The following is a 288,358-nucleotide window of genomic DNA, read 5'->3' on the forward strand; positions in this document are numbered from 1 at the left end:
TACCTTACCATGCCCTTAATGTGCGTGGACTTTCTCCTCCCTGTGAGTCCAGATGTCAGGATGCAAATACAGGTTTAACAAATGGGAGTATATGTGAGTTACAATTTGTTAATATCATATGACTATGTTTAATATGAGCTAAACATTTTGCAATATTGCCAAACATTCCCCTCTAGCTTTTACTTTGAGTTCTGCTTGTCCAGATGATTAATCCCTAATTTCCTGGATATTACTGTGCTTATATCCCAGTTGTTATTGTGAACAGTGAAAACAGGAACTTAAGAAGATGGTCTGTGTCCAGCTGATTGTGAGCTTTCAAGTTGTCTTTACCCACCATTTTTTCCATTCAGTTCTCATACATGCATCTATGCAAAACTTTATTCTCATTGAAATGAGAAGACTCACATAGAGGAATCTGAAGACAAACATTTCAAGTGTGTTAGCAGAGATACACTGTGTGCAGATTTCACCATTCCCTCCTCTGCCTCCTCTCAGAGTGCAGAAATACACACTAAGTTTCTGGCATTTAGCAGAGATCTCCAAGTGAATTATAATTCTTAATGCTGCATACTTTTTATATACCTTGATACACAGCAGCTCCTGTAGATACCGTATTTCAGCAACAGGCAATTCCATTGTCAGCAAATACAAAACAGTAATGGGGTTTCTTTACACTGCTGAGAAGTGAATGACCACTGGTGTTCGCTGTGCATCTCAGATAGCTCAGAAGTTGCCCAGCATGCAGGTGCTCTCATCTAGAGCCAATAAAACATGGATATATCACCACTGATTCAGTATGAAATCAAATCATTTGTCCAGTTGTGGAATATTGGTCTCCTAATATAAAGGTCACTGATGTGTTAGCAGGTGTTCCTTGGCATTAATGGAGAAAGGCACATTTTTAGGAGAAAAGCACATTTTTAAATGAGACAGTTCAGTTACTGCCCAAGAGTGTTGCTTATGATTTTAAAGCATAACCTCTCTGAATTTCCCTTGAATACACCAAAATAAATGCTATTATTCAGGCTGAAGAGATAAAGCATGTCTAAGAACGTGGCAACACAGGACCTGTTACCCAGTGATGGCTGCTCCAGACATAAAGATAACCCTTGTGATCTGAAATGGGCTGAGACTAATGGGAAACATCAGAAACAAAACCTCTGAGGCCCTTGCTGTTCAGCTGCCAGCTCTGCAGCAAACACAGATGAGGGCAATTTCTTCTAATGAGCATAGCTGACTTAAACAGAAATGGTTTAGCAATGTAGAAGCACTTTTGTACACTTGGTTCTTGCAGAAGCTTTGATTTCATATTTACGGATAACCCTGTGGGAGATAAAAATCTGGCACCAGATACTCTTTCAGCCGAGTGCATTAGGTTACAGCCCATCAGATCCTGGTATATATCGTGCCAGTTTAAAACAGTCTCTTCAGAGGTATAGAAAAGAATAATTATTAATAGAACTCTGAAAAATATCCTTGGACCCAATCTTGTGGGATGTCATGGAAAAAGAGCCTGGCAAGGTCAGACCCTCACTGGTACCAGGAACTCCTTAATGACTTGGAAGGTTTCATTAAGTGGATGTTTGACACAAGGTGGCTACAACAACATGTGTAAGTCATAGCTGGTGGAGACTGAAATGCTCAAAACCATCTATTTGGTGCCTAGAATCAAGCAGTTTAGTTTAGGAAAATAATGCAAGAAGAAGGAGGAAATGTATACATACATCAGTGATGCCTCGGAGCACAGAACAGCCAGACCACTGTTGCCTTGGTGGTCCATCTCTAATGGAGGAACAAAGGAATTAAAAACAAATGCAGAACGATGCCAGATTCTTGCAGAAGCAAAAGCCAAGTTGTGCCCGTGTTTTGCATAACTGAATGGCAGTTTTTTAGATGTTGAAATATCAATATGCCAATAACTTCTATGTTTCCAGAAAATTCAGAGGGATTCACTTTTCCTTATATCAATCTCTAAAAGTTATCCCCTATTAGACATTGCCAACACCATGCAAACAACTGACTTAAACCTAAGCACTTCTATGACAGGCTTAATCCCATCACAGCAATCATTTCTTCACATCTTGTGCTGATGGGAATACATATTTATTACATGTGTTTAAAGGCCTGTAACTCACAACCTCTTGGGAAAGAAATAATGTTTTCCTCTCTGAAATAATATATTCCAAGGGAGGATTTTCCAAAAGTACCATGTAACTGAAAACATGCTCTGCTTGAAAGTAAATTATGAGTGGTGTGGCTTTTCCTATTCCAGTGACATGTGCTTTAGGGGTTTGTAGTTAAGACAACTCTGTACTGAATACTGAAGTGGCATCATGGGTTTTGTCCCTTAAAGGCTCACAGATGTAATGCTCTAACATCAACCACAACACTCAAATGAGTGGGCTAAAAGTTCCATCTTGTCCATCCAAAGAAGGACCAAGCTGCTTTCCCTCTTTTCTGACCATGGGGGCAAGAGAAGACTGCACACAGGCAAGGGGGTGAAGAATGGAACGGAGGCAGGAGATCTTTTTCCTTCTCTCCCTCCTGCCAGGTAATATACTAGCACTTCCAGACTTTGAGTGTTTATTCTGAACTCCAGAAAAGCATTCCTCATGAAAATTCCCAGGCACAGCTATAGGCTGGGAAGAGAAAAGATTCAGAGCAGCCCTGTGGAGAAGGACTTGGGGGTGTTAGTCAATGAGAAAATAAACATGAGCCAGCTTCAGTGTGTGCTCACAGCCCAGAAAGCAGCCGCAGCCTGGGCTGCATCCAAGGAGGTGATCCTGCCCCTCTACTCTGCTCTTGTGAGACCTCACCTGGAGCATTGTGTGCAGTTCTGGTGTCCTCAACATAAAAAGGACATGGAACTGTTGGAACAAGTCCAGAGGAGGCCACGAGGATGATCAAGGACTGGAGCACCTCCTGTATGGAGACAGGCTGAGAAAGTTGGGGCTGTTCAGCCTGGAGAAGAGAAGGCTGCGTGGAGACCTCAGAGCAGCCTTCCAGTATCTGAAGGGGCCTACAGAGATGCTGGGGAGGGACTCTTCATTAGGGACTGTAGTGACAGGACAAGGGGTAACGGGTTGAAACTTAAGCAGGGGAAGTTTAGATTGGATATAAGGAAGAAATTCTTTACTGTGAGGGTGGTGAGGCACTGGAATGGGTTGCCCAGGGAGGTTGTGAATGCTCCATCCCTGGCAGTGTTCAAGGCCCTGAACACTGGACAGAGCCTTGGGTGACATGGTTTAGTGTGAGGTGTCCCTGGGCATGGCAGGGGGATTGGAACTGGATGATCTTAAGGTCCTTTCCAACCCTAACTTTTCTGTGATTCTATGATTCTATAAATAATGTTTAGCAGTGCTGACTTGCAATGTTTTTCTGTCACTTTTAACAGTGCTATGGATATATATATTTGTCATGTGCTAAACTGATTCATTCTCTGAAACTTTGCTGACTAAGTTATTCAGGTGAGAGGGACAGCCCAATACTTAGGAGTTAGAGTGCTGGAGTGAAAACCCAGAGGGTAAAATCCTGGTTACATTGGTGTATCATGGAACTTGCCTCACTGCCTTAAGCAAACAGTATTCTAACAACAACAACAACAACAGTCTGCACTCAGTGTACGGGACCTATCTCATGTTGTTCTCATCCAGCAACTGAGAATTCCTGTGAAGAACTGATGTGTCATAGCCCTACAGCTCCCTGGCTCGGATTCCTTACACTTCATAGCTGTCCAGCATAGTGTTCTCAAACATAAGCCAATTCACATTAATAGAACACTTTCATGTGATCCAGGGAGAAAGGGGATCCATACACCAGCTAGGAGTGAAGGAGTGCAGAAGGTTATAAAATCAGGGACAAAGTGGTACATTTTCAGTTTTAGTCTAGAGGAAAACTGGGTAAGTAATTTTTTACTAGTTCTTTACATTTAAAAATGCCTAGACTCAAACCAGCTTACTAATGATGTTTAGTCATTACAGAAAGGCAAAGGGAATGTCTTATGAGTAAAAGGGAACTTTTCTCCTTACCAGAAAAAAACAATGGTTCCTTTGAGGTTCTATAGTTTCCTGATCTCTTATCTAGCTTGTTTTGCAATCCACAGAACCTATACAGTAGTCTACAGGTTGATGTCTACTTAGTCCAGATCTTTCTGAGACCAAGAGAATGATCCTTAAGTGTGCTTGTCCTAAAATAACTGTTTTGAAAACATGTTACAACATTACAGACTGTAATAGCTATTTGGAAATGCTGGAGGTTTTTAAGACGTCTCTTTTCCACTGCTGTTCTTTTTGCAGAGATAGTTCTGAGGCTTTGTTTCAGAAAGGATTGCTTGTTGATTTCAAGTTGCCATGTAACAAGAAGAATGTGTGTTTCTCATGCAGAATTTCAGAGATAAAATTAGCTGGCTAGACACTAGAAAGCTTATGCAGATGTTTGAGAACTGACTATAATGTTTTTGTCCTTTCATGCATAGTAAAGTTTGCTTCAGGCTGTAAAGCACAACACTGAACAGAACTTGGAGCAGCTTCTAGGACAAGAATTCTAGAGATGGATGTTTTACAAGGGCCTGGGAGGGACAGGCCAAGGGGAATGGCTTGAACCTACCAGAAGAGGGGAGACTGAGCTGAGCTCTTAGGCAGAAGCTGTTCCCTGTGAGGGTGCTGAGGCGCTGGCACAGGGTGCCCAGAGAAGCTGTGGCTGCCCCATCCCTGGCAGTGTTCAAGGCCAGGTTGGACACAGGGGCTTGGAGCAGCTGCTCCAGTGGAAGGTGTCCCTGCCTGTGGCAGGGGTTGGAACTGGGTGAGCTTTAAGGTCCCTTCCAACACAAACCAGGCTGGGATTCTATAAATATTGGTTCTGTTGACCCAAACCTTTTATAGATCTTCAGGTGGTTGAAGTCACTTCTTGCCTTTCCCACTGGATGAACTAACTAGATTAAAATAATGCTTAAGTAGTTTGAGATTAACAAGAATTTGATTATGATGTTTTGAGCATGGATGACATGATATTGAAATGTGCTGTCAACATGCAAGCCCATGGCCACTTCAATTAATATTTTTAATGAACAGGGCTTATGTTACCACAATGGTTTGGAATGTTATGGGAACTACTTTTCAAATAGTTGCCTTTAAAAAGATAGGTTTACCTAACAATCATATTGACAGACATTGGATGACAATGGCAGACATGCTCCTCTTTTGTAGAGTTGGCATTTCCTACAAAATCTGATCGTATCCTAGGATAGAATGCTTATAGCTTGAATTTGTTTCTCATGATTCAGCTATTCAAGATCAAGCTGCTAATTACCTGGGAATGAACCTTTTTTCCATTACACAGCCCAAAAGATATGTTAGGAACCTGTACATGTAGGAGGTAAGAAAACGTTTCCATCCCTTCGTGTCAAAACCTTTTAATTATAGATTCAAAGATGAATCAATTAGATCCTAATGCATATATCCATAAGTCTCATTTTAAAGGGATTTTGGAAAGGAGAAAAGTAGAAGGGCTGGTAGTTGGCCAGAAAAGTCTATTGAGCCTATGAATGGAAGATCTAATCCTCACTGGCTTGGTTTTCAGTAAGCTGCCATCTACATCTATATCTGCCTTTGCCTCAGCATTTACATTCATGCTTCTTTCCATCTTTAAAGCAGAGATCTGACAATGTCAGGCTTGGATAACCTGGCTTAAGTTCAGTAACCAGTTGGTACATGGTCCAGAAATATCTAGTTAGTATTCTTCATCAAGCATTTTGACAATTCCAGGGCAAGCTTGGAAAGCAACCTAGCCTAGGAAAAAGCTGATCTAAGCTGATTTAAGTCATACTATAGCTTGGTTATTCTATCAGTAAAGCAAGTTGTCAGTGAGTGGATGTGCTTGGATTGTCCCATGGGCGCTGCTCTGTGGGGCTCATCAGAAAGGACACCTGCTCAAAGCCAGTCAAAGAGCCTCTGGTTCCGATGTTATAAATCATGCTCATGGGTATGTCTGCAGACTGTTTCCCCCTTATACAAAATATAATTTACACTGCAGATGGCTTAGTAGTTCTTTTGTGGAGCTTGATACAAACCAAGCAGGATAGAAATAGAAATGGAAGCAATAGTTTGGAGAGCTTGCAGGGTAGGTAGTGGAAGGGGGATGAGGGGGAACATCTCTGTGAAGGTTCAGGTTGTCAATCTCCTGCAGGCTGTGGTAGGGTCCCTGTCTCTATTGGCAACTTCCACTCAGCTGGATGGGAGGAAGATGTTTTTGAAGGATATTGAGGGTATTCCTGTCACCTGAATGTTCTTTAAGGTTCTCTTATATCAATCATCTTTTATGGCAGTATTAGAGAATGGCAGTATCAGAGAATGATTGACCCGTAACACTGGGCAGCTTTTAATGAGTGCTGTGCTGCTTCTTTCAGTGAGGGAAGTCAAACCAAGCTTTCTTACCAAACACTGCCCTTTTCTCAGTGTGGTCAGTATGACAGCTTGGTTTGATGGACTTGCATTCTGGGGGAGGTGGGAGCCACTACACAGGCCGCAGAAAACATTCAAATCAGCTTTTGTGCTTTCTATTGACAGTGGAACAACACTTATAGAAGCCCCTTAAGTCCATAACAAGTCTCAAAAGAGTACAATTTTACCCTACATGTATGATCTAGGCTTAAAGCTCAATAAAGAGCTTACATTCAGTTAGTTGACTCTACATTCAGTTGCAGAAATTAATGGTTTATATACTGCTGACAGCCAGTATAAAAGTAGAGCTGTCATAGGTTATAGCTTTGGTTTTTCTTAACATAATCGTTTTTAAATAGTGCCTTCTAAAAATCACATGGTGAAACAAAGTTTGCTTTAATTTTTATATGCTTTCATTAGAAGCTCTTGAATGCAGCATACTATGAAAATGCATCAGTTGGTCAAGATGCATGCACACAATATACAAGCCTGAGCAAGCCTGACAACATACTGAACAATATAATCTTGCCGAACTGAATTTGTCATAAAATGCTAGTTAGGACTTGACAGACTCATTTCCATCTCTGGTTTCACAGCAAGCATATGATCCAGCTAGATGGTTCTTGGTCAGACCCAAGAGTCTGCTAGCTCTGAGTCCTCACAAATGGATTAGGGTATGTTCACTTGCTTCATGGGTAAACTGTTGTGTGCTGAGGAGGATTTTAAGGGACTGTGATAGGACTATGCATACATCAAAGGTAAGAATTATTTCTTTTGTTAGATGAAATCTGCTTTTCTGAATCTAAGTAACCAGAAAAGATTTGCCAGTTCATGGCAACCTGATTGGGTGTATAGTGTAAACACTTCTTGCTGTCTAACAGAATGTGATAGACGGCATGCTAATATTGGTTTTGTATACCAACAGTTGCCATATTTGTAACAGAAATATCTTAGAAGGGAACAGGACCAGTGCAGTTGTAAGTAAAGAAGCAAGGCCACGAGATAATCTCCTTAGAGACAATGAAAGAAAACGGGAAACTTTATCAGTAAGCCAAACTCTAGCTGTTTCTGCAGATAGATCTGACTGAGGAATTGATCAAGTCAGCCAAAATGGCATCTATTCTCAAAGGAATTCTTTGGGAAATACGTTTCCAGAACATTTTCTACCATTCCCAAAACATGCTTCTTCCAGCAGACCTATAAAAATAGAGTTAATCTGGGGAGGTACACAGTGAAATAGAGGAGGGTTATTCCCTCAGCCCTATTTTCTGTCATTCTATGAAGTGTCAGCCAAACAGCCCCATTTCCATGTGCTCAAGGTTCAGGATTGGGTTTTCAGTCACCTTCCAAATGACACAGAGAGGATGTGTCTAGATCTTCTGGAGCACAAACAACTTTTGATCTTAACAAACTGATGTTATGAGCAGCTCCTGGTTGAAGCCAGAAGCACAGAGATAGCTGCAGTAAGGGAAGGGGGGGAATACAAAAAAGCAGTTCATGAGTATCTAAATCCCAGCTTTTACAGCACAGCTTAATAAAATCTGCAGGTTTGGACTGGACATGCCTAGGTTTTAATGTGCTCCATTTTGGTTAGACTGAATTATTCAGCCCTTTGGGGGGATACATGTGTGATGTATTACACATAGCTGTCTTTCACTTCTGGTACTATTAGCCTGCTATAATGTGAGCTGTTGCCCTATTTTTCATCCTCACAAGAAAGCTTTTGATTAGACTATAAAGATTTTGGTTTCTATTTCTCTATATGGGTGTGTATTATGTCCACAGCATATTGATACAATTGAAACAACAGTAATTATTACTAACTATTGGAATAAGTTGCATGCCTACTTGTTGCATTGTCTATTACTCACAGTTTCCATGCCACTTCCAACTGTAAACTGAAAATTATACTTAACCACTTTCTTTATGAGAAAGAGCTGATTTTACCCACAAATCTGGAGCATTGCACAGTTTTATTGGATCCATATGAAAATATCTGCATGATGCAATGGGGCAGGAGGTTTAAATTCATTTTCTACATAAAGTGTTGGGGGTTTTTATTCAGTTTCTCTCATGCAGTCTTAAATCATCGCAATGTTCATATCACAAGGTGATGTGTGTCTGGAGCATGGAGCAGGGTGATATTCTTGCATTCTAATAAACAAGCCTTAACATTTCTTCGTTGTCATACATGCAATATTTAGTTCCTGCTTTAAGATTTACCAGCCCCAAATCATGCGCTATTAAACATTTCTAGTGGTAAAAAGATGTCAAGAGTTTTGGAAATTGCAGTTAATGAGCTTTTTGCATTAACATACCCTAAAGTCTCATCGTATATTTCTATGGCAAGTTGTGTTCTTACATCTGAAGCTTAAAGAGGTTTGATTCAACCTATAGGCTACCACAATTCAGATAAGAATTTTACTCCCTTCTAGCTGTGCAGGACTTCCCCATGTAAGAGTTTGCTTATACAAGAATAAAGGATCACATCTAGATACAAGAAGATGCCAAACTTGATTCACTTCAGCCCTTTTATAACAGAAGGTAGGACTGTATGTACTCCAGTCATACATTACATTCAAACTGGACAGTTTGTGCTCATTCCACTGACTTGAAATGTGATTGGCATCCACTTGGGAACTGATATTTAGATCCCTACGTTCTGTCATGGTTTCGTGTGAAGAGTAGAAGTTTTCTACTTTTCCCTTTACTAATATCTCAAAGTGTTTTGTGATGAGTTGAAAACAATTGTGAGACAAAAGTTCCACCTGTAAACCTGCATATATCATCAGCCTAGGCACTATTTTGAGCACTAGCTCTTGCTCTGACAAGAAAAGGCATTTTTGCCAGCAAGTCAGGGACGTGCAGTGCAAAGAAGGCACGTGGCTCTTTGATATCCAAAAGAAACAGTCTTAAGGCTTGCATAAACATGTAACAGTCATAAGCCTTGCATAAACACTTCATATTTCCATCTCAGAGATAAAATCTCAACAAAAATCTGTCAAGCTAAAATACTCAAGTGCTGATTTCACATTGCTCTGGTCTCGTGCCATCATTTAAGATACTGATGCTGATTCATGGGATTTTGTGCCCCAGTGAATTACCATTTTCACTTTGAGTCCACATCCAAATACGAATCCAGTCACTGGATTACAGTGGTAGCGCTGTGTGCTAAGGTTATAGGCACAGGTGCAGCTGGAGAAGAATTAGGGCAATGGTGCTTATTTCCATTCACTTTATTGCCTTTTGTTAGGGGTGAAAAATACAGCTCAATGGCAGTAGATAAACAGTAGATCAATAGAAATGAACTGCAAAATCAGATTTCAACTGTTCATCTGTCAAGTTCTATCTATTGTAATGACCAAACCAAAATAGCTAGAGTTTATACTCTGAGTTAAAATGTTAAGATGGTAAAATGTTACTGAGATGAAAGGGGAAATTCCCATCTTTAAGAACCAGGCTGTTTGCAAACCCAGGAAACCAACATTATAGCCATTTGTAGATGATTTCTGAAGATTTCTGTCCTAAGTTTTAATTCAGTGTCACAATCCTTGCTTTAAAATATCAATATAGTGTCTAGTTATGTGTAGCAACATTCATTTTGTAAGATATATTTGTGAGAACCTGAGAACCTTCCCCAGACGAAAACTGAGATTGAGTTAAAGTACTGCAAAGCCTGTGACTAAAGTATTCAGTAATGGTGCAGAAATGCCAATGGAAAACATCACCTGTAAACAAAGAGTGAGCTTCTGAAACTGGATATTGTTTATATTACTGGAAATGATAACACACATATAAATAGTGTGGACCCAGCCAGACAAGGCACCATGTTACAGGAGTTTAAATCTGTCATTAAGTGAAGATGATTGAGTTTATGGCTGTCAAAAGGATGAAGACTTGTGCCATCTGTAACAACAGTGAGCAGCTTATTTAACTGCATCTCCACTGACCATGGATCACTTCCCACCAACACGGCATTAGATCATCTTTAAAAAAGCCACTGCCACAAAGGCAAAAATGAAGAGCTCCAATTTAAAGTAGGATAATGCAGTTTAGGCACCATTCATTGTCACCAGATCATCATAAAAACCTTAAGGACTGTCTTTAAGTGACTTCTCAAACTTGTTTTTCATTCCTGCTTAGTTGAATGAAAGGAATCAAGGCAAAAATGGGTTTATAACTTCCATTCATCTTAAACATTCATTTATTACAATTAATTTAAACATTGGAATAATGGTAATCTCAGTAAGGAAGCATTTTTGTTACTATGCAACTGTTATCCTTTGAAAACAAACACAAAAATGATTTTAGCATTACTGGTTTTCTTTCCTCCTTTATGATATCTTTAATAATACAGCTGTGATTTTACTAAGCCCACAATTGTTAGTGGATGGCCCCTCCAAATCAGCCTAAGGAAGTAGTATTACAGTTCTGATTAGCCTTAAAATGTCATCAGCTCTTTTTTGTGCAGGGCTGAATCAGAGTAGCTTCCTCAAGAAAAGTCCTTCATCCAGTACATATTCCATGTAACTTATAACCTGTTCTTGTAGAACAGCAATGCCACATTAAAGCAGTAACCATTTTCATTCTGTACTGATGTGCTGAAGGCTGAACACTAGCTCTAGTTTCCTGCTTGGTCCAAGACTGCACAATATATTAATGACCTAATCACTCAACCCCCCTGAGCCTCAATTCCTACTTCTATAGGATGTCCACAGTGTTATCCTGCTTTGTGAATCAGTGAGGAACTTGGAGAAGCAATCCTATCTAACTGCTTACCACACATAAGTGTTGTGCTTACTTAATGTGATTTTCAAGGTGAAGAAATTGAAGAAACTGGTCAAGTTTCATTTCAAAGTAAGTGTTTTCCTCAGCCAACTTCACTGCAAACAAGGATTCATGGCTTTATGAACACTATCTTCACTACAATGTTATTTCAGAGGCCAGTGTCTCAGTTCTCAGAGTCAGTCCTGCAAAGGTCTAGTCTATTTGCTTGGACTAGAGTTTAAACCCAGCCCTGGTTTGACTACTAAGTTGTCTTGAGGTGCAAGTCTCCTGAGAGGCTTATTTTCACAGCCTGCCCTCCCTACTGATAAAACACAGTGAATATTGCTCACTGCTAAATATTCCGTAGCTGAGTTTAGAATCTAATTTATTTTCACATGGTGATCATAAAATATTATGAAATTATGAAAAACAGCTTCAGGCCAAGTGATCTCAAGCTAAGGATGAGGGATATATGTATAGGATATATGCATTTCTATATACGGTATATATATACATATGTATACGTGTGTGTGTATACGTGATTATGTACATGTGTTGGGCCAGCACAAAAGATCAATAAGCATCCTCCCCTCAGCCCAGGGAACATCCCTGAGTGTTGGAGCCTGTCCAGAAGCTCGGGAATGAGTCCTCCTCTCCTGTGACATTTGTGTGGGCATGAGCAGTGTGTTAGCACGGCACACAAAGCAGCTGCAACCTGCCGACTCTGACATGTCAACACACACCTCGGGCCAAGCAGCTGGGAGATTAAATACTGCTGCCAAGGCAATTAGGGAGAGACAGTTGCTGACAGCTGGTTCAGGCTCCGCAGCTCCAGGAGGACAAGAAGGAAGGAGTCTGTTACCTTCTGAGCAGCTTTATGCCCTGTCTCTGCTCTGCCAGTCTCAGAAAAACAGACCTTATGGTGACTCTGCTTTCCCTTGTATTTCAATTGGGTCCCTTGTCCAAAGGGAGGAGAACACCTTATGCCAGTCATGTGCTGAGCTGCACCCCCAGAGCGTGAGGGAGGGGATCCTGCCCCTCTGCTGTGCTCTGGGAGACCCCCCCTGCAGCCCTGATCCAGCTCTGGGGCAGCAGCACAAGAGGGACCTGGAGCTGTTGGAGCAAGGCCAGAGGAGGCCATGGAGCTGCTGCGAGGGCTGGAGCAGCTCTGCTCTGGAGACAGGCTGAGAGAGCTGGGCTGGGGCAGCCTGGACAAGAGAAGGCTCCTGAAGGGGAGACCTGAGAGCAGCTCCAGTGCCTGAAGGGGCTGCAGGAAAGCTGGAGAGGGGCTTGGGACAAGGGCCTGTAGGGACAGGCCAAGGGGAATGGCTTGAACCTGCCAGAACAGGGGAGACTGAGCTGAGCTCTTAGGCAGAAGCTGTTCCCTGTGAGGGTGCTGAGGCGCTGGCACAGGGTGCCCAGAGAAGCTGTGGCTGCCCCATCCCTGTCAGTGTTCAAGGCCAGGTTGGACACAGGGGCTTGGAGCAGCTGCTCCAGTGGAAGGTGTCCCTGCCTGTGGCAGGGGTTGGAAGTGGATGAGCTTTAAGGTGTCTTCCAACACAAACCAGTCTGGAAATGTGTGGACAGAAGAAAGAAGTGAAGTCTACAGAGGGAAAAGCAACAAAAACAGTTTGAAGGAAGAAGGACCTGAAAGAAGGCAAGAAATAATTCACTCCATGATGTATTCTTCCTGTGCTTTATACGCCTCTAGAGACATGTTAAATCAACTGGTCTCCACCTTGCTTCTGTTTCCTTTTCTGCCTCGACACAATGGATTTTTGTCTCTCTGAGTCATGTCCCACCATCCCCAGTGCTGTGACTGAGCACCACAGCAGGAACAGAGAGCTGGCAGGTGCTGAAAATCCACCCTTCACATCAGCCCTCTCACCACTGCTTCCAACACTGTGCCCCAAGTCAGGAATGTTCTTGCTGCCTCTGCTTTGACTTATAGGTACAGGGATCCTTCACTTTGAGTGAATCACCATGTGCATTTAGTGTGAAAACACACATGCTCTCTGCCAAATTGGCTCTGAACCTGAATTACACAGTCATATACGTGTTGTGATACAAGTAAGGGGGAGATATTGTTCATAAATCATAATTGGCTGTTTATAAAAGGCAGGCAGTAATATCAAGGAAACCATGTGCAGTCCTGCCCAATGCTAGGCACAGATTGATAGACATAGGTCAGCCTTTCCTACAGTTCCCGAGCCCTGTTAGCTGGTTGTGGTGTTAGGAACTGAATTTCCAAGCCTTTATCCATATACTGCATGTGGACAGAGTCGGTGCCACTGCACTGAGGTTTGTGTTCCACCTGGAGCAACAGCCTTCCCACTGACTTCAGTGCTGCATATGGAATCTGGTGAGAAACTGCTGGTATCAGTGTGGTTTGGAAAGAGAAGTGCTCCCAATACGTGCATTTTACTACTTGGATCATATATGTTATATGAAAGACTTTGGCATCACTTGTAAAGACTAGATCCTCTGCACTACTTTGACATCTGCAATCAGTGCAAACGAAAGGGAATATATATGTGCTCAAAGCATTTAATGCTCAATGCATGAGAAAAAGATCACTCAGACCCACAGGGGCACTGAGCACCATTTTAGACAACCTGAGGTTGCCACGGCATCCTTATGGGTCTGACAGATGAAACACAAGACTGATCTGAGTTCCATGTCTTCCCTTCCTCAGGGATTAAGCAGGATAACCCAGTGTGCCACTAGACATTTCCTTCAGGTAACACAATCACACCTAAACCATCCAGAATCACTCTTATTCCCTATATAGTATTATGGAAGCTCTGTTAAAAGCTGAAATCACAGTTTTTTTCAGCTGGGAACATGTTCCTAGATAGAATATGAAATAAAATTAACTTGCACCCCCATGTTGCTTTAGGAAAAGCACTGCTGATGGAGGTTTGAATGTCATAACTCAAATTCCAGCATAGGCTGGCAACTGGAGCATGCTGAGGAAGCCAGTGCTGACATCCTAGTGCTGCCCCTGGGTGGTTTGGGGTTTTTAATCTTGGGCATATCAATTAATCTCCAAAGAAATATGAATCTTCTTCTACACACTTTGTGCCATGAAAGACTAAAAGAGCTGAAGGATGGAAGACAAGCTATGTACACAGACCAAAACAAGAGGTAAAGTCTTGCAGGCACTTGATGTCTGTCACTGCTTTCTAAAATCACTTTGAAGGGTGCTATGTGTAAGAGGTTGAGCACATCTTTCTATTAGTTACCATTACCTTATCCAAGTACTTCATTACCATGAACATGAGCAAAACTTTTCCGTATTCCTTAGCTATATGAGGAGGTTAAACCCCATCAAAAGACAAAATACTTTTGGATCACCATATTTAGGTGAGAGCAGAAGGGACTTGGAGCTGCTGGAGCCAGGCCAGAGGAGGCCATGGAGCTGCTGTGAGGGCTGGAGCAGCTCTGCTCTGGAGCCAGGCTGAGAGAGCTGGGCTGGGGCAGCCTGGACAAGAGAAGGCTCCTGAAGGGGAGACCTGAGAGCAGCTCCAGTGCCTAAAGGGGCTGCAGGAAACATGGAGTGGGGCTTGGGACAAGGGCCTGTAGGGACAGGCCAAGGGGAATGGCTTGAACCTGCCAGAACAGGGGAGACTGAGCTGAGCTCTTAGGAAGCTGCCTCCTCTGCTGTCTTTTAAACCCTCAGTCCTACTCTGTATTCAGTGGTGCAGCCCCATTAGGCAATTTCGGGTTATCCCGGGGGCAGGGCAGTGAAATACCATTACACGGCTCTCACAAAAGGCCAGCTCAGCTTTTTGTTGCCAGGCAACATCACGATTTCACAGCAGATCCAGCTGCAGATGTTGCCAAGTGACATCTTTCCCATTGAGCTGTGCACTTTTAATTCATCACATCTTTACTAATTCTCATTATCGGTTTATGTTTTCCATTCCAGATCATGATATTTGCTCTTTTTCATCTGTAAGAAGACAAGGGCAGTCATTCTTGTAGATCTTTATGATACTGGTAAAGGCTTTAAAGTGAAACAGGGGAGATAGAATCACAGATGATTGAGCTGAGCTCTTAGGCAGAAGCTGTTCCCTGTGAGGGTGCTGAGGCGCTGGCACAGGGTGCCCAGAGAAGCTGTGGCTGCCCCATCCCTGGCAGTGCTCAAGGCCAGGTTGGACACAGGGGCTTGGAGCAGCTGCTCCAGTGGAAGGTGTCCCTGCCTGTGGCAGGGGTTGGAGCTGGATGAGCTTTAAGGTCCCTTCCAACTCAGACCAGTCTGTGAGAATATGATACTGTTCTAATATGCAGAAACTAAGAATGATTTTGCATTAGTTCCATCAAGATCACAGAAGAGTGAAAATCTTAATGCCCCCCACAAGAATAGCTGGTATGTAATGGTGTGCTCAGTGCTCCAGCAGAGCTTTGCACTGCTTTATGTGCACTATCAATCATGTGAAAGGAAGGAATGTAAAAACATTTTGCCTTTTTTTTGGCAGTCTTTATAGCATAAAATAAAAGAGTTCAAACTAAACTGCCTCATATAAATACCTAAGGTAGCAGGGTGTGAGAAGCTAACGTGGCTGAGTAGTGTGTGATTGCTAAGTATAACAAGTACTGTATATACTAAGCTTAAACTCATAACAGGTTATTTGGATCTTACTGGAACACCTAACTCCTTAGCCTGCTACATAGCTTACCTTTAAGTCTGAGCTGTTTTTTCCCCTAATTAGAGTCTCCCAGTCCTCCTGGGTTAGATCCTCTTCTGATCAAGAGAAGACTGTCTCTCCTGGATGAGCGTGAAGAGTGGATAAGGAACCACAGGGAATCCCAGCAAATAACAGTAAAGCAATCCATGTGAGTAGTCCTTCTCCCACCAGTTCTATCATAAAATCAAAGAGAATTAATCAAGACAAAGAGAATGAGGAATGCTCTTGCAGTGGCTTACACAAACTGATTTGATGTAACAGAAGAACATCATCTACATGGGTTGGAACAATTTGCAGTGCATAGATGCTACTTGGGATACTTGGGACAGGACCTGAGTGTATCCTAAAGATACACAAGAGTGGGTCAGAAAACTGATACAGTGCCAGTGTTGTTCCGATGGAGTTGTCACAGGTCCAGTGTGGTTCCTGTCTGTTAGCACATCTGTCTCTCCCCTCATTTCACATGACTCATGGTTCTGGCAGCAATGAAGTTGTCTGTGTGTCTTTGCAAACCTTACATAGTTTTAGACAACCAGAGGGGTTCTCCTTTGCCCCTGCTGATAGAAATACACAGTCACAAATCCTGTACCAAAAGGTCATTTTCCCCAGTATTTGTTCCAGACAGGTGTTTTGAGAGGCAGCTTCTTCGCTTTCACTTCGAGGTGGGCTTTGCTCTTAGCTTTAGAAATGGAATAGCACCAAGTATAAGTTCAGCTTCTGTTTAGGAGGAAATAATGCAACTAGAAGTGTGCATATATTACCAGGTTTGTGTTTTCCTGAGCTCCCACAGGACCTGTGATCTTAAATTCATGGCAGAGAGCCTACACAAAAACATTGCATAATATGTTGTCTATAGGCAACGACTTTTACAATGGCCCTATTCTGTTTTGTAAGGCAGAGGCACACTAAAACTTCGGTTTGATGAACTTCAGCTTTTCTGGATTCTGAAGGAGGCTGTGGAGAGCAAAGAAAAGGGGATATGACAACACTTCTACATCTGTCAGATTTTGAGCTTCACTGTAAATCCTGACTTTTCCACTTTTAACAGTTAGAGGTATAGCACAGATGTATTTCACATGTTGTATTACCCACACGCCAGCAAACCCACTCATATGCACTTCATAACCTGAAAAAGCTCAGGGAATACAGGTAATTTATTTCTGATTTATGGAATTCTTTGATCAGTAACAGCTTAAGGTGGTATAATAATGCTGGAGGCTTGGCTTGCTGGATCACCAGCTTCATGCTGGAAGGGGTCTCTTCATCAGGGACTCTAGTGATAGGACAAGGGGTGATGGGTTCAGACTGAAATGGGGGAAGTTTAGATTGAATATAAGGAAGAAATTCTTTAATGTGAGAGTGGTGAGACACTGGAATGGTTTGCCCAAAAAAGTGGTAAATGTTCCATCCCTGGCAGTGTTGGACAGAGCCTTGGGTGACATGATTTAGAGTGAGGTGTCCCTGCCCATGGCAGGGGATTGGAATTGGATGATCTTAAAGTCCTTTCCATTCCAAACCATTCTATGATTCTATGATCACCTCACCTTGGAACTGTTCATTCTAGCTCTTCACATGCTGCATGTTTTCAAGCCAGATGTTTGTAGACCAAGACTTGGTGAAACAGAGAACAACCACACAAAAAAGAGCAGACAACATAGAGCTACCCAATTAAATCCTGCCTCTTATTCATGTTAGAGGGGAATTTTCCATGCTGGAGTCAGTAATGCTGCCTAACAGCTCTTCAAGGTGCTGTGTGGCACCAATAAGGTGTTTACAGGAACTTGTTTATCACTTGGAGTTGCCACTAATGATAAACACAGTCTCTTGCTATCAACAGTTTTGAGCACCCCTTGGTGGAAGCATTGCTGGAGCGGACAGTGAGGGTTAATAATAACAATCAGCTCACCCATAAACCAGTCCTTCTTGCAACATCACATTTCAAAGGGTTTTTGTCATGGCTCCACCCTTTAGGATGATTAAGTGGGAAATGATTTCAGCATAACCTGAACAGGAACATCAACATCTGTTAGCTTGTCTTTCTGAGACCTTTTGAGGGTAATAGGAGAAAATGAAAGAAGAACTTACACACATAAACTGGAACACTGAATGGAGATTCCCCTCGCTGCTAATTTTCCCTTGAAAACATGTGCATAAACCTCAATGTATTGTTGGTCCTGCTTCACTGAACAACCTTTGCCGTGCAGGAAGTGCTGCTTACACCAGAAGCCAAGAAACAGGAGAAGTGAAATATGTTTTAACCAAAATCCACGTTCTCTGGGGTTGGTCTTGTGAAAAACATCATCTCTCACTTTCTGACATGCGGAGCCATAGGAGTCTCCCAGGAGCAGGGGGAGGCCCGGGTGGAGGAAGCATAACTTGTTTTCTTCTTTCGCCTGGGGTGGAGGCACGTTGGTTGTTCAGCAGGTTATGAAGGTGGGTCCCTGACAGAAAGCCTACATTTCATGTCAGGCTGAGGAGAAGTAGGAGGAAAACCAGGTGAAAACCTGGGAGGTGAAGATGGAAGGAACGGTTTGAAGATGTGCTCTAAAAGCACCCGTGAATCCAAAGCTGCCAGAGTAATCCTGGAATGTAAGTGTAAAGTTAAAGGTTCTCTTGCTTGCCTTCAGGAAAGCAGTTGTTTTACTGTTTCATGGGCTTATCAGACCCTTTGGTGCTAGTGAGCAAGTTCTGAGATATATAGCATTGTAATTTTAATAATGACATGTAAATTGTAACAGATAGTATAGAAGATGATAAAGACGATCTTTTGCTTAACCTATGTTTATTTAATGAATGGATTTTTAACATGGTTTTCATTGTTATTTGAAATTCTATGAGCATGGTAAAGTGCTTATAGTTTGCAACCTAAGTGATGCCTGTGCATTGAGCAAATGTCTTAGAAACAATGTATGTAAAAAGGATTACAATAACATTGCAATCTGAAGAGTTATCTTAGTTACTCTGCAGTGTAATTCATGTGTTCTTATTATCACTTGTCTCATTACTGGAGAGTCTATAATGACTTTCTTCCTTATTTATGCCGTTTATCTTCATTACTGAGCAGATGGTAATGTGCAAATTGGGTGACAATTGTGAAATTTCATATTTTAGGGGAAAAAAAGATTAAGTAGACAGCATGAGATAATCTGTTAGTGGGTATTTGTGATGGTTTTGTCATTTTTGCCTTTGATTCCTGTACATTTGAATAAAAAAACCCTAAAGAAAGTATTTTCTCTTTCAATTGAATATTACAAATTTGCCCTATATTAGCAGTTGCTGTTCTTAACAGGCTGTATATTGCTGAGTCGATGCAGAAGCATTGAGAATGTCTGATGCACTAGGGTGAATGTGCACTAAAACAAAGAGGACAACATTATGTCATACACTGGCTAATCTATGTAAGAACTCCATAAGCAAAGTTTGCATTTGGCACAACTGATACACTAGGCATGCCTCGATTAACCAACACCATGGGGGACTTAGAGAGTTTCATTCGTTCCCCAGTTCATGTTATTCCTACAGGTGCTTGTGAGGGGACAGTTTAGAGAGCTTCAAATTCCTGGTGTTTTCACATGAGGTCTGTGGAAACAGGAAAAGAGCTGGGAAGAGAAAAGCTCCTTAGGTCAGGGGCATAGGAATATATTCACTCCTAGGGGGATGTGCTGGCTGTTGAGAGAAGCATATTGCTATAGCAAAGTTATCTCTCCTGTGCATTCAAACCATGGTTAGCTGCTCTAACAGTGTGAGAATACTCTTTTATATCAATAATACCTAAAATATTATAATCTTAAGCTATTGTCTTGGAATGTTTCCCTGAGCTGGGCCTGCAAAGGTTTGTGTGTGCGCACTGCTTCATGATGGAGTACTTCATACCTGGGGAACAGTGATTTTGAAAGCACTGAATACAGGCTTCCACCTAGCTCAGTGCTGGTTTAAAACAGGAGAGGTTTGGCAGTAACCTCAGCAGATAAACCCTGGTGTCACTAATTAATCACTCAAAGTGCAGTGATTTCAACAGGAGCAAGTTCAAGCACCAGTATATCCCCTGAAGACACTCAAGTTTAAACAGAGCATAGCTTGAAAGCACACCATCAAACTTCTCCCTCTCTCCAGGCCTCCTGTGAAGAGAAATAACCTTTCAAGTTTAGAAAAGTGTGCTGTAATAATAAGTAATAACATTCCTGAAAAGCTTCTATGGTTTCCTTGGCTAACAAAGTGCAATCTTTCTTTCACAGCCTGACTTTCATGGAGTTTTTCTTGACATAAGCTGCAGACCAATCTCACATTCTTTGGGGAAATAAAATAGAGTGTGTATTTTTCACCTATCCAGTAATAGAGTAAATGCAGTGAATTTAAATGCCTGAGCCCAAACCCAAAATATCTAGAAGAAGTAAAAGTATAATGGAGTGAATAATGTACTATTATGCACTCTATTATAGAGTATATCCTTTCCAAAAGACACTGAAATTAATGATTCCTGGGGAGACACTAATACTAGAGCTGCTTGTTACAGTTCTAATGCTCAGAGTAGACCAATAGTAAACCCAACAGTAATTAAGGTGGGATCCTCTCATGTGTAAAGAAAATGTGTTTAGGTCATAACACTAAACTGAATAATGCCTAAGAAAGGCAGGGAAAGAACCCAGTGATGAGGATAATGAAATCCATTTACCCTTTGCTAAAGCATTTACTCTTTCTACATACATCATAGAAATTGTTTCTGTTACATGTTTAACACTGTGGCTCTGATAAAGCGAGCACACAGCTCAGCCCAGCATCTCCAAGAAATACAAGTGGTTTGAATGCAGTTAAAACAATAAGGTTTTCATATGGGCTGTCCATCCAAAGTAAGTTTGGAGAGGAAAACACCATTCTGTTCAGATGACATGAGCTAATCCAGAAACAGGGCAACAAAGCTGAGTTTCAAGGAGTCTTTCAGTGTAAGTGTAGGGAAGGACATTACAAAGTTAAAGCAGTAGGAGTTCTCTTTCACTGAATTGCAACTTAAAATCATTGTAAGACTGAACATGAGGAGGAGCAGCTGATGGGGCTGGGGTGAAATTCCTCCAAAATTCCTATGCTTTGGGTTTTTTATGGAAGACTTAGAGCTTTTTCCTTTCTTCCAGTGATCTTCCTTTAACTGCAGTGTGAAACTGGACGTCAGCATCAAAATGGGCAATGAGAACAGTAGTGCAGAAAACCAGGTGAGTGTAACAGTGTGACTGCATTTCCTTTCCTTACTAGCCTAGAGCAAACCTTGCAAACATTGGTTTCACAGACAGCTCACCCCACATTTATCTTCTGCTCCCGGTTACACTTATACTGAAGTGTCATTTACATTAACTCAGACAATAATGGTAACTGAAGGCAATTCCATGTTTGTTTATTGTTTCTTTGGCAATGACACTGCTACATAGCATCAGGACACTGTGCAGGTGGTTGCTCCTTAGGGAACAGGAGAGCCATGGAGGATTCCCATGGGATGAGCTCATCCCTCCTCCCCAGATGGGGAGCAGCCAGGGGAACCCTCAGCCCTGGGCATCAGGAACATCCTTGAGGAGAGGAACAGGCCAAGATAGAATCAGGTTGTCAGGAAGCAGAGATCCAGGCAGAGTAGGGCTGCGGTGGAGCAGGACCAACATCCTAGAGCATCACTGGGGATGACATCCCTGGCAGAGCTAAAATAGGGTAATTGGTAGGGTGGGGATCGGCCCTGAGAGCCAGGCAATGCCTGTGGTGCCTTCAGAATCCTGACACAGAATAGCTCCTCCTTGTTTAGAAATGACCTAGCAAGATGTATGTGCTGATCCAGGAATTCAGGCCTGTTTTAGAAGGGTATGTTGTTACTGAGGTTGGTGTTTGGTGGTTTGTTTCTTAATTCTTGAAATGAAAGAGCTCATGCTGTGGCTGTGGGTGTCCAGACACATTGGAAGTTACTACATTGATAAAAGTTTGAAGAAAAGTTGTAATTCTTTAATTTCAACAGTCAAGATATGAGGGCATGTTTCATCCTCTCATTTTCCATATCTTATGGTAGGTGATAAAATGCCTTAGGGTTCATTTTGCTGCCACTTCAGATCTCAGCAGATCTGCTGTACATTGTGCATTGCAAAGTGGACTCTCTAAAGGGAACCAGCAGAGAGAATGGCTTGAACCTGCCAGAACAGGGGAGACTGAGATGAACTCTTAGGCAGAGGCTCTTCCCTGTGAGGGTGCTGAGGCGCTGGCACAGGGTGCCCAGAGAAGCTGTGGCTGCCCCATCCCTGGCAGTGCTCAAGGCCAGGTTGGACACAGGGGCTTGGAGCAGCTGCTCCAGTGGAAGGGGTCCCTGCCTGTGGCAGGGGTTGGAGATGGATGCCACCCAAGGCTCTGTTCAACCTGGCCTTGAACACCTCCAAGGATGGAGCATTCACAACCTCCCTGGGCAACCCATTGCAGTGCCTCACCACCCTCACAGTAAAGAATTCCTTCCTTATATCCAATCTAATCTTCCCCTGTTTAAGTTTGGACCCATTACCTCTTGTCTTATCCCTAACAAAGAGTGACTCTCCAGCATCCTTATAGGCTCCCTTCAGATACTGAAAGGCTGTAGTAATAAAATCCTAAAAGCCTCTTAAACTGCTGAACAGCCATTGAAAAAGTAGCACTTTAATGAACAGTGTACACTCATACAGCCACTGATGTGTATAAATGAGTTCATTTTTAGTTTGAAGTTCCCAATGCCATTAAGGCATCCCTCTACCACCAAGCCAAAGAGCACAGCAGGTAGTGGATGATGAGACTGGTTCACATGGTTTGCGTTTCGAAACATCAGCACCAGGCTTGGCTCTTCTTTTCCTTGTGCATCTGCTTTGGCTTTTGGTTCTTTGACACTGGCTGCAGATTTTCAAGGCAGCATCATTTGAGTTTTCAGCAAGCTGTAAAAAGGAATCTGTTTTCTTTTAACTCTTTTCTATGGGAGCAATCTCTGCTTTAGAGGAACAGCCTCAGCTTGACCCCCTCTGCCTACTGCCTTGCCTGCCAGCTCTAACACAATTGAAATAGCTCAGTGGGTGTTAAACTCAGAACCTATTGACATGAGTTGTTGTTTTTGTTGATGGATTTATCAAGGAACACCACTGCCCAGCCCCAGCTCTCTGCTGAGTCATTTGGAAGCTGTACACGTGGTTTGTGTTGAAGATGGGAGAGCCTGAGCTAAGTTTAGAACACATTAGTAAGAAGGAAGATCTGTGGAATAGGTGTGCTACTATGAGGAATGTAGGAGGCACTTATAGAAAAAGTAAATACATAATTGTATTGTAAAGGCTGGCCTCTGAGGAAAACATAATACAAATGCAGTAGAAATGAGCAAAGAGAATCCTTGGATAAAACAAAGCTGGGGCCAGAGGAATATCTGGGCCAGCCTGAGCAAGGCCAGGGGAGGCCATGGAGATGCTGCAAGGGCTGGAGCAGCTCTGCTCTGGAGCCAGGCTGAGAGAGCTGGGCTGGGGCAGCCTGGACAAGAGAAGGCTCCTGAAGGGGAGACCTGAGAGCAGCTCCAGTGCCTAAAGGGGCTGCAGGAAAGCTGGAGAGGGGCTTGGGACAAGGGCCTGTAGGGACAGGCCAAAGGGAATGGCTTGAACCTGCCAGAACAGGGGAGACTGAGCTGAGCTCTTAGGCAGAAGCTGTTCCCTGTGAGGGTGCTGAGGCGCTGGCACAGGGTGCCCAGAGAAGCTGTGGCTGCCCCATCCCTGGCAGTGTTCAAGGCCAGGTTGGACACAGGGGCTTAGAGCAGCTGCTCTAGTGGAAGGGGTCCCTGCTTGTGGCAGGGGTTGGAGCTGGAGGAGCTTTAAGTTCTCTTCCAACACAAACCAGTCTGGGATTCTGTGATTTAACAAAGTGATTTTATATGTGTACTAATCACATTGGTTTGTAACAGTACACAAAGTCCAAACTGCCAAGAAATTTTAAGTTTGTGCCTGCCTTATTGGAACGGCAAAATCCAGATGCACTGGGTAGGAGAGAGGGATGCAGGCTCCATCCTCAGGCTTTTCCCTGGCTTTTCTGGACAGCCAAATGCTCAAGAGTCATCTACATGTCTGTAATAAAAAGAAATTACTTATAGTTCCATGGAGATTGATGTATCTGTGCACATCTACAGCCCTAGATCTCTTGGTAGTCTGGGCTCAGATTCCATCTAGTAAATCCACACTTGTAAACAAACCCAAGCTGAGTAGAACCAACTCATCTGCTATGTAAAAAGTGTGAAGGAGGAGAGGGACATGGTCTGTGTGAAGAAGCATGAGGTCGGTGTATGAGCTCTGCAACCCAGCCTTGTCCATGCTGCTCCATGGGCTTGTGCAGTTAACTCAGGGACCAGCTCCCAAAGTGAAGGGTTAGCACTGACTTCCATGTCTGGTTTTCGTCATGGCCACTCATCTACTACAAGTATGCTATTGCCAGGACTTTTTTGCTTTCATTTAAAAGGGGTGGGTGGAGGATGTGAAAACCAGAGTTCTCTATCACTGGAAACACAAACACAGCATTTTCCAAAGTCTGAATAAGCTGCATTTTCTACCATGTAAGAATTCTCGCTCAGGTGTTTAATTCTTGCCACTCTGAGCTGTCACATTTCACTGCCTTTCTCATGATTGCAAATAAGTCAAAGCTACCAAGTAATTGTAAAGCTCTTTAAAGGTGAACGATGCTGCTGACCTGAATTTCTAGCAGCTTGTGTTTTGCACCATAGCTGAAGAGGGAATTTCAGTCAGTTCCACAGAAGTTATTTCTCTGTATTTCACTTTAGCCTTTCTTCTTTGTGTTCCGCATAAGTAAAGAGCCAAACAAATCTGGTTATTCCACATTTATGTTGTTGTCCGCTTCTCTTTAAACGTGTATCTTAATGTGTGGTTATCGTCTTGTTTGTTCTTGTTCTATGCTGTGGAATGGGTAAGACAGGCAACACATGCCAGAGGGGCCAGAACTTCTGAAGAGTCTATTTGTTTGTCTGAAGAGTCCTGCTGTGTTCCTGCTAGGATTTTCCTTTCTGCATTATTACTTTTCCCAGACTTCAGCTTCCTTATGCCTGTGTGGAATGATGGATCTATTTAGTTGGCATGGATCTTCTTTCAGATCCCAGTGTTATGGGGATCAACTGAGAATGCACTGGGCACATTACCAGCTTCCCAGCCTTCAGTCTCCATTCCCACAGATAACTGGGCAAATTCCTCTGAGCTCTGGTGCTCATACTGTGTGTTTACATACTTCTGGAATAGCGCAATAACATCTGCATGCATTCCATTGTTTATATTCCACTGGGAACAAAAATACACTCCCAATTTTCTGCATAATAATCCTGCCCATAGCATTTCAATGAGGAAATGCTGTCACCCTACACGGGCTTTGCTTTGAGTTTGCTGTATCCTCCATGATTCACCATTTTTACTCTTGAAGTTATTATTTGCTTTCATTTTTCCTTCCATTTTATCCATTGCACATCAGAAGCGCACAGGGAACTCCTTCTTATCCTCCAACACAAAACTGTTCTTCATCCTTACAGTCCGCACTTGCCCACAATGGGGTGTTGATGGCTATGGGCCACCATGCCCATTACTGATGCTTACATCACTCTAGCACACCTCCAGTCACCATATTTATTAATGCTTACGTCCAAGGATAATTCCTACTGGTCCAATATTCTGTGGTGGATAATTCCAAGTGTTTGTTTGAGCTCACACAAAAAGAACATTTGAGTTTACACAAAAAAGAACATTCCATTTATGCAAATGCAGCAAATTCTGGGACACTTCTCACTGCAGTGAATAATTATTTTACTTGTTCTCATCTTCCCTGTGAATGAAGGAGGAGGGATGAAAGAGGGATAAATATTCAAAGTTGTGACAGGGTTCTGCATTTGAAAGCATAGTGAAAAGGAAGTTGGAAGACTCTTCCTTCTCTTCTGAATGAATGCTTAAAGCTTCCTTTACATCTGTAAAGCCACCACCATTTCTAATGGGAAATGTACATTTATGGGTACAGATGAAAAGGAAAAATATATTATAAAGAACCTCTATAATTATTTACTGCATTTCTCCATTTAGAAACAGTGTGAAAATGTTAGACCTACATTTTCCACAGCTATGGGTAGTTAGAAATAAGCAGGCAAGCAAATACTGTTTGCTGGGACTGCAGCAGAGTTTAGAACTCAACTTGGAGATGATTTTCCTAACAATACTTCATATGAATCTAACAGCATCTTCTGTTTTAGAATAGAATCATAGAATCAGCTAGTTTGGACAAGACCATAAAGATCATCAAGTCCAGCCATGTTATTGCTAGGCTCCTAGAACCGCTCATCCGAAAGCTGCTTTAGCTGCAATGTTATTGACTGAAAATGGCAAGTCCTGTGATGAACATCCCCAAGATCACCAACTTTATTCTCTCCTTCTATATCTCATATACCTGCCACCCATAAGAAAATAATGTAGATAATCATCAGGCCTTCATCCAACTGTCAGGAAAGGGACAAAGGAAAATAAGAAGCTGCAGCAAGACTAATGGAGTTACAAGGATAACAATGAATATTCCTTTGCCTGCTGAAAATCTATCACATAAACAGATGGGAACAAGAACCCTGAAACCCCTTACATAGCTGCACTTCATTCATCCCACTGAAGACCCATGCTGTGTACATTCAGACTGAGCTTCACCATAGCAGCCAGTTGTTGAGAAGACACTTAGGTTGACATTACAAGGATCTGAAGATAAACAGTTTGGTGCCCTCAGTGTGTTGGAAGGGTCATAAACACCATTGATGAATGAAGCCTGAAGGTTTGAATGGCTGTTGCTGTACCTGAGAGGAAGTTGTGTATTCCATAAGGAATGCTAAACCAAGGGTGAGATGGTGTCTGTATACAAAGGTACACACACCAGTGTTTATTTTCACGTTCATAGCCAGAGCCCTTTCAGGAGGGGAAACAACCCTTTTTCAGCTAAGAAAAGGATGTAGGTATATACTTACAATAGAATGCTGTAACCAGAATGTTTCAAATGCCGTTGTTACCATACCACACTTTGCTTTGCTTCTTGTTATTTCTAAGCAGTAGATTAAATGAGACTTCACCAAATGCCAAGTTTTACATTCCTGTCCCTCTGAGGATTTTAGTTAGGAAAGGCATGAACTTAAAATTCTAATCCTGCAAGAGACAAATAAACGAAGGCAGCAGCAATCACAACCTGCACCATTCCTGATTAAAGAAAACAATCCACTGTAACTGCAAAATTCTATAGGGAATCTCCCTTAAGGAAAGAATCTGCTGCTCACATCTGATCATAACTAATTGCAACTAATGGCTTTAACCTGCCAGAGGGGAAACAGATGAGCTCTTAGGCAGAAGCTGTTCCCTGTGAGGGTGCTGAGGCGCTGGCACAGGGTGCCCAGAGAAGCTGTGGCTGCCCCGTCCCTGGCAGTGCTCAAGGCCAGGTTGGACACAGGGGCTTGGAGCAGCTGCTCCAGTGGAAGGTGTCCCTGCCTGTGGCAGGGGTTGGAGCTGGATGAGCTTTAAGGTCCTTTCCATCACAAGCCATTCTTTATCCTATGACAGAGCACCAAGCTGCTCTGCTTGATGCTGCCCTGCACAACCACACACATGAGAGGTGTTTGGCTGAAGACATGTGTGACCTGCTGTCCCTGATGGGGACCAGAGATGATGTGTCTGTCCTCCCTGCTGTCCTGTCCCTGTGCAGAAGGTGATGGCTGGAAGCAAACAACCAGCCCTTGTAGCAGGCTGGCTTTAAAACAACCTATTGAAAACCCCACCTTGCAAACACAGATTAAAAGGTAAATTCTGCTTTACTGATTGAGACTTGTAAAGGCTCGTTCCAGCTTCCCCCTCAATAACCAGAGGGAGTTAGTGGGAATGGAAACTTAATGTAACTCTTCAAAGATTACTTTCAGCTAGTCAGAGCTATGGCATGTTCCAGCAACTGCTATAAAAGGATGTGTGTTAAATGGAGGAATGTCGCAGAGGGCAGATGGAAAAGGAAGCAGCTTGTATTGAGGGAAAGGAGAAAGGGCAATCAAACCAAGTTCACTTGTGTGGAGAGTGTTGAGTGGGAATGCTGGGCTTAAAACCAGACCCAGCTTTGTGCTTTGTGATCAGGAGTGTGTTGAGAAGCACGAGGTTCCTGAAACAGCTATGGGATGAGGCCATGGCAGTGCCTAATGCTGCTGCTATGGCTTTAAACCAGGCAGGGAGTGTCAGTGTTTTGGGAGCTGAGCTGAGAACAGGCTCCCATGTAGCACTGAAGGAATTTCTCTCTGGTATGGTAACCCCAGCCAGAGTACAGCAGCACACATAATCCTTTGGCTGCTGCCTTAATAGAGTCCTTTTGCTTTTTACTGTTTAACTTTTAAGCTCCTGTTCAAAGTCATCAGGGCAATAAAGCGATCCTGCAGATTTACTTTGTGTTCTTGCAGACTCCAGCGCTTGTGGAAGGGTTTAATGCAAATAACATTGCATATTGCAGGAGAATCAGTTTTATTCATTTAAATAGCATGCTGGCTTCTGTACTCTGTGTGTCAGACTTGGGGTTTTTATGTTGTTGGGTATTTTTAATTATCTTGGGCTTAAAACTGCTGGGAACCTCTGTATTCTGATTATTAATATCATTCTTTCAGCCTTTCAATTAAGGAACTTGTATGATCCTAGAATCCTTTCAAAAAGGAGTATGCTGCATTGGAAACGAATACAGAGCAAATGTAGTTACAAGCTCCTGCAGTAAATCACTTCGCGTACGCGTTGAAAGCTCAAAAGCAATTTATTTAACAGCTTTCTGATGATGCTTGTGAACAAAACAGTCGTTAATTGTTTCCACAGATGTTAATTAGAAATAAAACGCATGCTCTGCAGAGCTGGCTCAGCACCTGGTTTGTAAAACCAGCTTAAAGTGGGAAGCTTGATAGAAAAATGAACGATGGTTTTCTGCTGGCCGGCATCGATTCACAGAACATCACCAAAGATGTTCTTTTGTGATGATTGAATGAATACATCGAATGCAGAAGACCAATAGATAAAGCTTGCCTATACCTTGTAATATTCATAGCTCCTTTTATGTTTAAAACCTGTGGTCTATGAATGTATGTTAAATCTGGTCATGCTCAGATATGGAAGAAGAGTCATATTCTTCTGTGGCCAAAGACAATTGCTTAGGGGTAGCTGGCAAATGAACTGTGACTTCTTAACTGTTAGATCTCTGAAAACACAAAACTATTTAAAACCAAAACAGTAAAAAACAGCTATTCAACCAAAACCCCTCAATCAGTCAGCCTATGGAAAATGTTAAAGGTATTCTTCCAAACAGTGCAGATACAGATCCTGTTTGGCTGTGATCATTCTGTGTTCTCCTTACCTTGTCAATCTGCCTCTCCCAGTGTGTTTTTGTTTGGGCATGAAGACTGGGTGTAACAGCTGATAAAATCATTGGGACATGGGCCCTTCTCTGTGTCTAATATGGAAACCTCCTAGTTTTGATGAGGTGTTCAGGTATAGCAGGCACATAAATGTCTGTGTTATGTAGTTGTGAATTAGGCATATGAATAGTAAAAGTAAAATCCAGCAGCTGTAACCCCTGAGTTAGGTCTCCTTGTCTTTGTTGGTGCCACTTGAGCTTTGATAGCAATGGGCTATGGATTTATGATATGACAGGCTGATGAGCAGCATTTCTTTCTAATGCCGTAACGGAGCCCATATTGCTATTAGTTATCATGTGTCTTGTGGGATTTGTGGCTCTGGATGCAATCCAAAAGATACTGGTTCTCTGCACAGAAGGGAGTCTCACTTTAGAGATTTGTGTGCAGGAAACATCCCTGTTATGCTGTGGCTTCAAATGTGGGATGACTGTAGGTCAGTAGAACAGAGGATTTAACCTAAAGGAGCCCTTTGAGTTAAGTGGCTGATGTTGTGAATGAGAGATTAATTATAAGCAGTGTGTGGGTACTAAGAGTGCAGTATGCAAATGCACTAAATTAATGACTTAATTCCTTGCTGTGCTCCCTTCTGCCATGGAAGATGACAGAGGCTTTAGAAGAAGGTGACAAAACATGCAGCTCTTCAACTTCTGAAGACACCTGTGGGGTATTCCTGCTGCCTAGCACCCAAATCAGCTGATGAAGATCTGAGATGGCAGCAGTAGAGAGGAGGAGTAATAATGAATTAATTCTCACTTCCTTCTTGCCAACTGCTGGAGGCATCAGGGCAAATTGGCCTAATTTCTTCAGGTTCTTCATGTGGTTGCCCTCCCTTCCCTGCCCTGCTGGGAAAGGAAAGGTCATTTTTGTCTACAATTGGCCTGAAATCTGCTCCTCATTTGGCTGGTACTATGAGGCATTCATTTGTGGCCCATCTCCCAGGGTGACCCAACCGTAGCTCTCATAATAAGATGAGATGCATTGACTCAGAAAGAGTGTAGCATGGTGGCTGCCTTATTGTGAGTTTACCAACTTGTTGCCATGCTCTTGTCCTCCTTCCCTGGTGGGTCAAGGCCAGTACATGCTCCAAAGACTGACTGTCAATGGGGATGAGCTGATGTAGTTGAAGGAGCTCCTCTTCTGCCAAGATATAAATATGACCACTTCAGAGAACCCCAGCCTGGTTTGTGTTGGAAGGGACCTTAAAGCTCATCCAGTTCCAACCCCTGCCATGGGCAGGGACCCCTTCCACTGGAGCAGCTGCTCCAAGCCCCTGTGTCCAACCTGGCCTTGAACACTGCCAGGGATGGGGCAGGCCCTTGTCCAAAGCCCCTCTCCAGGTTTCCTGCAGCCCCTTTAGGCACTGTAGCTGCTCTAGGGTCTCCCTGGATCTTTCACCAGGTTCAACAACCCAACCTTGTCCTTCTGTTTTCTGCATCTAAGTGGCAAGCAGCGTAGGCTCTGGGGTGTAGTGGTGATCTGTGCATGTCAGTTGGCCATGGGTGTGCTCCAGCATCATCACACCAGCACCCCAGAATTCCCTGTTTTGGTTGGCTGGTTTATTTTCCTAAATAATTAATTTAATAATGCATTTTTTCATGGTTCTGTCTCTCTGCACACATGTGCATATGCTGAAATCTACTCCATGTAAACTTTCTCATGCAAGCAAGACCAAGGCTGCCCAAATCGTAACACCAAAAGCAGAGCAGAGCTCTGTAAGCTAAGCTCTATTTTTATATCTCTTTTTCTGGCTGGAAGAAACAAATTTCCCTATATAAATCTGGATGTTCTAGGCGTTTTCTGCCATATATTGTGGATTTGGGGCCAACGTATATACTTAGATAAATATTCCAAATGCCAGATGTCAGCACATGCTGGGTAAGTGCTTAACAGTCATGAAACCCGGAGCCCTCGGTCAATCCCAGAGGAAAGCAGTGTGATAAAGGAGACTTCTGCAAACAAAGCTGTAGTGAGGGGGTTCCTCCGGGGAAAGGCAGAGGATATGAGAGTTAATCAGAGCTGCCCTAAGTCTAAAGGAAGACTTATTGTGCTTTAAGTGTGCCCTGACCTTTTCAGTTGCTCATTACACGGGCTTGCCTTGTCCACTGGGTGTCTCTCACTCCTGGCTCTGATCACAAGAAGCCTTTGGTTGTGTGAGCACACACCGTGTTCACACAGAGGAGTGTGAATCACTGCTATTTATTAGCTACTTATGGAAGAAAATAAACCTAAACCTGAGAGTAAACGCACCCCAAGAGGTTAGTTGGAACTGTGTGCTGTGCTTTCCATCTATACCATTATTCTCAAGTGATTCGGTCATACACTTAGGTATCTTTATGCTGAGCGTGCTTTAGGCTTCCTACATTTACAGCAATGACTTAAAACAACAGTGGCTGTATGATGAAGGTGACCTGATGAAGCAGTTTTCCTTCTATTTCATTATTTCTTGAGGATTTGAAATGGAGCTTCTTCATTCAAACATGATTTTTGCTCCACACTTAGTTGCTTCTCTCCACTTCTTTTGTTGTACTTGAACAGCATCCTCAGCTACTATTCGAAGTAGCTCTTGCCAGATCTTCTTTGCCTTCTAAAGGTACTTGTGCCAAAAGAAGGTGTCACATTAGTGTAATAGCATTTTTATAGCTTTTGCTGAAGAAACTGCAGCATTTCCTGTAGCTATCATTATCAAAAGGCAGCATGATGAGGAATCAGGCCCTCCATTTCAGTTCAGAGGTATTCCAAGCTTTGTTGAAGTGGGAGGGAAAGAATGTGGACTTGGATTCAAGTGCTGGGTCTTGACTGACATTGACTTTAACTTGACTCCGAACATACTGCTGATATTATGAGTGACAAAGTTCATGACCTGTTTCCAGTCTTTCTCATTTTAAGCTTGCTTAGCAAGGAAGCATTTGCCAGGCTTGGAAAAAGAGAAGACGATACCCTCCTTGGGTCAGTAAAGGCCCTGCCTGCTTCAGAACAATTGTTGCATTCTTCTCTCCTTCTTCTTTTCCTAGTGCTTATTTTTGGCTCAACCACTTCCTTCTGTTTTTCTGTCATTCAGTAAAAAAATGGCTTGGCTTTGGAACCCACAAGTTCCATCAGAGCACTGAAAACTTCCCCAGAATTTGTCCGTCAATGGGCAGAACAAACACTGTTGTACTCTCCAAAACAGCAGTAGCTGTTTAAATTGCTCTTTTTTTCATCCTAGAGTGCTCCACAAGACTCAGAATTAGGCCGACCTCCTGGAAATGGACATGGGTTAAAAAGGAGCCCCCAGGAAATCATCCCTGAAAGGTCTGGAGGTCAGGACATCTCAGATCTTCCTGCTGCTGTGCAACTGGCTGAGAGTGCATCTCCATCCATTCCAAGGCCCACAAGGTAAGACAAGGGGGTTCATCCTGTGAATAGAATTGAAGCACTGCTGCTGTTGATGGCTGGGGGCTGTTTGTTAGGGTTCTGTTCTTGTGTAGCTGATTTCCAAGCTCTGTCATCCTGATGGATGATGGTGACACAGCCTTCAAAGTAACCTGACAAAACAAGACTGCTTACTGTTTACTAAACCCACTTTCTTGCCTTACTTTGTATCTATAAACAAGACTCCAGCTGTTGTAGTAACCCTTTACCTAAGCTTTCTATGCCTTTGCTCACACTAATAAACTCTCCTCTGAGACAAACACAGGAGAGTCTTATGTAGTCATATATAATTGTGAAGGTGTAATTGTAACCGTTGTGAAATGCTGTGCTCAGCTCTGTATAACAAACCTACTCAAAGGTACCAACCCAGCTAATGTTTGTTAGCATTGCACTCCTTAAAGTGCCTTAAAATTCACCCAATTAAATACATAGGACTACTTTCAGAGTTAAGTTATTCTTCAGTGCTATTAATGACGGCAGAAGGCAACATGATCTGAATTGTGTTAAATATCCCAAAGGGAGTATTTTCTCTGAAGCATTAATACTTGAATGCTTGAATTTTTCCATGCTACCTGGGTTTCCATCTGCTGCAGTGAAGGCATTGTCTAATACTAGCATGATTTTAACATGGGGTGAATACGTTCCAGATAATGAGTGTTACCTGGGATAGAACAATACATACAACTTAGAAGGAATAGCAGGAACTTGCTGATAAATATATAGGATTTTTAGGCTGTTTTGACAAATTTCTGTCAGATTGGAGAATTCACTGCAGAAGGATTTGCTGAATCCTTTTCAAGTGGAGTATGTGGGATATGGGCCTTTTCCTGTTTCCTGGGTACCATTTCTGATTGCCACTGTCCTGAAAGATGTAAACTGGAGAACTGAACAAGAAGAAAAAATGGTAGCCAAGAAAACTGCTTCAAATGCTTGTAAGTTAATGCTATCCCAGGCAATAAACTCTTCTTACACCTTTTTACCAAGAAATTGTGGAGATTACGCATTTCTTTACTAAGAAGGTGATTGAACGCTGGAATAGGCTTCCTAGAGAGGTGGTCCATGCTCCAAACCTGCCAGTATTTAAAGAGACATTTGGGCAATGTCCTTAAAAGCATAGTTAGATTTTTGGTAGCCCTGAGATGGTCAGGCTGTTGGATCATGGTGGGTCTCTTCCAGCATTCCCTTCCCTCCCTTAATTTAGTTAACAAATGCTACATGTGCCCTCCAGTTTCTAGTTTCTTTCAATGGTATTGTGCATAAACTATTGTATGGGTTTGTAATGGTGCGTAACCATGCTGTCCTAGCTGAGGAAAATACACATTTCTTGTAAGCTACTTCAAATGTGATGCATTCTGATTTGTGACAGTAAAATAGTAATTTTCTGCTATTCTTCTCAGTATACTGGTAATATTATGGGAAGGGGTAAAATAATGAGCATTATTAATGGCTGAATTGTATAGTAGGCCTATCATGAGTAACATTCCTGCAGATTAGAGTTGTTTGTGAAGCTACAGAATGACAGGTATTAGACTGTGCTCTTAGAACTGCAACTCCCATACACCCTCCCACTGACAGCATTAGTACCAGCATCCACCTAACGCAGTGTTTGTGCCATCTGCTGGGGCCTGCCTCCTATCCTGCCTCTATCCTGTGAATGAAGCTGCAGAACTCACCTCTGGGGGCTGAAATTGTGTGTTTTCTTCCCATTTCTCAGGAAACATCTCTGTACAGTTACTCACTTGTCCATATTTCAAGGAAGATCTATACACAACTTTCTCCAGTAGATGCCTATACAGACCCTTCTAACTGCTATCAGAAGACTGGTAGGGACAGGATGGGCACTGTGTAGTAAGAGATGATAAGATGTTGCCAGAAAGCAGCAAGAAGCATGCAGAGACTTAAACCTTCTGACATTCCTGCTCCACTCATCTGTGGAAACATAAGGAACTCATACAGGAAAACAGCAGGGACCAGCCTCAGAGCCCTGAGGGAATAATTCTGCATCACTCCTGTGATACTTGGTTCATTTCTAAAGTTCAAAACATATAAAATAAAGGAGGGAAGTTTGGGGAAGGGCAGTTTGATTTGCCCTGGTCAGCAATTGGTCACCCATCCTCTGCTTCTGCCTCCAAGAGAGAAATAGGTGGCAAAATAATATCAAGCAGCCAGGAATGAAGCTGTGTTCATCCACGCAGCAGGATTCTGTTGCTCTCACCCAGCCATCTGGTGAAAACAGTCCTTGATGAGATGTGTGTGCAGGCACAGCTAGGAAAGAAGAGGAATGGAAACTGTTGGGGTTTTCTGGTGGTGTGAAGGAGCAAGTGTCAGCTTCGAGTTTCTCTAGTTACACAGAGATGGGAAACCATTTAATGCAGCCCACAGACAGACCTGTATCACTGTCAGTACTAGAAGGAGATGGCAAAGATCTCAGAGCCTCATCACCTGAATATTTGACTTGAGACTTGTAGAATTTCTCATCTGCCTTGTGTCTTCGTATGGGTGAACCTTTGTATCTTCATTCAGTGAAAATGGGCACTGTGAGGAACAGAACAACATGACCACACCATGGCTTTTAACACAACAAGGAATAGCCTGTCCTACTGGCGGAGTCCCCTTTGAGAACACAGAAACCTACTAAATGTGTGCTAAACTTATAGTGTGTACTAAACTTACAAGCAAGATCCCTTCTTTTGTTTGTTTGGTGACTTTGGTGCAGCAGAATTTAACCCTCAAATTATTGATTCCATGCTATTCTTTTCCAAAACCATCTATTCCTCATAAAGAATATTGTGGAATTTAGCATAATGCAGGACTCAGAACAGCAGCTTTCCAAAATAGTTACTCTCTAATCTCCAAGTAGCAAGCATCTCTCTTCTTCCCACTGTAGTGATGGTAGAGATAACCGGTTAATAGAGTCTGATCTGAAGCCAGATGCTGTCTGACAAGGAACTGGGCCAGATAACTTTCTCTGTGTGGGTCTGGAGTTTAGCAGAGGCACAAGTCCAAGATCCAGCTATAAGCAGGTGTAGGAGCAGTAAGCACGAACTGAAAGACAACAGACACTGGAGCTGAGGTGTGGGGTGTGATGGTTTACATCAGCATCAGCAATACTTGCATGGAAGTATGCAAGTATCCCACTTGCCTTTTGGAAGACTGTATTGACTGAAGAAGTAGTTACACGCTGATGTGGTTTGAAACAATGGGACTGTGTGCATCTGTCACCCACCCAGCACATTACACTGCCCAGGCTGATGTTAGAATGGGCCAGTGTAGTAACAGAGACTGTGGGGTGGGGTCTCTTATCTTGAGGTTTGAGTATCTGTGGTTTGGCTGCAGCAAGTGCAGTCTTGCTTTAGCATTTATGCATTTTTGTATTAGCACAGTCAGTTTTAGATGTGGAGCTGTTGGAGCGAGGCCAGAGGAGGCCATGGAGCTGCTGTGAGGGCTGGAGCAGCTCTGCTCTGGAGCCAGGCTGAGAGAGCTGGGCTGGGGCAGCCTGGACAAGAGAAGGCTCCTGAAGGGGAGACCTGAGAGCAGCTCCAGTGCCTAAAGGGGCTGCAGGAAAGCTGGAGAGGGGCTTAGGACAAGGGCCTGTAGGGACAGGCCAAGGGGAATGGCTTGAACCTGCCGGAACAGGGGAGACTGAGCTGAGCTCTTAGGCAGAAGCTGTTCCCTGTGAGGGTGCTGAGGCGCTGGCACAGGGTGCCCAGAGAAGCTGTGGCTGCCCCATCCCTGGCAGTGTTCAAGGCCAGGTTGGACACAGGGGCTTGGAGCAGCTGCTCCAGTGGAAGGGGTCCCTGCCTGTGGCAGGGGTTGGAACTGGGTGAGCTTTAAGTTCCCTTCCAACACAAACCAGGCTGGGATTCTGGGATTCTATAATGTCCTATGACTAATTTGTCTTCTTTTTTTTTTAATGCATTGCTCAAAAATGGCTTTTCTTAATTGTTTTTCAAAACATGAGTACTGAGAACACTTCAACCCGGGTTGTAGCTGACTAAAACAGCTTTACACTTCCCCATGCAAAATCATGACTTGCGTGAGAGGAATGTTACATGGGTGAGTCAGCTCAAAGAGATTCATCAGATTCCTGTTCCAGGAAACCTATTAGATGGACAGGAGCTCAGGCAATTACCCTTTATTTAGCCTTACTCCTGAAGCTGCTGGCACACGTCTGCTTTGGGTGGCTTCTATCTCATATCCTGCCAAAATAGAAACAAAGACAATAAACGGAAAATCTTTGAAGTTCCCTATTTCAGGCTGTTTATTTTTAACTCCCTCCCTTATGCTTCTTTGAATGTGCCTTTTCCACCCTGATGTGAACTCTTACAGTCTTAAGGGCATATGACCCATCATTAGGATGGAGCATCTCTGTGTGGAAAACTACCATGATTGCTTTCTTCCGGTCTTCTGGGTGGCTGCTTCCACCCTCCACAGATTCCCAGCAATGGTTTCGGTCACTTTTATGTTCTTATATTTTAGAATTTAAAATATCTGTGATTTTTATTGTAAAACACTCTGTTTCAGTCCATTTTTTACCTGTTTTTACCTCATTGCTCCTTCAGGCTGACAAGTAACACCATCAACAGTTACTCTATCTGCCAACTTCCCATATGAAACAAAGTGCTGAAGAAGTGATACAGTCAGCAAGGCTTTGCATGGTGTCTGCATGGGATGTAACCATCCCTTATACTGGGGCACATAGAGGAAAAATGGGGAATTCATAGCTGGACAACTCTACCCCAGAGGGGCTTTTCCAGCAGGTTTGGGAAGAAGCAGTATAAAAGTAGTCCAGGGAATAAGCACTGTTCTTGGATGGATTTGGCTGTTCTCCCATCCGGAATGCTGCGTTTAGATCCTGTGGGACCCACAGAACCACTGCAGAATGACAAGCAGAAGCTGCCCCACATCCTGTGGGACCGTCCATTCAGTGCTGTGCTTCCTGCTGACTGTCCGGATATCTTAGATGGAGACCAGGAGGCGGCTGTGGAGCTGGAACTGAAGATTAGTGGCTGTGGGGTTGGAACTAGATGATGTTAAGGTCCTTTCCAACCCAAACCGTTCTATGACCCTATGATGGGCCCACGTTTGCTTGCTGCAGCAGTAGTTCAGCTTTGCTTTCTTAGCATCACAATCATTCAGTTGGGTCATGCTTAAAATACTGCAGGCCCTGCATTTTGTATGGAACAAGGAGGTGAAAAGTGGCTGGGGGTGGGGGGAGAAGGGAAAGGCACTTCCCAGGAGGATCATATGGATCATTATTCCTGCTTCACTTTTTCCTGAAAGCTTAGATGTACAGGAGGGTGGGGGAAGCTGGCTGCTGTTAGCAGCCCTTTAGCCATGATGGATTTCTCATGTGGTTGTTTACACTGAAGAGTTCAAATAGCGACTTGCTCTGCCTCTGAAACTCTGACTTCTTCCTTATTGTTGTTAAAGGGAATGTGGAAGTGATTTCCATGCTCCTCATTAACTTGCAGTACGTCTTAGGGACAGATTAAAACACAGGGTTCTTTAACTGAAGCCCTCTAATACAGTGTGTCCAAACGTGTAAACTCCAACTGTAAGCACTGATCTCTCATGTGTCAGGGGAAGCAGAGCAGGAACATTTGAGAAGCAGCTGTACATGTGCCATAGCCACAGAGCTGCCTGTGCATTGGTGCCCTTTGGTGCTTTCTAAATGCATCCTCAGATTTCAGGCTCTTACACTCCTGGGAATACAGTCACTCAGGCTCTGAGTTACATCAGTGTGGATGGCAACCGTATGTGACCGCTGGGTTTCACAGGCTTCAGCACTGGTGCTTTCCCCTCCCAAGTGTGACTGGGTTGAAAGGCTGCCTGTCCTTTCAACAACTGCTGTGTGGTTTAGAGGGAAGCAGAGGCATAAGAAAGGGAAAAACCTAAATTATCTATGGTTTTCTGTTGTTAGATCAACATTTCTTGCTGTTTATCAAATAGATGTAATGTATTTGAGCATCCCTACCCCTCCACAGCCCCTCTCAGATAGTAAATGCCAGAAAGCTTTGCTACCTTCTGCTGCTTTTGTCTCCTGTCCCCTTATTTTCTGTCGTGGATTGCAAAACAGAGCAATGTGATTTCAAGTGTTACTGGCTGCTAGACTGGGTATTGCTCTTAATCGGTTAGGATTTATTTATGGGAGATGCCCTATAAGTCATCGGTTTCTTAACACCCTTCACACCCTAAACGCAAACCAGGCTGTCCTGATAAACACCTTAGTGACTGGGAAGTACTCTCAGACTGTTTGAGGTTAATTCAGACTTGCCACAGTGTGTTGTGAAGGTGGAAGAGGTTAACTGTGGGTATTAAAAATTCATTATAACATTTGCAATGTGCTTCTACAGAAGCAATTTCTCAGTAATTATTCATTCAAAACAAATGGTTTTGGCATATTAGGCTTTAAGTCATTGTTATTTGGTGTTGTAAGTGGAAGGCTAGCATTCATATGGCTAGGGCCTTGAACCTCCAAATGCTTAATTGTGTGCTTAAGCTCTAAGACAAGGGAAAAGTTCCCTTTGAGAACACTTGAGAGCAGTGGAACACCTGCATGTTTCAGTTACACTCGCACCTAGGTCTTTGTGTGTCTGCTTTTCCTTTTGTTTTAAACATATCATCACTATAAGCAGTAATTATTCCTGGCAAAATGACTCTTTCTGCCCTAAGCTGCACGTAAGTTATGAGAAACTCTGATGTTCTTTCATGCTTTGCTGTTTGCATGGTTTGTTTTAAATATGGAGGAATTTTACCCTCAATAATCTCAGACTCATTCAGATTACAAGCAAAAGGGATCAAGTAACCACAAAATAGAGCATGTTTTATTGTTCTGTGTTTAGAAAAGCAGAACTTTTAGGGTCACACCTTTATATTGCTCATATTGAATGGGTTGTCTGAAAACACATGCTCCCTGCAGGTAACTATTGATTGCTGCTATATTTTCATGTAGATTGGGATTTACTCAGGGGAATTATCTCCAGCATGTGGTGTCCTTTCCCTGTAGTTTTATTCCCTTTAAAATACAGTGGAGGATAATGGAACTCAGTGTGACCTTGGGAGGTCATCTACTCCATCCTTCTGCCCTAAAGCAGGATCAATGTGCTTAAGCCATTCCCAACAGATGCTGGTCTAACCTCAGCAGTGTCTTGAGACAGAAAAGCAAGATTACAAACAAATGGAAAGGAAAATGCAGGATATGTCCCTTATGTAGTTTTCTGTGTTACCTACAGCAGAAGGAGATACCCAAACAGGTCAGTCTGGACGTATCTTATTATGAATGAAAACTCAAATCTTTCAATTCTATATTCTGTCCTGAATAAAACATTGAAGCAAGCTCCAGTAGCATGGATAATGAATATGTACTACTTCATGCTGAAAGCAATATGTTAAGTTGCTGTCCCAGCACTGTCACTTTAATTCTATTCAACATACATTCATTACAAAGTTGTCCCAATTCCTTCATCGACTCCTGAGTAAAATGAATCAGTTTTCAGCATTATCCACCCCCAGAAAAAGTTATTCAGTTAATCCATAATGCTGAATAGTTCCTAGGATTGTCACCAGCCATTGAACCTCCTAAGTCACAGGTTTACTACTCTGACTCTTCACAATGTTGCTACCAGAATGGCAATAGATAGAGGACCTTAAAGCTCATCCAGCTCCAACCCTCACACCACAGGCAGGGACACCTTCCACTGGAGCAGCTGCTCCAAGCCCCTGTGTCCAACCTGGCCTTGAACACTGCCAGGGATGGGGCAGCCACAGCTTCTCTGGGCACCCTGTGCCAGCGCCTCAGCACCCTCACAGGGAACAGCTTCTGCCTAAGAGCTCAGCTCAGTCTCCCCTGTTCTGTCAGGTTCAAGCCATTCCCCTTGGCCTGTCCCTACAGGCCCTTGTCCAGCTTTCCTGCAGCCCCTTTAGGCACTGGAAGCTGCTCTAAATTCTCCCCTGAGATACGCATACATACAATATGGAAAAGTTACATTATTAATTGCATGTTATGGGTATTTCACCTTAGATTTGATGCTTATCCTTAACATAGGCAAATTTCAATAGCTCTTTAAAGATTAGTTTATTTTCCACTGCAGTGACTCTGCTGAAGTGTTTTAGGATCTAGGATAGGTTCAAGGTGCATTTTACATTCATAAAGAAATTCTTTATTGCTTTGGGCAGTCCTCAATATAAAGAGGGGTTCTGACCCTCCTGGAAGTGTATTCTGTGTGCTGTAGCACAGCGCCAGAGCATGGGGCTCTGGTCCTGCCTCAACAGTCACTGAAGGGTTAAACACCGAACTGACATGAGAGCCAGTCACTAACTCACTTCGCCTCTAGCAAGTATTTTGTGTATAAAACTTGAGCAGAGAAAGGGAGAAAAGCTTCACAGATTTCTGGAGATGACTTAAAACCCAATCTATGCTTCCTGAAGGTGTTTTAAGCATCTTTGATAGCTCCAGTTTGTAGGGTACTTTGTGTATCTGAAACACAGGTTGTTCCTGCTAAGCTGTGGCAAAGCTCCAGTGATAATGATGATGAACCACCTCTCCCTGTGCAGCTGTGGAGTAGAGTGTGCTGCCATCCCAATGACCTGCAGGCATTTGGCAGTGTCTTGTCTATGTGTCTTGCTTTGGTTGGTTGGGGGGTGTATGTGGGGGAGATTTATTACCTCAAGTAAATGATGCTCCGTGCTCCTAGGTGCAATTCTACACCAGTTTTGAGTTGATATTTCACTCCATGTTCACTAAGGTGGTGAAAACATGCCCAGGCTTCCCAGGGGAGGTGAGGGAGAGAAAAAGGGTAACCTATTTCATCACCTCCAAACCTTGGTGTCCATACAGTGCACTTGGAAAACATTAAATAACTTCTCCTTCCTGCAGTTAGTGAACCCCCATCATCTTTGCTGCTGGTTTTTCCCCTCTCTTATCTTTAATGGGGTGGGGAGGGAGATCACACAAACAGCTATAGCTTATATGCACTGCAATCAAAGCCTGCAATAAAATGACCTCATAGGGTGTGTATCATTGTATGGCAATGTCTTCAGTTGGCAGGGTGAGAATTTCGACCTCTCAACTGTGCTCATTAGTTGGAGAAGACAGTCAACAGATGGGCCCTAATCTGCTACACAATAAAAGTGGAGCCCAATAGCAGCAGTTACTGTGGGTTGTACGGCCTTCACCTTTGCATAAAGCAGTTTCATGAAGGCAAACTATATAAACCTTTCTTTGAGGTACTGGTGTTTTTTCCAGCCTTTTCTCCACATAGCCCCCTTACTCTGTTAGATGCGTGTCCCCTCTCCCTTCACTTAACTAAGAGTTTGGGATGGTTGAAATGCATGCCATGAGCATCGTCGATTTGGGACATATTTTCCAGTGTATGAGCATTTAAATCACTGTAATGTGTGTCTGATGGTTTAGCTCCTGCAAGCAGATTATCAGCTTCTCAGTGCATGTACTGCATGGCTTTGAAACATCAATGGCACAGACTGTTCTTATTCTTTGCTTCATAGTCCTTGCTCCTTTATTGACATGAAACAAACATTTCCATTGTTGGCAGCATCAGTAACGAAGGCATCATTAGCTACGGTGCTGAAGACCTAAGCAACCCAAATCCAAGTGTGGTGTCTTCAGAGGTGACGGGAGAGAACACTGCCTCGCAAGAGCATAGAGGACAAACAGACTCTCAGTGCTTAAAGCAGGCTGCAGGAGCAAGGGAGAGAAGTCTGCCTGTCTCAGTGCCTTTCACAGGTGCAGAAGAAAGTGCCACAACACATCTTACAAGCAGCAATGATAAGTTACCAACCTCAACCTGCAATGAAGCAGTGCCATCACCAGGCCCAGTCAGTGACAAAGAAGAGGGGATAGCACCTTCCAAATCCATGGGCCCTAAATGTGACACTATTGCTGCTTGCATGGAAAACAGTGAGAATGACCCCAGCAAGCCAAGCCTGGAGTCCAGCCCTCCTGCAGCAACCATAGCAATGCAAGGAGCCTCACAAATGAGTCTGAGTGAATTAAGAGGGCTCTGTCAGAGCGAGCAGCTGGGTGGCAGGAGGGACCCGCATGTCAGCACGTGTCCCCAGGGTACAGAAGCAGGGGATTATATCCCTGCTCAGGAGGCCAAGCAGGAGAGAGGAGGTTTGGAAGCAGGTCAGCCGCAGGCTGTAATGCAGCAAGGTAGACAGAACCCAGATGGTGGGGAGGGTCTGCTAATGAAAGAAGAAACCTTAATCCTAAATGATCCAGCAACAGGAGGCTCAGACAGTGAAAAATGTGGAGCAATTGTGAATGCTCAAGGCTTCAGCGGCATCAGTGAAGTCTGTAATCTACAGATAGGGGCTGAAAGCACAGCTAAAGAGAACGAGGCAAATCCAGTTCTGTCTGCAAGCAAAGGGGAGCAATCAGAAGCCTGTACTTTCATGTCAGAGTTGTCTCCTAACCCTCTCCTCCTGGTACCAAACCCTGAAGGGCCTTCGAGGGAATATGTGCCTGGAAATGACTCTCAAGATGCAGCGAGGAGCGAAGTGGTGAAAACATCCTCTGACAAAAACAAACCCACTTGTCAGAGAGAGCTTCAAAAGGAGGACGAGCTTGTTAGTGCCAAGCATTCCATTCTGCCTTTATCATTTCAGCGAGAGGGAGAACAAAACTCAGCCATCACAACAGAAAGCCCAAAAGATGAAGCCAGGAGCAATGAAATTATGAAAGCTGAGGCTGTGTCTGGAGAAAGCACCACTCTTTCTGAACTAGAACTTGTTATCAATCCCACTGCGGATAATTCCCTGGTAGATAAAAGGTTATTGCTGGAAGAATATGCATTAAGCTCTTCTTTGAGCAGATCCACAGAGCTGAATCAAAAGGAAACCAAGGCGAGTGTAAGAGGAGAGAGAGATGAAATCACAACAGATGTGACAGAGGGCGATGTATTACCTGAGGGGTTGAGTGGGACACAAAGACAACTGTTGAACCCTGTTCATAGCCACCACCAGGACATGGAAAATACCCTGTTGGGACACAATCCTCAAGTATTGGGTCTTTGTGGAAAGACTTCAGCAGGTGACCCAGGGGAGGAAGCTGAGGCAAAGCCTCTGAATTTAGGCTTTAAATCACCCAATGACAATTCACAGTCCCTTGGTTGTGAACCTGAACAACAAGTGAGTAAAGGGAAAACAGATGCCACAAACCCGGAGAATAAGCCTGTGGCTTCCCCACAGTTTCCAAGGCAGGAATGCCCACTGGGGTTTGATTGCTTTAACACTGAGGCAGAAGGCAAAACTTCAGGCCAGCCAGGCAGTAATGGGACTGACAAAGTTTGTTTAGCCAGTGTACACAGCTCACTGCCCCTCCACTCTGAGAACAATCATGTCGAGCAGAGTAAGCAGGATGAGCCCTGGGAAAAGGCTCTTGCTGGAGAAACTGTGTTGGAATCTGACTCCAAATCAAAACCCAAGCTCCAGGGCTTAAATGAGTTGGCAGGGCCTGGGGATCTCATGGCTCTACAAGCCAAGGAGAGCTCATGGGTTTCAGACAGCAGAGAACACAACAGTCACATCACGGCAGTGCCTTGCAGTGATTCAGAGCAGGGACCTGCAGCTGCACAGTGCGCTGCTGTGGGTGGTAATGAAAATGAGGGCATTCAACAAGAGAAGCACCAAGCTGGGGGGGAAGGCTTTGTGGAGGACAAAGATTTGGCACTGAAAGGGAAATGCAAATCGGATGTGCTGATGCCAGCTCAGCTGGAGCAAGTGGCTTGTTCAAGAGCCACCCAAGCTGATGTTGGCACTTCAGAACTAGCTCCTCACATGGAGGAAGAGGGTGACAGCCGTGTCAGTGATAACTGCTGTCCCTCAGAGGGTGGCACATGTGGCTCTTTGGAGGCCTTGGAGTGCAGTGCTGCAGAATTGCAGGACAATGCAGATGTTCCAAGCGCTCTTCCCCATGCAGAACAAATGGAGAGGTCAGTGCCTGCTGCTGGGGACAGGGGCTGGATTTCAACCACAGGGCTCGAACAACAGCAGCCCCAAAGCAGTCTGACAACTGTCACAAGAGCAGATGATCAGGAGCACAAAGAAAGGGCAGTAAAACCTGAACGGCCATTAGACATTCATAATCCCAGTAGCATACCAGAAACACCTCTAGACGATTCAAACCACCTTAATAAAGAACCACCTGTGTTAGATCCAGCAACTCCGGACACAGCAACAGAAAAGGACAAGGATAACAGCAGTGCTGTGGTGTCGGAGATGTGTGAACACGGGCAAAGTATTTGTGGTGTGACCATGCTTAATTTGCAAGATTGCAATGAGCAAAACAAAACTGATCTCAAGGCAGGAGAAAACTGCTGCAGTCAGCACAGCTCCAACGAGCCCGAGCAGGGTAATCGTTCTTTGATCTCAGCTTGTCAGCATGAAGCAGCATGTCAGGGCGATACATCTGCTAAAGGATCTGACAAGAGTGAACAGCCAGGCTGCATAGAGGATAATAGTGGTGAAAGCCATGCTGCTGCTGCTGCTATAAAGGCTCTTCCAGGGACAGGGAATGCAGCAAGTGCCACTAACACGTCACAGGCTTTGCCAAGTGATATGGAACTAACGCATACTTCTGATAATCCCGGGAAAAATGATCCTCAAATATCTCATACAGAAACTCAAGGGAAAATGCCATTAATGGCAAAGAACTCCGAAAAGACTCTTACTGGTGATGGGGGAGTCATCCAGTGTGATGGAAACATGGAGGAAAGTGCTGCTGCCACAGAAACAAGCAATGTGAAGGGTGATACAAGAGAAGGGGCACAGGGATGTCCTTCACCATTGCAGGCACACAGGGAAGCAATTCCCACTGATATGTTGTATAAACCCAGCTGCCTTCAAAAGACAGCAGAGGAGCCTGGTTCTTGTCAAGCAGATTTTACAGCCCTCTCTGCACTTGGCCATCCTGAACAGCAACCTGGAAACCATACAGCCAGTGGTACCGGGGGGGAAGCACTGAATAATGAGCTGGAAGTTGTAGCATGCCAAAATGCCTTCGAAGGGAACTCTGATCTGGAGACTGATGCAGGTTCTCAGGTGTCTGTGCATGTAGGTCCCTCACCTAGTGTAGGCACAGCAAATCCAGACAGCTCTGAAGGGGGTAGATGTGCGCATGAAATAGATGCTCCAGACCGAGGTTTGCAGGGTGATGGAGACAGCAGCTCAGCCCTGCCAGAGACTGTAAATGTGGGGCAGAGGACGGCAAACTTATCACAGTTCAATTCTGAGAAGCTGAAGAAAGAAATCTCTGCAATTACATCCCCCCAAACAAGAAGTGAGGTAAACTTCAAAGCACAGCAAAGTGACAGTTCAGCAGAGCCTCTGCGCGCGCTCCCCGCTCTAGAAGGGAAGCTGCTGAGCCTTTCATCATCACAAGGAAGCCGTAATGAGGAAATTGCATCCAGTATGGGCGTAGATGACAAGCACGGTGAGATCTTAGAGAAACCTGGGAATGCAGAAGAAATGGAAGAGCTTTCAAAAGAGAATAATAACATAACTGGGGCAGAGCTCAGCGCTTCCGAGCAGGCTGCGGGGAGCTCTGGAAGGGAGCATGAGGCTCTGACTTGCAGCTCTCTGGACATCGGCTCCAGCTTCCCAGACTTCAGGCAGCACATCAGCCAGATATTTAAAAGCACCGTGCACAGCACGCTGAGTGCTGAGTTACCCCAACGGCTGCCTGAAAACCATGCAGGCTTCAAGCAGAGGCCAGTGGCCACGGATACAGGAGTGTGCGGTGCTGAGAACTGTGCAGGATCAAACAAGGTGGGCGAAGGAGCTCCCGAGGGCACCTCAGAAGCAGAGGGGCAAGAGCTGCCTTTAGCTCCTGAGGCTTCCTGCAGAGCTGGCAAAGAGAAACCTCTGCAACAGGGAAATGCAGTGACAGAGCTGCCAAGTCTCCAGGATGCTGAGGAAAACAAGCAGCCCGGTAGGTGTTTAGAAGTGGTCCCTGCATTGGATGGCACCACACCTGCTGAATGCCTTCTGGAATGTCAGCGAAAGCCAGAGCAAACCACTGAGCATCCAGAGAGCAGTGAGATGGAAGAAGAGGAAGGCGCGTGTGTGAGTGGTGCTGATCCCGAATCTCTAATAAGCTTAGGGATAAAGAAGCATGAACCAGCTTCATCTGGTGAGGCAGCAGCTGAGAACTTCCTTGTGTGTTCTGACAGTGAGCAACAACCCACTGGAGCTGTAACCTCGACAGGCGATGCACAGAAGAGGGACTCAGAAGATGCTGCTACCGCAGAGGGAAATAACTTTATTACAGAACCAGTTTCATCTGAAGAGGATGTAAATCTTCCTACTGAGCAGTGCCACAATCCTAAGGCAAATGAGCAGGAGCAAAGCGAGTACAGTGATGTGGATGTTGCCAAGAGCATCTCTAATATGGCAGCTTCAACACTTGTCCCGGGAGGATCTTATAATCATGACAAATTGCCAGGCAATTTTAATGCATCACCTGGGGGAAATCAGGAGACCCACGTTCACAGCAGTTTCGTGCATGATAGTAAGTCTCAGAATGATGTGCAGGTGATACAGGATGATCCAGAAAATAGGAAATGCTTGGAAACGTTGGAAAATCCACAAGATGCACAGCAAGGAGAGGAAGGGACCATGCATGGGTTAATAGATTACTTAAAAACCGAAGTAAGCCAGGATGATTGCTTGCAAACTGACTCTACTGTAGAGTCTAGCGATATAACTGAGGGAGATGTGAAAGAGAACAGTGACACGGTGCTAAGCACAACAAAGGCAGGTAACATAAAAACTGGAGACATCCCTGAAACAGGTACTGCAAGGATGTTAGTCACTGGTGAAGGTGACTTGGCTATAAACACGAGCATTGAAGAGCAGGACACAGACCTGTACAAAAATCACTCCCCAGCCACTCCTGGGATGGAGCAGAGTGAGGGTTCTGCACGCACAGATCTCACTGGTGCTGAAAATCAGCTGAGCAGGATGAATCCAGAAGATGAAAGCTCACTTCAGGATGCCACAAGAAAGCTATCCCCGCTTGCCTTAACTGAGCCTAAGAACCTTGACTTCACTGAACTGCAAGAAACCGCTGTGGCAGGATTACCTACTGAAAGGTATTTACTTTAAGTTACTATGTGGAATAGTTGGGGCTTGAGCAGGATGCAGTTTTCAAGGCAGATACCCATCATTGGGGTGGCAGAGGGGTCCTAAGGAGCACAATCCTTACCTGTTCCATCTGCTGGTCCAGATTCCTGCCCTTACCTGTGTGGCTTTGCTTACACTTCCCAGTGTTCCCATCTCATAGCCTTAAGTTAGGCAAACAAATAGCCCTTCCTAGCCTTAAGTCAGTAGGCTTTTGCCAAAGTTTTTGGTGACCCAGTTGAATGAGACCTGCAGCATTCACATGGTGCCTGGCAGTATTTAAACTCAAGCCTGCAGTACAACCTAATTACTCACACTGTTAGTTGTCTAGGCCTCCCTCTTATCCTCCCGTATAATATAATTGTATTGACAGCGCCTTTGATCCCTGTGTTATTCAGTGTTTCTAATGACATGGAGTTGTTTCAGATGTGAATTCTTCTGAGCAGGGATTTGTGGAGCCTATGAGTAATGGAGTGTTTATTTTCCAAACCTAGAAGTAACTGCTTTAATAAAGTTAAGGCCCTTTTGGGTGAGTTTTCACTTGGCTGTCTGCATTCCCAGCTGGATATGGAGTTAATTCAAAGCATTCTGATCTCAGAGCAGGTGATTCCCCTTTATCTAATCACAGCACTGCTGCCTCTGTAACCTCAGCAGCCTGCTTGCAGGCTGTCCCTCTCCTTGAAGCAGCCACAACTACTAAGGGACAACAGCAGAGAGAAAGGTGCAGTGAAACCTAAACTGTTCCAGACAGCCTCAGTGAATGGTATGTGCAGATGGAATCTATGTACCATCAAAAAACTGGATGATATTAGCTGAATAAGGAGGGAAATATCTCAGTGTTGCATTCCTTCAAGGTTCAAATGATAACACTGTTGTAAGTGAAAATACCTGAAGTGTTTCTGTTGTGAAAATGGGGGGGTTCTTCCTGTTCTGTGTCAGGGATGGAGACTGGATATGACCTACTTGTGTGAGCACAGTGTATATTAGAAGACTATTAGAAGTGTTGGGAGTCTGAACAGCTCTCTGACTTTCTCTTTAAGGATCTATCTATGGAACAACAAGGAAATTGAACCCTATTACTTCTCTCTAGCTCCTTTCTTTTTGTTTCCCTTTCTATGATGGGAAGCTTCACAGTGGGCAGATTTGAAATTGCCAAACAAATCCCTGGCCAGGCCTGGTTCAGAAGCCTTCAAGGACTACAGGGCAGTACGTGCCTATGTCTGCACTTGTGTTTTCTATCAGGGTGGGTATCATCCTTTATATAAATACCTGAGGCAAGCAGGGCAGGGCTCTTGAAACAGCTGCTGGCAATCCATGGAGTGGTTGCTTAATGCTTGCATATGCCTTAGGAATTCATTATCACCTGTTTTTGCAGTGTGAGGGTTTGTATCAACAGGCAGCTGCTCCTCTTGGTGTCACACACATACCCAGTGTGCATATACACGCAGGAGGTGCTGCAGGCAGAGCCAAGTGTGATTGCAACGCTGTAGATTTACACAGTGGGGACCCTCTGAGGTGCAGGGTAGTCTTTTGATCAGGCTTGTTTCTTAAAGGAATAGGTATTTGTAATACAAAAGAGCATTATATGTGATATTATATTAATTATATTATATTATATTTAAAACATAAAAGCATTAGTTGATCTGACTGCTTCATCTTCTTCAGTGGGTCCAACACACTGACCGGTCTGAGCTTAAAACTGGCTTTGTATAGTTGAATTTCAAGCTGTATTCCATACCCTGTGTATTCCAGTCACAACACTTGTTGCTGCAGAGTGGTTTTCAGTTGTTTATTGCCCTGTAATCCTTACAGACAATAAATTCTTATAGGCATGCAAAAAAGGTGCATGTTTCTGACAGGCAGTGGGGATTTGTGCCTGATGGAAAGAATTCCAGGGAGAATGAATCCTCCCCAGCTCTCAAAATAAATAGCAGTAAGAAGTAGATTCTGCTTAGAAGATGGAAATTGCATGTTCTGCATTATTTCAGCATTGTTTTCTACCCCCTCCAGTGCTTCTGTATAGCTTCATCTCTTGTGAGATCTTTCACATTGAATGGTGGGTGAGGGAGCAAAGCTGTGTGAGCTGACTCTAAATCCTTGTTAGGATTTCTTCCTGTAGAGGGAATAGGGGAATTTCTTTCCTTTGTGGCTATGCCATTGGGAGGATGGTGATCTTGTGATGAAGAGTAGATCCAAGAACTGTCTCTGGTCACTCCTGCCCCTGCATCCTTCAGGAGTGGGACAGTGGTCACTAATAAAAAGAGCCTTCTTGTCTGCAGGCAATGGAACAGCACCAATAATTTCCCTTTAATCTTCAGTGCAAATGACAATTACTTTTGGCAAGGAGGCTGTGCATTGAAAAGGAGTAAAAACTAACCCTTTCTTTGATGGTTCTGACATTTCTCTTTACTGGGTCCATGATTGAAAACCTGTGTTTGTGATGGCCACATATGGGCATCAAAATGTCATCCTTCCCACTTACTGTTGGGCATCCAGTTGCTCCCTTTTGCTTAGAAAGGAAGATAAGGACTTGATTCCTTTTCTCCTTTTGTAATGTCTACACAGATACATCTTCATTCTCTTATGGAGCGATGTACAGGGAGTCCTTATACTTTATGCCACTGAAATGTTCCTGTTTGCATCACGGCTATGGCAGGTATTGAATAGATCATGGTGCACAACTGGAAATGATGGCAGACTTTCAGGGATGGTTAGAGGTGGCATTGAGTTTCCTGATAACTCCCTGCAATTCATCCAACTGGTACCTGTGGAATGCCATTGTCTCTCAGGAAAAGTGCTGAGAGAGCTTTTTGAAGTGGAAACTGTGAAGTCATTCCCAGATGTGTATCTGTAAGGTTCATAGAACAGATTGCGTCATGCGCTGATTTGTTGGCTTGGCAAAAGGTTCAGGTAGTCAACAGGGCTTTGGGTGTTGCAGGGCTGCAGAGATGCTCATAGAGGTGACTTGGGCTGGGTGTGCTAGCGAGGGAAGGGCACAGGAGCCGTAAGCAAGCTGCAAGCAGTGACACTCACTCTGCAGTAAGGTGAGGTGCTCTGGAACCCTCAGCAGAAGGTGCTGTGCTCACTGTGCTAAGCAATATGCCCTTCACATGCCTCAAACGCAGGAGAGCACTGCACAGATTTGGCATTAGCAGAGCTCCTGGTGCTCCTGCGGAGCGAGCTGACCTGCTGGAGCTTATGCTGCAGAAGCAATTCTTGTTCCTGCCTGTCTGTAAATCAATACACAATGATGCAGTGCTGTCATAGCTGTACTAATGCAGGTGCTCATTCTTGTCCTGTGGTGCTTGAACCTTATTCCCTGCCTGTACCTTGACCTTCTCCTCACTATTTGAGTGGCACATAAACCTACCTGTACAGGGAGAGGAGGATGGCACTCAGCTGCTTGGGGGACACGTGTTTCCTAACAGTTTTGGCACCACAGGAAACATCAGGAGAGTCCTATCCCAGCTATAGCAGTGTATTGTAGGCACTCTCATTGAATCCTGGAATTGTTTGGGTTGAAGGGACCATACAGCTCATCCAGTTCCAACCCCTGCCACAGGCAGGGACACCTTCCACTGGAGCAGCTGCTCCAAGCCCCTTTGTCCAACCTGGCCTTGAGCACTACCAGGGATGGGGCAGCCACAGCTTCTCTGGGCACCCTGTGCCAGCGCCTCAGTACCCTCACTGGGAAGAGCTTCTGCCTAATGCACTAATGTGCTGTGCATAGGTCAGACAAGATCTCTTAACGTGAGTCCAGAAGTACTTTAGGATTTGCTTCATGCTTTGTTCTTGCCATCAGAAATTAGCCAGTTCAGTAAGTCAGAGAAGAATGTTCACTCCTTAGCAAATACTGACTCAGTCTTTTTGGTCTGTTAACAAACCCTGTATTAACTATTTTAACAGCCTTGCTGGATGAGGTATGGAATGTAGAACTGCTTTTCAGATCAATCAAGTGGGTTTTGGGCACTAAGGCTTTGTGTTGTTAACGTCTGAAAACGAGTGTGGAGGTAAAAGGAAACTTAACTAAACAGCGATTGTACAGCTTTATTTCCCTTTGTTTTAACTTCCAAATTAAATGAGGTGTGCAGCATCTCAGGATCACAAAACAAAGGGGAAAACAGCTGAAGGTGATTCATACATTAACAAAATGCATAAAATGCATCAGGCTATTTGTCCATCCTGCCATTCTCCCTTTGCAATTGAATTCTGTCTCCTTATTTCCCTCCCATCTTACTTGTCACTGCTGTCCTCAGTAGGTGCAAGTTAGTACAGTTGTGCTTTCGGAGACACAAGCAGTTCAGCCTGCAGCCCCTGACTACATTAACAGGATGGGGAGTTCAGTGGGAATTTTGTCTGTGTGAAGTCCGATGTTTTGTTACTTTTCTGCTCATGGAAGAGTAAATTGAGGAGTTTCACTCTTACCCAGCAGACATCTCACATTGCTTTCTAAGCAGTTAAAGGGAGTTTTATCACCTACTCTAAGGGCTACCATTGATCAAACTGATGCTGTTTTAAGCAGTGTCCAAGTGTAAGCTATTGATTAGTGTAAAGCAGCTATGGCTGCCCCATCCCTGGCAGTGCTCAAGGCCAGGTTGGGCACAGGGGCTTGGAGCAAGCTGCTCTATTGGAAGGTGTCCTTGCCCATGGCAGGGTTTGGGACTGGATGGGCTTTAAGGTCCCTTCCAACACAAACCAGTCTGGGATTCTATGATTCCATGATTTATAAAGTGCTGATTTGATAGTACACCCTGTTGTACTCAAAGCACGTGCCAACGAAAAAATAGGTCTGTGAAGGTCTGTGATACCATGCTGGTTACCTTCTAATTCTATTTACATATGCCTCTGCCATACAAAAGTACAGAATTTGGTCTGCCAAATTGCTGACACTTTTTGCTGTATTGAAAGCGTTCTGTAACACTCATGAGAACCGTAGCGAGAGGGAGGCATTGACATGGGTGGATGACACACGAGCTGCTGTTTCAACACATCCTTCTGTGTTTCTCAAGAAATTAAAGTTATTCAATCAAATACAGGCATTTGCTAAAGCAGTCCAGCATGGGGACTGTAACACTTTGTCCAGTATCTGGCCGGGCAGTTTAGCATCAATTTTTGCCTTCTTTTCTCATCAGGTTAAGAATTACTTTCAGATTACCTCTTTTTCTCTGCTCAGCTTTCCCCAGATGTATTTTTCAACCTCTCTTCTTCCAAATAAGCTGCCTATTCTCTTAAAATGGTTTTTGCATACCCTACAGATCCCTGTGTTTTCTCTGTCCCAGCTCTAACTTCTGGCCTCTGTCAAACTCAGATACCATGGACCTAGTTCCACTGTCCCTGTTTCTAATAGAATATGCAAAGCAGGATCAGCCCCAGCTTTGAACCCAGTGAGGGCAGCTCCGAGAACAGCAATTACAGACACAGGCGTGTTCTCCATGACTTGGATGTGGCTTCCTTCCAGTTCCTCTGTGTCCTGGCATGCTTGCATCGCACCAGTGCTGCTCCACAACAGACTCCTCTGGAAACACATCTGAGGAGCCAGAACTCTGTAGTATTTGTCCTCTGCGTTCTGTTTTCCTTCCTGCTGTCTTTTATGTTGGTGTCCTTAGAGCCTGACTTATCAGTATTGGTCCAGATCCATGGGAGACCACATGTGCATTGCCAATAACAAGTGGGGCTTATTTAGATATCTCCATTCCAATTGTTTTATGGATCTGTTCAGGCCTGTTTATCTCCACTCACCTTGACAGCTTAATTCTTATAGTAGATTCCCTTTGGCCTGTCAAAGCTCTGCCTCTCAGTTTGCATTAAGAGTAGAAATGTTAATTGCTCCAATGAATGGCTCAATTGTTCTGAATTCCAAGGTCCCTGTGACATGCTGAGTGTCACCATTCTGTTGTCAAGAACCATGATATGTTAATCTTGTTCTCCTTGCTGAAATGTCCTTAGGATCTCCTCCCAGACTAAGCATTTCCTGACCAACTCTTTGTTCACCCTTCCTCTTTGCTGTTTGGTACCAGCTCCATTTATCCATGGTCCTCAGTAAAATAACCAACTGTCCCAAAAGTGCCCTAGGACAAAGTTGTTCCCCATTTGATTTCACTCATTTACTTTCTTCACCTCTTGGTACATTCCTTTCTAACAGCTGTGTGAGAGAAGGCTACAGCCACAGCCTACCCTTAAAAGTCAGTAAATGCTGGGCTCAAATCTCAGCTCCAGAGCAGTGATATCAGCAAAGAATTTGGACCCGAGCCTCTAACACATCAGCTAGGGAGAATGCTGTGATCTTATTGCACCCAGACCTTGCTACAAGCACTGTGCTCCCAGTTATCCAGCTTTGCTTAAACAAGAGGGGTGTCTTGTTGTTTCACCCGATAAATCCAATTAGGAAAACAGGCTGCAGGTAGACAAGTAGGATTTAAATGATTCATTGGCCTGAACTACCTGGTGTTTTCTGAACCTGCACAGTTTGGCTTCTCTTTGTACCGGATGCTCTGAAAAACACTTGCTTCGTGAGACTGAACCTCATCAAGCTGCTCTTGATACTTTTCCAGCCTGTTTTTCCTAGCTCTTTTGGCTAACGAAACACAAACAGTGTAATCAATAAAGCCTTCTTTTCTTATTTGAGGCACTTGAGAGCTTATGTAAAATCTCTGGAATTTGTTAGCATGATAACATTGTTATGCTCTCCTTGCTGATAGAAATATCAAAGCCAGCTAAGAATAACTCTGCAGCAGACAGAGATTTGTTTCCTGGAATGAATGCAGAAAAAAGCATGTATGCATTGCATATAGGTTCTGACAACTAAGGGGAAAAAATGAGCTGTCATAGAAACAAATGGACACTTCAAACGCCATTCTCCCCTTCTCAACAATGGCATTTAATGAGTCAAAATGCAGTGAGTTTTGCTGAACATTTAAATAGCTCCAAGATTTTAAACATAATCTCTTTTGTTCTTATTCTGAATGCTGTGATGGTGCATGAAACTTGTGTTGCACGCAGCATTTTCCAATTGCTATTCTTCTGCTAGGTGCTCCACATAAACTTGGTTTGCTTGGGAAGTTACCACTGGATTCATGAGGCTTTAAGGCTAGCCTGGGGTTTCCTAAAAATCAATCCTCCTCATTTGGAGATGCACAAAATGGCACTTTCTCATCACTTCGGTCCTCCATAACATAATGGGTTAACATTAAACTTTCCCATTTTCCAAAGCTGAAGGTAAAGTTCTGCTTGGGAAGTTACAGAGACAGCCATCCCAAAACTTGGCAAGCCATCCCTTGCCAATAAAGCTCACTGGGAAGCACACAACCTAATATTCAACCACCACAAATGATGGCTGTGGGCAATTTGTCTGTGGAAAGCAGTGGAAATCTGACGTTCAGGTGTTTGTTACAGCAGCAGCTTGGATACCCCAGCCAGGCTGCTCTGCAGCTAACCGGGTCTGTGGTTTTGCAGTGTCTGACTGGGAACCTCTGATTAGGAAATGCAAAAGAGAAACTCCTCTTTAATTGTAACCAGACTGAAGTCTATGGATATGGTTCTCTTTGTTTGCAATGGCCTGAAAGTGGGCACTAAGTTTTCACAAAGAACAATTTAAACACACACACACATATCTTAAAGATTAGGCACATGATGCAGCTTTACGGCTCAGAACAAGTATAGGCATTGCTGGTTCGCCCCCTTTCTTGCAAGTGTAGTGCAAATACTGTAGCATTTGTATTTGCTTATAGACTAGTCATAATCTCTGTTTAAGAGCTGGAGAAGAGTGAGCCTTGTTTTCATGCTTACAAGGACAAGCTTGGCAATCTGGTCTGAGTTCATCCTGTATTCTCAGAAAGCAATGCAAATATGAATGAAAAACTGTGTGAGTTTTTGCTTTTCACATGTATTTAATGTAACATTCTTTCCAAGCCAATTTCATGGGGTTTTCATAGGTTTGTTTGAGGGCAGAGTCATTTCCTCCCTTCCAGATGCTTTGGTTTGGCAAAAGTGACATGATTGATAGGGAAAACCCCCAGACTGAACTCCCAGGCATTGGGCAGAGTTGGTCACCTCTGGCACTCCAGTGTCCATCAGAAGCTTTCACCCACAGTGTTAAAGCACCCAGACTGTGGAGCACAGCCTGAATGATGGTGTCTGCCTTAGCATCTGATGACTGTGAGGGTGCTGAGGCACTGGCACAGGGTGCCCAGAGAAGCTGTGGCTGCCCCATCCCTGGCAGTGCTCAAGGCCAGGTTGGACACAGGGGCTTGGAGCAGCTGCTCCAGTGGAAGGGGTCCCTGCCCATGGCAGGGGTTGGAGCTGGGTGAGCTTTAAGGTCCCTTCCAACCCAAAGCATTATAGGATTCTATGGACATTTCTCAAGCCATTGTCCATATTTCTGAAAACTGAGCCTCAAAGGATGTCTTGGAATCCAGCACTTCTGGATGTACTCTACCCAAGTGCCTTTTGTCTCTCTGCAATTCAAATTCCCATTTTCCTGAGTACAGGGTAGAAGTATTGCATGCCCGAGGAGAATGTCCATGTGTTGGTCTGCAGTTAGGAGCTGCCTCCCAGCAGCATGTGCCTATGTAATGTCAGGCAACTGCAGTGTCACTGCGGGAGCTTGTTGTACCTGTATCATGAACTACTTGGCATTGCCAAGGTAAAAAGATGATTATTTCTTGTAAGGTTTCCTCCACTTCTAAAATAACAACCAAACTTCTCACATATAGCTTGGTAAATGGACACGTGCATATGTAGAAAAGGAAGAGTGGGGATCTAGCAAAGAGAAAATCATAGAATCATAGAATAGTTAGGATTGGAAAGGACCTCAAGATCATCTAGTTCCAACCCCCCTGCCATGGGCAGAGACACCTCACACTAAACCATGGCACCCAAGGCTTCATCCAACCTGGTCTTGAACACTGCCAGGGATGAAATCCTTCACTCCAATGCAAAATCCTGGTGTTCTTGACAGACATTTGGGATCCACATTGAAATAACCCAACATTCCCCCCCTAGTATAAGCCATCCTGCTGCCTTCTGGCCTTTCCTTGAGGCTAACTGTTCCCTGGGAGCTAGGGAAGGGTTGTACTCCAGCAGAGCCATCATCCAGGATGTCTCCTGCCTCCCAGTCCTCATCATCATTCTCACTGCTCAGATCCAGCTCTGGAGAGCTCTTTTGCAATGCTTTCCTTTGGAGCTCTTTGATCTGGGGCTCCCAGACCTGGCACTGCAGGCTGCAGCCTCAGCGTCAGCCCCTGCCCTGTAATTGTCTCCCCAGCCTTGCTGGGAGGCTGCTTATCTCTGCTTTTCCTGTTGCTTTCCAGCTTGTTTTCCCTCGCCACCCCCAAGCCTTCTCCTAATGTAGATCAAGCACACCTCAGCACCGTGCTCTGGAGTTGCTGCCTATCAGTTTCCCTGTATTTAAACAGCAGAGGGCATTGGGAGGGAAGTGGGAATGCTTTTGTGGCAAAGGTGGGTTGAGATTGCTTAGCAGTAGGTGAAAGGGTCTTGGAACAGCAAGAGGTGAGTGGATAAACAGGGAGAAGCATATTATTTGAGCAAAATGACCATTTTACCCCAAACCTGCACTATTTGCTGTTGTTAGCAGGAACATAGCTCATCTTATGTCCACAGCCTTGTGCCAGACTCAAGTGCTGCTTGCAAAGCAAGTCAACATGTATTTTAATGAACATGACTCTCTGTGGGTCTGCCTCCCCCCCCAGGGCTGCTGTACCTGCAGAAGCGATTTGTGAAATGGTTTCCAGATGACCAAAGTGTTTTGAGTCCCCCCAGAATGAGAGGGTGGCTGAATGCTTGTACCTGTATCAGGAATCACAGTCACTTTTTCCATGCCTGGTTTCCTGCTGCTTGGGAGGCAGGATACGAGAGGGCTGCTCTCCTCAGAAACTTTAACTTAGCTTGATCTTAATTCTTGCTGTCAGTGTGGATGGATGGATGGATGTCAGCGCTGGTTCCTGGTGATGGGATAAGATGAAGCCTCCCTGTACCATGCATGGTGTGCTCCCCCATAGGCTGTACCCCACAGCCCAGGTGATGCTGGTACTCTACGTGGTTTTCAGCATTTTCACACATTACAGTATATGATTTGGTCTCCAAGGGCCATTTGGTGTATCCTTCTGTTGCCTGCACAGGTATCTGAGTTGTTAAAAGCAGCACATCAGTTGTCAATGAGCACATCTAGGGGAAATCCCTGCCCTTGGCTTTCAGACCAGGTTGCTCCAAGCCCCTGTGTCCAGCCTGGCCTTGAACACTGCCAGGGAAGGGGCAGCCTCAGCTTCTCTGGGCACCCTGTGCCAGCGCCTCAGCACCCTCACAGGGAACAGCTTCTTCCTTATATCCAACCTAAATCACCCTTCTTTTAGGTCTATCACCCAGGCAGGTGTAGCTGCCACCACAGCTAAGTGTCCAGAGCTTGAGCAGTGTGTACATGGGTTCAGCTGGGAGACTTACTTGGCTAAATTCAGTCCCTGTATCCCCTGCATTTTATCTGAAGTATCTCATATTTAGGTATTTGGTAGCAATGAATCTACCAAGTGTCTTGCTGTGGGATAGATAACATAGCCAGTTAGTGTATGACATGTTATACACATGATAGTGATCTCCCTGCGTAAAGCCTCAATTAATTCCTTGGGTGCTGGCAGCTTGTACATGCAGTTGGGTGTATATCTCAATGCAAAGACTTAATTACCTGTGGAGCCACTCTTTTGTGTTGTGATAAACCCATAGGAAACCAAAGAAATTAATAAGGGCAGGCAGCTGATTAGAATCACTCTATTTTCTTATAGGTAAGGAAAACCTATGTGACTTTAGGAGATGGGGTTTAACTGAAGAATTAGAATGGTTTGTGTTGGAAGGGACCTTAAAGCTCATCCAGTTCCAACCCCTGCCATGGGCAGCGACACTTTCCACTAGAGCAGGTTTCTCCAAGCCATTAGAAATTAGACTTAGACTAGGAAGGAAAAGGTTTGGGGTAGATTTATAGCTGTAAAGCAATAAAGTTTCAGTGGAAGCTGTTAAGGAGTTTTAAAAGTTTCCTTTTAAAAGGTTATCTTTCAACTGCGGCCAAACCCCTCCCTGAAACTTCACAAAGCAGCCAAACACCCCCCATTAAACCGTGATTTCCAAAACCTGAGGAGCTCTTTGTGTACTCCCTCAAGCATTTACTACTTAATCCCGTCGCATCCCCCCCCAGATGAGAGCGCTGCAGTGATTGAAAAACTCCGGCCAGGAATTCCAATAGGGAAAAAAGGGACAAACCCCACGTGGGAGCTGCAGATTCAACTCCTTGTGGATGGGGTTTGTGTTTCCCTTCAGTCTTGCGTTGCATGCCAAGGCATCGGAGGCGCCCCGACGCTACCCACGATGGGGTCGGATGCCTCCGGGGCGGCGAATCGCAGCCCCGGAGGCATCCGACCCTATCGTGGGTAGGTCGGGGCGCGGCAGAGCTCAGTGGTGGCTCCGGCCTTTCCTCGGGGAGCCTCATGGGGAGGAGCCTCCTCTCAGCAGCTCCAGCTCTTTTCACTCCTCGGCCTCTCTGTAAGCTCCACTCCCCGTCCTAAAGGAGCCGGGATCGGCGCTTCCTTAACCCCTCTTGACACACACACACACACTCCAGGGATGGTGGAAGCGGAGGGAATGGGTGTCGCATTGCAAGCCTGTTGCGGGTTGTTGCGTTGCAATCGAGGATGACTGAGAAGAGGGAAGGTGGTGCTTGTTTCCTGGCTTTGGTAAGTAAGACACTTGGGGAAGGAGGGGGGGATAAAGTTAGGCAAGGAAATAACAAAAGCAACGTGCTGTTAAAAGCCTGTATCGCAAATTAAAAGCCAGCTCTTGTTTAGCAGCACTTTTCTCCCTCTCAAAACTTTATTGCGCTTCTTCCCCCTTCCTCCTTTATTTTCCCTTTGGAGCAACTTTGGAAAACTAACACAAAACGCTCACAGATCTCTCTGCGAGTGGATTAACCCCCCTGATCTCCCCCACATTGCTGGGGTGATGTGTTTGTGGCTCGTGTCATGGCTTGTGGTTGGGTTTGTGCTCTGACAGAGTGTCCGAGAGTGAGGAGACTATTTTAGGGGGGGGGGGGAGTTTGATCGCACTGAGAAACTTCTGGTTCAGGTTTCCTAAGCTGGGTTTTGGAAACTAAATGCGGCAGCAATGACATCAGGACGTGACTGAGAACCCTTCAGAGGCTCTGGAAGTGGGGACGGGATGGGCTTTTTATAATGGCCCTATACAGCAAATAGGCTTATTCATCCCGTGCAGGCGTGATTTATACTCCTCACACTTTCATGTGGCTTTCTGTTGTCCCTCTTTCAGCTTGCGAAGGAAGTAACGCTGGAATGCGTGTTTTCAGTCCCCTGAAGTCTTTTAATCTGTAATAATTGTATTTGTTTCATGTAATAACTCACCTTAGGTTTAGGTTTGAATGTGACCACAGTGACGTGGGGGACTTGGAAAAAGGGTCTAATTTTTGTTCTATTTTATGGCTATGACTGATCCCATAGCTCATCAATCTGAATACACGTGTTCTGAGAATGAAGGGGTTTCTAAGCAAGAAGGGTTGGGTGAGAGAGGAAGTGCAGGCCCTCAGGTAATGAGTGACTAAAGCCCATCCCTTGCCAAGATAACTGCTCTATCTTGTCAGGGTTTCCACAAGCACTGCCAGAAAACTGTTGTTCCTGGGAATTCCTCCCTGCCATCACTTGCATGGATTGCCTGACAGCATCCGTGCTCTCATCCTGCTCTGGCCAGGTAGCTTGGGGTTACCTGTAGGGATTGCCTGCACTGTGCAGCTGGGTTGCTCTTCCCAGGTAGGGTGTTGCCTTCAGGAAGTCTTTTAAAGGTGCTTTAATTTCTCCTGAATGCACTGTATGTGTTTGCTTTCTGTCTTTGCTTTATCACTATGGAAGTTTGCAGTCAGAAGGGACTCCCTTGTTGCTGGAAGCACAGCCTTGTGTCCGGTTCCTGTTGCTCAGCCAGGGTGGTGGCATTCCCTCCCTTGGGATACACAGGTGTGACTCAGGGGCTGCCTGAGCCTCCATGGGCTGGGCTGGCTCTCCCTGGTGCTCTGAGCACCATCACCCAGTGTCCAGACCTGTTCTGCTCATCGCTCAGAGGAAGATCATGTAAACCCCAGGCAGTGCAGTACATCTCCCAAGAGCCAGTTCTGGTACTTGGTGCAGTGAGTGTTCAAGGCCAGGTTGGATACAGGGGCTTGGAGCATAGTGGAAGGTGTCCCTGCCCATGGCAGGGGTTGGAGCTGGGTGAGCTTTAAGGTCCCTTCCAACACAAAGCAGTCTGGGATTCTGTTGATGCTCTGTCTTTTCTGCCTGAATGTAGCAATGCCACCATGTGCAGTGCTGTACATCTAACTCATGTTGCCTGTACAAGGGTGGCTTTATTTGTTTGATTAACACATGCCAGTTCATCTCTTGGATACCTTCATTACTGTGTTTGCACAGCACCCAGCTCCCTCCTTGTAAATACAAAGTGCTGATGTCAGGCACTTAAGGCATAGTTACTCCTTTAGAGTCCAGAAGGAATTTGGAAGATTTTTCCCAGATCACCTATTTAAATGCATAAGGAAGTCTTTGTTGGGTTTACAAAAGGCTAAACTCAAAGCTTTTGACTGCGTGTGTGTGTTTAGCTGGGAAAAGTAAAGGTTTGGTTATATCTGTGCACAGTGACCAGCAAAAGTAACCAGTGATCCCCAGTCATCCCTGTGTCTGAGCTTGTAAGTCTCTTGCTGGCGTATGGACTTGCCTGGTGGGGACATCATTTGTTTGTATGGGTGTTCCTTTAGTTCACTAGGAAATAAAGCCAGATTGCCCATTTCAATCTCAGCATCTCATATTTTCCCTAAAATTCTGTTAGAACTTAAATGGATTTTAAATCACCTCACAAGAAGTAGCAGGGGGTGGGGAGGAAAGAGGGTTTTGTCTGTTATTAATCCTGTGCTGGTACCTTATGCAGCACTTCTGAGTTGTTTCCTGAGCAAGATAGTTTCAGTTTACTGGTAATGTTGATGTCTAATCTGAGTAATAGTTCCTTATCCCCTGCTCCTCCTAAATCCTACTGAGAGGAGCCCAAATAATCATGAAAATCATAGAATAGTTAGGGTTGGAAAGGACCTTAAGATCATCCAGTTCCAACCCCCCTGCCATGAACACTGCCAGGGATGGAGCATTCACAGCTTCCCTGGACAATCCATTCCAGTGCCTCACCACCCTCACAGTAAAGAATTTCTTCCTTATATCCAATCTAAACCTCCCCTGTTTAAGTTTGAACCTTGTCCTATCACTGCAGTCCTGTAATATCAAAGTTGGGTAGAGTTACTCCACCAGGTGATTGCTGGATTTTCAACACATGAAGTTTATTTCAATGAATGCCTGAGATAAGCTGCAAAGTAAAGGATGAGAATGTAAAAAAGAATATTCTGAAGGAATTACTTCATAGACTTGATGAAATTTTGTGAGGTACAGTGTGTTTGAATGAATGAGGTTGAACTGCTGTAGATGCTGCTCGACCTCTTATCCTTACAAAGAGCTGCAGTGTAAGAACATACCAGAAGTAGCAAATCCTTGCACTATTTTTTCTTACACATGTATAAACTGAAGCTCTGAAAATTTACTCTTTGGTCCAAGTTATTAGAAAGCCACAATGAAATCTAGAGGGTTTTGTCTTTATAGAATCCCAGACTGGTTTGTGTTGGAAGGGACCTTAAAGCTCATCCATCTCCAACTCCCTGCCACGGACAGGGACACCTTCCACTGGAGCAGCTTGCTCCAAGCCCCTGTGTCCAACCTGGCCTTGCTGTACCCAGTGAGCAACATCTTGTTTCTTGAAGACACAGTGTTAGGTGATGAGAGTTCTGAGAGTTCTCAGTGTTCACTTGACGTTGTTGGTGCCAGAGATCTCTGGAGTAAGAGCAGGATCTATAAATCTTACTGTTATCTCGTTATAAGCAACCATATGTTTGGGACTAGGAGATAGCAGGGCTTGAAATGCTTATTGGAGTAAACTTGGAGCTGTTGTTGACTGTTCAAAGGGAGCCACATCCAGCTCTCCTGATTGGAAAAACATGAGAGAGAGAAAATGCCAATCCCATAGCTGCCTTCTGTCTCTAGCACCAGTGTCAAAGTGCTATAAAACTTCAGTATGAAATTAGGGGTTTAAGGTTTGCATCTCCCTGATGTAATGGAGAACAGCAGATGAACCCAGCAGAGCACATACCCCTCATGGGATTGGCACTGAGCAGCGGGACTCTACTTAGTGCTGTGTCCACGTGTGTAAACTGTGCTTTTAAACATACTTTACACATAGAGCATAGAATAGCCTGGGTTGGAAGGGACCTGCAAAGCTCATCCAGTCTGACCCCCCTGCAATGAGCAGGGACATCTTCAACTCAATCAGGTTGCCCAGGACCACATCCAGCCTGGCCTTGAAAGGTCTCCAGGGATGGGGTGTCCACCACCTCTCTGGGCAACCTGTGCCAGTGCATCACCACCTTCATTGTAAGCAATTCCTTCCTCACATCCAGCCTGAACCTCCCCTCTTTCAGTTTAAAACCATCACCCCTCATCCTATCACAGCAGGCCCTGGTAAAAAGTCTCTCCCCATCTTTCTTACAGGCTCTTTTTAATTACTGAAAGGCTACCACAAGGTCTCCTGACTTGGTTTGGAAGCTTCCTGCACAGGTTTTCTATGTTTAAACATAAGAAATTATGTGGGTCCATGCAGTTATTTCTCATTCGTTCATTGGTATTTAATGAGTACTGTGGGTCAGGCTTTATCTGGAACTTGCTGTTTGTGTACCTGTCTAACAGTGACTTGGAAACTCTCTTTTCAAGGATAAGTAGAGGCCTCAGAAGTGAAATTATGGCACTCAGGAGCCTAAGGACACTTGATGGGCAGCCTCTTTGCCTTGCAACACGCTAATAACAGACTGAAGCCCTCGGTCTTTGGGCTGGATTTAGTGCTGCTCACTGCAGCTGTTAGTAAGCAACTGTGTGTTAAACTGTGAGGTATTTTCCTTTGAGAGGCATTTCAGTCGTGCCTGCCATAAGTAGAATTTGGTAGTGATTTTGAGTCGATCCACCTCCACACTTGACCCAGGCAATGGAATGGAAAAACCTCATGGCCTTCTTACGGAGCTTGATTCTAGAGACAAATTGGCTTCAAAGGCCTGGCTGCTGCAGATGACTTACAGCAAGGACCTGGTGGCTGATGCCTGGGAGGCAAAGGCAGTTGTGATGCCTAGGAATGTCACTTGTGGAACTCGTTTGAGCAGCTTTTGGATGGCTTCATTGTTTGTGCTGCACAGAACAGGGTGGCTTGGCAATGAGCAGCTTCCATCACCTCCCCAAGCCCATGGTTCAAGTTACCTTGTCTATAGACTGTGTGAAAATAGATGTCTGGGGATTCACAATGCAGCAGGCACTGAGTGGTGGTGGGCAAACACTTCCCTCCTCACCAGGTTGCACACCAGTGCAACAGCTTCATTTGAAGGTTTGGCTTGTGCTTTGCTTTCTATATGTTCACAGGAAAGACCCTTCATGCTTTGTCAGTACCCAGAATGAGACCAGCCCATATGGAATCATAGAATAGTTAGGGTTGGAAAGGACCTTAAGATCATACATCCTCCTTATGTATATAGGAAAGAAGCTTCAATGTCCTCTTGTCAAGATCTACTTTCTAAACACTCATTTCAAGGTGGAGTAGAGGGGATAGCCCAGTTTGTGCTGTAAGTGTATACAACTCCTAGTGATGAGTCCTTGCATGCTGCTAGGTTAGAGGACTTGAGAACTTGTAAACAGCTCAAAGCTTCCCACAACAGGCTGAGCCCTCAGGTGTGGTTAAACCAGAGGATGGTTAATTGTGTAGTATTGCAATTAGGTAAAATAATACAGGTTTAAAAAGTAGTTGAACATTCTAGGTTGTCATCTGAGAGCCTCACTTGGTGCAATGGCTCAGCCCTGCTCTCCGGAGTGTTGGGGAGAATGGCTCTTGGCCTGTTAGAGACACCACAGACAAACTGACTGCACCGAGTGCGGAGTGATGCTGTGGGAGCTCTGGAAATGAAGAGCAGAAACCCTGGCTTGCAGAGGATCACAATGTGTAATTAATTACAAGTGAAATTAAAAAATCAGAAAACAAGCTTGACACATCATTTCCCCATACGAACAGAATGCCTTAGATAAATATGTGACGTGTGAGTATAGTCAGATGGTGGCCTGCAGTTGTTACCAGAATAACATCAATGTTATCTGGGGAGACCCTAGAGCAGCTCCAGTGCCTAAAGGGGATACAGCAAACCTGGAGAGGGGCTTGGGACAAGGGCCTGTAGGGGCAGGCCAAGGGGAATGGCTTGAACCTGCCAGAACAGGGGAGACTGAGCTGAGCTCTTAGGCAGAAGCTGTTCCCTGTGAGGGTGCTGAGGCGCTGGCACAGGGTGCCCAGAGAAGCTGTGGCTGCCCCATCCCTGGCAGTGTTCAAGGCCAGGTTGGACACAGGGGCTTGGAGCAGCTGCTCCAGTGGAAGGTGGAAGGTTGGAGCTGGATGAGCTTTAAGGTCTCTCCCAACCCAAACCAGTGTGGGATGCAATGAGTCAGTTTGAAGGAGGTAACAAAACCATTGTTTTCAGGGGATTCCCATGTCTTGGTGTCTGTTAAAAACAAACAAATCCCACTTCTTCAGCCAAGCTCCTTTCCTAATTGATTCAAGGGTGTGTTTCCAAGTTGTCTTCCTTTAGCCATGTAGTGCTTGCACTGACTGCACCCTGCTTTCCCCGGGGATGGGACAAGCCTGGGTGCTTGCCTGTGTCACCCAGGACACCTTTGACTCTGTGGTCCCACTGATGAGTCCCACACAGCTCCATGGTAGGGGAAAGCCCAATTCTGCTCCCTACGTGTTATGTGGTTCTGAACAACAAGTCTTGCATTGTCTCTTGCTCAAGCAGGAGCTTGTTTACTCATTTGCTTTTTAAAATCAGAATCAAAGTGGGGTTAATTGCTGTTGGTTTGTACTATCTTGTCACTGCTGCAGCTGTAACACAGTGACTTTGGTCCAGTGGGAAGAGCAGAGCTGTTCACAAAAGCAGCTTACATAAAGATCCCCAACTTTCACTGCATTTCCTAACACAGAAGTAATCATATGTGTGCTAAAGGCCTTCAGACAGGCAAGTGGCAGTAGTTCTGCAATAGCTCTGAGCTCTAAGGTTGTTTTTCCATGTCTTTTCTCTCCACAGCCCTCCTGGGCCAGGTGATGCTATACAGTTGGCCTCTCCCCCTGATCCTTCTGAGCAACCCTTACCTGTTACTACAGCGTCTGGAGATGTTGAGCCCCTGGATGCTGCTGAGCTGACTGCAGCAAGGTATGGTTATAGAGCCATGGGGGGGGCAGCTGCACACTGCTCCCTGGTGTGGGTGGGTTGAGGACCACGGAGGTCAGCATGAGCAGAGACGTTGCTATCCCTCTTCTTGGCTGGATGTATGTCTGGTATGGCCAGTTGCTGGTGGGCTGGCCCAGTCTGTCTGTGGACAGTGGAGCATCTGTCAGCGGAGATTGTGGCTATCATTTAAATCTCCCTCTATTAGACCCTTCAAAGGAAAATGCTGTTTGCCTCCTGCTGAGATTGAATCGCTGCCATGTAGTCATGCCACGTGAAGGTGCAGTATAGAGCTTGTGTTTTTTAGGTGCTTATACTTTGTTTTTTTAGTTATTATTTCAAGGTAGTTGATCCTTTGGGCATCTTCTTTAAGTTTGAGAAGTTCTCCTGATTATAAAACTGATTCAGGTATCTCACTGTTGGACATTGAGTTTATTGCCTGCTTTTACTGGTGCTGAGAAGAGACACTGTTGCTTTAGCTGTACTGGTGGCAGTTGGGTCATCAGGTTCTTTGAACACATGGATTTGTCTTAACTGCCAACAGCAGAGGAAGCCTTGTAGGGTGTGTTTGGCTTTCAGTCATTGTGAATTCACTGGAGTGTAAACATGCACAATATATTTAAGCTAGCATTAAATCGGTTAGTTGAAGTAGCAGCAGTAGGCTATCAAAGGTGGAAAGGAGCTGGTGTGGTTTGCTCAATCCACCTTAAAAGCTGGGTGACTTTGCTGGTTGGCTAGTACTGGTCTTCCACCAGTCCCCAGGCTGGTTATTCCCTAATGCTGGTGGAATGAATGTGTGAGAAACACACTTTTTCCTATAGTCAGGGTAAGATGATCTAGAGATGCTTCCAGTGGGAAGCCAACAATCTGGTTTTCTTCCAGTTCTTGTAAGTTCTTACTCAGAGTTGTGTTCCATTGGTTTTACCAAATGTAACTGGGTTACAGATGGGGGTTTGTGCATTCTGTGTTTTCTTGCTAATGGATTGTTGCCCGTAATAGTGAGGCTGTTAGAAAGGAGTGAGCAGGAACTGAGGTGGATCTCTGAGCTGCTTTATGAATGCAGGGGAATGAAAAGAGACCAACACCAGAAGTGCCATGGAGATTTATATATGGTCTCTGGACTACAGCCTGAAATAGAAGATTCGGTTGCCCTTGGGGTGAGAGTTTGCTGTTTGCAGGGAAAAAGGCACTCAAGCTGTCTAGGATTAAATGCCACCTTAGGAAACACTTAGGAAGAGCAGTTTTAGAGTGTTCTAATTTACTGCTTCTTGTAAACCTCATGAATTCACACTGTTCACATTCTGGAACTGGATTTTCAAGTTAATTATGTCTTTTCTTTTGATCTACTTCATAGCTTCTGTCTTTTAAAATGCTTTTATAGTGTCCAAAAGTTCATCTGGGGGTTCCTTGCTCCATCCCGGTTGCATAGGCTGGGGTTGCATAGGCAGTTACCCACACAGGATGGCTGAGCCCAGTAGGGATGAGGGCACATGGACTGTGCTGCAGCCACAGGATCTGGCTCTCATTTCAGTATCCTGACCTTAAGGAAGGTGCAGGGATTTTCCCAAGGGTTCAGTGCTAAAAAGTTGCAAACTAGGGATATTCAGCTTGGAAGGAGGTAGCTTTTCAGCTCCTGAAACAAAGTGAGAGGGAAATACACTGGAGTGAATCTGTCTGGAAGCAGTTCTCTGTGTGTTGGGTTGAGTTTTTGTGTTTATTATACAAAGCTGCACAAGTCAACTCTAGTCAGGATTGTTTGTTTTTCTTACCCCTTTGTTTTGCACCCTCGCTCAGCTTTAGGCATAGGAGCCAAGCTGCTCTCCTTGCACTTGCCTTTCCTGTCCAGGCTGGTGTTGCTTGCCAGCTGCTTTTCTCTCTGGTGGTGTTCCCTGGTGTCCCAGCAGCAGAAATGCAGTAGTTCCCATCTATGCCCACCTACAGATGCAGTTGGTTGGCACAAAAGGGGTTGATATCAATGCAGCTGGATCCTGATTTAGCTCCTGTCTGAAACAGGCATGGTGCAATTCTCCTCCAGTAGTAACACTGCTGACTGCCCTGTGGTTTGGGTCATAGAATCATGGAATGGGTTGGAAAGGACCATAAAGTTCATCCAGCTCCAACCCCTGCCACAGGCAGGGACCCCTTCCACTGGAGCAGCTGCTCCAAACCCCTGTGTCCAACCTGGCCTTGAGCACTGCCAGGGATGGGGCAGCCACAGCTTCTCTGGGCACCCTGTGCCAGCACCTCAGCACCCTCACAGGGAACAGCTTCTGCCTAAGAGCTCATCTCAGTCTCCCCTGTTCTGGCAGGTTCAAGCCATTCCCCTTGGCCTGTCCCTACAGGCCCTTGTCCCAAGCCCCTCTCCAGCTTTCCTGCTGCCCCTTTAGGCACTGGAGCTGCTCTCAGCTCTCCCCTTCAGGAGCTTTCTCTTGTCCAGGCTGCCCCAGCCCAGCTCTCTCAGCCTGGCTCCAGAGCAGAGCTGCTCCAGCCCTCGCAGCATCTCCATGGCCTCCTCTGCACTCACTCAAACAGCTCCACGTCCCTGCTGTGCTGCTGCCCCAGAGCAGGTGTGTACAGCCTCTGCTTTTTTGGGGTTTTGTGTAGAAATGTTGAGCCACTTTTCAATATGACTCCAGAAAACTGTCTTATGCGATGCCTCTATGTCAGTGCCTACTGGTTATACTCTGCACTATACTCGTTACTAGGGCTACTAGATGACATGATGCTATACCAAATCTGCCTGCAGTAAACTCCAGTTATTGTTTTCCTCCTCATATATTTAGTTATTTACAAATAAGTTCCTTTTGTTTCCATGTATTTCTCTATCAAGAGTGTCACATAGTGCAGATGGTGTGTGCTTTGATGGGGAAAAATAATGGTGCATATAAGGTAGGGGTCAGCTTGTGCTAAATGTCTTCCAGATGGCAGTGCATAATAAGAGATCAGGTTGTCCCTCCATCTGTCCAGTCAAGAAACTGTATCTTTGTTTTGCTCCTTGAGGATGACTGCCTGCCTGCCTTTCTCTTCCCCTGCTGATAACAGATTGATCAGTGACAACACGGTATCATCTGCTCAGTAAGGAGATTTTACTTAGTGTATCTATAGGGGAGTGCCCTGAAAAGAATGAGGTAAGAAGTGCACTGGCTGCTCTGCCAAGCCTTTTTGTTTAGCAATGAAACTGAAAGGCCAAGTTCACTCTGATTTGTCAGTACATGTTGCGCTAGCAGAGATTTTGGCTAGGCACATCCCTCTTTCCATGCTGCAGGTGCAGAGCCATGCAATAGGACTTCTGTAGGAGAAATGTTTGGATTGGGAAAGCAGAGCAAGCAGAGAAGGGGCTGTATGAGACCACAGCTTAGCTGGGCTCTATGGTAGAGGTGCTAAATGTTTCTGAGCAGTGTCTGTCTGTTCCCTGTGACTTGCAGCCTGTCTTGTGGGCAGAAAAGCCCTCCAAATGCCCAGGAAAAGGTGGCAGCTTAGAAAGCACTTACTGTATGAGCTGTTTTGAGGTAACAGACAGGGAAACCCAACCTGGTCCTTTCCACAGCTAAGGAAAGCTTCTCCTCTTGCGTTTAATCTGCAGCTGAGGTTGTGGAGCTGCAGCACCGTGTTTAGTCCAGGCTAGGCAGAGCTGTCCCATCTCTGTTGTGAATGAAAAGGGGGATGAAAGCACGTTCTAGACCTCAGCTGGCACCAGCCTCTCTCCCAGCTCCTGTTTTGCAGAGGGGACATTAAGCTGTCCTAAGGGAATTTATGATGGATGATGTCAGATGCACTAAAAGCTGTGTTGCTTTCTCTGCAAATGGATCTTTCCCAGTCCTGTAGGTGACAGCCGGGGGCTGTGATGCTCTCAGTGTGCCCCTTGGTGTCAGCGGCACAAGCAGGCAGGAATAACCTGGTTATCCATGTACAAGATGATCAGAAAGAGGTGAAGCTTGAAGAATGAAGCTCATCCAGTTCCAACCCCTTCCATGGGCAGGGACATCTTCCACTAGAGCAGGTTGCTCCAAGCCCCATCCAACCTTTAACAAAGTCTACTTGCACAAGTAAGGCAGCCAGCGCTTGGCAGGAGCTGTTTGTATGGGAATCAAGTATGTGACTGTTTTGATGAAGCTTGGAAAGAGGAAGGGAAATAATTTGTGGATCCTACCACATACCTCTTAAAAATAAGCCCTGTACTTTGTGCAGGCCAGGGAGCAGAGCTCTTCCAGAAACGCCTGTATTTTGATAGCTAGTTTTGCTCTGCAGAATGTTAGGAATGACATTAATGAAAGCATAACCCTGAAAATCATCTCATTTTAAGTGGAAGGACTTAAAGGGGGATGCTGAAGGGCTGTAGATAGGCAGTGGGGCCTGTGGGTGAGAGGGAAGCAGGTGCTACTGAAAGCAGTTAACAGGGAAGGATTTATGTGTGTATAATATGAGGTCCATCATTCTATGTACCTTCAGTATCCTTGCTTGGCTGGGCCCTCTTGTGAGTTGTTTGGGTTTTGCAGTTCTCTGTGTACTCTCCAACCAGATGTTCAGCATTTGCTTATTGTTAGCAGTTTATTTTTTGCTTTAGGATCGTACTTTCTCCAACCTCCCTGTGCCCCTATAGAGGCACATGGCCTTTGTATGTGTTTGATGCCATTACTGTATTAGGATGAAGACTTGTAGCAAAGGGAAATGCCCTATGAAAACAGAAACAGCTTTATATTTGTTCATGTATTTATTTATTTGACTCCATGTGACTAAGACTTTAGGAAGTTTATGTCACTGTCAGACCAGTTTGGCCAAACTGGGAAGGAAAGAAATAAGGAAGGGATGCATAAAGGAGAAAGAACTTCTTACAAGAAATAAGTGAGTGGTTATCCCATATGGCACAAAGCAACTTCATGGGTATGAGCTAATCAAGGTAAACCACTCTCAGAATGAGCTTTCATGATCTTATTAAGTTAATGGAGCCGCTCTTTGGAGAATAACTGTCCTTGTGCTGCTATGTATTGTACCTAAAGTCAGGGATGTGATTCATGTTTGTCCTCTGTTTCTAAAGAAAGGCACAATCTGTCCCTGAACCTTGCTAACTCTTAGTCCCACAATTGAATCTACCTTCTGCAATTACAGTATAATTACTGGGAGGAAGGGGAGAGGAAATTTTGCCAGGAATGACAAAGATAACTGCTTATATTTAGTTCAGGAAATGTAAAAGAAACTTCTCAGCCAAGGTCTGATTCCATGAATGCTTCCTTAAACCTTTGTGTCTGGATCTCTGGAAGCAGGAGCTGGCATTGCTGTGGGTGCTATTACAACATCAGTGTCCCTCTGGTATGTCAGAGGTGCTCAGGGAAGAACAATGTGGCATGACAAGACCCTACACCACTCCTGCGTTTGAGACATGAAGTCATGGGTTATTTAGTTCCTTTTCTGTCGCTGGTTTAATGAGTGTGGCCAAGAGCAGGATGAGCAGTGTGGTTACCAGTGTGTTTAATAGGATGTGAGTTTAAGGATGTGCTTAAAAAGCAACTGAGCTTCTCACTGGGTGATGTTTTGGATACGGGGGTGATGGACCCATGAATGGTACCTGAGTGAAGAGCAGGCTCTTTAAGCTTACTCCTAAAGAGCATGAGTAGGCTGAGAAGTGTTTTCTTTGTGCTGCTTTTTTTCTACCTTGGGTTTTGCTTAAGGAAACCAAGTTAATGGAACTCTAATGTTATGTTCTGGTCTGCCTTGAGGAGAGGGAATGGCAAGACAACCCTCTCCTACGTGCTCTGGGTTTGGGCTGGTGCCTGTTTCTTCCTGTATCCTGCCTGGTGTCTATGTGCCAGAACCCTTCTGCAGAGAACAAGAGCAGGAATGGCTCCTCACAGTGCCCCACGGGGCCTGTGAAGAAACTTGGTCTTTCCAGTCTGTATTTGCATGCTCTGGAAATCATGACGGACAGTTCTGCTTCTGAGGCTGGGGCCTGTGGGGCTGTGCTGAGCAGAGGGACTTGTAGGAATGAACAGACACAGCAATATCCCAGTATTGTAATGTTAACATTCATGTAATGAGTTCAGGGATTATTGTGCTTTTAGCACAGGGAGAGCTTTTAAAGTAAGAGATTTTTTTAGTCCTAGATTTTTGAGGTTTTTTCCTAAAAGACAAGTCACTTAATCGAATGCTTGTGTTGTACACCAAGTGAGAATGGCAGGGGGTTGGAACCAGATGATCTTGAGGTCCTTTTAAAGCCAAGCTATTCTATGTTGCTATGAACTGCAAAGTAGTTATTAGTGAGTTATTTATTTTACTGATTTAATCTGCTGTTCAACTCCTCTGGCAGTTAATGTTGTGCTCCATAAGAGCTATCAGAACTTTACAGTATTACTGGCTATGTGCTCACAGAGATGGAACTGGGGAGGGGATGTATCACAGAACCCCAGACTAGTTTGTGTTGGGACACCAAAGCTCATCCAGTTCCAATCCCTGCCACGGGCAGGGACCCCTTCCACTGGAGCAGCTGCTCCAAGCCCCTGTGTCCAACCTGGCCTTGAACACTGCCAGGGATGGGGCAGCCACAGCTTCTCTGGGCAAGCGGCAATGATGCATTCCTTAGAGCTCAGTTTAGATCCAGCCAAAGTTCATCTTTTAAGGAGACTCCATTAAAGCTTCACAGGCACTTTTGATACTCATCAGCTTATTAATAACTGTTTTTCAGCTCTTCCAAGCCTGATAACTGCAGAGAAGCTGATAACCTTGTGTCTGGGGATGTACCTTTGCCTGTGGCCTCTGGTGATGGTGTAGAGCTGCCTGCTGAAGAAACCAAAGGTTTCACAAGGGAAAAAAAGAGGTATTGTGCTGTGTTATTTCATACATTACAATACACTTCCATGTCTGTATATCCTTGGCTAAAGAAGAGGCTGAATAAGAGTTATTTATTCTATGTTATATGAACACTTTATTGCGATGTTTCGAAACCAAATGGTAGACTATCAATACCTGCCTGTTCCAGTATATTTACCCCAAAAGGCCAGAAGAGGGAGCTTGGACTACACTGGTTATTACTATGCGAATCTTTCCTATATTTAAATTAATATTTCTTTAGGTGTTTTTCCAAATATTTTCCTTTCTTAAAGTTCAAGTTTTGTTTGGGAGTTTTTTGGTTGCTTGGCTTGGTTTGGCCTTGTTTTGTGTGTGTGTGTCATGGGTTTTGTTGTTGTTTTGGTGACATTTTGCCAGTTGAGGTCATATTCAAGAGGACTGTTCTACTCATTCCCCTTCAGATGCTGCCAGCAACTTTCCCACCCCATGCTACCTACTTGCATTGTAGTTGTCATTCAACTTAGTTTTGCTCTTGCTGAAGAAATGTTGAGTTATCTTGATTTCAAAGTTAAGTGTTTCCTTCAGATATGCATTGATCAGTACTATAGTGTTTGATAGATGGCCTAGGGCACTTTGACTTGGAAGACCACAAAACTGAGTCCTCCCATCTCAAATATAGTCAAGACAAGACATGTGCTTGGATATTCATGTCAGAGCTTCAGATGATGCCTGTCTCGTGTGTGATTAACCAATCTGCTGTTGTGGCTTGGCAATAAAGGCATGCCCTTACTGTGACTCCTATTAATGGAAAAGGTCACAGCACAGCTGAGAATATCAAATGGGCACTCCCTGGAGAACAGTGTTCTCCACCCCACAGATACAGAATGGCAGCTGGTGACAAATACATTCAAGGCAGGAGACACAAGGGGAAATACAGTTGCTGCACTGAAGCTCTGTTCAGAAATGTCAAAAAGATGCCACTGTGAGCAGGAGGATGCTCTGAATCATGAATGAAAACGTATACAATAGATGTGTTCTGCTGTGGAACAGTGAATTAATAGTTGTGGCTGCCCCATCCCTGGCAGTGTTCAAGGCCAGGTTGGACACAGGGGCTTGGAGCAGCTGCTCCAGGGGAAGGGGTCACTGCACATGGCAGGGGTTGGAGCTGGATGAGCTTTAAGGTCCCATCCAACACAAACCAACCTGGGGTTCTATGAAAAAATCATCTATAGTATAATGTCTACATTTGTTAATTATAACCAGTTTAATAAATTTGGTTAATTATAGCACATTGGTTAATTATTTATTCTAAAGTTCTGATTATTCTGATCAGAAAATGGTGTCATCCCTATTAGTAGTGTATGTGCTTGTTGTAACACAAGTTGTGCCAAGTCTTCTGTGTAATGTTCCTCCATGAAACTGTACTGGACCCATCCGTTTTATCCTGTGTGTAGCTGATGAGTAGCAGAAGTGCTTGAAGGTCTGTTTTGTACCACTATGTAAATTCTGTAATCCAGAGAGAGTTTTCTAAATGAAGGTTAAATGCCACGGCCATGCTCTGAAAATGGAAAGAAACAGTCAGAGGAAGCTGTAAATCAGAAAATACCCCAATATGTTGGCTCTTTCCAGAGGATCATCCAAAATTGTTTGCAGTTTATGGATACACTGCTCTGAATTTCACATTCTGTGTGTGCATTAGCGTAGTCCCTGTTTACAAATCCAAATAGAAACCACCAGAACACATGGTGATTTCTTTCCCCCTTTCACTACAATTCAGCCTCAAAGAGAAGAGAAATAAGTTTAGAACTGAGCTGCTGGGCTCAGGCTTTTAGATTGGCTTGTGTCTCTGTTTGGTTTTGATAATGATGTAGTGTGTTTAATAATGTGTCTGTGTGTGCATAAGAATCTCCCGGATGGGGTAAAGAATTATGTAGTTAAATGATGTTAGTAGAATTACTTAATGCAGAATCGAAATCCAGCCTCAGTAACCAAAAGGTACACTGTCAAGTATCCTTGTGCCTTGAGACCAGCAGCCTTGTCACCCACAGCCTTCTTTAAAGCTGAACTTGGGTGCTTGATCTTTTTGTAACATGAAAACAAGACCTTAATGGAAAGTAAGATGCATCCAGAAGTGAGAATTGAAGAGATCTGTGGGATAAAGCGTAGTTCTTGCATCCTCTTGAAAGGCAAATATATTACTGTCCAAACAACTCTTTGCTGTTATAACCAGTCCCTTATGTAAATACTGCTTGGACTATCTCATGTTTTTATGGGGTTTATCTGTATTAAGGCAAATCAGCTTTGGGAAATAATAGCATGCAAATTGGGCGATGTTTCACTTTGTCACATTTACAGCAAGTGCCTGGATGTCAGGGTGCTGAACATCTGCAAATGCTGTGCCACTGCTCAGTGTTCTGCTGGATGGACCCTTGAGGCATTTCCTCAGTCTCCTTTGTGATTGTGATGGGCACATTATGGACTGTGTCACAGACACTTCATAATCTGGGAGAAGGGCTAAAATATTGCTAGTGAGTGTCACTTATCCTTTGTGGAAACCCTGTGGACAGAGCTGGAAAGCCTTTGTTCCATTCCTTTTAATTGTGCTATGAGGAAGAGAGATGGGCGTCATCTGTTCTGCAGAGCAAAAAGCAAATGCTGTCTTTGTGCATGTCATAGAATCACAGAATGGTTTGGGTTGGAAGGGACCTTAAAGCTCATCCAGCTCCGACCCCTGCCATGGGCAGGGACCCCTTCCACTGGAGCAGATGCTCCAAGCCCCTGTGTCCAACCTGGCCTTGAACACTGCCAGGGATGGGGCAGCCACAGCTTCTCTGGGCACCCTGTGCCAGCGCCTCAGCACCCTCACCAGGGTTCTCACCTGTAGCCTTGCACATACCTATGGTGCTAAATGTGGCTGATGGGATTAGAGGGGTCGGTCCTCCTTGTTGTCAGGTATGGGGGCAGTTTTCTTTCAAAGGCTAAACCACATTGGAGTCAGATCATTTTGAGAGGGTCTGGCTGGATGGAGGACTTCTGCTGATCTCTGAATCCCTGAAATGAAATCGGAGAACCATAAACTGGCTTGAGTTGGAAGAAGCCATCTCTGTCTTATTTAATTTTCCTGAAATAAGCCTGGAACCAATTGGTGCCCAGCAAAAAATCTTTGTATCCAAAAGCAGAAAGTCCCAACAGTCTTCAGGGAGAGCTCTGCTTTCTGCACTGTTGGCTTCCACAAGGTGGTTTTGTAATACTTCCCAGGGAGGAAGCTGAATGTTTGGTGCTGCACACAAAAACAGGATGAGCTTTATGACTTCTGGGTTTTATTTGTGTGATCTCATGTTGAAAAGGAGTGTTCTCCTTTTGCCCACCTTTGGAGAGGCTTGGTGTAAAACAAAGTGAACAACAACCTATGGATTGCCTTCATTTGTGACCAGTACTGATAATCCTGGACTGAGTTTCTTTGAGTGATGTAATCAAACCCAAGAAAGGATTAAACAGGATTCAATAACATAAGGCTTTTTTTCTTTGAGTTAATTTAACCCTTTTGAAAGGGATGTGTTGTTATGGTAAGTTTACAAGCGCATTGAGCAAGGAATAGATGGGAAGTACAAGTGAGGGTTACAAAGTCCCTTTTTGAGGGGTTGGGTTGAGGTCTTGGGGTTTTTTACATGCATATGATGAACCTGATAGTGGTATACCTCTAATGTGTGTCTGGGCACTAGTGCACAAGTGAAGTGATGTTATTTTGTCATAGCAACAGAACGAAAGCATTGAACTGAAGTTACTTAGGTCTTGGAAACTGAATCCCAAGAGTTTCTCATGAGCCTTTGTGGCTGATAGCCCAGAAAGCATCCAACTGTCTTATGAAACACAACATACAAATAGATACCTTCCGTGTAATCAGCCAATCTGTAACAAAAGGACAGGAACAAGCCATGGTCCTGCTCTTCATTCATTCCCTCCATTCCAGGATTTCAAGAGATTATTCCCTGTGAGGGTGCTGAGGCGCTGGCACAGGGTGCCCAGAGAAGCTGTGGCTGCCCCATCCCTGGCAGTGCTCAAGGCCAGGTTGGACACAGGGGCTTGGAGCAGCTGCTCCAGTGGAAGGTGTCCCTGCCTGTGGCAGGGGTTGGAGCTGTATGAGCTTTAAGGTCCCTTCTAACCCAAAACCATTCTGGGATTGTGTCTCCTGAGGGATGTGTTCAGAACTGCTCAGCCCCAAGCAGGAGGATGCTTTGTGTTGCTCAGTGTAGGTTTTTCCAGCCTATTACTGAGTACTAGCACCAAATCCTGGGATGTGTGCTATGTTTCAAGCCAAAATGCTGTGAACTAAGTGCATTTGCTTGTAGCTGATTGTGGGACTGGTACAGTGAGGTTCCCAGATGGGGACCAGATCCTTCAGGCTTCTCCATTTGAACCCAAGGCTAGGGGGAGCCAGTCCTGAGTATGGTGGGCAGGGTGCCTGGAGACCCCCATGTTGTGTGCTGGCAGAGGAGAGCTTCCATAAACCAGCAGCAATTCAACAAATTATAGCTTCCAGTAACTGCATTTTTAAAAGGCAGAGCATAAATGGATGCTTGATGGAAGTGGGAAATGTCTCTGGGTTTCTAACCATGGCTTTGTTCAGGATTGGGGCTCTCTGGGGTACATTCTGCCTGCATGCTGCTCAAAGAGAGCAATTATTTGTGTGTGTTGTAAAGCTTCTCTCTGTATGTGGCTGTGGACAAAAGGGCGATGGTAGCCCTGTGTTTGCTTATTATGACTGTGTATTTTACAGGTTCCCTCAGGCGATGTATGGTAATTTCCTTGCTGTTAGAACAGGTTCAGCAGCATGAAAATGAATATGTTGTTCCACTAATTAATCCATCCACAAGGAATTTGAGAATGGCATTAATCATCTTGCATCGATCCTACAAAACTGGAGCAGTAGAGATACAGGATGGAGATTCAGGATGCAGCCTGGACAAGAGAAGGCTCCTTAAGGGGAGACCTGAGAGCAGCTCCAGTGCCTAAAGGGGCTGCAGGAAAGCTGGAGAGGGGCTTGGGACAAGGGCCTGTAGGGACAGGCCAAGGGGAATGGCTTGAACCTGCCAGAACAGGGGAGACTGAGCTGAGCTCTTAGGCAGAAGCTGTTCCCTGTGAGGGTGCTGAGGCGCTGGCACAGGGTGCCCAGAGAAGCTGTGGCTGCTCCATCCCTGGCAGTGCTCAAGGCCAGGTTGGACACAGGGGCTTGGAGCAGCTGCTCCAGTGGAAGGTGTCCCTGCCCATGGCAGTGGTTGGGGCTGGATGAGCTTTAAGATCCCTTCCAACCCAAACCTCTCTGGGATCCTATGAAATCCCAGCACAGCCTCCATGGAGGCTCCCACACTCGAGGGTGCACTCAGCCCTTGGAAACCTCATCTCCCTGTTTGTGTGGCTCCTTAATTTCATACAACACTTCTGTATGTGGAATCCTGTGGTGTGTTTAGTTCTCACGTTACTGATGGTAATTCACTGCCGACCTCTGAAAGCCTCTAACCCCCCCCCCCCAGCATCCTGAATAGCGCTGTGCAGGGGCCCCTTTTGTTATCTTTGCAGTGGGTTTCCCATGCAGGAAATTTCAATAACTTAAGCAGGCATCTTGGTTATTCATAACTCAATGCCATTAATCTCGCTTGCAATTTAGATTAAGCAGTGACCTTAGCAACCAACCAGTGATCATTGAGGCTGGAGGGCAGTTATTTACTTTATTTAAATGGTTTATATTATAATTTTTATTATCATTTTAATTTGTTTAGAAACCCATTCTAGCATTTGTTTCCTGTGGTCTTCTGTTTATCCTGGTTGTGTCATCACTTGTCACTCCATTTTTCTTTGACTTGGCTGGTGGAAATACTCTGTGTGCTCTGGCTTAATATCCTGAGACTTTGTGTTTGTTCATGAGCAGGATTTCAATGCAGATAACTCATACTGCATTAACCTAGATAAGTGGTGGAACAGACAATGTGTTTATCAAAGCATTTGATCTATAAGAACAAGTTAAATCTGTGAAGCTTTACACCTAGGATCTCCTTGCGTTGTTTTGTGGTGTGTTATATGTGGACAGGGCTCGGAGCAAGCTGCTCTAGTGGAAGGTGTCCCTGCCAGTGGCAAGGGGCTGGAACTGGATGAGCTTTAAAGTCCTTTCCAACCCAAATCCTTTTGTGATTCTATGAAAATCATCTTTCCAGGCTGCATTCAAGGCTTTGAGATCCAGAGGCAATAGCATCTAAATATATATGGGGGGAGATTATGTTTAAACAATAATTATCCTTTTTTACATTTTTCCATCTTTTTTGTTTGTTGTGGTCAACTCTGTTCCTCAGAGCTTTGGCAGCAGCCTTCAGGATACCAAAGAAACCACTTTCTGTTATTGGGATGTTTGGTTTTGCTCTGTCTGTGCAGTTGGCTTTATATGGTGCTCATTTCTGCTCAGTATGTCAATAATGCATTGCAGCTAGGAGGCACAGCTTAATATTCACCCTCTCCTTCCCAAGGGGGATGGATGTGTGAAGGAGGCTTTCTTTCAATAGGTTCTTTGATGTTTCTTTTTGTGTGTGTTTATATCTAGTGTAAATGTCTCGCGCCATGGACAGGGAAGCCAAGAGCAAAGGAAGCAGAACATAAATCTCAGTGTATCATAAACCTTATCCCAGTCGTGTTCAGCTCTGTTTTCTGATGGAAGCCAAAAAATTCAAATTGGGTGTAAGTGACCCAAGTCTGAATTTACATATAAACATGAAACGTAGTAAGACCAAATATTTAGGAGCCTATACAGCGTTTTAAATGGCTAACCAATAGACATTAGGTTTCAATAAAACATTAACGTAGGATAGGCCAAAATACGGCTCTTGCTCAAATGGATGAAACAGGCAAAAAGAGAAAATGATAAATTTCAGGGGATGGGACTGAATACTTAAATAGTGCTTTTCAATTGTGGGATCACAGTAAGTTGTTATGTAGCTGCTCATCCCTAGGCTGAAATGCCTGGGGCATCCTTAAGTCCTTTGAAGCCACAGTGGGATTTCTTTTTTAATGGTTCTTTCTCTTTTTTCAACTACATCTGTGTCTTTTTCAGGTTCCAGAGAAGTTCTTACTAAATGTACTTTAGTGTCAATGCAATTCTTATGTTTTTAAAAGCCAGCACTAAATTTAGTACTAAACTGATGCTCCTTGGCAGGCCCAGAGGATGGACTGGGGCCAGGCAGGAGTGGGAGAGCTCCTTTCTCATCCGAGGTATTTCATTGCAGGGAAAGCCTTCCAGTGCTGCTGATCACACCATGTTTGTGTTCAACTCAAGGTCTTCTGGACTGCTTCTGCCCCATAATCAAAGGTCAGAGCAGCTTTGCATGATGTTGTAGCTGCGTGATGCTTCATTACATGTCCCCTCTCTCTGAAGAGTAAAGAGTGAAATCAGTGATGTAATCCTCTGAGCATCTTAAGTAGTTTAAAGAATAGGTGGGTTTAGGTGGGTTTAACAACAAGCAAAATGAGAGATCCTCTCCATATCCCAACCTAGGGCTGGTCTGCAGACAGCTTTATGGCCAAAACAGAATGGCCTCTTACTGAGTGTTGGCCAGCCTGGTGTTTGTGACACTTGCATCACTTGGTCAACAAGCACTTGCAGAGTCCAAGTCTGAGCTACAACACATCTGTTTTTGAAAGACCATCACAGCCTGGAGTTTTAAAGCTGTTAACTGTGTTCCATCCCTGTGAGGTAACTGTACTCACTGTTACAAATTTCCATGTAACAGTTGATTTGATTTCTGGATTCCTAATCTTCATTTTCCTCATTGGATCCTGTTCATGTGGAACTGTTAAAGTGAGTCTAGAGAATGGCCACAAAGGTACTTGAAGGGCTGGAGCAGCTCTGCTCTGGAGACAGGCTGAGAGAACTGGGCTGCTTCAGCCCAGTTATGACTGGATATGTTTTGACAAGGTGGCATCAGAACCTGGGGGTGAACCGTGGCTCAAGCACCCAATGGGCACCAGAAGTGCTGAAGCTCAGTCCCTGAGTGAGGTAGAACCACCGCTTCTCTGGGGGTCTTGAGATGAGCATTGAGGCACCAAAAACAAGGGTTTGGCTTTCACCAGCAATGAAACAACCCCGTTATGGTAACTTCCTTGGAAGTCTGTGGCTACACAAAGTGCTGGTTCACAAGCTCTTCCCCTTAGTTTAGAAAAAAATAGAGAAAAAAAGACACATTTATTTTGGTGGTGTTCATAAACCAGACTTCATTTTAGGCAGTCTCTGCTTAGTGCTTCATGTTCACTAAGCATCTTTGTTTCTTCTTATCCCAAGAACGACTTATTGTGGGTGCACCCAGAGATACAGAACCTTGCACATGTACGCAGAAGTCCTTGTTTCTGTAGGGCAAGCAAATACTACTGGATTCCCCTTTTTGGAAATAGAGGAAAACCCCAAAAGCTGTTTAAGGTGTGAGCCTAGTGAGGCCTCCACTAAAACATTAAAGCTGTGCCGTGATGAGTGCTTGGAAGTTAGTATGTTCTAATTTTTCCATTAGGTTTCTCTGATCATTTTGACCTCTCTGCCCTGTCACATACCCAGAATTGGTACATAACTTCAGGCCATTTGTGTCCCTGGAGTTTAATTCATAGCATAGATGATAGTGCAACTGATGGGGGTTGGTTTTTTTTGCTCCTTTAATGATGTGAATCATAACTTGTACGTGAAGCATCTGTTATTTCCTGAAGGCAGTGATGTGAAGAGGGATGGTGCCCGGCCCTTTCAGCTTGTTATGCATATGAATTCCCAGTCCCTTGATACCCCCGCAGTGACAGAAGGAGAAGCTTAATTCATAGGCTTTGGAATGCTGTTTGCTTGACTCTGTGGGGTTACAGATCTGTATTAGGTGATGAGCCTCCCCAGTTCTCCACCTCATCATCCAGCAAGGAGGTCCGTGGAGGCAGAAGGAAGCAAAGCAGTTAAGTGTAGGGATCTGTGGGATGGAGCAGTGCCGGACAAGGTCCGCTTCCACATTGCCTTGTTTACCTTGGCTGCTCATAAGATTCTCCCTACATTCCTCATGGAAGATTCCATTTTTTTGCAGAGGGATGAGCTCATTTGCTTGAAGGATCCAAATAAAAGCAGCCGTTCCGCTTGTTAACGCTCTCTGCAGCCACCCCCATGTGCACAACGTGCCTGTTATTAGAGGGAAATATATGCGCGGCATCCAGTGCACACGTGCATTTGCATTTCAAATCAGCTGAGTCAACACAATATAATGGTCCTGCCTGTAGGTCCTTGGAGAGCCACGGTAGCTGACAATGTGTGCTTAAAGGGAGGGTCTGCTTTTCTTCTTTATTTATTTATTTTATGGTTTTGTTTTTGAAGCCAGCCTCAGTCGCCGCTAGTCCCGTGTCAGAGGCACTCGCACGCTGTAGCGGCTTGGACCACTGATGTTTAGCAGATGATCAGCCTGTCACGGTGGCTGGGATCCTATTTTCTATTATAAATAGTGTTCATCTGGACAGAAAGGAGGGGAAGGAAAAAAAGCAGCAAAAGGCAAAACTGGCAACAGTTCAGAGAAGAGAAGCTGCTGCTGAAGTGTTTCTGCTTATACTGCCACTGATGCAAGCAGCTGTTTCCATCTGCACTGCAGTATTGCAGCCTCTACACAGCCAGAGCTCCCGGGGCTCCTTGCTGGTGGAATTACGGAGGAAGCTGGCCTTGCTCGCCTCTAGCTCCAACCCAAGGGCACGCTGAGGATGGGAGGCTCGCAGTCTCTGCAGCAGGCACAGACAGGTAGCCTGCACCGGGAACCGTCAGAGGCCATGTAAGTGTGCATTCCCTTTGCTCTTCTCTTTTCTTCCGCTGTACCGCTGGGCCTGCAGCCCTTTCTGCACTTAACCTGTGTGTTAAGGAGCTGACTTTTGTGTATGAGGCCTTTGTTTAATGCTGACTGCATTCAGCTGGAGACATAGTGAAGGGTTTGTTGCGTATTACAGGTTGTATTTAATGATGCTTTCCCACTATGAAGGCACCTCACTTGGGCTGACCACCTCTGTTCATCGCTGTTGGGCTATAGCTATGTACCATATGTTTTGTCTTTTCATGTTTTGGGTGCATAATCAATCAAACACAATGACCATTTCCAGCAAACAAAACCCCAACCCCTTCCCCCCTCCCAAACCCACCACCTCGGTGTTTTCTATTCACAATGCACAGCATGGAGCTGCATTTCACTGGGGTTTTCAGATCTTCTTTCTGCTTTTCTGTATATAGATACTGTTTTTTCAGGTCACATCATTCTTGTCAGCATCCGTCCCTGTCATGGTATTATATCCTCTGAGGAATCATAAGCAAGGTGTCTTAGACCTCTTCTCACTAAAGGCCAACTCCAAAAGATTCATTAGGGGGAAAGGGAGGAAAAGCAATCAGTGCTTGTTCAGAACAGGTTACCACTTTTTCAGATGGCTAAATCATGTATGGAAGGGCACGAACATGTATGTGCATGCAGAAATAGCAGAGTCATTTCCCACTTGTAAATAGGACTTTGTCATTTATTGGTTGAGGACTGGTCAGTTTACTTAGCAACAGTCTTTTATTCCTAACCCTCCACCCCAGACTCCTAAGCTGACATGCTAGAGCATGGACCTTGCCTGTGAATGGATTTGAGAAGAATTGCCTTGTCTCCTATTGTTATTTCAGTTACACAAATCACATTTGTCTAACATGTCTGAACACTGGGTTCATTTCTGATCATGGATTTTGGTCAGTTTTAGGTATTTATTCACTAGGAATTGTCTATAAACCAGCTTCATAAATATTTTTTAATGGAATGCCTGCTTGTTAAGGTAGATGTGATTATAGTTGAGCCATCCTTTGTATGTTTGAGATAAGTGCTTTAGAGGAATTTAGGGAATGATAGAGCAGTAACTGCTAGGTTTGCCTCTCTAATAGGCCTTACAAGGAGGTATATACTCCCCTTTGTCGTATTCCGGTATATCAGCAGATAGCTTTGCTTGATACAGTTGTCTTAGATTAGTAAGAGACAGGCCTAACAGCATTTCTGCATCCTTTGTTCCTTTGATGTATAGCTTCCCCAATTAAGACTTTTTCTATATAGTCCCACCTTACACAGTACTGACATCCCTCTGCACTGATATACCTCTGTTTTAAGGGTATGATGGAAGCAAAAGATGCCTCGTTATCTTTCAAGTACTGTAAATTACATTTTCATCTGCACAAATTGGTGTTGGTTTTTAACAGTGAGCCAAGGACTGGGCAAGAAGAGCTGTAGCTATAGCAGGGTTCAGTGGCTTTTAGTCACAATTTTCACAGCCTTTTAGGAATGCATTCTGTTGAAAAGCATATTGATCAAGTTTATTGTATATATATATATATATATATATATATATACATATATATATATATACATGTGTATCTATTTGGGGGCACATGAGTAAATGATATAGTCAGCTCTTTCAGTGACTCCTTTTATACATAAGTATACTCATCTTTTGCAGTTAGTCATTCCTGTGGGGTTTCAGTATCATCTTTTAAGGCCCAACATAATCAACAGATTTAGCACAAGCCTCGTTCAGTAACTGTTGATGTCCTTGGGAAGAGTTTGTGAAAGATATCATTAATCTTGTATTAAATAAAGCACTAAAGAATGTGCTGGTTTCTTCACTCTAACTTAATACTCTAAAATGAGATAAGAATGGAGATGTTTCTTTATTCTTGAGCAAGTATGGGCCTGTTTTCCAAAAACAAGAAAATCCTCATGGATGTTGTAGTAATCGGTTCTGGTCTGAGGCTTTGAATTTATACCCTCATCACTGCAACTTCTGCCAGCACTTCTTTAATGAGGTTACATTTAAATCACTTTGCACGGACAAGCAAATTCCTTAATGGCAGTTGAGAGGCAAAAACATCTGGTTGTGACCCAGGCAAGTTGGGTGACTGCCTGTGCAGTTACAGCATCCCTGAAGTGATTGTTTTGGTTGTCAGCAGAGACTGACAGCCCAATGTCCAGAGGAGGCCATGGAGATGCTGCGAGGGCTGGAGCAGCTCTGCTCTGAGCCAGGCTGAGAGAGCTGGGCTGGGGCAGCCTGGACAAGAGAAGGCTCCTGAAGGGGAGACCTGAGAGCAGCTCCAGTGCCTAAAGGGGCTGCAGGAAACCTGGAGAGGGGCTTGGGACAAGGGCCTGTAGGGACAGGCCAAGGGGAATGGCTTGAACCTGCCAGAACAGGGGAGACTGAGCTGAGCTCTTAGGCAGAAGCTGTTCCCTGTGAGGGTGCTGAGGCGCTGGCACAGGGTGCCCAGAGAAGCTGTGGCTGCCCCATCCCTGGCAGTGTTCAAGGCCAGGTTGGACGCAGGGGCTTGGAGCAGCTGCTCCAGTGGAAGGTGTCCCTGCCTGTGGCAGGGGTTGGAGCTGGATGAGCTTTAAGGTCCCTTCCAACACAAACCCTTCTGTGATGGTGTGATGCTATGATCATGGAGGAAGCTTCTTAACAGATTTGGATTTGTTTGCCTTGAGTCCATCCGTTTAGAGGAATGTAAATCAGAAATCATTACCAGAATAGATTTATGTTAGCATCAAAAAAAAGGTGGAGACACAAACAGGTTCCCTAAGTAGCTGCTGGTTTAGGACACCACAGTGTCCTATGATGAACTTCTTTACTAAACACTAGGGAAGGACATAGGAAGAAATTGATGCTGACAAAAGGGTCTAGGTTAAGATTTTAAAGTTTATTGGTGATGAAGTATGTTATTTTGCAAGTGTATGCCAAATTCCCAATTTTAATGTAATTTGTTTCAGCCAGGATAGAAGTATGTGTAATAAACCCAGTATTGATACTGACAGCCTGGGGTGTTCTGTTCATTGTGGAATGTCAGTGGCTCAGTCACCGGCAGCAGACAATTGTCCTTTTATTAAAAGGGTGAAAAAAAGGAGTCAATTTTGAATGATGAAAAAGGGGAAAGCCCAAGGGAAGCCCGTGACAATGAAAGTTAACTGCAGATAAAAGTGGTGTTGGTTCAGATCTCACCATTGACATTCTGAGCACTGTCATGTGCTTTGCAATTTGCAGCGGGCACCCTGTGGTCATAGATTGAGCTAAATCAAGGGCACATTTCAATCAGATCATAGGAATGGTTGAAATAAAAGCAGATGTCAGTGTGATGAAGTTTAGCTTGTGTGAACTGCTTCTGTGAATCTATACTTGCATTGAGTGCCCCTGTGACCGTACCCTCATGTGCACTCTTTGTGCTATACCAACATACCAGTTCTGAGGATGTGGACACAATTCAGCTTGGCAAGTGCTGTCACCTATACACCAACGGTTTTCTTTTTAGCAATAATGTATTTCTATCTCTTGGGAATGCTTTTTAAGTATTATAAACCAGGAAATGTTACTAAATTTGGAGCTCTTGCCCAGTTGTCATCTCCATGTCATTTTCTTTCCCTGATGGAAAGGGTTCCTTTCTATGAGCATGAACCACACCTTCCTTTTGTGGACCATTATGGTTGCTGTCCTTGCGGCAGCTGGGCAGGGTTTACATTCAGTGCCCATTACTTGATCAGCCAAAGGGCTGATGATGTGTCATTTCCTCCCATCAGGAGCTCTCCATGCTGTATCTCTAACATTTTCATCCCCTGCCAATCCAAGAGGAAAATGACTGAAGCCTGAGCCAGCTCCCACTGAAGCTGATGGTGAAATGCCCGCTGGTTTCAGTGGGGGCTGGACCAGGCTCCAAGAAAGAAATTGAATGTTACTGATCTTTGGTAGCAGGCCAAGATGTTGGTGCCCTTCTGGGTTGCTTTCCAGTGTTTCTTCTGCTCTGTGGCTTTTCCGTGTGCGTGTTGGTTCCTGGAAAGACTCAGGAAAATGTAAACTGAATTGACTCAGCCTTGTGCATCAGGGATGTGAGCAGCTGTATGAAGGTGTGTATATATGCATGTATATATTAAGTTATATGTGCATACGTACAGAAACACAGCCCTTGCTTGCTACCACATTGTTCATTTTTCTATCTCCTAAACTTAAAAGAATCTACCACATGGTTCTTAAAAGTCTGGTAAAATATTTGCACAGTTCTGAATGCTCACACATGGGAAAATCATCTTAATGAATATCATAGAATCATCGAATGGTTCCAGTAGGAAGGAAACTTAAAGCTCATCCAGTTCCAACCCCCTGCCATGGGCAGGGACACCTTCCACTGGACCAGGTTGCTCCAAGCCCCATCCAGTGATGGGATATATACACGTTGAAAGCACTGAAAAGAATTTGGGTCTCGTGAGGAGGGGAGGCTTCTGTTTACTGAATTGGTATTTAGTCGGCGTTAATCCCTTGACAGATGTTTCTGTCTGTTGTCAGCATTCTACATAAATTTGTTTTCTTCTTCCTGTTATTGACAGCCATCAGTAAGCATCCCCAAAATAAGGAGAGCATCCTCTATCTACTAGATTTGTCTACCAAAGTGGTTGAATTGCTGGAAGATGTAGGCTCTCCCCTCTTTCAGCTTGAAGCCATTCCCCCTTGTCCTGTCCCTACAGGCCCTTGTCCCAAGCCCCTCTCCAGCTTTCCTGCAGCCCCTTTAGGCACTGGAGCTGCTCTCAGGTCTCCCCTTCAGGAGCCTTCTCTTGTCCAGGCTGCCCCAGCCCAGCTCTCTCAGCCTGGCTCCAGAGCAGAGCTGCTCCAGCCCTCGCAGCATCTCTGTGGCACTTGTCTTTTGCTTAAGAGAAAACAGACCAGAAGTAACAAGCAGATTCTTCTGTCAAGCTCCCCTGCCTTTTATTCCAGCCTCCCTTATTTGATTCCAAAGGATTCATCTCTGAAGTCAATGGCAGCACTTCCTTTGATATGAGAGGTTATTACATCAGCTGCACTATCTGCCACTATAAGTAGGCAGGTCACGTTTAGACTTGAAAATGAAATAAGACCCCAGAATCACTTGCCTTTCTATCAGCAAGGCAAGCCACACATCTGGCAAATCCATGTTGCTATAAAGCTCTTTCTACTCAACAGTGTGCCTTACATAACAGAGCTGCTGCCATCTATTACATGTTATGGCATATGGGCAAATTGAAAAATACAAACTGATGTGGGGTAGTAAAACCATGAATGAAGAGGCATTCCTGCACATGTATTGTGGCTGTCACTTCCAGTCAGAGCTGTTTCACTGCCTGCTTCTGCTTTTGTCATGCTTGACCCAGCAGTCCAAGTAAGTGCTTGTTAAATTGAAATCAAAGGTGCTCTTCAGTTCCGTGTGTTCCAAGAGGTAATAGTCTGGGTGCTTTTAATGTTTCTCTAACATGATTATAGGATGTAGGAAGTGGTTCTGTCTGTTACAAACTCATTTCCTTTATGTTAAGACCTTACACCTGTAGAGTTTTTGTGTTTGCTGGTGTCTTAGATACTATTTCCTTACCCATCTCTGCTGCTCTGTGAATATTTAGCAATGTAACAAACTTCATATTAAGCCCAGGTAAACCAGCTTTTCAGTTGCAAAAGGCAGAGCTGTAATTATAGCTACAATTTCGATGCAGTTTGCATTTTCTTTGAGAAGATGGGTGTGCTTGCTGCAAGAAACAAAGAAATGTAATTTTTACTATGGAAAAACTAAGGAAAAAAGGTGTAATTTCCCTTCAGTTCGTTAAATGTGCTGAAATGGCCACCTGGATTTAGTAGCAGACACTGGGTCTCATGTTTTGTACTTCCATTAGCACCAGAGAGACAGCTTTAATGGGCAAAAATTGAATTAGTTTCCTTTTCCCACCAGAGTCCCAGTTTCTTTTAGGGCATGTTTTGGCCAGAGAGCCTTCATTGATGGGGATACCAGACAAGATAGTAAGATCCCTCCATAGCTGTAGAAATCAAAGTGGAGTTTGCAGCGTAGACTGTCTAAACACATAGCATGCGAACTGAATGTTGGCTTAAACAACCATAGATACCTCTGAGACAGAGCTCAGGGTGATTGTAGACATCTCTTGGTTTTGTTTCTTGCTGCCCTGCAGTGCTGTTTGCTACTGCTCCTCTTCCTCTGCTATGAGGACTGATCAAAGAGATGAATGGGTGCTTGGGAGGAGCTGGGGCTGTTGGCTCTGTTGGGATGAAGAGTAAACTTTGGGCAAATCCGGGGCTTTGCATTTCAAGCTTGATTTTGATTAAGCAGAATTGTTAGAATTATGTTCAAATTTACAAGATAGGGTGTTCCTAAACAAAAGAAGCTTGTTTCTAGGGCTAAAAATGGACCAGATTGCATCTGAAGCCTAGCAGAAGTTAGAATCACAGAAGCTCCTGCTTTTGAGTTTTGATTCCCCTCAGTATAGAAACCTGCACTTATTGGCCTTGTTAATGACAGTTCACTGCTCTCATTAGAAACGAGTCCTGGGTTGTGCTGGGAAAAGGGTTCGGTTGCTAAAGGAGGGGGAGGATGAGCAAGGAATTTGAATCCCTTTGTTTGACTTCCCAAGTGTGCGCCTGTCCCCTTCCAACGCAGGGAAGGGAAGGTTAACTCGTGGTTGCTCACCTATCTGAGCTGTGGCAGTACATCTGGGTGCCAGCTGGTGAGGTGCCACTGCACAGCAGGGATTGCTTTGTCCAACACGCTCTTGTGCTGTGTCAGCACTTCCTGGGTCTGGGCGTTCACAAAGCACCTACCCAAGGGGTTGCTTTGATTGTGTTAGGAGCTGGAGCAGCACCAAGTGTGCCCTTGGGAGAGGGGAAGCTGCAGCTCTGCTCAAGTCAAGGAGAAAGCTCCCAGAGCTACAGCAGAAGGCTCATCCCCACCCCTCAGCAGATGAAATTATCATAGCCCCGTAGGAGGTTTATGTTGTTATTGTTGTTAAGAGACTGAGATTTGTTTTGTCCCTTGCTCCTATTGCTTCCTGGCTGGGTTTCTATCCATGCAGCTGCTTCACATGTTGAAGGAGAGGACTAAAGCTTAGTGAGGGTCTCTGAGAGGTTTTGCACAGCTTCATGTGCAGGGTGGAACATGCAGAATATGGAGCAGGTTGGGGGCAGAGGGACTCTTTTCTCCATTCTTTCCCTTTTAGCAAAGGGACTCCCTGCCTCCCTTCTCCACCCTCCATATAATCCTTATCCCTTTCCTGAAAGGAAGGACCACAAGCATTGCAAGAACACATTCTGATTGCCACATCTCACTATATTCACAAATCTCCGTGCCCCTCAAGGTAAGCCTGTCTCTCCAGCATTACAGGTGTCATATACTCATCTTTGCACTTCATAGCTGCTGTTTTGTTCCCTGGTCCTGCTTTTGAGCAGTGTGACAGGGCAGAGATGTGGATCTGGAAAGCCTTGTTGCATTTAAAGGTTGTTCTAATAAACAAAGCAATTTCAAACCTATGGCTCTGGCTTCCAATGAATTATTGATTGCTTCCCCTTGAAGCCATTGCAGGATGCTATAGAGCAGTGAGCACAGGCCCCTGGATGCTTTCTGAGGAGACAGTTAACAGGATTTTGTTTCCTGGATTAAAACTTCAGAGCTTGGTACTAATGGCAGAGGAAAGATATTTGCCATGGGTATTAAATACTGCACATCGACTACTGATTCAAATCCAGTCCCTAATCTGCTTGGGTGAACAGTGTGGTACTGGCCGGATTATGTGTTAGTTGGTTATAACTCTATTTATCATAGAACCCCAGCCTGGTTTGGGTTGGAAGACATCTTAAAGCTCATCCAGTTCCAACCCAGCCACAGGCAGGGACACCTTCCACTGGAGCAGCTGCTCCAAGCCCTTGTGTCCAACCTGCCAGGGATGGGGCAGCCACAGCTTCTCTGGGCAACCTGCTCCAATTTGTGGTCTTTTCTACCTTAGATGTTGGGGTATCCTACATCTTTGCTGTTCCTTCTAATTTCCTCAGAGATTTTGCATTCAACTATTCAGCAGCCTCTGGTGGTTTAGGGACACGTTAATATATTTGCTATTGTGGTATCTGAAGATGAGTGCCTTTAATTAAGTGGTGTTTTCCTGTTTGTCCTCTGAGAACAAAGCATCTGCCTCGAAAGAGCATAAGGGATTAAAAAGACCTTCAGTGCTGAGCCCTGTTTCTGTAACATCGATGTTGTCATTATGGAGGCTGAAGCCAGTAAAGGGCAAGAGCAGGCAGGCCAGAAAGGATGGGGGTTCATTTCATTATTCATTTTTATCAGTAGTGTTGAAAAACATACCCAGGAAAAGCACTAAAGAAGAAAAACTGACCATGATTTAAAGCAATGTGTGGGACTTCTTGCTAATCAGTTAAAAAAATGATTTAAGTAGTTTGAAGTGCTGCTGTAAGTATGGCATGTTATATCCCGCAGTCTCTTTTCCCTTCAGATGTGGTTTCCCACAGCTCAAGACATTTCTTTCTGGTTTCTGTGTGAAAGCAGGAAATGGCTTTTGTTGGGGGAGTGTGAATTTGGCTTCTGCACAAAATGCTTTCAAAATCGCTGAATAAACAAGCAGAAAGAGCAGGAAAAAATAATTCCTCCTTCCCATATCAGTTATAGTACGAAGATTACTTGGAATACAATGGGCTGCAACCCAAAAATCAACGTTAGGTTTAAGATGATCAGGCTGCTTTAATTCTGCTCCACTTGCAGTTCTAATCCTGTTCTCTAAATATAACCATCCTGTGAGGAAAAACTGGCCTTTTTAGAGGAAGTGATTAATGTTTCAGGGATTCACAAGTTGCTTTTTGCCATCCATTCTGGAAGACACATTTCTAAACAGATCCGTGTGGTTTGGATAACACGTGAGGTGGTATTTTCCATTGCTCAGGTCCCACATTATGATGTGAGAAGGGGAGCCAGAGTGTTTTATTTCTGTTATCTCACCTATGTAAAGAAGGATTCTTGTATCTCGGCTCAGACACTAACTTGTCCATGGGCTTGACGTTGGAGGTTGGTTGCTTTTGAAGAGCAGCGAACAGCAGCACTGTGTAACTGAGCCATATTCCCCCAGTCACACCACATTTACACTGGTGTAAATCATCAACCCTTCAGCTGGACCGTATGAGATGTGCTGGGGCAGTGTTGCACCCTTGGGCTCATAGCATGGAGGAGAAGCAGAAAGCTGCACAAAGCAGAATGGCTCTGTTGCCTCTGCACATGATGCAGAATGATCTTCCTCCCTTGTGTCCCTATATTAAACATTGCTCCTGTCATGACACATCACTTGTGGACCAGGAAATGTCACCTTCAGTGTGGTAGTGATTACTTTCCCAGGGAGCCATGTTTTCCATGAGTCTTGTAGGACTATTTATGCTGAAATAATATTAACATCCTTCTCTGGAGAGGAGTGCCTGCCCTGCTTTCTGCACACATCAATGTCAATGCGAGTTCTTCTGTAATTGCATTGCACTAAAGTAGCTCTTTGTTGTTTCGGTGGAATGGGATTTATTTGATAAAAGCTTTATTCTTGAGAACTGCAAAAGATGCTTCTCTGCTGCCTTGTAGCTCAGGCCATCAAATGAACGTGTGACATTTATCCTGCTCTTGTCTTGGGAATGCCTCTGCTGAGGAGCAAACTGTGGGTGAATTTGTGGAATATTGCTTTTGCTGCAGAAACCCATGAATAGAAAACACAATTCCTATTTAAACCTCCCAGCTTGATTTGGATGTGTTCTTAAATTGCTATCTGTTTTACTCTCCTACAATACCGTATTTATTAGGGGTTTAATGCATCAGAAAGATGGCAGGGTAAAGAATGAAGGTACCTGGGAAATTAACTTCATCCCAGTTCGGGGATTTTTAGTCCATAAAATGGTTTTAAATCTCTGGGATTAAAGAAGCTGGAGTTGTATCTACTTTTTCATTGAGCCATCTCCAGTTTTCAAGTAAAAAATGCAGAAATCTATAGGCCAACAATGGTGAATGTTCTAAAGTAAGGCTAAAATTATTCTCCATCATTTCAGTTTAAACCCGAAACAATCCTGTGATAAGATTGTGGGTTCGTTTTGATTATCAGACTTTCCAAGTCAGAAACCTAAGATATATGGCACTGGTGTTGCAATGCAGGTGAGTAGCACAAGGTGTAATTGCCTTTTCTGGTACATATCTGTACATATGCTGTACCGATCACATAACAGGCAAAAGTATTCCCCCATAAGGTGATGGACTTGCTTAGTACAGACTCAGCACTACAACGCTGCGAATTCCTATTGACTTTTGATATAGTCTGGAGCATTTTGCATTTAACTGGACCAGACCTCAGAGACGGGTGCACTCTGGTTACACCCTGGTAGTCACTCTGTGGCCACCTTGGAGCTACCAAACATGATTTTATTCTATTTCCAAGGCTTGATTCTCATCTTGTGTGTGCAAATCAGTAGTAATGTTCCAGTGGGACAACTGGATTAGGATGTGAGCTGAAGACAGCGTTGGTGATCTGGCTGTTTCCATCTCTGCATCCTCTTCCTGTGACCTCTTCAGTGGTTTGTCTCCTTACAGTGCAGCAGTTTTGTGAGTTTAGGTAATTACAGGGTAGATGATCTTGTCACTCCACACACATACAACAGTGAGAGAGAAGTCCATTAATAGTTAATGGTCAGAAATACGTCCCTAAAGGAACTGTCTTGTTAATGGAGTCTGGTGACATGTAAGTGACATGTTTGTACCTCCCCTGGCTCCTGACTCAATGTAAGCATCAGATCCAGCACTGGCAATACTCCCCATGGGAGAACAGGCACAAGGCAGATGGCTTTCAGTGGTCCTTGAAAAGTCATAGCCTGGGCTGAGGTTACTGCCTTTGCTCTTTGCTGGGCAAAATGTTTTCTGTACTGTTGGATTCTATGGAGAAGTTCTGTCATTTCAGTGGTGTATTTTATTAGAGAGGGGCAATACTGATTGTGGGGTTAAATGCTTCTCACTGTATTTTTGTTGGTTTTTAATACCATACGTTTAGCAGATGCTTGGATGCTGGGTGTGATAGGTAGGCTAATTCAGACACCAAATATTAATATTTAATACCCCAAATAACCCGATGAATCTACCATCGCATCCCTGCTTTCTGTATGTCACTGTACAGGTTTAATAGTAAGACTTTAAGTCTGTAAAATTGAATATAAGACATCTGTAGGGATGTTTTATATTCAAACCATGTAGGTGAACAATGACATAAGTAACAATCATGTTAAAAGAAGCTAATTACTGTGGGATGTCATGTTAGGTGGAAGTCACTGAGTAGGCAAATACTGTACAAAAACGACAGCACACAAAGCAGACACATCTTTGAAATGATCCTAACCTAGTGTTGGGTTGAAAATACAACCTTTGCTTGTAGCTGCAGACTATCTGTGTTACTTGTGAGTAGGCCCTTGGGTCAGCTAATGGCTGCTGGCCTGAATGGTAATGGGTTCTCCAGGAAAGGAATTACCATTCAGGCTGTCTTGATGATTCTGAGTTATGATCCAGAGCTGTATTTGTAAGAGTCAGAAGAAATAAGGGGGAAAAGAAAGAGGGGAAAGATTGGTTTTATCTCTGTATTACAGTATTGTGCATCTGCAATGCGAGTGATGCCAGAAGATGAATTATGAGGTTGTCAGTTATTAAATTTTGTATAGACGAAGGAGAAAACCCTCTAATATAATATGTACTGAGCAGTATTATTCCCCTACTCCGGAGTGTGCACACATCCATAGCAAGAAGCCATTCGTGCCATTAAGAGACCCCAGGCTGAGGGGGTAAGACAGACTTGAGGTGGATGCAGAACTGAACAGACCAAGAACATGTATGTGTAGCAGTTCAGTGGCAGAGTTGAGAGTAGGATTGGTGCCTCTCTGTTCTCTTTGTTGTTGTTTATTTGGTTTGGGGTATTTTAAGAGCTATGTGGAAAAATCAGTTTAAGCATTGAAAATAGCACTAGGATACCTGAAAAGCTTATATCAGACTGTGTACAGTGAAAGAGCTTAGACTGAAATGAATGTGCATTTCTGAGTGCCTTGCTTCTCTGTCTTTAGAAATGGTAATAGTACTGAGTGTCTATTAAAATCTATCAGCCAGTGTGGCTCTTCCTGGGGCAGTTTATGTGCCTGCTTAAGTAACACACAAACCATATTGACCTCAGAAGTAATGGAAGGATGTCCTGCATCCTTGGTTGTGATCTCATCAGTAAACCAGGCCTGAATTATTCATGCAGGTTTTATGAGGATCGGCTCTGAAAAGGATAGATGGAGGTGAGATTATGGAACTTTTTCTGCCTTTTTGTACCCAGGTCATCTCCCCATGGGATTTATAGAAATGAAAACCAAAATTCATCTTCAGTACTAAATTCAACATTTTAAGAGGCTGGGGTTTTTTCCTTCCTTATTTAGACTCATCTCATGTGTGCGATAACTTGTTCAGTACATACTCATGTGAAATTTATACCTTACCTTTATGATATACCAGCTACAGATGCTTTGGAGGGCCAGATGTGATGGAATCTGTGTGTTACCTTTAGGTGTTGCCATAGGTGGTGCTTATGTACCAGCACAGCAGTATTTGCTCATTTGGGTCCTTCCAAAGCATGGCTCTGGACTCCATGTGTGCCTTGGAGCCCTGCCTGTACCTCTGGTGCACTGAAATTCCTCATTATGGGAATTAAGCACTGTGTGATGTCCTCCTTGGAGCAGATGCCTCATGTGCCCTTATTTGTCATTTGATTCTTAAGGCCCAGGGAAACACATCTGCAGATAACTTGAGTGTGGTTGCATGTGGCCATGATGATGGTGAGAGGTGATGGATGTGCTTGGGCAGCCCTTTTCCTGTGAACTGAAGATGAAGTGGAAAGGAAGGCAAAATATCCATTCAGTTGATATTTTGTGGCCATAGGGCCATAGAGATGCTGCAAGGGCTGGAGCAGCCATGCTCTGGAGCCAGGCTGAGAGAGCTGGGCTGGGGCAGCCTGGACAAGAGAAGGCTCCTGAAGGGGAGACCTGAGAGCAGCTCCAGTGCCTAAAGGGGCTGCAGGAAACCTGGAGAGGGGCTTGGGACAAGGGCCTGTAGGGACAGGCCAAGGGGAATGGCTTGAACCTGCCCGAGGGGAGACTGAGCTGAGCTCTTAGGCAGAAGCTGTTCCCTGTGAGGGTGCTGAGGCGCTGGCACAGGGTGCCCAGAGAAGCTGTGGCTGCCCCATCCCTGGCAGTGCTCAAGGCCAGGTTGGACACAGGGGCTTGGAGCAGCTGCTCCAGTGGAAGGTGTCCCTGCCTGTGGCAGGGGTTGGAGCTGGATGAGCTTAGGCTGCCTTCCAACTCCAGCCGTTCTGGGGTTCTGTGACTCTAATTAGTGGATAGAGTTTCTTAGTACCAGTGAGAAGGATGAGTTTATGCAGTGCTACCTGGGAATCAGTGGCAGGTATGAGAAATCTCAATTACTCTGAGAGGAGACATATTCCACTAATAAGACAGATGTAACATACTTCTTTCAAAGTGCAAAGCTTGGAAGAATATATACAAATTTAAATACAGGTGAACAGCAATGTTCTCTTTAGCTCTGATGAAGCAAATTCCCCTGAAGCTGCTCTTTATGTCATTACTCATGATTCCACAACCCCAGCTGGTGGAGAGCTGCTCTTTTGGCTCCATTGCCCATTCCCCACTCCCAGCACAGGAAGCTCTTCTCCATAATGCAGTTCCAGCTCTTGGCTGCAAAAATTCATACTACCACATACCCATTCCTCTCCAGACTATCCATATTGCACACCAATAGGTCAGTGCTCCATGAGGTAGCTAGGCATGGGATGGCCTTGCCCATGGCAGGGGGGCAGGAACTTGGTGATCTTAAGGTCCTTTCCAACCCTAACTAGTCTATGATTCTATGTTCTGGGTGTTTTTCTGAAGCTATATCTAAATAAAAACTCTATGGATTTGACATTTACATTCATTTTATATATCAGACCTCCCTTTCATTCCTGTGAAGTAAAACCAGTGTGCACACTTGCACTGGTTGTACTGCTGTTGTGTGAATGCCAGAAGAACCTGAGACAGATGGCAGGGTTCCTGATGTTGCTGAAGGCCACAGCTCTGTTGCGAACTACTTAATGAATCAGGTTTCCAAGTGACAACTGGAATGGCCTCACTTCAGTGGCTAAAGAGGGCAAGCAGTGAGGATGTGGAATGCAGAAATCCCATTCTTGCTCCCTGTGTGCTTCCAGCTACCGTGACCAAAGGGCAATTTTTCACTCTGAAATCAGGGAGGACATAAAATTATAAGCATCTGGGGCTTACAGAAAAGGGTTGTGTAACTTATGAGGCTGTGTTTCTGCAAGGCCAGAGGTGAAGAGAAGTCAACCCCAGTGACTCCCTTCTGTATTCCCTCCAGAGATTTATTGAACAGGCTGGGCAAGACCTCAAAGTGTCCAGCTGAGAGTGGGAGTGCTCCTGCTCCACAAGCTGATGTAGTGGTGCCAGATATGTATTAGTCTGATATCAATCTTGGCTGCTCAGTTCTCCCCTGCTTCTCGACCCCATCTCTAGGTGTTACATTTGCTGTTTACTGGCTATCTTTTAAGAAGGGAGGTGAAAGAGATGGACTGAAAGAAGGTTTTGTATTCTGTTGCTACCAGCTAATCATTTGGTAGTCTACAATCTTCAACTTTTGTGCCTGTTTACGAAAAACCAAAGAATACTGATCATAGAATCCTAGAATCCCAGGTTGGAAGGGACCTCAGGGATCATCTGGTCTAACCTTTTTAGGCAAAGCATGACCTAGACTGGATGTCCCAGCACTCTGACCACCCGAATCTTCAAAATGTCCAGTGATGGGGAGGCCACCACTTCCCTGGGGAGATTATTCCAATGGCTGATTGTTCTCATGGTGAGAAGTTTTCCTTCTGTGTCCAGTAGGAATCTCACCAGGAGTAACCTGTGCCCATCACCCCTTATGGTTTTCATGTGAGTCCTTGGGAAAAGGAGTCTCCATCTTCTGTGTAGCCACCCTTTAAATACTGGAACACAGTGATAATGTCTCCTCTGAGCTGCCTTTTCTCTAGGCTGAACAAACCGAGCTCTCTCAGCCTTCCCACATATGGCTTCTCAGTCCTTTGATCCTCTCTGTGGCCCTTCTTTGACTCTTTCCAGCCTTTCTGCATCTTTTTTGTATAGCAGGGACTAAAACTGAGCACAGTATTCCAGCTGTGGCCTGAGAAGCAGTGAGTACATAGGATAATGACATCTTCATCTCTGCTGGTGATGCCCTTGTTGGTGTTCCCCAGCATCCTGCTGGCTTTCTTTGCTGCAGCTGCACACTTTTCACTCCTATGGAGCTTGTGTTGACCAGGACTTCCAGGTCCCTTCCCACAGAGCTGCTCTCCCCAAGTAAATCCCATCTTGTGCTGCACTCCTGGATTGTGTTAACCCAGGTGTAAGACTTTGCACTTGTTGAACTTCATAAGGTTCTTGTTAGCCTCTCCTCCATCCTATCCAGGTTATCCTGCAGGGTGGCTTTTCCTTCCAAAGTATCTACTTCCCCACTCAGCTTGGTATCATCCACAAACTTAATCAGGCTGCACTTGATAGAATCACAGGATGGTTTAGGTTAGAAAAGACCTTAAGATCACCTGCTTCCAATGCCCCTGCCATGGGCAGGGACACCTCACACTAGACCAGGTTGCTCAAAGCCCTTTCCAACATGGCCTTGAACACTGACAGCGATGAAGGGGTCTGGATGATTCCATCATCTGAATGATTACATCCAGATTGGTTATTAAGACATTGAACAGCTTTGGGCCCAATATCTATGCCAGGGGTGGGAAGAACAGAAAGATATGCCACCTTATGAAGGCAAGCTCCTGCTAATTTCCCAAGCTGGCTGAAGAGATGCATAAACGTATGTTCCTTCCTGTAGCTTTTACTCCATTGCTAGCCCACAGGCTGGTCTTACAGACTCAGACTCTGCACTTGCATCCCCATCTCCACAATGACATGAGCTGGGGCCATCAGATAAACTCTCCATCTCTAAAACCCACCTTTCCCATCTCGCTGCATCCTTGGCTGGAACTTCAGAATAATCTAGATGATGCAAGGGCTGTTCCTTTTGTGAGAGCCCTTGTTATCATCTGCCCACAGCTGGATCTGTATTATCTGCCCACTGCTGGATCAACAGCTGGATCCGTGATGGCTGCTTGAATTGGTGCTGATTCTCACGGCGTATCACAAGTTGGCAATCTGTTTTACCCCATGAACATTACAGCAACATTACTTCTTGTTCTGTGTATTCCCTGTGTTGCTCTGAGAAAAGACATTATGAATAGAACTGGCTCAAATATGTAATTTCCTTTTTACAGGAAATCCTGTTGTTCTGGGAAAAAATTTCTCTTGCAGTTTAAAGTAGTCTTAGAAGTAGTCTTTGAAAAATACCCTATGCAAGAGAGACCATTGGTCTTTTCACTAAGGAAATCTGAACACAGGATCTGATTTTTCCAGGATATATGTAATGTAAACCTTGGAGCGTAGTCTTGGTATGTGCTTCCAGGCTTTATGCCCTTTCCCAGATTCCAGGCTATGACAGTGTTGGTCTGTTATTGAGCTTCCCTTTGTATGTCTTTGTTAAATACCGTATTTTGCCAGCACAGTTGCTACACCTAACAAATTCAGCAGCATTTGGATCATGGTTAAGGCAAGTCTTACTTGATTACGGTGCTGCTTATAGAGGGGTGCTGCTGAGAATTAGGAGTGTTTAATCAGGGTCTTTTGGGAATTATTAAATAGTGGCAAAGCAAAGTGTTGTGCTGGAGCTCAGGCACCACAGCTGTCCGGGCATGGACTCAGGTTCTCCAGAGGGGAAGCTCATACAGTGAGCAGAAAAGAGCAGACATTTCTCTTTACTTCAAATGCTTATGCCCAACTCAACCAAAAAAGTGACCAAGTAAAGGTAGCTTGTTTAAATGGGAGATAAACGTGTGCAGAGTCTTTCCATCCTTTGAATAAAGGAGGACTGCTCTATCAAGGCAGTTTAACAAAGTAGTTACAAATAGGAATAGGACATGGAAATAGAGTTTTTTCCCATTTCCCTTATATTTCACATTTAGATATTTACTGTAAGTTACCTGTGCTATGCAGGCAGGTTGGAACAAAGGAGTCTAAACATTATTGTTTTAGTATTACAGAGCAACACTTTGAGTTCAAACTGAAGAGAGTAGAACATTAACTAAAGATAGCACAATGAAGCCTTATGTGAAAGCCTGAGCAATATGAATTACCTTTTGTTTAGTTGGTTTAGATGATAACTTTCTAGGTTTATTTTTATGATACAAGAAACGTTTCTCTACGGGGAAAATATCACTCAGCCCCGGATCTTTTTGATTCTCCAACTTAAAGGTTTCCTGAACCAGCTCTGGAAGGAGGAGAAAGCATTATATTGTTGAATACCTGTTGTGCAGCTTTATTTACAGAAGCTTTTTGTTTGCAGCTATTCTTAACTTAAAATACATCGAGCTTCAAACATGGTGCATCTTTGAAAGGATATAATTTAAAATGCTGCAGGCTGCTCCTTCCAGTTTGACTGTTCTGGGGCCTGCTGAATGTTACAGTTGAAGCACTGACGCAAAGATGGTATTTCGAGGAGCTGCAGCAACAGATGTAATTGAAAGCCAGACATGCTATTTTTGAACAGGTCCCACAGGTCCCCCAGTGACATAGAATCATAGAATCCCAGCCTGGTTTGTGTTGGAAGGGACCTTAAAGCTCATCCAGCTCCAACCCCTGCCACAGGCAGGGACACCTTCCACTGGAGCAGCTGCTCCAAGCCCCTGTGTCCAACCTGGCCTTGAGCACTGCCAGGGATGGGGCAGCCACAGCTTCTCTGGGCACCCTGTGCCAGCGCCTCAGCACCCTCACAGGGAAGAGCTTTTGCCTCATGTCCAACCTAAATCCCCCCTATTTCAGTTTGAACCTATCACCCCTTGTCCTATCACTACAATCCCTGATGATGAGTCTCTCTCCAGCATCCTTGTAGCTCCCTTCAGGCACTGAAGCTGCTCTGAGGTCTCCATGCAGCTTCTGTTCTCCAGGCTGAACAGCCCCAACTTTTTTAACTCCCCTTCATATGAGAGGTGCTTTGACATAAGTTTGCTGAGAAAAAAAAGCCCCCAAATCCCCAAGTAAAGCAAACACCCAAAGCTGTTAGCTGGTAGTCCCTTTGCTTTGCACAGGAGCAGAGGTGATGAGATAGGGCTCAGTGCTGGGCTGTGATGTGTGCCCTGATGGTTCATGAAGAGGTGGGAGCTCTCACTGGGGTTTTGCAGAGGCAGCAGCGAGAATCACGTCCACTGTGCTCATCAAGCTGTCAGGGGTGACACCAGGGTCTTTTCTTCCCCAGCTCGCCACGTGCTTCATGCTAAGGTCAATTTAGGCAAATGTAATTGAATGCAAATCCTGTACTTGTGCTTCTGCGGCTTAAAATAACCATGAGCTTCAGGAAACCAAACGGAGTCTGTCAGCTCAGGGTTATCTTTTGACTTGAACAGAAGGAGAGGAGTCCTTGATTCAGGATGCCTCAGAGAGTGCTGCTGGGGGATGAAATGGGTTTTCATTTCATGGCAGATTTTGTCCCCATTGTGCTGGGGCAGTGGAGACTTACAACCATGCACAGAATTGCTGGAAATAAGCAAATCAGTCCTGTCCTTTGGGAAGCTGCCATGTTCAATTCACTCCATTACACACCTGTAGTAAAAGTCTGCATCCAATTGACAAGCTGCTTGAATGTATACTCAATATATGTTAGTTCATATTGAATATGACACCATTGTTACTGCATTGCTTGCTCCCAAAAATAGGCTTCACGAAGAAATGTTTAAAAGATAAAATTTGGTCTCAGTTTCATTTAAGAACAAATAAGAGCAATAGTCTTCTTCCCTGTGAGGGTGCTGAGGCGCTGGCACAGGGTGCCCAGAGAAGCTGTGGCTGCCCCATCCCTGGCAGTGCTCAAGGCCAGGTTGGACACAGGGGCTTGGAGCAGCTGCTTCAGTGGAAGGTGTCCCTGCCCGTGGCAGGGGTTGGAATTGGATGAGCTTTAAAATCCCTTCCAACACAAACTGTTCTGTGATTCTATGATTTTCAGATGTAGAAGGGCATTTTCTAATGCTGCTCTTCAGTAAGAGTAAATGCTTTGTCCTTGTATGGTTTAAATGTTCACTTAATGTTTAGGTTACCCATCATTTTGTACAGTTGTTTCAACCTTGCATTTCATTTGAATGGCTTCCTTTTGTGTGCTGCTGTTTCCTTGCTGGGTTGGCACCAACCCATTGTGGTCCCTATGGGTTTTGTGCCTCTGTGAGCACAGGGTGCTACAAAAGGATTGTTGATGATACCAGAACTCTGTGCGTGTTACAGGTTGTCTCACCTTGTGTAACAAAGCCATACACTTACTGTTTGAAAAGGGCTTTTGTAGACTTCTGCTAGAAATAGGATGCAGTATTTCCATGGGGAAGAATGCACAAGGATTTGCTGTACCTCAGGTGTCTCCATGTTTGTTTTCTCACCTGTAGGAGCACACACAGAAATTTGATGCTGTTTTGGATGGGGTTTTTGATGAACCCGTGAAATTATCTTCATTTTGTGCCAAGGGAAGTTGCAGACACTAGCACAGCACAGTCAGTGGTGTTGTCTGTGTGGCTGAGCCAGCTTCACACTGGAAATCAGGCTTGCAGAACAGATTTATTTCCAAGTGTGTGTTGCATTTTGTAACACCAAGTGATGTAAATACTGGTATATGATGAAGATGATAGCCATGATGCTCTACTCTGGAAGCCATACTGCAATGTGAAATCTCCTTTGGGAAGTGCAGAGCTAGCCTGACAGCTAGGTCTGTGCCATCCACTCAAAAGCCCTGCATTTCTAAGCGTGATGAACATTCATCTTCACCCTGCTCATGAGTCTCTCGTTTGGTTTTCCCCAGGAGCTCTGACTCTGAAGAAGCATTTGAGACCCCGGAATCCACAACACCAGTAAAGGCACCACCATCACCTCCACAACCACCCCCTGAAGCAGCAGCAGTTGTAGCTGACATAGCAGAACAAGAACTCAAGCCCCAGCTGCCCTTGGAAGACACAGGTAAAGATCATGTAGTGTATGGGACAGGTTGTTGATGTGGGTGAAGATGCAGAGAGGCATTTGTGTGAGCACAGACAAAGGACTGATGCTGATAAAATATTTTCTAGGGAATTAGTTAGTGTATGCTGAGCATTATCCATGCTGTGAGGAATGACCCTGTCACCTCCTGGGATAAAGAGTCTCTCTGACAAGTATTAAAGAAAAGGGGCACTTTGTAGAAAAATGTTTGTTCCTTTTGAATCACACTTCAGTCCATAGGGTCTTTGCAGAGTCAGAGGAATAGGAAAAGGAGATACAAGCTACAGATGGAGGTATCTGGGTGAGCACTGTTAACTAGGACAGTTAATAATGTTATTTTCCAATGCATTGTCACCTGAAGCAGAAGATGAACAAAAAGCCCATTAGAATGATAGAAATATTGATATTAGCTTTATAGGAGCAACATGGGAATATGTGTGAATATATGTATAAGTACATAAAATTAGTCCACACTGGGAAAATGACCTTTCAAATGTGAATAACATGTTTAAAAAAACCAAAGAAATCCTTTCCCCATAAAAGCATTCTTTGTTCTCCAAACTGAGTAATGGAATATGAGGGAGTAGAAATCACTCCATTAACCTAAAACAGTGTTGTTTGGGCTGTCAGGTGACAGCTCAGCAGTTTAACATTGAGTTCCCCATTATGCTGCCTTCTTTCCTATCCAAAAGTCAAGTCATCTTGATCACCTGGCTAAATCATAGAAGAGTAATTTTTCTCCCAGTAGGCTGAAGCTTGCTTGTATTTCATTTGGGAAGACATACAGCACTGCCAGGTCACGTTTTAATGCTTTCATTTCCACTCCAGAAGCAGCTGTGCTTAGCAGAAGGCAGAGCAATGTCCAGGGCTGGTGTGTGTGTATTATAAAGGCTGTCCAGCTTTGATTGAAACCTTCAGAACAAACAAGTGTCACGAGTGTTCCAAGCCACCTAAAGCATCTCTGGGAGTTAAGCATTAAGGAATTCTCTTTAGGAGCATGATTTATGAGACAAGCTTATAAGAAGCTGGAAAGATCTTCAACAAGCTGACTCTACAAAATAGGCATTAAATACTGAGCCATCCTGACACTTCCTTCTTGCTGCTACAGTTCCCTCTTCCTTGCATCAGCATTTCTCATTCTCCATCTTCTTCCCGTTTTGTAATCTTTTGCAATCTAATGATCACAAAGTAAGCTCTGAGAGAACAAAAGAGTGCATATGCTAAACAGGACTGGAGTGTGGTTTTAATTACTGCAATAGATTATCCTTAAACCCTTGATTACACATGTGCTTCCCTGGCACACGCACTTCTTGTCTCCCTACATCCCACATCTCCCCCTCCTTTCTTTGACATATTTCTGGACAAAGGTAGGGAACTGAATATATCTGTTCTTAGCTGATGCGAGCTATACTGAGAGCCACTGCATGGCGGAGATGGAAACATTTCCCTTGCGAATAAGATATGTCCATGGGAGGCCAATTGCCACAAACTGAGCTATGTTCAGCATTGCAAAATGCAGTTATACAACAGGGTGATTTGAAGGAAAGAAGTAATACAAAAGCAATACAGCTGTAGGAAGGCAATGCAAAGCATTCATTTATTTGGGAAATATTGAGAAGGAATGACTAATACTAAGACTATAGCTTAGGTGTTTGAATGCTTCTTCAAGAAAAGAGTTAAGCATTTTGTGCCTTACAAGTTGCTTGAGTGACAGTTATCTTGTAGTTTATTTACCTCATAGGTTATGCATGTGGCTGCACACAGAGAGAGAATAAGTCCCCTCCTTGGGGGCTATGGACAATGGAAGTAGAGTTCCTCATTGGTACTATACAGCTAAACAAACAGGGTTCAATAAAAGAGAAGTAAGGAATATGGGCAACTGGAGAGCCTGGCACACACAGGGAGAGGCAGGGATGTCCAGCTGGGTTTCTGGTTCACCAGCTACATGGCTCTGTCTTCTGCGTGCGGCTGGTGACAGAGCGTGTGTTTGGGTGGAAGGAGGGACCATAGGAAGTGTTTAAAGGGTTGTTTCATCTATATCTGATAATAATTACTCATGCAGACGGCTGCAGTTGTGCTGCGTGATATCATTCATGCAGCAGCTGGACCCCACTGCTGGAAAGCCAAGAGAAGAGTTTTTAATTAGGTTGTCTTCAACACAGGCTTAGTAAAATGATGAAAGGGAAATACAGCTAGGCTCATCCTGGGCTTGTGCCAGCTCCTGGTGGGGTAAAACCTGCTGCATGGCTCCAGTCCAGCAGCAGCAGAGCAGGAGAGGGGACTTGGTCTGTAGGCGAGTCCGGAGGGGAAGACGGGTAACAGAGAATGTATGGAAACTGCCTCTGAACCCCAAAGAGTGTCACTAGTGCCTTCCATTCCTTCATAACTTGCTTGTTTATTGTGGGAACATGGGTTATATTCTTGAGACAAATGACTTTGAGGGTTTTTTAAATTATTATTGATATTTTGGTGGTTTTTTAAACTATCATTGTCTTACCAGCTTCTCATAGCAGTCTCTTTTGTTCCTCATTCCAGCTATCTGAGCATCAGAAAGTGCCCCATGCCCTTTCTCCCAAATATTCCCTGTTTCTAGTCAGGAATTCCTCCCTAGGCAGGGGCATCTCTTCTGCCCCTTTCCCCCCAACACCTTATCCAATTGATTAATGAATCCAGGTTGTATACACAGGGGGGATGTGAGAGTTGGAGTCCCCTCTATGCATTACACGCTGCTAGTCAGGATGTGGGGGACTATATTCAGTCCTTTTTGTGCCAGGGAAAATGAGGTCAGGCTTTCCAATAGAGAGAGATGATGATCCAGACATAAACAAACTGATTTCTTGGTATGGAAAACTTTCTTCAGTGTTTATGCTCTTGAATCCTGACAGAGAAGAATTGAAAATAACCTTTACATGGCAGTTTTCTTTCAGAATAAATGACAAAAGTATTTTTAAAGGAGTTATTTTACAAAGCACTGCTAAATGATGTTGTACATTCAGAAGCTCTGGAGCCAGGCTGAGAGAGCTGGGCTGGGTCAGCCTGGAGAAGAAAAGGCTCCCTAAGGGGAGACCTCAGAGCAGCTCCCATTTTCAAGCCTCTTGGGTTTCCCCTTGTTTTAGAGATACCTGAACAATATCTCAGCACTCCACCATTATGGGATTTTATTATAATTTAAAGACAAAAATACTTTTAAATAGCTCGAAAACAGTGATGTAAAAGGACAAATGGCAGTGCTATTAATGTCAGGGAAGAATGGACTACATATCTCTTCAGTAATAAAGCTGTGTTGTTTTGCAGTTGTGAGTACCATTCATATCTTCCTCACCAGTCTTTCTGCTCGTACCGGTACTGAGCCAGTTCTGCTTTAATGCCAGAAGAGTAACTGCAGCATTTCCCTCCTACCAAAAGCCATGTTTTCTGAGCCAGTTTCACATATTGTTTTATAAAGAAACAATAAAAATATCACTGTGGGGAGTGAAGCGATGCTCTTCAGCAATGTGTGCTCTTAAGTAAAGGATTTGATTAGGAGGAAGTTGTGTAATAAGCAATTAAAGAAGATTAAAGCTCTGCACTATGTGGAGCACACCAAATTTGAGTCCTGTTTTGCCTTGAGTAACTAGAAAGCCTTGTACAGTCTCTTTGCTGCTGTGATGCATTCCCAACCTCAGCTCTGCCATGCCTGTTAGTTACAGTCCAAGTCCTGCAGGGCACTGCTTTGGTTTATTTGATTCTACTTTGTTTAAATGCGTGTTTGTACTGACTTTGAACGAGGGGCCTCAATCCTGTTGAGGCCTTTGGTGCACACTGGAATGAAAACAATGAGTAATTGCAGACAACTTCTTGTTCAGATCCCCTTTCATTTCATGCTGACCTACTTTGGTACTCCACCAATATATTAGAGCTACGCCAGTGTTTATGGTTATGTACTCCCATAAAACATCTTTCATTCCCATTTCATTGTACAATGTAAGATTATCCTAATGCTGGAGTTTTATGACACTCTTTGAGCAGTCCCCTTAGCAGAAGACCTATCAGTGTCAGAAAGTGATGTGTGTGGGAAGTGAGCACCAGCTCAGCTGGCAAATCAAGTCTAATTAATGGCCTCCCAGTCTGGCTAAACCCAAGCCTGACCCAGTGGTAATTAAGGAGCAAAAGAAACTCTCATGAAGTCCTGCCACATGTTTGGCATTCATTTAGCAGAAAAAAACACATTAAAAGATCATTTTAATTGATGTGATTTAGTAAACTTCCACAGTCTTAAAAGAGAAATTGTGTAGCTGTCATCCTTTGACAGCCTCTGGAAATACGTTCAGCTGCTTGAAGGTGTTGCTTTGGGAATTGTGTCTGATTTCCTTAAATCCTCCCTGTCCTCTATATCCATAAATAATCCTTGCAATCTCTATGGAGTCATCATTTCATCTGAAACAAAGGAAAAACGTGGTTTCTTTCCTGTTCTAAACCCATTCATAGCTTCTGACTAAAATCATTGATTGATTGTAAGGCTTTTATAAGCAATGTTGATGAAGATAGCTGGGCAAAATGGGAATTATTCTGCAAAACATGTCGGAACTGGAAAGAAAAAGATGCATAGAAATTTCCCTGAAATCATTTAAGGGTGAGCAAAACATTCAGTTTTGTTTGACTGATTTTCTTTATAATTGTATAATTTATAAAAATGACAACATGAAGAATGCTGTGTTGCTTCAATAGGAAACAGGGGGGCATTTTGCTCCAGGGTGTATGAGTAAGAGCTCAGAGGAGCTGGCTTGAACTCTCCGGCTTGATCTCTCCAGCTGGAATTGTGAACTAGAGAGAGATTTCCTACATCTCTTATACCCTGAGTGGATCACACACACACAGGCAGAAGGTGACTGTGACAATCAGGTAGTAGCAATGACAGCAGGAGGAAACCACATTCAGGGTTTATAAAACACTTGAGCAATCAACTTTAATGAGCTGGAAGGCAGCAAAGACCATCATCTCAATCCTTTCCTACCTGTATATTTTGTTCCTTTTTTTATATGCATTGTATCTTTTTCTACTTTTTCCAATATATTTGTTATATCCCAAGTCAGGAGTCTCCTGTAAATAATTTCATGATTCCATTCAACAAGCAAACCTTTAGTTACAATGAAAAGCTGCTTGGATTAACAGTTTCAACATGTAATTCCGTCTATAAAATTTCCTTTCATCAGTGAGTTAGAACTACACTCAGAGAAATCTGTTATAAATCATCTGGAGGGAGCTTCCTGTGGTCTTCTTAAAGAAAGATTTTAAGTTGAGACTATTTCTACAGTACTAATTGACTAAAAAAAAGTCTAATTGACTTTTTTACCTTTACCATCATTTATTTCATGTGACTCTCTCAATGAGTCATGTCTCATTATGAGTTTGGAATGATGAGGGCTAAGTAGAATGTATTGACTGCTTGGGAGCAGCATTGATGGGTTGTGGAGAGGAAGCCATGTTCCTCTGGGAAAACTGGTAAAAATAGCACATGGGAAACAAACCTGAAGATCAACGGGTAATTGCTAAAGCACCAGTCGATTTACAGGGCATGTACTGCATTAGAGCTCTGACACAGTTGGGAGAACTCTTTGTAATAGCAGAAAATGCAAGTAATAAAGTGCTTGATATTAATTTTTTCTGGTATTTGGCATATTTAGCATGTTATGGTAATCCCCATCTCTTTAACTAAGTGATAATTAGTTTAGCAGAGATGCTCTAGAGGCTGTTGCAAATGCATATTTTGTGTTTCCATGAAACTTGCCTTGAATCCTTTCCTGGGGAGAACAGAACTATTTTTCCCTTCATCTAGTTCATGTGTTGGAGATGTCACTTTAGTTTCTGTGTCCTTTAATCATTGCTTAGTCCATTTGTATGATTTTAACCCTTTTTTCCCCCTTTTACTTGTAGCAATATTAGATTTTAGTAAAACTTACTAAGTTCCAGTTTCAAAAACCGAGTTTTCTGTTTGTTCCCACAGGATCATGTTCAGAAGCTGTACCTGTAACTGATGTGTCACACAGCGAATCAGTTGAAGAAAGCCCCTTCCGTCCCCCTTCCCACTCTTTTTCCACCGTCTTCGATGAGGACAAGCCAATAGCCAGCAGTGGAACTTACAACTTGGACTTCGATAACATTGAGCTGGTTGATTCTCTCCATGCCTTAGGACCGAGCTCTCCAGAATCAAAGAATCGTGACCCCAAAGCAAATGTGCGAAGAAAATCTACTGATTCACTCCCAGTTTCCAAATCTACGTTGTCTCGATCTCTTAGCTTGCAAGCTAGTGATTTTGATGGAGCATCTTATCTTGGCAACAGTGAGACATTAGCACCGGCAGCGGATGTGTATGGTACTGGTTCAAGCAGTGCTTCTAGTACCCTTAAGAGAACAAAGAAATCCAGACCAGCTTCCTTAAAGAAGAAACAGCCAGCCAAAAAACCTCTGGATGCTCCGCTGGTGAAGGAAACACCTCAAGAACCACCTGACCTTGGCCAAGCTGATTGTGACCCAGGTGAGGATAAAACAGCATCTGAAGCTAAGGCTGATTCAGTAAGGCCTGAATGTACTGAACCTTCTAAAATCTCTGCTGAGAAACAGGAGGCCCCACCTGTGCCTGAAGGATCCCACCCTTTGGATCCAGACAGTTTGGAAGGGATTAGTGCATTTAGCACTGGAGGCAGCAAGGTACAAAACTCTCCACCTGCCAACAAGAAACCACTACCTCTTACAACTGCACCGGAGGCTGAGGAGGTGACTCCACCAGACACTGGAGGACAAGAAGACCCTCCAGTCAAAGGTGTTGCAGTGAGGCTGGAGTTTGATTACTCTGAAGAGAAAGGGGTGAGTGAAGACCAGCAGGAGAGCACTCCTCCTCCCAAAAAAGCAGGTAAAAAGCCTGGTGCTAAAATGCCACTAAGGAGGCCAAAGACTAAAAAGTCAGTGGAAAAGCTTGACAATGCTCCTACCACACCAACTAAGTCACCCGCTGATCCAAATGAAATCCCTATCACAAAAGGCTCTTACACTTTTGATATTGACAAGTGGGATGATCCCAATTTTAACCCTTTCTCATCTAGTACAAAAATGCAAGAATCACCCAAACTGCCTCAGCAAACATACAGTTTTGAGCCAGACATGTGTGAGGACTCAATTGACCCTTTCAAGTCTTCTTCTAAGATAGCCAGCTCGCCCTCTAAATCTCCAGCCTCCTTTGAGATACCAGCCAGTGCCAATGAAACAAATGGAACAGAAGGAGACAACCTGAATAAACCTGCAAAAAAGAAGAAGACACCATTAAAAACGTAAGTTAAAGGGCACTCTTATTTCTAGATTAGAAGAAACACATTCCTCCCCCTTAGCACAGGTACGCTCTGGTTGTATTTGAATAGAGAAAGGAAGATGATGTTGAGTGTTGATGGCCACACAAGTGGACTTATGCTGGAGGTCTGTATGTTCTCTTCCTCAATAGCTTGATGTTTCCAGACCGAAGGAGAGAACCAGGGCTACATCAGGCCAGATAAAGTCATTAGTCTGGAGGCTGTGGCTCAGTGTATCTTTCAGACAATCATAGAATGGTTTGGATTGGAGGGGACCTTAAGCTCTGAATCTGATCAAGTTCTAATTCTATCAATTTTGTGCCAAATTTTCTGTGACCTCATCTTGGGGATTTGATACTGTTTAAGATGATCAGAGTCTTCAGTAAAGACCATTTTATGAATCATAGTTTTTGAGAGTGGGATGTGAAGTAGTAAGGCAATGAAGTAGTAAGGCAATGACAAATCCATTATACGCAGCAGGAAGATGGCTTTATGCAGTCACATATGGCATTTAAAAGAAAACAACCTGAAACAGGAAAATGCAGGATTGAATTCTATTTTTTTACATACAAGACTAATCATGTGAAAATTTTCCTTTCTGTGAAGGAGCTCACAGGTTGCAGAAGGGTTTAAATCTTGAGTGCTACATGTTAGGGAAACATCCGGCTTTTAGACACAAACTGCAGGGTAAATTCCCTAGCTTGCTGTATTTAGATATCTGGTTAAAAACCTCAATGGCTGGTTGCATTGGTTCCATGGTTAACTTGTTGCTGTGCCTGTTAGTTTCTCTGTTCAGACATGGTTACTTCTAGCTGGTAGTCAGTAAGTTTATATCTCATTTACCTGAAACTGGAATCCTGTGTGTATGTGTAAGAAAGTATCTCAGTGCGTGCCCCCTCATAGTGTGTTTCAGCTACCCAACAAAAATGTGAGTTAAAAAAGTAAGAAGTCTGGCAATTTGAAGATAACATGGTCGAGGACAAGGGGTAACAGGTTAAAACTTAAACAGGGGAAGTTTAGATTGGATATAAGGACGAAGTTTAGTGTAAGGTGTCCCTGCCCATGGAAGGAGGGGTTGGAACTAGATGATCTTAATGTCTTTTCCAACCCTAACTATTCTATGATTTTATGATTCTAAGTTCTTTACTGTGAGGGTGCTGAGGCACTGGAATGGGTTGCCCAGGGAAGTTGTGAATGCTCCATCCCTGGCAGTGTTCAAGGCCAGGTTGGACAGAGCCTTGGGTGCCATGGCTTAGTGTGAGGTGTCCCTGCCCATGGCAGGAGGGTTGGAACTGGATGATCTTAAGGTCCTTTCCAACCCAAACTGTTCTATCATTCTATGTAAAACATGACCTCCCTTACAGAGTGAGGTGAAGATTATTCAGTTGTGTCTGAGCAGCTTGCTGCCCTCTAGGCTTCTAATTCACATCCCTTGCCAGATTTGAGGAAGTGCCAGATTTGAGGAAGCTTGTGCCAGTTTTAACTTTCTAGGGGCATTTCTGACTTAGGGGAAGTATAGACCGCAGTATGGTTGAGTTGGTTTTTGTGGAAGGAGCCTGGGTTTTGTGATTTTTGCTTTATTTTCAGGTATGCCTGTAATTTAGTGGAAGTTAAGGCAGGAATTAAGACGCATGCTAGGCTGACATGTTTTTCAAGCCTCCACTCCAAGCTGGCTTGCTCCAAACCAAGACTTCAAAGTCTGCCTGCAAGAAAGGAACAATTTGAATCTAACTGGGCAAGTGCAGAGAGAAAGAGGGGAATTTTAGTATCACCAGGTCCTTCAGTCTGATACTTGCAGGCAGCCAAAGTCTCCTTGTGCCTTCCAGTAGCTGCAATGGAGTTGACAGACCCTAAGTGTAAACTTCTTGTGTCCCCCTGTTATCTGTGAACATTAGAATGGATTCCAAAGTTGTTAATTTAGGGGAAACATGAGTTTTTACAAAAGGCTTGCTAAAACACATTTATCCTTGGGAGAACCCTGTTGTTCTACAGTCACAGAGTTCACTGCTGGGCTTTATTGTGGTGGAAGAAGTAAAACTACCCTAGAGCAGGGCTGGCAGGGTGTTAGGTCAGGGGGTTTGCAGGGATTCCCAGCCCTTACCTGGACTGCTTTCACTGCATCATGGTGTGTGTCTGCTCGTTGCAGCCCCTTAACCTACTTCTACAAGTGGTTTCTCAAAGGGACAGAATCTGCATATTAATACACAGGGCAGCCTGCAGCCATAATATACTCTAGAAGAAAACTACCCTAAAGCATGTTGGGGGATGCCAGGAAAGCAGTGGCTTTTATTTATCTTTGCCTCTCTCTGGTATCTCTTCTCCTTCAAAAGGGGCCTCAGTATTTCTTCTCTGGGGGGATCCAGTGCAGGAGAACACCATGCCAGGCAATGAGATGGGGTGTAAGACCCTTGGCAATGCTCCCATGGTGGGACAGAAGAGAGAAGCCACTGCAAAACACTTCAGATCCAGGGGCAGAAAGGAAGGTGTTTGAATTAGGAAATGGTCCTGTAATACACCAGGACTCCTAAACCCTGATTAAGGGAATTTAAAACCTGATTTTGCAAAGCCAGGAGTTTTTATTAGTACTGTTGAGAGGCGCAGAAATAAAACTCTATGGACCAGTTCGAAAAGCTGTTTCTCATATGGAAATACAGCAGTTTCTAGATTAGAGCTATAGGAGGCAAAGAAGCCAGGCATAAATAATGAGAATTGCAATGCTGAGTTTGTACTATTTGGAATCTGTGACATATGCTGGGTCTTACCTGTGTTAAATCAAGAAATATAACTGGGTTTTATTCTTGAATGCAACCTGCAGCCATCTAGCATGTGAAAAGATGAGGTTTTTAGAAGAGAACAGCTCGACACAAATTGCTCTCTAGCTGTATACCTGAGTGCTGAGCTGCTCTGAGATACATCATGTTGCTCAGATGATTCTGAACAAAGAGCAGCTGATGCCTCCTGAGTGCCTGTTTATAGTGAAGGGTAAAAATAGTGACTTGTATAGACATTGCTCTTGAAGCTGCTGGATGACTGGAGGCTGTGTTTAGAAACACAAGGTGCCAGCTTTCAAGAGCTTTGCATGTGAGAAGAGCCGGACAGAAGCTGCCAAGCTTATAAGTAGAAGAAAACTTTTCTTAGCCTTAATTGTTTGACAAGGTTTGCTTCTGGTTTCGAGGCAATCCATTTGTTCTGTCACGACACAAAGTTAGGATTCAGTGAGAGCTGAAATAGATGAGATTAAAAGAAAATTAAAGGAATTTTTATAAGAGCAAGCAGGGACAGGCCAAGGGGAATGGCTTCAACCTGCCAGAACAGGGGAGACTGAGCTGAGCTCTTAGGCAGAAGCTGTTCACTGTGAGGGTGCTGAGGCGCTGGCACAGGGTGCCCAGAGAAGCTGTGGCTGCCCCATCCCTGGCAGTGTTCAAGGCCAGGTTGGACACAGGGGCTTGGAGCAGCTGCTCCAGTGGAAGGGGTCCCTGCCTGTGGCAGGGGTTGGAGCTGGATGAGCTTTAAGTTCCCTTCCAGCACAAACCAGTCTGGGGTTCTATGATTCTATGAAATGTCTTTTTCTTTCTTGAATCAGGTACAAGATTTGAAGTGGTCAAGTAGCTTTCTCTGTACTGTCATAACAAATCAGCAAGCATGAAGAAACCCTTGCCTGTGTTCTTTCCTTAAGCTTAACTACCATTGAAGAGCAGTTCTACACCCCTTATGATAACAAATACTGTGGTTTGAAATGAAAGCAGGTGGCTTCCATCAGGGAAGGCAGGGATGGTTAGTATGCTGAAAGGAACTTGGAGGCTCCAGCTTTGAATAATGTGTTTTGTAAGATGAAAGCGGGTCAAAAGTGTAACATTGAATTTGGGAACAATGAAGGACTTGAATGTTTTTTTTTTCTCCCCATGTATTTCACAATAAAAGTAGAGGTTAAGTTTGTACAGGTAGAAAATATGCATGATCAGATTGCCTTAACACATTAACATTAACCAAGTATTTGTAGGTTTATCTTTTTTGTCAGTTCCTTCTGTCTGTCTCTCTTTTCTTTGTCTTATTTGTCTTAGGATGGTAGAAGATGTGATGTCTGTATGTTCTCTGTTGTAAGTAATTCTAAGCTAACAATTCAAGTTTCCTCTTTGATTTATGGGCTTTTTAATTTTACTTATTTAATTTGCAGCATGATCAGTTGCTATTGAGCATGAAGCTTTTATGTTAACTATTCCTTTTCACTGACACATGTGAAAGCTGTTTTCAGTAAAGTGCCTGGCTGTGAATGATTTTGAGGAAGCTATTGCCTCTTTATCTGTTTGCCTATCAAAGAAGATCCTCTTTTAAGAACTGTATAGATTTTGTATCCTTAGCTCAAATATGATAGTTGCATTTCTACCATTGTACAGCACAACTGTACAATTGGTCTTTTGTAAATACTGTATAAAGTGTTTCTCCTGCTTAAAGGAGTAATAAGAAATAATTCTAGCATCAAAACTGGATAATGAGTAGCATTGAACACACCAATATTCAGCTGTCCAATTTATTTTCCCTTTTAGATGTGGTATTGATTTACTCTCTGCTGATTGAAACCCATCATGATCATTTCTAGTGTTGATCTTGCTCTCATTGATCAGGCATGAGCTGGTGGGCAGAAATTCTTTGCCCCTGCATCTCAGTTCAAACGTAAAGTGTTTATCAGTGAGTTTGCTGGGATATTTTTCTCCCTTTTCCTAGTTAGTAACATAAATGTATCTAAATAACTCTGGCAAAATGCATCAAAAGAAGAAGTAGATAACTGGTTTATTTCCTGGTTAGAAAATACTTCAAGCCAATTGTGAATGAGCATAAAGGCAACATTCATAATTATACACCAGGACATAACGTATGTTCATTCCTTTTGCCTGATTGAAACCTGTGGGGTTTTGAAGGGCTCCAGTGTCTGTGCTCCCGGTCTGCACAATGAGCTGTCAAGGGAACTGGAAGCAAAATTGCCATATTTGTTGTTGTATTTGTTTTAAAAAGGGTCTATTGAGCACATTTATAATGATAGAGCTTTGTTCCAATCGGAACAGCATCTCCCTCAGCTGGTTTCATGTAGTTCATCCAGAACATACCAATTTTTCTCAATGGTTTATGGGCTCATTGGTGCTTATGGCTCAACTTCATCACAATTGTATTTCTTAGGTTAAGATGAGTTTTAGACCTAATTTTCAGATGGGAAACTGAAGCAGACAGAAACTAAATCATTTGCTTAAGGGCACTGAGGATGTCTGTGCTGGAGCAGGGATTTGAATTGCGATCGAGCAGCAACTCTGTTCTGTAAATGTGTCGGTGCTTAGCATGAAAAATATGGCAATCCTGCTTTTCTCAGCTTTTGGGGAATGAAGGCCTGTTCCAAATGCATGACAAGAGTATGTACCTATGGCATGTTTCTCTGTGCTGCTGCTAATGGATGGGATTTTAAAGCAGTTGGGCTTATAGAGGTTGCATTGTCTGTGGCTGTCGTGCTGAGTGTGAAATGACCTGATTCTCGCTGGTGTTACCATATTAACGGTTTTAACTTTATTTTCAGTGATACATTTAGGGTGAAAAAATCACCAAAAAGATCCCCACTATCTGATCCTCCTTCTCAGGTAAAGCACTGACTTATTCTGATGCGTGTGATGTGTGTTCTAGCAGGGGAAATAAAGGGAAACTGGATTTATTTAATTGTAGAATTTTACATTTAATAATAGAAGAGGCTTTTGTAAAGAATACAAGCATTTTAGTGTCCAAGTATAGCACATTGGGCTATAATCATGAGGTATTAACATTTTAGTCTCTAGAAGTGCATGTATAATGTATATTAGACCTAATATTTGCTCTGGGAATTCCAGTTAGAGTATTAGTTAACACACTTCAGAAGGTCCTATGTTACAATAGAGTGATGATATGAATAAATATCTTCAGTTGTCTGAAAAACAAACATAGCTATCTACCCTGGAATTCTTAGATCAGAAAGTAAGAAACTAAATGCATCAAATCAGTGGGCTGGATGGGAAATAGAAATAAACCAAGTGGGCTGATCCATCAGGAACATGTGCTTGGATGGTTTTATTCCTTGTTGTAAACTACCTGCAGGTGGTTTTCTTGGAAGAGAAGTTAACAAAAGCTGTTCTGCCTTACAAAGGCCTCACTGCTTTGATGTGCCACAGCTCCTTCCATGCTGCTGTTCATCTTGCTGCTATCCATCCTACCCTTTTCTTTGTGCTGTTTGACAGCACAGAAGTGAAGAAAGGGTTCGTGACCTCACAGACCTGTGAAGGTTTGCCCCTGTGAAGGAAGCCAAAAAGTCAGTTTTGGTAGTCAAAAGACTTCGGTCATGGGTGATGTGTGCCACTTATCGCAAGTGCCTAACAGCTTTAAACAGCTCTGTTTTCTCTTTCTTCCCTGTTCTCAGGGAACCTTTGCAATGCAAGTGTTTGTCATCAAAGAGTTTAGTTACACTTGGAAAACTTGCTGCTAGTAGAGTTCCAAATGAAGTACTCTAATATTTTCTGTTAAGTACTGGATACACAGAGCTGCAGCAAAGAGTATGGAATGGAAAAGATGATTATTGTCAGGCAAAGGGATTCAAAGAGTTCAACATGTTAATGAAAGATAATGGAATTAACTGGCACTTGTTTTCTGCAGGATCCCACTCCACTGCCAACTCCAGAAACACCTCCTGTCATATCCACAGTGGTTCATGCGACAGATGAGGAGAAGCTGGCATCTTCGGTGACCAGCCAGAAATGGACCTGCATGACCGTGGACCTGAACACAGATAAGCAGGATTATCCAGAACCCTCTGATCTGTCAACATTTGTGAATGAGACCAAGTTCAGCTCTCCTACGGAGGGTATGCTTTATACAGGACTGTCTGCATCCAGCTGATGCTGTTATTTACTGAGAAGGTTGGGGTTGTTCGAAGATGTTGGCATGTACTTTGAACAGAAATTGTATTATTTGGGAAACCTAAAAATGATGCTCTTTGGACCAATCCAGGGAATTTGTCAGTTATGGGGAGCTGAGTGCAAGACCCCAATAGTCTGATCTTGAATTTTCAAGGAAGAGCAGAGAGGAAGATCAAAGGAAAATGAATGGAGTCTTCAGACAAAGGCTTTAATTTCCTTTGTATGGTTACTTGTAGACATGCTCTGTTCTTATGTGCATGCTACTTGTTCCCTCTGTGCCTTCACAGGAGGTTGTGGGGGGTTGGAACTAGATGATCTTAAGGTCCTTTCCAACCCTAACTATTCTATGATTCTAAGATACTGCTCTCAGTTAGTGCTCTTGGATCCAGAGTCACTGAACTACTGGTTTTGCTTGAGCTTGTTCCCCTAACCTGAACAGGAGACAGTCCCATTAGACAGTCCCAGCTTAAAACTCTGCTCAAAGTTTATGTATTGCATTAAGGCCCTTCACATGCCATCTCTCCTCCAAGTTCCTGGGATCCAGGTATCTTTAGGCACAAAAAAGTCCAGGATATCTGCTGCATAAGGTAGTTATCATTCACATGCCAGATAAGATTTCCCTCTAAATCAGCTGATTCAGATTTCTCCTGTCGTACCCTCCTATGAGCAGTGATGAGCTGAAGCTGGAGGTTCTTGTTACGAGAACTGTCATTGTAAGTCTGTGAAATGTGGAAAGAGAGAACTTAGGAAACCTGTGTGTGGCCTTCCTTAGGGTTCCCAGAGGGAATACAGCTTTGCAACATCTGCTCTGCTCCAAGGGCAGCTTTTCAGCTTTGTGGGTGGGAAGAATGCATGACTTCAACTTGGCTGAAACGTTCTTCGTGATCACGATTTATTCCCTGCCCAACCTTTCAACCCATGTCCCAGTCTGCCATTGAAGCTACTTGATGCCATTTTAGACAGGGTCTGAGGAGGTTTTGCCTAATGAAGAAGTGCTAAACTCCTAGATCAAATGTGTTTGATGTTAAAAGGCAGGAATAATCACAGTGGTTTTAATGGGACTGCACATGTCCGCATGCACATGCTTGTGTGTTTGCGTAGCCAGGGCTTTTGGAAATGTGTTACTTCTCTGTGTACAGAGAAGTATTTCAGTCTGAATAAAACCATTTGGCTTTGCTGTCAAATCATGAATATTAGATAACAGATTCATTTAATTTGTATTAAAAACAAGCAACAAATGCTTTTCAGGAAAGTCTCCCAAATCTGGGAAAAAGGAAAAGTTATGGAAGGCAATGGAACAAAAGGCTGGTGAGAGATACTCTAAGGGAATCATTTTAGCTATCAAAGTGGGTAGAAGAAAGTGAGCAAAGCTCCTAATTAAATGCTAATTGTCTTGTCTCCTGTGTGCTGCATGGTGCAGGCAAGTTTCACATTACTGCCTCATTATAATCAACAATGCTTCCATTTTCACATCTCCTACAAATAATAATTCCCCCCCACCCTTGACAGTTCCTGAGGCATTGAGAAAACCTTGAGTAATTCCAGGGCTGTTCCTCCCTGTGGTTATTTTTACCCCTCCCAGACACCAGTATGAGTGTTATCCTGTAACCTAACACGGCTTTTACACGGATCCAGCCCAACTCCTGAGTCAGCCACTCCATCCAGCTCTCATCTGCTGCGTACGCTGCTTGTAACTACTGCCATTTTCGTGTGGCACAGACCAGAAATAAGCAGTCATTATTAGCAGAAAATGCTGATGTAATCTTGCAGCTATTTGTAGGAGGAGTTGGAGGACATCACTTAGTAAGTCTGTTGTGTGTATTCCTAAAAGGTAATTATCTTGTTCATGGGGTATCCTGGGCATTTGTAGTTATGAATGTATAGAGATAACCAGTGAGCCTAAGGTTTTGGAGGGGAGATGATGTCTTAGAGGAGAAACCTAGGAGAGGAGGTAGAGTCTAATTATGCTGGCAAGTTCTGAGAGCAGTGAGATGAAACAAACCGCGTTTAGCGAGCCGTGTTATTCCCTTTGTTTCTAGCTGAAGTATTTCCATCTGTGTCCTGCTGGGGACTTTTAAATCAGCAGAGTTCAATATGCGTTGTCCCAGAAAGCAGCAATAAGTTGCAATTGCAAAGCTGCTACCAGCCCTGCAGGCAGCTGGAATATCTGTACCAGCAGAGGACAGTGCTGGTACATCTGCCTATGAGCATACCTGTAACCTCACTCGCCACTTGATCTCTGGGGTTGTAAAGCTGCCCCATATACATTCATGATGCACCTCATTGGGTTTATGTGTAGGTAAATGAAACAGAGAAAGGCAGTTACTAAAGCCTGGATGCTCTTACATGGTATTTCATGCTTTCTCCAACAATTCTGCAGTAAGTAGGTGGTTTAAATCTCATGGTTTCAGGTTTGGTTTGGCTTTTGCTAGGAAGGAGCTTGTATATGATACCAGAAGGTTGTCTGTCTTTCTTGACTCCCTGTTACCATCAAAACCATGTGGTGCTAGGAATTTAAACAGGAGGAGCCTGCTATTATTGCATTCTCTTCACTTGGATGTTTTACCTCCCACATGTCAGGTACTAAGAGTTTGTGGCTGTTCCTCTTCAGTGGTTGGTTGACAAAATACATAGACTTGTGGAATATACTGTAAAAAATATTGAGCATTGTAACCTCACATTGCATCCTTTCAAACTTTCTCCTTTTCTTAACAGGTGAGAGATTGTCCTTAGGGTTGGTTTGTCTTTAGAAAGCAAACCTTTTAATGATGCCTTTCTGATACAAGCCCCACGTTTGAAAAGCTGCCCAAATCTAGCAGAATTTGAGCACTTACTTTTGTCATAAAGTCAATGTCAGTGTGCCATTCATTGGAGCTTCTCTACAATGGAAATGAACGCATACAGTGGTTTATTAACTTAACTCATGGACAAATAGAGCATTAGGACAAATCAATTATGTCTTTAATTTTTAAACTGTGTCTGACCAATGTCTTTGCATTTATTTGGGTGCAGGAAGGTCTGCTCTCTTTCCCATTTCTCTGTGTTTTATCCATCTGCCTCTGTTATCAGCTACTGGATGACCATGGATTGGAAAGAAACACTGGTTATTCCCTTCAATGTAATTAGGAGATTAGAAGTAGAGAAGCAGTAAAGATTTGCATTTTTATTACAGTTTAGATTTGGGGTTCTTTGTAAATCTTGCTGCCTTCGGCTTTTCCTTGTTATCTAATGTGTGGAAACAGCCCAGAAAGCTGTGCTGTTGTCTCACCCCTTCAATGAATATCAGGTATTTTACATATCTTTGTATCTTAAGTGATACCACAGTAGTTCTTAATTAAGAAATGGGTGATAAGCATTAAGAAATAGAAATGATTTAATTTCTCAACAGCTTTTAGAATCTTTCTGTGTACATCAAAGGAAACCGGTATCAACATCACCCATTACTGAAAACTGGTTTCTGTGGTGAGATAGCATCATAGAAGAAAGTTATCTGTGCTAAGTTATCCGTGCTCTGAAAGCAGTCTGCAGCTTTCTGAATGTTCTGGCCCCTGGGGCAGAATCTTCAGCAAATTGATAAAGCTGAAGTTTTCCAGGCAAATGAATTTGCCTAAAACATGTCCTAAGCTCACTGCTGAAAACCAGCCCTTCTGCTGCTTTCTCTCTGTATATTCTATTTTTAATACCTCATGGCAGAGTATGGAGCCGGATGGTCCTTGTGAATGAGAGGAGATCTCATTTACTTCTGCAAAACTCATTTCGTGTATTTAATAGCTCTTTTTTGTTTCTGTTGCAGACTTGGAATATGGCAACTCATATGAAATAGAATATATGGAGAAAATAGGCTCCTCTGTGCCTGTAAGTTCTCACTTCCATTTCCATTCATTTGCATTCCCATGTCATAACGCACTATCCTGATACTGCCATCAGCCTCACTACCTCTTAAATTAATTATAATGTGCCTGCAGCAGATTTGCCAAACCAGTTCCTTTGAATTGGCATAACTGGGGTAAATTGCATGTGCTTTGTTGCCCTGGGTTCTGTAGAGCTTGTTCCATTTTGTTATTTAATTTGAAGTCAGCATCAGTGTAGTTCTTCCTGGAGATGAAAAGCAGGTCAGTATTTCCAGCAGTGTAGAGTGCAGAGCTGTCTACAGCAGCTATGGAGCTGTTTCAAGAAAATGAGAGTAAAACTTGAAGAAGGAGAAAATACAGAATGAATGTGGACTATGGAATGCAGTACTATATGTTATCAGCTGTTTTGCCTTACTTCGATTTAAATCATAGGCTTGATATATTGACTAGGTCCAACAGGGCGGTATCCACAGGGGAAGTTAGAAAGTCAAGCGTGCATGCAAGGTGCTTAAACTGATGAGAAGTTTCAATGAATATTTTAGTAACACTTCAGTCAGGGGACGTCTCCTGCCTGACAGGACCAGAAGTCTGATTAACCCCAAAGTGGGAGAAGAAACGCTATTACAAAGAGTGAAGTGTTTAGGTTTAGTTCTTTAATGGTTTCTTCCTTAAAGGGATCATCTCAGTGTCAGTTAGCATAGACTATATTACACCCCTATGTTATTAGTTGTCTGTCAAGTCTTTTGGTCACCTAGGGCTTCACTGACCTGAATTAGCTTGAACAGAGATTAGTTGAGTTGCTTAATGACTCTTTCTTTTCTTATTGCCAGCAGGATGACAGCACCCCGAAGAAACAGTCTTTATACCTAATGTTTGATGCACAGCAGGAGAGCCCAGTCAAATCACCTCCCATCAGACTGTCTGATTCCACAACACCATGCTCAGGGTATGTCTCTGCAAGCAAAGTGAGCACTGGAAAAGGATAGAAGGGAACTGGGCTAACATCATAGCACATACACAGGCAATCCTTCCTCTCTCTGCCTCTGTGTTGCTGACTTGTTTGTTTAAAAATAGATTTCCATCTGTGTTCATATGTAACAGAGAATAGAGGGCAAAGATACAGAAGTTTTATAATGGGGAGGAATAAGGACATGTATTTCTACTTAATATTCGTATGAAATAGACTCACAGGGGCGACTGTTTCATTAGACAATGGCTTCCTACTCACAGCTTTATTCCAGATCCTGAGGTCATTTCCATATCAATCAAGAAATCTCCTAATTGCAACTTTTCCCTTGGCCTTTCCTAGATACGTTTTCTGGACAAGGAGCCTGGTTCATAAGAACAGGATGTGGGGTTGTATTTACTCCCAAAGATGTTGCTTGTTAAGGACATCTGTTCTTGTTCGTACAAGTTGTTTGTTGGGAGAGGGGTAGGTCACAGTGAGGAAAGGGTGAAAAGGCAAGTGAGAAGTATTTCAGGAATGTGTGTAACCTTTCTGATGGAACTGGCTTTATTTAGATGACTCTGGTGCAATGCTTTGAAAGGGTGTTGTGAGTGTTAAGAGATATGATATGAAGTTGGGTTGAAGCAGTGTGAGTATATATATAGATATACACATGTAACTCATGAAGAGGACTCACTTGCTTGTTACCAGAGGTGGAATTGTAAGAGCCTTGTGCTTCACCCTGACAACACATACACAATCTTCATCCAGGTCAAGTTTTGAAGACCCTGAAGCCCAGCAGTCCTCTGGAATGAAAATACAACATCCAGCTTCCCGAGTCCTAGCTGCCAGCCAAGAGGCACACTTACAATCACCTGACAAGTCAAAGCAGAAAGACCTAGAGCCCATGACCCTAGGGACGACTCCAGAGGCTATTGAAATAGTAAGTAACTTGTGATAAGGGTTTGGGAATCATTTTCCCACAGACATTTCTCATATAAAGGTGGATCTTAAAAGCAGAGTGAAACTCACCATGATACTTAAAGGTTTTGGTAGCAGAATGTGGTAGGACTCAAATGAGTCCAGCTGATGGAACTGGAGGAATTCAAATTGAACTTTCTGAATTCTTACTGTAAATCAACATGTTCTTGTGATAACTGATTCCAAGTTGGTACTTTGAAGTGTTGGGGGTTTTTCCTCAACACAGGCATTTCTACACTGAACTTTAACCCAATACTTGAAGAAATATTTTATATATAAAATAAGGGGGTTGGTTGATATGAACATAGAGACATGATTGTGGCAAGTATTGTGAAATTACAAGATTTTGTTGGTAAAGGACAGGTACCCTTTCACATTTTCCTATAAACTGTTAACTGTATTATTGTCATCAGATAATGTAAAAATCACTTTTTTGACCATTAGAACTCATTCCAGTTTCCAGTTCAGTCACCTTTTTGCAGTGGTTGGATTCATGTTTTTCTCTGGGTTGCACTTGAATTAGTGGTGAGCTCTTCCTTGCTTCCAAGCTGTGCTGTGTACAGACTTCAGAGCATTGGTTCTCAAATCCAGCAAGGTTCCCTCTAGGCTTCCACTTTTCCAGGCAGACTTGTTTTACAAATGCCTACAGCACTAGGCATGTCAAGCTACATGACAATGTATTTACTGGGGAGTCAAGAAGAAGCTGACTTAAATACTGTGCTTAATTTGTATTAATGATGTGGTTGATACCATCTCACAAAACAATTTTTATGAGCTTTGAATACGTTCCTCACTGGAGGGAGTTTTGGGTACTCAAATCCCAGTGCTCTTGTTTGTGTCATTCTAATTCCAGTGTCTTATTGTGTATTTATCCTGATCATGTTATGATTGTGAACATAACTTTATCCCCAGTAAGCAGCAGAAGACTTTGTGAAGACTGCAAAACCAGTCTTGTAGAGGATTCGCTCAGTTTTGGTGGTCTTCAAAGCTTTTGGACTGCTTTAGAGATGCCTGAACTGAACATAAGTTGTTTGATGAACAAAACGTATGGTAACTTTGAAAACCTGAAGCATCAAGAGTGGGCTGTGGTCCATGGTTTGAGAGCCATTGCTTTAGAGGTCCTAATATTACTTATTTCATGTTAGTCTTGGAAATTTTACTCAGTTTTTTAATTAGGAAGAATTGTTCTTGATGTTCATCTGTTACTTATGAATCATGTGTTCAAAAGCAATCTTCATTGGGGCATGAAATTACTAGGAATCAAAGATTTGCAAACACCTATGCTGCTTGTGGCCTGAACTACTTGGGCAAAGTCTCTGTTGCTTATTCTATATCCTCCTTACCCTTCAGGCATCTCCTGAAGACTCCTTTGTCTCTGCTGATGCTCTTCTCAATAGGATATCTAAGAAAACCTCAATATGTGAGCAGCCTGAGTATCTAGATCCTGACTTAGCAGAAAAGAACCCCCCAGTATTTGCTCAGAAACTTCAGGTTTGTAGCAGAAATATAAGTGTCACTTGTCTTTAAGTTTCTCTATACACTGGTATAGAAAGGGGTGGGGGGAGGCATGGAGGGAGGTGGGTTACAAGTAGAATAGTGGTTTGATTCTTTCCAAAGTAACTTTGGCCTTTCAGGAATGTAAGGAGCAGAGATATTTAATTTAATTCATATAATACATAATCCTAAATTTCATCCACATTTTCAGCTATACCACTGATGTATCTGTTTTGCAGAAGTCTTTATAAAGCACATCGTTTAAGCTTGAACACAGGACTTGCTGTGTGGAGAGTTATCTCGCAACCTGGCCTTAGTAGGTCTGTATGCAGAGATTCATTTGCAGAGATTTAGGCCCTAATTCTGCTGAAGTGAAAAATAGGCTTTATTTTCCTAGTAATCTAATGCAGAATTTGGTATGGCAGACTTGTATGTCAGGGTATATTTTCTAGAGTATATATAGTGAAATTTTAAGACAGCAAAGGTTGAGTTGAGAGCGGCAGCTGGTAGAAATCCACATAAAATGAAACTGAAAGGTGAGGAATGTGTGAAAAACAGCTCTACCTTTGGAAAACATCTCTTTTACCTGAAGTTTTGTTCAGTTTGTCTATTCAGCTACTGCAAATTAACCAGCAACAGGAGTTGTGTGTCAATGTTCCAGTCATGAAAGAAATATGGGATATGTTTGTCACCCAGAATTGTCAGAATTTTACATTAAAATATAACATTCCATTTTCAGATGTGTTAAAACATTTTTGCTATGTTCTTAATACTTTCTCTTCTATGGATTGCTCACAACCAAACATTTGACAGGAGGAGTTAGAGTTTGCTGCAATGAGGATAGAAGCATTGAAACTAGCCAGGCAGATTGCCCTGTCTTCTTTCCGCCCCAAGGTATCTGGTTTGTGCCTGCCTTGTGTGTGTGAGTGTGCACAGACTAAGAAACCGAGTGCTGCTTTGTCTTTAACAAGGTAACTCAGGCTCTCAGAGTGCAGTGCCTAGCTGTGCGCACCCAAGTGGGACACCAAAGAGCATGCTGAAGGCAGTGCTGCACACAGAAATGCTGTCACCTGCTCCACTCACGCAGTACTGATACCTCCAGATTAACAAAGAGCAAATCTGAAGGCAAGAAGCAGGCTCATACCTTCTGCAGGAGACAGATTCTGCAATCCCGGTGGCTGTTTGTCATTTGTCTACAGCAAGATCTGTCCTAAGATGTTTGGTGGCAAAGCAATACTAAACCTGCTTCTCACAGAGCTGATTCAGATTTTGCCCATAGGGGTATTTTGCCTGTATTTTCAGCTTGAAATCAGACCCTTTGACCCCTCAGAGTCTAGAAGTGAGAAACTCAATCATCTCTGCCTTCAGGAGAAAGGGACTGCAGTAGGTTTTAAAGGGATATAGAGATCCCAAGGGGGAAAAAAAAAGGCCTCCCAGCACAATGTGTCTGTGTTCATGAATCACAGAATCAAAGAATGGTTTGTGTTGGAAGAGACCTTAAATCTCATCCAGTTCCAAGTTCCAACCCCTGCCATAGGGGGGACACCTTCCACTGGAGCAGCTGCTCCAAGCCCCATCCAACCTAGCCTTGAACACTGCCAGGGATGGGGCATCCAATTCCTTGCAGATTGATGGGTGTCTTAAAATATGTGGCTAGAATCTTTTATTTAATCAAGAAAAAAGTGCCATTGTCTCCATTAGAAACCAAACTTCATTAATCAGGAACAGAAAAAACAAAGGTGTAAAAACTAAATACCATTTTCCTTTGTGAGGACTGGCCACTGTGTGACTGCATCCCCTTGCTCCATCATCCTGAGTAGCAGCTGTCAGAAGAGGGTGAGGGAGGATCCTCTCTACCTCCCTATTCTTTCTATACCTCTTTGTCCTCCCCAGACTGTGCTGTATCATGCAGCACCTCCAGCACCAGGAAGCACTCAAGATGAAACACACAATAATACCTAGATGCTCTTTAAAGGTTATACACTATACTTTTTTTAGACATCCACATTTTTGCTACTCACAGATTGTCCAGTTTTAGACTGAAAAGAGTAGGTCTGGGTGTTTGTTAATTCTTATGCATTACCCAGGGAAGAGTCTGAGCTGCAAAACTGTTATAATGTGCATTTGATTTTTGCAGTTATATTTTAAAGATGCTTTTTAACACCATTAAAGCATTTTCTTTTATCTAGAACAAATTTATGAGCTGCATATAACTTAGAAACAGGGAATGGATTATATGTTTTAGAAAGTGCCATTAAAGTGTATAGCAAAGATAGCAAAAATGATAAGCAGAGATGAGATGAACAAGCAAAACTTCACCCTCTGTTGGGGAATCAGCAGCATCTGAATGTTCATGAAGCCCCATATTCATTCAGTCATAGGAATGCTTTTAGCTGGATGCTGTGGGTGTCATGCTGGGTTGGGAAGGACTCCTGTCCTTGTGTAACTTTACTATTTCAGTGGGAGGTTGCTAATGTTAAATTAGCCTATGATGACAACCCTTGTGACCTACAGCAGCCAATGGCCTGGATTAAGGTTAGCAGAACCCACCAGATGATTGCGGTGACTTAAATTCTGATGCTACCTGGCAGAGTTCTCTTTGGTTGGCTGCCCTCAGTTCTTTTCTTAATGTTGTATAATTACATTTAACATTTGCTAAACCATTACAGGATGGGTAACAAGAATAGGATGCTAAAAAAAGACACAAGCACTTGCTTATGGCAAGTTAGGTCAATGCAAAATGCAAGCATTTTCTGCTAGGACTAGGGCTGAGAATAAGGGTGTGCAGTTTGTTGTTCTGAGCCAGAGGGAAGTTATTTGGCCACTCAACAGATTTCTCTCTTCCAGTGCTGAGACTAATTGACACTTCTATATTAAACACTCTCCATTAAGACATCCCATGGTCATTTTTTTATCAGTGCAACTTGAATCATAGAATCACAGAATCCCAGACTGGTTTGGGTTTGAAGGGACCTTAAAGCTCCTCCAGTTCCAGCCCCTGCCATGGGGAGGGACACCTTCCACTAGAGCAGTTTGCTCCAAGCCCCTGTGTCCAAACTGGCCTTGAACACTGCCAGGGATGGGAAAGAAAAGAAAACAGAAACAGAACAGAAAGCTGATAGTGTTTGTGTCCACCACCGGACAAGTGCTGAGGTGATGTAGAGTTGGGTGGTGAAATACGATCCAAGGAAAGGAGAGAAACTGAAGGGAAAGGGATTGATGCAAATGTAATTAGTGAATAACAGCTCTGGGGGCTCTCGTGGGAGTGAAGAGGGAATATTTCCTTCAAAGAGGGATATCATTCTTCATAGGAAAACTTTGTAGGCAGAGAATTTTATGCTTGTACTTTGTTTGCTCCTCAACATATTTGCAAGCACAAATAGGTCTTGTGTTGCCTCCCTTGACCTGTCTGCACACACATCAATTAGTTAAAAGAGTAGATCACTTGATATGCACCCAGCTCTATTTGAGTTCTAGTAAACAGTAAGCCAATTTTCATCAGGGCTGAATACATATTCCTCTGAACAGCAGGATAAAAATGAGTTTTCATTTTCATTCCAGTGCCTTTCCCTATTCTCTTTGCATTTGACCTTCTGGAATTGAGGTAACCACAGCTGGTTCATCAATGTGTATTTATTCCCTTTCTGGCCAGATATCTGGTTTCTGTGATAGATGCTGCGAAGAGAGCAGCACCGTGTTGGGCTCTCATATATTTACACTAAGATTGCAGTGACCTACATTTAGTAGCAATCCCCCTGCAGAATTTAATCTTTCTGTATGAGGTTCAGCGACTTATAAATCCCTGTTCTCATTATAATGCCAGTTAACTGCTTACCTTCTCAGCAATTAAGTGTTCAGCTTGAAGCACTGACAGTTATTTTGGGTAACAACATCATCCTGTCGATCAGGTTACTTTATTTTCTCAGGATAAGGATGTTTAGAGGCAACAAACAGCCCCTGAATCATGCATTGGTTTGGCGCTGTGTAAAATTGGGTTTAGAAGTGAAACCACTAGGTCTTTTACTGGTTCCTCCTTGTGTGAAGCGTTTCTAGCATTCGGACAATACTGGTTGGGTCACTGCCACAAGCATTTCTGCTCAGTGGTTAAATTCCAAGAGTTTTTGAAGTCATCTGTGTAGATTTTAAGTAGTTTTGCATGTCATTATTGCTATTATTTTGTGCAATTCGCTCAAATGCAAGAGAGAATTAAAGAAATATTAGAGGTGCTTTGAGCACCATATAAATATGTATTCAGTGCTTTAAATATTCTGTTTTCTTTAAAATATTCATCATCCTGGCAATACTTTGACACATTTTAACATAAACTTGAGGAAATTTGTGTTTCTTTTACCACAATTAATATTTCCCAGCAGTCTCTTTATGAGATCCAGCAAATGGAGCTGCAGGAGGCTTTTGAAATAGGATACATCCAATCCAACAGATTGATTTTCAGGATGACCTTTTGTTTAAGGACAGCTTTGATGATCTAATGGCTCTTTTTTTATCTCTCAGTTATTCTCGCCTTATGTTTGAGAAGGAAATAAAGTACATTTCTTGAAAGTAGGGGTACTGAGTTGAACCATCAGTAGTCTTATTTATTGACCCTTTTACCTTTACTCAGATCTGTGGACAGCACCACGTGTCTTTGTATTTATGCATTTACACAGATGTTTGAGCTTGTGTCCCAGCTGTGTTTTTCCTGTACAGTTGTATATTTGGAGACACTTTCAAGAATACAGGCTATTATTATACAGTTATCTATCATAATTTTGATAGATCTTGTGTAGGAAAATCCACTGGATTTGAGTTTGTACCTCCTAATTACACTGGAATCAATCACTGTATTGTGTGTTCATGGATAAATGTAGCAAAAAAGGGATGGCCTGCTCCATAAATGGAAGAAGTAATAGTCAATTCCCTCCCAGGTTTAAAAATGAACAAAAAATACAAAGCAAATTAGTGAAAGCCTCTTATGTAGACACAGTGTGATGGGGTTTAAGTACTGTTTAGCTTATTCTTGCTCTAATTAACTTTGCTTGCCTAGTCTTTTAATGTTGCTGGTGTGGTTTCTCCATGTTGTCCACAGATGTAATATCTTGAATACCTAATCCTATGTTTTTCTCAAGCAAGAATTGTATGTAGTTTTTAATAGAGCTTCCTGGGGGCAATACCCAGCCAAGCAGCTGGGTTAGCTGGTTGATGGTGAGATGCAAAGCATAGGCAGGGGAGACAGGGACATACAGCTGTAGTGGGGCACCTTCTGCAGAGGCATTTGCTATGGATGGTGTCTAAAGTGTGGCGGATTATTTTGTTTAGTATCTTCCTAAGTGCCTTTTATAGTCTCCTTGAATTGAATGTGCTGTAACTTGGACTGGTTGCATCTAGAGTTGTTGCCAAGACATCTCGTGCATCTCAGCGACACATACCTCTTTTCTGCTTTCTTCTTCATTTCACATGCTGCTCTCTTACTGCATTCATCTGGACATGAGCAAAATTGGCAGCTACAGATAAAACCTCCTTTAACTTACTAATCGCATGGTAACTACCAGTGGTGCAGCAATGTCACTTGTATATTCACACTTGTAATGTCATACTGTTTATGATAGATACAGTATATTGGCAGGTCAGATTTAAGAGAGCTCTCCTCTTGCTTCTGCTTTCTTACTCTACTTTTATGGATGCAGAATTCCTCTTAACAAACTCTCTGCCTCCAATTCTACCTCCCTCATCTGCTGTCATGCATTTCTTGTGGAAGCTTCAATGAAATTTCTACATCAGAAAGTAGTTTTTTAATATAGAACTTTAAAATATTGGTGGCAAGGTGCTGCCTTTATTTCCTCTCTATAAGGGTAATATGGCTCTCTTGGTGCTTACTATGCCTCTTACATGTGTATTTTATGACTGCTAAATTCAAAGTTCCTTGTCAGTTTTACCGCTGATAAAACCTAGTAGTGCGCAGGTTTCTAGTCCTAGCCCAGGACCCTGGTACCTGGCACAACAGCCAGAGAACATATGAGCTAAACACGTATTTAATGGTTCATTTCTTTGTATTTAAAAATACAAACACACAGAGAGAACCTGCTATCCCAGCAGATGTTTCCATCTCTAAGAGCGCTCTGTACTCCCGGATCGGCACCGCGGATGCAGAAAGCACCACGGGTCTCCTTTACCCTCAGCAAGACTTGGACTCTGCACTACGACTCGCCAGAGCAGAGGTAATTTTCTTCCCAATTTGGAAAGAGGAAATATGTGCCCCTTGTGGTTTTCTTCTTTCCTGTTTTCTCCCAGTTCATTTGTATTATGGACACTTGTTCTATTCTTGAAGCCATTCTCCGCAGTGCTAAAGCCACTCTAGAGGCAATAGGCACTGTGCTGTATGTTTTACTTTATGGGACGTTAGTGAAAAGCAGACATTATATGAACATAAATCTGTATTGGGTTTAACCTCAAGTGTACTCTGTGCATCTTGACATTGCTGTGTAATTCTATAAAAAGAGTCAGGTGCTAGAAATAGGCATAAAATAGTGTATTTTACAAAGCTACATATGAGATTAGCCTGGCTGATAGTAACAACTTAAAAATGGGTGCAATCTAATGTGAGAGTATGCCAGCTTTTATGATAGATTGTGTGAAAGGAGCATAAAGAAACACAGACCTTTGGTATAAAATGTCATGGACTGTCAGCCTTAAATGCACACACAGAAGCAGCAGAGCCCTCTTGGAGGACAAAGAAGGGGAGATGTTCCAAACCCCTGTACAGAAATTATTAAGGTTTAGCATCAGATCAAATCAGACACCGTGTAATGTGGTACAGTATTTCTTGACAGGTGTCCTTGTTATTATCAGTAATGAAACATGAAACAAGAACACTGAGTTGGCTTTTCACAACTTGAGTGTGATTTCACATCCAGACTTATTTAATTGCACCTCTAAAAGAGCAAAAAATCATTGGGATGCTTGTATTTGAACCCATTGCGCACTTGGAAACTGTACCTGTGTTATGAGGTGTTGATACTAAATCGAATATTGTACAGCTATTTAATTTCCCCTTTAACAGCTCACTTGATTTTATTGTGGGTCTTTTTCCCTTTGCTTTCTTTGTTTCAGATTGTGTCCAAGGAAAGGGAAGTTTCCGAGTGGAAAGAGAAATACGAGGAAAGCAGAAGGGAAGTGATGGAAATGAGGTGGGTTATTAACTTGTCACTGATCCCACACTGACACTGAGACTCCTTTCAGCCTGCAGACAGCACACAGAGTACCATGATTGTACAACTGTTAGCTGAATTTGTTCAGTTATTTTTAATTGCAGGCTTTGGGATGATCCAAACCTGATACTTTATCTTTGCTGTGCATGGTGGGCACCCATTATGTGGCATGGTGGGCACCGATGTTTAGGGTTGTCATTGCAAAGTTCTGTGTTGCTAATCTCATTTACATCATCAAAATGCCGAGATAGGAGAGGTCTTAAGCTAACGATAGCAAAGAATTGCCTCCAGTTTGTGCTGTGAATTCTCTCATGGATTGCATGGGGATGTTTTGTTGCCTGTGGGGATGAATCCACCTACAGAACTGGCAGAGGTATGCACATGCTAATTTAAAATCCACTCTCCACAAATAGTTTTGCCAACAGAGAGACTGTGAAGGTTTGCAGACAGGTATGAGTAGTGCAGTATATTATTGGAAGTGGTTTCTTTAACAATAAAAAACAAGAACCCAGTTGCCTGTAGAAAACCATTTCTTGCAAAGGAACTGCTCTGGCATCTGAGTCTTGACTTTCAAGCAGATTCTGCACCCTTTCCTTTGAACTGAGTTCATTTTTCAGTCCCTGCACGCACAAAGCTTGGTTTTAGTTAAGCAATAGCTACCTTGGATTTTGCTCATTTTACCCATGAGCTTGACCTGCTCATCAGTCTGAATCGGAGAAAATCATCACTTGCAAAAGAGAATGCATAAAAGTATTTCACGGAGTCTTTAAAGCCTATTATTTTCCACTTTTAGGCAAACTGAAACACCATCCCCTCCTTAATTCATAAATAAAAGGAAACTGTCTGTTTTAGCATCCTTCTTTTCAGTAATAATGCCTGCAGTTGCTTCTGAGACAGAATTTTCTTCGACATCACTTCTAGCACCTAAAATTTAATGTCTTGGAGGTTTAAAGCTAAAGCAAATGAGCTGTGCCAAGTTATGACCTGCATATGTAACTCCTGCTTATATCCAGGAAAACTGCCCTTAGGGAGTAGGGGTAAAAAGGATCTGTGGTGCCCAGCTTGGTGAACGGCAGCATGGATGCCAGGAGTGGCACATGGCAGAATTGAATAGAGCAGCACAGGGCTTGGAGCCAGAGCTTAAGAAAAGCATCTGCAGAAGGCAAGGGCTTTAGTTCTTTCAGAAAGCATCTCAGTACCCTGCTGAGCTCTCTCCCCTCTTGTGCTCTGTTTGGGCAAGGAAACAAAACCCTGGCATTGCCCTCAAATGCATAATGGGGCAAAGCGGAAAGGAGCTGCTGCAAGCACTCAAACTGAGGAAGCAAAACAAGGAATGAACGAACAACATTAGGAGCTGTGTAAGGAATCTCTCAGCACACTCGAGTGCAGTATTTGGTCTGTTCTTTGGGTGCATGTGACTGCTTGCTGTCAGTGGGCACTGACAGAGGTTGTTTATTCCTTAGTGAAAGGAGAGCAGGGGCTGGCACAATGTAGATGTGTACCTTCCTCTTCCTCACAGCAATTTGCTTTTATGTCTGCACCCTCCGTAACATTTGAATTGAAAAAACACATTATCTAAGCCAAATTTCCCACAGGTGCATCCCTGGAACACATAGGTGAAAAAACCCTGGCTAATGTTGTCACAAAATGTCACATAACAATAAGCAAGGAGTGAAGGGAACTATCTGGACTTGTGCAAAGCATTCGACAGTCTCACATGACATCCTAGTCTCTGAATTGGAGGAATATGAAGTTGATAGATGGTCCACCCGGTGGATAAAGAATTGCCTGGATGGTGGCACTCTAAGAGTTGTGGTCAATGGCTCAATGTCCAAGTAACGAGTTGGTGTTGAATTAGGTCCACCCTCGGCAGGTTTGCCAACAATAACAAGATGTGTGGTTGCTGTCAACACGCAGGAGGGAAGCAACACCATCCAGAGGGACCTGGACAGGCTGGAGAGGTGGGCCTGTGTGAATGTCATGAAGATCAACAAGACCAAGTGCAAGGTTCTGCGCTGAGTTGGGGCAATTCCAAGCACAAATACAGGCTGAGGGAGACTAGATGCGGCAGTCCTGAGGAGAAGGACTTGGATGGCAAGAAGCCATAACAGATAGTGTTATTTCACTTTGACACTGACTGCCATAGTGCAGTCTAGGCTGAGAAGTGCTGTAGTGATGAAAGTGTTTAATGTCATGTTCATTGCCCTGAGCCCTTGCCTTCATTTTCTAAGATGATAAAACATCCTAAAAGTGTCTGGTGTTACAAGGATATGACATGGCTTTAAAATCCTTGTTGCTTACAGCAGGCTTTTGAGGTAATCCTCTTTGGACATGAAACCAATCCCTACATTTTAGGGGAAAACCCTTGCAGCTATCTTTGCTCTCAAAAGCGTCATTTATGGTAAAAAATAGAAAAAAGAAAGTTAAAACAATGGGACCGACAGCAGGGAAAACAGCATCCAAGAAGATCCCAGTGGTGTCAATGGCTGAAGCTGTGCGGAGATGGGTTCTTGCCCCAGTACCACAAATGGTTTCTACCTGAAGCCTGAGCAAAGTCAGGGGATATGCAGATGTAAAGCCCTTGCTCTGTTGAGTGCTCTGCAGAACCAGGGCAAGTGAGACCCTACTGACCTTTGGGTCAAGTGGCCTTCTCAGAGAGTTTCTGGGCTCTGACTGTAGTTCATATCCCTGCAGTGCTGGAGTTACTGCATCAGTTATCTGGGACCTCCACAAGTTTCTCCTTTCCTTACTGACTTTTGTCTCAGCATTTTCCCACATCCTTTCTGTAACCTCACCAAGTTCTCTAAAATGGAGCAAGTGAAAGCAGGCGAAGACTTCGAAAGAGATGTATTCAAATACCAATGAGCTATTTTGAATATCCACTTCAGATGAAGTGTGGGGTAATTTTTTCATAGACAGTCCTGTGTGGCTCATGAATCAAAGCACAGATCAAGCTAGTCCCATTTCATTAGCTTTATTTGGCTCTGGGAAGGGATGGATCATCTTTCTAAATCTCATTTAATCTGCTTATTTTGGCTAACCTCTTTTCAAGAAGGAAATTCAAAGCCTACTGTGAGTATATGAAATAAAATAGTCTTAAAAGTTACATTTTGCCACTTCTGTTTCAAAAACAGATTTGGGAAATAGGACACGATGGATTTTGTGCTACATAATTGGGTATTTTGGTGGTGTTGTTTGAAGTGCTAATGGATCGTGTAGTTACTTTTGGAGAGTGAAAGATTAGATATATTTTGGATGAGGTCCAGTTATATTTCTGTTGGGTTTACACTTGTTACAAATTATAACTTTACTTAACATTTAAGCAAACACAAACCTGGAGAAGTGGGGAGAGAATGATGGAAAACTCAGACTCTGCAACTCTTGGATTAGATCAGTGTGCTTATGTTTATATCAAAGTTATGATTGGTAATGGGCATGCTTCAAGTAAGGCGATTTGTTTCAAAGCAATTGCTTTTTTCCTCCCCCGAACTGTATTGGTTTACATGGAGAATTAAAAATCAGGTGCAATGTTTAAACTGTCAGTTTTATTTGTTATTTGGGCATTAAAGTCCAACTTTCATATGCTCCTCTAAAAATACCATAGTTCAGTTACTGAGTAGCGTTATTTTCTAAGTAAGCATTAGCAATTATGGTGTTCTATGATGTCCATGAATTCTATGATGTTTCCCAAAAGCTTTTTGTTTTTCCCCTCTTACAGGAAAATAGTTTCAGAATACGAGAAGACGATTGCTCAGATGATAGGTAGGTGTTTCTGCTCTCAAAGATGCTGTCCTCCACTCTGATTTTCTGAAGAGAGCCTAGAGATGTGATTGAAGTCTGTGGGCTTCATTCTGATGCTGGCTACATCTGCCGATGCTGCTGGGAATTGGGAATGCATCTGAGGACACCGGAGTGTGCTGCCAGGGTGTAATGGAAAGCCAGGGCTTTGTTTTACAGCAAGTAGGCCCAGAGGCAGTCCAGGTAATACAGAAAGGTCAGGGCTTTCTCTTCTGCATCAAAGCAAACAGTCCCATAGGAAACATTACAAATGCTTTACCCAGAATTCATGGGCATCTCAGGGAGAGACTGTCAATGACCTAAAAACCCTTTAGTCATCCTTGCTGTTTAATGGGAGATACTGAACTTAGCTCTTTACAACAACCAGGATTATCTGTGCTAAGTGCATTGGTCAAACCAAAACCTAGATTAACTCAAATCCCAGTTGAGAGATTATGAAAGGCCAATCCACCTCCCCTCTTATTTACTGACATAGGGGTCTCCTTTAAGGTCTATTTTATGACATGTTTGGCCTCACAATAATTAGAAAACACTTTGGTTAACAACATACCCCACCAATGAAAATCACTACATGCAGCCGTATTTCAAAACCAAAGGTTGCAAGACTCATGTGCTTCCTTGGCACAGGAGGTCTGGCCATTGGAATGTGATTTTAAAGCCTTCTCATAATATTGCCAAAGCTCTTTTCCTTAGCCTGGCTATGGAAAGCACCAGTGGCTTGTGCTGCCCTGTGCTGCTTCAGCTCAAGCTGTCTCCCAGCTGAGTAGGGGTCATGGGTTCTCTATGGCCAAAATTGATGGGAAAAGCAGGAAAAGAAGCAGTGGTTGAGGAGAAAGCAGGACTGAGCTCATCTGAGTAAGCTCGAGTAAGGCAGCAAAATGCTGTGAAATGTTAAAAGCCATTGGGAAGGGCCTCAGAGTTAAATCTGAGCTGTAGGATGCAGGAGAAAAGCAAATTACATCCACAGGCAGGGAGCGCGGTGAATGCAGCCTGTTTGCACTGAGTTTATTGGGAAATAGAAAGAAATTATTCCTCCTATTTCCCCTGAGAGAGCTGTCACCAAGGGTACAGTATGCCAGGAGTACAACAGGCACACCTGCATCTATCTAAAAGCTTTTGGAAGGATTCTTATTACAGCTGTCAGTGTACCCTATTGGTTTGCCCTTTTTAGATTTGGCGGTCCCCTTGTCTGCAGTCAGTACAATGTGACCCCCAAATTTGTTGTTTCTTTTAAATTGTGGGTTTTTTTCCTTTAATACTTGAGTTGTATTTATGTTTGTAGCACAACTGCTTTTTTTATATAAAGAAAGGGGGGAAATAGTTTAATATCTGGTGCTTTTGTTGCCTTCCTGCATCTCTCGGATGGTGGTAGACATCCCAGTCTCCTTTTAAGTGAAAGGAAAAATGGGTCTATAAATAAATAAATAAAGCAATTTAATAATCATAATAGCACCAAAACCAATAATCATAATATAGTAATGTATGGTATATAATAATAATATGCCTGGCTTCATTCTTTATGGTGTTATGCCTCTGCTGCTTTCTGTATGTACAACTGAGCCAACTTGCCTGCCTTCTGGCGTAGTGTCTGTCATTCTCATCATGCAAGTGTTAAAAGTAGGGGTGTCCAGAGTATGCAAAGAACTTAAACTCATTTTGGTTTACACTCAATGTACGCTACTATGGCTTCATCCCTGAGGCTGGCCATTCATATGGGCAAACACAGGAGCTGTTCTTTTATCCCAAGCGTATGCATGTAGCAGCAGAAGGGGTTTTGATAATAATTTGAAATCTGGTTTTGAGAAACAGATTAAAAAGGAAATAATCAGCTTGTGAGGATACAGTGTCACAAGAAGGTGTAGATATGGGGTCCTAAGGCCAAGGCATACATAGTGAATTCGACCATTACTGTTTCCTCTCATTGCAAAGAAATCAAAGATAATTAAAGCACTGGGGCATTGATCAATAAGGAAATAGAAAAATCTTTAAACTTCAAATTCAGACTATCAGTCAGAGCCTTTCGAATGATCTAGGGGCAAGGGTTTTTCAGAGCTATGGCTATAAATAATGTGATTTGCTGCCCATTTGCAAAGGAACTGAAGCAACACCAGTGACACAGAAAGCATGTGTTAATTAGAGCCATATGCAAGTTCTACATTAAATGTGAGGCTTCTTCTCCCTGCATTTAATGTAAATTTTTGATCTAATTGTCCCACTTTCTCCTCTCATTTGTTGTAAATTACTGTCCCTTCTGTGAAAGGAATTTGTTCATCCAAATGCCTCCAAATTGTGGAGGACAGTGATTGTCTGTGTGCTATTTGCATATATTCATTGAACTATTATCACAATAATGCCTTGCTGCTAAAGCAAATAAGCATTTTAACAAAAGAAATGCTTGTGCTGTTTATGTATCATTTAACCCTCCTGAGCTGTTTCTACAGCCCTGTTAGGGGAGGGCATTACAGAGTGAACCCATTTCACAAATCCCTTTAATGAATATTCAGGGTGGTTGATAGGTTCCCATGGGTATGTGTAATGGCTATTAAAAGTATCCCATATTAACAATATATAGAATAAAGAATGGTTTGGGTTGGAAGGAGCCTTAAAGCTCCTCCAGCTCCAGCCCCTGCCATGGGCAGGGACACCTTCCACTGGAGCAGCTGCTCCAAGCCCCTGTGTCCAACCTGGCCTTGAGCACTGCCAGGGATGGGGCAGCCACAGCTTCTCTGGGCACCCTGTGCCAGCGCCTCAGCACCCTCACAGGGAAGAGCTTCTGCCTAAGAGCTCATCTCAGTCTCCCCTGTTCTGGCAGGTTCAAGCCATTCCCCTTGGCCTGTCCCTACATCCCTTGTCCCAAGCCCCTCTCCAGCTTTCCTGCAGCCCCTTTAGGTATTAGAAGCCTGCTAAAAGGTAATTATTGTGATATGATTGTGTATGTTTGCCTAAAAAGGCACTGAAAGTATGTGTTGCAAACCATTTCCTTTTGATTTCAAGGGCTGTGCAAGGTCTAGTATTTGCTGTCAAATACATATAAAACCCCATACTACCTGACTTAGCTTATACAATTAGTTTGGTGCCATGCTCTCCACAGCCAGCACTTGCAAGCTGTCGGTGTATACACCCCTATTAGTGGCTCTTTGTATAGTTTTGTACTGGTGCTTTCAGTATTTCTTACACTGCCTCAACCCCCAACATGTTCTTGTTTCTACTTACAATTGGGGGTTAGAAAGAGCAGGCTTTCCAGGCTGTTGCTGCTTGTGCTACTGCTTTGCTGGTTGTTGCCCAAGTTTTGCCCTCACTGCTGCGTGGCACTGACAGCCCCATGGACCAGAGCCTGTGGAACCCCAATGTTCACTGCACCCCATGCTACAAGCACCTTGGTCACAGCCAGTCACAGTTCCCTTCCAAAATCGCTTTCCTTGATGGATTTGTAATGTTGGGGTGTTTTTTTCCCTGTTAAATATGTGTCCTTATCCTTGTGCATTGAAATATATAATTAAATTCTCATTATGAAAACCAAACGGATGTTATGCTTTGTGCATATTACAAATTGTTGCATTACTTTCTGCTTTCCTAACGATTCCTGATTTTCTGTTTTGCTTCTGTTTTTGTTGATTCTTGCTCTTTGCTTGCAAAAACAAAACAGGCAAGCCTGGTAAGTAAAGCTTTTCACCAACTTTCACACCTGCATTTGGCATTTTTCATTTCTTTTGCTTTTGTTCCCTGTTTGCTTCATTCCCATTAAGTAATGTCAGTAATTCCGAGCTGAGCCTGAAAGCGGATCTGCTGCGGTGCTGCTCTGATTCTGTCAGTTTGGATAGTGTTAGTCCTGAGCATCCTGTTGTTATTGTTGGTGAGCCGTGGACAGTGTGTGTTGCAGATGTCGAAGCTATTGAATTCAAGTATTTTAATCACATAACCTCATAAATATCTTTATAAATAAGTATCTGTAACTGCTTAACTAAGATTTGACTGGCAGAAACTAATCAGTGCTGCTCCACTAAGCAGCGTTCTCATTAAAGCTAAATTATAGCTTAGAAAATATCACATAGATTTTCCTGTCCCACTCCAGCTAGATGCCAGCTCCTGTTTTCTGTGGTATTTAACCACTTTAGGTTTAAATGTTTCTTATCTGGCATTATCAGATGCCCCTTCCCTAAGGCTCACTGGAAACTTCCAATTTATATGAAAGTTTCCCTCTTTTCAGTTTATATTTCCCAATATAAATTCCAGTTTTCTCCTTAGGGTTAATAAGGGCCTCAGCTCTCTCCATGGACAGCTTTAGGATGCAGTGAAAGGGAGAGGAGAAGGGGAGCATTGAATGCCACCTGCCCCTAATTCCCATGTGCAAGTGGAAGTGGGGCTGGAATGAGTATTTGAGGAGACAGCAGAAAAAGTGAAGCTGTGATGTTAAAGGCATTTAAGTACATTACGTGATCATGCAAATGGATCCCTTCTGCACAGAGCTGTGACAGCAGAGGTTTTGCCAGAGAGCAGGATCCTGCCAGGAAGTGTTTGGGAATTAAGCTAGAGAGTGTGTAATCTCCAGCGTGATTAACCAGATCTTGTGCTGGAACACACAAGGTGACAACTTCTCAGGTTTAGAAGAATGAAGGGATGACAAAAGGTTTTCTCGTTTTCCTTGAGAATACCTTAATTTTGACATTATAGTCGATCACAGGGTGCCCTGGAGAAAGCAACATAGAAAATAATGTTTATTTACTATGAAATGTTGAATGTTATCAAACTGATGCAGCATTACAGGGCTCTGGGTTTGTCTGTTCAAGGTGTTTGTTCAGCAGTAAAATAAAGGTGTACCAATCTCCAGTGCTGCAGACTCAGTGCAGGTCCTGAGAGCTGCTGTGGTCCTTTTGATCTCCTATGTCACAGAAAGCAAAATAACCTCAGGTCAAGCTCTATCCAAGCAAGATGGTGTGGAGAGTGTGCAGAGGAGCACAGAACATGGCCAACATGAGCATTGCCACTGCTCTGGGATGGGTTAGGCTAGGAAAAAGGTGTATAAAAGGGGTAAATATGCATAAGGGAGAGATTAATCTCAGTTTGGGAATTGACAGTATCAACTCTGAGATTTCAGAGCTGAGCAGCACTGTGAAATACTTAACTCAGATTAAGATTTCTGTTCAAATAAGATTATGAACTCTTGTTTAGTTCTTTATATTTCAAAATATAAAGGCCTGAATGAACAGTTGTAGCTTCTGAAATGCCCTGTGATTTTTACATGGGAGAACTTAGTTTAGTTTCCATCACAGACAAAGGAAAATGGTAATGTAAAGCTGCTGTGTTTTGCGGGTGGGATTTCGCTTCAGTATCATTCAAAGTAGCCCTTAAAAGATGGACACAAGTGTCACTTTTAAGGATATGAAACAAACATGCTTTTTAAGGAAGACAAGGCCAGACCTTTTCTTCCAGTGTCATATGGGTATTCCAATTTACTACTAGGTTGATTCCTTTGGAAAGTTCTCTTCTGTATGGATTTGGATTCCTGTTCCCTCTGTCTCTGCCTCACATTTAACCATACACAGGAGAGGCTTGGAAGATGCTTTCTGCAGACCGGAACTTAGGAGATCTGTCTAGTGTTAGATGTCCTTCCTGCCACTTGCTGCAGAATGAGAGTTTGTAAAGCACTGTGTTTTCCAAGGGAAGAATTAGAGTTGAATTCCATTAAACAAAGTGCCTTGCTTGTACAGATCAGGAGAGATGCCAGGAGATGACAAGCACTTGTCAGCAATGGCTCATAATTTATTGCCAGTGCGAGTAATATGCATAAATGTCCTTTCCATCAGTCAGCGCATCTTCAGGCCAGGCAGGGAAACCCAGCATCAGCCTTTCTCATGGGAACAGGGCAGTTCAGAGTGCAGTAAATCAACAGTACAGTTATAGTCACATTTTTCCCCACCATCAAAATATTTAAATATACTGTATTTAGCAGCCTTTTTCCAAAACAAGATTGTGTGTTTTTATAAAAGTGACTTTTATTTGGATCCTGCAAACTTATACTAATCCACAACATAGAGCACAGTAGAGTTGAAACTATAGATGACAGTGAAACCCGTGTTCTTTTACTGCTATTACCCTTCTGAAGATCACTGTTTTCTCTCCCCCTCTCTTCTTTCTAACAGAGGATGAACAGAGAGAGAAATCTGTCTCCCATCACACTGTTCAGCAGCTGATAGTGGAGAAGGAACAAGCGTTGGCAGATCTGAACTCAGTGGAGAAATCACTGGCAGATCTTTTCAGGAGATACGAGAAAATGAAAGAAGTATTGGAGGGGTTTCGGAAGGTGAGTCCTGTTAAAGTCCCCTCCTTCAAAGAGTAACACAGAGCAGGGTCTCATGTGTACTAGTTCTGCTTAACAGAAGGCAGGACTTTGTTTCCAGTTGAATCCGATGTACATTAGACAGCAATGTGCTGGGGAAGGGAGAACATGACTGCTCGTTTGTGCTTTCCCTTTGGAACAGCTTTAAAAAGGTGGAGATTTTCCACAAGAGCAACTTGCTTCTGTCTGTGACACTGGGATTGCAGTAGATGACACATAATCTGGAGAGGGGCTTGGGACAAGGGCCTGTAGGGACAGGCCAAGGGGAATGGCTTGAACCTGCCAGAACAGGGGAGACTGAGCTGAGCTCTTAGGCAGAAGCTCTTCCCTGTGAGGGTGCTGAGGCGCTGGCACAGGGTGCCCAGAGAAGCTGTGGCTGCCCCATCCCTGGCAGTGCTCAAGGCCAGGTTGGACACAGGGGCTTGGAGCAGCTGCTCCAGTGGAAGATGTCCCTGCCTGTGGCAGGGGTTGGAGCTGGATGAGCTGTAAGGTCCCTTCCAACACAAACCAGTCTGTGGTTCTATGACTTGAGCCCATGTCAGGGACAGCTTCTGGTGTGAGCATTCTGTTCAAACTTCAGATGTGAATTCCTCAGGTAGAGGTTATGTCTAATGTGTGTGATATAACATAACCCTCAGATGAAGGATTGCAGCCATGTATCAATGCAAACAGAGTTGTAAAGCTTTTTGCACTGTGTAATAGTGCATCAGATAGCTGTTCCATGGGGGGTGTCAGTGTTAGACTGCAGCCCTTAAAATATCCAAGTGTAGCTCCCACAGGTGGGTGCCTATGCTCCACTTCAGCCTCTTGTATGACATTACATTGGATGTAATCTTCTCATTTTAGAATGAAGAAGTGTTAAAGAAATGCGCGCAGGAGTATTTGTCACGAGTAAAGAAGGAAGAGCAGAGGTATCAAGCACTCAAAATTCACGCTGAGGAAAAACTGGACAGGTAAGGGATTGTACACATCTCTCTTCAGGAGTTCATGCTGCAGGAGTATTCTTGTGGCTGGACCTTGTATCCCAAACTTTCTCCTTCAGTAACCAGAGCACAGGCTGTTCTGGGATGATGGGTGGAATGAAGCACCATAATGAGGATTCCTGTGATGTGCTGGTGTTTCTACCATCTCCTGCCCATACAGAACACCTGAAATTTCTATCTTTATCAAATGTTTTCATGTTTCTTTAACTTATTTATATAGGGACTGTAGTGATAGGACAGAGGGTAATGGGTTAAAACTTAAGCAGGGGAAGTTTAGATTGGATATAAGGAAGAAATTCTTTACTGTTAGGGTGGTGAGGCACTGGAATGGGTTGCCCAGGGAGGTTGTGAATGCTCCATCCCTGGCAGTGTTCAAGGCCAGGTTGGACAGAGCCTTGGGTGGCATGGTTTAGTGTGAGGTGCCCCTGCCTATGGCAGGGGGGTTGGAACTGGATGATCTCAAGGTCCTTTCCAACCCTAAATATTCTATGATCCTATTTTCCAGGGAAGATGGAGAAGGAAGCCATTAGCTAGGTTTGTGCAGCTGTGGAGTGCTGTGCTCTGATACTTGCACCTGCAGCCAGTATTCCTGCCCCCAGAGATTTGCTGTTGCCCCCTGTGCTGTATTAGTGCCCCTGCATCAATCAGCAGAACAGAACATGTAAGTGTAGCTCAGCCCTTTCAGTGCAGAATTAGTCTCTACCCAGTAACATCAGTTATCTGAGCTGGATCAGCCTGACTTGTGCTGAGGGTCATGAGGAATAGTCAAGCAGAGAGAGAGAATAGTGCCAGAAAGAGGCAGCTCTGGTTGATCTGTTCCTATATGCTTCCATGTAATGGCCAATTAAGCATTTATAGGAATTCCAGTCAGGACTCATGTACAGTCCCCTAGACCCAAAAGATGTTCCCAAAATGTCACTAGGATTGATCAGTGCCTAAAACAAAGTAAAACCTGGATTTGCTTTCCAGCTGTTGTCACAGCTGTGAGTCTAGTCTAGCAAGTCTAGTCCAGTCGAGACTAGACTAAACTAGAATTAGACTAGTGAGTCTAGTTCTAATAAGAACTAGAGATCATGTTTAGAAACTGACATAAAATAGTTCTACCTAAGTGATATTTGTCACCCCAACACAGACATCTGAAAGAAGGAAGAAGGAAATGACACAGACATTAAGAAGAGGCTTTGCAGCCTATACTGAGCAAGAGAGGGAGTCATGAAACAAAGAACAAGTCTCAGAATACTTTCAAAGACATGCATCTGTCAAGATGTGGTCCATCCTTTGGTACCCCCTGTCTTTCCTTGTAGAGAACCTGACATGACACAAACCTCTGTTTTTCTAGAGCCAATGCTGAAATTGCACAAGTGAGAGGCAAGGCTCAGCAAGAGCAAGCAGCGTACCAGGCCAGCCTTCGTAAAGAGCAGCTCAAAGTGGATGCATTGGAAAGAACACTGGAACAAAAGGTAAGCAGCCATTCAGCTCTTTTAATACAGAAGTCAATGGGATGACCAAAATTAAGTGTAATTCACTTATTAGAAATCACTTATTAAGTGTAATTCACTTAATTTTGTCATTTCAGTGCTGACTCATGTGCCTCCCCTGTTAACACAGACAAAATGGTCAGATACATAGATCTGTACAGCTTAAGGCAAAAAGGGGTGTAGTTTATATCTCCAGTTTATATCCCTGTTTATATCCCCTGTTCTCCAGCGCAGCAAAGGAGTTTGCTTTCAGTACAGTACAGCTTGTACCTTCTTAGAGCCCTTGAAAAACAGGATGAAAGTAATGCTGTAGAAGTGCAGCCTAGAAACACATTTACACTGTGTGTTATTATCATGTGTTAGGAGTGACTTCTGTAAAGCTGTCTGCTCTAGACCTAAGTTGTTATTGATGTCAGAGGAGCTGTATGTGGAAATAAGGTAATAATAGTGTTTAAATGAACTATAGGTAGCTGTACTATGTATGCATATATATCCCTATATGTATAGATCTATACTTACGTATGTTTATATGCATAGATATTCTGTACTGAATATCTACTGAATATATAACATAGATATTCTGTACTGAGTATCTATATATATATATATATATACAGAATATCAATACAGAATATCTATACATATAGAAAAGCATTTATATATATACGCACACATAATGTGTTTATATGTGTGTATATACACACACATATGTAGAGATATTCAGTACTCGAGAAAACTTCATTGCCCCAACTTTTCCCAAAGGTTGGGTAACTAAAACAAAACCTAATCTTAATGCAATGATATTTCTCATAACACTTCCTACTGCCTTTTATTTTCCAGAATAAAGAGATAGAAGAATTAACAAAGATTTGTGACGAACTGATTGCCAAAATGGGGAAAAGCTAACTTCTAACCAAATTTCTGGACTTCAATCTTGAGTGCAATATGACCATTGGCACACTGATGTCCATACATTTATGTGGACAGGTTATATTTTCACTTTTTCGTATGCACTACTGTATTTTCTTTCTAAATAAAGTTGATTTAATTGTATGCAGTACTCAGATGACTATCAGAATTTCTTGCTATTGTTTGCATTTTCATAGTATAATTCATAGCAAGTTGATCTCAAAGTTCCTGTATCAGGGAGATTGTCAAGTTCTCTAATTACAAATTGCTGATCCTAGCCTTCCCTTTGTACATGAGTTCCCATGTTGGATGTCTTTTGGATTTAATATAAACATGTATTACTTGCATGGGGACTCTTGCCTTAAGGAGCATAAACTTTATCTGCATTTGCTGATTTGTAAAATAAAATGAAAAATGGAAGAAAAAAAAGGAAATGCATGTCACTGAAATGAAATTCTCTATTGTAAATAAATTTTTTCGTTGAAAGTTGAAGATGAGAATGGTTCTGGTTTATGGACTTCAATCGCTTACTTCTTGTGTAGCTCTTACTAATGAATTCCTTTGCAGAAAGCACCTTGGGGGTCACTCACTACTTGGAGCACTCCATGGGGGATGAGAATATACCACGGATGTGCACATATCTGTGCCTATATCTTTCTCTCTCTATAAATATATATATGTATGAGTTAGATTTGGACCACTCAGGTCTCAAGCACAGACTTAATCCTCCAATATGTTTATGCTCTGACCCTGATCCATCAAATCCTATAGGGAGATGTGACAAGGCTGTTGGCTGGACTCAAAGGCAGTGACACGCGGTGGTGGGATGGTGGTTTTTAAGCACATTTATCACTGAAAGGTGAATGCATTTTCTTCTTCCTACCCTTGGAAGCACTTGCCTGCCAGGTCTGTGGAGATGAAGTACGTGTGCTTAGCAGTACAACCAGAATAAGCTCGATAAGTAGCATTCTTGGACACCTCTTTATCCTGCAAGTTATCCTCTGCAGAGGATTAGGTATGTAAGAGAAGCATTAAGGCTTTAATAGCAAACTGCTTTCTTTGCTTAATGGTGCATCTCTTGTATCTCCATGATGTGGACAGTCTTCAGCCTGGTTCTTGTCATCTCCCTTCTTGTACTCAAAAGTAAGTCAACTCCCTTTTCTTTCCTTCCTTAGTTCTTCTTCACTTCCTACTTCAGGCATGGCTGAGCCTCTTTGCTCTTCTGGGCTTTCTCTCCTGGCTTTGTTTGGTTTGAGATTAGTTTGTGGATATGGTTAATATCACCTCTGCTGTGAATTATAGACAGCAGTATCTATGTTAACAATAGCAAGTGTGCCTTCTGCTCTGCAAGGTGCAAGTATGGTATTTGAAATAGCTTTCAAATTCATGCTTGTCTTTGAAACTACTGTGTAGTGGAACCAAGGAAAGAAAGAGGATTGAGTTATGGTTGTAATGTTTAAGCAAAAGCAAAACTTAAAGTGCAGTTGCCTTCCAGCTGAACTCATACTTTAGGAGAAGATGAAATCTGGATCATAGTTTTTGTGTTTAAAATGTCCTATTTTATGGTACTGTGGACCAAAGATCATGAAGGAGGGAGGAAAAACATGATGCTCCAACTTGTTACAGTGGTCTCTGCTCTAAATATGTTACAAGAAGGTGTGGATGCAATTACAGAACATTGGGTGTTCTCAGGTTATTCAGATTGGAACAACTAAGTAATATATGGCTAATTTTATTTTAATATTTAAAATCAGTATCTAGATCTCTTATAAAAAAGAAATATTAATGGAATTTGCAATTTTTTATATATTTTAAACCTTTTTGTAACTTTTTCCATATTATTCAAACAAAATTAGGAAGCCTGTATAGCTTATAATTTAAAATATATTCTGCAAACTCTAAACCCTACTGTTACAAGTGGTCTTTTTCTCCTTAATGCCAGGTGAAGCACTGCAGTGTTACACCTGTGTAGGTTCTAGTGATGAAGACTGTAACAAACAAGGAACTCAGCAATGTCCAGGGCATTCAGATGCGTGCGCAGTCATTAGAGGACAAACAAGTAAGTAGGTTCAGACTCTTTATGTATTTCATAGTAGAAATAAGCAATCAGTGTTGGAAAGGGAAGAGTTTATAGTAATCTAATGAGAAAAACACAGAGAAATGTTTCTCTTATATAAAAAACCTGCTTTAGTGGAAGGTGTCCCTGCCCGTGGCAGGGAATTGGAACTGAATGAGCTTTAAGGTCCCTTCCAACTCAAACCATTCTAGGATTCAATGAAACCCTATTAATAAGTCTCAATCCTTAATTTTATTGGTTTAGCAGAAATCTGATACAAAATCCCACTGAGTATGATGTGTCACCATGAGCTGTATCCACACTATGTGAAAGCTGTAAAAAAGCAGTTTAAGTATTACCCACTTCTTACTTAAATCTGTTGTTTATCAGGACTTTATAAGTTAAAGGACTTGCCTGGAAATTAGGAAGGAAAAGAAGCTAATGAGGCACAGCATTTGAGCATGTTCAAGTATATTTAAGCTGCAGCAGTTGCATCTAAGATAAATTACAGTTATTTAACCCAAGTGAGAGCTGGTTAGTGTTCTGTAAACTGATGCAACTGTATTAATTTACTTCTAAGGAACAGCCAAACCTAATATTGTTGCTCAGTGTTGGATGATCATATTCCTGCTGAAGGGATGCAGAGAGTGGGTGACCATGACCATGAGGGTCCTTTTGGTTCACTGTGTCTCTGTTCTAGGTGGCATTATGAAGTCCTGTTCGTTCAGGTCCTTCTGTGAACGGGCAAAGAGGGATGGATCCAAAGCGCCTGGAGTGAGCGTTCAGTGCTGCTACTCGAATAACTGCAATGCAAGGAGCCTGGCTTCAAGGGTCACCACCTCCATGAGCTACTTCTCTCTCCTCATCTTCACATTGCTGTGGCACCCACTGTTGAAGCTGACATGAGGTGGGGGGAAGAGTATCCTGAAGCAACAAGTCTGCCTTCTTAGAAAGGAATGATTATATTTCCATGTATATTCCATGTCCATTTCATAGTAGGTAAAAAGCAGTAGGCAGACCTGACAGATGTACAGATAAAAGTTGTTCCATCTGCTGAATATATCTTCTATATGTAAGAAACACTGCCCTCTTCTTGTTTAAAGTAAGGGGTTGATTCTATGAATATCTCACATTTTCCTACTCTTTAGGGAAGGAGCAATCTTAGCTGCAAGTAGCCTTGTATTAGGGCAAAGGATCAATCTTCCAAATGCTGTTTACTGTTGGCAGGCATTCAAAACAAGCTAAAATCTTCCAGCACAAAGTGCATCACTAGCTAGTAGGCAGGTGGTCCTCTGAAGTAGTCATGTTGAAAAGGCAAAACTAACAGTGACATGCCACACAATGGGATAGCACTGAGGGTCTGTGTGATAGCACACGTCTTAAGCTTGGGTCTGTGATGCTGGAGAGCAGGGTGGTACCTCCTTTCATCCAAAACTCAGGGAGACAGACAAGCAGATGGATGAAATTTGTAGATTTTAATGTCAAAAAGTAACGATTTGGTCTTACCTCTGACACCCAAACATGCATAGGACTGGCTAAAGACCAGCCAGTGTAATTGAAGTAGAGGTGGTCTTTCAAGTTCTAGTTTTAGGTGTCCATTTGGGAAAAGATTTGGCTGTCAAGTTTAAGGAACTCACAAAATCTGTGGCAAAGTAGGGTTTTTCCTAGTTTTTGTGTTGTGACTGTTTTTTTGGGTACAATTCTTTGAAAAGTCAGTGTCATAAAATCCTGCACATTCACAGAGACGTTATGAAGGCTGCAAACTCTAGAGAGCTTCTTTAAGTTAAATCAGTGAAACCTCCATACAGAGCATAACTCCAGCCTGCCTTAGCTGTTGCCTGTCATATGGACCAAGCTGTCTCCTTGCTTCACTGTACTTGTTCCTCTTCAGGGATCCTTCCAACATCCCACATAGATTGTGGCTTCAGACTGGGACTGTTATTCTGGGGTTTATTCAATGGGCTCTCAGACGAGGCAGTTCTGCTCTCTCTGTAGTACTTAGGCACAAGTCTGATAAATCTGTTGAATACAAAAATTGCAGTAATGCAGCAGATGCAGTAATGTTAATTTAGACTCAAGTATCTGTGTAAAACCCACTTAAGTTGATTTGAGTGTTTTTCATTTCTTTTCATCTCAGCTTGAACCAGTTCCTTCAATCTGTTCTGCTGCAGGATTATGTCTTTATTTCCTGACTGCTCTGTAACGATAAACCCATATTGAATGTCATCTCTGTATATGCTCAGTGCACTTCCTTAAGGAGAAAATAAAATACATGCAACGGCTGACAATGTCTCTTGATAGACAAAACTGCATCTTCTATTTGGGGTTTCCCACTGCATCCCCTTTTCCAGCAGGAATTCCAGCTTCTTTTTCTGTGGGATGTATTTCTTAAATCTGTTTGATAAAATAGTGAATGTTGATGGCTTTCTTACTGTGCTATCTCCCTGATGAAACATGAAGGTGAGGCTCTATCCTCTTGACAAACACCATCTGTCACCCCTGACTGCAGCCAGGACTCAGATCTTCAGCCTCCCACTGCCTCGGGTTGATTCTGCCACCCAGCATAATGTAATGTTTGCCTTCACAGGGCTGACATTCTGCCTGCCTAATGATGAACATGAAGTGTTCAAGTATAGATCTAGGAATGATAAACTTCATTTATGGATGGGTTTCACAATGGTTCTTGGTATAAACACTAACAGGAAGGAATGGGACAAAAAAGAAGGAATATTTTTGAAATCCTACTGAAAATATGAAGTTTCCATTGCCATGTCTGTGCAGAGGGACTCCCAGTCATATGTGAAGTAGAAAGTGATTGCATTTAGTTTGATTGTTCTGAAATCTAATTATTCCTGCAACAGTGGCATAGTCTGTCTTAATGCTGACAGACAGTTGGGACAAAAGGAGCAGAAACTGATAATGAAATGCCTTCTGCTGCAACAGAAAATGACAGGGCTTCTTTATCGTGAGTCGGATCACTGTAGTGCATCAGTAGGGTAAGTACTTGGTTTGAATTTGTTTCTGTTACTCTCTCACCTTCAGGAAAGGATCTGCAAAGCAAGAGAGTTCTGATTTATAAGCAAGAAAATCATATAATCATCATAGAATCACAGACTGGTTTGTGTTGGAAGGGACCTTAAAGCTCACCCAGCTCCAACCCCTGCCATGGGCAGGGACCCCTTCCACTGGAGCAGCTGCTCCAAGCCCCTGTGTCCAACCTGGCCTTGAGCACTGCCAGTGATGGGGCAGCCACAGCTTCTCTGGGCACCCTGTGCCAGCGCCTCAGCACCCTCACAGGGAACAGCTTCTGCCTAAGAGCTCATCTCAGTCTCCCCTGTTCTGGCAGGTTCAAGCCATTCCCTTGTCTGTGTTATAACTTGTAGGACTTACAGGCAGTCCCAAATCATATTTTCCATGGTTTCTCCTCATATCCTCTTGGTTTTGGCAGTGCAGACAACATTCCCTTACTTTCCAAGTCTTCTCAGAGACAGCAATAGCCTCTGGGACCTACCAGGAGGGCAGATCTGACAAAGTGCCTCTGCTCTTTCTCAAAGAGCATACATGAAGTGTATCATGTAATTGGTGTCAATATTCATCCAGGCCTGCCTTTCCCACAGGGAGAGCAAAGTTTCAAGTTGTCTCTTGTTCTTATTAAGGAATAAGCAATTCTGGAAGCTTATGAGCTTTAAAATCTACATCGGAGAAGATTTACCTCAATGCTGGCTGTGCTATTTAATGAAAGAAGTGATACATTTTGGGGTCACAGATCACAGATTCTTTTTAACCTTTCTTTTCATGTGAAGATACAGTCGTGTGGCTCTGTTCTGCAGGGATTAAACCAAAGAACACCCTTGTACCTTGTGCCCTCATGTCTTGGTCAAAGCCCAGCCATGACTGATTTCATTGTGAGCATCATTCCAAAGGCTCTCACCCTTTCTGAACCCTGTAGATGTATAGGATGTTGCCTGGGACTGTTGGCTGTGGCTGGTGACTGCCCTTGGAGTTAGTTTTATGCTTCTGAAATCAGAATTCCTGACTGAAAACCATGATGCTTGAGGTTATCACCCACATACAAACACACTCTTTATCATCAGGAGCCAGCAGCACGCAGGGCATTTTTAATTGGTGAATTTATGATGTGCTTCCATGTAGGATATTTACCCACAATAGAGTGGTAAGAAACAATAACTGTTAATACAAGGAGCAGTGTGTATGAAGAGCTTAGCCAGACACTCATCATGCTGAGGGAGTAGGTACAAGTGAACTTCATCCGCATCCGAACAATACAAGGGAAAAGCCACTCGGAGATTGAGCTCAGCACAAACCACAGGAGCAGCCTGCGGTGCTTGGCACAGGGCTTTATGGAAAGTAGGTCTTGTTAAAAACATCTCATTTGAGGTTGTGGATTTTTGCTGAGGAAAGCAAATACATAGATTTTGTAACACATTTCAGGCAGAATTGCAATCGTGATACACAGGCTGAGAGTTCAGGGGTTGGAAGAGCTAAAAACTGCAGCCTGCAAAACCAAGTTCTTGGTGTGTTGGACACAGTTGGTCTCACATCATCTCTCTGACAACCTCAGGGTGTTATCAGAAGTGTCACAAAAAGAAGGGGCTGTCAGAGTGCTGGCATGTCTGCATCAAGATAGTCCCATGCGTTGCCATAGGGACAGGTTTCCATGGGAGACACATAATCACTTTTCTGGAGAAAAACTAAAGCACAGGAATGAGAGTGGGAGGATGGGGCTGAGCATTTCCATAGAATCCCAGAATCCCAGACTGGTTTGTGTTGGAAGGGACCTTAAAGCTCATCCAGCTCCAACCCCTGCCATGGGCAGGGACACCTTCCACTGGAGCAGCTGCTCCAAGCCCCTGTGTCCAACCTGGCCTTGAGCACTGCCAGGGATGGGGCAGCCACAGCTTCTCTGGGCAGCTCTGCTCCATACTCAGCACTGGGAAGGAGCTCTCTGTTGCTGAAATTGCTTGCACCTCTTCTAGCACCCTTACCTAGCCCAGCAGGCAACGTTTCATTCCAAAACCTACCCTGATAGCTGCTAGCTCAGAAGCTAACTCGTAAGCATGAGATGATGTTTAAAGGTGAAGGGGAATTTCTCACTTAAAATAATTTCCCTTTTCTGAAGACTTCCTGCCCTTTATCCTCACCTAAATGGTTTCCATCTTTTGCTTAAAACACTCAAGGGAGGGAGGTGTTCGAACACTGGCAGAGACTTGGCTAAAAATCAAGTGCTCAAATGCAGTCGCTGATTCCCATTGCTTTCATTTGACACGTCTGTCACCTTATTTTAGGCAATGCCACTCACCCTCTGTTTCTGATTTTCAGTGCAAACGGATCCATGTCTACAGAACTGGCTTTGAGATTTGTTCTTTTGATCCTGAGGATGTTCATCTCCCTTTAGCAGCTTGGGTTTAACCTTTTTGCAGCTTTTCATCGAACAAAAAGATCCCCAGAAGTGTGTATTTATTAGTTTCAAGTTCTCAGATATACGTCTCTGAAATGGCATTTTTAATAGCACAATGATCTCTAAATTGCCTCTCTATGATGATTACTAGTTTCAGCCTTTATCAGCATGGCATATTTTGCTTCACTCATTTTATGCTGAACAGATGAAGACTTAATGGCTAATGCCTGTATCAGCAGAACAGCTCCTACCCCACCACCAGACGTGCCAGAGACCCAGAAGCTCTGTTTAAAGCAGGATGCATATAGATCACAGTCAGTTGTGAGAGCTGAGCCTTGCTGGGGCTGCAGGGGCAAGGTTAAGACACACTTATAAAGCAATGCACTGTCATAGGAGAGCAATGAGCATCTTTGCAGTATGAAATGGCCTTGGTGCTTTGATTGATCTCTAATTCACCACATCTGTGAAAGCTGCCACCACCAGCTGTACATATGCAGGTAAGAGCAGCTAGTAACAACCTCTGCCTTCATCTCTCATTTAGTCCTTCTAAGGGTTAAGCTTTACTTTTAGGAGCTGTCTTTCTGGACATTTCTTTTGCACTGTACCATTAATGCTGCTTATGAGGATTTGGCAGTCTCCATCGCTGAAGTTTCCACATACTCCCAGCCAGCTATGACTCCTTGTATTGGATAAACATGTCTGGTTCTGTTACATATTCAGTTTCATTGAATATGACTTTGGAAACAGCAAACCAGTTAGCAGGATGAAGCAAATCCCTGAGTGGGGCAGTTAACTGAGCCAGGAAAAATGCACATTGGGAAGTCATCTGAGCAGGGCTGTGCCCATGGGGCACTGGCAGAGGGTTTGTTAGCATTCCTGTGATCCAGCATAAGAGATGCTCATGGAAAGGAGAACTCTACCAGGCTGCTTCGTATTTGAGCAGCAGATGAAACCCAATGGTTTGTCCCATTGGTTTGGTTATAGCTCTCCCCAAGGTTTAGGACAGGGATGACCTTCTGCTAAAGAATCTTCCCAATGCAGCTCTACATTTAGTAGGTCTTCCTTTGAATCCCTGCACAGCCATAGGGTCAAAACCCAAGGTGGGTATGTGTGTGAAATATATCCCTGTGTGCTCTGGGTGCAGAGCTCTTGAGACGAGGGTGGTTTTGCAGTCAAAGCAGTTTTCTCCAATTGCTGGCAATTTCAGCTGTGATACTTTAGGAGCTGTGCAAGCCAAGAAGGCTTTTAGAGCTGGCCTTGATATGACTGTTCTGGAGATGGTGAGAGGTAGGGGATGGAAAGAAAACTTCGTTTTGACACCTCCTGTTAACACTGAGAGAAGCAGTCCCTGGCAAAGACATTTTCTGTCCCCTCAAAAGTCAGGATCTCTTGTGGAAACTGAAAATGATCCCTTGCACATGAAGGATCAACAGTGCAGTGATCTCATCTGACCTTCACTTCAACACAGCTTATCCAAAGCTTTTTATGCTTATCCAAACCTTGGCTCCAGACTGCACAACAAGCCCGAGCTATCTGGGGCAAATCCTCTCTTTCAGCTTGGAGGATGAAGAGAGGATTATGAGCCCATGGTCAGGGTGTCTTGAGCCAGCAAATGGAACGGTCCTCCCCATCCTGGAGCTGGTTTCTAAGTCATGGAGTGCTCGAGGACCTTTCTGTGCCCAGACTCAGAGCCCGGTTTACCAGGAGACAGATGGCCTGCGGGCTGCTCTGCTCTCCAGCAATGCAGAGTCAGCCACAGAGCTTAAAATAGCTCTTAAAATAGTTCTCTCTCTTTTTTTTCCCCCTTAAACAGTTTTGCTCTAGTTTTGCCCAGCAACTACAGAAACGTTTTCATTCATGCTATTTTCATAGCTGGGAAACTGAGGTCAAGGTGGCCACAAGCCCCAGCCAGGCAGAGGAAACGTGACTGGAGCCAGTGGCTGGAATTAGGTCGAGGTTTAGCGATGCTGCTGCCATTGGAAGCTTGCCCTGGTTGAAGCAAGGTGCCTGCAGACAGACACTGACCCCCAGGAGTCTCAGCCCTGTCTCTGCTCCAGGTCCCCTCTCAGAGCTGGCCGTCTGGATGTCAGCTTTGTCCTGCTCCCTGCCGGATGCTGCTGGGAATTTGGATTCATTTTAAATCAGATTAGACTCTGCTAGTTCTGCATGAGAAGTCTGAAGATGTTGCAGTGCCAAATCAGGGGCTCATTGAGGGAGTTGTTGAGCATCAGCAAGCTCATTCTTTATTCCTCCTGTCTAAGATCACCTTCATTGCATTGCTGCATAATTCACAAGAGAAACTCCTCAGGGTGTCACCTAATCAATAGACTTCCACTTTGTCAACAGAAAACTGATCTCCAGCCCCTTAGGTTAGGCACAGTGGTGTCTCCAGGCAGTATGGTGGGGCTGGCACACACACAGGATGAGCTCTTCAGATGCAGGTGCCACTGTGGCCTCCACACTGGGCAGGTAACAAAAATACACCTTATGGTTTTGCTGTTTGTGGAAATATAGGAGAATTGCATATTGAAACAATAGGAATTTACAATGGAAAAGAAATGGTACAACTATGTTTAGCTTTGAAGCAGTGACAGAGTAAAGGCAGAGCTGAGGCAAGGCTTGGGATTTGGGGTTCAATGTGAGTCTTTACTGATGCCACCTAAGAAAACTGGAAAAGGCAACAGGCAGATCTGAAAGCTCTTCATATATAAGTTTTCTTCCTCTTTTTCTTCTTCTCTAAGGTTATGTACCCAGAAATCCCATCCAACGGAACTCTTCTTTACCTACATGCACACCACAGAAGATGCTGATCCACGTCAGAGAGAAGATGCTCCTTGGAAATTACACTTTATTTTCCCTGATCCAAGGAGCAGGATTTTAATGCAATTTTTTCCTTTAATCATAGAACCAGTTGCTAGGGAAGACCCATTCAAGCATATTTTTGGTGGAGGTTTGGCTGTGGTGGGTTGTGATGCATCTTACTCTGGAATATTGGCTGCAAGTCATGTCAAAGACTGGCCTGTTGCTCATTGTACTGCATTATCTTCAAGAGAATGGGGCTTGGAGCAAGCTGCTCTAGTGGAAAGTGTCCCTGCCCATGGCAGGATGTTGGAACTGGATGAGCTTTAAGGTCCCTTCCAACACAAACCATTCCAGGATTCTATGAAATGGGAGCAGCCCAGTTTCTCACACCTGCAGAAGGACAGGATACATTAACAGACCTCCAGAGGTGTTAGCTGCATGCTTGATTTGCTAATCCTCAGCACCAGGCTGTGATAAAAACCAGGAGAAATAGGGCTGAGAAGGAGGAGGATGGTACAGAAGCCAGAGCCTTTACAGACTTTAATCCAGGCTTCCAGCCAGGACAAAATGAAAAGAGCTTTCAGCCACTGAATCGAGGTGGTTCTCAGATGAGCTATTTGCCTTGTAGTATTTTTTGACTGTAAAATATCATTCAAATAATACACTTCCTTGAACTGGAATTGTGTATCTCCGTGGAATCAAACCTGCTGCAGTTAGCTGAAGGTACCACCTTGATCAGCAGAGGCTACAGGAGCATGCTGTGTGTTATCGCTCAGCTTTTTAATTACCTTTAAACATAGCAGCGTACACAAAGCAATGTGTTAACCCATGCGAAGCCCAGTGATCTCACCCATGGCAAGGGAGCTGCACACAGCAAAACCAACCACAATGACACAGAGGGACATTTATGGCAGCAATAACCAGTTTTCACTTACCCATCACCGCAGCGGGGCTGGCAGGCAGCAGGAGCTGTGCTAGCCAGTCATTTGCTGCTCAGCATCCATGAAATGCTTTTAGCTGGACCAGTTCCCTAGCAATACCTCCAATCCTCCAGCCAAGCTGTTCTCTTAAGATAGCCGAGGCATATAATTTCATGCATGCAATGATGTAGTATAGCTCTGTTATGGTTTAAAGCTAGCCCAGGAATGAAAGCAGGCTACAAATATACATCCCAGGTAGGAAAAGGAATCCCTGCCTTTCTCTCAGCATCTCATGTCCTGACAAAAAAGGGATGCAATGTCTTGTTTCCAAAAGCTGGGGATGTTTTGAATTAAAAAATGATTGAATTAAAAAGAAGAAAAATAAGCAGCAGCAGAAAGAAAATCTGCATGTTGTGAAACAACCTTGATCTGCAGTAATTACCCTGTTACGAGGAAGGAATGATCTGATTTATAGTGTGAAGGTATCAATGGAAACACTTTAAATCCAGACATCAAATTCAGACAAACCTTCAGCTTATTCCAATGACTAAATTAGCGTGAGTATGAGCCTATTTTTGCATAGGTTATCATTAGAGAATCTGCAAAACCTCTTGCTGGGCTGAAGAGCAGTTAGGCCATTTTACAGCTCTGCTGTGCAGGATGAAGGTGTCTATCGCATATGTGTGGGCATCCTTCTTCTAGGGAGCACTCTACCACCTGACCACTCTAAACCCAAGTGAGTATGAACAGCATCTATATAACATTCGAGCTGCCATGGTTCTTCCACCTGGCAGATTTGGTCACCATCATACACATGGTACTTTTATAGATGCTGCTATCCTTGGGATACACATTAGGTTGCTGCTACTTCACAGAATCCCAGAATCCCAAGGGTTGGAAGGGACCTCGAAAGATCATCCAGTCCAACCCCTGCAAGAGCAGGATAACCTAGAGTCCACAGGCAGGGACCCCTTCCACTGGAGCAGCTGCTCCAAGCCCCTGTGTCCAACCTGGCCTTGAGCACTGCCAGGGATGGGGCAGCCACAGCTTCTCTGGGCACCCTGTGCCAGCGCCTCAGCACCCTCACAGGGAAGAGCTTCTGCCTAAGAGCTCAGCTCAGTCTCCCCTGTTCTGGCAGGTTCAAGCCATTCCCCTTGGCCTGTCCCTACAGGCCCTTGTCCCAAGCCCCTCTCCAGGTTTCCATTAATTAAATTAGAAATAACACAAATATTTCAAGTTTTAATGTTTTTCTTGAGTTATCAGAGTACAAAAACCTCTTGGCAAGCAGCGACCAGGCCGACTTCTCTTAGACAGTGATTATCAGTGTCTCTCATATATCTACATGTGCCTGATTTGATTTATGAAGCTGTCTGGTTTGGAAGCCTCATTTCACACATCCAATTAATGGCATCAACGACAAGGATTGACAGGAAGTTTGGAAATTAAGCATCAAAGGCACCACAATCCCATCTGCAGTCCCATTCTGTTAAGATTTAAGTGTCCTTAAATCACAATTGATTTGCACGTTCATGATTTGTTCCTTTGACAGAGCAAGATACCAAACAGCAACAGAGAACTGAGTGATTCAGATCATCAGCAATCACTTTGGTTCATTACATTACCTCACAGCTGCCTGATGCTTCCCAGACAGGAGGGGTGTTAGAGGAGCTTTCAGGCTCAAGTCAAGTAAAAAGGGATCAATCCTTCTGGAAAATCATATATAAACACAAGGAATATATGGAGAAATCATAGAATAGTTAAGGTTGGAAAGAACCTTAAGACCATCCAGTTCCAACCCCCCTGCCATGGGCAGGGACACCTCACACTAAACCATGTCACCCAAGGTGACATAAATATAGGTACCCACTGATACCATCCAAGAGGCTGAAGAACTGAAGGATTTGTGTTCCCTTTTCATACTGATGACATTTAAATTGAGGAAATAAATGCTGATGATATCAGAAAATGGGACAGACTTTTTACAGGAGGTCATGTGTTTGGTCCTGGGAATGGAATACTGTGTTTTAGAAACAAGGTTAAAGCACCTTTCATCCGAGGGTTTGGAACCTCCTCAGACAAACACCTCACTTCCAGCTCAGACCATCTCACACAATCTTTCTTCCCTCTTTCTCTGTTTTCCCTAGATCTACTGGGGGCACTTGTACTGGAGAGCATCTCTTCCTTCTCCTCAGCCCCTCTCTTGTTACTCCCAGTCTCTTTGGTATCTTCAGTATCATTAAAACATTTCCCCCTCTCCCTTTTTTTCCCTGCCATATACTAAAACAATCAGGGCACCACTCATTTATATTCCCATCACCCCAACTCCTCTTCAAATTCCTTATGAAAACGCCTTTTTCTCAGGAATTCCTTCTTTCTTCCAACTGGCAACAGTGCTTGGTCACTGCTCAACTGTTCCTCAGCTGCTGCCAGGGCTTGGCCTGGCATCTGGCTCCCACGCAGGGTATCAAGCTTCCCATGCTCTGCTTACAATAATAGGAAACCTAACACCCATTCTGGAGGCTGGTAATGGGAAAAGATCTTTTGAGGTTTCCTCAAAATGGTTTTCCAAATGCCAGGGAATGTTTTGTTGGCAAACAGCTGTTAGTACCCAGAGTCCTCCCCCCATTCCAATTTAACTATTACAATTACCTTTTAAACTCATTATTTCTGGTTATTAAATAGCATTTCTTTGTATATGCTTTAAAAGTATTGGTTTTTCCTCTGTATCATAGGTGCCAGCCCATGGTGAAGTGAGGAGTTTGCTCAGCTACATCTGTAGCTGCTGGATAGATGAGATACAGAGATGCTGGTGTGGTCTGTGAGCACTCCTTGGGGTAGGGGTGCCAAGGTGACAAAACCAGGAATAGGCTAAGGATCGTTTCACTTGGGATCATTTGATGCTTTGACCAGCGTCAAACTGCTGTTAGATGCCTCGAAGCTCTTGAGGAAATCCTTTTGCATGCATTGACTTGCATATAACACCACTTTATGTGACTATTATGTTACTTGACAAAACTCAGGCTTGAAATCTGTTAATGATGGCTTCTCCCCCAGTTTAAGATGCTGAATAATTCGCCCATCGGTTGGTGTCTATCCGGGGTGAGATCTTTTCAGTCGATTCATTTCTTTTTTGTGGAGTTTGAATGTTATGAGCATGACCGATGTGATGTAATCAGCTCGACAGTAAGTGATGCTTCTTGCAATGGGGCAAGAGGCAGCGCTCCCATCACCCACCAGCAGATGGTACCCGGGATTTGCAAATAAACCTCTTCCAGGGAGCCTGGACTCTGTTAGTTATTCATCCAGCAAACACAGCAGACCTCAAAGGGCTTGAAATGAACCCTGTTCCTCAGCAACCCTGGAGACCACACTGAGGAACCTGCCCCAGTATTTAGTGCCCTGCTGCTGCATCCCCCTGCTCAGAATGGATTCTAGGTCCCTCTTCTTTAGGAGTGACATTATTTGACTGTGCTCACAAGTAATTCTTCATGATAAATACATTGTGCACTGGCCATTTCTACTGCATCCTGTGAAAGTAATCATCTGCTGAACACGCATCACCCTCATGGTAGCCATCATCAGCCTGAGCCAAGCCAGGCACAGCCAAGCCTTGACGTGCTTGGTGCTGTGCAAGTGTAAGGGATGGGGCTGTCTCCAGCATGAACTTGGGCTGAACTCAGGAGCTAGTTCCCCACATAAAATCAAAGGCTTACAGAACAGACCTTTAAAATCCTGTTGTTAACCCATCACTGCCAAGTCACCACTAAACCATGTCCCTAAGTGCCACATCTACACTTCCATTAAATACCTACAGGGATGATGACTCCACCATTGCCCCAGGCAGCCTGTTCTGATGCTTGACAACCCTTTCAGGGAAGAAATGTTTCCTGATATCCAATCTAAACCTCCCCTGGTGCAGCTTGAGGCCACGAGCTGCATTTCCACACAAAAATCCTAAACCACATTTGCAGGTGTTCAGTATTCTTCAGGAGCATGATAATGATGGGCTGATAATGATGGACTACATCACAGATCATCCCATTTCCTTCTGTCCTTGCCTGACCTTGCAGGCACTCCCTCAGAGGTTAAATCAGAAGACCTGTTTCCCAAACCAGGCGCCTGCTTTTATTACCTGTTGCTTGTCAATATGTGCACATATGAGATCTGGTAGACACTGGGTCCCACTTCAGCTCTAGGACAGACAGGATGGCATTTCCTTGGGGATGCGAACATACACATGGGGTGAAGACTGGCTTATGGCTTCATCCTGCTCCTTTTTAGAGCTTATGCTTTGGGCAGAGATGCCAGGCTGGTGTCTGGACCAGTTACGCTGTGGTTTTTCACTTACGCAAGATGACTCTGTCTTTATGCCAGTGCAATAAAGTAGAATCAGGCAAATACACTGTTGAATGGCCAAAACGGAACACCAATACGGAAGACAGGTGTAATGGATTGTGCTCAAAGTCATAACCCTTACACTGCACTGATTGTAACATCTTAGCTCAAAAAATGCACATTTAAAACCTTTCTGTTCAGCTGTTTTACCCAGCAGTATTTCAGCCTCCTACACCTATTCTATGTGCTATTGGCATCACTCAGAGTTTACTTGTTATGAAAGTTTTGAAGCTCATGGTCATGTCTTCCAGCTAACAGAGGCCACCATAAAATAACAGCTCCAGATCTCCCCTGTAAACATGACCACAGTGACCGGGAGCAGAGGGGACGAGGCTCTGAACGGAACATCGTCTTTGACACCCAGGTACAGAAATAGCTTATTTATAAAAGATAGCTAAATCTTTCCCCATGGATTTATAAACATTCCTCCACGTCTGGAAAGGCTGTGTTGGAACAGAGCATACCATGGCCACCAGTGGAGCATTTTAAAACAAACAAACAGCAAAGAAATGACGATGGGCATGGAAACATGAAAGCAGAATCTTCTGGGAGGGTTGTTGTTGCTGCCCTTTTAAAATGAACCAGTTTGTAGAAGGTTCAAAATATTGACAGTCGGACTCCTCGGCTGTTGTTTCAAGGCTCTTCCACCTGCAGCTGCAGTGTTTTCATGTTAAGGGTTGTTTCTAATGAAATCCCATCTGGTTAATTCTGCTCTAATAGGAAAGAAACTCACACTTAATGAAAGCTAGCGGTGATTACAGAGCGCTATAGCCTGCTCATCACAAACACTGGGTTAAGGTACATGTTACCTCCATCTCCATCACAAGATACATATCATAAAGGGCTTTTTTCCCCTCAGGTTTCTCCTTTTAATGTCTAATGAGGATCTGAAAGTCAATAAAATGAGAATGGTCTTGATAGATAAACACAACCCAAGTTCTGGTAAACAAGAGCCACCCCCTAATCCATATAATATTCACATGCATGTTAATAAACTTGAAATGAAAGTGTAGGCAGACAAACTTTATCCTTATTGATCTCAGTGATACCCAAGTGAAGACTGATGCTAAAGCAAAGCCCGTGTATGTCATTTACCAGCCCCTCTGTTCCTTGACTGTAACGAGGGCTGTGGGTCTCCTGCCATCCCATGATCCACTCAAGGCAGCAAGCATGGGTTACTGCAATCACAGGCAAATACAGTTCAGATGTTTAATTCAAAAGGACCAAATGCCTATATGTTATCTATAGATGCTGTGCATCCCATGTCACCTCCTTTTGCAGAGGTTACCATGTCTTTCAGACCCTTAAGGTGATAGTTACCAGTTATATCGATTGTCTTCTCCTCCCCAACCCAAATGCTCCAATTTTAACACCAAGTGTTAAGCAAACCCATAAATACGTGGCTGTTCCTGTCAGGTTCCTCCACTACAAAGTGTGCTTTTCCCAACTTCTGATGTAACTCATCCTGACATCACCTTTTCCACTGGAAAAATCAGTTCTTCTTCCTTGACACCAGCTGTCATCACAAACACCCGCGGCCACTGCAGTCCTTCACACACACGCTCACCTTTGGAGCAGGCTCCTTGGCACGTAGGGTTTCTCTGGCAAGGACTGGTTTCCCTGTGCTCATCTGGGGATATTTTCTGTCTTCTGGCTTGAGACTGCTCACACAGAGAATCCGCTTGCTCCAGATCAGATGAGTTCCTTGGTTTCTGCCTCTTGAGTTAGGGTTGGGTATGGACTACAGAGCTCCTAGCACTTCATCACCTGCAGCCTGAGCTTGTGTCAGAACCTCCCTTCTGCAGTTCCCAGTATCCTTCTGATGCCAAAATGCATCACCCATAGTCTGCACTCTTCCTTCCTGGCTAGTCTGGACTCCTCTCGCCCTCGGCAAGTCATGGTGTAAGTCTCACTACTCCAGCTGCTTTCCTTTGCCTTCTAATGCATAAATCATCTATCACTTTTCTTCTCCCTATTAATCATGTGGCCATATATAAAATAGAAATTATTTCTTATACTGAAGGAAAACACAGTTTTAAGCAAGAAAGGCCAATATGTCTTCAGTAGCTATGAAGGCACAGTAGAAATCTATTGCATTTATCATTTTGATCAGGACACCTGATTAAATTGTGGCTTCCCCATCCCTGGCAGTGTTCAAGGCCAAGTTGGACGGGGCTTGGAGCAACCTGCTTGTCATGGTTTAAGCCCAGCTGAACCCAGGACACTGCTCTAGTGGAAAGTGTCCCTGCCCATGGCAGGGAGTTGGAAGTGGATGAGCTTTAAGGTCCCTTCTGCTCCAAACCATTCTATGTGTCTATGAAATAGCCTTCTGGACTCAATAAGCTTTAAAGTTGGTGAGTGGTCAATGAGTTTCCAATGCTGCCATGAGCACCAAGGGGTGGTACAAATGCTGCTGCTGCAGTTCTGTCTGAAACTAAAGATCTGTTACCCTTGCTCTTTCAGTGTCTTCTAGCTGGCATTGTCACCCCTGCAGCCAAGTGAAAACAAGACAACCCAGAACCTGGACAACACATGGTTCTCACTTGTGGTCTGTGAGAAGCTACTCAGTGCTGGAGAGTTTGGTGTCCAACAGTAAGTGTATTTTAGATGGAACCTTCAAGAAGCAGATATGTGGTAAGACATCAGTCCTTTGGTCCATATTGCATCTCCCAGGGCAAGAGTCACTGTGGATATACAGTCTTAGGATTTCCCAAGTATCCAACTCGTGACTCCCCTCCTACCACTTCTGAATGTATCATGATTGGAAATGGTGGCTTAGGGCTGATATCTCCCTGCATGGTAATATGGAATAGATCATTTATGCCAATCTTTTATTAACAAATCTTTTCTTCCCACAGGTTATTTACTTTGTGAATTACATCTACTGAAAACAACTCTCTGGTGGGGTTTCCTAGGGATAAATCCAACTGTCCAGATAATTCCAGCTTATGAAACACTTCTACTGTATTTTAGCAGGTAAGAAAGTGAATTTAAGTGGAAAGAAATGAATTCAATTCCAATTCAAGCTGCTTGTAAAACACAGATTTTCATTTTGCAATGTGTTTTCCTACATCATCAAGAGCTACCTCTTAAATAGGTGCTCAAAAGCGCACGTTTTTATTTCATCTTTCAATGATGAACCAGAGAAAACAGGTTTATTTCTTATAGCAATCGCAGCATAGAAATGTCCATTGCTGGAGAATCCCTATGAAGGAAAGGTGCTCAACAGGAAATTAACCTCAGGCCCCAAATTATATCTTGCTGGAACCTGAATTGCATTTTTGAGAGCTCCTATGACGCGTGGGAGACAGGAACGATCTGCACTGAGATAATACAAATCATTTTCTTAGTCTTCATAGGCTGAAATTAATTGGTCCTGAGCACAGCTTTAACTATGTGACATTAAAGAAGCATGTAGTTACCCTACAGGAACAAGCTACCCTACATTTTAACACTGCATCACTGTCTCGTTTTGCATTCCTGACCATGTGACACTGACTCTGGAACAGGAGGCAAGATGTTTTAATTACTCATAAATAATTATGCAAATGCACATGGCAATACTTGTTGGAGTTAATCAAGCATTAGCAGTCTGGGAACAAAAAATAAATGGAAAAGGGATGGAAATCAGGTGAGATATTGCTGCTGAAAGCTGAGTTGGGTCTGTTTCATTTCACAATCAGCTCATGAAATAGGCTGGATGAATATCGATCTACCCCACTGAATGAATCTGCCTGAGGGAGGAGGCATGTCCCAGAGGGGGCAAGGTATATTTGTAAGAATTAAAGGTCCATGAAGAGCTCACAAAGCAACTATGGAGGAGGATAAAATGTTCTCATTCACATTTGTGAGTAAGGAAAGAGTAATGTAAAACAGACACTTAAGTAAGGTTGCTGAAAAGGTATTGGACATTAAAACCCCAAAAGAATAGAGGGTATCTGCTGGCCCTGAACCCCACCATGGATCACCGCCACATGAGTTGTGAAAGCTCCACCCCGGGCAGTGTTCAAGGCCAGCTTGGACAGAGCCATAGGTGACATGATCTAGTTTGGGGTGTCCCTGCCCGTGGCTGGGGAGTTGGAACTGCAGGATCTTAAGGTGCTTTCCAAACCATGATTCTATGATTCTGTAACTCATGGGGTCAGCTCCCAGGATTTCACATCATGGACAACCTATGGGCATGCATTGAAAACAAAACATCTCTTCCCAGTGTTTTGCAAATGAATCCTAAGTCTGATTTTGGGCTTCTTTAACCAGTTGATGAGCTTAGGCTGATCTTGAGGTATCCCAAAGGGCCACACACCTTTCCTGCTTGGACTGCTGCCCCTTCTGATAGTGGGGAGCAACTAGGGAAGGGTGACCACATTTCAGGGCACAGGAACCAGAGGACACTGTGAAGACCACAGAAGCAATGCAAAAACAGCTGAGAGGGCCCTTTCTGACCTTTTGCCCTTTACTTGATGCTTGTTCCTTTAAAGCCAGTTTACTTATGGGTTTTTATTCTTACTATTTGGTTTTTGCTGCTGCTATCCCCATGAGGCGTTCTTTCCTATGAGTCACGCACACCATAAAGGAATTACTGTTTGGCTCCAAGCTCTGCTCCCATGCCTGGAATCAACATTTTTGCAGCGAGAGATAGGAAATGAGCTGAATCTGTGGGTGATTCATTATTTACTATTTTGACCCAAGATGTGTTTTTACCACTAGTTTTAAAAGAAGAGAATAATCATACAGCGAAATCCCTAAAACACAAGGCCGAAGCTACAATGGGACTCAAGGTACTAAACATGCTCTTTCATGGCTTCTTTACATTATATACAGTAATAATCCCTTTTGACATTGATTTTACATTAGGATTATTAATAGGTTTAATTTTGCTCTAGAATGCTATCTTAGTTATTTAAAATACTCTTCAAGAGTGTATTTTCTCATATGACTCAGAAACTTGGTATTGTCTGTGAATTTATATTCTTTAATGTGTGTATGATACAACATAATAAGGCACTTTTTAAACACCTATATAACCTGGATGTGGAAAACATATGGATACACACAAACAAAGCAGTCCTGGGCATTAAAGCCCTCCTAAGCTCAGAAACCCAAATGTGGAATAAACCAATTCCAGATGATAAAAGAGCAAATCAGACCAAAACCTGGTAACCAAAATCTGATCCAATTGCCAGGGGCAGAGCCCCAGGAGCCACTTCCATCAGGGACAGCTGGAAGAGCCCCAGCAAAAAGGTTAAGAGTTGGAGGATCAGGTGGAGGTCTTCTCATTAGTGACGTTTTAAAGGATATTAACTGCAGGTGAGGAGGACCACAGAGATGCTGTGAGGGCTGGAGCAGCTCTGCTCTGGAGCCAGGCTGAGAGAGCTGGGCTGGGGCAGCCTGGACAAGAGAAGGCTCCTGAAGGGGAGACCTGAGAGCAGCTCCAGTGCCTAAAGGGGCTGCAGGAAACCTGGAGAGGGGCTTGGGACAAGGGCCTGTAGGGACAGGCCAAGGGGAATGGCTTGAACCTGCCAGAACAGGGGAGACTGAGCTGAGCTCTTAGGCAGAAGCTGTTCCCTGTGAGGGTGCTGAGGTGCTGGCACAGGGTGCCCAGAGAAGCTGTGGCTGCCCCATCCCTGGCAGTGCTCAAGGCCACGTTGGACACAGGGGCTTGGAGCAGCTGCTCCAGTGGAAGGTGTCCCTGCCTGTGGCAGGGGTTGGAGCTGGAGGAGCTTTAAGGTCCTTTCCAACCCAAACCATTCTTTATTCCATATAAATGTTTGCAGCTGCAGACGATTCCAGCAGTGCCATTTGCCTGAGCTCCAGCCCAATGGACAGACCCTGAAAGCAGCCCAGCCAATCCACCAAAATCCTTCTGGAAGCTGAGAAGCTGAAACCTAACCACTGCTACCTGCAGTATCTACAATGTACCTGGAAAGGTGAGTCCTCGGATCAAAGACAATAACAGACTGCTTGGAGACATGATTTCTTGAGCTATACAACCGCTGAAGGTTTGCCCCTTTTTCTTCAATGCTTTCAGGTGAGGTATTGAAATCTCTCTTCCTACAGGCTTGCCTCTCACCATGTTAAACTATATGTGGCTTTGAGGGGTTGATGTTTCTCCATCTCCATCACGAGCAGCTTCTCTAAACATATGGGGGTCTTGCCCCATGCATGACTGTGTATGGTCTCAACTCTGCTAGGGTTAGGACTCAGCTGTGGATCCGTATATTAACAGAATATAAAGACTACGTAAATGCCATGAATCAGCTTTTCACTTAAGGAGTGAAAACAAAGCTGGGACCAAGCTCTGAAAGCCTTGCTTGAACCCTTGGCAAGTCACATTCTAAAATTAGATATAGACATTTAGGTCATAATGAAGCAGATGCTGCCACTGCGTTTGTTTGGATGTAACTCACTGCAGCGCTTCTGCCAGTAGAAACAAATTAGAAAATGCTGGCTAGCTCATCAAATCCTAATGATTTATTCATTTGGAACTAAGGCAGTTGCAGAAAGTTCCTCAGTGCATCTCCATCCTTGGCAGAGGCGAATGAAAAGGGCAATGACTTTAATTTTTACTGCAGGAAATGGAACACATCTGGGATCAAGAAGGTCTCTTTTATGGCGGCCATCGCTTCTGGTAGGAGGGGAGGAAGAGAAGATTATATTGTGGCCTCCTCTGGGAAATTAGTTAGGAATCTATAAGCTAAAATATTGCTCAGAATAGTGTCTCTCTGTTGAAGTGAATGTTGCCTGTTTGTGCTTTCAGGAGGGCTTCTGCATCTGAAAATGGGTTTCTACAGTGCAGGTGGCATTTCTGATTTAACTAATACTCTTGTAACCATAAGATTGTGTGCAATGAGATTGTCTTTCTATGCTGGATACAAGCAGATGGAGGGAAGTGGAAGCTATCAATGACATCCCATAAAAGCCACCCAATATATGTGCATTGCTGCCAAACTGCAGTTTCTTCACCAGTTCTATGATTTCTAGTTGGAAGAATGGGTTTTAAAGCCTCACACCCTGGAAGCAGTAAGATCACCATGTACCATCCTAAAATACCTCAAATCACAGGAAGCCAGAGTTAAACCAGCAGAGCCCCCGGACTATAATTTGCAAACAACACCTTAAGCCATCCCATCATTTTTGGAGTCTGATTGATGATCCTGAAGGCAGTGTGTACAAACAGCATCTAACATTTTCCTATGTCTGCTTGGCTGAGACTGCTTTAAACAGTTTCTTCAGAAGGGTTTGATGTCCAACTGGGCTTATGCTGCTCTGCTTGAGGCAAGGAGACCAGGGGCCTGTTGACCATTATTGGACACATAAGGGACAATCTCCTAATTACCAGACACTGAGGCTGTTCTAGCTGCTGGAGTGTCTTGAGGTCTCTCTCACTCTTCATCAGTAGTGAAATCTCTCTTCCCCATTCAAAAACTCAATCTGCTTGAGCTGTTAGGGCTCTTTCCAATTAAAAGCAAGCCCACTTCTAGTATTCTTTCTCCTGACTGAGTGATTTTTGGGAAGATGTATAAGAGCATTCAAATCACAACAGGTTGGAGGGGGTTTGGAGCAACCTGCTCTAGTGGAAGGTGTCCCTGCATGTGGCAGGGGTTGGAACTGGATGAGCTTTAAGGTCCCTTCCAATCCAAGCCATTCTATGATTTAAACCCACGCAGGACTGCAGCGACAGAAGCTCTCACAAGCCCCTGCACAGGAAATGAGGTCTCAATGGCATTTCTGTCTCATTTCTGAAGCCGCCCAGCCCTGTTCCTCTTCCTTTTCAGAACGTGAACAATGTGTAGAACAGTGCATATATTGCTACCTGTGAGCTAGTGTTTTGTTCATTGTTACTGCAGTGAGAAATACAGACTTTTCACACAGTTTTCTTTGTAAAGCCAACAGTTTGCTCCAAGCAAATGCTGTGTGAGTACAGGATGCACATTACAGGGAAGAATTTACTCTACTGGCAAAGTCAGGTCCACAAAAACAATGAAATGACATGATTAAAACTTCCTAAGCAATCTTAAATCAGGCATAAACATTATAATAAAGCCTTATAATAAGCAATTGAAGAACCGTTTTGTCATTACACCCCTGTGGCAGAGCGAAAAAGAGCTCAAAAACGAGGTGTCTGCATGTTCTGTCTTCTCATTTCCTACTGCATCTTGCAATATGCTATTAAGCACATTTTTGAGATCATGATACTGTCACTATCATGTTTATGATATTTCTCATCTCAGTCTTGCCCAGTGAACATCGCAGATGTCTATCAATAACGTACTTTCACACCAATTTGAGGTGTGAGGATTCAGCTCCTCAGGGTAACAAGGACAGAAATGAATCAGAAGTGTCCACCTTCTCTGCTTAGATGCTGCCTCGGACCTGGGGCTCTGTCAGAGGATTTAGAGGTATGGAGCATTTTGTTTGATAACTTCAGTTAACCCCAGGTAGAACAAGTTAATGACAGCTCTGGAGCTCTCAGTCAGGGATCTCCAGAAAGATGACCATTAATAACTGGTGAATCTGTGGGGAATTGGTTAACTCAGACTATGTAAGGCACCAATTGTTACAGGTAATCCTAAACAAGCTTAAGCAAGGTTCATGCCCATGCAAGGTCCATCCATTGCAGGGAAGCAGGCAGGTGTCACATAGGACAAAGGAAAAGTAGTATTATGGAGCTGCAGTTTATTGGGCTGATTGATGTGAGGCTGATCTAACGCTGAACAAGTGCCCTGTTGGAGTATTCTTAACCCATTTCCATATTTTAATGTGCCATTATATAACTTCCCTTATGTCTAGTTGTGATAACCACATGATAGAGGCAATTCCAGCCAGAGGGATCAGGCCATCATCAGTACGTGTACCATTACTACCTGAGGTATGAGGGTTTGAGGTTCTGGGTGGAAAAGAGTGAATTATGGCAAAGACTCATCAAAATCACAGCTTTTGCATAGAACATCATGCTGAGGATACAAAACAGATCTGTGTTTTAGACCTGAAGTGCTATTTAGCAGTATGGTTTGGAGCAGCTGGCTCAGAACAAAAGAGAAAAAGACAATCTGGGGCTTTTCCAAGGACACTTTTGCTGTTGCAAGATTTTAAAAGGTCACAGTGAATAATCCAGTTGCTGGATGCTGGTCTGGGTTTCCACAGCTCACTGCATGAGCAAGCCCACATAATGCAATTAACTTGTGCTTTGGGATCCACGTCTGCTCAGGAGGCTGAATTTCAGAGCGTTTCAGTGCGGTTCTTGTTTTCCTTGGGCTGAGATTTTCCAGCGTGGCTGCATCTTTCAGGTGTGGCACTTGATTTGTGTGAGACCTGAGGTGGGAGTCAATAAAAACCAGCCAAGCCACAGCGCACCTCAAAGGGAAAAGGTGCTTGGAAGCGTTAATGCTTATTTACCCCGGAAAGGAGCAATTCAAACAACATGTTTTCCTCCAGAATTAAGGTGAAGTTGTTTAACTCCTTTATTACCAAAGGCTGCAGAGTTCCCAGGCAGTAGCACGGCTGAGACAAATCAGTTTCCTCTTCAGAAAATGGAAGTGGTGCACTATTGTTCTTTTTTGTTCTTTTGGTGGGAAAAATAACTTCTGAGTTCCTTTACCACTTTCTGAGCAGAGCTGCAATGGGGCCCAGCCAACGGTGACCTTTCAGAACACAGGGGAGGAGGAGATACGATGGAACTACAGCTTGTTCCTCATTTGTAATGAGCCCTTTGTAAAATACTACCTGTGTTTCCAGGACCCATGGATGCAGAGCCACGTGGAGAACCAAATGATCAGTCTTTCATTTCCTTCAGAAGCTGTGGCAGTGGCAGTGTTCAGCCGACCCATAAATACATATATAGATATACTTTCTTTGTAATCAGAGCATTTAAATCGCTTTAAAAGGCACCAGCAAAAGGCACCATATGGAAAACTCTGATTGAAAACATATGGGAAGTTGCATCAGAAACAGTCAGTTTTGCTTTGTGCAGATGTTGAGCTGCTCCACTCACAACTACTTGGGGAAATAGCAGAGAAAATACACATCCTTTTTTGCTGAGTGCCATCTAAGCACCATGGATTGATAACTTCAGTGTTACTGTGATCTCTACCACTTTCTGCCAGCTGAGAGACTTCTTTATCTCAAATCACATGTTTCCTATTAATAACTACTAGACAAAAGTTTAGTTATGCATTATTCATAGCTTTTCTTTTAAGTCATTGACACCACCTGCACTTAACTCCAAACCCAGTCCTGAATCAGCTTCCACAGGTCTCTGCCAGACTGAAAATACAACTATTGCAGTAAAACAATGTTTTACTTCTTTCCTTCCTAGAGCTGCTTTAATTATTTACCACTTTGTTTCCTACTAGTAACAAGCTGCTGCTCCTTGTCCTGCTTATAATTGTGTTCATTTGTTAATGACAGAGAGAGAAAGAGAAGTGACTGCTGTAAGAGTGGAAACAATCTTAGATCATCTTCAGTCGTGGCTTGCATCTGACACAGTCTCATTCATCTAACAGAAGCTATATGGGCATGCAAATCAGACAGGGCCCTTCATTCTCATACCAACAAGAAGAGCAAAGTAAATCAACTGAGGACTTAGGAAAGAGTGTTAATGATTACAGAAGGCAAAATTGCTGGCATTATGTGTAGTGCAGCTTTCCTTTCATTTACAGACCAGACAGTTCATCCTGGTAGTGCTCAAAGCCAGGCTGGATGGGGCTTGGAGCAACGTGCTCCAGTGGAAGGTGTCCCTGCCCATGGCAGGGGATTGGAACTGGGTGAGCTTTAAGGATCTAGGGTTCTGTGAATAGCAAAATCTTAAATGTACCTTTCAATTCATGAAGGAAATAAAGGTCTAATTTAACAAGGGTGGTTTATGTAATTTAATTTTTGATTCTACTGTTTTCTACCTACAAATAAGGAAAAAAAAAGAACAAGAAAAAATGATTTATCTGGCAATAGTGGGATACTCAGTATCAGCACATGTGCCCATGCCCAGTGCAGCTTATAGAATCCCAGACTGGTTTTGGTTGAAGGGACCTTAAAGCTCATCCAGTTCCAACCCCTGCCACAGGCAGGGACACCTTCCACTAGAGCAGCTGCTCCAAGCCCCTGTGTCCAACCTGGCCTTGAACACTGCCAGGGATGGGGCAGCCACAGCTTCTCTGGGCACCCTGTGCCAGTGCCTCACCGCACTCCTTCCAGCACAACAGGAAAAGACATCTGTGCCACTCAGTTTATTTGCTGTTTCATTTCAAGCATTCAGATTCTGGTTTGTAGCAAAACAGGGACCTTGGATGCTGGGGTGGAAAGCTGGAAAACTAAGCAGCCGCAGTGCTGAGCCTGTGAAGCTGTGCCACAAGGGGATGTGGCAGGGTGGCCCAAAGGGTATTTGTCAGGGATGTGATGCAGGAATTTGCCCAGAATGACCTTTTCTAGCCAGGCTGTGCATGCATTGTCATTCCATTTCAATCACTTTACTTGGACAGGGTCAAAGACAGCATTTGTTCTAACATTAACTTCAAGCAATACTTTAATAAAGGTGTTAATTTTTACTTGTGATTTATTTTTATTGTCTAATTCACATGCTCAAAAATGGTTTCTTCTCTTTTCTTCCTCCAGCATCACTGAACTGAGGTGAGCAGCAGCACTACCTGGTCATCGTTCCAGTGACAGTTTGATAACCTGGTACCTCATTACCCTGGAAAGACTCACACCACAAAGACGATGTGGTCCTCAGTCAGGTATGAGAAGCACATTGCTGTCATCTCCATCTTCTCCACATCCTTACATCCAGAAGGACCACTTGCTCTCAATTTGAGCTTCTAAGTGTACTTGTCACTCGTTTATTCTCCTTCCAGAACTGCTACACATTGAGCTTACAGCAGTACAAATAACTTCTGCCCTTAAAACTAAAGGTTCTAGAAAGGCAGCAACAGATGGAATGAATAAAGTTTTAAACCCTTTCCAAACCATTTGTCAGATCACTTCTTTCCCTGCAGCGGGTGGCTGGCAGCAGTGACCTGTGCTGGGAAATGCTCAACTGCATCAGCGTGGCCTTGGTATTTGTAGGCTAATTCTTGTTTTGAGTATAACTCTTGACTCATGGAAAAATAATCCAAGTGTTTTGGACTGGTCCTGGACTTGATCTAATGACTGTCTGTGTCAAAATAAGCATGGAGAAGCTTTTATGATAACGTTTTTACCCTCTTGTCTCCTTGTTGAGTGATAGGAGTCACTGGAAGGCAGTTCCCAGCAGCTGTTTGCTATGTGGGTGGTTGGGCTTTTCCAGGGAGCACAATCCCAGCCATCAGCTCTGCTGTCTCCAAACACACAGGGACATTTCGTGTTAGAAATTAATGCTAAGATGTGAAATTCAAGCAGCCAGTTTTAACCAGGGTGCTGTAACAGTTGCTTTAGGCAAACATCCCTCAAAGTCGGTACATTGGGAGGCACACACACCAAACAAGATCTAAACAGCTAAATTTAGGCTGGATAGGAAATTAGCTTGAGGTTAAGTAAAGTTTTTCAGCTACTTTGTTTTGTTTTTAGATTACCCAAGAGATGTTCCTTCCTGGAAAGGGAAATAGGACAGAGATACAGAGCTGTTTTTCAATCCCTTCATTTACATGGACTCATTTCAAGTACGTTTTATTGTGTGTTTGTGATTTAAAACTTACCAGCTCCTATTTTCAGATTGGGAAAGATTTGAAGTGCCAGTTTCAGGTCTGTGTGCAGCACAGCTCCTATTGCAACCTCCTCCCTGGGCAGGGGGGTACTTTCCATCCAAACTCTTACCTGCTCTGGGCACAGGTGGACAGTGTAAAAGTGTATTTTCAAAGATCCCTTTGCACCCTGTAGTTAGAACCAGTATTTATGGCAAAGTTGCATTCCAAACAGAGGAAAAGTCATAAGCTCTGCTGTGTAATGTCTAAACCAGAGGAGACAGAGCTCCTCGATCCAGCAGCTCCAGCCAAATCTCTGTGAGATCTAACCCACAGACTTTCTGGGTTCGTATTTTATCATCTACATTCTTACTTGGACATCATTTTGCTTAAAGAGATGCTTCTAAACCTAAACCTTGAAGCTAAACATGTGTCCATCAAACCAGATCTGTGATTTCTGATCTTGCCCATTAAAGACATAAGCTTTCTTTGTGCTCATATGATTTTCCCCTACTTGTTTTAATGTTGCAATAATCATGGTAGAATTAACTATAGGAAAGCACACGGTTACAGGTTTATTTACTGATCCAGGATATAAATCTAGCTGCTTAAGCAAGCAAAAACTGCTTACACAATTGTTAAAGCAAACATGAAGGATGAGGTTCACTGGAAAGGATTCTAAAAATGCTCTGAAAGTTGGGGCTTGGTGGTTTTTCTTTGTTTAAAGCTATACACCATCATACCATCATTCCTTGTAACTGCTACGGAGGTGGTGGGAGAGGAAGAGGAGCCTCAGCACTTGCATAATGAGGTTCTTGTGTTGGTAAACCTGTTACCTGTGCTGCTGGGGTGCCCTCAAAGGCTCTTGCAGCACAGGGATGGCAGAAAAGCACTTAACAGAGGGAAACCAGCCCTTGTCCCTTTCACTGGAAGCACAGCTGGGATCTGTAGGGAGAAACTGGTGACAAACTGCTGTGTTGGCACTGAGTGTTCAGGGACTTCCAGAGCTGTAGCAAGCCAGGTTAAACAGCTCTGCAGTGAAATCTCCATTTGAAGGCTGCTATTTACTAAAAACAATGTTATTTTTCTGCAGGAAGTGATAGGAATGTATAGTTTCAGAGCAAGGAAATGCCACTGTCTTAATAATACGTAGTAACACAGGATGTTAGGGTGGCATCGAGCTAGACAGTGAGATTGGAGAATCATTTGCAGAGCAGAAAAGGAAAATGTTGGAGGTTATTCCTTGAAACACAAATATGATCCCAGGGCTGGAGCAGCTCTGCTCTGGAGCCAGGCTGAGAGAGCTGGGCTGGGGCAGCCTGGACAAGAGAAGGCTCCTGAAGGGGAGACCTGAGAGCAGCTCCAGTGCCTAAAGGGGCTGCAGGAAAGCTGGAGAGGGGCTTGGGACAAGGGCCTGTAGGGCCAGGCCAAGGGGAATGGCTTGAACCTGCCAGAACAGGGGAGACTGAGCTGAGCTCTTAGGCAGAAGCTGTTCCCTGTGAGGGTGCTGAGGCGCTGGCACAGGGTGCCCAGAGAAGCTGTGGCTGCCCCATCCCTGGCAGTGCTCAAGGCCAGGATGGACACAGGGACTTGGAGCATCTGCTCCAGTGGAAGGTGTCCCTGCCCATGGCAGGGGTTGGAACTGGATGAGCTTTAAGGTCCCTTCCAACACAAACCAGTCTGGGATTCTATGATTACTGTTTTTTGCATTAAGTCCTTACAAAGTGCCTTGAAGTGCTGGTGAGATTTGGGCCAGAAGTTTCCAAACAACCCCTGAACTGCAAAGCTTTTACTTCCCTGTTGCATGCATAAAATAGCTCTGGCTGTGCACCTTATGGTACAAGGTATCCTGTAAATGATGCTAAAAAGTAGAGGACAGACAGCAAGCCATTTTTAGCTTAGTGAATAGGCTACTGCTGTCCTTACATGCACTTCATAAATAATTTTGAAGGTTCTGAAGGATGCATTATTCAAAGCATCCAGCTATTTCTTCTGAGACTGAGTGTGTCCATGGGCACCTTATGAAACACTCACTGTATTTAATTATTAATGCCTTTTTCCAGTATCCGTGAGGTTTTTTCACTCTGTACAACATGTGCAAGTTCACTTCCCAAGAAGAAAGTTGGAGCCGAGGGTCATCTTGGCCGTGACACCTTTCCATGCCTGTGCTTATCAATCTTCCTCAGGGTCACAGCATGTAGGTTTTACCAGAGTGTTTTATCCCATTGCTTCTGGTGAGGTAAGCTAAGGATGCTGGTTTTAAATAGATAAAATAGATAAATAGATAAAATTTAAATAGATAAAAGGACGCAAAACCAAACAAGAAGAAAGTTATTACTTGTCCTGGTCTGAGCAGTAGCAGTCATTTTTCTCCTTCTTGTAGCTGGTGCAGTGCTGTGTTTTGACTTTCAGGCTGGGAATGGTTGCTGATAGCAAGTATGTTTTGAGTTACTGCTCGGGTGTTTGGTTTGTCCAAGGCCTTTTCTGAGCTCATGCTCTGCCAGGGAGGAGGGGAGGCCGGGAGGAAGCAGAGACAGGACACCTGACCCAGGCTAGCCAATGAGGTATTCCATACCATAGCACGGCATGCCCAGGATGTAACCGGGAGAGACCCGGAAGGGCTGGAGCTCTGGGGGGATGGAGGAGGTATCGGTTGGTGCTCGGTTGGGCAGGGTGGGGTGAGTTATGGGTCGGTGGCTGGTGAGGTGTTGTATTCTCTTCACTTGTTATTGGCTTTATCATCATTATTTGTAGTAGTAGTAAAAGTAGTGATTTGTGTTATACCTTAGCTATTAAACTGTGCTTATCTCAACCCATGGGGGCTACATTCTTTGGATTCTCCTTCCTAACTCTCTGGGAGTTTGGAGTGAGTGAATGAGCTGTGTGGCTTTGGGTTTTAAACCATGACATTACTGAAATTAAGCACCGAATCAGAATTACTGTATGAACTTCTTTTGCATGTTTTGGCTTAACAAAAAGGTCTGTCCTACAGCTCCTGACACTCCAACAGCTTGGACCTTCTGTGCCACTGGAAAATGCCATCACAAAATGGCACCATTTTCAGTCCTTCTCTTCGTGAAGTGCAACCACGTTCCTTTCAGCCCAAGAATGGCGATGGGACGAGAGACCACAAAGACTCTTTCCTTGCGATCTGGAAGATTTGGTGTGTGTTTGAACAGGTACGTAACGCCGAGAAACAGAAACAATACGGCCCAAGTTTCAAGATTTAGCGTGGTTTTCAGGAGGTGCCAATATGCTACATGTGTAATGTGCATATTTCTGGAAAATTATGAATCACATACTTTTTTTTCCTGTAAAAGTGACAGCTGTTTTCAGGATGTCAAATCTGTAATTCCTTCCAAAGAGCAAAACAAATTAAGTAAGAGTAACTGAAGTGGTAGGGACAATATTTTGAAGGATGGGAAGTAGAGCAGATTGCATCCCATTTTGCTGCATATCTGTCGGGGGGAAGGGAAGAGGGCTTCAGACTTGCACTGTGTGGATAATATGGCCCATGCGTGGTAGCAGAAATGATTTCTCTTATCAGACACCAGTTCATCCTGGACCAAATACGTGGGATTCTTTCATATGCAATGCAATTAATACATCTTGCTGCTGACTTCCTTCCCGTGGGTGTTGGATTAAGGCTGCAATAGATTGTGTACAGCAAACCAGGTGAGACTCCAGCTCCAAATTGGCAAGGACTGTCTGTCCCCCTGAGCATGAAGGAGCCAAACACCAACAATCCCAAAGAGGACGTGTTGTACAGGCAGGAACAAACTTGTGTCTATTTGGAAATGCCTTCATGGCCTTTGCAGCACTACAAATACATGTGGCATGTTAGTTTCTGTCTGCTGTTTTGAAGAGGGACTTTTTACAAGGGCATTTAATAATCGGACAAGGGCCAATGGCTGTAAACTTCAAGAGGGTACATTTAGATTCCATATTAGGAAGAAGCTGTTCCCTGTGAGGGTGCTGAGGCGCTGGCACAGGGTGCCCAGAGAAGCTGTGGCTGCCCCATCCCTGGCAGTGCTCAAGGCCAGGTTGGACACAGGGGCTTGGAGCATCTGCTCCAGTGGAAGGTGTCCCTGCCCATGGCAGGGGTTGGAGCTGGATGAGCTTTAAGGTCTCTTCCAGCACAAACCATTCCAGGATTCTTATGATTCTATGGTATTTGCCCTTTATTGAGATTATCTGGTACCAGTGTTCTTCTTCTTTAATCATCTTTTAGAGCCAAAATAACCCCCACAAAGGAATAATTCCCATTCATGAAGTCTTCTTTCAGGTAGAATCAGTTAAACATGAAGCTTCATCACACAGCTTTTATGCTGAAGTAAGAATTCCCATAGCAAAAACAGCATTTCTGCCTATTTGTGAAATTACTTTCATTTAAAGTAGTAATTTGATGTTGAGAAGAAAAGCAAACAATTACAGCAATCTCTCTGTGGTGCAAGTACATTCATGCTTTTTCTGCCTTCTGACTGCAAAGGTAATATTTACATAAGCATACAAATCATATCACGTATTGAACTAGTGCTAGAACTGCAAATATTAAAACTGCAATGATATTTTGTTGATGTTTTAAACGCTTGATGGTCAGGAAATGCCAAAGCATTGAAGAAACAGCTGGATGCCAGGTGTTTTCCAGCACCCATCTTTGGGAAGTTGCTTTCTGAACATCTGCAGGCATTAAGTGTCTTCTTTACGAAGCCCCATATCACCCAACAGGGCATGACAGAAGAAATCTATTCTGGTACTCAATGTATTTTCTAATTCATCCTGAAGAGCGGGTAATGCTATGGGAATGTAAAGATCCACAGGAAAGGTCCCTCCGCCGTTGGTAGCAAGTAGCATGTTGAGATACCAATGGAGAAGATTATCCCAGCACACATGTTGCTGCCATTTGATTATTCCCTTTCCTGTAAAGAGCCTGGCTTTAATTAAATGGCAAAACAAAGTGAGAACTTTTCTCCAAGCCGTTTTCAAGTGCTCACTTCCTCCTCTGTGTTCTGTGGTTTATTAGATTTGAATGAGTAATGGGGTGGTTTCATTTGTTTAGTAAAATTAAAGTGGTCAGTAACAATTTCCTGTCTGAGCAAACGTGGGCTGATTAATAATATTGGTGATGGTGGTGAATAGGTTTCCTTTGCAGCACATGGGTTGAACTGCCAGCCTGCTGCTGCTCGGGGGTTTCCAGACCTCTTGGTGCTTAGGCTCAGTGTCAATGCTCACCAAGAGAAACTCTGTGCTTACAGGGCTGGGCTGGCACAGGAGTAGTTCAAAAGGTGCCTGAACACCATAGCTGCATGGAGGAGATACGTTTTGAACCAAAACTGATCTTCCTTCTTACCCAAACATCTGATAACTTGCATTTGCAGAGCCAAATCTAGGTGTGGTACAAGCACTGGAAACACCAGTGAGATGTCCAGGTTTGGAATATGCATCTCTCATTCAGAATGGTAGAGAAAGTGTTTGCCTGGTCCTCACCAATGTGTTTTCCAGTATTGCTGGCAAGGATGGAAATCACTATCAGAGAACCTTTTTACTTTTCACAGAAACACATTCTGCTTTACCCTGCACACAACAACCTTGCAGAAAGCCATGATCCTGGGTCCAAACACTACAACATCCCATTAATTTGAACTAGCAGCAAAAATGGTAGGGAAATCAAATGCATTTTGCAAACCTTGGCATGGGATCCAGTATTTTCACTCCCACTGAAAACACTGTGGAGAACTTTATCTCTGTTTATACTGAAAAAAGCCACTTGTAACCGAAGGATACTATCTCTCAACCTAAATTGCAGTTACCAGTTCACACAGTATTTAGCAGTTGGTTTTCCCATATGCATTACAGATTTTTGCCTGAATTTTATTCATTGCCTCTTCAGAGAGTCAGCTACACAGATGGGTAGTGATCAGCTCACCCAAAATTCAGTGACACAGCCCTCTTGCAAAAGGCATTTGGAAAAGGATGAACTCTACCGCAGTTACTCTTGCTGTGTTTAAATTCTGATGGAATTTATGGCAAGTAAATGCTTATTGCATGTAAAATTCCTTGGGCTGTGATATGACATATCTATGGGTTTTAAATGTGATGGCAGACATGGAGTACCAGGGAAACATCAGCCTTGTTGCGACATCTATTGAGTCCATGACAAAAATGCTGTCTCCAGTTATTGCTGTTCAGTTGATGAAAAATACAATGCTTTTGCCATTAGTAGGCAAACACCAGGGCCTGTCAGCACATAAGACTTCAAAACCCTATATAAACATCCAGCAGTTTGTTTTACAGAGCTGATTCAACAGACTGCTGACATGTTTCTTTGCTAAACTTAATTCTCCAGTTCATTATCCATTGATCCTCACGTCTGCAGATGACCATTAAATTAACTTGGCTTTCTAGAAGCTGCAGTGTTCCAGTGGTCACAGTTAGCTAGATTGATGGGTTGATAAGCACAGATTCTGTAAATAAAACACTTTGTATGTCAACACCAGTGCTTTCTACAAGGGATGCCAGAGCATAGGCAGCTTCCACAAGAATCGTTCCTCCCAAGGTCCAATTGGGAGTATTTGAGTTCCCTTCATTTTTACTGCCATTGGTGTCAAAATGAGATGCTTTGCACTTCAGAGAAGATATTGGTGGCACATGGACTCCAACCCTCATGGAAAATGCTGATTGGTTGCCAAATCAAACCAAAAAAAGGTTTTCAGCCTAGAATAAAGTAAAATGACTTCTGTGAAAGGGAAAGCACACGATAAGCAGATATATCTTCAAAAAGGACTTTAAAAAGAGGCATACTTCTTTCCTGAATCATACTTCCTAACACAGATAACACCAAGCCTTTGCACAGAGAGGAAGTCAGAGAAATGACGCCGTTCCACAAGAACAAGCAGGTTGTGTGGGTGTAACCGAAATCAGAAATTACACTAATAAATGATGTCTCTCCTCTGACAACCCAAAGCACTCTGCAAGTGTTATTTCAGTTGAGCAACAGAGATGGGCAAATACGTTATAGTTTTAGAGCTGAAGGGTCAGAGAAATGCAACGGTGTGTCTTGCTTGAGGTGAGACACAAGGCCAGCAAGGAGCAGGGATGGTACACCTGTGTTATGACTTGTAGACCTGTGGTCTAACCACCAGACAAGCAAAGGCTTATAAAAATTAACAGTATTAGAAAAGATTATGCTCCCCAGCAAAATACCAGGTTCCTGTGAAGACCTGTGAATCGCTTACGTAGCTTTTGCAGCGGGCTCTCTCGGAGACATTGTGGTTCCTCTGTGTGTGTGTCTGCGTCAGGACTTCTGAAGAGTTACTCAGAAGTCAAACGTGTTTCTTTTCACCTTGTCTGCAAAACTCAGATGTCAGGTACAGATTAGACCCTGTCTGCTTCATGGCAGGAAAACAAAGCGCCTAGAGCTACCCCAGCCTCATTTAAGAAAACCCAAACCCATCTTTGTGCTTCAAGTTCAAAGCAATGAGATTGCAGGTGTTTTGCCAAAGCAAATGCTTAGCCAGAAGTCATCTGAGAACTTTAAATTACTAATGAATTAGATAAATTCCTCTCATACAGATCCTGCTTTGGGTGCAGCTGGTGAAGCGTGGTTACCATCCATCCATTCCAAGCCATGCAATGCATGCTCACTTTCTTCCATCTCCTTGAGCCTGTCTTATTGTTTCCTCTCTTGAACAAGACCTGATTTCAGCACCTGATGGGGTCAGTAAGGTAGGAGCAATCATTTTAGCCACTAATCATGTTTGTCACAGAGTGAAAATAAGCAACTGCAGTTTATCCTTGTGTCACACTCATTTGAAAGGTCAATTCTATCACCAGTCCATTTCCATTACCTGTAGGTTCTTGCTGAAAATTGGCAGTTTCCTCTGCATTAAGTCCTGGGCTTGGATGACAAAACCTGGCTCTAGATTATAGGAAGAGAAAGTCTGGGAGTGTTGTTCATGATTCAGCTCTAGCACAGTGCCACAAGCTTGCTAACTTCTTTTTGACTGAGGATCTTGCAAGTGGGCTCTAACTTGACAAAACCCATGAATGAGCCTAATGTAGATCGTTTGTGCAACTGTTCCTGGAAATCCTTATGAGTTTGTATGCTAATCTTTACCCTCTCTGACCCTCCAGCCTATGTCCCTTCATCTGACCCCACTTGTACACCTGGAACTTCAGCGCACAACTCTTGATAGTCTCTGGTCCTTGCAGGTCTGACTTCTGCAGCCACCTGTGCAACCCTTCTGCCTCCAAAGGGGACAAAACACAGCCTGTTTCAGAGCAAGGGATCTTGTTTAATGCCATTAGATCCACACCTTGGGTATAGATTGTTCTTTACAGGATAACTGTATTCCAAAGTGTCGGTGTTACAGCTGAAATACTGTGCAACACATGATATACATAGAGGCAGGCTCAGCCAGAACTGATGCAGCAGTGCCATCCTTTACCTGGGTTATGATTAATTCTGCCTTTCAGCACATGAAACATCAGCTAACAATCTCTCTCCCTTCTTCTTTTACTTTAAAAACAGCAGAGACACTACCTGAGGTATATTATGGTGTCATAAAGGATGTCACTTATTTATTTAGAATAAATTAAATGGGGTTTAATGGAGCATGTGCTGGGCTCCAAGCCAGTGAACAGGTTCTGGTGTTCTGGGCTTCAGTGCAGATGCTCTATAATCAGAGTTTTCAAATGAAAACCCGTGTCAATTCATGGGCACTTTAAAAGCTCATCTTGGCTCTACCCCAGCTGCTTGAACTGCAGCCCTTTGCCTGACTCTCCCATCACTTGAGATGGGAGAAAAATGGGCTCCAGCTCTAGATGAGCTTTTGCTCCTGCTGGCCTCCAGACACAGGGCTCTCAACATTTCATTCCCAGTCCTTGCCCATGGGAGCCAGGGATGCCTTCTGAGCAAGTGTTTCCCACACACAGGGAGCAGGCACCATGGAGGCATTGATGGAAACATCAGAACAATGTTTGACAATGCCCCAGTTCAGGGCACTGCAGCCATCACCCCTGTGCTGGCCATCACAAGGGTTTCTGGGGCAGGTTTTGTTCAGCACTGGGCACCCCTCCCATAAATATGGATTGGGATGTCTTAAGGGATTTAAGCTTAAATGTCAACTTCCTGTGTCCCTCCAAGTACTCACTGTGCTCCCCAGCAATCCCACCACCAAGGAGATGGTGCAATGGTCAGAGATGAAAAGGAGCATGTATCCAAATGAAGCCAGGCCACTGGGAATAAAGTCACGTAGCTATGGGAAAAACATGTGTCTGTGAAGACTTCCCTTGACTCTAGCACACACATTCTGCCTGTTGTAAACTGTCTTTTTATATAACTTGACCTAACAACATCTGCAAAATTCTTGCCTTTTTGAAACTGCTATGAATAGGTCACTGTTTGTTTCTGATTAAGCCTGATTCATTTATCATTCTGGTCAGGCTTTCATTCTTCTAAATACATTAGTCTCAAGATTCTTAGTATTGAAAATACATGTTTCATAGTAATTCTGAGGTCAGGAAAACAGTCAGCCCAAGACCATGTGCACATTTCTACAACTTAAAGCTTATATTTTTCTTGCTAAAGAAAGAAAGAAATAGCAGTGTGCTTGCACTAAATCACAATTTTGAAAGGAAATTTAAGGCTATCATTTCTATAGAGGCTTTAGCAGTTGGCTATTTACATGTAAAGTGTGTCTAGAGACAGTGCAATAAACCCCCTGTTCAATTTGTCATACGATTATAACATTGACATGTTGTAGGAAATGTAAACCCTTTAGGGATAGCAGTTAGTAGATATTTGTGTAGGCAGTAAGCTCCCAAGCTCACACACATGATTTTTCACATATTTTTACGCAGAAGCCAATTTTAAAGCAGAATTAAGGCTAAAATACCTTTTATCACAACCTGCTGGCTAGTTGAGATCAAATCTGCAAGAGCCCAGGATGTCCCAAAGATAAAGACATCCCTGCCTATAGGATAAAAGTCGGCAGGGGATAGCGAGGAGAGATGTGTTTTGGGATGCTGGTGGTGAGGACATGTGGTCCTTGGCTGCCCGCCCCACGGGACAGCCAGGAGGACATGGGAACCCCGCAGTGGGTGGGGGTAAGGGTCAGACACAACTATGTAAGCAGGATTACTTGGCCATGCAGAGAACAACTTGTTTCTGTGCAAAGTTTCCACTCGAGGCTTTGACCTGGTGGTTTCTGTGTGTTTCCCAAGTTAATTTTCCTTCCTGCTGCGGCACCAGGTAACCCCAAGGGATGCCCCAGGAAGGGAGCTGCAGGTTGACCCTGCTGTGGGATGCACACAGGGATGAGCTAGGAGGTGCTCCAAGAGCTCAAGGGACTCCATACCCAGCCCCAGCCTGTGGCCATGTCACAGGTTTCTGCTCTAGCTGGTGTAAAGCCAAAGGAACACATCACTTCTCCAACTGGTGTTGGACTAATTTTGGCCTGAGGACGGAGGTGAAAACAGAGCTTCCTCTTCTCTGCACAGCTGCGCAATGATCTGGTTATGATTTCATCTGTATTTCTAGAAATCCAGACGCTTCCAGAAATATCTGACTATGTCATCACCTAACGAATAACTGATCTCTTCATGGCTTTTCAGCATCCCCACCAGCTCCTACCACTCAACCTGTTTGTTAAAATTAGCAAAACATTACATAAAGGCTAAGGCAGTTTTCACCCCTTGCAGTTCTGGCGTGCTGGTGTTAAGTGAGTTCAGCTGAAGGGTGTTTTAATGAACACAAACTAAACTAACCTTCCAAGAAAGGTCTGCGGGCGAGGGTGGGAAGTTGCAAGAAACATGAGGTAGCTGCTAGGAGAATGCAGACAGATGTAGGAGACATTTCTCTATTTGTAAACAAACAAACAGCCTGACACTCAAACCGGGCCAGTCTGGTGGAAAATATCAAAGTCATGACCTCCATGCAATGACAGAAAACAGATTACACTCACTGGTACTCGCCGTTTTCCGTATCTTTGGGTACATAGTGCTGGCTTTATGAAGCTCTCCAGGGGAGATGAACTGAAGTGACCAGGCTATGTTCCAGTGGGGTTTTGCCATGTCACCATCACCATCTGAAAGGGGACAATTGAGTCTCCATTTGGTTTTGTTTTCTTCTTGGTAAACTCCTGGCTTTATGTCTGCTCTGTAAGCTCCTTTCCTTTATTTTTGTTCACTTCTCCCTGCCCTTTTCCTTTCCTCTCTTATTTTACCTTTTCATAGAATCCCAGATTGATTTCTGTTGGAAGGGACCTTAAAGCTCATCCAACCCCTGCCACGGGCAGGGACACCTTCCACTGGAGCAGCTGCTCCAAGCCCCTGTGTCCAACCTGGCCTTGAGCACTGGCAGGGATGGGGCAGCCACAGCTTCAATTTCTGTTTACTTTTCCTCTGGGCAATGGAGCTGGTGCAGGGCCTGGAGCACAGTGTGATGGGGAATGGCTGAGGGACCTGGGGGATTCAGTCTGGAGAAGGCTCAAAGGGGACCTTATCACTCCCTACAAGTGCCTGACAGGAGGATGGAGCCAGGAGGGAGCTGGGCTCTGCTCCCACATAACAAGAGACAGGACAAGGAAATGGTCTCAAGCTGCACCAGGTTTAGATGGAGCTGAGGAACAATTCCTTGCCCAGAGGGTGCTCAGGCATTGGAACAGGCTGCCCAGGGCAGGGCTGCAGGCACCGTCCCTGCAAGTGTTCACACACCGTGTACACAAGACCCTCAGTGCCATGGGTTAGTGGTGGCCTTGGCAGTGCTGGGGTAAGCGCTGGACTTGATGATTTTAAAGGTCTTTCTTTTCCAACCCTGATTCTGTGTTTCTATGATTCTGTGTTCAGCTCTCTAAATCCCTCAAAGCTCTATGTTTTCACTCCTTAAAACTAAGTCCTTAATCCAGCACTGTTATTTGCACATATATTTGTTTCAGCACTTGAGCCTTATATACCACTTCTCATTAACTGAATCATACTCCCCAGCTGCAAATAGGCTCATAGCTTATTGCAAACATGAAAAATAATATATATGTTTTAATATAGCCTTCCATGTGGTTGAATTAGCTTATTATACATAACTCAACCAGGTGCAATTGCTTGGTCTTGCCTTTAGTTCTGCTGAGGAACAGTCTCATTGTGCTAAAGCCCCATCCAGGTCAGGGCCACGTGGATTTGGCCACAAAGAAATAAACATTTATGATAACATACTTCCCATTTTGATTACAGATGCTTTGTTCCCTTCCAAGTGATGGTGTTCAGAGGTGAGATTTGGAAGTGGGATATATAGAGATTTTGCAAACAGAAATCCTTTTTGCCCATCTGATTTTTCATGTGCCTGGTTTTATCATGGTGATTTAACAAAGCTGGTGTACTTGTGAACAAGTGTGCAGCCAGAACACTTCTGTTTCCCTACTCTACATGCCTAAAAGTGGTGACTTGGAATCATATCCTAGTTCTTTCACATTCTCACCATGACCCCAGATGTCCTTGGGTACCTGCCTGCTGCCTTGCTGCTGAAATGACAGTGGAGATGCTCCAGTGCGGAAGTCTTCATTATGACCACTGGGGACTTTCAGTCCCATTTCCCAGCTGCCCCAGTCACCTTCCCCTGGGATAACACCAGCTCGGAGCCTTCCCTGCCAGTAATCCATCCCCTACCCTCCTTGCAGTGACTCACTGCTGTCCACAGGAAGAAACTGAATCACAATCTCAGCAACTCCTGCTGACCCCATTTACAGCCCACAACACAAACACGGGAGGCAGACCGAAGCGGAGGTGGAAAGCCGAGCTTTTCGTTAAGCAAGCACATTGTGGGACCCTGGAAAGAAAGATCTGTTTGCGTGCTGCTCGCTCTGGCATGCCTGTGCATGCAGGCGCTGCATTCCCGAGGGAAGCTGGGTTCCTGCGGGGACAGGAGCCAGAGCCGGGACGGGAGCCGCGTGGGAAGCCGGCTGCTCCATTCCTTTCTTTGATAAAGTGGTGGTTGGAGTCCACCTATGAGAGAACCCCTTCTGTGGGCTTTGCTTTGGCAAGGCTGCTCTGTAAAAGTAAATTCAGCTCCTTGCTTTGTAATCTGGGGTGATTTAAAATCTCTTTGTGCTTTCTGAAGTTGGAATAATTAAAGTGGTGCTGGCAAACGGGAGAGGCAATATGTAGCAAAAGCCAGATTTCAGGCTAGAGGCAATCTGCATGTGCCTGGGATCTGCCTAATGAATAAAATGAAGCTAAAGGCAGACAAACTAGTGGGGTTATAACAGGTAAGGAGGTTTAAATCCAAATGATTGCTTTGTAGGAAGAAAAAAGGGGTACCATTTTGCCTCTTTGGGTTAGAACCCATGCAGATAAGGTAGAGCCCCTTGCTCTGCAGAGGGACAGAGCTTTTGATACCCTGCTGCACCTATAGAGATGGTATGGGAGCTGTACACACAGAGTGCTTGCAATCCTAGGCTGAAACCAGCTTGGCCACAGATGCCCCCATTACAGACACCCCCATTACACACCCCCCCCGTTACAGGCACCCCAAGTAGAGACACCCCCATTACAGACACCCGCAGTACGGACAACCTTATTACAAGAGGGGAGCTCAACAAAGGATGTGATTGCACTCATCCCTAAAGTTTAGACCTTGCTGCAAAGACAAAGCCTTGGGGGAATTCAGAGGGTGCTTTTTTTGTTGTTGACTTAGCTTGTGGGAGTTTAATGTTTAATCCCTGCAGAGGGGTGAGTGGGTTAGTCATGTAATTGTTAGCCATGATTTCTGCCTTTTTTCCTTCTTGTCCTTTGTTCTTCCTTATCGTGGCTCTTGCATTTTGTGGACTAAACCGGCTTCCTATCACAGCCCGCTGGTCCTTGATTTCTTAGTAAACAGCATTTTTATGGCATTAACAGGAGTGTCTTCATTTAAAAAGCTTAAATGAAGGGCATAGGAGTCCTTAACCTCAAAGGCTCTCTAACCTCAAAGGAGGCGGATGCTTCCCCCAGCAGACAGGCATGGGTCCAGGCTGTACCACTGCTCTTGCAGATCAAAGAACCATAACATGATCCCAGGCTTCTCCCAGGAGAACCAATGTTGAAACTCCCCTGTCTCCATTTCTCAAATGAAAGAGGTGCAAAATGATAAATGACCATATAACTCCAAACAAGGGATCTATTTGCTGAGTGAATGAGACACTCTTTTATCCACTAGCCTCAAAGTGTAAAACAAGTTCCAGGCTTGGAAGCTGGTAGATAAGCGTGCCACTACTTGTAGCTACATAAGACAACCCCTCAGGGCTGTTCCCTACAGGGCAGGTTTGTGTCCCAGTGTGGCTTGGGGCTGCTCCCCAGGTTCACCTCTGCTCTCTCCCAATGTGTGCCATGAGAAACATAGACTCACAGAATCCCAGAGTGGTTTGTGTTGGAAAGGACCTTAAAGCTCATCCAGTTCCAACCCCCTGCCATGAGCAGGAACACATTTCACTAGCCCAAGTGTCCTCAGTTGCTCAAAATGCCACGGAGCAACCCAATGCAGCTTGTGGAATTGTCAGGAGGTATCGGGAAAAACAAAACTTCAATCCACTTACCATGGAAATAGGGTCTCTAGCTTTGAAATATGAAGCTACCTGGCTAACTTAGATAAATTATGGCTGGATGAGCACAGCAGTTTGACAGCAAAGGTAGCAATAGGCATGAGAACATCTGTCAGCATCTGTCTGCTTTAGGATGACAGATTGCAGGGAGCAGAGACGCCGGTGTTGCCACTGGCTGAGCAGAGCTGCAGATGACCTGGCAAAGCTGCTGTTTACACAACCCCTTGAAGCTATTGCCACAACCTGTGGAGCTGGTTTTAGCAAGAGTGGAAAATCAGTGGAGAGAAAGGCAATGCTGAAAAGCCAGACAAGCTAGAGCAGTATCTGGAGCAGTGCTGAGTGCATTGTCAGCTAAATCCTTTTTAGCAGTGGTCCAAATTCATCCATGTTCAGCTCTGAGTGTACATTGATGGCTACAGGGCTTGGAAAAAGGGCTCCAGAGAAAATCTATCTCCTAAAACATCCTTGGTGGCCAAGAAGAGGTCACAATTGTCTCTGTGGTAGGTACTCACTCTGCCACATGCACAGAGGTTAATATCTCAATGCAAAACCCCATTCCCCACCTTGGTACTGGTACTGGCTCCAGGTCCCCCACATCAGCAGTTCAGGATGGCTTCTGGATAGGAACTGTTAGCAACGGGATTTTATGGATAGTGTCATAACTGCATTGTTACCATGAGGACATAATAAAAAAAGCCTTTTTCTTGCACTGACTTCAATGAAGGTGTAAATCCTAGAGAGAATGGAATAAAAATACAAGTAGTTTAAATTGCTAAGACTCCAGCTGGGCAGCTTTTGATGACAAACTATTCACAATCAGTTCACATCAGTAACTCATTGCCTGCAATGTGCAAAGACTTTGCCTTCCTATATTAAAAATTAGAGCAGTTCAAAGTTAAATGCACTTAGATTCAGTTGGGCTCAGGACCACATTTCTGGTTGCTTTAATCCCAAAGGTCAATTTTAATCTTTCCTCCAATGTAAATAAAAAGTGACATTACTGAGGCAGCAGAGATTGCAGGAGGACACAACAGGAGGTATAAAAAGCAAATCATGCTGGGCAATGCTGGGAGCTCCTCAGAAGCAATGAGGTGGGAAGACTGTGATTGTTCTAGAAGGATGACAGGCATCACCCAAGTAAGTTAGAGGAGTGATCAGGGATGAAATGATCTCAGTTCTTCTGCTCAGAAACCAACCTAAGATGTTACAAAATGTTTTTGCTGGAGCTGTAACACAGCACTCAGGGAACAACCTGGGGAGGAGACACCAGTGGGCTAAAAAGCCAGAATTTGGGAATGTCACCAGAACCTCATGATTTCACACATCTGAATATCAAAAGATTTCTGCATTCTTTCCAGATGCTCTGAAATGGCAACCAAAGTTTCTATTTTCCTTTTGAAAGATAGGCATAGAGTTGTTATGTTCGTTATCTGTGGTTTTATAATGTAATACAGTGGATTTTACAGAGATATCCTTATCTTTTAACAGTGCTTTAATAATTGCTTTTTCATTTTGTTTTATAAGCTTAAAAGTTACAATGCTAGCTGTTAAGCAAGACTCTTGTTCATTTTTTAACAGCCACCAACATCATTTACTTCTCAGCCCTACAAATTGCTCCTGGACTACAGAAAAGAAGAAAGCTCTTTGCTTTTCAAAGTAAAAGATGCTTCAAGCATATACCCTTAAGGCTTACAAAACTGGCACATCAATCTTGAACCAGAAAAAGCTGTGTCCTCCATGCTGAAGGCACTGCTGAGTTTTGCTCCCAAAGGAGAACAGCTCCTGCAGTGCCTCAGCGTGTCGCTGCTCTAGTGGAAGGTGTCCCTGCCCATGGCAGGGGATTGGAACTGGATGAGCTTTCAGGTCCTTTCCAACCCAAATCATTCCAGGATTCTATGGTTACTGATTTTTAGATTGTTGCTGCCTGGATCTCCACCTGCAGATCCTTGGTCTAAGACTCTGCCATTTATGTGGGCATCCTCATGGGGACTGCTCCATGCTGAAGGAGCACATCCATAAGTGGATACTGAGGAGAGAGAAACAAACAGTGGGACTTTCACTGCCTGGCACATTGCCTCAACCTGCCACCGGTCATGGCTAAATGGAGGAACCCAGAGTGCCATCACTAAGGAATTCCCCAGCACGGGAAGAATTAGCCACAGTTAAGTCAGAAGGGTGTGCCAAGGGCAGGGCATTGCCATGTACTTTGAGATCTTGCTATAACTGAATGAAATCTTTCTTACTTCCACCCATCCTGGACTGTGACTGTCACTCCGACACTCAGAGCTGTTACGGTGAAGTATAATGTTATGGCTCCAGGTAAAAGTAGAACCATCTGCTTTGCTCTGCACTATACTATATAATATAAATGTAAATTATCTCTGTAATATAATACATAGTGAAGAATTCATTTAATACTGTATCTCATTATGTCTGTCTCACATTCAGCATGCTTCAATAGGGTATCACTTCTAACAATAAACCATGTTTACACTGTTGTATACCTTCGTGCATAGACCTCAAATCCTTCTCAAGGGATATATATTGCTAAGCCCAGCTACAGACAGAAGCAAAGCACAGTCCTGAGCTGAGTAAGTGGCTGCAACCACTATGCAAACTGAAAGCCCTCCAGGCAGTTTGCATATATTTCAGGGGAGAATACGCCCTTTTCTGAAGAAGATTAAGCTCTCCTCTTTTAAGCTTTGGAATGAAAGAGATAGTCCCCAACTGAAGAAAACATCACACTTTTTATTGCAAAGACACTGTGTTTTAAAGACCATTCATACTTGTTTTTGCTGTGGAATGGCTTTGGGCTAAAACAGAATAAGGGGGGAAAGGGCTTTTTGTTTTTCACTAATATCTAAAAATGATGGAAGGAAAATAAAAACTCACTGTTTGATGGAAAACGAATAATCATCATATGTATTTTAGACTAATGCTATGCACATAGGAATGAGGAAAACAACTGCAACATAAGAATATTAAACTCCTACTGCTAACGAACTCCAAGTATTTAAATATGACTTTCAGGGCAGTGGAGTACTTTAAAGGTTGAGAAATTACTTCATCATTGTGTATCAGCACTTAAACACAGCAATTACATCAGGGTGCTTTTCTGCCTCAGTATCACATTAATAACAAGATCCAGTGACTGACAGCTGAAGCTGAATGAATTCACCCTCCACGTGAGATTAAATTTCCAGGCTCTGTCAACATAATTACAGCAGAAGGGATGAAGTTTTGGCTCTCACTTAGAGGTTTCATATTGCAAATATTCCTTTAAATTAAACTCTGTGCTCATATGTACAGGGATTTTAATGCTTCTGCTCCTCTCCTCCCTCTGGGAGGTATGAAGAGGTTTGTCTGTGTTGCCCTCAAGATGCCCATCACACACACGGTTTCACTGTAAGGCAATGGCTGTAGGGAAACCTCCTTCTTCAGTGCTTTAGCTAACCACCTGCAGGGATGGAGAGGATGGAGTTTACCCGTTAGCTACTGATGGCTCAGGGATCAGTGTTACCTTCTTAAGCTTCAGAAACTGTAACTGAAGGGTGTACTCCCAAGGTGGAGAAGACAGCCTCATCTCTAGCATCTACCTAGAATCTATCTAGAGTCATGTGTTTGAAGTCACAGCACTCAGCAACCCTGGGATATACAGGGAAGCTCTTCCCCAGGCCCTATTGACAGGAACCTCGAAGAACTTTTGTCTACCTCCACATTATGGCAAATAATTTAATTAGTTAATATTACCTAATCAATCACTGCAGCAAACTCAGACATTCATCCTCTGGGATAAAGTTTAATGACCGACTAGCTTTTCTTGGTTGCTAATGCTGAAGGTGTCAGCAGAGTAATGACCTTGCCTGCTCATAGCCTCTAAGAAAAGCAGTCCCATTGAGTCAGTAACACCCCTCTTAAAATAGTGCACAGGAGGCATACTGCATGTGGATGGAATTTGCAATATTGAAACCATAAAAAAGAGAATATAGTGAAAGCATTTTGCTCTACACTTAGTAATTCACTGGCCAGGCTTTTTCCTGTTTTCCACTGTAACATAACTATTAGTTTTAACAAAACCGTTTTGTCTAAGGCAGAATTAATTTCTTTAGAGCAATGAAGTGAGGTTTTGTTCACAGCTCTTTATTTCTGCCTATCTATAAAGTTGCTGAACTTCCTCTGCTGGGTAAAATTATCCATCATGAAAATACGACTAGAAAAGTTAAGAACTGGGATATTTTGGAATTGTTGAGTATTTCTGCTTCGTTGCCATGACTTGCAAGATGTGATATTATGTATGGGGTATATATGTGATATGCATGTTTACATCTGTGTATTTGCATATGTGTATATAGACAGATACGTATTACTCCTTTGGGTATTACTTTTACACACATATATATTCTACTGGGAGTTTCCATACCTTGTGAAATAAACACTTGCTCTTAAATGTGTGTATTGCCGCAGGTCACCACCAAATGTTATTCATTATAGCCTATATTTTGAGTAACTGGAACCCAAGCAGGAATCAATGTCCAAACTCTCTTACCCGTTTCAGTGATGAGAATCACAAGTAGCTCCTGAGTGAAGGATCAGTACAGAAGAGGCCTGCCAATATATCTTTGCCAGGCATGAAGACTGGTGCGACAATACCTGCCAGCTTTTGAGAACTACGAATATAGAGACAACTGGAGAGGAAATGAGTGCCTGTCTCAGAATTCTGCTGGACTACCCTGGGCTCTGAGCCAGCCTCTAAATTGCAGGCAGCGGCACTGCATGGGGCAGAGTGCAGGCTGTCTGCCTGAAAGCTTTTAGACATCGCAGGGTAGGTAAAAAATAGATTCTGTCCCTTGTAATCTTAGCACACCTGCTTCGTACTGCAGAAGAATGGGAAAGCAGCCGTGTGATCTAACCCCTTCAGAGCTGAAGAGTACCTGTTTGTCACCACAATGTCTTTCAACTGCTGCCCCTCTACTCTGCTCTTGTGAGACCTCACTTGGAGCACTGTGTGCAGTTCTGGTGCCCTCAACATGAAAAGGACATGGAACTGTTGGAACAAGTCCAGAGGAGGCCACGAGGATGACCAGGGGCTGGAGCACCTCCTGTATGGAGACAGGCTGAGAAAGTTGGGGCTATTCAGCCTGGAAAAGAGAAGCTGCATGGAGACCTCATAGCAGCTTCCAGTATCTGAAGGGGGCTACAGGGATGCTGGGGAGGGACTCTTCATCAGGGACTGTAGTGATAGGACAAGGTGTAATGGGTTGAAACTTAAACAGGGGAAGTTTAGATTGGATATAAAGAAGAAGTTCTTTACTGTGAGGGTGGTGAGGTACTGGAATGGGTTGCCCAGGGAGGTTGTGAATGCTCCATCCCTGGCAGTGTTCAAGGCCAGGCTGGATGAAGCCTTGGGTGCTATGGTTTAGTGTGAGGTGTCCCTGCCCATGGGAGGGGTTGGAACTGGATGATCTTAAGGTCCTTTCCAATCCTAACTGTTCTATGATTCTATGAACTGTTCCATTTGCACACTCCACAGAAAGGAATACTAAGAAATATAGAATTACTTCAAAGTCAGTGAGCTCAGCTGAGCTTTAAGGAGCCTGGGTACAATAGCATAGCACTAGAACTACTAGCATCTTCCTACTGAAACTAAGTTTTGTTTTAAATCAAGGCATTAGGAATGATTATGTTTCTATGCACAAAGATTGATACCTAAAGGGCTTAGGGCTGAGATGTACCCTGCTGGGCTCACCCACACTCTCTGTGTAACTCATAGGGGAAAATCCACGTTGGTGGCAGCTGACTTCTCCATCTCACATTGGTTTGTGGTTGAGCTCTTCATCTTTTGGCTCACCATGTGCATATTTCATGAGTATACTTTTGCCAACAGTGCAACTTACAGAATATGGCTATTTTAAAAAGTTTGGGTGTCATCTTAAGCAAATATAGTCCATTCTATACATAATTGTCTCCTTGCTAAATTGCAAACAGGGGAAGAATTAGGCCACCCCAAAAGGAAGGTCATACTGGTCATCCATGATGGAAACTATGATAAAGTACAATATGTCTCCTACCTGATTCCAATGAAATAGGTCTAGAGGGAGGTGTTCCTGCCCATGTCAGGAGGTTGGAACCAGATGATCTTAAGGTCCTTCTCAACTCAAACCATTCTATGACTCTACGGATATATTTCCCCTTTAAAATGTAATAATCTCTTTTTTCCTCCTTTCCTGAGCCCTATTATCACAACTCGTGGTTATTCAGACCTTGTCTGGGAGGCTGGAGAAAGTCAAGGCATAGCAAACCATACACTGCTGTGGTTCTCATGTGCCACCTTCTGCACATGCACCATGAAAAGGCTTTTGATTGCAGAGCTTTTTGACTGCAAAAGGGACATCTCCTTTTTGCAAGGGGCCCTTCCCTGTGCAGTGCAAGGGCAGGCCACATCCTGCAGGCACTCAGTGAGTTGGTTCTGTCACAAATGTCAACTCGAGACCTAAGCGGGGGAAGGATGCAGTGCCGGCTACTGTTAATTGTGTTACATTAACTCCAGTACAACACTGTTAAGTGAAAATCATCATAGAAATGTATGAATAACTGTGAATGGAGAGCAGGCTGAAAAGCTTCTGGCTCAAGCAGCTGCTGAGCGTGTGACCTCGCCAGGGTTTGATAGGGAAAAGTTGCCATGGGAATGGTGAGGCATTGTTTGCGGCTGACTTTGGCTTTTATTGTTGTGCCCTGATTACAGCTTTTGTTTCATTGTGAAGTACAGATGTGAAACGCCAGCTTGTAACAAAGATGTATTGAGAGGCAACGGCTGAGTTCAAATGACTTTTATATTTAAAGATATCATAGAATCGAGGAATGGTTTGTGTTGGAAAGGACTATAAAGCTCATCCAGCTCCAACCCTTGCCACGGGCAGGGACCCCTTCCACTGGAGCAGCTGCTCCAAGCCCCTGTGTCCAACCTGGCCTTGAACACTGCCAGGGATGGGGCAGCCACAGCTTCTCTGGGCACCCTGTGCCAGCACCTAAGCACCCATATCCTTTAAACTAGGAAAAAAACGCTATTTCAGAAACTAAGTATAAACTCAGTATATGCTTAGAAGAGAAGTTAACTTCCCACTAAAACTGGTTAAATATCATTACTGGAAATTGCTGTTTGCTACCAGGACCACAGTGACTGATGGCAAAAAGCTCTGAGGCAGCTTTTAGCCAAACCTTCTGTGAGGAAAGAAGTGTAGGGGAAGAGCCTCGACTAATCCGGCTTCTAATTCCTTTCCTGCTGGTCCCTCTCCATTAAATTAATATGGAAATCAAAGTAATTGCTTTCCAAGCTGCGAAAGGGAGCGGGGCAGACCACATGACTACAACTCCCATCAGGCATTGCGGCCCCCGCACTACATTTCCCAGAAGGCTCCGCGGCGCCGCACCGCCTTGGGGCGGGGCCTCAACGCATGCGCACGCTGGGGTGAGGCGGGGTGGGGGCTTCGGCCGTGTCGCCGCGGTCAGTGGCGGCGGTGAAGTTTGTTCCGAGGGAGAAGGGGCGGACGGAGAAAGGACCGAGCCAAGCCGAAGAGAACCGAGCCGGGCTGGGAGCGCAGCAGGAGGCGGAGGGTCCGGCTCTCCTCACGGGGGACTCCCGGACTGCCCTGGACTCCAGTAAGTGCCTGGGCCCGGGGCGGCTGAGGCGGGGCCGGGGGGCTGAGGCGGCGGCCCGGGGGCTGAGGAGGCCCGGTCAGGCCCTGTGGGTTGATGCGTTTCCTTCCGCGGCTGCCTGGTGTTTGACCGGGCAGGGCACTGTCCCGTTCCCTCGACGCCTCTGCCTTTGTGTAACTCGTCGGCCGTAACCACTTGGTGCTTTTCCCTTCCCTCCTCCCACTCCTTTTTCTTCCTTTTCGTTTTCCTTCGACGTCACCTTGGCGTGGGGGCTTCACCTCGGGGCAGTGTATAGGAGGCCGTGGCATAATTGCCCTGGTATTGCAGTCCGGGCTCTGTCACATCCCCAGAGGTAAGAGGGTGATCTCATTACCCCTAATAAATACATATAGTATTTTCTTCTCTCTTCTTCTCAACTTCTGTCTTTGAGCATGACGGGAAGGAGCGATCTTATCTGGGCAGAGCCCTGCAGTGATGGTGCCTGGGAGGGTGTGGGCTCCCCGAGCACCCTGCTTGCCAGTCCGGGCCTTTCTCGCTTGTGCTCCCGTTTGGTGTTGAAATCTCAACCTGCAGCTTCAGGGAGAGCAGAGTGTGATTGTGACAGCTAACACTGAGTGTTGCTACTGTGTTTTTACCTCTCAAAGGCGCCGGTTCTTAAGAGGGCTGCTTTGGAAAGCTGTTGCCTGTGCTGTCGATGCAAGCCCGTGCCTCAGAGTTGTGTTCTAGCTTAGCCGTAACGTGCGCTGGTTGTTTGCTGAAAAGAAGTGTCTTTAAATGGGTAACTTGACTATAAATGAATGTTAAACTGTAACTGATGTTGTTATGTTAGCAGTTTTTAGCATGTGTGAAATTCCAGATAAGTAGTTAACATGCTGTTAACCTGATACAGACTTATATGCTGTATGTATTGTGCAGTTCCCTTAGGTGTAACTAATGCATAACCTTCATAAAAGACATTATATTATTGCATAAAGTGTTTGCAAAATAACATCAAGAGGGCAGCAGTTTCTCTTTGAGAAATAAGCTCCTTTTTGAGGCCTTTCTTAAATAAAAGTCTGCTTTTCACTAATCAGTGTACTATTTCAGTTTATAAACAAGCTAATAGAACAGTTTGTCTTTAACTGGGGAAACAGTTATTAATTTGTTAGGCTGAACATGATGAATTAGGCATGAGCAGAATAGTGCTGCTTATCTGAGTAAAGCTGAGAGGGAGAATGACTTCTTATTCTTTTTTAGATCCTGAAAAGCTGGATTTCTCCATGCTTTACCTTCTTATAAAAGCACAGTACTCTTACAGAGACAACCCTGTATATAGGAAGCTGAATGGCATCAGCTCTTTTGTTGCCTTCTGGCAAATTGCTTACTTTACTAAAAGAGGCCATAATGTCTGTAAAGATACATTTTCTATTCTCTTCCTATTCCCCAATTCCATATATGAGGATGGAAGACAGCCATGGCTGTTCACACAGCTTGGGTCTAAGAGGTGTTAGGACTAGCTTTTCACTGTTGAATCCAGCGGAGTTCGGGTTTTGATTTGTCTCTTCCTTCTTATATTTGGGCTGTGTTCATTATGATGCAGCACAGACACAGTCCTTACTGAAATGGAACTGTGCATGGCAACGTTGGCTGCTTGCTCTATCATGACTTATTCTCTCTTAATGGATTTACTATACTGTGTTTTTAAGGATGTAGTTTTTAAATACTTTTGTATTTTAAATGGTTTTGGTTTGAAAGTACTTACATGAAGTATGATGAAGTCTTGTATCAGTTTCTTTCACAGCTGGGTTACAGGTGTAACTTACAAGCAAATTCAGTAGTCCTTGAGAAGGTCCAATTCCAATTATGCATAGTAAGACTTCTTTTATCACTGATTCTTATGAGGCTCCACATTGGATATATTTACAGGACACTTGCTGTATTCTAGTAAGTCTTAACAGTAGGTTTGGAACAAATTACTTGCCTTTTAGGTCCCTTCAGTCTCATCTCCTATTTCTTGTTGTTATTTTTACTAGAGAGAGTCACACAAGTAGCAATACATAAAACTGTTGGGTATGTAAAGCAGAGAAGTGTAGTAAAGCTGTTTTCCTGTTTGTCACATGAGTAAATGTTAAAAAGTGGGCTGAAATCTCTCATGATAGAGATTCTCAGCCTGGTTGATGTTTGGAGGAGAGCCTTTTCATTCAGGGATGAATTTAAGTGCTGATGCTGCAGAAAATGATAACTGAAGAGATAATACATGGGGGATTTGTGTATCACAGATTTCACTGAATACAAAACTGGGAGACAGCAGTAAAGCAGAACTTTGCATGACCCTCTTGTGTTATTTTTTTGCAGTTATTAAGTATTGGTGATTTTATTTTTTTTTTAGTATAGAAAATCTAATTTTGAGTTAGTAAATTATTTTCCTAAGCTATTTCTGTGTCATATAACTATGATTGACTTTATGTTCCACTGTTTAGCTGTGCTTTTTAAGGGCAGAAATAATGATGCACAGTAGGTCACTGATATGTATATTGCAGTGTTTAAAATGTTTCAGAGGAGCAGAGATTTTCATATAAAGTAGAAAACAGACAAATAGCAACCAGTGAATGAAGCATCTTAATGCTTTGCTCAAACTTTCCCTGTGTTTATTCTTTCTCAGGAATAGTAACTGAGTGACAGGAGACAGACAGATGTGTGGCAAATAAGGAAGGTGCGTACATGAGGAAAAGATCTGAATGGAGGAAAAGGCCTTGGTTTTTCCAGTTAGCTGTGACTGATTTCAGATGACAAGGGAGCTATAACAGCATAAATAATAAAGGTTGACTGTATGTCAGAGAGTTAGTGTAGAAGAGAGGAAATCAAAAGTCAGTTTTTATTGACTGTAGCAGATTAGAAAGAATTTGAGGACATTACTGAAATGTCAACAGATCTCCACTTGTAATGCAGCCTCCACTGTGGTGTTGGACATGGCCCAAACTGCCAGGCCTACAAAATTCTTAATCTATTTTAGTAGATTTAGAATTCCATCAATGTCTTTATTACTAAATGTTTCTGGTTATTTAAGCTGACAGTTATCATGGTAAATGTAGTTCCCTCAGAATGCGGCAAGCCAGCAGAATTGGGAAGTGAGTGTGTATATTAAAGTGAGAAGTTTCCTTCCATGCTGTGGTGTGTGCTTTCTCCTATTCAGTTATACACCAGAGTTTGTCTGAACAGTGGGATACACGAGCACGTATCTTTCTTACAAGGTTTTTTTCCCCCCATGATAATTATGAACAATAGGAACATTCTTAGAAAATACTTAATGGAGTTTGGAGCCAAATGAACCTTTGTGCAGTTGCAGTGCATAATTGTGTGAAAATACAGGATAACCTCAGTGCCAAAACATGGGAATGTAAGTAACTGGCTTTAGCATAAAACATTAAGAAGTGAAGCAAGTGCTGTATATGTCGTCAGGAAACAAACAATACAAGAAATACAACAGTCAGTATATGCTTTCTTTTGATTTCGAGCCTAAATGCAACAAGACATGGCTGGAAGCATTGCTCTCAATGCTTTAGAACATTACATAAGGAACATAAATATAAAAATTCTAGAGTGCTTCACTGCCACACAGAAATAATGTAGCTGCTTTAAAATAAGTTGCCTACTGAAGAGGTCAGAATAGGGCTCAAGTTCAGGTTTTGAAGTTACACTTTAGTGCAGAGGATGACTGAAATGGAATGGGAGATGTATTTGAGCTGTGTCAAATTTTGTTTGACACTGATCTCTCAGATTAGGACTTCGAAAATGGGTATGTCTAAGGTCATCTTGATCCATGCAGTAGCCTAACTTTGAGAAATACTGATATGTATTCATATATGGCTCAATTCTATAAATAACTTTCCTCAGCACTAGGTAGAGCAGCAGGGTTTTGTTGCCGTTGAGGAAGGAAGCTTGGTTCATTGTCTTTGCACTAAGCAGCATTTTCTCCCTCCAGGGACTTGCAGAAGCATCTAGAATGTGTAGGTGTTTCTTTAATCTTGGAGAAGGAACTTATTAAGCTTTCTGGTGCAGAACTATATGAGCCACTTACTTTTAACAGATGTTATCTGCACTAGTAGGGAGTTGCAGGGCTGGTAGACATTTGTGGCATTCAACAGTTTAAACAGTTTTCAGGTTTGAACATATGCCTTTGCCTTGAAAATCTGAATAGTTTCAAGTATTTTATGTAGAAGAAAGGTGGTTCAATGGTGAGGTTGCTGCTCTGGGACTTGGGAAACAGGTTCAGCTCACTGCCTTGCCAAAAGCTTCCTGTGTGGCCTGGGACAAGCTGCTTCTCTGTCCCTCTGTTCTCATACTGAAACTGCAGAGCAGTAGCAGCTCTCTGTATCGCACAAGTGTGACAAGGAATGTCAGCCAGTTTTTTATGTGTTCAAGTGCTGTAGTAACATGGGGCATGCAGCTTCATTGTGCTAGAAGGGAGAGGCTGTTAGAGACTGCCGAAGGCAGAAGCCAGGGGAAACTCCATGGAGAAAGAGTAGCATCAGAAAAACAGGGAGGGGAAAAAAGTTTTTACTTGGAAATTTCATGGATCACTTAAAATCAGAGATAGCAAGTCCTTAAAACTTTTTGGTGCACTGCATTGCTGTGTTTGTTTAACAGAGGATAAAACCAGGGTTTGAATACCTGAATGAACCAGGCAAATCTTTTCTATTATGATTCTGCCACACAGGAAACAATAGCAAAGCTGTCTCTGTTCCTCTTTTGACTGTTCTCTTTAGAAAGTGCTTTTAATTCCATACTAGCTAACCATTACATCAGTTTTGTTCGTTTGTTATTCTGGCATGATAGGCAGAATCTCTTTAATTCAGTCTGATTTGTTGACTTTTCATGTGAAAGAGGTTGAGAAAAGTTAACATCTCTACCTCCCCACTCCCCCAAAGGGAAAAAGAATTTGCAGCCACCTCTAAAGTGTGGTATCTTTAGTAACTTGATAGAGTTAAAAGTATTTTGGCTTTTAAAATCCTTCTCTTGGAAATATTAAATGGTATTGTCATTACTGTAAACTGAAAACTAAAACTGAGGCTAGACAGCTGTTATCAAGCTTTGCAAATGTGTTTTCATTGTTGAGAGTCAATGCTCCCAGAGCAGTCTCTGTCTACTGACAGATAGGTGATAAATTCATTAGTTTAGTATGAAATTGTTTTGATGTGTGTGTTCTCCATGGGTGCTTTGGTACCCACCAGATTTACATCCCATGTCCAAGAAAATGTGTTTGAGCTTGTTCAGACTAGTGACTTAATTAAGTGTTCTGCTGTTAAGCACTAAAACAGTTACATGGCAGGTTTGTTCTAGGAGTGAGCAGCCCTCTTAAACTGCACTTCAAAAGATGTTGTTAAATATATTGGTTAACTCCTTAGGGAGGTGTATAACAACAGATGGGAACTTAGGCTATACTAATAATTCATCTGATTAATTATTTCTACAGCTAGTATTTCTACTGCCTGGCTGTGTTAGTGCTGCAAAATGAGGGAGCAATGCTGCATGGAGACCTCAGAGCAGCTTCCAGTATCTGAAGGGGCCTATAAGGATGCTGGAGATGCACTCTTCCTCAGGGACTGTTGCGACAGGACGAGGGGTGATGGGTTCAAACTGAAGCAGGGGAAGTTCAGGTTAGATATAAGGAAGAAATTCTTTACTTTGAAGGTGTTGAGGCACTGGTACATGTTGCCCAAAGTAGATGCTTCATTCCTGGCAGTGTTCAAGGCCAGGTTGGACAGAGCCTTGGGTGACATGATCTAGTTTGAGGTGTCCCTGCCCATGGCTGGGGAGTTGGAACTTGATGATCCTAAGTTCCTTTCCAACCCAAACCATTCTGTGATTCTGTGTTGTTGCTTCAGAAGTGTTCCCCCTTATTCAGGACTCCAGGATTTGGTCATGTTTATTTTTCCTCATTAACCTTTTTTTCCTCCTTAAATTCACTTACACTGTCTTGCCCTAATGTTCAGGTGAAGGAGCCGCCTTTTTTAGGAGGTTCCATTTGTTCCTTTCTTGGGGGAAGGCCACAGTACAGTATGTTGAAAGCCACTCTGTTGCATACTCCTGGTGAATTCAGGATTTCCAGGCATGTTGTTACACATACACAGGACTTGTGATTCTTGTGGAGTATTTCCGCCTTGCTGTGTATAGGTCAGGCAGCAATCCTGCTGAGCTCCAGGAGCCTGATGACTTCCTGCTAGTATTGGGATTACTCTGTAGGTGGAGCATTGTTGTTCTCCATAGTCATTGTAATTTATGTTGTGAGAAACACCAGTGTGCATGTAGGACAACAGCTGTGTTGTAAACTGGTATTTGTGTCATTGGACAAGTAAGAAGAAAGGTAAAGAAGGTCAGCAACTAGACATGGGCTGTTCCTGATGTGTGGACAATTCCCTACTCTCCCAGCTTGCTTCCAAGGAGGAAGACTGCTGGAAGTTAATTGCATGAGAAGTTAGAGTGAAGTATGTGCTTCAAGTGTGTGCTGGCACTACGTTTCAAAACTTACCACTGCAGATAAGCTTTTATATTATGGAGTTTCTCTCTGTGTCAGGTGAGGCTTTTATTAAAAATACCAGAGTGGGATTTCATTTTCTTAATTTAAGGAGTATAAAGAAAGCAGAGGGGGAAGGTAATGACCTGAAAACCTTGCCATTTGATGTGAGCTCAATTTTCTTCTCCCACCACAGTAAGCAGGAGCTGGCATGAATTTTGTAAATGAGTGTTGGTTCACTTACATGAGTCAGACAAAGACTTCTTCTTCCTAAAGATCTTTCATTAAACTTGTGCTTAGTGAAGAGCTCCGAGATTGATCCTAATCACTGTGAATCCTGGTATGGTTGATAAATAAGCTCTGTTTTGGAGGAGGTTTCTAGTCTTTGGCGTATTGGGCATTCTGGCTAGCATAGTGGCTTATCCAATGAACTGAACATGGTCTGTGTTGTAATGTCCCACGGTACTAAAATCACAGTGAAGTGAAATCTTCATGGCAATAATTTTTCCTTCCCAAAGTGTTAAAGTAAATGAACCATTGAATTGTTTTTTTCTACACTGAATTTGCTAAATTAGATCTGTAAAATCAAATGTGATACTTAGTTACTTTGTGTGCTTTGGTTTCATTAAATCCTTATACATTCTTTAAAAAGGTCAAACCGGGTATTCATCTGATAAGTGTTCTTTTCATTATTTGATACTTTGAATGAAGTGAAAAAAGTAATTTATTTATAGGCTTTGTTAGACTCCACAGTTTGGTTAGGAGTGCTTAAAATACATGCTTGCTTGCTTTGTTCTGAGCTCACTGCAAAGTTGTTAAATGTGTTCATGTGCCCTCTAATATGCTGTGCTACTAGTAGACATGTGAAATCACCCTTCACAGGTATTCAGCTATTCAGAGCTGGCTTTAGAGTGTCTTAAATAGGTACAGCTCAATGGAATTAGTCTGAGTATAATATTCATAGAATCCCAGACTGGTTTGTGTTGGAAGGGACCTTAAAGCTCACCCAGTTCCAACCCCTGCCACGGGCAGGGACACCTTCCACTGGAGCAGCTGCTTCAAGCCCCTGTGTCCAACCTGGCCTTGAACACTGCCAGGGATGGGGCAGCCACAGCTTCTCTGGACACCCTGTGCCCGTGCCTCAGCACCCTCACAGAGAACTTCCTTATATTCTGGCATTTAACTTCGGAACTTGCCTTTGGATCTATGTAAAGGTGATCTTTTACTACTGCAACACTCATAAGTTTCCCTCTGTTTGGCTTCTATCCAGTGCTTTCAGCAGAATGTTTTGGTGCTACTGAGGCAGATGATTTTTATTTTCTAAGTAGTGCTTTCAGTATGAATTGAAAACACTCTTACGCACATGCTGCTATTTCTTTAACAATGTAAGAGTACGCTGTGAAAACTGAAGAAGATATTTCTAGCCTGTGAATTTCCTAACCAGCTGGCCTCTTCATTTTTTTTGCATACTTCACAGGAAGAAGGTCTGTGTTTGTTTGTGCTCGTGAGTCTGTAGCCAGGATTTGGAGTGAGAATCATCAACACTGGCTCAAAAAATGGCAAACTTGTTCTTTAACCACCCTCACCTTCTTTTTGTGTCAAATGCTCTCAAGTCAGACAAGCTTCATCAGGAGTTGTAGGTTTATGGAAGTAGTTTTGGGGCTTCAGATTCATTGCAGTGATTTTGAGACTATTGGCCTTTCACGTTTGAAGACAAGTTTGGGTTGAATTTGAAATAGCTGGCACTGTGTGGAATCTTGAGTTCTCAGAGTGGTTGGCCCAGATGAAGCAGTTACCAGCAACTGAAATAAAACAGGTTTTTTTACTAATGAGTAACTAGTGATAATACTAAGTAATCCTAGTAAGTAATGTGCTTATTCCCTGCTTAATTTTTAATATGCTTTAGTTGTAATGAATGGAATAATTTCTATAGACTAATGCATGTAAGCATTTTCAAGAACAAGGATCTAATTTGTCATATTTGGAGTTTCACATACAGCACTTCTGTAAAAGGCTCATAATAACATTAGAAATAATTATAGCTAATAATCAACTCTGAACCTGCTTTTTTATTAAGCATGAAGTCTGTAACTGAAATTAATAAGCTTTAAAAATTGGGTTTGAGGATTGTATGAGATAAGTCCAAGTGGATGAGCGTAACTGTATTTTGTTTTCCTCATCTCTGGTCGTATCTCATGTTGAGTAACTTTGGATTACCTGAACTCAATATGAAATGGTGAAAACTGTAGTTCTGATTGTTGTAAAAATTTCGCCTTATTGAACATGCTCTTTCATTGTCTTTTAACTTTGTTATTTTACTTTATTGCTTTCTAGGCCAGAATCATCACTCATAAGTTATTAATAGATACATTTTCAAGAGTGTCTTTTATAATGGCCTCAGTGCACAGGAGGCTTCTTTTGATTTGCATTAGCTCAGTGCATTTAGAGGGACATCTACAATACATGGTTTATCTAGGCACGAAAACATTAATAGATAAGGTTTTTGTTATGGCTGTCTTAAGAGATCAGTGATAGAGAGGAATTTTGCATCCTGTGCAGTGTGTTTCCTCATTTCACCGTATCCCAGAGTGCTTGGCTGCTATTACAAATATCTAAAAATGGAGGGAAAGAGTTAAATTAAGAGCATGAAACGTCACTTACAGAAATTCCTGCAGATGTTTTTGAGGAAGTACCAGTCTGTTCCATTGTGAAGTGTACGGATCACTGTTTGAAATAGGCCAGTAGATGATGGATTTGGACAACTTCAGAATGATTTCCTTTGAATTCCAGTCTTCCTGTAAAACACACTGATATTTTTACCTGGACAAAGGTAACTTTACTGCAGTTTAGTCTAAGGATGAATAAGCTGTGCATGGATTTGATGTCATTTTCTGTGGTAACTGATTGTGGCTCTCTGAGCAGTGTCTGGAGTTGGGAGACTGCAAAACCTTAACTGCCAGTGCATTAGTGAAGGAGGTGGTACTTTATGTTCATGCATTCTTTGTGGATGATAACTTCATCTCAGTTCAGTTTGAGCAAAGTGTTTCTTATTTTGGTATATTATTATACCAAGGGTCTTAGGATGTTGAAGGTTTTACTGGATTCAGTGTATAGTGATGTATCAGCTGTATGGTAAGATGCATTTCTGTTGTAAAATGTATATTTTAATAAATGTTGGTTAAATGTGCATGGTGAAAGCAGCTGGGATTAATGCTGTGGAAATTAGGTAGTAGATAATATGGAATATGGCTGCCCATCCCTATCAGTGTTCAAGGCCAGGATGGATGGGGCTTGGAGCAACACAGTCAAGAGGAAGGTGTTCCTGCCTGTGGCAGGGGATTGGAACTGGATGAGCTTTAAGGTCCCTTCCAACACAAACCGTTTAGTGACTGTATGAATAAAATTGCAGTCTTCTGACTTGAAAAAGTACACTCTAAAAAGAGGGAACAGTTGGCTTACCCTGATGTAACAAGTCTTTCAGGAAAACGGATCAGATACATTTTGAGGACAAGATGGTTTTTAGATGATTCATCAGTGCAAATGATGATTCTAGGTTGTGGTCTGGCTGGAGGTTGTGTCAGGTACTGGAACAGGGATGCATTGTTTGATATGACCCATAGTTTGATCAGGGATAGGAGAGGTTAGTGCTACTGGTACTTATTTCATGTTGTTTAATATTGAAGGTTAACTTCTTACGCTTTGGAATTCTCTTCCAGGTGAATACTGGCCTTTTGCAGCTGCATTTTTCCTTTTTCTTGAGCACTTTGGAATCTAAATTTGGAGACTTCTAGTTCTCATTTGTAGATGTAGTTAAAACATTGCTAATAGTTTCATATGCATCTAGCAAATCAAAGTCATGTCTCCTCTGCTTAACCAGAAGCACAGTGTCTGTTGTGTCCTCCAGAATAAGAATGATTCAGTAAAGGATCTTTGGGTAATTTTTAAACAGTCAGTCCTAATGGGTCGGAGCAATCCCAGGCACAGCTACAGGTTGGGCAGAGAAGAGATTCAGTGCAGCCCTGCAGAGAAGGACTTGGGGGTGTTGGTCAATGAGAAAATGAACATGAGCCGGCTGCAGTGTGCGCTTACAGCCCAGAAAGCAACTGCATCCTGAGCTGCATCAAAAGGAGTGTGACCAGCAGGTCAAAGGAGGTGATCCTGCCCCTCTACTCTGCTCTCGTGAGACCTCACTTGCAGTATTGTGTGCAGTTCTGGTGTCCTCAACATAAAAAGGACATGGAACTGTTGGAACAAGTCCAGAGGAGGCCATGAGGATGATCAGGGGACTGGAGCACCTCCTGTATGGAGACAGGCTGAGAAAGTTGGGGCTGCTCAGCATGGAGAAGGCTGCGTGGAGACCTCATAGCAGCCTTCCAGTATCTGAAGGGGAGCTATAGGGGTGCTGGCGATGGACTCTTCATTAAGGACTGTAGTGACAGGACAAGGGGTAACGGGTTGAAACTAAACAGGGGAAGGTTAGATTGGATCTAAGGCAGAAGTTCTTTACTGTTAGGGTGGTGAGGCACTGGAATGAGTTGCCCAGGGAGGCTTGTGAACAGTCCATCTCTGGCAGTGTTCAGGGCCAGGATGGATGAAGCCTTGGGTGCCATGGTTTAGTGTGAGGTGTCCCTGCCCATGGCAGGGGTTGGAACTGGATAATCTTAAGGACCTTTCAAACCCTAACTATTCTATGATTCTAAATTATCTTTGGTTGTCATCAGAAATGCAGCCAAATAATGTCTCCAGCTCCTGGATTAGTGTTTTTCTGTCATGTTTTGAATATTTAGCAGATTGTGGCTTTAAGAGGTTTGTGAAAGATGAGCAGAGACATTGTCTCTCAGTTTAAATTATCTATACAGTGTTCTGCCTCTCCTCAAAGGGTTTCAAGGGGCTGAAAATAAAGGAACAACTGTCCTGGAAGATTTATATGACTTGTTTTCTAAGGCTGTTCTGAGCTGCTTATCTCAGGGTTGGATTTTTTCCCTTCCTTCTTTGTTGTCCTGAACGTATGCAAGAAGAAAGCTTTCATTGCTGTGCTCTTCAGGGTATCAGCAGGACAGTCTGAACTCATCCGTTACCCTTGGGAGTCAGTAAATGGAGTAAATGGCCAGTAAAGGAGGTGACCAACTGGAGAGTAGCTGATTTACAGCAGGAAGCTGATAGTAATTGCTTAGGCAAAAGCCAAGAGCACTCAATAATGAAGCTGTCCCTGGAAGTGCAGGAAGGCCAGGGGATTGCTGAAATGCTGCTTGCCTTCCCTTTGAGGCCGTGGAGCTAGTGTCAATAGCAGAGCTTAAAAAGGGGGTGGGGAGGAAGGATGGGCATGACTCAGGCATCATTTTATATTTATCAAGTCGTAGTTTTATGAATGCTGTTCATCATTTCAAAGAGATGACTAAGTAGGTAATGTATGTTTCTTAATCTTAGCTCATAGAAAAGGAACCCCAAAGTCACCTCCTGTGGCAGGTTGAATCCAAAGTTCAGAATGCCCATACACTAATAAAGCAGGAAGTAGAATTGTTACTCTAGAGAAAAAATAATGATGATAAAATTATACACAAAGCTTGGGGAAAGCAAGTGTCAAATAAAGCTAAAAGGTATTAAGGAGCAGTGCTCATCTTGCTTGTCTGCTTAAGCTTTCAGGTGGGTAGCGCAAAGCCTATTGGATGGTATTTTATTTGTATGAAGTTCCACCTTCTTTAGCAAGCTGGTGGTCCATGGGTTGTGATTACTTATGGGAATTCATAGAATCATAGGATAGTTTGGATTGGAAAGGACCTTAAGGTCATCCAGTTCCAACCACCAGCCATGGGCAGGGACACCTCATGCTATACCATGTCACTTAGGGCTCTGTCCAGCCTAGCCTTGAACACTGTCAGGGATGGAGCATTTGCTGCTTCTCTAGGCAACCTGTGCCAGCGCCTCAGCATCCTCACAGTGAAGAACTTCTGCCTTATATCTAACCTGAACTTTCCCTGTTTTAGTTTGAGCCCATCACCTCTTGTCCTATCACTACAGTCCCTGATGAGAGTCCCTTCCTCATCATCCCTGTAGGCCCCAGCTGAGCCTTAGCTGTCAAAGGAGAGATTGGGCTGTAGAAATGTTACATTGCATGCCACTTAATAGTCTTGCATGGACTTTGTACTTGAAGATACAGAGGCTGCAGTTAGTCTGTTAAGGAGGTGAGCTGAAGAACAGGTGCTGGCGTGAAACTAAAAATAGAAGTTAATGTAGAGAGCTGAAGCAGTGTGTTATAAATGGTGAAAGCGAGATGCTTGTGTGCCTCTGCAGGTTCTGTGTGTGCAGTTGTGCATTCACAGTGAGAGACAGGGAGGTGAGCTGTGGGTTTTATTTAGAGTGGTGCCCAGGAGGCTGGGCAGCCTTCAGTTTGTGATAGAAATGTTGTTTCTTTTCTCAGAGGAAAAGAAGGGGGAAATCGAAGAGAAGCTGGGTTGGTGAGGTATGTACCTACTTATATTAATACATTGTGCTGGAAAGAGGGAGGCAAGGCTTAAAGAATGAGCCCTGTTTGGATTAGAGCGCAGCCCTCCAAGAAGGGATTTTAAGGAGCTGAGAGTTTAATGGATTCTTACATAGCAGTGTCAATGCACACAATATTTTAGCTTCTGGTGGATTATGGTAAGAACCAAGAAGGAATGAACCACAGGGATACTTTTTGTGAAGTAGCGTTATGTCATTGACCCACATCTCCTCCCTCCCCTGCACCCTTGGGAGGGAAGGCAAAATAAAATGAAACTGTATGTGATCTGTTACAGGTTCCATGCCTGCAGCTTTTCTTTCTAAGAAATCATGATACTTTTATAATATTTTATCTAAAAAGTGGGCAGATTTGCAGCACTGTTCTGTGCTGCAGAAAATAATTACTTGTGCATGTGATAAGAGCTCTAAAACATCCACAGACTTGGAGATTTCAGCTTTATAATCACCTGAAATAATAATCTCATTAAAAATATCTGTGTAAGACAGGATCTGTATCCTGAAGAGCCTTTCCAGTGAGTTGTTAGGTTGGTGCTGTTCCAGCCACATTTCCAACCCTGAGGAATTGACGTTGGAGTTCTGCAATTCCTTTTGTGAGTCTTAAGTAGTAACGTGGTAATTCCATCGTTGCTGCTCTTTTGGTCTCTCTGGAGTTGCCAGGAAGAGCATTTATTGTAGCGGTGGTTTTGTCATGGGCATTCAGTTGCGTTAGGAACTGGAAGAAGGGCACAAATTGATTTGTTTTATATGTGCACTACAGCTTGTGGTTGGTTAATGAATGCTGAATGGAATTGGTATTAATTTACAGGGGAATCTTGCCAAGATGTGATGTGGTGGAAGCAGACTTTTAAAACTGGAAAATAATTGCAGGATTTTGTTTTATTTCAATTTCTAGAGGATTTTTTCTTATCTCTTATTCTTCAAAGAGCATCAGTCCAGTAGAAGTCAGTAATCCCATGGGGAATTTCAGACTAATCTGAAAAAAACAACAGTATTATACAACTGAAATTTTTCACTTCATGATAGTTTATCCTGTATTTTCATTAGAGGACAGAGGAACTGCAAATAGTGTCATTTTGCAGGCTAGAAGTGGTTTCTATTGAAATAGAAAACCTGTATGAATTTAGGGGTGTTTTTCCTATGAAAACTGATTTATTGACCAAGAAGAGAAAGCATCTTGATTGTTGTCTTTTGTCCTATTAACTGTTGGAGTAGTTTAACTTTAGCTAAGTGTATGCTTAAAATGGAGCATTATGAGTATTCTCCTTTCATTTTCTTAAAAGGTTTTTTGAAACATAGGTTCTTCTATAGGGGAAAAGTGCTTTGAGAATTCAGTTGGTTTTCTCCAAGAACTCTTAAATCAACCTGTGTCTTGTTTCAAACCCAAGTTTTCATTATTTCGTTTTCTTCACATCTGCAGACAGCACAGCTTGAGCCTGCTCAAACAGGAAACCAGCCACTGATATTGGCTTTTTTTAGGCACGGTGCTTTTCTGAGCTTCAGAAGCTGTTGATATTAGGCTGAAATGGTGTCCTGGCAGGGCTGTGTATGTGGTTGAGGGACCACTGGGCACAGCTTAGGATAATACTAGGAGATGACAATTTATATAGCCATTTAAATGGAAATAATGTGAGATGCCAACTTCTGCCAGCTTAGAGGTATCATTTAGAGCACATCTACCCTTAAGCTTGCCCCTAGCTGCAGACGTGCTTATGGTGAGATGTTGCTCCAGTGTGAAGTGAACCCAAGAGCCAGCATGTGAATTACTGATGAATGTTCATTATAATTATGCCATTTTTCTTAAGAGTGCTCAAGTGTTCGGGTTTGCTGTTACTTATAACTTGGTTACAGAGCTTAGCTTAGATCTGCAACATTTAAATTGTGAGGAACATAGCAGTAAAATTTAGATTAGCTTAGAAAATTTTGTTACTTTATTGAATAGCCCTGTGCCTTTGAAGATTTAAACCTAAATGCTGACCTTAAATATGGAGATAAACCTGATGGAGACAGAAAATAAAACAAAGCCGTGAGGCACTTAATCAAGTGGTTATACACAATCAATGTCCTTGTAGCTATACAGCTATATTGATGTCTTGCATCTCAATACAAAGTGTGTTAACTTTGTTATACGCAAGAATGCATTTAACTTGAGAATTTAACAGCTTATATTAAAAACCATTCAAACCACTAATGTTTCTAATAGTCTGTCATCACCATGATAGTATAATCTCTTCAGCTACTGAATTGAGATTGGTAGATCTGATCCCTAATGCCAGACTTGATGCCCTGATGCATCAGAGGATTAGTTTGGTGCTGGGTACAAAAAGGCTTAGTTAGTTTACAGATTGAGTTAAATGACTTAAAATTGTGCAGTATTGTATCAAATTCATAATAATAGATTTAAAGAAAAATGTTTCTCAAAGTAATTGAAGCAAAATTTGACTGGTATTCTACTTAGTCATACAAAATTACAGCTGTAAAAACAAGCATATATCTATATGTTTGTGTATCTGATCCCCCCAAAATAATTGTGTGCTTATCTGCATACCTGATTCCCCCAACCACTTTAGAAACCATATATCATGTTTTACTGTGGTATATCAATAGCTACAGATAGTTATCTGGTGTCTGCCTCGTGTGTGTGTAGATAACTATATTTAAATTGAATAACTTTAAGGAAATAGTAAAGGTAGACAATTTTAAGGAATATTAAAAAGAAACTTCCATCTTACACAGTGAAAGCTGTTACAAAAAGTGTGAAGTGCTTAAACCTTCTATGGCTCATGTTTAATATTTTTTGACCTGTAGTATTTCTGAGTTATGTACTATATTTCTGGGGTTTGTAACAAAATGGAAAGAAGACTGAATTGTTTCTTCCAAGCCCTGAGAAAGATTGGCACTGGCCTGATTTTGATCATATTTAAATGTTGAGTTATTGCCATTTTTAGCTGAGTATGCAAATATCCTTTTGGTCTTACATGGCTCTGAAGGTAAAATGACTGTCCTGTAAAATAAAAGGAAGCAAGAAACCATGATACAATAGCCTGCAGCAAGACAGAGCCATAAAAGGTGAAGCAGACGAAATGGGAAAAGGTGGTCAGCAGGATAGATTTATAACTCTTATTTGTTTAAAGCAAAACAGCAAAAAAGCCAAACCTTCCTCCACCAAACCCCAAAATAAAATCAAAACCAAGCCTACAACCCTCAAACTTAGCACCACATGGATATGGAGGAGTTCAGTTTTGAGCTAGCAAGTGCCTTCACATCTTTGCTGCTGCATGTACAACTTCATTTTGATTATTATTTAATGTGTAAGGATGAAAACTTGGCTATTCTTAGACATTGTTAGCCATGAACTTCTCTTTGTAGGAGAGGAGAAAAATGTGAGCAATGTTTCTAAAAGCCTTTTTGTTGAATTTGCCTAAGCAAAATAAGAGAAATCAACGTTGGCAGTAGAGCTGCTGACAAAGATCTTTTCTTGACCATGAAAGGCAGTGTGGAAGAAGGAAGTGTAAACCTAACATTAGCTCAACTTTGTGCAAGTTGTGAAGGAGAATGTTTGATTACTCTTTAGTGATCTTGCAGAAGCTAGTCTTGATGCCTATCAACTACTTACCACTTGTGTCTTTGCATTTAGGGTATTAGATATCCTAAGTATATGCTTCAAAGAAGTAGGAGAGACCTATCTAAAAACTCAGTGGTGATAGCGGGGGGGGGGGAAACAGCTACGCTTCACTTACTCTTCTGTAGAAGCTTCTTTAACTACAAGTTGAAACTGCTCAAAATGTCGTGGGTAGGCGTAGAACAGGCTTAAAATTAGTAAGGAGGAACTTTGCTTGACTTCTATGCTTCTTGTTCTGCAGTGTGATGTCCAGGGTCAGAAATGCCTTATGTGGATCGTCAGAATCGCATCTGTGGATTCCTGGATATTGAAGAAAATGAGAATAGTGGGAAGTTTCTGCGGCGGTACTTCATTCTGGACACGCGAGAAGACAGCTTGGTGTGGTACATGGATAACCCACAGGTGAGGTGTTCATGGCAGGAATTTCTTGGCTCTCTCCCCTTTTCCATGTTTTCAGATGAACAAATTTACTTAAGAAAAATGGGGTTTAGTATTGTCTTATGGACCTGGAAGCAAGGGGGAAAATGTAACATAAATAAAATAGCTCTAAATAAGTGTTTCTTGTATGTGCAGTCTTTTAAAGAAAAAAATATAGTTCATATTTCTATGTAAAATATTAACAATTGCACTTAATAGTGAAACATTAACAACAACTTGAGCATCAGTGAATTACCTCCCGTACAAAGACAGGCTGAGAAAGTTGGGGCTGTTCAGCCTGGAGAAGAGAAGGCTGCGTGGAGACCTCATAGCAGCCTTCCAGTATCTGAAAGGGGGGCTACAAGGATGCTGGAGAGGGACTCTTCATCAGGGACTGTAGCGGTAGGACAAGGGGTGATGGGTTTAAACTTAAACAGGGGAAGTTCAGGTTAGATGTAAAGAAGTTCTTTCCTGTGAGCGTGGTGAGGCACTGGAACGAATGGGTTGCCCAAGGAAGTTGTGAATGATCCATCCCTGGCGGTGTTCAAGGCCAGGCTGGACAGAGCCTTGGGCAGCATGATCCGGTGTAAGGCATCCCTGCCCATAGCAGGGGTTTGGAACTGGGTGATCTTAAGGGCTTTTCCAACCCAAACCGTTCTATGATTCTGAACATCAGTGAATTCCCAATATATGGAATTTAAATATTGACTGGAGATTTAGGGATAAGACAGGAATCTGAATTTGATCACATGTAGAAATCGGTCATTAGTTTTGAATCATGATGTACTATACATTAAGTGCCTTGAGTATTCATTACAGGTTCTCTCAGGCACTAGTTAGTGCTGTATGATACAACCAGATCACATACTTGTTTCACTACACATATCTTGTAATTCACCTGTAACCTTTTGTGGAACTATGCAGTTTTCCTTACGTGGGTCAGTTATGTGTTTCGCATTACTTTACCCCAACAAAACCAGTCACTGAAAAGCAATTTCTAATGATGTTCCATTTTCAGTACAGCATGAGTGATAGATGAATGAGGAAAGCTTCTATCCAGCATGATGAAGAGCATCCTTTATGTAAAAGCTACTTTTACAGTGTAAATGCATCAGTGTGTTTTCTAGCACAGAGGAGAACAGATAATAGCTTAAGGTTTGGGTACAGAGACAGTGAAAGCACAGGATCTGGGTCCCTCTGCCAGGAGAATACTCGTGTACCATTCTGCCAGGAAGACCAGAGTTAAAACACAGTAGAAATCTACTGTTCAAAGGAACCAAACAGCAAAAAAAGATGTTTAAACAGTGTGCAGCCCCATGAATGTGAATGTGACTTGTGGCTGAAGCATTCAGCAGTTCTTACTGAGGAGAAAGAAGAAAGAATTTCTGGAAAGAAGAGATCAAACACTGAGATCAAATGTTTGATCTCAGCGAATGAGACGAAGCAATTCTTTTCTTCAGTTTCTCCTGTGATCTAAGCAGGGAATGTGGGCAGAAACTTGAAATGCTGTAGAAATTTAAATTCTTCAGGGTTTTAACATTAATATTTGCACTGCACACCTCATAGAGGTTTTAATTTAGGCTTTCATATGTATTTTATAATGTTAGCATCCACGGACAAATCAAAGGGTGCCTTACAAGAGGCACATTGAAGCTGCTTGATGTTCTTCCACTGTTTTAGTTTTGGAGAGCAGTGGGGTTTTTATAGAGCAGCTGTGTTGGAGGCAACTCTAAATCCTTGAAGTGATGAAAAACTCTTCATGTAAGATGAGTCTATGGTGTGTGCAGAGCTTCACTGGGCTCCTTGCTGCTGATAGAAGTACTCTATTTGTAGCTGTGAAAATAACGGTTTTAAGCCCACCAATAACCACACTACTGTCTTAATATAAAACTGGTATATGCTGGGGTGTAAATATGTTGGATAAAGTAAAAGTTAATTTATTTGGGCAGAATGAAAGGAATTATTTTTTTATCAATTTCAGTGTTACTAGTCTATGGTAAGCCTATAGTGAGAACCTACTTCTTAATGTTGAAATATGCATGGAGTATAAACCAATATGCATCTGTCTTTCTGACTGTAGGTAGCGTTAAGGCTCTTATTTGGGATGTACATTAGGTGCTATGGAATAGGGAAGAGCACTTCAGTTGGGAAGAGGATCAGCAAGAAGATGCAGTATCATTCTTAGGGCTTCCAGGGAGGCCTGTAGAGGGAAGAATGATATTGCAGCATAAAGTGCCATGACAGGAAAAGGGGAATGGCTTTAAAGTAACAGAAGGGAGATTTAGATTACAGACTAGGAGAAACTGTTCCCTGTGAGGGTGCTGAGGCGCTGGCACAGGGTGCCCAGAGAAGCTGTGGCTGCCCCATCCCTGGCAGTGCTCAAGGCCAGGTTGGACACAGGGGCTTGGAGCAGCTGCTCCAGTGGAAGGTGTCCCTGCCTGTGGCAGGGGTTGGAGCTGGATGAGCTTTAAGGTCCCTTCCAACCCAAATTGTTCTAGGATTCAGTGAAAAAAGTAAATGGAAAACAACACTCTATTTAAAGGAATAAGGAAGACTGTTCCATCAGAATGAATGAAAATGTTAACCATTTTTTGTGTTGTTCAGTTCTTTAACTCTTGTATTTGTAAGCTACTAGCTGATTGCGAACCCTAATGTGAAGACTAATAGTATGTTAAAACAACAGAGAGCTCCTTTTTTGGATATATATACTGAGGCTTAACTGCAGCTTTAGGAAGTGTCATGGTCTTTCCCTGCAATGACTTTAGGATTAAATGAAAAGATGTGATTTTTCAATCTGTTTGGAAAATATGTGAGACAGCCTTTGAAGTATCTGACATAATAGATGAATGTCACTTCTTGTCCCTTCCGCCTGCCCTGGTCAAAATACATAAGAGTCCACCATCTGTTAAGGAAAAAGTATCCTTTCCGGATTTCCTGGATGCAGACCTGCAAGAATCCTTTTTCCTTTAGTACAATACATAAACCTCTGAAACAATTACTATTTGTATTGTTTCTAGCAGTCTTTCTGTTTTTAGTTGGTTAACAGATGTGTGTACAATAAACAAGTACCTTAGATCCTGTTCCAAGCATACATTGTGTATTGTCTATAAAAACACATAGGCTTTGCTTTTTGTTTGGGCAATTACTTGCTTTTTATGCATAAACACTGACTGTGAGATGAGAATAAACTAGTTTCACTTTGTAACGTGATTTGTTGCAGAATCTTCCCTCTGGATCTCCACCTGTGGGAGTCATTAAACTTACCTATATTTCAAAGGTAAGCTGATGCATAAGACACTTGGTGCTAAATTATTAGTGAGAACTCCTGAAGTCCTCAACTTTAGACAGCTTCAAATGCCTTTTACATAGTGCATGGGAAGCCTTTTGCTTGTCTGCTGCTCCTGAATTCTAGAGAAGTGTTACAGACACTTCAATGGTACCAGGTTAAAATAAGAGCAGACTAATTACTCTGTTGTCTGTGTCTGTTTTGTGGTTCCAAATGCCAGCTCTTTGTGCTGCATGGTATTAATATTTCTGAACCGTATGTTTCAGTTCTTTTATGACTATTTGAATTCCAATTAGTCCTGCAGAAAAGACAGGCTCTTTATGAAGTGGAAGATTAAGTCTTTGGGTGTGATAATTTGCAAGTAATAATGTTCTTTAATAGAACAGCAAGGTTGCTAACTTTTACTTGGTTCATTACACTTTATATACACTCACATGCAAATATGTCTGAAAGAAACCTAAAAAGTCTCCACCATTAAATTTGTAGTGGGAACTGTATTAAAAAGTGGAGTAAAATAATTGACCTTTTGGTTTTCTGCTCATTTCTCATCTTTCCTTTGTTTTTCATGTTGTCTTACTGAATCTTCCCACCTTCTATTTTATTTCTTATTCTTGTAAAAGATATTATTCATGCTGCTTATATCACGAGTACAGAAATGTCTGTGGAGACCTGTTCATGTTCTTCCTGGTTTTCTTCTGGGCTTTCTTTGCCCCAGACCTCACTGTTGTCCCCTTCAGAAATCTGTAGCCCTGTGTCTCACTTTTAATGGGAGCAGGGCTGGTCACCTGTGCCTGTGTGCACCTTTGCCACAGCTCAAATGTGCCTCCTGGATGGATGCTCTAACTTCCATAGTTCTTGTAGTTATGTTGTATGTGTTTTTTTCCTGTTTCTGGCCCAGAAAAGGGGTTTGATGTGAGGCTGCTTTGCCTTTTCCCTCACCCTTGATAGAAGTGCTCTGTAATGTAAAAAATGTCAATGCCTCTCTCAAAACAGGACTCCTTGCTTTTCTTCTACCCCAACACTTCAACATTTTAGAGACTTCTGAAGTGGCTGCTATTCTTTTCATGTTAATGAACCAAAATACAACTGGTGTCATTGACAGTATGAAATGTCCTTGAATCTTCAGCTGAGATGAAAAACTTAAAAATACAGGTGTTAAAAGTAGAAATGCTATGTTTCCAGATTTCAACATTTGGTAATGAATCCTTCAACTTAAGGAACGGGAACATATGGCTTAAGCTGTCTCTTACCATAGGTTGCACATCTTGAACTGAGTTTTATGTAGTGTATTTTGTTATGTCTGTATATCTTTACATCTTGCAAACTTGCTATGCTGCTAATCTTCAAATGTAGCCACTTGAAAGAGAAAAATGTGATATCTGATGTACATTTTGTGTGCACAGTGGTATTTATAATCTGAATTTCCTTACTAGGTGAGCGATGCAACTAAGCTAAGGCCAAAGGCAGAGTTCTGTTTTGGTAAGTTCTTGCACACAGCATATGTTATCAAGTGCGTTCTTCAAAACCAAATACAATGTTCTGTAATTCACTACATATAGCTGGTAGTGTATAGTTTTAAAATTACTTATATTTGCTGTTTCTTCTTTAGTGTGAGGGAGATGCTGGCTTCTTCATAAGGCGTTTTTGTGGCTTTTTGTGTTGCAGTTCATTGAGGAGTAGGTGAGAGCTGGTTTTCAGATGCTTGACGTTTTTGAGGCATTAATAAGCTAATGGAAAACGCTGGGTGCTTTCAGAAGCATGGCATGCCTGTCAGCTCTGAAGACAAGTAATTTAGCTATTTCAGTCTGTATTACTCATAAAAGAGTTAATTCACCTAAAAATTTCAGCTTCTGTTGCTGCACTGAAGAAGAAGAATTTGCTTTTGGGGTACCTGCTAGGTTTCTTGATACTTCAACTTGTTGAAACTTGAGTAAAGCTTTAGATAATCATAAAACCCCCTTTAACGTAATTTGGACAGAATTTAACATAATTCCATGGTTTTTGACAAGCAATTGGCAGTCACAAAAGTATGTGTAGAGACTGGAATCAGCCTCTGCTCTGTTTATGAATAACTATTCTCTGTGGCTGTATTCATGCAAGACTTCTAGCTAAGGTGTAGGTACTAAAAATGCCTAAAGGTTGAAGACAGTTACTTAAGGTGTCCTTTACCATGTGGAGTGTTGTACAGGCCCAGAAAGGCAACTCCACCAGACTTATGCAGTCTCTGTGCTGAAGCCCATGAAACACTAATCACACCTGTGTGTAAGGCTTCAGGGATTCTAGACTAGTGCCTAGCGTGTTAGTTCAGTGCCATCTACAGATTCCTCTGCACATGCATGTGGAGAGGTGTTTGTCTTCATCAGGTGGAAAGTTGCTCTTGTCAGTGGGCCAGCTCTAAAAAGCCTTAATGATGCAAGATGCTAACTGAAAGCTTTGAATAGCTCTGATTTATGAAAGTGGTTTTGATGCTTTTTAGAGGAAAAATTTACATTTATTATAATTTTATTTAAACATTGGGAATTGTTTCAGTTAATTCATTATACAGTTCTGTGTTTTGACTTTATGTTTGCATCTAATACTGTTTGGTTCATCCACCTGGGGGAGAAAGGTGATAGAAGAGTAAAAAGCATATTTCTGGCATACATATGTTTGCTGTTAACAATGACTTGAAGAACTGTTATAGGTAGAGCAGTGAAATCTCTTCAGACCTTAAAGTTCTGGGAAGGTTTTAGTCACTTTTCACCCTAAAACTAATTTCAACAGAATTCCTTAGAATTTGTGAGAAAACTAACCATGATGTTTTTACTGGTACACAGAAATATATGTTTATCCTTTTTGGATAAAGTTATGCTAGGTGTTGCCAGGTACATAAACTTACTCAGAATACACTTTTTCTGGCAAGTTACTCAAGTAAAATCAACTTCTATATTCTGGCTCTTTAAAGGTGATTGGTCCAGAGCATCATATACTTACTAATCAATACTGATTTTTCCACACATTTAAAGAAAAAATACTAGTCAGTGATCATCGTGACATTGAGTTTGTTGCAAAGGAGAACAGATACTGGTCAGAGGGTTAACAGGAGAAATTGTAGAAGTCCCCAGGTATAAAACTTTGTTGCTTACAGAAATTGAGAAAAGGGAAGTGGAGCTGTGGAAAGCTCTGATAAAATTCGAGGCTTTTTCTGTGTAACAAAAAGACTCAAACAAATTCTGTATGATGCTTAGAAAATAGGAAGAAAAATAGGGGTTCTTTTAGAATAAAGGAAACCTGTCAAGTGGATGGATATATCTTAAAATGACTTTTTGGAAAGAAAAACAACTGGTTTGTTCATCTGAAATCAAATCTTTTATGAAGTTCTTAAGTTTGCTCTTAAATCTCACTGTTTGTTAACTTTTCACAATGGCTTTCAACAGTTATGAATGCAGGGATGAGAAAATACTTTCTACAAGCCAATGATCAGCAGGACTTGGTTGAATGGGTGAATGTTCTGAACAAAGCTACCAAAATCACAGTAAGTGCTTTAGCAATGCTTTCAAACGGTGACTGTTTCAAGATGCTTAAATGTGCTTTGCTTCCATTTTTTTTATGCTACAGTAGTTTTTATATCTACAAACAAGTCTTGGCTTGGCTTTCCAAGACCTAGAAGACTGTGCAGAACTCCCTCACACTTGAGTTTATTTCACTTTTTGCTTTGGAAATTGGACAAAAATGTGGTTGTTCTCATTACAGCATATGATGGTTCTAATAATTTAAAGTTAACTACACATTTAATATTAATTGAAATATCCAGCAAACACAGGCAGGGAGAAGATACACATGCATTTGCCTGCTGTCAAAAATGCTTCTTAAGGTATCACTAAATACTAAGCAAACACATTATGGCACATTCCAAAGGCTCTTTCCTTATTTCAAGTAACATCCAGTCAAAGAAACATTACTGCATTCTTCTGATAAGTATTAAATTACTTTCCTGGTTTGCATCAGGACAGCTGGTTATCACATGACAGAAAACCTCACATATTACCTCAGTCTTTGCAGGAGGCAGAAGAAATGGTTTTGTTTCTGTCCAGTTTTGGGAAGTGATGACAACTGTTTTGAGAGCATTCCCTTACAAAGAAAGGATTCTGAATGTGGTTGCACACATTCATGCTTGTTGTCATCAGCTTTCTCATTTGTAGGTTATCTAAGGATGTTTCCGTGAGTTGTTTGCATTGTTTTGAGGTATAAAAATGTTACTACTATTAATAAATAAAAGAACAGAATCTCAGAGCCTTCTCACTTAGTTTTTTCATAAGGAGGACACACCACAACCAGGCTTGAGTTGTTGCCAGCTCAAGAAACACAAAGAATGAATGGCATCGCATTAGAATTTAGTGCGCAACCTAGTTGTCGTATGTTTAACTTGCATCCGAAATGGCTGGTGAAGTCATTAGGACCAAGATCATTCAGTTTTGAATTTTCACAAGAGCAGTACTTGCTGTAGATTGTAATCCTACAAGATTTCTTGCATTTTTCAGTATTCTGAATGCTGATAATTTCCAAACAGCTATGAACCTCTGCAGTCTAGCACATCGCGTACCTGTTTGAGTGCTGTTTGAAAACGCATTCCTGTCGAAAGGTGATTGTGGGGTTGGTCTGTAACATTTTAAGTAGGAGTTTGTGACAGCTGCAGCACTTAACCCATAAAGCTGCAGCTACAGCCACCTTCTCTTGAAAGGCTGAGGCCCATGATCTGTGTGCAGAAGTAAAAAGTCTTCTCTTTCAGCACCAAACTTGGCTGTGAATGAGGCCCTCTTTTACATGTGCTGGCAAAGATGGGTGTTGTGCAAGGCTATGGGGAGGGTGGAAGTGAGAATGAGCCCAGTGCCACAGCTGAGCAAGCTGCTGAGTGCCACCTTCGCTTGGCCAGGGGGAAGCTGTCCCAGGCTGACATTGGTGCTCTCAGGACTGTTTGTACTTCTTTGCAGGTTGTTTTTCTGTAAAATAAGTAGTCCTGGGCATAGGAACTATAACCACAGCAGACTATAAAGTAGCTTTGTTTTTGTCTAGATCAGTTCAATTTGAAGTTTTGAATGTGCCACGCTCTTGGATGGTAATTCACTGTGTAAAGACAATTTGCATGTCCCTTCTTTCTGAAGAAATCTGATGTCCTGTCTAAATATCCATCAGGTTGCTGGCTAGGGTATTTTGGTGTGAGACTCTTGATCTCTTCTTGTTGAGGTCATTTTACTTGTTGAAGTCAAATTTACTTTATTAACACTGGGGGTGAAAGGAGATGATAAATAAAAATGTCTTAGGTGGCCAGTCAGTGCATTTTTTGGGTTGCAGGTATTTACTTCTTGCATAAACTCAGAAATCTGAGTAAACATTCTAGATCAAAACACTTATTGGGAGATTAGATTCCTCTGGTGTTTTGATTGCTTTAGTTCCACATTTGAGAGAATTAAAGCTAGTTAGGCTCATTTTGGACAGAATTTAGCAATATATGCAGGATTCGTGGAGGTGCACACAGTCTTCATGCCAAGTCTTGGAATATGAGTGCATATGTCACATTGGTCAGGCATCCTTTTTGACACAAGTCTCAATGCTGTAACTCCATATTTATGGCATTACCGTGCTGGCTCTGCAGGCACTGGGGCATCCCCAGTCTAAAGCAATTGCTACTGAAACTGAAAGGAAGTAAAAAATAAAGAACTAGCTCTTCTAAATATTAGCAGTGCTTCTTGAATATCAGCTATAGCACTTACAGCAAAACTGGGAATAGATCTGTAGATGTCAAGGCATCTGGTGAAATGTCCTTATTGCCAACAGATCTTCCAAGAACTAAAGCCATTGCAACAAGTATTCGTGTAAGCTGTTCCTAGCCTTTTACAATTAGAGAACATTTGTTAAATCCTCCTTAAAGACAAATGAAACATTCTTGAGTAATGATCAGAGCTTTTTTAAGTCTTCATAAAACTTACGTTGTCATTTTCTGCTTTCAGGTACCAAAGCAGTCTGATCCTCTGTGTCAGGTGGATAATGCAAATCGTCAAGCTGAAAGCCCAGGTGGAAAGAAGCAAGTCTCATACAGGACAGAAATTGTTGGTGGTGTTCCTATCATTACACCTACCCAGGTAAGACCTTTAAAGCAAGTGGGCTGTTATTTAATAGGGGAAGCTTTGTTTGACAGGCAAATAGGTTATGTATCACAATATAGCTTGCTTTGAGGACTTACCTTTTGATGTGCATGTCTTACTGATACATGCTGGGTTTTTTTGAGGATTTTATTATAGAAGGTTCTATTATCTTTATAAAAGAATTATACAAGACTAAAAATAATTACTTGAGTATTGGGGTTTTTTTGCTCAGAGATATTGGTTAGTGTGCTGAAAACATCTTGTGTATGTAAAATGAACTGTTGGTGGTAACAGTGCCAAAGTTCTGTCTTCTTTTAACTGCCAGGAAAAGTCTACAAAAAAAGGAGGTGATTATGTCAGTGGATTATGTCAGCTGCTTATATGTACACAATATTATTAGAGGTAATAAGAATGACAGCAAATTAAACTGTTGCAGAAGGGCCTTCTGAGATGGCATGCGTGGGCAAATAAGATGGGAAGTGAAATTCCATGAAAATAAATATGATGTCATGGATTTTGGGGAAAACAATCCTAGTTGTTATAGAAAATACTGGATTGTGAAATAACCATTTCCACTTGAGAGGTTAGATTTACAGACACGTTCTGAAAACATCATCTTAATGTTCAGTAACATTGGAGGAAAAGCCCCACAAATACTAGGAGTTGCTAGTAAAAGGGTAAGGCGCAAAACAGCAAATGTCCTGTCTTTGACCAGACGCTGATTAGTGTGACCAGTTTTGTTTTCACCTTAAAAACAAGAACTGGAAAGGTTCAGAGTGAAATTTGAAGGATAACTGGTCCATGTGTAACTGTTCCAGTATGAGAGCTACAGGCTTTTAAACAAAGCTAATGGTGTAACCAGGTGAAACAAAGGGAAGACATTCTTCTTTCAGTGAGTAATAAAACATAAGGTACTCCTTGCCAAAAATGGGGTGGATGCCTGAGTATGAGAGAGTGGATAAGCTCGTGGGAGAAGAATGTATGAAGTGTTAAAGATGTAGACCTATATCTGTTTCTGGAAGTTCCCTGAGCTGAAAAGCTACAGATTGGATCAATATCATGTAAATTACATGTATACACCTGAACTGGTTTTAAGTTGGTGAATTCTGATGTGTCTTATGGTCCTAGAAATAGCTTTTTCTCTGATGTAGCCACTTCTAGTGTTTCTACCTTTAGTCATGTTGTGTGTTTGCCCTAAATACATGGATATATCTTGGGTTTAGGTCTGTAATGTTCTTCATTGAGTGTCTGTCAATATTGCTTGAGGATATGCAGCACTTTCTTGGTTTAGTTTCTAAATGGAGCTTGCCAAGTCTTCGGCAAGAGCCTCTGGAGAGTCTCATTACTTGTCTTTAGATATCAGTTGAAGTATTTTGGCCTTTCAGGCAAATTGGAAGTGGGATTTGTCAGCATGGGCTGATGCAATTCTTCCCTATTACAACTAGTACTGTTATTCTTTGACCTTTAGAGAAAAAACAGAGTATTCTGAACTTTCCTGCTTTTTTCTAGAAAGAAGAAACCAGTGAGTGCAGTGAAGGGGGTGATAGTAATTACTTGAAACGGTCGCAAAGTCACCTTCCTTATTTTTCTGCTAAGCATCCCCCAGATAATGCTATTATCAAAGCTGGTTACTGTGTAAAACAAGGAGCAGTGGTAAGTATTTGAGATCCGTGTGTTCCATTAATTGAGAGCAAAGGGCCTAAGGTGGTAGTTTTACTTACCGAATAGATGATTTAAATAAGAAAGACATAATTGCTGGTAACTTTAGCACAACCAACACTATTAAGAGAGAGCTCATCCTGCAGTAGCATGTAATTCATTCCTGTGTTACTTCTTTTCATAACATTCTTCAGTGTTATGTTGTTGGAGATGTTTGGAGAGGAAAAGTGTGTGCACAGAGGCTTTCATGTCATGGTTAGTGCATGCAGCTAGGAATTATTCTGTCCTGCAGTTATATAGAGATCCATATTAGAACATCTAAATTAAGGCAGAAGTGCAATGCCTGCATGCTTTTTAAATCCCTAAAACACTTCAGAAAAGCTAATGTTGCAGCTCAGAGGAAGAATTATACAATCCGCCAGACTGACTAACACAAGTGGGACTATTCACATGATGCCTTGCTAATAGAAGGAACAGATAGTTCAGATTAAGCAAGATGCTTCGTGACTTCGCAGGCTAATTTTATCTTAGATTATGAAGCTTCTTCTATAACATTCCTTATTATAAAATTTAAAAAACTAAACTAGAAACCCATGGCAGGGGGGTTGGAACTGGATGATCTTAAGGTCCTTTCCAACCCTAACTGTTCTTTCATCCTATGATTCTGTGAATGTACTGTCTTTTAACATTCCCAGTGGGTATTTGTGCCGCTGAGTTGCTACAGTTTCAAAGGAGATTGCTGAACAATTCTTACAACAGAAATAGCTTCCAGAATCTTTAATTTTAACAGTTTAAAAAGAAAAACTGAATAGGGCAGAATCTTGCAGAATTATTTTGGGGACACTATATTAGTAAACATAACACACACAGGGGCTTGGAGCAAGCTGCTCCAGTGGAAGGTGTCCCTGCCTGTGGCAGGGGTTGGAGCTGGATGAGCGTTAAGGTCCTTTCCAACCCAAACATGTCTGTGATATATTAAAAATAAACATTATAGATTAATACTTAAATAGATGGGGATTATGCAATACCATTTATTAGAAATATAAACTAGAACCAGAAGTTGAAATTATAAATTGATGAATAATATATAAAATACAAATATATTTACATGTTATCAAATACATACATGTTTATTCTTTCCTTTAACAGATGAAGAACTGGAAGAGAAGATACTTTCAGTTAGATGAGAACACAATAGGGTATTTTAAGTCTGAACTGGTAAGTTCTTCCATGTGTGTTATTTTCCAGTGATACTCGCAAGAATATCAAAAGAAATACATTTATATTTGAAAAATGTGCTGTGCTGTGCTGCTCCTGCAGCTCTGGACTCAATTTTCTGTGATTGGGAAGAGGAAAATAATTAATAGAGTGGCTGTTAACTTGGACTTCAGTCTTCTGTTTGGGGAATCTTTTGTAGGGCACTGATGAACAGGAATAGGCTGTATTCTACAATCACCCTGATTTTTGTATTAGTATTTTATGTCACTTTGTACTCACTGTGTTCCTGAAATAGCTGATCATTATGCAGAGAGACAAAACTATCATCTTGCAGTTCTGAATTTCAAGGTAGAATTATGGGGTGGTTTATCATACAAATGATGGGATCTTTTCCCTTCACTCATGTCACCGTGGCAGCTAAGACAGGCAAAAAACTCTGCTATTCAGCAGCAGCACTTAGAGAGTTTGCTTTGGTTTCATGATCTTTCTTTGCCACTCATCACTCTTCAACCTTTTGACCAGTTTTGATCAAATCTTAAGTGCCTTCAGGCTTCATTTCAACATTAAGTGGCTGATGCTGGAAGCAGTCTGTTTTCCCTGAAAAGGAATCACACACTTAATAAGTATGGGAAAATCTGTAGCTAAGGAATGAGTTCTTGAGTTGTAGAGTATTATGAATTATGGAAGTTTGAATTTACAGGCCAACTGTAAAATGCAAAATGTCAAGAACCCAAATTTTAGGCTGTTCCTGAAGAGAACTTTTGCTTTATTTTGACAAGAGAGTAAACAGTAGCAGAAGTTCAGTCTTGCATCATTATCTTTTTGTCAGCATAATGCAGTTCTGACTCATTGCCTATAATAAACCTATTTTTATTTCTAAAAATATATATCTGAGCACAGACTGCTCACAAACAAACAGAACCTTCGGTGAAGAATTGTACTGTGTGAGAATATACTAGAAAGATGGTAGCAATACACACACTTAGTGTTTCATAGAATCCCAGACTGGTTTGGGTTAGAAGGGATCTTAAAGCTCATCCAGTTCCAACCCCTGCCACAGGCAGGGACACCTTCCACTGGAGCAGCTGCTCCAAGCCCCTGTGTCCAACCTGGCCTTGAACACTGCCAGGGATGGGGCAGCCACAGCTTCTCTGGGCACCCTGTGCCAGCGCCTCAGCATCCTCATAGGGAAGAACTCAAAACTGTCTGATGATTCTATTAAGATGGGGATAATAGGTGCTTCCTGTGTCAGGTGTCTGTATTCCAGGGATGATCCTGCAGTTCACAATTGATTTATTACTTCTAAAACTCTGTTGTAATGGATGAGTGAACCTAGGAAGGAGCAGGAAGGGGAGAGAGGGAAAGAGGGGCAAAATAACTGAGAACACCAAGTTTTAAGCTCCATACATTTGATCTGCTATAGAGACAAGTGATCTAATGAAAACTGGCATTTGAGGATGGTTATATTTAGGTGACATTCACTGTTTGCTATAACAACATAAGTCTCTTAAACATATGCAATAGAAATTGTAGAGAAAGTCATTCAAAGCTGATAGCTTTTGTTTTGTCCATAAGCTGAAGCCAACTGGAGTTGTTCATTGTAACATTGCTTAAAGGAAACACAGTAGGAGGTAAAATAAGTGGGTTTGTTTGTCTTTGACTGCAACAACCACAGGAAAATGTAATAGTATGTGTGACATCATGTTGTCATGGCAAAAGTGAAAGTATTTCTGTTAGAATGTTCTCACTTTTTTCCCTCTTTGACAGAATTGTAGCACTTATTTTTGTTGCAGTAACAGGATTTTCATATGCTTTAAGAATTCTTGCTCTGTTACAGGTTTTGGTATCACTGATTTCTGTGTGTAATTTCTAATTATACTGAGTACAGTATACAGTTAATTGTATTTAAAGCCATCTCAGTACAATTAACAAAGTATCATGTAACATTTCAGAGCAAATATATATAATGACAATTGTACTGAAATGAGCTGCTTGAGGCCAGATTCAGTTTTATGATCTGCTTGGGGTGATTGTCTCCTTTACAGTAAGGTGAATGAATGATTTGGGGTTTTTTACTTCTTAATTTGGCTTCCTCTTCATTGCAAGTGCCATTGTTAGTTTAATACTTAACAAAAGCAACTTCAATTTAGGTTGCCACCACCCTATGCATAAATTACTGCCTTGAAAGTCTCATTTATCTGACTCTGCTGCTGTCAGCTCTCCTGACCTCTGGTTTTCTGACTGTCTTGTAGTTGTTAGATATACTCTACTAAAATATCTTTACCTTATTTTCAGGAAAAGGAACCTCTCCGGGTTATACCACTTAAGGAGGTCCATAAAGTTCAGGAATGCAAACAAAGGTGAGGAGAGAAGCACTGATGCCATTATATGGGATGTAGTATGCTGCTTTGTCATGACCGGGCTGCTAGTTGGAAAAACAGAGAACTTTGATTCCTTCAGTTGTTGTATGCATGTGTGATACTTTATTTCTAGGACAGCAGGCAGTTTTGTGCATCAAACTGGTTTTGATGGTTCTCTATTAATGTGCGTTTCAAACTTGTAACATTCAATCGAGTGTAGATGCATTGGACAAGGGTGAAACAAAGGAATTTCATACAGTCAGGACTTGGAGATGCATAGGCGCTGTCTGATTTGGGGCAGCAATTTTAGGAGTCTATTCTGCTTATGTAATCTCTAAACCTTTAGAGGCCAATAACTCATCTAAATTTAGATGAGAACACTCTTTCTCCTGCTGTTTCCCTCCCACCAAAGGGTGATATACAAAGGAATTAATTGCCTTTATAGTAGTTATGGTGGATATGGGTTTTGGTTTTTTTACCAGGCTACTGTTCAGGACTAATACTTTATGAAAACATAAAATATATGTGAAACTTACAGAAATTTGAACAATAAATATTTTTCAACCTAACATGATATGGTTTAGAATGTTCCAAGAAAAAATGGATATAGTATCACACATGCCTCTGTAAATTAATGAGTCTTAGGACTAAAGTGAGTAAGGAAAGCTGGTTTGCTTTTTTGTACTTAGTATTTACCAAACAACAGTAGAGGGATAAGGAAATGCAAAGATCTTCAGACAGCAAATGCTCTCTGCCCATCCTAGAGTCTCTGTGAAATAAAGTGGGAAAGTTGAACTCGCTTGTTGAACTATTTTTGTGCTTCGTTTACAGTGATATAATGATGAGAGACAATCTCTTTGAAATTGTAACAACTTCTCGAACCTTTTATGTACAGGTAATGTCTGGTTTTTATACTTTGTGCAAAACAAAGACTACCATAGTCAAAGCAGAGACGTGCTCCTGTTTTGCTTTTAAAGGTGTGCTTGACTATGCTGTGATTTTCAGAAGGAATGTGATTTCTATTACATTTCAGAAAGATGCATATAAGAAATCTGCCGCATAACAGCAGGTGTTGTGTTGGTAGTATATAAAAATATTGAACAATAAATCCTAATGTGATTTTATTGGCATTTGTATCTTCAGATTCTGTAGGATCAACTCAATATATTATCTTTTATTCTGAAGTACTGAATTTTTAGGTCTAGTGATGGGTTTCTCAGATTCAAATTAGTTTCCACTTCAAAATACCTATTAAAGCACAGCGACCTTTAGGTATCCATACCTGTTTAGTAATATGGATCCATGTGTAGTTTGTCCATTACATCCTTGCCATCACCATACGAATCAGAAAAACTTGCTTTTCTTAGCTACATGGGAATGTGATGCTCATAGTACTGGAAATAATGTTGGAGTTTACCTTGTAGGATCAGAAAGGTCTGTATAGCCTAATTCAGGCATTGGTGCCAGATGCTGAGTTACAAGCTGAATATAGCTGACATGTTGCAGATGTTTAATGCTGGGTGGATGTGCTAGTTTAATGAAGCTGAAACCTAATTAGGAGATAGCCTTAGCTTTTGATCTGCCTTTATCCCAAATATGTGCAGCCTTGGTATTCAGTGTTCATCTATGTTGGATTGTTATTCTGAGTAAATGTACAGCTGACCCCCAACAGAGACTGGTTTTTATTAGACTGCAGCTCTTCAGTAAATACCTCACAGAATTGAAGTGGAGCAGCGGCTAAAGGGTACAGGTTATATTGTTGAACAAAATCTGCTTAAGAGGAGTCAGATCTGTAAGAGTGTGGGTGCTTTAACTTTTTTGTTTGCTGGAAGTAAAGATTTCAGTTGAGTATGCAAATAGTATAAAAATACTTTTTGCTTAATAGTGTATGTAACTATATACATATAGTAAATTCAGGGTAAGATTGTAAGATATCATGGCTAAAGCCACAGGGACTTTCATTTCTTAAATCACAGACTACTGAAGTAGGGTAGGGCTGTCATTTTAATGCAAATGGTCAGGACACTGGGACATTTTCAAGCTGATCACGTTAAATACAATGCATGTTGTTTGATCCAGGCGGACAGTCCAGAAGACATGCACAGTTGGATAAAAGCAATTTCTGGGGCCATTGTAGCACAGCGGGGACCTGGAAGATCAGCGGCTTCCGTATGTTACTCTGAACCTCAGAGAAAATGTGATTAATTGTTCCCTTGTGCACATGAAGTTCTAATTGGTTTTTATTCCCCTCTCACCTGTTCTCTGTCCTGTCCTGTAGTAACGTGGCATCCTTGCATGAACTTTCATACAGACTGGCATAGAATATGTTGTGTTTTTTAATTGAACACTTATCTAAGTCTTACAAATATATATAACTATGTGCATTGTATTGTCTTGAACATGTAGATAATGCAACTGCTAACCTAGAAGAAGTCTTCTGAGTTCAGTAGGATCTTTGTCACTACTACTAGTTTGAAAGTAAAATTGAAACGTTCTAATTCCTGCGAGGTGTTTCTGCTGATTGCTGAGGTTTGCAATCAACTGCCAAATCCTGATTTTGTTTTTAACAACTCTCACTACTAAATTGTCATTTTCTGTTGTTGATAGTCTATTGTATACGCAGATACAGAGTCAAATTTAAAGCGACTCCTCTAAGAGATCTCTGCTCGCATGAATTAGTTTCTATGGTTGGAAGCATAGCGTGAACACCACCGAGCTTTACTGAACTGAAACACTGTGACAAAGCTTAATATTTGTGAAGCCATGTGGATGCCAGCACTTCATGCATTTAAACTGCATGAGATGTTCAGTGCAAAGTACATGAGCTTGTGATAAGCAGCAAAGGTTTATGTGGCGTCACAGTGTCTCCAAATGTATGCAGAATTAACACATTGAGTACTTTACAGTTCAGATGTTGCAAGCTGTGGTTTTCACTTTCTGGCTATGGGATGTTTTGTAGTAAACTGAATATATCATTACCCCCATCATCTGAAATCTGAGAATGTAAATCTGGCTTTTGATTACACATTTGCATTGATTCAGTGTTTCTTTTAACTCTAAGCTCTCAATTAGTTTCTGCAGCCAGGAGCTGCTTCATGCTTTGAAATACAACTCCCCGTCATAAGTTCTGTTTCTTTTTGGGGGAATGAAGATATGCAGATAACTGTTCTTTGTGTATGCTTATATTTTTTGTGGGGCTAACTGAGCAATCTAGCTATTACTGTCTGCATCACTTCTTTCTTTTTCCCTCTCTTCTCTTCTTTCCCCAAGTATAGGTTACTCTAATCTTAGCTTTGCACTGTGTTCCAGATGCGGCAGGCCAGAAGGCTGTCGAATCCTTGTATACAGAGGTATACATCAAGAACTGGTGAATGCAGCACGTATGTGGGCTCTCATGTAAACTTGCCTTCTTAACAGAGGGCTAGAGACTAATTTGCACTATAAAAAACCCTAAAAGTATGGCTACCTTTTGTCATTCCCATTACTTAAAACTAACTAATAAATTATATCATTCACTTACAGGTTCGCACTGTTTTTTCTTGCTTTTAAAATAATTGGGAATTAAAACTGGCAAAACCATGTCATTATACTTCAAAGCATACAGTCTATTTAAACATAAGCTATGTGATGTCCTTGTAACAGGAAAGCATTAAACCTAATTTGCATGAGAGTTCATATTTCCATTTTACTTTCCATTTGTTTTATGAAACTGCGCAAACGCAAAATGAGAATTAAGCTACCCACAAACTAATACAGATGCGTGCACAGAAGAACGTGCACGTTGTAACTCTAGCAATTGGAAGGATAATATTGTAGCCTGATTTGCATGGCTTCTAAGTCTCTGCATGAAATGATGCATTCCAGCGTAGAAGCATTACAATGTGTAATCAGTACATTGTTCAAAGCAGTCCATGTTAGGAGTAAACCAGCAGCATAGTCTCTTAACTGTGAAATTGCAGTCAGTGTGGGTAGTAAAATCTGAGTATCCTTCAGCTCAATTTATAGACAACTTGTCCTCACATGCCTTACCTTTATGCTATTTGTTGAACACAAGTTATTGAAAATAAGAATAGTAGGTAAATCACTGAATGATGTTTTTCTTAGAGTATCAAGTCAGGTGTGAAATAAGACAATGTAAACAATGTGAAAGACTTCACTGAAACTCAGCACAAAACTGAAGTCCAAAACAAGTTGCACAGCTCCTTCACACAATGGTGAACTGTTGTTCACTATAGTGAACCCAATAGTGAACTATTAGTTACTGGATTCTGCCAAGGACTACTGTATTTCTTTTTATGAAATATGATTAAATTCATGACCTTATGTCATAGCATTCCAAAACTTGGGAAAATGCTGTGAAAAAAATGTATTTCATTTATGGTGCGTATTTGCATCTTGGATACACATCTGTGATGGGGTTTTTTTGCTAATATACATGCTTGAAAAATTATTTGACTTGACACATGGGTCTGCAGCCCTAATACTGGTGACGGCAGAAGTGGCAGCATCTGCAGCCCCTATGGCATGCAGAGTGAGGTAGTCACAGCATCATCACACATAGCACTTATTCACATCACTTAAAACTGTATCCAGCCCTGCTTTAGATATCCCTAGGTGTCTGGGACATCCTGACAGAACTGATAGATATGATGTAGAACCTAAGGAATGTTTTGTTCTGGAGCTGTAGATCAGGCAGGATATCCTAAGACATGTAAAATGGCACTCTGTGCCTATGCTGTGGGCATCTAAATACTTCCTAGGTAGTCTGGGAACTTGTTTCTATCAGTAAGTAAATGGTGGATGATTTTTTCCACAGTATCAATCTAACAGTTATGTAAAGGCCAACAAATGGCAGTTACTAATATTAAACACAAGAAAATAACTTGGCAATCAGAAGGAATCGTTTCAAAATCAGTTTCTTGTTCCATTAGCTTTGGAAATTGTTACACAGTCTTGATAGCACAAAGTAGTTACTATTTTTGTTTGATCCCTGGGGAGATTGGAACCCCATGAGGAGGGATCAGTAAAATGTGCATCACTTCAGGATTTAGCATGGAGTGCCTGGTGTATATGGGTATGTTTGAATACATTTTTCTCTTGGAAAGGTGCACTTTCAAATGTGTATCTTCAAAAGGTTACTTAACATAGTAAAATGAGAAGCCTCAATTTGCTGGACTCTGTTATACAGTCTAAAGAGCTGCTGAACTTGATTTAAGAAATATAATGTCTTCAAATGAAGAACCTGACATTGTGTCACATACTGCTGTAAGCTCACATTTAATAACACACCGCCTTGAGAAAGCACCTGCCTCCTGCTGCTGTGGCTGATGCTTCGCTTTGTGTATTTTCTGTCTTGATTTTATTGTTTTCTCTGAGAGCAAACTCTGAAACTGCATCTTTCCAGTGGGATCTCAATGGCTTCATCTGACACCTGCTCTTCTTTTTCCAGGAGCATCCCGAGTCTTCTTCCGAACCCAACCATGCTCTCCGTTCTGCCATCCCAGCCCCAGCCTCCTCACATTCCACAGCCTCTCACGGCAGCCCTCTGGTCCCAAACCCTCACACCAAATACCCTGCCTTGGAGAAGCGAGGATTTCACGAGTCTTTTACCAAGGCCAGGCCAGGGAGCTACAAGATCCAGGTTGTCACTCCAAGAGAATCAGCTTCCAAAGTGACTGAACGGGGCTTCTCAGAACCCCAAAGTAAAAATGGCACTCAGGAACAGGATCCTGGCCTTGTGGATCTGGATGATGCAAGCCTTCCAGTTAGTGATGTGTAGTAATGGAAGTGTTTGGAGAATGATCCATTTGTTTGGTCCTCTTAATTTCCTTGCTCGGACTTTGAACCAAAGAAAATTATAGGAAATGAGAACAAAAAAACCGGAACACTGATTTTTATATATATGGATGTGTGTGTGTTTGTGTGCACACATGTGTATATATAAGGTGTTAGTATATTGCCTTTCAGCTGAGGGTCAGAAATGGACCTTAGGTGTTTTCTCAAAGCCTGATAGTAAATCACTTACTAGGGAGGGGCCACTGCACAATTTAGGAGGAGAACTAAAGCAAAAGACAAAACCAAAATGTACTTCTGCAGGTAAGCAAGGTACCAGCAACTCTTCATTCCCTATCTGGCACACTCACTAAATTCACAACTAATGCTACATTGTGGAGAACTTATTGCCAACAAATGTGATTCTTTAATACCATTTTGAACTGCAGTAAGACTTAATGCATAGATGAGGATTGTTTCTCTCCGTGACTTTCAGATAGGAAATGCGCAGAAAGTTTCTTCTGTTCTTTAGGATCAACAGTGTCAACTGATTTGTTATCAGACCCAGAATTCTGAATATGGAATTCTAATCATGGTGCTGTGAAATGTCCACTAAAATAATATTTTGAATAGTCAGCCTATTTTTGATGCACTCCTGAAGGTGGGTTATATAACCTTTTGCACATTGGGTTTTCAATGGACTGCATGTCACGGTGCTTTGGAGGTGGGGAGAAGAGAAACTGGACTTTGGACACTTTTAAGGTCTTTTTGAACTAAGTAGGGTTTCTACTGTGTTACGTTAGGCTTTGCAGCAATTAATTTCTCTCAAATGTCTAAATGCATCGTTTGATAACTGTTTTGAGAATGGTTTTCTTATCAGTGCTTTGTGAACAGTTCTTGTCTCTGTATTGATCAGTGAAAGACCTCCTGAGTTAGTTTTGTCATTGTTGGTACTGAACTGTTCATAGTCATGCAATTGTGGCCTATAACTTTCGGTGCACTAAGAATCTTAAGTGCCTGTTTTTTTTCTCACGTTGTTGAAACACTTTGGGATTAGCTATGTACACAAACCATTCCTAATGGTTCTAAATGTTGGCTGGGAGTTGGTCTGAGTAGCATAGTCCGAAACAGCTACTTAAAACAGGAAACTTCTGCTAGGGATACCAGTGTTCTGGTATTGCACCTGCTAGCTGTGCAATATATGTTTTGTTTAAAAGGAGAGTATTTGTTCTTTGTGTACACTGTGTTACGGGGCTTCAGTGATGCAAATGGGGAGAACCTTTACATTTCAAGTATTGGATTAGATGGAGTGTGTCCTGGTCATCATTTTTGACAAAGAAATGTTTGCTTTAATCTCAACCCCACAAATATCTCATGCTGCTGCTTAGTGTGATTCAGATTGTCCAGCTTGGTGATACTTTGGGGTTTTTGGTCTCCTGGAACCTAAGATGCATATCATACAAGTCCATTTTCTCTCCAACTTCCAAACTGACTTCCAGCTTGAGAGATATGGATGGCTTTACCATGATGATTTGTTGATCCAAGGATAGACTAATTGGTGTCATAGAAGAATGAAATATATCTAACTTCAAAACCTTAAATTCTATCAGCACCTTCATCTTTTTGTTTATCCATAAGCTAACTAACCACTGTCTTAAGGCAGTGGTCTTTGTAAATGACTGGTTTTGTTTGACTCTTTAGATACATGTGAAAACTAGCACAGAATTTGAAGTTCCTGTAAATGTCTGTACTAGTATTGTAGGTTTTAACTTCTATACAGATAATAGCTCTTTAAAAGCTTATTTTTTCACAAGTACCTTCTGTGTGGAAGACACTTTGCATTGAAATATTTTTTACTGTAGTCTAACATTTGAAATCACCCGCTCTGGTACAGCTTTCACACTGCATGTTCATCCTGTTCTGTTTTGGTATTGGCAATTTTACACATTGGGTGGAGGTAAAGCAGCTCCATTATGGGACTTACAAAAAAAGGGGGCAAAAAGAAGAGGAAAAAAGAACTACTGTTGTAGTTCAGTAGCATAGGGAAATATTTGTGGTTGGTAATTGTCAGGGTCTCCTATTTATCAGTACTTTTATAAATCTATGAAAATTGTTAAATTATTTTAGAAACAGTGCTGTAAATATGTCACATTGAAATTGTCAATAAATCAGTTTGGGTAACTTAACATCTGGCTCAGTTTCCTTGTTCAATATCAGAACAATGTATTTCTTTGTAGCATATAAAAGCTCAAATTATCCTTTATCCACTTATAATGTTCTGATTCCTCAAATCTGATCAGGTTGTGTAGCCTAAGAAAGAAATTGAACAGAATGGGCTGATTTTCTTACATTGTTCTTGGTCTCTTCTGTGGCAGTTTTACATGTTATGCAAGGGAAATCTGTCAGGTTTCTTATCAGTGGAAAGGAAAAGATGAGGCACGGTAATGTCAAGTTAACCATTTGGAAACTATCAGGCACCATCTGAAAGGGGGGGAAAACCCAGAACGCCCCGGGAGAACAAAATGCAACATGTTTTTCTGGCTTTATAGTTTTGTATGAGAAAGATTCTCTCTCCAAAATGCATTCCTGAAAGAACACCACCTGGATAACATCTGGAAGCACCTCACTGTATGGTAGATGTTGTGATACCATCACACTTGAGTGATTGCACTCCTCAAGTCCTTTTCCCTGTTGTGAAGCAGCACACTCACTCTGTCTGCCCCAACAGTACACAGGCTTCAGCTAAAGAACAGGAACTGAGGTAAGGTACAGGCTGAACGCAGTTACTCAAATTCCAGCTCCACTGCGACATCTTCTGACTGTGAATTACTCCGGGTATGTGCACATCTGCAGCTGTACTACTATCAGTGTGCATGTCCTTGCCCCCAGCATTTTGCTCCATGACATGCATCTTCTAAAGGAGTTGCTGCCCTGAGTGTGTTAAAGCTCCCATTTTCACCAGTTGCACAGGCCAGAGCTGGTGTGGAATGTGGATTTAATTGTACCTTCAGTAGCCCATCTCCATTTAAAGTAGGTGTTTTCAGCTTTAGTATAGTTCCAAAAGCAGCTTGACTGCAGTGGTGTGGAGTTGATGTTCCTGCAATGTCCTTGATACACCAAGTTAGCTACTAATCCGTGTACAGCAACACAGTTAATAGTTCCTAGTATTAAATAACCAGAATAAAATACAATCAGTGGCTGCAACTCAAACGTAGTTAAAGAGGCTGAAAACACTGTTTCTAGTTCATTATCTTACCACATGCATCTCTCCTGCTTAGCTTTCAGCTTTTTTGGTCTTCCTCGTTATTTTCATCAAAACCTTTGTTATTTCCACAGCCTGTTGAGACCCGAGCTGTGGTCACTGGAATGACTTGGATGCTGTGTCTTACTACGTGCTGTCTCGCATGCCTGCATTCACTGTGTACTTGTTGCCCCTTTACTGAAGAGGGAATTGAGTTATTCTTTCTGGTCATAGATTTAAACCCACTGTGTTGCAATAATAAAGTCGGAGAAACTGTGACTGCTAAATCGACAATCCACGTGCCTGAAGGTAACTGCCAAAGGGCAATGGTCCAGAATATTATTATGATGGAATATGTATGGAATAACAGGATGTCAGCACCACCTAGAGGTCATGCTCTGGGTTTAAACATTACAACTCAGGCATTTAGTTCTAAACTCTATTTCTGAGTCTTAAAAATCCATCTTGAAGCTCCAGTTAAGTCATTGGACCACTCCAAGTTCTTTTGTTGTGGTTTTGTTGGTGGTTTTCTTCTAAACTCTTGATCCGTGTAAGCTTTGAATAGCAATGGCAGCAAACTGAAGACATCAAAACATCCCTTTCTCCTGCCCTTTTTGTTTACAGCACCAGTTTGTTCCTGAGGGAGCTGTGATGTTACAGTGAGAAAGTGAATAATCTGCAAAGTTGCCCAGTGAATGATGAAAGTCAGGTTTTCTCATGGTGCTACTGACTGGAAAGCAATTGCAGACAATAAAAGGATACTAAAAAATAGTTGGAACAGAAGAAATTTAAGAGCTGACACTACATAAACTGGTTTGGGTTGGAAGGGACCTTAAAGCTCATCCAGATCCAACCCCTGCCACAGGCAGGGACCCCTTCCACTGGAGCAGCTGCTCCAAGCCCCTGTGTCCAACCTGGCCTTGAGCACTGCCAGGGATGGGGCAGCCACAGCTTCTCTGGGCACCCTGTGCCAGTGCCTCAGCACCCTCACAGGGAACAGCTTCTGCCTAAGAGCTCAGCTCAGTCTCCCCTGTTCTGGCAGGTTCAAGCCATTCCCCTTGTCCTGTCCCTACAGGCCCTTGTCCCAAGCCCCTCTCCAGCTTTCCTGCAGCCCCTTTAGGCACTGGAGCTGCTCTCAGGTCTCCCCTTCAGGAGCCTTCTCTTGTCCAGGCTGCCCCAGCCCAGCTCTCTCAGCCTGGCTCCAGAGCAGAGCTGCTCCAGCCCTCGCAGCAGCTCCATGGCCTCCTCTGGCCTCGCTCCATCAGCTCCAGGTCCCTCTTGTGCTGCTGCCCCAGAGCTGGATCAGGGCTGCAGGGGGGGTCTCACAGAGCACAGCAGAGGGGCAGGATCCCCTCCCTGAGCTGCTGCTTATGTTCTGGGGGTGCAGCCCAGCACATGGGGGGGGTTCTGGGCTCAGGCGCACATTGGAGCAGGGTCATGGGGAGCTTGTCATTGACCAACACTCACAAGTCTTTCTCCTCGGGGCTGCTCCATCCTGGCTGTGCCCAGTCTGTGTGCTTGGGATTGCCCTGACGCAGATGCAGGACCTTGTAGGTGGCCTTGTTGACTGCATGGGGGGTGTGTTGGCCCACTTCTTGAGCCTATCTATATTCCTCTAGATGACATCCCATGTGCTTCTGTGATAAACCAGTACAAGAGAAGCCTTGTGCAAACAGCTAGGTAGTAATTCAGTCTAATGCAAATAGCCTTTTTTGAACAAGAAGCAGGTATCTGTCCGGTAGATGATTGTACCAAATGTGCAGGCTTAGAACATTAATTATGGCTTGGAAGAGATGTGTAAAGCAGCAACTTGCTGCACTACGAGGCCTTGAGCTGAGTTTGTTGACTTTCAATCACTGCAGTTTAAAGTGTCCGGAATGTACCTGGGAAACTGGTTATCCAGAGTGATGCAGCTGGTCAGAAGGACCTTTACACTGCTTCATGTGAGTACAGTCTCTTCAACTACCAGACTGGGAAGGAAGCATCTCTGCTCCTTTAGTAGGCAAAGTAATGCAACGTGAAGATAGAAACTTGGAGCTAAACCAGAGTAATCAGAGCTCCAGACCGGAGGAGGGGAAATAACCAGTTTGAAACTTCATTCTTTGCTAACTCAGCTGCCATTTTAATCCTCTTACTGTTTGAGGTTTTACCATTGTTTATATAGGTTAAGACCCTGAAATTCTATACAGACCTAAGTTAAAAGTGCATACAGCAACGCAGTGGGTATCTCCTATCACAAAAAGGCTCTATTAGTAGAAAATATTGATGTTTAAACACTAATTTGTTTTAGGCTCTATAGGAAATCTGTGTTACAACAGATGGAGAAATCAGTGAGCACACCAAAAGTGTGCACTCTGAAGGTGTGCAACAGAACTGGTTTTATAAAGATTCTGTATTAATTTCAGGTGGGAAAATGGAAAGAAAGGGGAGGTTTGAGCATTTAAGTTTAAAAGTTAAATGAGATAAAACCAATTTGAAGCCCTCTGTGCTATTTATAGTTTCAACCTTTCATCAGTTTCATTTAATGTCTTCATATTTTTCAAGCACAACTTCTGTAACTGATGCTCCAAGCCAGTAAGCTGCTGAAGAGCTCCTGAGATGATGCTTCCATGGAGGCAATGAAGGCTGCTCGCTAGAGCAGTGAAATGTGACTCCTGCTCCATAACCGATTCGTGTCCATCAGTGCTGTGATGCTTCACTGCAGAGTTTCTGTGCAGCCTCTCCAGGAACCAGAACCTGGTACTCGTTTGTTACACCAGTGTGTAATGGGGTAGTAGTGTGGAATATTGCTCCTCAAAGTGCCACCTTTGGCACTGTAATTAGGGATTTGCATTTAAAATGACTGTCAGCACTGTAATTTTCCATATAGATCTGCAGAGTGAATGCAGCTTTTCGGAATTTCAACCACTCTGCTGCACGACATTCCTGTTGTGCCCATTCCCTTAATGATAACTGAGCAGGACACCAGAGAAATGCCTGTTCTCAATAGGCAGGTGTCAGCTACAGGTTTCCATAGCAGTGCACTTGTTTCCTGTAAATTAACATTAGGTTCATTATGAAGTTTCCATGCTTGCTTTACAGTCCCTGCCCATAGTGCAGTACTCCGGGTTGTAGGGTTGCCCTCTGACACCAAGGAAATCCATGGGTGCACAAATCCATATCTAACTGTTTCAGATCACCAGTTTCTCAGGCCAGGTTGCTTGGTTTCCTGTGAGGATCCACAAAAGACACTTCTGATCTTTGTTTTATTCCGTACATTATGCCAATAGCTGCACTTGTCAAGCACTGGGGCTGAATTCACATCTGGAAAAGAGTATGTTGTTTAAATCCCCTGGTTTGCTGCCATTCTCTTTCAGAGTGACAGCATTTCTTTGGTACATTGCAATGAATCGGACACAGAAGGTTGGGGGTTGTGTTGTGTTTGGTTGGTATTGACAAGACAGAGAAGTCTACAAAGTAGAGAAGTCCTGGTTTTTGGAGGGTGGGGTAGGATATTAAATCCTGGCTAGAAACTGGGAGAAAGCCATCAGCAAATGAAGCCAAATGATAGCACAGGCATAATAAACCTAGACAAGCTTTCTGCGAAGTCCAGGCTGCTTACTTTGCTCAGAATATCGGTGTTCTGGCCATTCCAAATTCCCTCATCCTCTCTTTTTTGGCCAACATCCTTTTGGTCCCAGACCATAACAATAACCCCTTTCTCTCCTGCTAAATGACATCCTTCATCATCCTTTCCTTGCTTCTTCCTTTCCACCCTTTCCAGGTGTGCCCAGATGCTCCCTCCAAAGCCATTTCCTTGCCCACCATGTACAGCAGCAATGCAAAGATCCTGTGGCAAGTGCTGCTGGCTTCTCACTCCCTCCTTTGCCTAGGAAGCCACTGGAAGTAGCAGCTCCTACCAAGAGGCATTCTGCTGCTGGCCTAAACCCAGATCCCAAAGGCTGCAGGTAACATGGCACCCAGGAAAGCTTAGTTCTGTAGCACACCATCATATTGCAGGAGGGATGGACCTGCTCAACATTGTCCAGAGGAGGCCATGGAGCTGCTGCGAGGGCTGAAGCAGCTCTGCTCTGGAGCCAGGCTGAGAGAGCTGGGCTGGGGCAGCCTGGAAAAGAGAAGGCTCCTGAAGGGGAGACCTGAGAGCAGCTCCAGTGCCTAAAGGGGCTGCAGGAAAGCTGGAGACAGGCTTGGGACAAGGGCCTGTAGGGACAGGACAAGGGGAATGGCTTGAACCTGCCAGAACAGAGGAGACTGAGCTGAGCTCTTAGGCAGAAGCTGTTCCCTGTGAGGGTGCTGAGGCGCTGGCACAGGGTGCCCAGAGAAGCTGTGGCTGCCCCATCACTGGCAGTGTTCAAGGCCAGGTTGGACACAGGGGCTTGGAGCAGCTGCTCCAGTGGAAGGTGTCCCTGCCCATGGCAGGGGGTTGGAGCTGGATAATCTTAACGTCCTGTCCAACACAAACCAGTCTGTGAACACTAGGGCAAATGCTCCTACCTTTAGCAGTATCTGTGATCTGTAGATGGAGCCTCCCATCATCCAGTTCTGTTTGAAAAGTAGGAGGTGAAATATTTCCCTAGCAACTCTCTCAAGTCAGGTATTTTTCAGAGCACATTTTTGGCCTCTCTGAGTGTTGATAAATGCCCATGGGCTTGGATTGCTCTTCTGTGAGAAAACATTGCGATGGAAGAGATATAATAACTTGTGTGTTAACAGTGCCTTTCAGCTATAAGACATTTCTGCACAGATAAGACTTTGGGATGTATTTTATTCCCTTTGCAGTGTTTATCAACAAACGTACATCCCTTTTCTGTGCTATGTAAGAAGAAATATTGCCTGGTGCATTATAGGTCTTTAGTAGCCTGTAAAGGAGGGTGAATTATACAGAGAAAAGAATCCTGCATCATGGAAAAGACACATAAACACAATGGGTGTTTCAAGCTCTCTGTGAGAACACTCCACTTTTGAAGTAGTCCTTGAAGTAGTTCAATATTTAGCATAAGATGTGTAGACTTCATGAGCTGAACAGCTGAGTTCAGTGTAAGTTAACACTTGATACTTCCTTTTCTCTAGGCAAGGAGGCATTCACCTGACCCAGGTTTTGAACCAGGGCATTGCCTTCCTGAATTACAGATGCTCCAAGTGGTTTCCCTCAACAGGGCTTTTGTTAATGCATTTTGAGCTTCATTCATGCCTTGTCTTTGCTCCCCAGAGTGACCAATATCAATGGATGCCAAGCTAAAAAAGACAGTTATCCATGGAGAGAGGATGACAGAACAAGGAGCCTTCCCACCACATGGAACTTGTTCCTACCTATGAGGATAAGACTCCAGTCTCTTCAAACAGTAAGTTCCCTGACAAAGGTAACACAATAGAAAAGCCGAGAGCCTTTCTGGTGGGCTGGCACCAAACCCCACAATAATTCATCAGTCTCTGGATACTTTGCTCCTGCTTCCAAATAGGAGTTTATAAGATCTTCTATAAAACTGTGATTGTTTATTTTTACTGAAAACTGCTCATCTTTCCTTAAAGATTTGTCTTTATTTAAAAGTAAAGGAGGGCTAAAAAAACCAAAAGATCCCAAACAATCCCTGAAGCTTATTAAAAATAGCAAATAAGTAATGGATAAACAATAATTTGGAACTCCTTTACCATAATATCCATCCATATTACATATATATGTTTAGATATATGGTTATGTATCCATATTATATATATATTTAGATTTATAGTTATGTATCCATACTATATGTTTAGATATATATTCTATACTGTAATGTATTCATATTATATATATGTTTATATAAACAGGACATAGCTATATGTTTATATAAGCAGTACATACATATATTTTATATGTATAGATAAAACTGTGTATAATATGGAGACCACATAGCAGCCTTCCAGTATCTGAAGGGGGCCTACAGGGATGCTGGGGAGGGACTATTCATTAGGGACTGTAGTGACAGGACAAGGGGTAATGGGTTGAAACTTAAACAGCAGAGGTTTAGACTGGATCTAAGGAAGAAATTCTTTACTGTGAGGGTGCTGAGGCACTGGAATGGGTTGCCCAGGGAGGTTGTGAATGTTCCATCCCTGGCAGTGTTCAAGGCCAGGTTGGACAGAGCCTTGGGTGCCATGGTTTAGTGTGAGGTGTCTCTGCCCATGGCAGAGGGTTGGAACTGGATGATCTTAAGGTCCTTTCCAACCCAAATCATTCTATGATTCTATAATATAAAATGTATAAGTTGATATATATACTGATATTTATGCATACTACATATGTAAGTTTAGATATATACTGTTATGTACCTATATTATACATGTTTTTATATATAACTATATCTATCCATATATATAAGGTTTTATATATGTATACACATTAAAAATATTTAAACTCGTAAACATTTTCAACCTTTTTCTTAGACTTTTTAACATTCATGATTTTAATACTAAGGCAGTTTTACTGTGAATTGTTCCTGATTACTCCTGTGGTCACTTCTGAAATCAAGCAATTCTCCTGACATCTCTTTCTTGTGCAGCACTGAAGCTATCAGAAAACAGCAGACGTGAGGGATTCATGGTGGAGCTTTCACTGGGAATACTGGTATCTGCATGGTTTCCCACCTTCAGGTCCAAACCAAGCAGTTAAGTCAGTTTTGCACATTAATGATTTTGTGGTCCCATTGGATTTTATAGTATTCCCTGGAAGAATTAGGTTTGAATTCCGACACACAGGAAGCTGCTTCCTCCTGCTTGGGTAGCTCCTTATTAAAGGTTATTCCACTCTTTGCAGCAGAAAAGACTTTGTATTCTTCTGTGTTACTGTAGTTGTTGGCATCCTCCTTTTCTTACTGGCAGCTCATAGAATCATAGACTGGTTTGGGTTGGAAGGGACCTTAAAGCTCATCCAATTCCAACCACTGCCACAGTCAGGGACACCTTCCACTGGAGCAGCTTGCTCCAAGTGCTGTCCAGTCTGGCCTTGAACACTGCCAGGAATGGGGCAATCTAACAGTTAACAGCCTTTTGTCTCATCTAATGGCATGTAAATCCATCAGGCCCCTGGTTATCCAGTGCCTGGTAAAGATTCCCTTAAATCATCACAGATTGCTGGTTGGTTCATGAATTTAATCGGCTTGTAATTAAAACATTGGCTGTGCTGGATTTCCACTATTAGTTCTTGTTGCATTTTCCCCTGTTAGCTTTGGAAATGATGGGGTTTTTTCCCCTCGGAAAGTATCTGTGTGTAATTAAACCACTTTCCAAACCACCCTGTATGTTGGATGAGCACAGGGAGCAGAGGCCTCCGTCCGGCTCTGGCAGTTGCACAGATAAACCGTCTCAGCTCTCCTGGGCCGTGGCTGAAGGCTCTTCTCCTTTCGGCTGATTAACCTTCTGCTAATCGCTGGTACCCACCTCGCCCTGCAGCTCCGAGCATCTCGGGTGCAGTGAAGGGGGACGGGAGACGCCTTCCAGTGTCTTCGGGTCCCTGAGGCATGTTCCCAAGGGGAATTTCTCGGCAGGACTTTGTATTCCCGGCAGGGCATTTATCGCTTTACCCTTTCTACCGGCAGACGGGCTGACAGCATCATCTCCCCGTCCATCTGCTTCTTATCGCCAGTGGAAATGTTATCAGTGCGCTTTAGATTGCCTTTCCCGTAATTCCTGAAGTGGGGAAGAGCGTTCAACAGCCCCCTTTATCCCCTCGCGTTGGCAAGGGTATGTTACCAGTCTTCCTACCACTCTTAAATCGGTGTCATGGTGCTAAACAACCAAGTTTAACAGTTGTTTTGATGCTAAACAGGCACTTCAACGGCTCCGCGCAGCAACGGGCCGGGTCCCTTTGCCCCTAAAGGACAAGGCTGCGGGAGGAGATTACGGGTTATAGCCGGGGCTGGAGCCGGTAATGGGGGGCAGGGGGGTGTTAAGGCCTGGAGGGGGGTTGCTCCAGCCCGGGGGGGCCGTACCCCCCCCGCCGCTCCGCCCCCCGTCCGCACCGCCCCTCTCTCGGCCGCTTAAAGCCGCCGTCCGTCGGCGCCGCGCTCACCGCCCCTCGCCGCCCGCCGCCGTCCAGCCGCGATGCCGCTGCGGGGCTGGAGCCTGCCGCTGCCTCCGGTGCTGCTGCTGCCGCTGCCGCTGCTGCTGCTGCTGGCGGCACCGCTGCCCCCCCCCGCCTCCGCCGCACCGCCGGCCGCCTGCCCGGAGCGCTGCGATCGGTCCCGCTGCCCGCCGCTGCCCGCATCCTGCCCCGGCGGAGCGGTCCTGGACGGCTGCGGCTGCTGCCGCGTCTGCGGGGCGGAGGAGGGCGAGCCCTGCGGCGGCGCTGCCGGCGGCCCCCCCTGCGGTGAGGGGCTCCAGTGCGTGGTGCCGCCCGGAGCCGGTGTCCCCGCCTCGGCCACCGTGCGCAAGCGGGCGGCGGTCGGGCGCTGCCTGTGCTCCAGCACCGAGCCCGTCTGCGGTAGCGATGCTGTTACCTACGCCAGTCAATGCCAGCTGCGGGCCGCCAGCCGCCGCGCTGAGAGCCTTCGGCAGCCGCCCATCATCGCCATCCAGCGCGGAGCGTGCGGGCAGGGTAAGCGCAGAGCGGGGATGCAGGGATGGGACACTGAGATGGGGCTTCGGAACCATCGTTCTCTGTTCCCTCTGCCCGGACTGGGGCTCCTGGCTGGACCAGGAGGAGAGGGGCCAAGGGAAAGGGTTGGCTCCAGCCTGGTGCTCCGGTTCAGTGGGAATGTAGAGCGGGAATGCAGCGCTGGGCTTCCTCTGCCAAGTGTCAGGGAGAAAGGAAAACAGCCCCATATCCAAGTTTAAAACTAACTATCTCCGCCCTCCCCCGTCCCTCTGCCTGCAGAAGGGATGCTGACGGGCTGGAACATGAGGGAAGCTGGTTGCAAACCCGCAGAAGCCGGTGCGGGACATCAAGAAATGTTGGAGAAATCCCTGATCGCGGTCCCTCTCGGGCGCTGTGTCCCGAATAAATGCCCTGGGAAGTAAAGCCGGGAATGCCAGAGCTCTGAAAAGCGGATCAATGATCAGATGTTGGCAGAGCAGGATCTCCTTGTTCGTTTTAGCAGATGCTCTTGGTTATTATTACTGATAAGGTAGCTAAAGAGGGGGATGCTTGTAGCTGAACAGCGTGCTACACTGACCCTGGGGTGGGCATTTAGTTTTGTCTTTGGAGAATGGAGAAGTAACAACACACCTGGTAGGGTTTATCCTATAGCATCCCTATTATTTAGTTGTTACTTTAGTCGAATCGGGTGTAAGTTGAGTACTTGGAGCCGCGGGATGGATGCGGGTTGTTTGTAAACTGCATCAGGACACGTTGCTGGGTTATGAAACTGGCTGTGCAGATGCAGTTGATGGAGTCTCCCAGTGAAGTGTTCAGACTTGTAGGGATGAGGAGTGCAGGATGTGACACGTGAAGGCAAAACCTTCCTGTAGGATAAGCAGGGGATGATCTTTACAAGACGCAATCCATAATACAGGCTGGTTTAAACCGTGTAAGCTGTGGTTGCACACTGCTTCCAAGGCACTCAGTTCAGGGGGCAATATGTGAAAATCAGCATGAATTCCACCTTTATTTATTGACTTACTTATGGTAAGTCAATGCTGTTCCCCTGAGGGTTGATTTTGGGGTAGGTTGTACCATTTCTGCATTTCTTTCTTTAAAAACAAGTCATTTCCCAAATTTAGCCATCATCTCCCCAGCAGAAGAATATTCTGCTGTATAGTGACTATACATTCAGCTTGCTGATCCTCCACTACAGTTCAGACTTAGAGTCCTGGTATTGATACAATCGATTTCTTGTACCACTGGTTTCCCCCTCAGTTTCAAAGCCGCGTTGTCCTCTATGGAACAGCGCTGGCATTTACTGACACTGGAGACAATTCAAGCTTTCACGCTACAGTTTCCTGATCTCCAGTATAATATAATGCCTTGTGAGTTTTATTCTCAATTCATGAAACCAATGTTGTTTTCTTGGTCTGTTCTGCTCAATGCTTGCAGAATTCAGGCTGTGCTGGAGCTGGAGGTAACATGTGGCTCTGGTGCTTTGTATGGACAATGTGCAGGCTGTACATAGACCTTGTATAGGAAAACAGTGTGAGAAGGCTCCTTGAGGGGAGACCTGAGAGCAGCTCCAGTGCCTAAAGGGGCTGCAGAAAAGCTGGAGAGGGGCTTGGGAGAAGGGCCTGTAGGGACAGGCCAAGGGGAATGGCTTGAACCTGCCAGAACAGGGGAGACTGAGCTGAGCTCTTAGGCAGAAGCTGTTCCCTGTGAGGGTGCTGAGGCGCTGGCACAGGGTGCCCAGAGAAGCTGTGGCTGCCCCATCCCTGGCAGTGCTCAAGGCCAGGTTGGACACAGGGGCTTGGAGCAGCTGCTCCAGTGGAAGGGGTCCCTGCCTGTGGCAGGGGTTGGAACTGGATGAGCTTTGATGTCTCTCACAACCCAAACCATTCTAGGGTTCTATGAAAAATCCACTGCAGTAGATACACACAATGTGCACATCCAGACAACAGTTCTGTCCCATTGCACCTCTGACTGGAGTGATGCTCATTTTCTATATCACTAGGTACAAAAGGGAGGTCCTGGAGAAGCTGACCAGCAGCACATGTTTATTCCTAGGCCACAGCAAACATTCCTGCAAGCAAAGCTTTTTTCATATATAAAGAACTTAAAGCAAAAAGAAATAGAGCGGAGACTGTAAAGTGCCATTCCCTGGGGGTGGCCTGAACCACTGTTTGAAAAGCCATCGCCTTGTATGTGGCTCCTTAGAGTTGTTAATTTGTAATTGAATTTTGAGTTCATTTTCAGGGGTGTTTTTGCTACCTAAAGATAGAGTTATCTTGGTAAAGTGTTTATGTGCTTCCATAGGAACATATCTACATAAATAACCTGGTGAACACACTGCAGTGGCCCAGGGAGATGAGGGAATGTAGAGAAAGTGTCTGGAAAGCACTTTTGTGATTGTTAAGTTTCACATCACTTTAGAAGTTGGTCAGGTTCCATATTCTGTAGATTGCACAAAATACAGTAAAGGCTTTTGTCTTTCTCAATTTTCATCTACTGAAGTCCACTGCTGGTGCTGATTTGGGGTTTCTCAGTGCATCTTTTCAAATGCTGGTTAAGTTTATGAGAGGATGCAGGAGATGCAGGAGGAGACTGCTTTGGGTCTGTGTGTGTTAGGGGAATGTATTCCTATGCAAAAATCATAGAATCACTGGTTTGGGTGGAAGGGACCTTAAAGCTCATCCAGTTCAAACCCCTGCCATGGGCAGGGACATCTTTCACTGGAGCAGCTGCTCCAAGCCCCTGTGTCCAACCTGGCCTTGAACACTGCCAGGGATGGGGCAACCACAGCTTCTCTGGGCACCCTGTGCCAGCGCCTCAGCACCTTAATACTAAGGGATGGCAATCATGAGTCTTAAAGTAAGCCAAGACAAATTTCACAAGCCTCAGCCCTATGAGAGGTTGTACAGTCGGGTGGCACTGAGGTGCTGAGCAGGTCTCCTGCACTGTGGTGATGTCTCTGGGGTGCAGGATCAGCCTGCTGCTTGCTCTGAGAGCCAGACAGGGCACAGAAAGGGCAAACAAGGCTCCATCTGCAGAAGCTTTGTCCATGCATGTGAATGCTCCATCCCTGGCAGTGTTCAAGGCCAGGCTGGACAGAGCCTTGGGTGCCTGAGGTGTCCCTGCCCATGGCAGGGGGGTTGGAACTGGATGATCTTAAGGTCCTTTCCAGCCCTATAATTCTATGATTCTAAGCTCCTGTACCAGCAAGGAGAGAGGGGAAAGCATCAGTGAAATCAGGACATGCTTCAATTAAATTAGTATGGAATGGGAGGAGGGCTGAAGCGTGTTCACCTCTGCTGAAGTCAGATGAGGCAAGTGATGAGCAGGGTGGCCAATAGACCATTAGTGCTGCAGCTTTCACAAATCTCCTTCACTTTCCATGAAGGATATGACATTGATAGGAGGCATTCAGATCTGCAGCACGGTGTGTGTTGGTCCATGGAAAGGAGGTGAATGTCCTCTGAGCACAAACCACATCTGTGTAAAGCCCATCCCACACACAGGAGTGAGGTCAGTGCAACGAGACCTCAATATTCGGTGTGCTGAGGCTCAGCATGCTGGGAGGATGTTTTCCTTTTCTTCTGCAAATACAGTTTTGTTGCTCTTAATTCCCTCCTGCTGACCAAGGGATGAAGGCTTGGGATGTTCAACACACAACTTAAACCAGTGCTCTTCCCCTGCTCACTTCTCCCAGTTAGGACAGTGTGTCCTTCTCTGCATGCTGTGCTCTTCGCACTGTAAAACACAAACTGACCTGGATATGTCCTTTGCCCAGACTAAGGAGGAAGTTCCTTGTGGTTGCTCTCAGTTCCTAACTTTCTTCTGCCCCTCTTTTTGAACCAGATTTATATGGTTTCATGTTTTTATTGGGTTTCCTATGTCTGATGTGGTCTCCCAGTAACCTCAGCAGCCCTCGGCATGCTAGCATCTGCCACAAGCACTTCATACTTCCCTGCTGCAGGTGTGCTCACACTGTGATGTCCTCTGTGCTTTAGATTAAGCACTTCATTGCTGCTTGCTTTGGGGGAAGATGGAGGTGAGTTTAGGGGTAACTCAGTTCTGGAAAGGTGTGTATCACTGGCAGGCACAAACCTTACTGTTTGCATTACATTATCATTTAATAGTTCCAGAGATAGGGGGGAGGAAAAAAACCACCATCATTCAAACTCAGTTTCTTCCAAAGTGGCTGCCTTTCTATTTTGAAATGCACCCAAACTGCATCCAAGTGACTATGTGTCATTATTTGATAGAAGAGAAGGACCTCCATAGTCAATAAATCACTTGTCATTAATGGAGCCCTTTAAAACCAGTGTAAGAATGCGATCCATGCAGCAGAGGATGGGAAAGAGCAGTAGATGGACCTGCCTGAATTCCTTGGCTGGCACGCAGGCAGGGCTAACGGGCTGGCAGTGCTAAGCCTTGCAGGAATGAATAATCAGGGCAGGAAGAGAAACTCAGCTGAGGAACCTGGGAAGGCCGGGAACAAAGCCAGGTATTTATCAGGAGGAAAGCTGATATTGTTGTTATGAACTCGGCTCTCAGCTGCTTCCCAAATGATAACAACGGGTCTATGATGGTTAGCATGGTGGAAGTATGGTGGGAGAGCACTGCAGGTGGCTTGGCACATGTGGAGTCTATTGGAAACAACCTGGGAGGAACGGGTGGTGAGGAACCGACGCACAAATGAGTGGTTTAAGTTTTCTTTAGCTGCCTTCACCTCCCTCGGTTGTTGTGTTTGGGTGGTCTGAAAGTTATTCCCTTTGGATTTTCCTTGGTCTCTTTTGCAGCAGCAGGAGGAGGGGAGGGAAGGAAGAGACAGCTGAAGGCAATGGAAATAAGTAGCAACATATTTCCAGAAGAGAACCAATTCCCAAGTGTGGGATTAAAAAGCTTTTCCAAAGCCAAGTATTCAGCTCTGAGAGGAGGGAGCTGTAAGAAGTGGTTTGTCTGGAGCAGCTCACCTTTTCCCCTCTCCACATCTAGGTTTCCTTCCCGGGGAGCCAGCAGTCATCCCGTAGTCTTTAGACTTCAAACAGTCAGGTCAGTAAATACAGCTTTGGAACAAGGAAAGATTCAATCCTTTCATCTTCTGGGCTTTGAAATTTAAAGGGTACCTGTGGACTGGACAAGGGATACTTAAAGCCGTGAGTAAGCAGCAGGAGCCTTATTAAGCAGAGTTTGGATGTGATGGAGCAGTTAAAGGTTTTGCCATCCAAGAAATGGGAGAAGCTGGAAAATATTTTTCAAGCATGGATTTGTGTGTGTTCGGATTGAAGGAAAGCAGCTTTGGAAACAGAAACGGGGTGCTGGGGAGCTTAACTTTAGTTGCAAACAGGGTCATTCCTCACTCCCATAAACTGCTGGGGCCTCTAGGATCCTGGGCTGGACTTGGCAGTAAGTCAGTCCCACAGCATTTGTAACTGGGCCCAAGTGAGTATCTAGTATTGTTTTGGAGCCTGTGTTCAGGACATAGGAAGACAGACTTTATTTTGCCTTCTGGATACAGGTCCTTGTGATTCCTGGGTGGGTTCAGAGAGAAGAATATAACTGGCAAATAAATCTCAACTTCCCTATATTGAAAGGCAGTAAAAGAATTCATTGGTCTTGTACTAACTGATGATGTTGAGCTCCTATCTGTAGGTACGGGAGACTTGCATCTTTGACTTGTAAGACAGGACACAGGCAACTGGTCATTTTATCTCAAGGTTTAGGGAATTGAGAAGATCTTGGCTGTCACATATTAGTGACTGGAGATGAATTGGACAACTCGACAGGCTGGAATATCTGGGTTAATATCAGATACACTGGTGCCCTGATAAGACAAAGCACAAGGCTGGAAGCCAGCTGGGTTGTGCAATGCGTTGTGGTTGATCTGCCAGGAGCTGGAGACAAGAATGTTGTGCATGCGCATGAACACACACTGCAACACAATATGTATGTGTGTGTGATGTGTGAGGAGATCCGTTAGCTTTTATGGCACAGTAACTGCAGCCTGGCACCAGGACGGTAGCTGGTCCTGTTGGTGCAAGCAGTGGTGAGTTAATGGCACCAGTGCTAGGGCAGTGGCATTGCCATGCTATAGACACCCCCTGCAAACTTTATGTTCTTAGTTAACTAAACTGTGTTCTTACATCTGTTGTTTCCCTACATCAAATTCAGTCATTCCATTTCCCTGCCTGTTTGATGAGGTGGGAAAGAGGGACAAGCAGTGCATAGCTCCTATATCCAGTTTTGCTGATGAAGCTGTGGCTGCCCCATCCCTGGCAGTGTTCAAGGCCAGGTTGGATGGGGCTTGGAGTAACCTGTTCTAGTGGAAGGTATCCCTGCCTGTGGCAGGGGGTTGCAGCTTTAAAGTCTTTTCCAATACAAACCATTCTATGGCTGTATCAGTGAGGCAGAGCTACAGTGATTATAATTCAAAACCACTTTGTGTTTCTGGTAGCAACTGGATTTGCATGTATTTTTATTGACAAACAAGCGATGGATATAACAATGCATCTTACATGTAGCAGCCATGCATGGAAGTTATCCAGTGGCCTGAAATCTGAAGTAGTTTCTTCAGCAAAGCATTAGCAGAAGCTCACAATATTTTATCCAGAGGCCGATGTCATTACCCCACGTTACAGATAGTGAATCTAGGGCAGAGGAAGATAAAGAGCTTTGCTCAAGGTCAGCCAGTTAAGCCAGTAGCAGAGCTGAGAGCAAACTGAGCTTTGGAGGCCCTGCTCATTTCTCTGCCCCTTGCCAGCATTGCTGCTCCATTTTCCATGACTTTTCTTTTCCATTACTCTATTCCTTAAACTTGTGGACTGCAGTTTTGGCTCTGCCTGCAAACAGCATCGATGATCTGTCAATCCAGTCTGGAGAGGGACAGAAGTGGGAGGACCTGAGCACTGAGGAGGAAGAGAAACCCAAACAACTCCCTCCCCTCCCACCATCCCACCTCCAAAATAAGCACAACCCCCCCAGTAATCTCATACCTCAGCCTTTGTGGTGGTAAAGGGATGATTCATACCTTTTTCCAGGGTATCATATGCGCTGTTTGGCATTGTCTGCCCATTCTGTATCAGAGGACTGCCTGTAGACCTCTATCTATAGAGGTAAAGCTTGGCTAAGCCTTGTTTTCATTTGTATCCAGACAGTAAAAGTGGGCAAGCAGAAACCACTCACAAATAAAAGACAACAAATATTCAGATCTGTAAAATAAAGCAGAATAGATGTGTGGATAAAAAGCCACTATGTGAAGAGTTAATGTTTATAGGGAGCTGTGAATGTAGCAATTACAAATCTAAATAGCATAGAAATATGCATATTTGAGAGGGTGAAAGAGAAACCTGCTCTTCTTATAACTGTTCAGGAGAAACTATACGTGCAGGGGATCAGGGCAGTGTGTGATAGTGGCTGTGTCACCAGTGGCAGTGCCACCTCCTTTCTGTAGCTCAAAATAGGATGGCAGAAGTGCTGTTTGCATTCCTCCAGGTTCCTTTCCCAAGCACCCATTGACTTCTGATGTCTACATTAAATCTGGACTGTCTTAAGAGTGGTTCTTTAGGACAGATATAGAAAATACCTCCAGATGCAGAGGGGTTTATTCAATATGTAGTTATTGTGGGGTTTGTGGTGGAGTTGCACTGGGTTTATGTATTGTACAATTGTAAAGCCCCAGACTAGGAGGGGTGTGTATGTTTTACCACTGTTTTGAGGGTTTGAGATAGACTTGGTCCTTCTGTGTATTATCTCTGGTCACTGCCACAGCAGTGGTGAAATCAATGCCTTCTCCAGCTGCAGAGGAGCAGCATCTTCAGAGGCTTTTTTTAGCCTTGCATCTGAAGAGGCTTTTTTTAGGTTTCTTTTTAGAGAAAAAGAATGTTTAAAAAGCATGAAAACAAGAACTTGTTTTTATTCCCTGGTGCCTTCACAGCAAGGTTCCTGGAAGTGGGAACCAAATCTCTCTTAAGCAGGGATTTCTTCTAAAGATGCAGTGGGAAAGTTTCTCACATACTTAAAACGAGACCTTAATGGTTTTATAATGTTAAGAGGAGTATTCAAGATCAGGCAGCTGCTGGATACAAGTAGGATATAGGAATCACCACGTTGTTGTTACTTAATAGGCATGTCGAGGTTGTTTTGCTGAGTCCCTGCCTGGGATGTGTGGAGCTGGGAGGTAGAGTAGGGTGATGACCTGACTTGGAAGGGATGTAAACTGAGTAGGGCTGGAAAAAGGAGAGGAGAAATTATTCCTGACTCATCTGTTGTATTTTCAGCCTTCAGCAGAGCAGAGAATACAACGTCTGCTCTAAGGGCTTTAACCTGTTGACTGAAATCCTCTTTTCATCTGTCTGCAGCAAATCAGGCACACTCTTTTCCACAACTACCTGGCTTGTATTTCTTAGTGTTTCCAGTTTAGACAGGACTACTGGTACTGATGGTTTGGAGCTCAGCACTCTTTACCCTTGTCCTGAATTGCTCTTCACCCTTTTCTTTTGGTACCTGAGCATCCTCCTGCACCCTGCCTTCCCTCCTCATCCTCCAGACAGACCAGTCTGCTGGCATGGCCACCCATAGCCATGCATCTTTGTCACAGGGCTGCTGGCTCGCAATTAATTTGTCATCTCCTCCAACGAGCCCAGGCTCAGCATTGTATTAATATGGCAATGGTGCTGCGGGAACAGAGTGTTCCACCTCGCAGGGCTGCGTTCCTCGGCCCAGGGCTCCAGGGCTGGCTGTTTATGCACGGGTTGGTTTCCTCCCACCTCACGGCTGGTGTTTACAGAAGGAATCGCAGTTTCCTGTTGTGTTAGATGGAGCTGTCGCTCCACTCTGGATTCCTGCCCTCCCTGCTGATGCTTGAATTGCTTTTGAGCCTCATCAGCTTTCAAGTCTATTGCGTCTGCTGCTGCTGCTGTAATGGTGAGACTTTATTTGCAATGGCAGCCGGTTCACTTGGTTTGTAGAAGCATTTCTGGCATTTCTGAGAGGCTTTATGTACATATTTTCTCCCTGTGAGGTTCTGCAAGGGTTGCTGAAGCCCGAGGCTGTTCCTGTGAGACAGAATAGGGGTTGTGCCCATTTTAAAGATAAATCTAAGTATTCTAATGTCTTTGCACAAGTTGCATAGAGATTGAGTAACACATTTTACACCAAGACACACATGTCCTGAGTGTTTCTCCTTCTGCAGAACATTTTGCGTATAGGACTTCTCTACCTAGTAATTCAGTGGTTGAGTTGCAACAGAAGATGCTGTGTATCTGATTCATTTACTACTTAATCTGCCCTATAGATAAGAAGTAAGAAAAGTTCCTGTTTAGCTAAAAATTAGTTTCAATCTGAAGTTATATAGGAACTTGCTACACGAAAGCTGCAGGCACACTGCCCCTGACCAATTCCAGTGGCAACAAAGCCTTGAATTACATTGGGTCTGGATACTGAAGAGGCCTGTTTCATACTGAGGATGGAGCTGGACCAAAGAGGCTGCACCACAGTTCTCTGAAGGCTCTGTGCTTTGCAATTTACTTATCTTCAAATCCTTCCTTTTGGTTGTTTTATAAATGCAGAAGAGCTGTGTATGTGCTGTGCTCTTCATGTAGCCTGGTCATTCTTGTTACGATTGTCTGCTCTTGCCTATTCATATACATTTGTTTCTTCCATAACTTACCCTCTTAAACTCTGATCAGGATAACCATTTATCTGTGCCCAGTAGTTGGGAATAGGATGCACCCTCAGACCAAGCGATCCTGTGCATCACAGCAGCCTCCCTGCACCACCAGCAAGAACATCCTACAGCTGGTGGGTTTTGTCTACACTTTCACACCCTTTTCCCTCAAAATGGGTAAAATCAGTGTTTGTTCTTGAGAATATCAACTAAAACGTGCAATTTTCTTCTTCATTTTTGTACTCAAACATGCTATGTGAGCGAGCACGCGCTGGTTTTGTGTGGCCATCAATTCGAGAGCTGTTCTGCTCTACCAGGTCCATGCAGGTTCCCGGTTCTGTTTAGCTTGGCAGCTTGTATTCTGCTTGTTTTATATCAGTGACTAAAATGAAGGGTTTCAGGCTTTGGGATTAGCAGAGAAAATACCGATTTCAAAGCCTATTTCTTGCAAGATCTTTGTTGCATGTGACCTGGTTAAAAGTCGTCAAGAAAGAGCTGAGCATCTAAATATGATGATGATGAAAATGGACTTTACGTTCCCTTTCCAAGTTCACCTTTGTGCCAGAAAGTGATTTTCCTTTAAATCCTCACTTTAATCTGGCAGTGGCTCTTGCTGCAGGAAGTATTTTAAGTGAATACCAGGTTTGTGCACTTTACTATTGGGCAGAATAAAATGCTTGGAATCTCCCCTTTGTTTAGTGCTAAGAAAATATTTTTGCTTTTGGGAATGTCACAGTACTGTGGATTTTTCCCTAAGAAATCTGTGAAGCATCTTGAGTTTCTCCTTGGATTATACAGGGAAAAAAAGGAACTGATTTAATACTGCAATTATTAGCAGGGTGCTGTGGTGTAGACCTCTCAAAAGTCTCTCCATCACTCTAAAAGCTGCCCTACAATACGTAAAAGGTTATTTCTTATTTTCTTGGTGTTTTCATTGCGTAATATCCTTTTTTGGTGTATTACACAATTTCTCCTTGAATAGGAAGGGGAATATTTAGGCTTGCAGCTTAATTCTTTAAAAACAGTAGGTTCTGGAAATGTTCTGTGATCCCATACATCACTTTTTCCTTGTGTCTCTCCAGGGGAGCTTGCTGATACCACCATTTTCAGGGTGAGCTAAGCATATTTGCTGGCGTTTTTGTTTCCATAGCAGCGTCAGAGGTTTAACGTTTTCCTATAGGACATGGATGGGAGTTTGTACAAACCCCAGTGGTTGGGGTTTTATTTGGGAAGGTGGAAGTTCTCCAAGTAAAACTTTGCAGTCTTGCGGTTTGTGTTTGTAGTCGCTGGTTCTGTCAGCCCAGAGGTTAAACCCTGCTTAAAGCCTTCTAGCTTCAGTCTGCAGAGAATCCCAAGCCCAAGATGTGCCTTCAGACCTGGGGATGTGTACATGAATATAACATTAGGCAAACAGCAAGTACAAGAGGAAGTAATCATCTATTTTGGACAAGGGTCTGTAGGGACAGTCAAGGGGAGACTGAGCTGAGCTCTTAGGCAGAAGCTGTTCCCTGGGAGGGTGCTGAGGCGCTGGCACAGGGTGCCCAGAGAAGCTGTGGCTGCCCCATCCCTGGCAGTGCTCAAGGCCAGGTTGGACACAGGGGCTTGGAGCAGCTGCTCCAGTGGTAGGTGTCCTTGCCTGTGGCAGGGGTTGGAGCTGGATGAGCTTTAAGGTCTCTTCCAACAAAAGCCATTCTGGGGTTCTATGATTTTCAGCAACCTGAGCAACTTAGCTGATAAACTTCATCAGGTTGTGGTGCCTCTGCTTGTACTCTGTGTTACTGGGCAAGGATTTCATAGACACACTCCTGATCATTGTGGAGTTAATGGGAAGAGAGAGATTAACCATAGATCCTTGGCCTCAAGCCCTGTTTTCCTGCACTAATGTTAGCAGACCATGGGAGTCCTTCTCCTGGAAGGACAGGGCCATTGCACTTTTCATAATGATGAACCTGGAGAAGGTGTTGCACCCTCACTGGAATTTGCATAGTAGTATCCTCTTTAGCAGTTATACGCTTACAAATACTGATGTTTCTGCTGTCTATGATTAATGTTTTATGGGAAGTTGAGGGGGGTTTATGTTTAATCTTAATGGGAATGAAAGTTTCTTGCTGTCTGTAAAGAAATGGAAGGATTGATTCCAAAGTGAAACTGAGCATTTTGACTTAGGACATGATGATATCTGCTGTGGTCACACCAAGCGAGGGAGAGATTGCTGGTGGTTGCTGGGGTGTGCCTGTTTCCCCCCTCTCTATATCTAAGATAAAAAGTCCCATTGAATAAGATAATTATGTTGGTTTTAGCTTCAGACACTGGAATGGCGACATGGGAATGTTGGGAATGTTTTAGCACTGGGTGCAGTTGGGAAACCGAGGAGAATGGGCAGCGCCCCAAGCTGGTCCTGATGGATGGGAGCAGAACTGCTTCAAGAGGGGGAAACACATGAAAGCTAGGTGGGAAAAATCCATTTCAGACTGAGAAGCCCATAGGAGATGGACCTACACTGAGAGAAGACCTTCCAGAGCAGCAAATACAGTTCTCACAACAGAAGGGGTGAGGTTACTTCTATGAGATTTCTATCTCCAAAGCATCTTTCCAGTCTAGCTCAAAATATTACCAAAAGCAGCATGTCTGAGCCCTAAGCATTAAAGCATCACTTTGAGTAATGACCTAATCAGAACCCAGATCTTACTTTGCTTTTTGGCTCATCTTTATGAAACCAAATTATTTTGAGCTGTTTACAGCTGGCTGTGCTTTTTACCATGGCTTGGTATTCCTGTCTTGCCTCTTAGCAGCTTGTTTACTGATATTAGCCCTATTCATGCCAGTTGGCAGAGAGTTTCCTTTTCATTCAGGGTCTGACAGCCAGCACACCTTTGAAGTCCTTGAGGAATTAGTTGCCTTGGGAATTTTTCATGCTGTAACCTATTTATGGGTTTTTTTTAAGTCTGTTTTTGGTCATTAACTGAATTCACAGCAATCATCTTTATAATGTCATTAATAAAGGTTTCTTAACCATGGGCATTTAGAGCATTGTGCAGTAGTTCAATAAAAAGCAGTGCAAAACATAATCACAGCATATAAATAGAAATAGGAACAGTCTGTAAAGATGTGAGCATCAGAGCTGGAGGGTATTTAGGAACTAGAGCTTTGTTCAAGCCCACCACTCAATGATTTAAATGCAAACAAACAAAAACTGCCATAAAAAACTCCAGACTTAAACAAAACCCCCCCAAAATAATGAAAAGACTTTACTAGGAACTCAGCTCCAGAAGGGTGGAAAAGAAAAGGAAAAGGGCCAGAAAACTGGGGAGAATTTATTCTCCTTAATTCAACACTGATTATACCAAAGAAGCAGTTTGGAACTGGGAAAACTGCATTTTGGGGATCCATTTCAGTATGGAATTAAAGAGCTGGCCACATGCTTATGGAGTACCTGTTAGGGTGATTGTTCTTAGATGTAAGTATGAGAATATACAGGCAATGGGGATTAAATAGTCGAACTCATATCAGCAATCAAACCTTAAAGCTATAGCTTTTCTGTTGCTTAATAGTCAAGCACAGTCCACTAAATCACTGCAGAGTCCCCAGCTCTTTAAACCTGAAAACTTGGAGGGTGTTACATGGTATTCATTCCACTCTTCAAACTGTATTGTCCTAAAGACCCTGAACTATCAGTATGGCTGGAAAACGTGTTTTAGGGAAGCAGAAGTTCTGAATTTCCCTGCAGTCTTCTCCAGGGGTTGGTGATGGCTGGAAACTACCATATAGTGGTTGAGGAATGAACATCTGCTCGGATCTGGTTTGTATTATTGGTGGTTTTATGGCATTTTAGGCTTCTGTGTAGTAGCCTGTGCCTACTGGTGATTCAGACATAAGATAGTGGTTGCTTATAGTAAAGTGCTTCTCTCAGCTCCCAAATGCATTGCTCAGTAATTCCAAAGAGCAAGTAGCGAAGGTGAGCATTAAATATACATGTAATGGGAAAATGGAATGCCTGCACTCATGACCATTTTGGCCTTGAGTCTTTTTTGCCCCATGATACTTAGTGATAGAAGTTCTCAGCATATTAATACCTTTACTATAACCTTCAGCTTTAATGTTGTCACATCAGGGTAAAGACCAGTTGCTGGGAACGTTGTGTTAGCATCAATGAATTCATCTGAATGATACTTTGACTTCTGTTTATTTGCTGAAAAAAAAGGTATGTTTTCCATTTAAATGGGCAGTTGTTCAAGAGCTGTTGCAAAACGGTGTTACACAATGCAAGAATTCCTAATACATAAGCAACAGGCAGGCGTGGCGAGCTGTTGTCAGCTTTTTAGGTCAGTATGCCATGAATCAGGATTTATTATCTAACTCTTTTCAGAGTATGAAATTTTGACCTTTTCATGGTGTGGCTTAGTTTGGGACTGCACAAGGAGAAGGGGGTTATACATGAAGCACCATTGCCTCTGGAATGGAGGCTTCCATTTCCAAGTGAAGGCAGCTCTCAGCTGCAGTGTTAGTAGTCTCACCACGTTCAGCTTAGGCATCCTTTCTCTTCTTGAATAGCTACATGTAAAAAAAGATTGAAGGCATTAAAGAAAGCTGTGTGCTTTCCGTGCAGTTCCCTCATCCATGGGAGCTCTCTTTTCCAAGGTCAGGATGTGACCTTTGGATGCCTGCAGCTGAGGAGAAAATTGAGGTGAAATCATTTCATAAGAGGAGATCAAAAAGCATATTGACGGATACAGTAGTGCCCTGTGGCGTTTTATCCCAGCATTGTGTTAATCCAATCTGATAATCTGTCAAAGCTCCTATTCAATGCAAGTGATTAATTCCAAACTGCAGTTCTCATTCTACTACCAGTTTTCCAAAGCACTCATGTGGCAGTAGTCAGCTTTATAGTGATGATGCAGGTACATTTAATACTGAATGTTGCTCATAAAGGAACAGAAATCCTTTGGTAAATTGATGCTTTTCAATCAGCAAGTCCTTATGGCTTTCTGGCATAAAAGGGCAACAGCTTGTGTGTAAATCAGAGAAAGCATCGAATGCTTTTGAAGAAGACAGTAGGTGAGGACACAAGCTCCCTGACTGACATTCCTGCTTTATAAAGCAGATTAACATCTCTGAACTCTGATCTGAAACTGAATAGCAGATTATGTGGTTACTGCAGTGGCTGCTGTTCATGACTGATTGCATTTGAAAGCCCTTGAGATGCTTCATAGGGTATAAACAGTGAAAAAAAACATGTTCTTTGAGCGATCAGACAGTGTTTGGGTTGAGCATCCACCCTTCTCATGAGGGCAATGCTAACTCCCCTGAAACCAGTGTCTGGTTAGTGTTACAAGCAGCAATGTTTTGTTCCCAAATCAGTCCTCTGAATCTCCTGCCATGGGCTTTTGACTCTAGTATGTACTTGAAAATGTGCAGTTTTCCACTCTGGTTTTCAGCTATGAAGGTCATTCAAGTATTGGGATAACTTTATAGGATAGTCCTGTGTACCTACAATACTGCAGATAAACCGTCCTGTTACACCATCACTTAGAGCCATCCACAAGCTGCTTACTGCTTTAATCTCTGGGTGGATTTAGAAGCCAAATGGCCAGGGTGGATGGGAGCAGCACAGCACATTCATACTCATCTGAAAGTCAATTACAGATTTGGCTTGTGCTTTTATAACGCGAGATGGATGCATCAGATAAAATGGTGAAAACAAAGGGTGTTCCTTGCCTCTAGGGAAAGGCAGAATAACTCTTTGGGGTGTTCCAATTGCTTAGTTGCTCCCCATTTACAAATAAAATTGTTTTGCCCCCAAACTGCTTGAGAAGGTGAAGCTGTGTCAGAGTTGCAAGTTTGTTTCCCAGAGATTTAATGGATTTTTGGGCATCTGATGATGCAGGCAGCCACAATAGGAGTTTGGTATCCCCTTGCTTTTGAAATATCCCCCTGACCTCTCTCGAATACTCAGTGACCATGAGCTTTTGTGTTACAGCACTGCCCAGGAATGCAGAGCTTTGTGGTCCTATTGTTTTTGTGTGTCTGTCTGATCTGTAGCCTTGAGGGTGGTTCAGTAACTTCAAAGTAGGTGGGATCGGGTCCTCAATGGAGTTGATGGACCACAGGTGATTAACAGTGGAAAGGATGCCTTGGGTATGGTTGTGTAGAGTGTGTGTAATGTGCATGTATGTTTGGGTGACAGGCAGAGGCTGGTGGTTCAAGCCACAGGGGACACCAGTGGGAAGGCAGCACAAACCTCATACCCAGGTTACACTTGAGCCACAGGAGCTGCTGTAGGTTTACATGGGGTTAGAACTTTGCTGTCCTCAGCATTCAGAAGCCAGTGAGAATGAGTATTTTGGCAGGGGAACAGAGCCCATTTGTTTAGCTTGTATGGTCTTCTCAGATTAAACAGCCCTCCAGAACAGAGGTGAGAGCAGAAATGGGGCATCTGGGTACAAAATCCTGTTCACAAAGGAAGAGTGGCACAGACATGGACTAAACTCTGCACTCCTCCAGTGTCCCATATCCAAGACCAGGCTGGACAGGGCCTGGAGCAACCTGCTCTAGTGGAAGGTGTCCCTGCCCATGACAGGGGATTGGAACTGAATGGGCTTTAAGGTCCCTTCTAACCCAAACCATTCTGTGATACTGTGATGCATGGGAGCCACCAGCAGTGCAGTGTGCTGAACCGGGGTCTGCAGCTACAGCCTCATGGCCCAGTTATATGCACAAGAAACAAAGGTTTCATGGATCCAGTTGTCCTAATGATAAAGCACACAGACTCTTCTTGTGCAAAGAGGCAGAAAGGAAATCTCTGGGCAAGGGTTATACTGCAAATGACTTTTAAGGAGGAAAAAGATACACACTTTTTAATTCAGGTGTTTTGCAATGACCCTTCCCTTGTCACTTGGAGAGCTCATGACATGTCTTCTGTTTCTATTTCAGGCCAAGAACACCCTAACAGCCTGCGGCACAAATACAACTTTATTGCAGATGTGGTGGAGAAGATAGCTCCTGCTGTGGTTCACATTGAATTGTTTCGCAAGTAAACAAGATGCCCTCTTCTGATTTTTGTGTTCTTGAAAACAACTGCCAGTGTGCCAGAAATGTTGATTGATGCTGTGTAATAGCAAAGAGGGGGTTTGAGATGATAAATATTTGTCATGCTTAAGAATTAAAGATAACTTAAGAGTCCTGGCAGTAAAATATTCTGTTCAACTAATGCATGCATGTGATCTTCTTAATGATAGCAAGTAACAGCAGATACCCTAAGGCATTAAAAACCACCAAACCCTTTTGGGCTGTGTGTTTTTTAGTGATTTGTGATCTTTCAGCTTTTTGCAGTAATAAACATTTGTTTCCCATGTCTTTTAGACTTCCTTATTCAAAGAGGGAGATTCCTGTTGCCAGTGGTTCAGGGTTCATCGTCTCGGAAGACGGGCTGATAGTGACGAACGCCCATGTCGTCACCAACAAAAACCGGGTGAAGGTGGAGCTGAAGAACGGTGAAACCTATGAAGCTAAAATTAAAGATGTCGATGAAAAAGCTGACATTGCACTAATTAAAATAGATTCTCAGGTGAGCTGTTAAAGCAAAACTCATTGCATTCCTCTTCATTTAGTATCCTCCGCTCCAAAACTTGCTATTTTTCATGTTCGAAGGCTGGTAGTTCAGTGGTCTGGGTTATAGAGAATATCTGAGCTTGGTGGAGACATGTTTTTAAACACCATGGTTGTGGTTGGCAGTGGTTAATTTTATCACCTCTCAGTGCAGTGCAAGTAAATACGTAGCGCTTCTGTATGTATCCTCACAACAAAAACCAACAACATAATTAGCTGGCTGCTTTACACACACATATTTACTAATATAACTCTCCCTTTGATAGGAAATGGGGGTGTTCCCTTGTTTCTGATAGAGGGACATGTCTTGTGCTGCTATACTGAAGTCACAAATTGCTTTTAGAGGAGGTTTTTGTCCCTCTGAAGGGCTGTACCACACTGATGTAAGTACTAAAATAGAAAATAACTTAGGGAGAGTCTTGAACGTGCAAATTGAAGCCATTGGGAAGATGCTCTTAGACTGTAGGTGGTTTTCTGAATAAATGGAAATGCAACTTCCCGTCTGTAGTCTACCCTCCTCTCAAGCATACATTTGTCAGCATTATTCTGCTTGCTGCACCAGCAGAAGAGCTGTCATGCAGTTCTGCACATTCAACAGCATAGCGCAAGTGGAATACTGTGTTGAAATACTGAGTGATGCAGATGCAATTAGACACATGTGATTGCTTGGGGTGCTGCTCATATTGGTTTCCCTTGTTTGGACTGTTAGTTAATTTAATGGGAAAGAACGTTTCATTTGAAACACATGACTCAAAAATGTGTAGATCTTGCAGTGTTGTTTTAGTTCAGACCTATTCCCCAGAGAGGTCAAAAGTGTTTGTGCCAGAGTTCATGACTAAATCAGACGTCTAATGCAGAACTCTTGGATGACCCAAGACATGAAGTGCTCCCGCTGCTCCCTTGCCACCTTTGTCATTTAAAAGCTCTTTATTTTGTCTTGTTTAAAAGCTCCTTAACAGCAACGTGGCAGAAAACCTTCACAATAACCCAGAATGGTTTTGGCCATGTTGTGTTTTCCTGAGGTGTAACCTATTTACGCATCTATCAATCACTTATGTTCTCATTTTTATATTGGAATAAGCAAAAGTAGATCTGCAGTAACAAAGGGATGAGAACTGGCAGCATCAGCAGGGGTTGAAGGGCAGCTGGAAAAGCGACTCTAAAATTGGAAGCACAACATGGTAGGGAAAATAGAAATGGTGGTGGAAAGGAAAAGACTTCAAGCAATAGGAGGGTGAGTTTCAGAGGAGAGAGAAGCTGGTGAGTCAAAGAGAGGAGACGTTGAACTGATGTGACAGATTATTTTGGGGCCTTATGAAGAGAGCAGACAGAGAGTTTTATGTTATTTGAAACCCTAAAGAAATGGCACCAAAATTTCCCTGGTAAGCTGCTTACGGGAAGGGAGAACCTGGAAAACTGGCAGCAGCTTGGAACAAAGGGAATGCAGCCAGAGGAGCTGCCTGTAGTGGAAACCACTGTTAAACAGGGCTGGAATTGGTGATTCTTGTTATGACTTGCAAGATGGCAGATACTCTGCTTTTTAAAGTGCCTGCTGTGTAATTAAGTTGTAGTCATCTCCCATCGGTTGAATTTTGAATGTAGCTGTGACCCTGTTCTGCAAGCAGCACATCAGCATTGCAACCTAATTCATTTATATGTTTGCAAGGTCTTTAAGGCAGGAATCTTTTTCTGTCTTAGAGGTGTCTAGAGCCAAATCTGCTACAGTTTTCTATTTGGGAAGGGATTGTCCTGTTAATATTCAGTTGTCTATTAGAAAAAAAGGGCTGGTTTTAATGAAGCTTTGGGAAGTGTCTCAGTGCCTGGAGGCTGAGCTCCCACTGTCTTCCTCTCCTAATGCCAGCTTAGTGCATCCGTCTGGGTACAGGAGATGAAATATCATGTCTCTGCTCTAAATTAGGTAGAATATGGATACAAACTTGGGTCTGACATACCCGTTGGTGTCTTGTCAGTTGTAGAACCTTGTGTGTTCTTCCCCCATGGCCTTGCCTCTTGCATTTCAGAATACTGAGAAGACATGGGGGAAACTTCTTGTATTTCTTGTTTTTTCCTGGGATGGGAGACCAGTTTTCCAGCTGGCTTTAGTGGCGTGGCATTGGGAAATCCCAATCCAAGGCGAGGCCTGAAGCACCTCTACGTACAGGATGGATGATGCTTTCTTTGCACTTGGAGAATTTGAAACACAACATTTTAAGTGTTCACAGAAAAAGTTAAAAGTGGAAGCAGAGCTCAGAAGCTGATTTTCAGACTGAATTTTCATGGAATATTTGTCTATATCCATTCAAGTTCAGTGTTTGAGCTTTCCTTTTTGCACTGAAAAACCTTGCTATCATGTAGATTGATAACGTGCCTTTTTAACATCACATAGGCAATAATTGGTTGAAGTTGAAATGTATTTGATGACTGAAGAAGTCAATGAGATGGTACAAATAACCCTTTACATGTCTGGATATGGCATGGGAACCATCCCGAAGAATTTTTCTGAAGTTAGAAGTGAAGTTCTTCCTTTTGCATGAATTATTTAAAGGTGACATCAAAGATGCAGAATGCTGGGGAGGGGGGTTGTGTTTTGTGTGGCATGCTAAGGCAGGATCTGAAGGGTAAAGAATGCCTTTGTGGTTAGGAACAGAACTGGGCTTGAAGCATGAGTTTAGGCTGTGAGCTGGTATTCCTAAAACTGTTAAGGCTTTGCAGCAGCCTGCATGTTGTTTTTCTTTACGGTGTGAACAACTGGCCAAAGACATTACTAGAACTAATTTGGCTTTGCTGAGTGCAGTGGGATATGAAAGAGGATGGTAAAATCTGGGCACCGGTGCGGATGAGCTGTTTCCCTGTTCATGGTAAAGATCAAATTCTTTACCATGAAAAAACATTTTGCAGTCAATGAGGAAGAGAAATTTTGGGGTTGTTATTCTAATCCTAAAACAAGCTCATTTTTACAGTCTGTAAAAGAGGGCAGCTGTGTTTCTTGTGTCTGTCATGGCACGCAGCAGTTTGTGAAAGTGGGAAGTAAGATTGGAGTCAAGCACGGTAAACGCGAATGCAATATAACCATCCTTCCAACAGCAAACAGCTCTGAGGAGACAGCAGTACTAGAAAGAAACAGTGCAGCTGCAGACAGCTTGGATATAAACATGCAAAACTTATAACTCTTGCTAGGAAAAATGGGGCTTTGGCAGCACAGGCAGCGGCTGGTGAAATAGCCCATCCTGTGTGACACATGTGTTGCTGCAGTGAGCGTGAAACGCATCAGGAACATTGCACAACACTCCCAAGAAGCAGATGCTCTTGAGCTGGCAGAGCTAGATTGTGAAATTTGTATCAGCACAAATAACTACCTTGTCAAATGAGGATGTGTGATACAGCTGCTGAGAGCTGTAGACACCAGGAGGAGGAAAGGAAGTGTTAGGGTGGTTTAATGGACAATGTCAGGATTAACGGAGGGCGGAATTAAGAGAGAGTCCTGTGCCCTCACTCAGACCAAAGCTGGAAGCCAAAACTAGTGGGAGGTAAGGATGGCTTTCTCCTGGAGACCCTGTTCACCCGTGGAAATTGGACTCTGCCTGCAGAATTGGTGTCTGTGGCAGTGACAGTGCAGAAGTGGGGAGCCCCATGAATGCCTTTATTTTGGGGTGTATCTTCTTCCTAAGTGCTTAAAAACAGCCCTGAGACACTCGCTACTGACTGCTATAGCATATATATCAGGGGAGACGTGCCAGGGTCTGAAGTTTTTGTTCCTCAATGTGACCAGTCGCTGCCTTCTGTATCCAGGCAGGATTTGGCCTCTACACAGTACAGAAGTAGTGGGTTTGTGAACGATCTCTAACTTGTGGTAGTATCTCAGTCCTATTGCTTAAGGTTTTTCCTCCATCTTACTAACAACCACTTAGTTTGATGCTTAAATCAACAAGACTTTCTGCCCTCATTCCTTCAGTGGTTTCATGAGGCAATGCAGCGTCTGTATCTTTGTGGTCTGAGGGGATTTGCTTTCTGTGTGTGTACAAACTGGAGGAAGCAGCAAAGCAAACTTCCCTGTTTGTGTATCAATATTTTAATAGCCCACACTCTGAAAGAACAAACTCCTTGAGAACCAGATGTCCGTGGCTTCTCTAAAGTGCTTTTTCACTTTGAAATCTGTCTCTGGATGTTACATTGCTTCCTCTCGAGAGCCTGAAGAAACCCACATATTGCTTCCAGAAGTCTTCAGGACCCATAGAAGTGAAATAGCTCATACAAAGCTTGGATGTTAACTCCTCAGTTTAAGCAGTGGTTTCCTGCCATCTTCAGCTGCAGTAGCCCTTGCTGCAGGGGTGATGCACTGGTCCAGTTTCCCATGCAGCAAAATGCTTACATACTCCTGGGATGGGTCTGCCAGCAGCAGGATGCTTCATTCCATTTTATATAGGGGAGAGCAGCAATATCTTGGCAGGTAGCTGAAATCCTGGTGACACAGCAAAACATGTTTCATCCTTCTTCCTATTTTTTTCTGCAAGATTCCCATGCTCCATATTTAGATAAGGAGTCTCAGTGCTGTTTTTCTAACTATAGATGAAATACTTTTGGAGGCTTGTAATGCATTCAGCTCGAGTTTTTCATTTTCTTTGGCCTTTTGTCAAGCAATTTCGAGATTGTGGGTGATACTCCCCATTTTTATATGTGCTCATGGGCCTGTGTTTTGATTTTGCCATAACAGTGAATAGTTTCTTTAATGAGAACAGAAATGCAGTTCCCAGAGAAGCCCTGTGTTTTGCCAGAGTCACTTACAGCTGCATTAGTATACTCTACAGGCATCTGTTTCTCTTCCACCTAAAAATAAAAGGCACGAGGGAACTCTGTTGCTGTGTAACACAAATTGAACTTGGGACATTTGTCTCCATCGGCTTCTTGAACTGCAAACTGCTTCCTGCAGATTCGTGCTCTTCCTTCCACAAATGAAGGAGATTACAGAGCAGAGAAGGGATTTACTCACGTCCAGTGCCAACATGGAGACAGAGTCTCTTATTTCATGGGTATAGAAGTTCCAAGTGAAACAGTCTCTGGTTATGGCCATCTGTCTCTTGGGTTTCACTTCTCTGTGGCACTGACCCTGCCTGATGGTAGTGATGTGCTGCCTGTTTTAGTTTCAGAGCTCATTTGCCCCAGCTCTACTTCTTTTACCTGACTCAGCCTATAGTGCTAATATACATCAGGTGAACATCTGGCTCCTGGCTGATGATGCTGTTCTATCCTTGTCCTAATCCCCTGCACCACAATAGCTGTGTCTTATTGTTGAATGGAGCCGTTTCTTGTGGTGCTGCACAGCTCTCCATTCTCGTGGGAGTGATGTTTATCCAGGGCTTGAGTCAAATCCATATATAAAAATGTCTGAAGCCCTTTGGGATGAGAAAGGCTTAAAATATTAACCCTAATTAATGGCTCCTTCTCTGGCTGGGTGTAAACAGTGAGTCATGTGCCACTTATGGGTTTGCATGTTTAGTCCTATTTCTGTGTCCCTGCAGAATGCCTGCTTGCAGATTTGTTTTATTGAGTAAACACAGATCCCAGCAGAGCCCCGAGGCTGCATCAAATGAAAAATGGAGGGATAGGAAGGATGTTATGTGTTGCCCAAGGTCATGCAGTGAGTCACTGGGAAAGCTGGGTTGAGGTGCTGGGTGTTGCTGGCTGCCTGTTTGCTGTGCTGCAAGGCATGCTCATTTGCCTGGCATTTTAATTAACTGCCCTGGCAAATCTATAGTTAACCCAAGAGAATCACGAGTTGTAACGGTAGCTGTGTCATCCTGATGGCCTGTGAGGATTGAAGGGTGCCCCTTTATGAGGTGTGGTTATTAAGAGCCCTAAATCCCAAGCACTTAAGCTTGGTTTACAAGGGCTGTTTTAACATCCTCGACAAGAGCTTGCCAGTGAAAGGGTGTGAAGGCACAGAGTGTGCATCTGATCTGATTCTGGTTACAACACTGCTCTAAATGCTTGCCTCGCATTTCCAGCCATCCTCCTGTGGCCTGCAGGACATACATCCCACTTGGTCGCTTGGTGCACAGGGATTTTGGTTGTGTTTATACTGCTTTCACTACAAAACCACCTCTCCCATGTAAATAAAGGAGGGGGGTTGGTAGTGGAAAGTTTAAATCTGAGCATGGCAATGTTATTTCTGAGGATTTTTTAGAGAGAATACCCTCAGATTTAAAACCACTACAATGCATATATTTATTATAACTAATTCTTCATAGCATTTACTTGCAGAAGCACTGATAAGAGTTTGTTTCCATGCAGCACTGTTAGCGTGCTCTGCACCACACAGTGAAATCAGAAGGAATAGAGAGCACATTTTCCATAGCAATGTTTCATAATATGTACAGAACACGGCAATGTTTGCTGTTGATGTTTTGTTCCTAGCAAAGGAAAGGTTAGCCAGCCTCTTTCCAGAAGGCACATTGAATCACACGGATGACCCACAGCCAATCCATGCAGCGCTACACTTTGAAGCCTCGCTAGTATAGGCACAGGCTTGAAAACGCAGCACAATCAAAAGTAATTGTATTAGTCAGAGATTGTTCATGTATTTTCTTTCTGCTGCCAGATGCAATTTTGGCTTCATGACTGTTTTATAGCTCAAGAATGGCGTAAAAAGTCTTTTAACTTTGTACATAACTGGTCTTCCTTTTTTCTATTAATGAAAAAAACAAGATTTCTGGTTTCTTTTGCTTGCCCATGTTTCATTTGCTGATAAATGTCCTCTTTCTCTGTAAAATATCCCTTTTCAGTGCACTGGGTTACAAGCAAAAGCCACTTTTGTAGTGTGTGTTGGAGGTTTTTTTGTTATAAGGAACATTAGTGCCAGAAAGAGATACTGCTGTCGACCAACAACATCTTGAAAACACGTGCTACGTAAGCCTAAGAGCATCTGGTGAGCGAAGGAAGGGCCAGGGTGCTCCCTCAATCCAAACAATACCCATATGGGGCTGTTTGTGTTGCATATACTGCATGCTTCCCAGCACAGCTAATCGGAGCTGCCTGTTTCCCGCTGTACTGAAGAGGTCCCTTGGAGTCAGGGCTGTGGTGTGAGATGATGAACCGCTCAGCAGTGATGCCTTGGGATGTTGCTGCTGCACATACAATGGGGAAACTGGGTGATGCTGGTGAATCCTTCCCAGAGTTAAACCACAGCCTTTCGGGTTTGTCTGAGGCTATGGCACCAACAGGGGCCATGGGTAATTATTATTTAATAGCAGGGCATTGCTGGTTGTGAAAACTTTCCTCTGAAAGAGCATTAGAAAGGGAAATGTTTTTCTCTTTACTCTGCTGCCTGTTCTGTTGCTCCTCCAACTGATTCTGTTTAACAAGCACTTGGCTTAATTATTTTCTTGCTGTCTGGAGCCCGAAAGATAAGTTTCCATAGAGCATCTTGTCCTGCCTGGGGTTTGGCAATGAGTTTTATTGAAACAATCTGTTCATCTGAGCAGAATTTTGCTGGTGCAATTGTGGCAGAATTGGATAAAGGATGCACAGGATCAGGCTTGTTAAATATTAAAAGCATAACTTTTGTATCTGCAGCAGCATATGGTGATGAGGCTATTTGAAACAGAGTTGTAGGTGAACAATACAAAAATGATGGGCATTTGAGTTAGTTTATATTAGTGGATTTTTGTCCCTAAGGGTCATTTACCAATAGAGGCTTTCAAAACTGATGGTGACAAAAGCCAACTAAAGAGTTACCTCTTGCTTTCTTATTTAAACACAATAATATTTTCCCTTTTTGCCCAAATTTTGTAATGACTCAGCTTCTGTCAACTTCTGAAATTAATTTATAACTTGGCAATCTGTGCAAATAATCAGGGCATACTACATACTGCCTTGTTTCTTTGCTGTGGGAGCCCGCAGTATATAGCTTTATGATCCATCAAGTATATGTACATAAATCTGTGTGCTTTAGAACAGGCATGGGATGAAAAAAGCACCTTTACAAGTTTTTCAGGAGGAATGAATTACAAGGCATTAAGCCAGTTTGTGCCTCCACTTTAGGTACAGAGCTCAAGAAATACCTCAAAGGTACTCTGGTTTTTAATACAGTAACTCCTTGAAAATTGGTTTAGGTTAATCTCTAGGTATGGACTCCACTGCATCTCGAATCACTGTCCTATTGTGAAAGTTGATACTAAAGCCTTTTTCCTTTTGTGGTTGGGTGTGCTGAGCAAAGCAAGGAATTTTTTAAGTGGGGGGTGTGTGAAGGAAAGCTCGATTAGGGTTAGGTTTGCTAAGTGAAAGATGCATCCCCTCAGACTTCTTCTGGTTTGATTTTGCGTTCAGTAACCGTCTAATCCTCAAAATCCTTAAGCTGAAACCTGAATTTATACATGTAGAGGTCCATTGATGCTAATAGAAGTAGTCTAGTGGCATGATTAAGTATAGAATCAGACTGGTTTGTGGTTGAAGGGACCTTAAAGCTCATCCAGCTCCAACCCCTGCCACGGGCAGGCACCCCTTCCACAGGAGCAGCTGCTCCAAGCCCCTGTGTCCAACCTGGCCTTGAACACTGCCAGGGATGGGGCAGCCACAGCTTCTCTGGGCACCCTGTGCCAGCGCCTCAGCACCCTCATAGGAAATATGTAGTTAAATACCTGAGGAGGGTCAGAATCATTGACAGATTAAAAAATGTAGCACATCACTAAAAGGGTAAAGACCTTAAAAATGCAAAGGAAAGGAGGAATGCTGCTCAGTGTTTTACAGACAGGTGATGAAGATATTTATTTCAAATATGATCTGTTTCAGAACACCCTTCTCTGTTTACTTGGTGAGTAGGAGGCCTTGAGAGCTTCCCAGCTGTTTTCTGATTGCTGCACAGGGAGTTATTGGTCCAGCTGGAATCATCTGTTATCCAGCCAGTTCAGTTCCTGTGCAGATACAACACATCTTGTCGCAACCACACGCGGTTCCCTTGATCCATTGCATTGAGTGAGGGTGTGTGGATCCAACCTTTCCTTCCTTCTTGATGCTGGATTTTAAGGATGCTTTGTGCCGTAATAGAAATGTCTTCAATAACATGATATTTAATATGATTAGAGATAAGGTCTTGAAAGTAAAGTGTACTGGTATTCTTTACTGTCAGAATAGAAAAATCCCATAAAGTCTTTAAATCAGTGTATGTAGGAGGCAATACAATTATTTAGAAGAGATACTGTATTGAAAACAAAATAAGGTGAAACATTAACTGGTGACTTATGAGAATATAAAATGCTTTTAACTACACATATGCATGTTTCATACACTTTGCCTGTTGCTTTCATGACTCTGTAGTGCTCACTCTCAGTATTACTTTTATTTCAGCAGCTGTTGGCTAATTATTTCAAGAAGCTGTTGGAAACAACTCATTGGTTGTGTCCTCAAATGCTTGCTTTGTACAGCAGGGAGGAACTATTCCTTTGGTGTGTCAATTGCTTTTGGTTTAATGGGTACCTGCTGTGGAGAAAGTACTCCTACAGAGCAAAGAGCCCACTCGTTGGAGGAGGAACTCGTTGGGATGTGTCTGTCTCAAGCCACATGAAATATTCAAAGCAGACAGAACAAGCAAAGTCCCCAAGAGATAAAAGCCTCTCTCTTTTTCTCTGCTCCATTAACACATTCAGGCTTCTGTAGTTTGTTCTCACTGTGTCGTAGTGTCTTAACATATGAATTTTTCTTGTTTCTTCTTTTTCTACTCTCATTTTAATTGTATGTTTGTTTGTAGGGTAAATTGCCAGTTCTTCTGCTCGGTCAGTCTGCAGACTTGAGGCCAGGAGAATTTGTGGTGGCGATTGGAAGCCCGTTTTCCCTGCAAAACACAGTGACGACAGGGATCGTCAGTACTACTCAACGTGGAGGGAAGGAGCTGGGGCTCCGCAACTCCGATATGGACTACATTCAGACAGATGCCATTATCAACGTATGTCCTGCTTTGAGCCTCATCCCCTCCAGCTCTTATATTTCTGGAGTAGTTTGGAAATCTCAGCAGTGATACAGTTCTTCAGAGCAGTGAGGGTAGTTGGCCTTCCTTTCATCCTTGTAAATACGGACATCTGCGCTCCAGCAGCACTTGATTGCTGTTTGAAAATCCCCAAGGAACCACACTAAGTACAATATCTGCCTTCACTTCAACATTCTTCCAAGGGAGGATGCATTTTTCTCTGGCAAATAAGTGTCCTTTCGAAATCCATCATGTTTGCTAAAACAGAAGCCAAGCTTAGTTTAAGGATTCAAGCTTGTTTCTGCATTCAGGCAAAACAATGGGTTTTGTACTTCTGCTGTTGGCCTTGTAAGAAATCTTCTCTAACAGCTCCCAGAGCTGTCCTAAAATCTTCTGAAGTTGCTAGTGTGGTACTGTTAAAACAAAAGGAAAACCTTGGCTTTCTTAACTTTGGCAGGAGAAGAAGGACTAAGCATTTGCAAAGCTCAGCTAAAAGGGGTGATGTTAAGTGTAGTTAGTGGGTTTGGATGTTGGACTGTTCTATTGCATAGATTTAATAGGCAATGACAAAACAGCTACAGAAATATTTCAGAAATCTCTTTAATGTTTTGCTTGCTGTAAATGAAGAGGTAGATACTAAAACATGTTCTTGCCATGTGTTTATTTTCAGTACGGGAACTCCGGAGGACCCCTTGTAAATCTGGTAAGAGCTTTACATTTGCTGAGTATCCAGCTTATTACTTTTTCATTTAAAAGCAAAACAAAGAACCCCACTCAAACCAACAAACAAACAAAGCCCCACACCAGAATCATGATTCAGAGCTTTATATCTGGCTGACTACACAAAATTCACATGGCTGTTACTAATCACTGCTCTGTGTTTATGTTGGCGAGTCCCGAAATGCACTTGGATTTCAATATTTAAGGTCTTTACAGTTTGCATAGTTTTGAGCAAGTGTAATGCCCAATTTTGTTTGCCACATGCCTTGCAAGATGTTAGAAGCACATTTTAAAGTGGAGGTGTTTGCCCTCACTGTGTACCATGCAACTGACAGTACTGGGAGGGTTTTATACTGCAACTCAGCATAATAGTTCAAAAACCCCTTTGTTTTAAATCACACTGAGGGGGTTGTATTTATCAGGATATTAGGGTTTATTTACTGCTATTGTTCAACATAGTCAGCATTGATCTCCCACAACTGTGGATAAGCCCAAGAGAGAACAACTGAAGCAAGTTACAAAACCCAACCGCTGTGTGAAGTCTCTCAGATGGAGCACATGGGGTTGAAGGGAGGCGAGGCAGTGGTCCTTGATGAGGGACGGCACAGACTGGAAGACAGAGGTAGCCACAGTTTCTGCCTTGGAGATCTGGCATCTTTTTTCCACCCAACTCAAAGTACAGTTTCAGCACTAGTAACCTCTTAAAGAACTGCAGTTGGATGGTGTTTATCTGGGGTATACGAGGGAGGGAAGCAGCTGAGATTTCAAAAGAGTTTGAATCAGCAGCTGACAGCAGAATGTTTGATCTGAAACTCCCTCTTGGAGCCACAGTACCGGGAAAAGCTTTTGATTTTGGTGAACTGTCATTTATATTATTATGCAATATCTGCTCAGAACTGCTTGGTGCTGTGCTTGTGAGGTGCCTGCTGAAATAAACAGACCAACATTGGCTGAGAATATGCAGCTTGTCTGCTGGAAGCAGGAGAGCTGCCCAGTTCTGCCCTCTCTTCTGCTAGAAGAGGAATATCCACATCAGTTTTCAAAACTGTGGAATAGTTTTTTATCAATACACTCAAAAAATGAGGTTTAAAGAAGTCATTTAGCAACTTGAACACCCAACTATAGAGTGTGTTGTGTGCCTGTGGTTGTCTGGAAGAAAACACCCATTTCTCTTTGAGCCATTTCGCATTTGCTAATAACAATTTCTTCGCTCTCCAGGATGGTGAAGTCATTGGAATTAACACATTAAAAGTTACAGCAGGGATCTCGTTTGCTATCCCATCGGATAAAATCAAAAAGTTCCTAACTGAATCCCATGACAGACAAGCTAAAGGTACTGTGCTTCACCGCTTTGGAAGAGTTGTGAAGTACATTTCTGAATGTACTTCAAAAGAGCTGATTTCTGAAGAAATCAGAAAGTTTATGGCCTTTGAGGCTCTTTTGGTAAGAGGAGTTGACCAAAACCCATTTTTCCTTTCTGTAGGAAAAGCTATAACCAAAAAGAAATACATTGGCATACGAATGATGTCTCTAACTCCTAGGTAAGTAAAAGTGGTGGTTCCTCACCTTCCCGAAGTGCATGCATTTGGATCAAGCTCTTGGATGTGCAGAAACAAGGAGGTTTGAACCAGCAGCGTGTGCCCCTGTATGTGCTGGTGACAACTCGCAGCCAGTTTTTGCTCCTTTTCATCTGCTACATGGTTGAACTCTCCTGTAGACTCTTGCACTGAGCCAGATTTTAAGCAGCACCTTGGCTTTTTCTTTCCCTTAATGCTTCAGAAGAGACTAGCTAGTGATTGTTGGTTTGTTCTGGGGCTCTGTTACTGTTGTATGTTCTCAAGGATCGCAGCAGCTATGTGCGTATTTCCAGTACTATAAAATTATGTTCATTAAATTATTCACTTAATAAAAAATGAAGCTTTTGTGTGGACTTTCTTACTCATATGCAAACCAGAAAAGACTCATGAGTAGGTGTCACTACATCCTGTAGAAGTAACCAGAAGTTTTCCCATGTGCAGGATCACAGGTATAGCAAAGCATTGGAACTGAAGGGGTTTTTTAGGTATTTAGGGTCTGGTAATTCTAAAGACCAAGCTTTAAAATGTTTCAGTTATGATCCTCTGTATGTACTGAAATGATTCAATTTGCTAGAAATAGGCATTAAAAAGCTGTATGCGTGCAAAAAAAAGTGTACTAATTCTTTGAAACACTTGTAAGGGTTAAAACCCATTGGAAAGTGTCACATCAACATGTGTAAAATACCTCAGCTAGTGAATGTCAAGTGACTTAACTAAGTAAAAATGCCTGCTTATTTTTTTTCCCATCTTGTCAAAATGTTTTTGTTGCTGTTTCTTCATTTTCCAGCAAAGCTCGAGAGCTGAAGGATCGCCATAAAGACTTTCCTGATGTTGTCTCTGGGGCCTATGTTATTGAAGTAATTCCAGAAACACCAGCTGAAGCGTAAGTTGAAGTCCTTTTTCTCTCAAAACCACTGCCACTGACTTAAGGGGGTCAGGATAGGGAATGTTCTCTGCTTAACTGGCTATCTTCATTAAATTAACACAGTTGTGGCCATCTGATTGTTATTAGGTTGTCTGTTGGAAATCAGTTTGTGGTTTTAGGCCGGTCCCTGATGGCCAATATTGGGAACATATCAGGGTATTGCAGCGGAGCTGTCAGCGTTCCCAACCAAAAGGGCAAGGATTCAGTGGGCGTGGAAACTCCGTTCTCATTTTTTCTCAGTGACTGCATCCAAGACATCTGTTGTACTGATGCCAGTGCTGAATAAAGACGTTTGCTTGTGCATGCTCCCCACGGCCCTGCTGGTTCCTCCTGCAGGAGGGTGAGGGAGAAGTTTTGAGACCACCTAATGAAGATGTATCCAATTCAGACCAAGCACTTCAGTGCTGGACAAACCCAGCACCTCTCCTGGCTTTCCTTCCTCAGGGCTTGAAATTCTCTCTTAGGCAGGAGATGCTCTTCTATGTGAGAGCTTTGTCAGGAGCTTTTGGTTTTGGGCAACTGATCTTTGTGTTACTCAGTATTTGCTCAGAAGCTCACATGCTGGTTGATACCACACTTCATGAGATGCCTGGCTGAAGTACAGGAGACCTTATAACAGTCTTCTAATAAAGGAAGCTGTCAAGAAATCTGGAGAGGGACTTTTTATAAGAGCAGACAGTGATAGGACAAGGGGTGATGGGTTCAAACTTAAGCAGGGAGATTTAGGTTAGATAACAAGGCAGAAGCTCTTCCCTGTGAAGGTGCTGAGGTGCTGGCACAGGGTGCCCAGAGAAGCTGTGGTTGCCCCATCCCTGGCAATGTTCAAGGCCAGGTTGGACACAGGGTCTTGGAGCAGCTGCTCCAGTGGAAGGGGTCCCTGCCCATGGCAGGGGTTGGAACTGGATGAGCTTTAAGGTCCCTTCCAACACAAACCATTCTAGGATTCTATGTGGTCTGTGGTCACCAGCACTGGTGAGTCTGGCTCCTGCTGGAGACACTTTGAGAGATTGCTTGATATGAAACTGCTGAATAATCCCAGGTAGGAAATGGGAAAATTCATTCATTTTCTGAAACTGGAGATCATTTAAGACAAGAGTAAATCTTCATGGCAACAAAGGCATGTGTAGCACCAAAGGCATGGAGGAAGAAAGCTACTTGGAGCAGGCATATGTCATCTCTTAGGGAGACTACAAGGAGTAGATGATTTTAAGGCCCTTTCCAATCCTAAATATTCTACATTTCTATGGTTGGATGATGTTTCCTTGTTGCAGTTTGGATGTCACTGTAAGATATATAGTTTTAGCTAACATGGTCTGTGAATTATTGCTGTGCTTTGTACATAATTCCTCTTCTCAGCACTGTTCATGCAGAATACCGGTGAATGTCTGTAATGTGACATTAAACTGCAGTTAGTGTAGGAATAATGTAGCTGCTCCAGTGTGGGACTGAGCTGACTGCCTTGACAAAGAAGGTCCAATCTGGAGGTGCAGAAAAATTGCTGTAGGAATGCAGATAGCAGCAGAGTGGGAGAAGGATATTAGAGAGGTAGAAGAAATGTGAGGCAGTGTAGCCTCATAACTTGGAGGCAAACTCAAATCAGGATGCAATTAAAACACAGCCCATGTTTGCTCTGTCTCCCTCACTCCTAGTCCTTTTGCCAATGGTTTGCCAATGGGTTTGCCATTTCCCCTCCAATGCATATTGTGTAGACATGCTGACAGGGGACCAGAACAGCTCTGCAGTGCCCTGTCCTGGATATGAATTGGATGTAGAGGCTGCATGAGAGACTGAGATAATCTGGAATAGTTTCTCCAATGAACATGTTTTAAGCCATGTCTTCAGCAGGCAACCAGATTTGTTGCAAACATTAGCCAAAGCATCCTGCTTGCAGGAGACACTCATGTAAGGCGTCTTCTGTGGGCGGAAGAGGCTGATGACTGCTCTGTGGTTTTGTGAAGAAGGATTATGTTGAAAGGTTGAATCATGTCTGATCTGGTTACTTGGTTAATATTTCCACAACTTGGAGCCAGATCATTGTGCAAGATCGGGCAAGACACTGTGGTTGATGGTATTCCTCACCAGCCTGATTCTTGGTCCCAGCAGCAATCCCAGCCAGCTCAGGGAGAGACACAGCCCTGGGCAGAGGAGCCTTGCAGTGCTGGCTCCAGTTCCAGCCCATCTGATGTCCCCAGCATGGAAGGGCATGGAGCTGTTGGATTCAGAGAAGGGCGATGAGGATGATCAGGGGACTGGAGCACCACCCATATGAAGACAAGCTGAGAAAGTTGGGGCTGTTCAGCCTGGAGAAGAGAAGGCTGCATGGAGACCTCAGAGCAGCTTCCAGTGTCTAACATGAGTGCCTGGTCACAATTACTTCACAAGAGAAATACACCTCCATCAGCATCTAGAATTATTGCACTCTTTGCAATAGCAAATTCCCTTAAAGACAGTGAAATATGGGATTCACCAAACTTGTACCTTCATCCTGTTTCTGAGGTTTCTGTATTGTGTTGTAATCATCACCACTTCATAAATTCCAATTGCTTTTTGCATGCCCGCTATGTCCCTGTGCAACTGCCTTTGTGTGGGAAATAGGAAAAATCCAGCAATCTTGGGTTTTAAGCACTGTTGTAATGACAATGTGATGGCAATTAGAATAACACACTGCTGCTTTGTATTTTCAGTGGTGGCCTGAAGGACAACGATGTGATTATAAGCATCAATGGACAGTCGATAAGTTCAGCCAGTGATGTCAGTGACATTATTAAAAAGGACAGTACGCTGAACATGGTCGTACGCAGGGGCAACGAAGATGTTATGTTAACAGTAGTTCCCGAAGAAATCGACCCCTAACCAGAAACATGAGCTGGATTTCATGTTTTCTTTTAACAGCATTGGACTGCTTATATTCTCTCTGTGCTGGTACAGGAAACATTAGACTTCTGACCAACATTCTGCTTCTTCAGTGGATTAGTATTGGCCAACAGAGTAACTTCTAATAGGTTTAAGGTGCAAAATCAGTGTAATTTCACATACTCCAGACAATGTTTTCCTTCTGTATTATGTATGCAATGTATTCTTTGCTGCCTGTTACATTCCCTGCTTAACCGATCGACGTTTGCTTCCCTGTGTTGAATAGATTTACCGTTACTGCCGCTCAGATTTAAACAAAACCCACGCACACAATGTGTGGTGTGGTATTCAGGTATTTATAGGTTAGCTGTGTTTTAACTGGAAATGCCATTCTAAAGGAGTAGTTGGTTGCAAAGGAAACACAACTGGGGGGGAAAAAAAGAAGTTTGGTTTATAAACACGAAGAAATCCCAACTGAAATAACCTTTTGAGGATCCCATGCAGGACTTTAATACTATGATATTTTCTTAGTGTTATTAAAAGAATTCAACAGAACCTTTTGTGAGTGATTCGTTTTCCTTCTCACTGGGGAGTGCTTTCCTTTGAACAGCACATCTGCCTGGAAAAGACTGTCCTGATGGTCTCCTTGCTATCAGCATAAACCAAAACACTTATTATTCACTACGTGCTTGTATTTGTGCTCTTGTGCATCTGCTTTTCCTACCATGGCTGGCTCGAATTTGTCATGTTGGCTATTGCTGATTACCTGTCTTCCAGATGCTAATACATTTTCCTTGTTGCTTCCATTACTACTTCACCAATGCTTAAAATCTGTTTCTCCTCAATAGAAATCATCATACTGTAGATCACAGATCTGGTACCACTCTAGTTCAGGTATTAGGATGTTTGTAGCCATTGTAGATCTGGCCTTAAGCTCTTTCAAACAGGCTGTTTAATACACTGTCTAAAGTGCTGATGTGTGTATGGTGGGACCTGGTTTCGGCTAAGATTGAGCATTTCTCTAACAGAGAGACTAATCTTTATACATGTATTTATGGATGCCCTTGAAGCTTGGCTAGTGAATGGGATTGTCTCACTGTGAAGGAGAACAATCAACTAAATTTAATTACAGTGTAATTACTTGTTTGGTAAACAATAGGCTGCACAGCCTTTCCTTTCCTCTGTTGAAATATCTGTCTCAGAGAATAAATCCAAGGGCTACAGACAAGTTCTGGTGACTGTCATTCCTAAACTCACTGCTCTTCTGGAAACAACTTAGTAAAACTCTTCCATTGGGTAGCTGGCAGCTTATGGCTTACAAAGAAAGGGCTGCATTCCACACAACTGCAGCAACAATTCCTCCAGACCTGGATTCCTGTCAGTGCTCCTTCTCCCTTCAGCTGTATTTCAGTTCTGTTTCAGCCACCTTACCCCAGTCTGGGGAGCTCTGTATCCCCAGGCACCAGCGCCTGCCCTTACTCGCCTGGATCACCACAAACTTACCCAGCCATACAGTGTACTGACACTTGACATGACTGAACACCTCACTACTGGTTTACTTGTGCTGTTGCTGTGGTAAATCACACACGTCTGGGAATCTGCCAAGGTGACACAGTGCCAAGCACTGGAGGTCTTGCAGTACTGTCGAGCATGAAAGATGCAAAGTAGAAATGGTCTTGCTGAGGTGCTTTTTAGTGTATTTACACTGCAGATTCATCTTGCTGATGTTGATGCATGTCTGAGCTTCCTATTGATGCAGTATTATGTTCTGCAGCCCATCCATGCCCTGTGTAGTGCACAGAGAAGTGACATACAGCAAAAGGGAATTGAAATCTCCTTCTCTGCTACTGCACTTAACCCAACTAGCAAAATCAAGCATTCCCAAAGCCAGGAAACTGTGTTTAAAACAGAAGTCATTTTTCATCTGCCTTTTTATTTCAAAACATTGGTTCATAATTTGCAGGGAGGGTTGGTTCTCTTTGTTCTTATTTGTTGTTGTGGTCTCTTGATATGCAAACCCATTAACTTTTCTCCTTTCTTTCTAGCTAGCTGCTTTGGGCTTACTGATGATGTCCTTGCAATGACAGCTAACACGGCACATCTTTATGCCTCTGATTTATGTAGAAGCTACTGTGAAGCATAAATACCTCAGGACAATAGCTCAGGATTTGCGTGTGCAGTAGGAACACGACTTCTGTAAATGGTTTTTCTGCACCATTGGGATTAGTGAAATATGTGACCAGCTTTCTAGCCCGTAGCTCCATCTAGTGGGATGTGAGATGCTCTCTTGTTGCAGCCGCTCATTTTCCATCATCTGAAAGTGGGTTTCTGATTTATGTTTTTTCATTTCTAATTAATTTCTTTGCATCAGATCTCCATAACCCCATGTATATCCTGAAGAATACTTAGCATTAACATTTCCAATAGCCAGGCATATTCATAGCTACCCGTGTTGGAACTAGACGATCGTAAGGTCATTTCCAACCCTATTATATAAGTCTGTGTTGCAATCAAAACTGTCTCTGAATGGGTTTTTTTTAGCATTTAAAACAAGATTAGTGATAAGCGGAGACACAGAAGCAAAGTTTGTCATTAATATAATTAATTCGAATTTGTATTTTTGATATTATTTTGATGTATTATTACAGATCTGGACTAGGTTTTATTTGCTACTTCAATGCACAGTTCTTTCCAAAGTGCAAGTGAAAATACTTTATACAGCAAAGCTTTGGCACAGCTCATATAAATATCAGTTTCCTGGAAATTTTAGCAAGTGTTGGATGTGAACTCAGGGAAACTGGATATTCTGGCTTGATTGCCAGTAGTTTGGAATGCCTGAAATGGAAACTGGAGTCGCTGCGTGTGTGATGCCGAATAGATGGATACGTGTGGCTACACTCAGAGGTAGTTTTACAAAGCCAGTTCACTTATTCCATGAGGGAAATGTCTCAAGCTGTAAAACAAATGATCATGACTAACAATTGTCTGGTCTCTGTGGCTTATGTGCCAAGCAGTAAGGTCCTGTGCTTTCAATAGCAGAGGACTTTTTTCTTTCCTTCCATCCCCATAACCCTTTTGTATCTGTGTTAAGGAAGCTGAGGGTGTTTCAAAACTACATCTGTCCAAATTACAGTGAGACACACATTGAGCAGGGCTTTAGATTATGTACATGTTCTTTTTGTATACCAGAAAAATACCATAGAGATGGTTAAATCTGCAGTTGTAAATGTCCAGGGGAAATAGTGGTGATCAAGAAGTTAGTAGCCATCAACCCAGAGCAGTGAATGGTGAATGCCACTGAGTATGTATTTGCATGCAATGGTAGGTTGTCACTGCCATCCTTAGAGTGAGAATAAATACATAAATGTTCATTTGAAGTTCCAAGAATCTCCTTGAGTTATTGTTGAGATAATTCCTGCTATCCCTAAATTCCTGTGTTATTTCCCACTGTCTCTTTCACCTAGAAAGCATGGGTTGCCAGCAGTCTGGTATAGTGGAAGGTGTTGCTCTTTGCAGGGGGGCTGGACTAGATGATCTTTGAAGGTGCCTTCCACCCCAAATTATTCTGTGATTATATGATCCTTTACTCAAGTTTTTCCCTCTCCCTTTGCTCTAAGTAAATTTGTGCCATTAATGCCTGTCAGTGAAAGGAAACCAAAATTACACACAGAGCTGACGTTAAGTCAGACTTTGAAGTTCAATGTCAGAGAGCTGTTGAGGCTTTCTTCACACCAAGAGGCAGAATCATCTCAGAGATAGGAAGGAGCCAGGCAAAGAAGAGCTGAAGCTGAAGCTCTGCCTCATCATGCTCTGCCCTTGACTTTAGGATGCAAACCTGAGCTTGGCAACTTCCCATCCAGCATCTGATGATGTTATCTGGAGGTAAAGAGACTGGTAGCATCACTCATAATGTGAAGTTCATTCTCATTCTTGACTGTATAGAAATGTATAGCAGAAAGCTTTGCTGATATCTAGATTCTTACTGTGTATACTCTCTACATCTGTACCTCCTGTGCTGTGTGTCCAGCTGTGCTGCACAGATGCCTGATGCACACACCATCTATTTTGTTCCCCTCAACCCCCAGACTCCATCCCTTGTGCAAGAGTCAGGGCTGGACCTCCAGGGTTTCAGCCAGTTTAGCTTCTTGGTACTGTTACCCCATGAATATGCAGTAATTTCATTTGTTAAGTGTTTTTTATTGCATGAAATTACTGCTAAAACCAGTGCATATCTCATCTTGACTAACTGGATGGAGAAAGTGAGGAGAGAAGCTCCCAGAGCAGCTCATCAATTTAATCTATCTGCATCTTAAGACAGTTTTCCTCTGATTTCAGTGGCTTTGTTTAGTAGTCATGGTACTGCAGTACTTGTCCTCATAAACTCCCTAAGGAAGGGGACGATAATTAGGAATTGATTGGAGAGAAAGTGAGTCAGAGCTAAAGATAGGAATCAAATGTACTGCATTTGGTAAAGAATTAACATTAGTAGCTTAGAAATACTGCATAACATGCTGGACAGGATAATGAAATCTTTTCTTTCTGTCCATTCCCTTTTTGTTCAGTGCTGATGCAGAGAGCACAGTGATTTTCAGGACGTTTGCACTGTGAATGTCTGAGGGAAGTGGGCTGTGCTATAGCTGTGACTGCTGCTGGAACATGATCTGCCAGGGGTGTGAGAAGAAACAGATTTTCTATTCAAAGGCTCATGTACAAGTACATGGAACTACTTTCCCTGAGTAACTAAAGCTGTTTGTCCATCTTACTAACACAGCCAGACTGCTCTCCCTTCTTTTCCTACATTCCATGTCTGTCATCATTTTAACTCTCTTAAACCAAACAGGCTGATCATAGCACTGAATCTGTTCCCACACTTTGCACTGCTGTGTGCTCCCATGCTTTCATTTGAATCACCATAGTATGCAGAGTTTAAGCACCATTACTTTGGACTAATTCATCCCATCATCTTTTGAACTCCAAGGCAACCTAACCTTGCCAACTCACATCTTTTACAGGTGATGACTCTCTTGCAGCACTTTTTCTGCGTCACTCTACTTGCTGCTCTTAAGTTCCAGGGGCAGATGGCACCTATGGGGTCGCCACATCTCATAGACTTATAGGATCACAGACTGGTTTGTGCTGGAAGGGACCTTAAAGCTCATCCAGCTCCAACCCCTGCCACGGGCAGGGACCCCTTCCACTGGAGCAGCTGCTCCAAGCCCCTGTGTCCAACCTGGCCTTGAACACTGCCAGGGATGGGGCAGCCACAGCTTCTCTGGGCACCCTGTGCCAGCGCCTCAGCACCCTCACAGGGAACAGCTTCTGCCTAAGAGCTCAGCTCAGTCTCCCCTGTTCTGGCAGGTTCAAGCCATTCCCCCCCTGTCGTTTATTTCTTTGGTCTGTTCACTTGTTACGGCTGCTCCCAGTGAAAGCACAGCCTTCCTTTCCCCTTCAACATGGAGCTAATGGTGCCCATTACCACTCTGCAGAGGGACTTACAGCTGTGAGGTGTTACTGACTGACAAAGCTGTGATTTAAGCTGTGTCCGTCCCCCCTTTCCCAAAGCCCCCGAAAGCTGAGAGAGGAGGAGCATCCCATGGGGCTGAAATCGGAATTGCCAAGAACCTCTGGCCAGGTAAGTCCACGAGGGGGCGAATTGAAGCTATAAACTGAACAGCATCCTCTTTGGAACCTGCACACAGCGTGTCTGGACTGCACCACTAGAGCACTATCTGCTGGTGCTGTGTGAGTGAGTGGGGTAACCCGGCAGGGAGGAGGGGGATGCAGGGAGGAAAGCAGGTGTCCATGGAAGCCTGAACTTAGTATCTGCTGAGAAAGAAGAGCTGAAAGTTGTCCTCCTAACAGAGTTAATCCCAATATTCTGAGAAACTGGGCAGACCTGGCAAGGAAAGAGTAGATTTCTTTTGTCTGCATCTGGGCTAAGTTCATGTGTCTGGCAAGGAAGCAGAGTTGACAGTCTGGACTGGAACACTGGAAAGTTTCAGGATGCTATGGCGGGTTTGAAATCCACTACAGCTTTGCTCGTCAGGAAGAAAGCCCAAACCTGCAAGTCAACCAGAAACAGGCAAATAAAACACTAAAGAATGTCTCATTGTCACTCTGATGCAAAACAAACCTGCAATAAACACACTTCTAACTGTAGAATAAGAGTACCTTTCCTCACATCTGAATCACAAAGCATGGTCACAGGTAATATCTTGCTTGAGAAGAAGGGTGTTACAGATGCCAACGCAGGCTGAGAGCCGAAGTGCATTGGAATTGTTGGGTGCAGGCAGCTGTGGCAGCACAATCACAGCGGTGCTCCTTCCACTGTTGAGATGGGGCTTGTGAAAGTCAGGTGCAGGGTTAGCAGTCATCTGTGGCTGAGGGAGTGCGCCCTCATCGTTAACATCATCTCATCAGTAAAACATGGTCAGAGAATGTTGCATTTACTGCTCAGTTCTACATAACTCCCATATTAAATTACATACACTGTAGTAAGATATATATTAAATAAAAATGAATGATAATATAATATTATTGCATTAAATATCCTACCCATATTACTGGAATAATGTGTTTTCTACTAGGATAATTTACTTTATTGGAAATCTGTCTGTCTTAGGTACTTTTGCAGGCAGTCTGTGCTGATTGAACTGATCTTTTGTAGCTCTGACTCCCTCTTTTCTCAGCTGTTTCACTCACAAATTAGGGCAATGCTTAAAATCCTGTACTAGAAAACCTCTATGCACAGCAGGCTTTCCACTGCAGATGTACCATGCAGTTGTTGGCTATCAGATGAACTGAAGATCGAACAAGGCAATATGTACTTTCTCATCTTTGACACACAAGACTTGCTTAAACAGAAAGCAAAGTGGTAGAAGCTTTGTGGCTAAAATTGAAAGGATTTATTTTGTTTATCTCAATCTAGATATCATGATATGCAGATGTTACTGTAGGGCAATCTTTATGTAACTTCCATATGACAGTAAAATAACTAATACTTATGTAATTATAAATCCTGTTATTTGGGATCAAGCATTATTTTTTATGTTCAAATATGTCGATTTTGTGTGCAAACCCCTTTGGTCAAAATTGCATCAACATGTTACTATTATGTTAACTATGTTGCTACAACTAAAACTTGACACTTGCACTCATTATACGAAAGCAATTCCAGCACCCTATCAAACTTCTACACTTAACAAAACGATGAACCTTTTGAACAAGAATGAAGTCTTTCGGATGAGAACTCTGGATATCAGGATGCCTACGTTAAAATTTGGTTTATGGACATTCATTTCTTAAGCCTGTTTTCTTTGCCTGCATTTCTCCCAGGCAACAAGAACTCAAAAGGGCTAATAGAGTCTTTCTAAGATGAGCTGACGTCCAAGTCAAGCATATATAGGTTCTTCTATGGACGTGGGCATTGCTCACAAAGGCAACAAGATGGACAGTCTGGGGTGGGTTTGCAGAGTCAGACTGACTTCATTTTACCAAACCACATCATATTATGACTTTTCTTTTATCCTTTTTATGTTGTTCGAGCCATTCTATAGGAGATCTTGAATGGGAACTTGGAGAAGGTGCCTCATTGTTGTGGGTGTCACTGGAAGTGAAGTAGTTCAGCATGATGCTGGCCAGATGGCTGGTTCAGTGAGTGGGGTGGCACCACATTTGAGCTCTCCTGGGACTCAGTCCTATTGGAAGCGTCAGGCAGGGCTTGGTGTTGGTAAGGAACATGGTTTTCCAGGGGGATTTTCCTCTTAAGTTTTGCTTGGTGCCCTGTTATTGTGATAAACTGTCTGCATCATTTCTATAGAATGGTGTAGTTCTATAGTATGGTACAGTATGGTTGTATTCTCACAGCTGCTGTCCTGCAGGGAATCTGGTTGGGAGCAGCTTTAGGGCATTTTCTGTTTCTGAATCGGACCCTTGCCAAGCAAGGGAAATTGTGTTTTTAGGAGTGTCTGCTTCAGCAAACAAATACAGTCAATTTATTTCAAACAATGGCCACAGAAAATTGTTTCCAGACACTGCAGTGACTCCCAAGAATGAGGAAGTGGCACAGAAACTTAAGGCAAAGTGCCTTAATCTGATCCCAAATCTCCTATAGAAGGTCAGTGCAGGAGCAAAGAGGGCTGGGGCTGTCTCTGTGGAGGGCATCAGTGTCGGGCTGAAGCTGTGGCCAGTGGCTGGAACCTGCATTTAGGTGGTTTTGGGCATTCCTGACTTCAGTAAGCACTTAGGCCTCTCTGAGTGGAAGGCTTCCAGGATACAGCCTTAAATGTCTGAATTTCTGGCTTTTGGGGTTGGAAGTCAATATTGACTGAGTACTCACTAGGCTGGAGGGCCCTTGGCAAATACTATGTGATGTTTTGGCAAACACATTGCAATAACAAAGAAGGCAAGGGTGGTGAGACAATGGCACAGGGTGCACAGAGAAACTGTGGCTGCCCCATCCCTGGCAGTGTTCAAGGCCAGGTTGGACACAGGGGCTTGGAGCAGCTGCTCCAGTGGAAGGGGTCCCTGCTTGTGTCAGGGGTTGGAGCTGGATGAGCTTTAAGGCCCCTTCCAACACAAACTGGTCTGAGATTCTATGAATTCAGTCTGTGTTTGTGCTGTGTGGGAATTGCAAGCCATCCTGTTCCTACTATGTGTGTAATTAAAGAAGAAGAATTGCTGATAGTGCACCTAGGTCTTGAATAAATCAGGGAGTATCTGGGTGCAAGGTTGGGATGGGAAGCAGCCTAGGGAGTGATTGTTTATAGAATGAAATTTATAGTGACTGAAAACAGTCACTGGGATGATGTTGCTGTTTGGCTTCATGGCTTGGACCCATATCTATATGCTATATAGTGCCATGCTTCAGTGAGTAAGATAGAGCTAGTTGTGAAAGCAGGGTGTGTGCGTGTATGTGTTTAGCCTCTTTCTTTACAGATGCTGCAGTGCTGGTCAAACAGTTGTTCACTTCATAAAGCATATTTCTTTTTATTCCTTTAAATGTCTCCATGGACACAATCCCTCTCCTTTTTAATAGAAATGTCCTTGGCTTTGACTTTTCCTTTGGCTGTGGGCTTATTTATTTAGCCAGGATAGCAGAAGTGTTTGATGCAATTGCAAGTGATATTGGGAAAAGGAGGCACAACTGCAAAGTGATCAGCCCAGATAAATTCATGGAACTCTAAATTCAAAACTATGTGGGATGGTTTGTTTAGGAAGTCGGCCAAACCATATAGGCAAATGTACGTGTTAATAATACAGAGCACTGGTAGTTTCTCAGCCACTGCATAAGCAATGTGGGAAGAGAGTCAATATTTGTTTAAAAGCAGTGTTAAACTTTATTTAATGACAAAACACTTTGTCGTTTTCAGGGGTGAAGCAGTTCATGGCAGGTTGTGAACTTTAACACCAGCTTTGGGTTTGTTCTTGGTTGGAAGAAAACCTAAGTTTTCAAGCTGTGATGTCTGTCAAACGCTTCTGGTTATCCTTAAGTTTATGGTAACATTTTAACTTTGCAGTGGAATTTTATGGGATTGTGGGTTAATGGCTCATTCTACTAATTATTGTCCTTTCTGTGTTCAGCAAACAAGATTGTTTCAGATCCACCCTCCTTTTGCAAGCCACTGCTTGGCCCTTTTCAACTTCTGCTGTTTTGTTGGGTGTTAGATTAAGTCTGTTCAACAAGCATAAGGCAAAATTCAAGAGAGAACTTGGATGGATGGATGGATGGATGGATGCTGAACTGCCTTTCCTACCTCTTACTTGCATCAGTTGCCACCAACCTTGGACACACTTAAATCTTATTACTGGGACTCAAACATTTAGCACATGTCCAAAAGGTCTGAAATAGTGGGTAACATCAGTGAATGACTTCTTTGCTGCTGGTAGATTGCAATCAAGTAAGGTCTTTAAACAGTTATGTTCTAGCAGTGCATGGGCTCTCAAAAGTGTATAGTGAACAGAGCCAGAGGTGTACAACAAGAAAAGCAGGAGGTGAAGTGAAGAAAAG

The 288,358-nt window shown here is 43.2% G+C and overlaps 4 protein-coding genes across 17 annotated transcripts; all 4 read left to right on the top strand.

Moving 5' to 3' along the window:
• Positions 1 to 17,837: 17,837 nt before the first annotated feature.
• On the top strand, positions 17,838 to 145,826 carry TACC2 (transforming acidic coiled-coil containing protein 2). 7 transcript variants are annotated; one of them, XM_034062642.1, is made up of 21 exons: positions 17,838 to 18,484; positions 21,022 to 21,099; positions 32,551 to 32,720; positions 42,311 to 47,869; positions 66,148 to 66,273; positions 72,965 to 73,096; positions 102,938 to 103,092; positions 109,094 to 110,414; positions 115,990 to 116,050; positions 117,090 to 117,297; positions 121,146 to 121,207; positions 122,034 to 122,149; positions 122,921 to 123,092; positions 124,481 to 124,621; positions 130,696 to 130,839; positions 131,732 to 131,808; positions 135,548 to 135,591; positions 141,768 to 141,928; positions 142,811 to 142,917; positions 144,287 to 144,407; positions 145,266 to 145,826. In XM_034062642.1, the coding sequence occupies exons 2-21, from the start codon at positions 21,067 to 21,069 to the stop codon at positions 145,329 to 145,331; spliced, it is 8,976 nt and encodes a 2,991-aa protein (XP_033918533.1). In that variant the 5' UTR covers positions 17,838 to 18,484; positions 21,022 to 21,066; the 3' UTR covers positions 145,332 to 145,826. The 7 variants fall into 7 exon arrangements, with proteins under 7 accessions (XP_033918533.1, XP_033918537.1, XP_030909772.2 ...); XM_034062646.1 differs by lacking the exon at positions 42,311 to 47,869 and adding an exon at positions 114,491 to 114,526 and having other exon boundaries at positions 18,184 to 18,484; XM_031053912.2 differs by lacking the exons at positions 42,311 to 47,869; positions 66,148 to 66,273 and adding an exon at positions 114,491 to 114,526 and having other exon boundaries at positions 18,185 to 18,484.
• Positions 145,827 to 146,422: 596 nt separating this feature from the next.
• LOC101871140 (ly6/PLAUR domain-containing protein 3-like) lies at positions 146,423 to 149,595 on the top strand. Its single transcript, XM_005154495.3, has 3 exons — positions 146,423 to 146,477; positions 147,277 to 147,393; positions 148,091 to 149,595. The coding sequence occupies exons 1-3, from the start codon at positions 146,423 to 146,425 to the stop codon at positions 148,294 to 148,296; spliced, it is 378 nt and encodes a 125-aa protein (XP_005154552.2). The 3' UTR covers positions 148,297 to 149,595.
• A 46,026-nt stretch (positions 149,596 to 195,621) lies between these two features.
• PLEKHA1 (pleckstrin homology domain containing A1) lies at positions 195,622 to 235,432 on the top strand. 8 transcript variants are annotated; one of them, XM_031053795.2, is made up of 13 exons: positions 195,622 to 195,802; positions 212,654 to 212,814; positions 216,050 to 216,106; positions 217,549 to 217,594; positions 219,532 to 219,629; positions 222,103 to 222,234; positions 223,747 to 223,890; positions 225,046 to 225,114; positions 227,410 to 227,474; positions 228,306 to 228,369; positions 229,554 to 229,671; positions 230,784 to 230,824; positions 232,924 to 235,432. In XM_031053795.2, exons 2-13 carry the CDS (start codon positions 212,674 to 212,676, stop codon positions 233,251 to 233,253), a joined length of 1,305 nt encoding a protein of 434 aa, XP_030909655.1. In that variant the 5' UTR covers positions 195,622 to 195,802; positions 212,654 to 212,673; the 3' UTR covers positions 233,254 to 235,432. The 8 variants fall into 8 exon arrangements, with proteins under 8 accessions (XP_030909655.1, XP_030909659.1, XP_030909660.1 ...); XM_031053799.2 differs by having other exon boundaries at positions 229,554 to 229,643; positions 230,784 to 230,854; XM_031053800.2 differs by having other exon boundaries at positions 229,554 to 229,643.
• A 9,113-nt stretch (positions 235,433 to 244,545) lies between these two features.
• On the top strand, positions 244,546 to 278,904 carry HTRA1 (HtrA serine peptidase 1). Its single transcript, XM_034061868.1, has 9 exons — positions 244,546 to 245,059; positions 261,645 to 261,744; positions 262,074 to 262,278; positions 272,059 to 272,253; positions 272,945 to 272,977; positions 274,213 to 274,327; positions 274,478 to 274,535; positions 275,359 to 275,454; positions 278,181 to 278,904. The coding sequence occupies exons 1-9, from the start codon at positions 244,567 to 244,569 to the stop codon at positions 278,347 to 278,349; spliced, it is 1,464 nt and encodes a 487-aa protein (XP_033917759.1). The 5' UTR covers positions 244,546 to 244,566; the 3' UTR covers positions 278,350 to 278,904.
• Positions 278,905 to 288,358: the final 9,454 nt, after the last annotated feature.

The sequence above is a fragment of the Melopsittacus undulatus genome, chromosome 4 (genome assembly GCF_012275295.1).
Source record: "Melopsittacus undulatus isolate bMelUnd1 chromosome 4, bMelUnd1.mat.Z, whole genome shotgun sequence".
Classification (NCBI taxonomy): domain Eukaryota; kingdom Metazoa; phylum Chordata; class Aves; order Psittaciformes; family Psittaculidae; genus Melopsittacus; species Melopsittacus undulatus.

Bases quoted from the DNA above. Each gene is read 5' to 3' on its own strand.
- TACC2 (XM_034062642.1), top strand. From the start codon at position 21,067: ATGGGCAATGAGAACAGTAGTGCAGAAAACCAG. The intron at 21,100-32,550 runs GTGAGTGTAACA...TTTTCATCCTAG, and splicing joins ACAGTAGTGCAGAAAACCAG to AGTGCTCCACAAGACTCAGA. The intron at 110,415-115,989 runs GTAAGTTAAAGG...CTTTATTTTCAG, and splicing joins AAGAAGACACCATTAAAAAC to TGATACATTTAGGGTGAAAA.
- LOC101871140 (XM_005154495.3), top strand. From the start codon at position 146,423: ATGATGTGGACAGTCTTCAGCCTGGTTCTTGTCATCTCCCTTCTTGTA. The intron at 146,478-147,276 runs GTAAGTCAACTC...CCTTAATGCCAG, and splicing joins CTCCCTTCTTGTACTCAAAA to GTGAAGCACTGCAGTGTTAC. The intron at 147,394-148,090 runs GTAAGTAGGTTC...TCTCTGTTCTAG, and splicing joins AGTCATTAGAGGACAAACAA to GTGGCATTATGAAGTCCTGT.
- PLEKHA1 (XM_031053795.2), top strand. From the start codon at position 212,674: ATGCCTTATGTGGATCGTCAGAATCGCATCTGTGGATTCCTGGATATT. The intron at 216,107-217,548 runs GTAAGCTGATGC...TTTCCTTACTAG, and splicing joins AACTTACCTATATTTCAAAG to GTGAGCGATGCAACTAAGCT. The intron at 229,672-230,783 runs GTGATTAATTGT...ACTGTGTTCCAG, and splicing joins CTCTGAACCTCAGAGAAAAT to ATGCGGCAGGCCAGAAGGCT.
- HTRA1 (XM_034061868.1), top strand. From the start codon at position 244,567: ATGCCGCTGCGGGGCTGGAGCCTGCCGCTGCCTCCGGTGCTGCTGCTG. The intron at 272,978-274,212 runs GTAAGAGCTTTA...TTCGCTCTCCAG, and splicing joins GAGGACCCCTTGTAAATCTG to GATGGTGAAGTCATTGGAAT. The intron at 274,536-275,358 runs GTAAGTAAAAGT...TTCATTTTCCAG, and splicing joins ATGATGTCTCTAACTCCTAG to CAAAGCTCGAGAGCTGAAGG.